The 288,358-nt window shown below is 38.2% G+C and overlaps 5 protein-coding genes and 1 pseudogene across 6 annotated transcripts; 3 read left to right on the top strand and 3 right to left on the bottom strand.

The window, feature by feature from the left end:
* Window positions 1-33,554: 33,554 nt before the first annotated feature.
* LOC309960922 (uncharacterized protein C4orf36) lies at window positions 33,555-38,971 on the top strand (the record flags this gene model as incomplete). The annotated part of the gene is made up of 3 exons (XM_082837915.1): window positions 33,555-33,619; window positions 38,267-38,421; window positions 38,838-38,971. The coding sequence occupies 3 exons, from the start codon at window positions 33,555-33,557 to the stop codon at window positions 38,969-38,971; spliced, it is 354 nt and encodes a 117-aa protein (XP_082694041.1).
* Window positions 38,972-65,483: 26,512 nt separating this feature from the next.
* Window positions 65,484-65,920, bottom strand: LOC309961006 (ubiquitin-conjugating enzyme E2 D3-like; annotated as a pseudogene). The gene has a single exon. The product of its transcript is annotated as a ubiquitin-conjugating enzyme E2 D3-like (transcript).
* A 6,297-nt stretch (window positions 65,921-72,217) lies between these two features.
* On the top strand, window positions 72,218-91,025 carry SLC10A6 (solute carrier family 10 member 6; the record flags this gene model as incomplete). Its single annotated transcript, XM_082837732.1, has 6 exons — window positions 72,218-72,627; window positions 82,714-82,832; window positions 84,405-84,493; window positions 87,500-87,675; window positions 89,532-89,689; window positions 90,808-91,025. 6 exons carry the CDS (start codon window positions 72,218-72,220, stop codon window positions 91,023-91,025), a joined length of 1,170 nt encoding a protein of 389 aa, XP_082693858.1.
* A 16,607-nt stretch (window positions 91,026-107,632) lies between these two features.
* Window positions 107,633-284,401, bottom strand: PTPN13 (protein tyrosine phosphatase non-receptor type 13; the record flags this gene model as incomplete). The annotated part of the gene is made up of 47 exons (XM_082838934.1): window positions 107,633-107,826; window positions 110,152-110,214; window positions 111,031-111,246; window positions 112,711-113,048; window positions 115,101-115,191; window positions 117,012-117,160; window positions 118,701-118,807; window positions 122,924-122,979; window positions 138,829-138,917; window positions 139,017-139,154; window positions 139,870-139,963; window positions 142,234-142,295; window positions 144,666-144,736; window positions 148,085-148,295; window positions 148,397-148,568; window positions 149,076-149,237; window positions 150,504-150,684; window positions 151,848-152,215; window positions 153,609-153,707; window positions 153,822-154,036; window positions 155,404-155,566; window positions 156,264-156,349; window positions 158,976-159,069; window positions 160,353-160,499; window positions 161,523-161,986; window positions 163,361-163,492; window positions 163,664-163,771; window positions 164,324-164,413; window positions 183,011-183,067; window positions 184,665-184,762; window positions 184,904-185,321; window positions 190,950-191,112; window positions 193,769-193,951; window positions 196,865-197,017; window positions 197,906-198,044; window positions 198,457-198,610; window positions 200,488-200,662; window positions 200,784-200,858; window positions 204,451-204,673; window positions 210,687-210,780; window positions 211,171-211,266; window positions 226,769-227,335; window positions 237,776-237,863; window positions 241,616-241,801; window positions 243,899-243,964; window positions 257,898-258,076; window positions 284,287-284,401. 47 exons carry the CDS (start codon window positions 284,399-284,401, stop codon window positions 107,731-107,733), a joined length of 7,491 nt encoding a protein of 2,496 aa, XP_082695060.1. The 3' UTR covers window positions 107,633-107,730.
* Window positions 125,124-125,498, bottom strand: LOC309961540 (transcription initiation factor TFIID subunit 13-like; the record flags this gene model as incomplete). Its single annotated transcript, XM_082838960.1, has 1 exon — window positions 125,124-125,498. One exon carries the CDS (start codon window positions 125,496-125,498, stop codon window positions 125,124-125,126), a length of 375 nt encoding a protein of 124 aa, XP_082695086.1.
* Window positions 270,872-271,378, top strand: LOC309960921 (MICOS complex subunit MIC13). Its single transcript, XM_082837914.1, has one exon. It carries the CDS (start codon window positions 270,892-270,894, stop codon window positions 271,246-271,248), a length of 357 nt encoding a protein of 118 aa, XP_082694040.1. The 5' UTR covers window positions 270,872-270,891; the 3' UTR covers window positions 271,249-271,378.
* Window positions 284,402-288,358: the final 3,957 nt, after the last annotated feature.

Below are 288,358 nucleotides of genomic sequence, written 5' to 3'. Positions count from 1 at the left end.
AACTACTGAACTCTGCCTCTGCCATTGTAGCACAAAGGATAGTACATAAATGAGTATGGCTATACCAATAAAACTTTATTTACAAAAACAGGTGGCAAGCTGGATTTGGTCTATGGGTTGTAGTTTGCTGACCTCTCCTCTAGAAACTCACATCAAAGCAAATGGGAAAGCTAGCAGGAAATGATAATGAATAAAAAATAGAGAAGGGATGTGGAGAAAAGAAGTACAAGTGCCAGCATCTATGTAAGAGGAGTTTCAAATGACAAAATTAAAAAGAATACGGAAGAGGGTGATATATTTGAAGAAAAAATAAAATTTCTCATAACTAATGAAAGATGAATGCTTTCAGATCATAAAGTGCCAAAGAGAAGAGATAAGGAAAAACCAGACCAAGACATAAAGAGAAAGCTTTGAAACTTTCTAGAAAGAGAGGGCATATGATCTACAAAGGAACAAGAATCATATTGATAATAGACCTCTCAACCGCACCCTGGCTGCAGGAAGACAAAGGAGTAATATATACTAAATACTGAAAAAAGCTTGAGCCTAGAATGTTGTATTCAGCCAAAGTGTCATTCAGAAATAAAAGCATAGGAAAAGTGATACTCAGCCCCAGGCATACAAGTTCTCAGAAAATATACCACACAAAGACCCACATTGAAAATATATTTGAGGAAGTACAGAAATAAGAAGAAGAAAAAAATCCTTTCTGAACTCCCTGGGTGGGGGCGGGGGTGGGGTGGGGTGGATCTTGATGTGTTTTACAAGGTATCAGAAGTAAGAATACTATATACTTAAGTAAACTTTTTATAAACTTAAAAAAGAAAAAGCAAATAGGGCCAAAGGAAAGAGAAAGAGAAAATATATCCACTACAACACAAAACTAAAATTCTGGATATTATTGATATGATGGACACTTTGGGAGAAAGTGAAAGGGACAGGAGACCATGCTAATATATATTTCTTTTGTTACGGTAATAATTTGGTTGTGACATGTTTAAGAAATAAATAAGGAGAAAATAACTAAGGTTATGGTTGTATCGGACAGGACACAGAAACCACATCAGTAATTTATCAGGGAACATTTAATGTAATAGTTATGATCTAACAGAGAAGGTGGTTCAACTTTTAACAAAGTTAATAAAACTATTGAGAGAGGTAGCAGACAACTATAGAATAGCAAATGTAAGCAGCACTACTACCACTAAAGTTAAGGAAGAATACCCAAGGGAGGAACAAACTTGGAAGAGGCCCCATCCCCAAGGCTAAGATTCAAACCTCCTTGGAGAGGGCAAGGAGCTCACTAGATGACAGAATTTCACTGGAGAGCTGCAGCTCCCAGCTGGGGTGCAGCCTGCAGGCCAGAGGTGGCCAGCTGGAAGGCGTCCACTAGGGTGGCGATGAAATTTGCTGGAGAGTGAGTGCCACTGGGTCTCCACAGGAGACGTCACAGAAACCGGAAGATCCAGGAAGGGAAGCCACCTTCTCTGCTCTGCCTTGCAGTGTCCCTCCAGTGCCCTCTGCTGATAAGGCCTAACATTGTACCAGCTGGCAAATGAGAATGTTCACAGGGTCGAGTTCTAGGTGGCACTGGAGCTGACAAACAAGACATTGATACCTGGCACAGTCCTCCCCCATTTTTTCCCCGCTCAGTGCTATATTGTCAATATTCATCTATGTTCTATGTGTATAGTATGCCTTGAGCACGCTTCCCGGTTATCTTTTTCTTCCATTGTTTTTGGACTGTTTTACAGTTCTGTAAGCTGTAGAAAATGAATAATAATGCAAACAATTTTAGCCTGTAGAAATGGAAATGAATTGTGTCCAGTGAAATACAATTGATTATTTTCCTATGGTTAGACCATTTTGTATCTTTTTGTAAATTCATTCTAGCATTCCTAGTTGCCTATATATGTGTGATTGAGTTCTCCTTTGATCTAGTTGTAACATTTTACTGGTTTCCTCATTAATTAATGAGGGAAGTAAAACCTCTGACACATATTCATTTTATATTTGTATGCGAGTTATGATCTTAACTTTCAAAAAAATTATATCTTAAATAAGCCAGTCCTAGAGTAGTCAAGTTCATCAAGATAGAAAGTAGAATAGTGTTTGCCACACCTGGGGGAAGGAGGGCATGGGGAGTTATTATTTAACTGGTACCAAGTATCAGTTGGAGAAGATGAAAAAGTTCTGCAGATGGATAGTGGTGATGGTTGCACAAAAAATGTGCATGCTTAATGCCACTGAACTGTATGTTTTTAAATGGTTAAAATGGTAAATTTTGTGCTATGTATATTTTACCACAATTTTTAAAATTAAAAATTATACTTTAACATCAGCTATATTAATTGCTTCTCAAATTCACTCACAGTTCTGCTAAATATTCTATTACCTAAAGACTAAATTGTAAAGTTAGCCACCAACAACTTGTATGTGAAATAATGGGAAAAAGAAGAAAATATTTAATATTTACAAATAAACATATACATACAAGCAAAGAGAAAGCTACTATAGTCCTTGTTTCTGTAATGGGTCATGAGCTATAGTTGATATTTATGACCCCCTTCTTTCATTACCTATTTCATATTTCCTTTGCTCTCAGCTAGAAGCTTAGCTGGTCAGTTTCCTAGTAGAGTGACCTAACCTTCATTCTTGAAGCATATCAGTCTTTGAAATTCCTGCCTTTTTTTGGTTACATTTCCTTAATTAATGCTTACTATTGGGCATGGAAGTATTAAGAGATACCCCAGGAAATGCCCTGGGTTCCAGATATAGTCCTGTTTGTACTCAGTGGTTAGCAGCAATCTAAGTTTCCCCTTGGTAGTTGGGATCAATAACTGCAGCAGTACAGAGACCCCTTTTACTGCCTGTTACTTTGTGACATAATAAATTCAAGATGGCCAGCTGGCAGCCTCATCTTCCAATTCAGTGCATGCACTGTTGTGTTCCCTGGTGGAAGCATTTCTCCTTTGGGAACAAAGACCTTTAAAGCAGCAAATCTCAGAGTTGCCAGGATGGGAAGCAAAAATTTGTGAGTGGGTTGTTTGATACAATAGTGAGAGAAGCCACTCCTACTTACACCCCTTGATTCCTGAACCCATGTGTTCTGGGATGTGGAGGTGATACTACTACATATTGATCTCTGATTCAAAGCATATACAGCATCTTGCAGGACAGAACCCTGTCTTTAAAGTTGTCTCATAACTGGCACCATAACTTAGTTTTCAGTAAGCAATTCTACCTTTAAGCTAAAGCAGCCACTTCTAGATGATGGAGTATATGGTAAGATCAGTTAATTCCATAGGTATAAGTTCACTGCTGCATTTCTATTGCTGTGAGATGAGTTTCTTGATCAGAAGCAATGCTGTGGGGAATACCACAAGGGTGGATAAGGCATTCTGTGAATCTGTTGATAAGAGGTCCTGGCATAATTATTACGAGTAGAGAAGGCATCTATACTCAGAATACGTGCCTATTCTAATGAGGAAGATTTTTCCACTCTCTCAACAATGGAAAAGTTCCAATGTAATCAGCCTGCTACTAGGTGGCTGCTCATCACCCTGAGAAATGGTACCTTATCAGGGAGGGCCAGTGCTGGTCTCTGCTGTTGGCAGATAAGGCACTCAGCAACAGCATTATCCAGGTCAGCCTTGGTAAGGAGAAGTCTGTGTTGTAGAGTCCATGGCTAGCCTCCATCTCTGACATGACCATTTTGTTCACGGGCCCATCACTGGGTATCTGGAGAAACAGGTTGTTTGACATCCACAGAGCCTATCGTTTCCACTTGATTATTAAGAGCCTCCTCTGCAGTGAATCCCCTTTGGGGAGCATTCAAATATCTTTACAGTCTGTCCTTTCCAAGATCATCGACATTCCTCTTCTCTGTATGTCTTTGTTGCCCACCTTTCAATCTGCTCCCTTCCCTAACCATCCAACCAAACTGTTAACAACCACACACGAATTAGTGTACGTACATCTGTCTTCTCACATCAGACAAAGCAGATATATTAGTTTCCTAGGGCTTCCAAAACAAATTACCACAAATCAGGTGCCTTAGAACAACAGAAGTTCATTGTCTCATAGTTCTGGAGGCTAGGAGTCTGAAATCAGAGTGTCAGCAAGGTCGTGCTCTGTCTCTGAAGGCTCTAGGGGGGGATTATTTCTCGCCTCTTCCTAGCTTCTGGTGGTTGCTGGCAATCCTTAGCGTTCCTTGACTTGTAGATGCATCACTCCAATCTCTGCCTCTGTTGTCTCATGGCGTTTTCCCTGTGTATTGTGTCCAAATTTCCTTCTTATAAGGACACCAGTCACTGGCTTAGGGCCCACCTTAATCCAATATGACCTTATCTTAACTTGACGACATCTGCAAAGATGCCACTTCCAAATAAAGTCACATTCACAGATTCTGGGTGGACATGCATTTTGGGGGAGAACACTACTGAAGCCAGTACAGTGGATAATCCTGCTGGGAAGATTTCCCTTTGCCACTGTCCATTAGGGTCATTTCTGGCCCTAAGCATGTTGCAGTGAAGTTAAAATTTAATTACAGGGCTTCCCTGGTGGCGCAGTGGTTGAGAGTCTGCCTGCCGATGCAGGGGACACGGGTTCGTGCCCTGGTCTGGGAAGATCCCACATGCAGCGGCGCAGCTGGGCCCGTGAGCTGTGGCCACTGAGCCTGCGCATCTGGAGCCTGTGCTCCGCAATGGGAGAGGCCACAACAGTGAGAGGCCTGCGTACCTCAAAAAAAAAAAAAAAAAAAATTAATTACAAAAGGATAGATAAAATTTCACATATTTGAAAATTAAGTTATGTAATACTGAATAACCTTTATGTTAAAAAAGAAAGTGCAAGAAAAGAAGAAAAGAAAAAAAGTGCAAAGTAAGTTGATACTTAGAAATAAATAGCAATGAAAACAATACATGTGAATACATGTATTTATTAAGAAACAAGATAGTTTTAAAACAAAGCAGCTAAGCATTTAACTATGGTATTTGAATAAAAGTAATATCCAAAGAAACAAGAAGGAAGCAAAAAATAAAAATAAGCACTAAAAATAAAGGGAAGAAATAAAAGCAACAACATTTTTTAAAAGACAGAAAATAATGAAATAATAGATAAGAAAGGCAGATCTATGGCAAGATTGATGGAAAGAGAGAGAGACAGAGAGAAAATGCAAATAAATAACAATGTGAAAAAAGGGAAATTAACCACAGTCTCAACAGATATTAAAACTTAGCAAACAGGGCTTCCCTGGTGGCGCAGTGGTTGAGAGTCCGCCTGCCGATGCAGGGGACACGGGTTCGTGCCCCGGTCCGGGAGGATCCCACATGCTGCGGAGCGGCTGGGCCTGTGAGCCATGGCCGCTGAGCCTGCGCGTCTGGAGCCTGTGCTCCGCAACAGGAGAGGCCACAACAGTGAGAGGCCCGCGTACCACAAAAAAAAAAAAAAAAAAAAAAAAAACTTAGCAAACAGTATTATGAATAATTGTGTGTAAATAAATATGAAAACCTAAATTAAATGGACAAAACTCAAGAAGAAATACAAAACTGCAAAAATATTTCAAGGAGCAATAACTTGAATAGATCAATAAAGATTAAACAAAACAAAATAAAACCTCAAGGCCTAGATGGTTATACAGACAATTTCTACCCAAGTTTTAATGTATAATTAATGTGTAGTATATTCTCAGCAGCAAACATGAAAACAAATAGAGAAATCTTAAATGTATATCTTTGAGATCAGGAAAAGGAAAAATGTGTCCAATACTACTGGTGATAATTAGTATAGAATAACTGGTCTTGGCCAATGGTATTAGGAAATTTTTTTTAAGTTTAAGGGCTAGGGACTTCCCTGGTGGCGCAGTGGTTAAGAATCTGCCTGCCAATGCAGGGGACACGGGTTCGAGCCCTAGTCCGGGAAGATCCCACATGTCGTGGAGCACCTAAGCCCATGTGCCACAACTACTTAGCCTGTGCTCTAGAGCCGGTGAGCCACAACTACTGAGCCCGTGTGCCACAACTACTGAAGCCCACGTGCCTAGAACCCCTCCTCTGCAACAAGAGAAGCCACTGCAATGAGAAGCCCAAGCCCTGCAATGCAGAGTAGCCCCCGCTCACTACTACTAGACAAAGCCCACGCGCAGCAACAAAGACCCAATGCAGCCATAAATAGATAAATAAGTAAATAAATAAATTTATATAAAAAAAAGAAAAGACACCATTTAAAATAGCAACAATACATCTGTGAAGAAAAATGTAAAACTGCAATAGACAGCATAGAGGATGATCTGAACAAATGAGAGGACATTCCTTGTTTTGGGGTGAGATAACTTAATATTACTAAGATATTAATTTTCCCAAATTAGTCTATAAATTCAGTATAAGCCCAATCAAGATTTTAGTTGAAAAATTTAAGGAACTTGAGTAACTCACAGAGAGGAGTAAAAGTCTATAAATAGCTAAGTCAACCTTGGAAAAGTAGAATAAAAAGTAGGTCTTGCCCCATCAGATATTAGGGCATATTACGAAAATATAGTCATAAATACTGGATGTTGTTGGCACAGGAATAGACAAATAGATAAATGGGGGAATTCCCTGGCAGTCCAGTGGTTAGGACTCTGCACTTTCACTGACAAGGGCCGGGGTTTGATCCCTGGTCGGGGAACTAAGATCCCACAAGCCACACAGCCACATAAATAAATAAATAAATGGAAAACTGGATCGCCATATGGAGACAATAAAACTGGATCCCTTCCTAATATTATGTACAAAGGTAAACTACAGATGATCTAAGAGCATAAATGTGAATGACAAAACTCTATATTAATAGAAGAAAATGTAGGAGAATTTTTTTTTTTTTGAGCAAGGAACTTGGAAGGTGAAAGCTAAACACACACAGTGACAGTAAGGATGAAGGAAGATATTTCCTAAATATCTTCAGATGGAAGATATTTAGGAGGTTAACACTGACAGACTCCTTAACTTTCCCTTGTACTGCTGTCTCAAAGTTTAGAGGAGAGAGGTGAAATGGGTATAAAATGCACATATATTGCTTTATATTATGTAGTTACTTATGATAATTTTGTGGCACAGTGTTATAAAGGGGATAAAATAAGGGGATAAAATTTGGAGTCAGAAGACCTGAGTTTAAGTCATGGCTCTTTCACTTACTAAGTGTGACCATGAGCCTTAGTGTTCTTATCTCCATAGATCGTATGGTTAAAAAAGATAAAACTTGCAATGTACAGTACTAAATATAGAGCTCAACCCTACCAATACCTGTTTTTCCCACTTGCACAGCCTTCTTCCTGTTATAGTTTGTCTTTGGTCTATGTCTGTATCTGGGAGTATTCTTTCATTCACACATTATAGATAGGCCAATTCAAACAGGATTAAACCAAACAGCAAAACAAAAAGAGGAGGGGGAGTTATTAGCTCTTGTAGATGTAAAGTCCATGGGTAGATAGATCTAACTTCTAGCATGGCTGAATTCAGGTGCTCAAAACGTGTTTCAGAAAGCTATCTCTCAGGGCTTCCCTGGTGGTGCAGTGGTTAAGAATCTGCCTGCAAATGCAGGGGACACGGGTTCCAGCCCTGGTCCGGGAAGATTCCCACATGCTGTTGAGCAGCTAAGCCCATACGTCACAACTACTGAGCCTGCACTCTAGAGCCCACAAACCACAACTATTGAAGCCCACGTGCCTAGAGCCCGTGCTCCGCAACAAGAGAAGCCACTGCAATGAAAAGCCCATGCACTGCAATGAGAAGTCCATGCACTGCAACGAGGAGTAGCCCCCGCTCGCTGCAACTAGAGAAAGCTCACTCACAGCAATGAAGAATCAATGCAGTCCAAAAAAAAAAAAAGGCTATAAAAAAGAAAGCTGTCTCTCTCCACCTCCTGGCTCGATTCATCATGGATCAGGTGTGCCCTGGCCTGTGTTCCCAGTGGTTTCATACTTATACCTTCACAGTTTCAAGAAGAGCTTCTTTTGCTGTAAACTCTCACAGAAGTTCTGGATATACATATGCTGGTTGGGTTAAATTTATTCCTTTTTTCATCCTTGAGCCAATCACTGTAGCCAGACAAGTAGCACTTGTTTTGATTAGCTTAAGCCAGTGTCACATGATCATTCTTGGAGTCAGGTGCACCCAAACTATGAGTACTAAAGGTGGGTTGGGGTAGTTTGCCAAGGAAAATGGAATTCTGTAATAAAAAGGGAGAGAAGGAGGTGCTTGGCAGAGAAAAACAATAGATATTTATTATATCTCTTCCCTTTCCTTTGTCTTTATTGTTCATTCTGACAAGAGAACACATATATGAAACCATTGCAGGAACCAGAGACCTGGTGATTAGTCCTTAGGGAAGACCTTGACTTGAATTCAAGGATGGCTGGGTATATAAGACACTGGGCTGTGTAGGAAGAGTAACTTGGAAATTGGAAGAGTCACTTCCTCGCCTCCTTATCACACAATCAGAGGGCTTTTTTACTTTTATTTTAAATTAATTAATTTATTTTTGGCTGTGTTGGGTCTTCGTTTCTGTGTGAAGGCTTTCTCTAGTTGTGGTGAGCAGGGGCCACTCTTCATCGCGGTGTGCGGGCCTCTCACTATCGCGGCCTCTCTTGTTGCGGAGCACAGGCTCCAGACGCACAGGCTCAGTAGTTGTGGCTCACAGGCCTAGTTGCTCCGTGGTATGTGGAATCCTCCCAGACCAGGGCTCGAACCTGTGTCCCTGCATTGGCAGACAGATTCTCAACCACTGCGCCACCAGGGAAGCCCTACTTTTATTTTTATTAAAAATTTTTTTTTAAAATGTGGACCAGTTTTAAAGTCTTTATTGAATTTGTTACAATATTACTTCTGTTGTATGTTTTGGTTTTTTGGCTGCAAGGCATGTGGGATCTTAGTTCCCCGACCAGGGATCGAATCCACACCCCCTGCATTGGAAGGCAAAGTCTTAACCACTAGACCACCAGGGAAGTCCCCAGAGGGCTTTTAAATTTTATTTATAAAATTTATTTATTTATTTTTGGCTGTGTTGGGTCTTTGTTGCTGAGCGCGGGCTTTCTCTAGTTGAGGTGAATGGGGGCTCCTCTTCGTTGTGGAGCATGGGCTCTAGGCATGTGGGCTTCAGTAGCTGTGGTTTCCAGGCTCTAGAGCGCAGGCTCAGTAGTTGTGGTGCTCGGGCTCAGTTGCTCAGCGGCATGTAGGATGTTCCCAGGCCAGGGCTTGAACCCGTGTCTCCTATATTCACAGGCGGATTCTTAACCACTGTGCCACCAGGGAAGTCCCCAGAGGGCTTTTTTAAAAAAAGAACTTTATTGAGATATAGTTCATGCCATACAATTCGTCCATTTACAATGCACAATTCAATAGCCTTTTGTAATTCATAGAGTTGTGCAAATATCATCACAATCAATTTTAGAACATTTCATCATCTATGTACCCTTTAGCTATCATTTCTCCTCCCTTAATTTCCTCATCCCCACCAGCCTTAGCAACCATTAATCTACTTTTTGTCTCTATAGATTCTTCTATTCTGGATATTTAATATAAATGGAATAATATAATATGTGATCTTTTATAACTAGATCTTTCACTCAGTATAATATTTTCAAGGTTCATCTGTATTGTAGCATATATCAGTACTTCATTCTTTTTTATGGCTGACTATTCCATTATGTAGATATAACATGCTTTTAAAAATCCCATTCTTTAGTTTATGAACATATGGGTTGTTTCCACATTTGGGTATGTTTTTGGGTGGCAATGTGTTTTCATTTCTCTTTGGTATATACCTAAGGGTGGAATTTCTGGGTCAAATGATAACACTATGTTTAATTTTTTGAGGAACTGCTAGACTGTTTTCCAAAGTGGCTGTACCAGACTTCCTTGGTGGTCCAGTGGCTAAGACTCCGCGCTCCCAATGCAGGGGGCCCAGGTTCGATCCCTGGTCAGGGAACTAGGTCTCACATGCCACAACTGAGTTCATATGCCACAACTAAAGATCCTGCATGCTGCAACTGAAGATCCCGCGTGCTGCAACTGAAGATCCCGCATGCCGCAACTAAGGCCCGGCACAGCCAAATTAAAAAAAAATTGGCTTGAAAGCAGATTTCAATAATACATATTATGTTAAAAAAAAAAAAAGAAAAAGAAGACCAGGACATCCCTGGTGACACAGTGGTTAAGAATCTGCCTGCCAATGCAGGCGACACGGGTTTGAGCCCTGGTCCAGGAAGATCCCACATGCCATGGAGCAACTAAGCCGGTGCACCACAACTACTGAGCCTATGCTCTAGAGCCCACGGGCCACAACTTCTGAGCCTGAGAGCCACAGCTACTGAAGCCTGAATGCCTAGAGCCTGTGCTCCACAAGAGAAGCCATCACAATGAGAAGCCTGTGCACCAAAACGAAGTGTAGCCCCCACTCGCAGCAACTAGAAAAAGCCCACGTGCAGCAACGAAGACCCAAAGCAGCCCAAAATAAATAAATACATTTATTAGGGAAAACCCCCCCCCCCAAAAACAAAAAACAAGTGGCTGTACCACTTTACACTCACAATAAGGGTATATGAAGGTTCCAGTTTCTCCACATCCTAGCTGGATCTTTTTATTATCTGTCTTTTTAAAAATTACAGCTATCCTAGTAAATGTTAGGTAGTGCATCTCATGGTTCTGATTTGTATTTCCCTAATGGCTAATGATGTTGAGCATCTTTTTATGTACTTATTGGCCATTCATAAATCTCCATTGGAAGAAGGTGTTGTCAGGTGATATATTATTTGCAAATTTTTTTCCCATTCTGTGGGTTGTCTTTTTACTTTCTTGATAGTGTCCTTTGAAGCACAAATTTAAAAATTTCGATGAAGTCCAATTTATCCATTTTTTCTTTCATTGTTTGATTTTTTAAAATGCCACCCTTGCTGCTTCTAAACCTGGTACTTTATACAAAAGCTTATCTCTGTTTTATTTTATACATAAAAACCTCAGAAGCACTTTAGGCGAATCCTAGGAATGCTTTTTAAAAAATATGACTCACCAGCATGGGACATCAGAGCCTGAATAAGGTGAGGAGGACATCCACATGGGGGTGATGTGATGTGAAGGATCAGAGCCCACATGGGGCTAGGAGGACATCCATGCATGAGGATGGCCCAGCTCTGGGTGTTGGAGCCCAAAAAAGGGAGGAAGGGCATCCACCTATGGGAGCAGCCTTGGCTAGGGAGTCAGACTCTGAATGAGCTGTGAGTTCACGCAGGGGACAGCTCTGGGCAAGTGAGAGACCAAATGGAGTGAGAGGGCTTTCATACAGGGGGTGGGGTGGTCAGGCCTAGAGTACTGGGATATAGGTGAGATGAGGAGGGTTTCTGCATGCGGAAGAGGACAGCAGAGGTGATGGGAGATTGATTATATTAGGAGGAATGATCAAATACTAAGGATAATGAGGGCCAGGTTTCTCACTATTGGAGAAAGGATTAAAAGTATAGAAAGGAAGAAAACTAGACTGAACCTTATGGTTGTGAATTAGAATTGGAGGTATTGGTGTAAACTCATGGTTTTTAATATAGAGAGATATAGAAATACAGATGTAACGTATACAGGTATACACACATTTACATATATGTATGCATACACGTGTCCATATAGACATAAATACACATATACACACATGTATTGATTAGATCTGTCCTCTTGAAGAACCTAGGAGTAGTGACATCTCAGAAGCAATGAGCAAAACTGGTACCCAGATATTGATTTCTAAATACCGTTTTGAGGGCTTCCCTGGTGGCGCAGTGGTTGAGAGCCCACCTGCTGATGCAGGGGACATGGGTTCGTGCCCCGGTCCGGGAAGATCCCACATGCCGCGGAGCCGCTGGGCCCGTGAGCCATGGCCGCTGAGCCTGCGCGTCCGGAGCCTGTGCTCCGCGGCGGGAGAGGCCGCGGCAGTGAGAGGCCCGCGTACCGCAATAAATAAATAAATAAATAAATAAATAAATAAATAAATAAATAAACCGTTTTGCGAGCAGGCAAAGAATTTGGCTCATAAATGAAGGTAGGCATGGACTATTGGGAGACCTGTCAATTCCAGGAAGGCAGAGAGTGGAGCCACATACAGTGAGAGTACAGGGGCCTGCAGTAGTTTCAGGACCAAGCTTTGGGTCTACACCAAGAGTGAGTAGGATCTCGGCCCTGGATTTGCTAGCTAAGCGATGTATCAGCATCAGGTTCCTTAACATTTCTGAGACTCAGCTCTTCATTTGTAAACAGGATAGTACAATGGTAGAAAGGGACAATTAAGTCAGATGCCTGGCATGTTCTGAGCACTCAGAATTCTTGGGAACACCAGGAAGGCATGCTGCAGCAGCAAAAATCAAAGAAATAAAAAGTCTGTGAAAACTTTCCAAAATCTTCATCTTAGCTCAGAAGGCCAGGAACTTGGTGGCGTTCCAGGGGCTCTCCAGTCCCATATACCAGCCTTGAAATTAATATGTAACATTTTCATGTTAATTAAGCCTATTAATAAAATTTGTGATAAGAGATCTGACCTGTGTGTTGGATATTCCCAAGAGTGGGGTGTTGGATGGGGGTGGGATGAGAGGAATTATGCCACTTTGATTTTGTTCCACAAAACTAATGAGCTGGGGAAATTCCTATGAAAATAGACAGCCACTGGGATCTCACTACTGCTCAAACCAGAGTATTCTAAGTTTCCTCCCTCTCCCAGCAGTGCTTACATCCGATGAGTCACCAAGACATCCTTCCCAATTTCCCACAGTTGTTCTGTTTCTCTTCACCTCCCCTCTTTGGTTCCAGCCCTCAGTTCTGACTTGATTAATTTGTGCAAAAGTTTCTAACTGGCCTTCCTGCCCCTAGTTTTGATGTTCTCCAAACCATTCTCCATCCTGCCATGTAGTGATTTCCCTTTTTCCAAGCATTAATCTGATTATGTCATGCCCACAAAACTCCCTGAATCCTTTCTTCCAGGATAAAATTGTGCACTTCTTAGATGTCATTCAAGGACCTCCTGCCATACAGTCAGCTAAAACCAATAGAGACCATTTATTCCCTGTCCTTTGGGATGGTGTTCTCACATTTCTACCTAAACTTTTTACCTAAGCCTTCCATTTCCTTTTTGCAATGATAGTTTCTTTTTATATCCTGCTGTTAAAATATTTTTAATCACATTTTAAAATGCCTATAGAAAAACAAAGAGTCTACACAGACTTAGAGAATGAACTTATGGTTACCAGGAGGGAAGGAAGGGGGAAGGATAGTTAGGGAGTTTGGGATTGACATGTACACACTGCTATATTTAAAATGGATAACCAGCAAGGACCTACTATATAGTCCCGGGAACTCTGCTCAATATTTTGTAACAACCTAAATGGGAAAAAATTTTGCAAAAGAACTAGATACATGTAAATGTATAACTGAATCACTTTGTTGCACACCTGAGACTAACACAATATTGCTAATCAACTATACTCTAATATAAAAGTGAAACAAACAAACAAAAAAAAAAAAACAAAGAGTCTAAAAGATTGCTGTATAAACGTCAGTCCCCTGCCCCTGTGCATCACAACTTCCCTCTCCTCAGAGGTTACAACTTTCACTCGTGTTGATTATTTTTGTATCTTCCTCCATATGGTTGCTACTCAATTTTAAAATTTAAACTTTCTACTACTGAAGATTTTGCTCTTTTATACACACACACACACACACCCTTGCTGTGCACACATCTTGCCAGTAAAATTATATAATAATTTTGCACAAATACATGTTCATGCAAATGCTAATCCAATTTGAGATGTAGTATATTATGACAACTTTTCCTTTTCTGCTTAATTCCCCCATTTCCTTAATTTCCTGTCAGTTTTATAAAATTCCTCCCACCATATTTAGAAGCATCAATTAAAAAAAATCATTTCACTTCCTTCTGCTTTATCTCTTGTAGAAGTACCCTTGAAGTTTGTCTACAGTTGTTGTTATGGGACCTCTCTTCACTTCTCATGACGGAGGTCATGTCTACTGAATCCCATGTCATCTTCTTTTTTGTTTTACTTCCTCATTTTGGAGAAGCACATTCTTTCTAGTTTCCTAGAGAGAATTCAGTGTACGTATATTTTTTGAGACCTTGTGTGTACTAAAATATTCTTATTCTATTTCATACTTGAATGATAATTTGGCTGAGCAGAAAATTTTATACTGAAAAAATATTTTCCTTCACAATCTCATCATCTAGCTTTCAGGGTTGTTGCTGAGAAGTCTGATTCCATTCTGACTCTTGATTCTGTATGTAGGATCAATTTACTTGCCTTTAAGGGCTTAATTCCCACCATATCCTCTGCTTTAGTTAGGATGCCTTCAGCAGCAAGTGAATGGAAATCAACTCCAGGTGGCTTAAAAAATAAGAAAATTTATCTCATATAAGAAGTCCAAAGTAGGATGGCTCCCAGGATACTTAACTCAGTGATAAATGGCTTTATCATTAACCTTAATCTTTCCATTTTCCAGCTTTTCCCCTCGTCTTTTTTCCTTACATTAGCTCTCATTATGGTCACGAGATGGCTGCAGCAATTCTAAGTGTATCAAATATCCAGACACAAGAGGGTGTAAGGGAGAACAAGATAATTGCTTCATAATGTGTCTTCTCTAGGAGCGAAGAAACCTTTTCTAGAAACTCCTAGTCAATTTTACTTCATGTTTCTTTGGTGAGAATGTATCACCTGCCCAAGCCTAAAAATATCTATAATAAAGGGAATGGTATTACCTTGACTGTTTTAGATTAATCAGGATTCACCCTCAGGAGCAAGCACATGACCAAGTGGAGGAAGTAGATGCCTGAACAAAACCGGAGCTGTAACAGCAAGGAAGAGGGGAAATTGTTTTGGAAGGCAAACAACAACGTCTACTGCACTCCTGGACATACTTTAATTGATGCTGACTTTATTACAGTTCCTTCAATGCTCATATTTTTAGGCTCTGACTTTGGATCGACTCCTGCTGTTTCTGCCACTGTCTATAGAAAGCTGAAGAGTAGGCTTGATTTTTGGAGTCTTCCTAGGAAATCATTTACTTCTGTGCACTTGACTGTCATTAGATTAACCTTGTATCCTCTATAACTAAAGTTACAGTGTTGATATTGGGTGCTCCCCTATTCCCTGAGATGGGGCCCTGGCTGCAGGTTTGTACTGAAGCTCCCCACTACTCCCATCACCACCAAGGCTAATTGGTCCAAGGAGAGGACACTGAACCCAAGTTTAACCAATCACATTCTCTCTGTATTTGATATCAGAATGGAAAGAAAGTCAGTCTCCATTTGCTTCAAACTATAACTTCAAACTCAAGAGAGGCAGCTGTATTTCAACTTGTGCTTTGAGGACTAGAAAAATCAGCTTGCAAAAAATCAGCAAATGCACAGAGAGAAGCAGAAATGAGATGGAGTGGAGTGCTCCTGGCTTCCCACTTCTTGATTTCAGTCCCTGCCTGAGGGCTGGCTGCATTCCTACCCTTGGGTCTCATGAGATAAGTCAGTATCCCCATCCCCCTTTCCATTTAAACTAGGTCCCTGGAAGTTCTGCTATTTTTAACCAAATTACAACTAAGGGGATTATGACCAGTCCTTCTGGACTAAGGCAATAAAACTTCAGAGCTTGTGACTTTATCATGTGGCTCAGGGCCTCTTTCTCTCTGCCTTATCACCAGGTTTTATTTATTGGTGTACCTTGTGGGGAATCTGGTATGGTCAGGAAGGGGATCTGAGGTGTTGTAAACAAGAACTGGTAGAGAGAGTGTGTGTCTGGTTCATGCAGAGACTGGTAGGATATTTCACTTTTCTTTTTTAAAATATTTATTTATTTATTATTTGGCTGAGTCAGGTCTTAGTTGCAGCATGTGGGCTCTTCGTTGTGGTGCAAGGTCTTCTCTCTAGTTGTGGCACACAGGCTCCAGAGCACATGGGCTCAGTAATTGCGGCACATGGGCTCTCTAGTTGTGGCGTGCAGGCTTAGTTGCCCTGCAGCATGTGGGATCTTAGTTCCCCAACAAGGGATCAAGCCCAGGTTCCCTGCAATGGGAGGCGGATTCTTTTTTTAAAAAAATAATTAATTAATTAATTAATTAATCAATCACTCTTTGGCTGCGTTGGGTCTTCGTTGCTGTGCATGGGCTTTCTCTAGTTGCGGCGAGCGGGGGTTACTCTTCATTGTGGTGCACGGGCTTCTCATTGAGGTAGCTTCTCTTTGTTGCAGAGCATGGGCTCTAGGCATGCGGGCTCAGTAGTTGTGGCTTGTAGGCAGTACAGGCTCAGCAGTTGTGGCGCACGGGCTTAGTTGCTCCACAGCATGTGGGATCTTCCTAGACCAGGGCTGGAACCTGTCTCCTCTGCACTGGTAGGCAGATTCTTAACCACTGCGGGAAGGTGGATTCTTAACCACTGGACCACCAGGGAAGTCCCTCACTTTTCTTTCATGTGGCAGGCATACAGTAAACATTAATAAATATTTGAACAGATGAGCATTCGATACCTCTTAAATCTGAATTTGATAAAAGATTAAATTTTAAACTGATTGTTAATAGCTGTTGCTATTTGACACCATATAAAAACTCAGCAACCATCCTTAATTGTTGCACCTGTGGTCGCTGTGTTGGGGTGTCAGCCTTGCATTTACCAGCTGACTTCCATCTACATGTTACGCAGCCAGTTTGCTATGGGTAGGACAATTTTAGGGCTGACATAGGAGACCACTGAGAGAAGTCCTGAGGAGTTACCAACAGCTTAGGACCCACTTGAACAAGCACTTTTGCTCAGAATCTTGGCATTGATTGTGTCACCTTGGATATGTGTTTGCCTTCTGGCCAACTTCCATCACTTCTTGACCCAAATCTTCCTATACATGGTGTTTTGGACAAGTTGGAACTACGGTTCCCAGAGTCCCTTTCCTTGTCTGAATTGTGTTAGAGTTGGAGAAAAAGAAGCTGGTATGAGATTTGGTAGGTAGAAGTGAAACAGCAGCCATGCGCTGGGAGAAGCATGCAGAGAGGTTGGCATGTCCCAGCTGGCCCCCACTCTCCACCGTACTGGTGCAGGTTCCATAGGTCCTTGCTCTCCCCTGCTCCACACCCAGCTCTTCTCTCAAGTGCAGGCCCTGCTGACCACCAGTAACTCCAGGTTGGGTGGTTCCACTCTGATGACTGAAGTGCCTGGCTTTCCAGACGAGTTGACCAGCTCCATCTTGCCCACCTGTGCCAGCACTAAAGGAGGGCTGTTTAGTGACTTTTCTCTGATCCTTCAGCTTCTGCTTTCATACCCTTAATTTCTCAGCTTCTCCAACAATAGTGGGTAGTAACTATGTCTTGTTTGCTATCCCAGAAGTCATCATACCTTCTGGCATATAATGAATCCTCAGTAGACATTTACTAAATGAATGATCTTTAGTTTACAGAAAGAAGGAAAGAAAGAAAAAAAGAAATTATTTCTTTTCTTTAAAATTAATTGATTATTTATTTTTGGCGGCATTGGGTCTTCATTGCTGTGCACAGGCTTTCTCTAGTTGTGATGAGAAGGGGCTACTCTTCATTGTGGTGCGTGGGCTTCTCATTGCAGTGGCTTCTCTTGTTGCAGAGCATGGGCTTTAGGTGCACAGACTCAGTAGTTGTGGCTCATGGGCTCTAGAGTTCAGGCTCAGTAGTTGTGGCGCATGGGCTTAGCTGCTCCATGGCATGTGGGATCTTAATTCCCTGACCAGGGCTCAAACCCGCATCCTCTGCATTGGCAGGCAGATTCTTAACCACTGCGCCACCAGGGAAGCCCAGAAAGAAACTATTTCTGACATTGAACTGGTCCAATTCTCGTCTGCATAATTTTGGCTATGAGGAAAAGGTGCTTTCCAATCTCTTCTTACTTCTTAAAATAATTCCACAGTCATATTCCTTTAAAAAAAATTAAAAAGGCATGGTTGATATAGAGAAATGAGGGACTCCCCTGGTGGTCCAGTGGTAGAGAACCTGCCTTCCAATGCAAGGAACGTGGGTTCGATCCCTGGTCAGGGAACTAAGATCCCATATGCAGTGGGGCAACTAAGACTGCGTCCCACAACTACTGAGCTTGCACGCCTCAACAAGAGAGCCCACATGCCACAAACAACAGAGCCCATGTGCCCTGGAGCCCGCACACCACAACTAGAGAGAGAAAACCCACACGCCTCAACTAGAGAGAAACCCAACCAGACCGCATGCTGTAATGAAAAAGATCCTGCATGCCTCAACAAAGATCCCGTGTGCTGCAACTAAGACCCGACGCAGCCAAATAAATAAATAAATAAATAAGGAAAATAAATAAAATATTTTAAAAAATCTTAAAAAAAAAAAGAAATAGAGAAATGAAAGTAGCTTGCTTAAGATCCCAGGGCAAGAGAGGAAATAAACCAAAATTAGAACTTGTATTGATACTTATGTTCTCCCTAACTACAACTTAAGCCTACTTAGCAACCCACTGAATTTTATCTTCCTTCCTTTGTCCAGTCCACTTTTGTGCACCACCACCTCTTCTGCCCCTTGCCCATATACACATGTATACTTGTCCAAACGACAGCACTAAAAAATAAACAAAAGTACTTGTTGAAAGTATGGCTCTCCAAAGGGGAATACATTCAAATCAATTTAATGGGTATTTATTGAGCATCCTGATGTAAGAAAACTTGCTCTACAGGCAAAGTAATGATGAATAAGAGGGCAAATGTGGTGTGCTGTTCCTGCTGGGAAACCTGACAAAAAAATCTTTGATGTGGAACCATTGTTGGTTATTACTTAATTCCTATTCTCAGTACTGTGTCTTTTTCTCATTCATCATTTGAGTCTTGGGGTTGTGGTTTTCTCATGAACATACACCCAAAGTAGCTTAATAACATTCAGCAGAAATAGGTCTTCCAGCCCATGGCCCATCTAAGACAACATTTTGTTATTCCCTAAGCCAGTGGTTCTTAAAACTTACCAGTAAACCTTCACCTGGGTAGCCTCTTTAAAATGCAGATGGCTGGGCTTCCTTGGTGGCCCCTGCAGATTGAAAATTCAGGATATCCATGAAATTTGTATTTTTCACAAGACACCAGGTGCTCATCTGACACAGTGGTCTTCAGGCCACTTTTGGAGAAATGTGCAAGAACACCTGAAAGAGAATCACCTGGGAACTTATGTTTGAAAAGCTAATTCTTGATCCCTACCCCCCACACCATCTGAATTAGAATTTTGGCAGCAAGGACTGGGTTATGCATATTAAATTAATTCTCCACTTGATTCTTATGGCTCCACAGGTTCCCCCTTTGAGAAGTATTGTTAGATCTCCCAGTCTACATTTAAAGGCCAATTTAGACACAGAATCCTCTGGAGGGAGAAACAGAAAAAAAAGGGAAGGCCTTCCTCTCTAATAAACATTGATTTTAGATTCATCCTTTCTTAACTCTTAGAATCTGTTCCCAGCTTATTGCTGATCTGAGCATTTCCTGGGAAATGGCTGGGTTCCCGAGGTCGGGCAGCACTCACACCCTCCAGGGTGGTTAGGACTGCTGAGGGGACCATCCCAGCTAGCCCTGATTTGCAGACGAAATATTATCTGCAGGCCCATCAAACAGTAATGGGAACCTCAGAAGCCTAGGGGGTGTTGGGAACTGCCTTCCTGGATAATGGGGGCCGTGATCTTTCTGGGGCCAACCTCCGGTCACCAGTCTGTTTCCCACCCCACCCCCTGGCATCCCCTATTCCCAAAGCCGTGTCTAACCCGTCATACCACATGCCAGTTTTGTAAAAAAAAAACTCTTATTCAGATCATTTGCAAAGGGCACGATGTGGCTGTGTGGAACAGAACAAGGATCCCGAGGTGGCTGTGGGTTTGAATCTTGACCTCATCCAGTACTAGCCTAAGTTTGGACAAGCTACGGACCCCCAAGGCTAAGTGCAGAGTGCTAACTGCTGGCAGAGGCTGTGTGAATCACGAGAGAGCACCGAGAGCCGCAGGGTGATTGCCTCTCTTCCTGACTCCACACTTCCTTTCGACCTTGTGCTTATCTCTTCAGTCCACTCTTCACTCTCCCGGCTCCCGGACTCATTTGCAAATTTGAGAACGCTTCCTTGCGCCCCCTCCGCCCCCCTCCCCGCTTTGTGGAGGACTCTGCCCCATAAGGCACTACTTTTTCCCACCAACCTCTCATAACCGGGGCCGCCACTTCGTCATCTTTACCGCTGGAATACCTCCTAGGACTGGAAGGGAACATTTACTGAGCACTGCGCATGGGCCAAAAGCCAAGGATTAAAGATACTGCAGGAAAAGTGCTTAGGGAAGGGCTTGGCGGCTTTAGTAATTATAGCTATTATTCACCACTGTTTTGCCATTTATTTCTTACAGTGACCCTGGAGAATGGGTCCTGACTGCTGATCTGCTCCTCTTTGCCGGTGAAAAAACTGGGGCTCAGAGAAAGTTAAGTAATTTGCTCCTGATCACATAGCTAGGAAGTGGTGGAACTGGGATTAAAAAAACCCAGTCTAGAGATGGCTCCAAATCCATACTTTTCAACTGCAATTATTAAGACCTCAGTCTGAGTTACATTCAGAATAAATATAGGAAAACTTTTAAAAAATGCTAGTTTTGGAGATATATACACATATTTAATTATTCTGGTGAAATTACAGTGACTTATCAATGACTTCAAAAAAATTACCCAGTATTTATTGGGAAAGTGATAGGTTAAACAAGCTTTGCAGATGTGTTGATAGCTGCTGACACTGGGTAATGGAGATTCAGTATTTGAGTCTCTTTGCTTTTGTATCTGTTTGAAATTTTTTTCACTTAAGGGTTAAGAACTAAATTCATTCTACATCTGCCCAAGATCTACTAATTACAGCAGCAGATTACCTGTAGGCCCTAAATTGGTAGTTGATAGGCTTCACATTTCGTGAGGATTCTCTTGTTTTTCAAGATTTTGAATACGAAGTTTTTACTTTTTAAACTCTCAAAATAATGAGAATTTGTATTTATTATATAATATGGGCAAAGCAGTCTTTTAAGTAATGTGTGTTCTCAGTTAATGACCCTGACAGTCCTGTGATGGAAGCATAATTGTCTCCACCTTATGGATGGAAAACGGAGGCACTGACAAGGTGCCTTCCTAACTTCAGGGCTCCTTGCTGCTGTGGAAGGAGATTTTGAACACAGTTCGTCTCATGCCCACACATATTATGTTGACCCGCTGGAGGGCACCACCTTTAAGCAAATATTCATCTTAGTATCAGTTAGGAATGGTTTTACCACAAGTAACAGAAAACCATACTAGTCGTAGCTTGTGTGGTCAGTCATGGCTCCAGGGTTCCAGCCACTTTTTGTCCTGATGCTCAGCCACCCTCTGCATGATACCTTTCCACCTTTAGGCTTGTCTTCTTGGCACAAGATGGAGGCCTCTTACAACCTTTCAAGACACCTAAGACAGGAAGAAAAGTCAGGAGCAGTGCTAGCAAATTCTTAAGTATGTTTCTCTCCTCAGCAGAAAATAAAATATTTCCCAGAAACTCCCAGCAGACTTCCTCCCATGTCTCATTGGCCAGAGCTTTGACTGTGGCCACCCGAGTTATAAGGAAAACTGGGATGTTGAGGATGTAGGATAAAATTATGAGGGTTGACTTAAATAAGTGGTTCATGAGCCTGGGGACACTAAATCACTGGTCAGTGTTAGATTAGTATTATTTATTATTATTATTTAAAATATATAGATCTTTACTTAAAGTTTTTCAGGAACACAGGGGAGAGATTTATACCACATAGCCAAGCAAAATTTCCTAAATATACTTTTTTTTTTTTTTTTTTTTTCAGTACGCGGGCCTCTCACTGTTGTGGCCTCTCCCGTTGCGGAGCATAGGCTCCAGATGCACAGGCTCAGCGGCCATGGCTCACGGGCCTAGCTGCTTTGCGGCATGTGGGATCTTCCCAGACCGGGGCACGAACCCGTGTCCCCTGCAACGGCAGGCAGACTCCCAACCACTGCGCCACCAGGGAAGCCCCCCTCTTTTTTTTTTTTTAATAAATAAATAAATTTATTTATTTTTGGCTGCATTGGGTCGTTATTGCCATGCACGGGCTTTCTCTAGTTGCGGTGAGCGGGGGCTACTCTTCGTTGTACTGCATAGGCTTCTCATTGCAGTGGTTTCTCTTGTTGTGGAGCATGGACTCTAGATGCACAGACTTCAGTAGTTGTGGCTCGTGGGCTCTAGAGTTCAGGCTCAGTAGTTGTGGCACATGGGCTTAGTTGCTCCGTGGCACATGGGATCTTCCCAGACCAGGTCTCAAACCCATGTCCCCTGCATTGCCAGGCGGATTCTTAACCACTGCTCCACCAGGGAAGTCCCTTCTTTCTCCTCTTAACTCCTCCTCATTTCCAGCTCTTTCCTTCTGTGTTTATTTCTTTTTCATGTAAGAGTAATCTAGTCTATTGTGTTAGTTATCTACTGGAGTAACAAATTACTCCAAATTAAAAAATAAATAAATAAATTTATTTATTTATTTATATTTTTGGCTGCATTGGGTCTTTGTTGCTGCACATGTGCATTCTCTAGTTGCTGCAAGTGGGGGCTACTCTTCATTGTGGTGCATGGGCTTCTCATTGCAGTGGCTTCTCTTGTTGCGGAGCATGGGCTCTAGGCACGTGGACTTCAGTAGTTGTGGCACATAGGCTCAGTAGTTGTGGCTCGCGGGCTCTAGAACACAGGCTCAGTAGTTGTGGCACATGGGCTTAGTTGCTCTGCGGCATGTGGGATCTTCCCAGACCAGGACTCAGACCCACGTCCCCTGTATTGCCAGGTGGATTCTTAACCACTGTGCCACCACGGAAGTCCCTACTCCAAATTTAGTGGCTTAAAATTGACATGTTATCTCACAGTTGCTGTGGGTTAGGAATTTGAGAGCAGCTTAGTTGGATGTTTCTGGCCCAGGGTCTCTGATGAGATGGCAGTCAAGATGTTGGCAAGGGCTGTAGTCATCTGAAAGCTTAACTGGGGCCGGAGGATCCACTTCTTAAGATGGCTCACTCATATGGCTGTTGACCTGAGGCCTCAGTTTTTCATTCCATGGTATCTCCATAGGTCTGCTCAACAGGGTGGCTGGCTTCCCCCAAAGCAAGTGATCTGAGAAGGACATGCAGGCAGCCACATGTGCCTTTTATGATGGAGTCTCTGAGTCATACACAGTCACTTCTACTGTCTTCTATTTGTTAGAAGAGAGTCACTAAGTCCAGCCCACAGCCAAGGGGATGGAAATTAAGCTCCACATCTATACATATTACCTGCTTTAGATTCCAAAATCCAGGAGGGAGCCAAGAACAGGGTAGAGGTTATGTCCTGACCAATGGGGCCAGAGAGGGAGGAGTTTGGTCTTTTTGTAGTGCAAGGTAAGCCCTATTTCCCCTCAAAACTCATACAGGCACATTCTTCAATAAAGGAAGTAGAGCAGATCTTGGGCAGCCAAAAAATGAAAACGATCCACTACTAATTCTGAACGAACATTGTAGTACTTGAAACGGGAAGGGGAAATTTCAACTTAGAATTCTAATAAAAAAAACATCAGGGACTTATTAAGACACCATGGGAAAAAGAGAGATCCTCCTGGGCGCCTTGTCTTCTCTGAGGTGTTATAAATTAAGTGACCTTGAATCACACACAGTGATGACCCAACTCTTGGGTTTGCAGTTGCATTCATACCGTGTTGGTTTTCTGTGCTGCAAATCAGTACTACAAAACTTTAGCAGTCTAAAAGACCACCCAATTATTATCTCACAGATCAGAAGCTTGGGCTTAGCACAGCTGGTTCTCTGCTTAGAACTTCACAAGGCTGAAATGAAGGTGTCAGCTAGGCCACATTCTCATCTGATAGACCCTTTCTATTACAGGCTCTTCAGAGCCTCTTCCAAGCTCACAGAGGCTGTTGGCAGAATTGAGTTCCTTGTAGTTTAAGATTGGGGTCCCTGTTATCTTGCTGGCTGTCAGCAGTGGTTACTCTTGACTCTTAAAGGCCAGCCTTATGTTCTAGCCACAACATGGCAGCTCACTTCCATGGCAGCTTATACAAAGTGTGTACATAGGTAGGTGGGAATTTTGGGAGCTATATTAGTTTGCTAGATCTGCCATAATGAAGTACCGCAGCCTATGTGGCTTAAACAACATAAATTTACTTCCTTGTCATTTCTAGAGGCTAGAATTCTGAGATCAAGCTGTCAGCAGGGCTGGTTTTCATTCTGAGACTATTCTCCTTTGCTTTTATATGGTCATCTTCTCCTCCCTGTGTCCACACATTGTTTTCCCTCTGTGCATGTCTGAGTTCTAATATTCTTTTCTTATAAGGACACTGGTCACATTGGATTAAGGCTGACTCATATAACCTCAATTCACCTTAATTACCTTTTTTAAAGGCCCTATCTCTAAATACAGTCATTCTAAGGTACTAGGTGTTAGAACTTCAACATATATAGTATTGTGTATATGTCAATCCCTAACTCCCAATCTAGCCCTCCCCCACCTTCCCCCCCTCCCCGGTAACCATGTTTGTTTTCTATACCTGTGATTCTATTTCTGTTTTGTAAATAAGTTCATTTGTACCATTTTTTTAGATTCCACATAGAAGTGATGTCATATGATATTTGTCTTTCTCTGACTTGTTTTACTTAGTATGATAATCTCTAGGCCCATCCATGTTGCTGCAAATGGTATTATTTTGTTCTTTTTTATGGCTGAGTAATATTCCATTGTATATATGTGCCACATCTTCTTTATCCATTCAACTGTCGATGGACACTTAGGTTGCTTCCATGTCCTGGCTATTGTAAATAGAGCTGCAATGAACATTGTGGTACATGACGGTTTTGGATTATGGTTTTCTCAGGGTATATGCCCAGTAGTGGGATGGCTGGGTCGTATGGTAGTTCTATTTTTAGTTTTTTAATGAAATTGAGTTATTTGTAGTGAGGTGGATGGACCTAGAGTCTGTCATACAGAGTGAAGTAAGTCAGAAAGAGAAAAACAAATACCATATGCTAACGCATATATATAGAATCTAAAGAAAAAAAATGGTTATGAAGAACCTAGGGGCAGGACAGGAATAAAGACACAGACGTAGAGAATGGACTTGAGGACATGGGGAGGGGGAAGGGCAAGCTGAGACAAAGTGAGAGAGTGGCATGGACTTATATATATTACCAAATGTAAAATAGATAGCTAGTGGGAAGCAGTCGCATAGCACAGGGAGATCAGCTCTGTGCTTTGTGACCACCTAGAGGGGTGGGATAGGGAGGGTGGGAGGGAGATGCAAGAGGGAGGAGATATGGGGATATATGTATATGTATAGCTGATTCATTTTGTTATAAAGCAGAAACTAACACACCATTGTAAAGCAATTATACTCCAATAAAGATTTTTTTTTAAAAAAAGCATCACATTAAGGTGCAGTGCCTACTAATAAGCTGCAGGGGGTGTCCTTTGACTTATTGTTAGTACATTGAAAGTAGAAATGGAAGCTGAGAAACAATTAAGGATCGGTGACTACAGACATAGAGATCAGACTGGTGGTTGCCAAGTGGGAGGGGGTTGGGGGAAGGATAGAAAGGGAGGTTGGGGTTAGCAGATGTAAGCTTTCGTACACAGAATGGATAAACAGCAAGGTCCTACTGTTATAGCACAGAGAGCTATATTCAATATTCTATGATAAACCATAATGGAAAAGAATATTAAAAAAATGTATATATATGTATAACTGAATTGCTTTCCTGTACAGCAGTAATTAATACATCATTGTAAATCAACTATATTTCAATTAAAAAAAAATATAAGAATTTGTGACTATAGGGGCTTCCCTGGTGGAGCAGTGGCTGACAGTCCACCTGCCAATGCAGGGGACATGGGTTCGAGCCCTGGTCCAGGAAGATCCCACATGTCGTGGAGCAACTAAGCCCATGTGCCACAACTACTTAGCCTGTGCTCTAGAGCCTGTGAGCCACAACTACTGAGCCCATGTGCCATAACTACTGAAGCATGTGCGCCTAGAGCCCATGCTCTGTAACAAGAGAAGCCACCGCAATGAGAAGCCCATGCACCATGGCAAGGAGTAGCCCCCGCTCACTGCAACTAGAGAAAAGCCTGTGCACAGCAACGAAGAACCAACGCAGCCAAAAATTTAAAAAATAAAGTAAAAAAAAAAAAAGATAGGATAATCTGAGCACGTAAAAGCTATTGCAGTGGACTGAAACAGTGATTGTAGGTAAAGCTTCCAAATTCAAAGTGAAAACATGACTAAACAAGAATTGGTGATTATAGTTAGTAATACAGTATTGTATACTTGAAAGTTGCTGAAAGTAGATCTTAAGCATTCTAAACAAACACACACACACACAGAGTTAATGTGTTCACTATGTGGGGTGATGGATGTGTTAATTTTCTTGACCTTGGCAATCATTTTATAATGTATATGTGTATCAAAATCATCACTTTGTACACCTTAAATACATACAATTATATTTGTCAATTATCCCATGATAAAGTTTAAAAAAAGAGAATTTGTCTTAGAGGTTCAAGCAGATGACAAAAAATTAAGGAGTAAAATTCACAGATAGGTTTAACATTAGGAAGTCAGTGTTTGAGCAAGTATAAGAAATTCTATGCTTTGAAATAATTCCTTTTTTTAAAATCCAGAATTTTAGTAGATTGATATTTATTGCCTATGGGAGCTTATATGCATTCTAATTTTAGATTTTGTCTTAAAAAAGGAATCTTAATTATTTCAAGACAACTTTCACAACTGACAGAAAGAGAGGCAACGATTTCTTTTTTCCATATTTCTCCAAGCTGAGAATGTATCTTTTTCATAACTGACTTAAATCTTCAAGGGAAAAGAGCTTTTCTTCCACGTGGGGGGAGGGAGGAAAGGGAGGACAAAGTTTAAACTGTAGGGGCCAATCACAGAACCCTGCATACAGAAAGCGCTCAATAGATATGTGTTCAATTGCCTTAAGTTTAACTGAATTAAAGCTTAAGATGAAATATGAATCACTGAAATGAATAAAGTTAAAGAGTTTACGGATACGGTAAACCTGGGATATTAATCTTCAAAAGAAAAAGTTTTAGGACAAACAAAATTTATAACCTTTTATATACTAACTTTAATGAATTCTTTACACAAATATGCCAAAGTATAAAATAGGTAAAATTATTGTCCTTTACTAACTTATTAATGACTTAGCACTGAAATATTTATGTGAAGGATTTAGACAAATTCATGGACTCAATCATAAAACTATTTCTGGGAGCTACATATTAGGTTTCATAAATTATACAAAGGCTTAGAAACCATTCATATTTATGAACAGAGTCTACAGTCCAGGTGTTTTGGATTCCTAGTTAGACCCTTTCTATCAGAGCATACCACCTCTTCAGATGGTCTCTACTTCCTCAGGAAAGGAGTTCAATTGATGTGATTTATAATATATTTGAAAAATCAACAAACTGTGAATCATTTTAACTAATATTTAATGAATAATGAGAGATCTCATCTATTGTTTTCTGATTGCTCCTAATTTCCTACTTACTCTTAAAGTAACATTATGAATTAGCATGAAATTGAAATGTCAATTGGACTGAAGCAGATAAATTCTTTGTTTTAATTTGAACCTTATAGGGTGATGCTGTAACATCCCAAAGGCCTCATATATTAAGCTGTGCAAAGAAAGACCTTTCTTCCCATTCTTACAACAAATGTTTTATGCTTGTGCAACGGAGGAATTCAAGTGTTGCTGTCAGGGGCTGAGCTCTTCTGGTGTAAACAGCTCCATGGTAGATGCAGTTTGTGGTGCCCTCCTGAGAGCCAGCCAGGGATCCCCACTGCTCCAGATTTTGTCCTGGGGAGAATCCTGGGCTGTAAATCACATGTCATAGTCTTGGATCAGGATAACGGATTCTGATCTGCTTTGACTCCCAAAGAACAGGAGAATTCGGTACCTAGAAAATTGTAACTTCTGCCTCTAAGCAGAGCAAAGAAGACACTAGCTGAGGCTATTATTCTTTGTTCTGGTCAGAAAATCATGTGTTTAAGGTACAGAAACATACTCCATTGACCTCAAATAAAATGGGTGGGTAGTGAATGTTGTAAGGATACAATGACGGACAAAAGGACACACAGTCCAGTCATAAGATCCGGAGAACTCAAGGAGGTAGGTCAGGAGTGAAACAGACCTGGGTTAAATTTGACTCTGCAACTTACTAGTTGTGTTATTGTAAGCAAGTCATCTTGTAACCCTATAAACTCTTTCCCCCTTTACTGTATAGGGAAACTATTTTCTTCTTCCCTCCTAAGCTGTGAGGATCAGATGTCATGTAAGATGGCCAAGAATGATGGCTGGCATGGACTAGCTACCCAACAATATGCTTTAAAATGGCTTGATGCTCTAAGTGTGGCTCATGGGAGACTCCTGGGGCATCCCCAGAAATAGAAACAGAAGAGATGGTTTAGGGAGTAGGTGATGAATTACATTTTGGATATGCTGAAATTTTCAGCTGAACAGGATATTCAGGTAGGAAGTTCCCACAAACCAGTGGAAATGCAGGATATGAATTCAGAAAGAAGGCAAGGCTGGCTAGAGATCAGATTTGGGGTTCATCCAAAGAGAAGTGATAATTACATTACTGAGAGTAGAGCCACTGAGAGTACTGCGGTAGAACAAATAGAGGAAGAAGGGCATCACAACTACGGGCATAAGCCAATTTAAGTGGAGGAACAAAGAGGGAAACACGGGAGGGAGTAGCTAGAGAAGTGAGAGAATTAGGAAGGTGATAGTACAGAAGGGTTGAGAACATTTAGGGTTTTCAGTGCTGTTAAGTTCTTTGGTGATTGTAAAGTTTTTGCAGATGAATTACTTTATCACTGTCTTCGAGTTGGTATCATTCCTAGAGAAGTTTTGGGTGTAGCCATGAAAAAAGTGTAGGTTGCACCTGTGATTTACATAATAAGTTAAAAGAAATAAAACATTCCTCTTTGAAAGTAGAACGGATACATATATACTGTATATATGATGAGAAATTAACAGAATGTTCGAAAAGGGCAGTTTCAAAAATATTTACAAGTATATACTCTAACACTTTGCCCTAATTACAATCCTGGGAGGATGTATAGTGTGGTAGAGAGAGCAGAAAATCAGAATCATAATCTTGGGTCAAATCCTGTGACCTGCTTGAAAGGTCTGTTTTTTCCTTCTCTAATAACCGGAAGATTACATCACTAAATAATAGCATCTATTGTTGTGATAATTAAATGAGACAATGTATATGAAGTACCTGTAACAGTGCCCAAAGTACAGTAAATGTTATCACACTAGTATTGTTTTTATGTTATGATTATTGTCTCCTTTATAGTCCTCCTTGTACTTTAATTTTATCACTAGGTGGCAGCAATGTTCTCTTAACCAGTTTAAATGAAAAGTGGCAACTTTCTGGAATAGATGAGATCAGTGAAGGCTTATCCAACAGGAGGATGTGTGTAGGGCACCAGAAAAACAGGGGGAGAGAGGTCATAGATAGAAATAGAGACAGAGTGAGAAAAGGAGGGAGGGGAGGAGGGAGGGAGAGGGAAAGACAGAGAGGGAGAGAGAGACAGTGAGAGAGATGTTTAGAAATAATTTGATATTTCAAAAGAAAATACTGAAATAGTGATAATGGGGTGCAGTTAGAACTAGATCTATATTGGATATCTTTCCACATTCTATAGGATTTAGTGTTATTTTTGTTTATAAATTCATGTGGGGGAGTGGTGGTTACCATACACTGTTGACCCTTGAACAATGCAGGGCTCAGGGGCACTGACCCCTGCACAGTCAAAAACCTGAGTATAACTTATAGTCGGCCCTCCATATCTGTGGTTCCTCTGTATCCAAAGATTTATCCACCCTTGGATCATGTAGTACTGTAGTATTTACTACTGAAAAAATCCACATATAAGTGGACCTGCACAGTTCAAACCCCTGTTGTTCAAGGGTCAAGTGTATTTTCTCTGCTGATGGTTTTTAAGGATCTATACTGGTCCTAGATGAGATTTAGTAAAATCAGCTGCCCAGTAAATGTCAGTAAAGCATAATGTGTTTTACTGTTCATTTGAATCAAACCATTAATCTCAATTATAAAAATATGGTTATTTTCTTCTATGTAAAATATTCCTTTTACAATAAGATACTTAATGGTACATTAGTTAGCTATTGCTCTGTAACAAATATCCCTAAGGTTGGTGGCTTAAAATGATGAACATTTGTTATCTTGTTTTTTCTCAGGGCCAGGAATCCTGAAGTGGCTTAGTTAAGTGGTTCTGGCTTAGGATCTCGCATGAAGTTTCAGTGAGGACATCAGCTGGGACTAGTCATCTGAAAGCTTGCCTGAGCCTTCGAGGACCTGCTTCTAAGATGTTTCACTCACATGGTTGGTCGCAAGAGGCCTCAGCTCCTCACCAGTTGTTGGTTAGAGGCCTTGATTCCTTTGCATGTCAATAAGCTGACTTGAGTGTTCTCCCAACACAGCAGTCGACCTCTTCCAGGGTTAGTGATCTAAGAGAGAGGGCAAGAAGGAAGTCACAATACCTTTTATGAGCTAGTTTGAGAAGTCATGCTCTAACTTCCACCACATTTATTCCAAGTGAGTCATATAGGAAATAACTAAACACAATTTTCAGGAATAATATATGTACACAGGAAATGGAGTTCCCAAATGAAGAAATCACAGACTGATCTCTCTCAGCGTGACCCTGGACCCACCACATTCTCTCCCTGAGTCTTCGTTTCTTCATCTATAAAAAGAAAACAGGCCACGAAACCATGGCCACTTCAGCTGTAAGGTGGCCTATCTCTGCCCCATCTGGGTGTGACCTCAGTTAACAACTTGGTCTCTGTTTTGTCTTTAAAATGAAATGATCCTAGATGGTGGATTTGAAACTTTTTAGATCCACTGAGAGAACTGTATTTTACACTGAAACTTCACATACACACAGGTATGTGTATGAGTACATATGTATAACAGAAATGAAAGTTCCACAAAATGATACTTAAAAACACTTATTTGCATGTTGTATTCTCATTACCCCTTCCCGCCATTCTACGTTAATCCATTAAAAATATTCGGGTAAAAATCTACTGCTTTGATTTCACAATCCATTAATGGCTTCACCATTCCTTGCGTTAAAATACTAACACCTCCTTTCACTCCTGGCTGCTCCTTTTCCATTGCTACTAGAACAGAAATGTTAAAGAGCAAGGGAGTCCTCGTCTTGTTTCTGGGAGGCACAAAAGTATCCTCTACAGGTGGGTCAACACTACCAGCCAGCTCTAATTAGGCAGGAGCTAGTATCGGAAGTAGCTTGTCAGGGTGGAAAGGGTACTGCGTTTAGCTTCAGAAGTTGGCCCTGTAACTCACAAGCTATCTGACCTTGGGCAGTCCTTTAACCTCTCTAGTTCATTCCCCCTCTCTACAATTGGAATTAGTAATCCCTCGCCTATTCCATAAAGTTGGTACTAGGCTCAAAATTATATAATTGGGCACTTACCCTGTGGCAGAGAATTTACAGACCCGATCTTTGAACCTCACAACAACCCCGTAAGATATAGAATATTACATTTGTTTTATAGGTGAAGAAATTAAGGCTTAGAGAACTTACGTAGGCAAGATCTAAAGTCAGCAAGTGGCAGAACTAGAATTCCAAACCAGTTCTGACTCCAAAACCGTCACACAAGAGGTAAACTATTAATATTTTCATTTGATGTTAACTGGTGACCACCTGACGTACTAAAATATAGGTTCATTCCGAATCATCACAGTGTAGTGACTTCAGAAACTAGTCCATCAGGCCACGTTTTCAGATCCTATTTTGCCCTTAACACACATGAGGTGTTTCGAGCTTTAGGGTTTAAAGCGGCCCTGACGCACCGGGGCCCGCGGGCACTAACAGCTCTTCCGCTCTTGCAGGGCACCCGTGAGACCCACGCACTGTCAGCACGTCAGAACCGGGCGCGTTTCTGCAAGTGCTGCCCCCAAACCAACACCTCAGGTCGCTTCACACAATCCCCTCACACTCAGAAGCGACGTTTTTAGGGAAAGGCCTCGCTTACAGCGCTTTCTGTCGCTGTGGGCTTTGTCTCGTCAAGCGTGAGCCAGCCCTCGGCTGTGGGACGTGGGGCCTCCGCCCCGAAGGGACCCCGCGGGGCGCGTGTCCCGGGCCCGGCGCCCAGGCCTCCTCGCGGTCGGGGCCGGCGCCACAAAGCCCTTTATTGAGGCTGGGGCTTGACGCAGGGCCGCCCGCAGCTCCCGGCGCGAGCAGGAAGGAGGAGCGGGACCGCGGCGTGTGCGCGGCCATGGGCGACTAGATGGGCGCGCGCTCTGCCCTCGATCCCCAGGGGACCGCTACCCTCCCGGACCCCAGAGCGTCGGTAACCGGGCGTCGGCGGACTCTCCCAGGACCCGTCTCGCGAGGCCCGGGCGGAGTGGACGCGCCCGCCGCGTGTGTGGTGCGGCTGGGAGGGGCGGTGGTTTGAGGCGCGGGCGGCGAGGGCCTGCCCTCACCTTCTTTTCTCTCTCCCCTCACCTCTCCTCCCCTTCCCCCTCCTTTCCCCATCCCCTTAATTCCCCCGCTCCCGGCTCCGGGCCCTGCAGGCCGCGGGTTCCTCCAGGGGTCTCCGCGTCCGGCGAGGGGGAGACTCATCCCGAAGTGTGCGCTGGAAGGGAAGTGGGAGTGGTGCTTGAAGTGGGCCACGTTTTAAGTTCAGAGGTTTTTTTTAAAGTTCAGATTTATTTATTTATTTAATTTTATTTTGCGGTACGCGGGCCTCTCACTGCTGTGGCCTCTGCCGTTGCGGAGCACAGGCTCCGGACGCGCAAGCTCAGCGGCCATGGCTCACAGGCCCAGCCACTCCGCGGCATGTGGAATCTTCCCGGACGGGGGCACGAAGGCGTGTCCCCTGCATCGGCAGGCAGATTCTCAACCACTGCGCCACCAGGGAGCCCCTAAGTTCACGTTTTTGAAAAAGGAAAAACCTGGGAAGGTTTGTATCCTTTAAAGGGCTCCGGCGGAGGACGGGAAGTTCCTGTGTCCGCAGAGCTATTTGTCGCTTACCATTGCCACAGTCAGACACCTTTTGGTGATGAGGTATTTGAGCCAGTTTGGTAGACTTAGGCAATGACAGTATACCGGGCCGGAATGCCGATGCTGTTCACCTGGCATCTTCTCCTTACATGGGAAGACATGATAAATTGAGTTCGTGGAAAATAAAAAAGAACACAGTTCTACATTAGGAATTCAGTTCAGTGAACGTTGATTAGGGACGTTCTTACATTCAGAAAATATTTTTCTGAATCTTTTTTATTATTTGGATATTAAAAATATTCAAGTGAATATTTTATTTTAATATTAATTAGTTGCATTGCAATCATTTCAGACAAAGTGAACAGAATATCTGAGTCATTACATCAGACAATTAGGAAATTGGACTGTAATAATTCACCATGGCTTATGGCTTGCCAAGAAAGAACGCAGTGGAAACCATTTTGAGGTGCAATTGTTATAAAGTGTAAGTATATTTATCCTGGTAAGCGTTGACTTGGGCTGGGGAGTATCCTTGTTAAAATAAAAGTATTGGACACCCTTACTTTCCCCATGAGATACCGGACTATATGAGGCATTCTTAGGTGTCTGGGTACTGATATTTTTAAAAGGAAGATGCTTTTGTAAGGATTTATAAATTTTCTTACTTGGTTTTTACAACAAAACAACACTGTGAAATGAGGAAACTGAGGTTTGAAGAAGTGGTATGATCCAGGTCCCACAGTCATGTAGTAAGGAAGTGACAGGGTTAGAAGTCTGAGTCTTCTTTACTCCAAAGCAACATTTTCCAATGCAGACAACCACTTTAAAATCCCTCTTTAGATAGTGTAAGTCTACCTAAAAACGCCTTGGTGTCAGATATATCTTAACAGAACACTTAATTAGCTGGTACAGAGAGTCAGTTTTGCATCCTGTACATTTTGTCAGGTGATGTGTAGACATCAAGACCTGGGCTCAAAGCCTGGTCCTGCCACTGGCTCCCCATGCTGCCTTGAACAAATTACTTAACTTCTCTGTACCTTGGCTTCCCCATCTGTGAAATGGACATATCAATACCTACCTATATGGTGTGGAATACAAATGAAGTAATGTATGTAAGGTACTTGTATGTTGCCTGACATAATAGTAAACCCATAATAAACATGTGTTGCTACTACATGGTAATTTCACTCCGTTACCTTTTTTAAAATTTTTGGACTTGTTTTTTTAAACCTCTCTGCCACAATGTACGACATATTAGCGTGGTGAGTCAATTGAATTTTTCTTTTTGACAGTGTTCTAAGAAGTAAATGGAGACACCCCACGGGGTTGTAAGACCAGAGATATGGGAAAACCAGAGAGAACTCATCATTGCATTCTATTTAGATTTGTTAGTTCAGTATGTATTTAGACATTGAACTATAGACAAATACCACTGTAGTCATTATTGTAAGCATAATTTTTATAACGAAGATATTCCTGTATCTGGAGAATGATTTAAAGCACTGATTCTGTGGTTTTGGCTATATAGCATTTTATGTCACGAATAATATCTGCAAAACCAGTGTCTTCTCTATCACTCTCACAAGAAAGTATTTGATATTCTATTTATAAGAGCAGCTAAATTAAGAGGAATAGAATGGTAGTAGCAGTCTTTGGAGTTCACTAGCTCAGGTAGCTCCTCACCTTGGGCTTTTTTTGGTTAAGTATTTTTAGAAGATTATAAAAAAATACACTAAAAAACATTCAAACAGTATAGAAGCATTTGAAAGGAAGATAAAAATGTTACCTCTCAAAAAAAAAAAAATGTTACCTCTCACATCCACATTGCCATCCCTGCCCTACCCACCCAATCCTGCTCAGGTAAAATGTTTTATGTATTTTTTAGAATTTCTGTCTGTTACATAAGATACACACACACATATGTATATACACACACATGTTTTTACACATGGGATTATATTGCTCCCTCCCCACCTATATGTTGTGTAGCCTAGTGGTTAAGAGCACAGATTCTACAGTCTGACTTTCTGGGTTGAAATTTCAAACCCAAGCCTTGTGACCTTGAGCAAGTTGGTCTCTGTTCTTGTTTCCTAATCTGTAAAATGAGCATAACAATAACATCTGCCTACTTCATAGGGTTACTCTGGTAATTAAATGTGTTTATATATATATACTGATTAAAACAGTGTCTTACATGTAGTAGGTGCTAGGTAAGCATTAGCTGTTTTTTTTTCCTTTCTTTTTTTTTATGGCCGCGCCATGTGGGTTGTGGGATCTTAGTTCCCTGACCAGGGATTGAATCCCGGCCCTCGGCAGTGAGAGAGTGGAGTCCTAACCAATGGACCGCCAGGGAATTCCCAGCATTAGCTGTTTTATTGCTCATCTTTCCAAATCAATATATAAAGATAAATCTCATTCTTTCATTACATGTATGTACTACAGTTTGTTTAACCAGGCTGCTCTTTTTTTTTTGGGGGGGAGGGGGGAGTATAATTGCTTTACAGTGCTGTGTTAGTTTCATCCACACAGGGAAGTGAATCAGCCTTATGCATACACACATCCCCTCCCTCTTCTATCCCCTCTCATCCCACCCAGCTAGGCCATCACAGAGCACCAAGCTGTGCTATACAGCAGGTTCCCACTAGCTATCTATTTTACACACGGTAGTGTATTTATGTCAAACCTAATCTCCCAGTTCATCCCACCCTCCCCTTCCCCCACTGTGTGCACAATTCCGTTCTCTACGTCTGCCTTTCTATACCTGCCCTGCAAATAGGTTCATCTTTACCATTTTTCTAGATTCCACATATATGCATTAATATATGATATTTGTTTTTCTCTTTCTGACTTAATTCACTCTGTATGCAGACTCTAGGTCCATCCACATCTCTACAAATGACTCAATTTCATTTCTTTTTATGGCTGAGTAATATTCCATTATATATACCTACCACCTCTTCTTTATCCATTCATCTGTCAATGGACATTTAGGTTGTTTCCATGTGCTGGCTATTGTAAATAGTGCTACAATGAACATTGGAGTACATGTGTCTTTTTGAATTATGGTTTTCTCAGGATATATGCCCAGTAGTGGGATTGCTGGGCCATATGTTAGTTCTATTTTTAGTTTTTTAAGGAACCTCCATACTGTTATCACAGTGGCTTTTATCAATTTACATTCCCACCAACAGTGCAAGAGGGTTCCCTTTTCTCCACACCCTCTCCAGCATTTGTTGTTTGTAGATTTTTTGAGGTTGCCCATTCTGACCGGTGTGAGGTGATACCTCATTGTAGTTTTGATTTTCGTTTCTCTAATAATTAGTGCTGTTGAGCATCTTTTCATGTGACTCTTGGCCAGCTGTATGTCGTCTTTGGAGAAATGTATATTTAGGTCTTCCACCCATTTTTTGATTGGGTTGTTTTTTTGATATTGAGCTGCATGAGCTGTTTGTATATTTTGGAGATTAATATTTTGTCTGTTGCTTTGTTTGCAAATATTTTCTCCCATTCTGTGGGTTGTCTTTTCATCTTGTTTATGGTTTCCTTTGCTGTGCAAAAGCTTTTAAGTTTAATTAGGTCCCATTCGCTTATTTTTCTTTTTATTTTCATTACTAGGAGGTGGGTCATAAAAGAGCTTGCTGTGATTTATGTCAGAGTGTTTTTCCTGTATTTTCCTCTAAGAGTTTTATAGTGTTTGGTGTTACATTGAGGTCTTTAATCCATTTTGAGTTTATTTTTGTGTATGGGGTTAGGTAGTGTTCTAATTTCATTCTTTTACATGTAGTTGTCCAGTTTTCCCAGCACCACTTATTGAAGAGGCTGTCTTGTCTCCGTTGTATATTCTTGAACCAGGCTCTTCTTGATAGATATTAAGGTATTTTGTGGAGTTTTTTTGGGGACAAACAATGCTTCAATGAGCATTCTTGTAAATACATCTTTGTGTATTTGTTCAAGTGCATTTATAATAATTATAGACTTCAAGTCACTCCTTAAAGTTAGATGATAAAGTAAGAATTAAGCTGGAGGAGGAAAACAGATGGCGTGTGTGTTATACACTCACTTCCCCTACTTGTACCAAAGCAGGTCTTTCATCTTTCCTCATGCATATGAACTCACGTTGACTGTAGATGAGAAACATAGCTGATATTTTAAAGTTCCAAATTAGGATACATAAAACAACCCATTAAAATTTCATTGTGATTACTTTTAAATATTGTAGTTTGGGGTTTCATTCCCTTTTCCAGCTTTCTAAGGATTCTCTTGGTACTAGTGCTTCTATATACACCTAGGTTACATCCCAGCTCTGGTTCTCTGTTAACTTCTGAGTCTTTGTTTTCCTTTTCTACCTCCATGGTAGTTGTAAAGATTAAAGTCAGATCACACACTCAAAGCCTTAGTGTGTGCCAAGCTCTCTGCTCAACGTGTGAGTATTCCCTTTGTTCCTTCCCTGATGTAATCATATTTTTGATCAGCCAAAAAAGACTTGGAGCTTAGTTTTTTTTTTTCTTTTTTTAAAAAATTAATTAATTTTTGGCTGTGTTGGGTCTTCGTTGCTGCGCACAGGCTTTTACTAGTTGCGGCAAGCAGGGGCTACTCTTTGCTGCGGTGCACGGACTTCTCATTGCAGTGGCTTCTCTTTGTTGTGGAACATGGGCTCTAGGAACATGGGCTTCAGTAGTTGTGGCTTGCGGGCTCTGGAGCGCAGACTCAGTAGTTGTGGCACTCGGGCTTAGTTGCTCTGCAGCATGTGGGTTCTTCCCGGATGAGGGCTTGAACCCATGTCCCCTACATTGGCAGGCGGATTCTTAACCACTATGCCACCAGGGAAGTCCCAAGCTTACAGTTTTTAACTACATCCTCTTTAAGGACATGTAAAGATTGGATTGACTCCAAAGAGGCTGTTTTTTGAGCAAAAATGTCTGTCATCATAATTTATGGTCATTTTCAGTATATCTCTACATTAGTTAATATAAGCCTCCTTCTCCTGGCTAGGTTTGCAACTCTGAAAAATCCTGAATACTCTCCTGTAAACCAAAATGTCTAGTGGAAAATAGAACTGAGAATTCAAATGTCTTCTCTATATCCTGCAGTAGATGTCTATAAATATTTATTGAATGAATTTTTCCCCTAGACAGCAACCGTGGGAACTTGCATTATTCACAAAGACCTGGTACACAAACCTAGCCAACATCAAGTTGCCTTTCTTGGAAGAAATTGCATTTGGTAGTTCTATACACCTCAAAAAATGTAAAACCATTAAGGATGGTGTGCTCCCTTCAGCAGAATGTAAGTTCTGAAGGAACTACTTTATTATAATTTTTATTTGAATTTTATTTACTTAATTATTTTTGTACAGCAGGTTCTTATTAGTTATCTATTTTATACATATTAGTGTGTATATATCAATCCCAATCTCCCAGTTCATCCCATCACCACCTGCCCCCTCCCTCCGGGCTTTCCCCCCTTGGTGTCCCTATGTTTCTGTAGGAAGTATTTCAATAAATTGCAAACTCTGTGTGTTATTTTAATTATTAGACAAATGTTTAAATCTGATCATTCACACCCATACTCCCTATCTATGTAGCCCTGTCTTGTTTAGTATTCAATAATGTGAATTTTTCTGTGTGCTAAATATTCAGTTTGACTAAATTATGCCTGGTGAAAAATGTCAGTTGGATTGCATCATGTATTTTATTTTTCAGCCATCCAACTTGAAAGGGAGTATGAAATGAAGCGCTTGAATAACCTGAAATGTGAGGAAAATGTAGCCGAGGAAATTCAGTTTTCCCTAAGGGAAAGGCCAGTTGGTTTGAGAAGACCTCTCCCACCTAAGTGACAGTCATCTCACAGTTGAATCTGTACTCTGTGCTTTCTGCATCCAAAGAGGATGAAGGACTCTGACCTACCACTGTGTGAAGTTTGGTGCAGTCATCTGAATGCCCCCTGGTGGATGAGCCAGCTCCCGTGGGTTAGTTGACAGCTCTGAACAGATCTTCTGGGTCCCAGTCACGTATTTGTACCTTTGTATCACAAGCAACAGTACTGTAAGTAAATGAAAATGTAGCTGGCATCGAGTCATTTGTGCTATTCATTTTGATTTTTGTAAAGTTGCACTAAGGAAAGAAGAAACTCCTTGTCAGAGGCATCCCCCCACCAAGAGACATTATTTTGAAGAATATTTTGAATTTTCACCTTTGAGACTCCAAGGAGGTACCAAGGAAGGAGAGAGGGAAATTATTTATAAAATGATTAACTTTGAAAAATTTTAAGAAAAATTGTAGGTTTCATTTTAGTAACTCTCTAGTTTCCAGTTTTCAATGAAACATCATTTACTATTCTCGTGTGGTACTTAATTTTTTTAAAACATCTTTATTGGAGTATAATTGCTTTACAATGTTGTGTTAGTTTCTGCTGTACAACAAAGTGAATCAGCTATATGTATACATATATCCCCATATCCCCTCCCTCTTGAGCCTCCCTCCCACCCTCCCTATCCCACCCCTCTAGGTGGTCACAAAGCACTGAGCTGATCTCCCTGTGTTATGCAGCAGCTTCCCACTAGCTGTGTATATATGTCAATGCTACTCTCTCATTATGTCCTAGCCTCCCCTCCGCCCTCTGTGTCCTCAAGTCTGTTTTCAACTCATGTGATACTTTAAAGTGGCAAGTAGAACTTACTTCATTTTTGTTCTTCTAAAAAACCGTCTTTTTTCCTTTTGCCTAATTTCATATTGTCTTTCTGGGATACCCTCTGGAGCATGTGGAACACACATACATGTGTGAAAATGATATGAAAATACAAAGACAGCATCTGTGAGGAAAACTCTTATTTGTACAGAGTGGTTGGAGAATGGGGAATTAACTGGAAAGAACTGGATTTGCATGAACAAATTTTCCTAGAATTCGAATCCAGTAAAGCACACTTGGATGTGAAAGTTATATTTAAGCACAATTTAGTGTTAGATGATCCAGTAGGCATTTTATGATCTTCTGGTATTTTAGCCTCATTATGAAAGGCATTATGGCATAGTATTTAAGAGTACATACTTTAGACCTGGCTGCCTTCTTCAGATCCCAGCTTGGCTGCTGCTAGTGGTGTGACCTGGGGTGAGTTACCTTATATCCTGAGCTTCAGTTATCTTACATCATATAAGATAAGGGTAATACTGGTACTACTTCATAGAATTGTCATGATTAAATGAAAACTGCCTGGTACACAGTGAGAATTACTCTAGTGTTAGCTATTAGTGTGATCAACATTTCCTTTGTACTGCTGTAATCTTAGTATCGAAGATGTATGACATTGGGCTGACTCTGTTGACCTTTGTGGAGACCAGAAATCTTGAATTTTCAAAAATTTGGTTTTATGCTTGTCAATGTATATGTACTTGCCAGACCGTATGACCTGATTTTTTAAAATTTAATTTTTATTTTATATTGGAGTATAGTTGATTTACAATGTTGTGTTAGTTTCAGGTGTACAGCAAAGTGATTCAGTTATACATCTACATAGATCCATTTTTTTTCGGATTCTTTTCCCATGTAGGTTATTACAGAGTACTGAATAGAGTTCCCTGTGCTATACAGTAGGTTCTTATTAGTTATATATTTTATATATAGTAGTGTATATATGTCAATCCCAAACTCCCAATTTATCTCTCCCTCCCTTCCCCCTTGGTAACCATAAGTTTGTTTCTACATCTGTGACTCCATTTCTGTTTTGTAAATAGGTTCATTTGTACCATTTTTTTAGATTCCACATATAAGCGACATCCTATGATAATTGTCTTTCTCTGTCTGACTTCACTTAGTGTGATAATCTCTAGGTCCATCCATGTTGTTGCAGTGGCATTATTTCATTCCAGCCTGACATTTTAGTTCAAAATCTGGCCACTGTACCTATGGCATATCCTGATCTTTCTGTTTATAAACGACAATCTATGATAATCAGCTTGTCACTTATGTCTTTCTCTTAAAAGAAGCATGGAAAATTTGTGTGAAAAAAGCCACTGTGTAACTCAGAAACATATGTATTGGTTTATGTCTGCTCTTAGGAGCCACCAGGGGACCTTAAGCATCTTACTTCTCACCTCAGAGCCTTACACCCCTAGTTAGAAACATTAATTGGGGGTATGAGTTACATGCTTCCATCCTTCTTCAGAGCCATTGTGAAAATGGATAAAATATGTATCTGTTTGCAAAAAGCTTTCTGGAATTAAACATTTTAATATTCCTTAGGAAAAGGTGGGATTTGAGAAAACTTTAGTTTCCCATCATTCTCTTGGGAGAAAAATCTCTGCTTGCAGCTTTAAGATTCTTCTAATTGTGTTTTTAGGTATATATTTCTGAGCCTGCTTTAAACTGTACATATTTAAGTAAAATTACATCACAAAATATATGTAATATGTGTATGTACATCTCTCTCCTGAAATGACATAAGAAGAGGAACAGTTTCTTACTTATGTTTGTACTCTGGTGCCTTATCTTGATGCCTAACTCATGTAGCCCCTTAATAAACATTTATTGATCGTTGATTGAAAATTTCCATATGGTCAAAGTTTCATAATAGAAAGTACTTCATAGTTGTATTTACTTTTTGCAGTAGGATAATTTTTATGGAGAGGTAGCCATGGTGTCATTGAATATGGGCTCAAACAGTTCAAGACAAAGATAAGAATGAACAAATATACAATTTTACATAAAATGTGTTAAAGTTATAAAAATTTGTTTTAAACTGTAACAATTTTATTTGCATACTAAAATTTTGCTCCTTTACATCTCTGACCCCTTCCACTTTGTTACTGATGTCACAAGTTACATATTTTTATATTGTATACCCATTAGTATAGATTTATAGTTACTTTTTATGCTTTGTCTTTTAAATTCTTTACCAGCATTCAAAGAGCACCGCCATTACAGTATCACAGTATTTTGTGTTTGTCTATATATTTACTTTCACCAGTGACATTTATACTTTTGGATGCTTTCATGTTACTATCTAGTGTCATTTTGTTTCAACTTGAAGGACTCCCTCTAGCATTTCTTGTAGGGCAGGTCTAGTGGTGATGAACTCCCTTAGTTCTGTTTATCTGGGAAAGTCTTAATTTCTCCTTAATTTTTTTTTTTTTTTTTTTTTTTTTTGGTGGTACGCGGGCCTCTCACTGTTGTGGCCTCTCCCGTTGCGGAGCATAGGCTCCGGACGCGCAGGCTCAGTGGCCGTGGCTCATGGGCCTAGCTGCTCCACGGCATGTGGTATCTTCCTGGACCAGGGCACGAACCGATGTTCCCTGCATCGGCAGGCGGACTCTCAACCACTGCGCCACCAGGGAAGCCCTGTCCTTAATTTTTTTTTATTTTTTTTTTTGCGGTACGTGGGCCTCTCACTGTTGTGGTCTCTCCCATTTTGGAGCACAGGCTCCGGACGCGCAGGCTCAGCGGCTATGGCTCACGGGCCCAGCCGCTCTGCGGCATGTGGGATCTTCCCGGACTGGGGCACGAACCTGTGTCCCCTGCATCGGCAGGCAGACTTTCAACCACTGCACCACCAGGGAAGCCCCCCCCCCACCCCGCTCCTTAATTTTTTTTTTTTTTTGCGGTATGCGGGCCTCTCACTGTTGTGGCCTCTCCCGTTGCGGAGCACAGGCTCCGGACGCGCAGGCCCAGCGGCCATGGCTCACGGGCCCAGCCACTCCGCGGCATGTGGGATCCTCCCGGACAGGGACACGAACCCGCGTCCCCTGCATTGGCAGGCGGACTCTCAACCACTGCACCACCAGGGAAGCCCCCTCTCCTTAATTTTTGAAGGTCAGTTTTGCCAGATATAGAATTCCCAGCTGGTAGTTTTTTTCTTTTCAGCACTTTGAATATATTATCCCCTTCCCTTCTGGCCTGCAAGGTTTCTGCTGAGAAATCTGCTAATAATTTAATAGGAGCTCCTTTATACATGATGAGTTGCTTTTCTCTCACTACTTTCAAGATACTCTCTTTGTGACTTTTAACAGTTTTTTTTATAATGCATCTCAATGAAAATCTCTTTGGTTGAGCCTAGATGGAGTTTTTTGAGCTTTTTGAAGTTGAATATCCATTTTCTTTCTCAAAGTTGGGAAGTTTTTGGTCATTATTTCTTCAAGTAGGCTTTCTTCTTCTGGGACTCCCACAATGTATATCAAGTTGGTCTTCCTGGTACCCCACAAAGTCTCTTAGACTCTCTTCACTTTTCTTCATTTTTTCTTTTTACTCCTCTGACTCAGTAATTTCAAATGATCTTTCTTCAAATCCAGTGATTCTTTCTTATGCTTGATCAACTCTGTTGTTGAACCTCTCTAGTGAATTTTTCAGCTCAGTTATTGTATTCTTCAGCTCCAGCATTTGTTTTCTTTCTTTTTGTGTAGTTTTTCTTTGTTGATATTCTCATTTTGTTCATGCATCACTTTCCTAATTTGGTTTAGTTGTCTATCTGTGTTCTCTTTTTAGCTCACTGAACATCTTTTTTTTTTTTTTTTGTGGTACGCGGGCCTCTCACTGCTGTGGCCCCTCCCGCCACGGAGCACAGGCTCCAGACGCGCAGGCTCAGCAGCCATGGCTCATGGGCCCAGCCACTCCGTGGCATGTGGATCTTCCCGGACCGGGGAACGAACCCGTGTCCCCTGCATCAGCAGGCGGACTCTCAACCACTTCACCACCAGGGAAGCCCCAGATCTGCAATTTTTTTAGGATCAGTTTAAGGAGATTTATTTTGTTTATTTGAATGGGCCATATTTACTTGTTCCTTTGTAGGCTTTGCGATCTTTGGTGAGATTTTGGCATTTGAAAAGCCCGTCTTTACGGACTGACTTTGTGTGGGGGAAGAACTTCAACATATGGGGGAACATATGGGGGAAGAACTTTAACAATCAGCCTGGCCAGAGATTTTGTGGACCTCTCAAACCTTTCTGGAGATACATCTTCTCTGGGTTTGTGTGTATAATTTCCAGGTAAAAGAGGTTTGTCCACTTCCTAACTGGAGCCTGTAATCGCTTGCTCCCACTGTTGTCTGTCTGTGATAGTACACTGTCTCTGGTGCTGTAGCAAACTGCAGTGCTTGTGTTCATTCTCTATGGCCCCCAACATGGTATCCAAACTGCTGTTCTCATCAGTGTTCTGAGTCAGGTGAGACAGAATCCCTTGAGGAGCCCCTGAAAAGAACACTGGATGCACAGTTTACTCTTCTCTTTCCTTCCTGAGGGAGAAGCTGGGAGTTGGGATTTTTCTTTTGATCATCCTATACTGTGCCAGGGAGAGGGAGTGGCTAGGGTGGGTAAATGTCATGAGTTCTCCTACTTGCTTTGATGCATCTCTTCTTGGCTTTGTGTTCACCTGAGGTGGTACAACATCTTAACTGGTTTCTGGAGTTCCCACGAGGGCAGTTTGGTCTGTCTATTGTTAAGTCAGTGTCTTCTGAGGGATCAAGAGCCTAGGGCTTCCTATTCTATGATTTTGCTGACATCACTCTACAAATATGCGATTTTTGTTATGTTGATAGTACACCGGGATTTTAGGGTTATGTATAAGGATGAGGTTGCAAACCCATGCATCCCAATATCAAGTAGGTAACATAAATGAACAAAATGGGCCAGTGAAGCCATAAAGGGAATCCAGAGACAGGAGAAGTGGAGAGCATGCATCTCCTTCAAAGGGGCAGCAGCTTCTTAGCTCTTGCCTATTGATGCCATTCTAGAATGGCACCAGGGGGAAAATCTTCCAATTCAATTTTCCCCAGAGGGTAAATCTTCCAATTTTTCAAGAGAACATGGAAATAAAGATGAACACAACTTGTTATTGTGGAAAATTTCAAACATACCTAAGTAGTAAGAGGAAGAAAATGAACTTCCATGTTTCCATCATCCGGCAGCACTTATCAGCTCATGGCCAATTTTGTTTCACTTATGCTCTCTCACTTTCCACACCATCCCAAGCCCCCATAACTGGGTTATTTTGAAGTAATTTCTAGATATCATATCAGTTCATCTGTAATTACAGAAATGCAGATTTTATAAATGTGAACATTTCCAATTTTATAAAGGATAGACCAATCAAAGCATACATAGGGGGCCGTAATCCACCTGTAGGTCCAGTTTGGTTTCTCATTAGGGAGTTGTATCTGGTGGTTGGTGCTTTAAAATATTTAGAAGCTATTGTCTGAATTAAAATATTTAGAAACTATTGTCTGAATTATCTTGAGATACTTTCTTCTATCTGTGACATGATGGCTCAAATGGAGATTGTTGCTCTTAAGAGTTTTTATGTGGGTGACCCATTTGACTTGGTGATCCTCAGACCTGGGAAAAGTTGTCAGAAACTTAGGGTCTGTATGCAGCCTTGGTTGTATAACTTTGAGGAGGTGGAACTTCCACATTCCTAGTTCAAGTTTGCCTTTATAAAATTCAGATGTGCTTTGTGTAAGATGTTTATCTGCTGAGACTTCCCTGGCAGTCCAGCCGTTAAGACTCTGTGCTTCCACTGCAGGGGGTGTGGGTTTGATCCCTGGTTGGGGAACTAAGATCCCACAAGTTGTGAGGTACACGGCCAAAAAAGTAAAAAAAAAAAAAGATGCTTATCTGCCAACCAGAACCACTCCCAAAGTTTCTTGGCTGAAAGTCTGGGAGTTGGGACTTTCACTCTGTTACACAATTCTACCTCTTCTTTCCACATCTGTCCCCTTCAATTGTTCTTTCTCCCATTTGACTAGTTTTTTTTTTCCCTCCACCTAGGTTATAATCATTAATATGGCAGCCAGGTTGTTAACTGCTTAAAATGTGGAAAATACCATTTTATGATTGTACAACCAAAGATCAGTCTTTAGCAAAAATTCAGTGTGTTTCTATTTCTTTAGAAATCAAAACCAATTTGCTGTTTTCTTTAAAAAAAATTTAATCACATCCAGCTGCATCAACATATATTTTGGACAGTAGTGGAATTAATTTTGTGTTTATTTTTGTAGTTCACATCCCACCAAGTAGCTTATACTCTTCCCTTTTAGGGTCATTGTCACTAATCCTCCAACAGTTTCCTTGAGAACTGTAAATATCTTCTTATTTAAAGTCCAGAAATATATTGTACAATGTATCTAATGCTGTTGTATTAGTAAGTTTTAATTTCTTAAAAATCAGATATGTAAGACAGTGGTAGAAACAAAACTCTAGGTTTTAGTTAACAGGTCTGAATTCTAGTCCCCTCCCTCCTTTCCCTGATTCATTATGTATCCTTGAGAAAATTTCTTAATTTCAATGGAACTCAGTTCATTTCTCTTTAAAAAAATTATCAGTTTTAAATGTATTTTAAAGGGTAAAATAGAGATTTGTTTTCAAAAGCAGTAGTTCTGTGTATCCCCAACACTCATTTCCACTTCTCAGAGGCAACTAATTTTACCTGTTTCACCTATTTTGTTTTTTACCTCCATGTCTCTAAATAACACTTTTATTTTGCTACTTCTTTTTTTTTTTTTTTTTTTTACTTCTTGGTTTTTCCTTTTTAGGCATAATTATGACTTTTTAGGCATAATCTATTGACTTCCCAATGTTGAAGATAGCATTTTGTTTCTTTTCTTTCCTCCATCCTCACCACACATACATAACATTTCCATCTCCCTCTAAATAGAGATTATAATTTTGCTTAGATCTATCTATATATAAAGGTATATATATATAGATCAAAGCAAAATTATTTTATATATATATATATATATAACCATGGCATGCAGCATGTGGGATCTTAGTTCCCCAACCAGGGATAAAACCTGTGCCCCCTGCATTGGGGGCACGGAGTCTTAAACACTGGACCGCCAGGGAAGTCCCCTAGCTCAATATTAAGTGTTGACATTATTATGTGTAAACTCTTCACAGCTGAACCATGTAGTAAACTATGATTATTTTCCCATTCCTGCCACTTACATATGTGTATGTGTGCAGTATTTAGTAATCAAATTAGTAATTGCTTAGTTTTCAATGTATTTATTGCTAAATCAACCCCAAGCTCTTTGCCAGGTGTCAGTGTTCTCAAAACATTTCTATATATTCTATCATTTCATCTTCCTAGGAAGTCCTCTGAGAAGACTTGCTCTAACCTGAACTGTTTATTTCTTCACTCAGAACTAGCTGTCCTGTGATTTCTACATTACCATCTTGGGAATCCACTTCACACTCTTTAGTGTAGGTACTTCTGTTTCTCATATGTCTAATCACCCTCTTTCTTGCTTTATTCCTTTATCATAGTAGAGCATATCCTCCAATAGTTACCTGAGAAAGGGTATATGTGAGGAAAAATTTTTGAGGTCTTATTGTCCAAAGTCTTTATTTGACTCTCAGACTTCATTGATAGATTGGCTGGGTATGGAATTCTAGGTTGAACATATGTTCCTCTAACATTTTGAAGGCCTTGTTTATTCTTTTTAGTTTTTTGTATTGTTAGTGAACATTCCTAAAGCCATTTTTACTCTGGATCCTTTCCTTGAGACCTGCTTTTTTTTTTTTTTCCCCTCTCTGGAAACTATGGCATACTCTGAGAGTAAAATAAATGTGGTAGCTGAAATGAGAACCCTATAAATGTTAGAAGATAAAACAGAGTTTCTCTCAGAAATTCATGTACCTCAGTTCTGGGAAATTACTTTAAATTATTTCATGGATCTTTCCATCTTTTCATTTTCTATATACTTTTTAGATTACTGTTATTCATATACTATACCTTCTGTACTGGCCTTCTAATTTTTAAATCTTTTTTCCCCTGTTTTTCATCCCTTTGTCTTTTGCTCCAATTTCTGAGAGAAACTCTGGTTTATCTTCTAACCATTATAAGGTTCTCATTTCTGCTATCATATTTTTTTCCGTCTGAAGGCTTGCCTCTCTCCTTTTAAAAAAGTAACCTGGGGCCTTCCCTGGTGGCGCAGTGGTTGAGAGTCCACCTGCCGATGCAGGGGACACGGGTTCGTGCCCCGGTCCGGGAAGATCCCACATGCCGCGGAGCGGCTGGGCCCGTGAGCCGTGGCCGCTGAGCCTGCGCGTCCGGAGCCTGTGCTCCGCAACGGGAGAGGCCACAACAGTGAGAGGCCCGCATAACGCAAAAATAAATAAATAAATAAATAAATAAATAAATAAATAAGTAACGTGTTTTATTCATAATGGCTTATCTTCTCTTATCTCTCTGAGAACACAAAACAGATTTTTTCTCCCAGCATTCTACGCATTTCCTCAACACTGTTTTTGTTTGTTTGTTTGTTTACTTTTATTTCTATCTTTTTATGTTAAAGGCTCTCACAATAGTCCAGGCGTGATGAACAGCGTAACTTAAGGAAATAATGGTGGGATAGATAATACAGGTCTGGCTCAGGAGTCATGGAAGAAGTAGAAACCATAGGATGATGTCGTTGATTGGATGTGTCTGAGTCAAAGAATATGAGAATTTAGGATGACTTCCAGATTGTGAGCTTGGGAAAGGAAGAATTGTCTTGGGTGTGTAGGAGATACATTTAGTCTTAGATATGTTGGTGTCTGAAGTTCTTGGGAGACATTTGAGTGGAGATTGCCAGTAGTAGTGGGCTTTACAGGTGTGCTGCTCAGGAAGGAGATTGTGTAGAGATGAAAGGCGAAACCGTAGATATCTTTAAGCTCATCCATGGGGCGTACGTAGAACAAAAGAGGAGGGTTACTGAACATTCTGAAACTTTGGTTGGCAGTGCAGAAGAGGCAGAACTTCAGGGGAAGAAATGGACTAGATACCTAAATCCTAAGTGAATTGCATACTACATTTTATTTTTAATGAAAAATATTCTGGCATAGAAATTTAATAGTAAATAATTGAAATTTTTGGAGAGAATCTTTATTTTTTTTCAGTTGACGAAGGTTCCTCAATGAAATTTCTTCAGTGAAAACAGTTAATCAGGGTCAGAGGAGGAAGACAGAAGGCAGGAGAGGAAAGAGAAAAAAAAATTTAATAAGAACTTAGATGCAAAAATTATTTTAGGTGTTCTGTTCATACCCTGCAGTCCTCACAACAGCCCTGCAAGGAAGAAAGGGCAAGAACAGAGCAGAGCAGAGTTCTAGCATCAGGGGAGGAAAGTCTAGGGACAGAACTGGGTCAGGGCTTTGATGAAGCAGAACTTATGCCGACAGTTGACAGGGCAGCAAATATGGAGGAGGAAACAAAGGCTTCTCCTTTTTCTCACAGTCTCTAAGTACCTTAGTCTCTAAGTACGTCTTGTTTTCACTCAGTTTCTCTAACGTCTTTTCATCAGAGTCTTAAGAACAATTATCTTCTTTTCTGTTCCAGTAAATGGCACCATTTCCATTCCTTTGTGTAGTTCAGAAGCCTAGGAATCATCTGTGACTCCTCTGTGTTCCTCATCTCCTCTTCCCTCCCAGTCCAATGCATCAGTAACTCTTGTTAGCTCTACCTTCAGAATATGTTCCAAATGTACTACTTCTTTCTCCACCTCTATCACCCTTGTCTGAAACTCCATTGTCTCTTGTTTGGAATATGGAGAAAGCTGCTTAACTGACCTCGTTGCTTCCATTCTTGCCTTCCTACTGTAGTCTATGCTCAGCTGCCATAGCAATCTTTAAAAAATGGCAACCGTATCGGGCTTCCCTGGTGGTGCAGTGGTTGAGAGTCCGCCTGTCGATGCAGGGGACACGGGTTCGTGCCCTGGTCCGGGAAGATCCCACATGCCGCGGAGCGGCTGGGCCCGTGAGCCATGGCCGCTGAGCCTGCGCGTCTGGAGCCTGTGCTCCGCAACGGGAGAGGCCACAACAGTAAGAGGCCCAAGTACCGAAAAAAAAGGCAACCGTGTCATTGCCAAAAAGATCATGTCCCTCCCCTAAGTAACATCCTTTCCCATGGCCCATGAGGCTCTATATTATCTGACACTTGCCTTCCTCTTTGACCTCATTTCTCCCACTCATCATCCAGCCCTACTGGATGCAAGCACATTAACCTACTTCTTGTTCTCTGACATATCAGACTTGTTTCTGCCTTGGAACCTTTGACCTTACTGTTTACTTTTCCCCAAATTCTCTTCCCTCAGATTTTCATAGTGATGTCTCCTAGTTATTTAGGACTTAGCTCAAATGACATCTCCTGAGGGAGGCCTCCTGTGACCACCCTAGATAAATTGGCCTTTCCTTTTACTCACTTACAATGATAGCGTTCTGCTTTAATTCCTTTATAGCACTCAGTATCTGCAATTATTTATTTGCTTACTTATTTATTTGCCTATATTATTTCTCTGTGGTGGCTCTACTGTCTATAATAGTATCTACCCATAGTAGCTACTCTATCAGTATTTGTTGAGTGAATGAATGTATTACCTTAAAAATTGTTGAGAAGGTACCATTGCCATGCCCCAAATGTGGGATCCTAGTTCCCTGACCAGGGATAGAACCCGTGCCCCCTGCATCTGAAGCGTGTACTCTTAACCACTGGACTCAGGGAAGTCCCAAGGTACCACTTTTTAAAATCAGTGTATCTAATGCTTTAAACAAAATTTTTTAAGTTAAAAATTTAAATCGAAGTATAACATACATGAAGTGCACAAATCTTAAGTGATTTTTTTAAAAATAAATTTATTTATTTATTATTTTTGGCTGTGTTGGGTCTTCATTGCTGTGTGTGGGCTTTCTCTAGTTGCAGCGAGCTGATGCTACTCTGTTGCAGTGCGCGGGTTTCTCATTGCGGTGGCTTCTCTTGTTGTGGAGCGTGGACTCTAGGTGCGTGGGCTTCAGTAGTTGTGGCACACGGGCTCAGTAGTTGTGGTGCATGGGCTTAGTTGCTCCACGGCATGTGGGATCTTCCCGGACCAGGGCTGGAACCTGTGTCCCCTGCGTTGGCAGGCATATTCTTAACCACTGTGCCACCAGGGAAGCCCTAGATTTTTACATATGTGTACACTCATGTAACCACCATCCAGATCAAGATATAGAACATTCCCAGCACCTAGCAGTCTCCCTCATGCCCCCTCCCAGTTAATACTTTTTTCCTTCTGAAACTTTCATTTTTTTGTTTTGTGAAAGACTTCAGTGCTGTTGTGTTTTCTAATGTGGTTTTGGTATTTTGCGGCGGCTTGAAGTAGGATCTGTTTCCTGACTGGGAGTCAAATCCAGGCCTCGGTGGTGAGAGTGCTGAATCCTAGCCACTAGACCACCAGGGACTAGTGTAGTTTAACCTGTTTTTGAACTTTATATAAGTGGAGTCATACAGTATGTACTCTTTAGTGTCTCTTTAGTTTTGCTCAACAATCGTGTCTGTGAGATGGTTCCACATTGTTGCATGCAGCTGCAATTTGTTCATTTTCACTGCTGTGTAGTATTCCATTGTACATCTAGTACAATTTCTTTTTTTAATTGAAGTATAGTTGACTTACAATGTTGTGTTAGTTTCAGGTGTACAGCAAAGTGACTCAGTTATATATACATATATATTTTTTTCAGATTATTTTCCATTATAGGTTATTACAAGATATTGAATATAGTTCCCTCTGCTATACCGTAGGTCTTCGTTGTTTATCTGCTTTATATACAGTAGTGTGTATCTGTTAATCCCAAACCCTAATTTATCCCTCCCCTCCTTTCCCCTTTGGTAACCATAAATTTGCTTTCTATGTCTGTGAGTCTGTTTCTGCTTTGTAAATAAGGTCATTTGTAATATTATTTAGAGTCCACATATATGTGATATCATATAATATTTGTCTTTGACTTACTTCACTTAATATCATAATCCCTAGGTCCATCCATGTTGCTGCAAATGGCAGTACTTCATTCTTTTTTATGGCTGAGTAATATTCAATGTATATATATACCACATGTTCTTTATCCATTCATCTGTTGATAGACACTTAGGTTGCTTTCATTTCTTAGCTATTGTAAATAGTGCTGCTATGAACATTGAGGTGCATGTATCTTTTCAAATTAGTGTTTTCATCTTTTCTGGATATATGGCCAGGAGTGGGATTGCTGGATCATATGGTAACTCTATTTCTAGTTTTTAAAGGAACCTCCATACTGTTTTCCATAGTGGCTGTACCAATTTACATTCCTACCAACAGTGTAGGAGTGTTCCCTCTTCTCCACACCCTCTCCAGCATCTGTTATTTGTTGACTTTTTAATGATGGCCTTTGTGACTACAATGATGGTGATACCTCACTGTATTTTGATTTGATTTGCATTTCTTTAATAATTAATGATGTTGAGCATCTTTTCATGTGCCTGTTGGCCATCTGTATGTCTTCTTTGGAGAAATTTCTGTTTCGGTCTTCTGCCCATTTTTTTGATTGGGTTGTTTGGGGTTTTTTTGTTGTTGTTGTTTTGTTTTTGATATTCAGCTGTATGAGCTGTTTGTATATTTTGGAAGTTAATCCATTGTTGGTCACACTGTTGCAAATTTTTTCTCCCAGTCCATAGGTTGTCTTTTTGTTTTGTTTATGGTTTCCTTTGCTGTGCAAAAGCTTATAAGTTTAATTAGGTCCCATTTGTTTACTTTTTCTTTTATTTCTTTTGCTTTGGGAGACTGATCTAAGAAAATATTGCTATGATTTATGTCAGAGAATGTTTTGCCTATGTTCTCTTCTAGGAGTTTTATAGAGTCATGTCTTATATTTAAGTCTTTAAGCCATTTCAATTTTATTTTGGGATATGGTGTGAGGGAGTGTTCTCTCATTGATTTCATGTGGCTATCCAGCTTTCCAAACACCACTTGCTGAAGAGACTGTCTTTTTTCCATTGTATATTCTTGCCTCCTTTGTCAAAGATTAGTTAACCATAGGTGTGTGGGTTTATTTCTGGGCTCTCTATTCTGTTCCAGCGATCTATATGTTTGTCATTGTGCCAATACCATGCTTTTTTGATTACTTTAGCTTTGTAGTATTGTCTGAAGTCTGGGAGGGTTATGCCTCCAGTGTTTTTTCTTTTTCCTCAGGATTGCTTTGGCAATTCTGGGTCTTTTGTTGTTCCATATAAATTTTACGATTATTTGTTCTAGTTGTGAAAAATGTCATGGGTAATTTGATAGGGATCGCATTAAATCTGTATCTTGCTTTGGATAGTATGGCCATTTTAACAATGTTAATTCTTCCAATCCAAGAGCATGGGATATCTTTCCATTTCTTTGAATCATCTTTAGTTTCACTTATCAGTGTTTTATAATTCTCAGCATATAAATCTTTCAACTCCTTGGTTACATTTATTCTTAGGTATTTTTTTTTTTTGATGTGATTTTTAAATAGGATTTTTAAAACTTTCTGATATTTCATTGTTAGTGTAAAGAAATGCAACAGATTTTTTTTTTTTTTTTTTTTTTTTTTTTTTGCGGTACGCAGGCCTCTCACTCTGGTGGCCTCTCCAGTTGCGGAGCACAGGCTCCAGACGCACAGGCTCTGCGGCCATGGCTCACGGGCCCAGCCGCTCCGCGGCATGCGGGATCTTCCCGGACCGGGGCACGAACCCACGTCCCCTGCATCAGCAGGCGGACTCTCAACCACTGCGCCACCAGGGAAGCCCTGCAACAGATTTTTGTATATTAATTTTGTATCCTGCTACCTTTCTGAATTCATTTATCAGTTCTAATAATTTTAAAACCAATAATTTTGGTTTTCTAAATAGAGTATCATGTCATCTGCATATAATGACAGTTCTACCTCTTCTCTTCCAACTCAGATACCTTTTATTTCTTTTTCTTATCTGATAAATGTGACTAGGACTTCCAATGTTATGTTGAATAGAAGTGGTGAGAGTGGGCATCCTTGTCTTGTTCCAGAATTTAGTGGGAAGGCTTTCAGCTTTTCACCATTGAGTATTACGTTGGCTGTGGGTTTGTCATAAATGATTTTTATTTTGTTGAGATATGTTCCTGCTGTACCCACTTTTGTGAGAGTTTTTATTATGAATGGATTTTGAACTTTTTCAAAAGTTTTTTTTTTATTTTTTATTGAGATGATCATGTAGTTTTTGTCTTTTCTTTTGTTGATGTGGTGTATCACATTGATTGATTTGCATATTTTGAACCATCCTTGTGACCTTGGAATGAATCCAACTTGGTCGTGGCATATGATCCTTTTTATGTGTGGTTGGATTCTGTTTGCTAATTTTTTTTATTTTTTAACATCTTTATTGGAGTATAATTGCTTTACAATGGTGTGTTAGTTTCTGCTTTATAATAAAGTGAATCAGCTATACATATACATATATCCCCATTCTCTTCCCTCTTGTGTCTCCCTCCCTCTCACCCTCCCTATCCTGCCCCTCTAGGTGGTCACAAGGCACTGAGCTGATCTCCCTGTGCTATGTGGCTGCTTCCCACTAGCTATCGGTTTTATGTTTGGTAGTGTATATATGTCCATGCCACTCTCTCACTTTGTCCCAGCTTACCCTTCCCCCTCCCCATGTCCTCATGTTTACTAATATTTTGTTGAGGATTTTTGCATTGATATTCCTCAAAGATATTGGTGTGTACTTTTCTTTTTTGGTAGTGTCTTTGTCTGGTTTTAGTATTAGGGTGATGATAGCTTTATAGAATGACTTAGGGAGTGCTCCCTCCTCTTCAATATTTTGGAAGAGTTTGAGAAGGTTAGGTGTAAGTTCTTCTCTGTATGTTTGGTAGAATTTGCCTGTGAAGCCATCTGGTCCTGGGCTTTTGTTTGTAGGGAGTTTTAAAATTACAGATTCTATATCACTTCTAGTGATTGGTGTGTTCAGATTATCTATTTCTTCTTGATTCAATTTTGGTGGGCTGTATGTTTCTAGAAACCTGTCCATTTCTTCTTGGTTGTCCATTTTGTTGGCATATAACTGTTCATAGTATTTTCTTATGATTTTTTATATTTCTGTGGTATTGATTGTTATTTTTCACCTTTTATTTCTTATTTTATTTGTTTGGGTCCTCTCTCTTTTCTTCTTGGTGAGCCTGGCCAGAAGTTTTTTGATTAAAAAAAATTTTTTTTTACTGAAGTATAGCTGATTGAAAACGTGCCACTTTTGGAGAGTGATTAGGGGATTTGATTCCTGCTGTTTCTTCCCTATATATGCTTTGACACACATTTTTTCCCCCAGTTTTATTGGGGTGTCATTGGCTATACCATGAACTGCACATATTTAAAGTACAATTTGATGAGCTTTGACACCTGTAGGATCATCATAACAATTAAGATAATGAACATATCCATCCCCTCAAGAGTTTTCTTGTACCCTTCTTAATTCATCCTTTCTCATTGCTCTTCTCCCATCCCCTGCCTCCCCCAGGGAACCACTGATCTAGCTGCTTCCTGGTACTATAGATTGATTTGTAATTTTGAAAATTTTATATAAATGCAAAAATACAATATGTACTTTTTTTTTAGTCTGGCTTCTTTTGATCAGCATAATTATTTTAAGAGTTATCCATGTTGTTGCGTATATGTTCCTTTTTATTGCTGAGTGGTATTCTATTGTATGAATGTACCACTTTGTTTATCCATGAACTCATTGATAAACATGTGCGTTGTTTCCAGTTGAGTGCTTACAAATGAAGCTGCTCTGAGCATTGTATGGACATATGTTTTAATTTCTCTTGGGTGGATACTTCAAGGAGAGGAATGACTAGGTTGTATAGTAGGTGTATGTTTAACTGGCCTATTTTCAAATCCTTATTTTAGTTTTGAAGGAATCAGGGAGCTAGATGAAGGATATGTAACTTCCCCAAGGTGACACAGCTTTTCAAGGAGTGGAACTGAGATGCAATTTTAGATCTGTGTGAATTCAAAATACAACCTTTTCCAGAAACCTGTGCTGTTAAGCCATCTGCTTGGTCCAGTTTGGCCTGGCTGCCTGTATGACCTATTGAGAAAGCTCATATCAGAGAATATGGCTGGTATGGGGCAAGTAGGAATTTGGAATGAGACAGATTTCCTCATTTCATTACTGGCAGCCCTGGGCCACAGCAGGCCTTCTGGGCAGCAGGGTGATTTCCAATAAGTGTACTGTGTGCCGAGTTAAAAACATATGGTTTCTCTAGGATGTTAGCTTCCAAGGGGAAGAAAGAGTGAAGAAATTGGGCCACATGTGCCCACTTTCTCCCTCCAAACTTATCAGTTAGCTCCTCTTCCCTTGGGGTGGAGTGAATAAGGGGGCAGAAGGAAACACCCAGAATAGAAAAGTGTTCCTTCTCATCACCTTTAGTGTGATAACATACAAGACAGATAAGATCTTCTTGAGACAGAGTAGGAAAAAAGATGGTCTGAGTCAAGGTGAAATTTAAGAGGTAAGATTGAAGGACATTTCTTTGCCTTCCCTCATTTGGCTCACTCTAGACCCCGTGACTTTTGTTCTGTATATTTGGACAGTTCCCAGGTGGTCTTCTGTATGAAGAACATATTGAGACCATTCTTAAATCCTTTGTGACTTTTAGGAGTGCCACTTCCAGGAGATCTGGCAAGACCCACATCATTTTAGATCTCATATGACTCTGGTAGATAATAAATCCTGAGAGAGCCTCACATTCCATCAGAAAGTGGTGGGAACCAACATTCACTGAATGTATTCTATGAGCCAGGGACTGCAAGGTGCTAGTGCTTCTGAACAGTTTTCATGTCATGGCACATGTAGAAAATTATAATTTTTTATCCTGGAGTAAAAGATGAATGAGGTTGCTCAAGGCCAGAGGTGACTGGCCCAGGGGCTCTAGGCAACCCAAAGGCTGAGGGATCACCTCCTTGCCATGTGCATCATTTAGTCACAGTGCAGCATTGCACCCAATGGTTGGGAAGCCCTACACTACATATCCAGGATCCCTTATCCCATTAATCCTCTTATTTATAGACAAGGAAATTGAGGCCCAGGGGTTAAACACCTTGTCCTAGGTTGCACAAGCAGAACTTGGTGTCATACCAAGCTTTTTCATAACCTAAAACATACATTTTTTTTTGCACCATATGATGCTTTCTTCTAAAGGATCTGTGAATATTTCGGTCCAGCCCTGCATATCACTCACTGGAAAATTTCTTATTGGCAGTTCATTCAACTGTTGTTCATTTCAATAAATATTTATTTGATTCTGATAATCTGTCAGCAGTGCTTAGTGCTAGGATTTAAAGATGAGCAAGACCCAGTCTTGTCCATTTTTAAAATGATAAACATTTAACTTGTTTCCAGTTTTCATTATTATAGATAATGCTTCAGTGAACATACTTAAACATGTCTCTTTATGCACATTGTGTGGGAATTTCAATCCAGACTCTGTGCCTAGAAATGGAATTTCTGCATCATAGAATACATATATTAGTTCTACAACATAATGACAAATTGCTCTCCAAGTGGCTGTACCAATATATGCTTCTTCTAGTGGTTTATGAGTATATTGGACATTTGCCTTTTTGTTTGTTCATTTTTGGACTGCCCAGAATCTCACCTCATTTCTGTGGTTTTGTGAGCTGAAAAGCCAGGTTCTTGCTCTACCTGATCCCAAGAGCCTGGGCATAAGCATGTGGCCAAAATATGCCAACTGGATGCTTCCTCCTGGGATATTGAATCTGGAGTGAGAGAGACACAGAAGCCAGGCTGGCTTGGCATTGATTTCAGTGACAGTGTCATGCATCCAGTGTCCAGAGGCAGAGATGGAAGTAACATCAACAGTGGTGTCAGGTGCATCTTAACAGACCCTTCCCATGACAAGATTTTAGCTGTGATTCTGGGTTTCCTGAAGTCCTTGGACCTACCTGTTTTCTGAATCTTATTTTCTAGCCTTCTTATTCATACAGTTCATACCATGAGCACTCCAATGGCCTTCCAACAAATTCTAATTCTCCTACTAGAATTGAGTGTAGTGTACTGTTTTCATACTGTTAATTACAGTACATTGGAGGGTTATGAAATCAATTTAGTGGGTATGACCAACATTTAAAAAATGGAATAGTATAGAATCGAATAGAAACATTAGTGTTCATTGACTGTGGTAAGGGTAGGGATTGTTTCATGAAACATACACACATGTAACGTGTACAGATATACACATATGTGTACTAAGTTGCTAAGTAAAGTGCTTTTCTTATTTTAGGTTATCATTCAGAGATTTGAAAAGTAGTGATATAGTGTTTAAGATCATGGGCTCTGGAATTATCTGCTTGTGTTCCAGTCCCACTTGCAAGCCATATGGCATTGGGCAAGTTACCTTAGCTCTGTACCTTGCTTTCCTCATTTGTAACATGGTAATATGTAGAGACTGCTAGTTTTCTGCCAAAATTATTTCCCCTTCTTTCAAAGCTAGGGTATTTTTTAAGTCAGTTCAAGCTGCTATAACAGAATACCAAAGACTGGGTGGCTTAAACAATGAACGTTTATTTCTCACATTTCTGGAGGCTGGAAGTCCAAGATCAGGGTGCCAGCATTGTCAGATTCTTAGTGAGTGCCCATTTCCTGGTTTACAGATGGTCACCTTTTGCTCTGTCCTCACATGACAGAGAAAGAGATCATGTCTCCTGTTTCTCATAAGGGCACTAATCTCATTCTTGAGGGCTCCACCATCATGACCTAAATACCTCCCAAAGGCCCTACCTCCAAATAATATCACAGTAAGGATTAGGGATTCAACATGAATTTTGGGGAACACATTCAATCCACAGTTGTGTTGTAGCTGAGAACATGACAGTGCAGCAAGGCCATATTTGCTGGTTGACTTATAATTAAGTGTGGGGATGCAGTTAAGTTCTTGCCAATGGAATGTATGACAGTAATGTGTACCACTTTCACATCTGAACCTTGAAAGGCATTGTGTATACTTCCTCCATTACCTTTTCCTTTTCTTGGTGGGTGGAACCCTGATGTGATGGCCATCCAGATTTGGCCATGTAGACAATGATAATGTGGACCAAATAGACAACAAAATGGAAGGGGCTTGGGTTCTTAAATGACTGTAGAATTCGACCAACATGTGCTACTTACATCAAGACCATTGAATATGAGAGAAATGTCCTTGTTCTCTAAGCCATTGCATTTTGGGATCTCTTTGTTATATAAATCTTATCTTTACCCTAACTAGTACACGATATCATGGAGCTGCTGAGGATTATTTGAGCAATTCCTCATGTATAATAAATACTAAATCAGGTATACCTGTTATTAATTTTTTTTTTTTTTCCGGTATGCGGGCCTCTCACTGTTGTGGCCCCTCCCGTTGTGGAGCACAGGCTCCAGACGCGCAGGCTCAGCGGCCATGGCTCACGGGCCCAGGCGCTCCGCGGCATGTGGGATCTTCCTGGACCAGGGCACGAACCCGTGTTCCCTGGATCAGCAGGCGGACTCTCAACGACTGCGCCGCCAGAGAAACCCAATGTTATTAATTTTTTGAAATCAAGAACCCTGATTAGTAAAATGAGGGGTGAGTTTAGCTCAGTGGTTCTCTATGAGGGGTGATTTTTTCCCTCTTCCCTCTCCCCCTCAGGGGACATTTGGCAATGCCTAGAAATATTTTTGGTTATCTTAACTGTAGGGTATCATAAAGGCATCTAGTGGGTGGAGCCCAGCGATACTCCTAAATATTCTACAATACACAGGACAGCCCCCCATAACATAGAGCCCCAAATGTCAATAGTTCCAAGGTTGAAACCCTGATTTAGCTGATTGGTTTAAGCTACTCGGGATACATTGCTGAAACAGAAGTTTAGGTCAAACTGCATGGCTGAGAATCATGAGGTGGGGTATTTCCCCAAAAGAAATGACATGCTATTTTACTATGACAGGAGGAGAATGAATGCTGGGCAGAATGAATAGATGTCTCCAGTACCTTTTTGACTACTCACGTTCATTCACACCCTCTTTCCATATATAAACCCACTCACTTATTCCTCAAAATCATATCCAGCTACTGCATCAGCTGCAAGTCCAGGATTTCAGGGTGATACACAGTCCTTGTCTTTAGTCTGGATCTTGCAACCAACAGCTAAATAATATGCCATTAACTCTAACACAATTGTTATACCATGATGGAGAGAGAACAAGATAACTACATATAAGACCATCTTGTAGATAGATGGTCTTAGGTCACAAAGCTACCATTCCTTCCTTGGTATTTGTGGACAGACAGCAGAGGAGTTGCTGAATCTATTCAGACTTCACTGAGCCACCAATCCAATATTATGGAGCCCAAGGTGAAATCCAATTACAATTTTCTTTTGCTTCATTTGGGAGTTAAAGGGGTAGGAAACTAGACAATAAAGGCACTGACAGGGAGGCTTAGAGATGTTTTCATTGTCCCTCAGAACAGATACAACCTATGAAAAGAACCTAGTGACCTTGGCTTACTTTATTTATAATTATGGGCATAATCTATTAGTCTTAATTGATCCCTAGAGAAGGAAAAAGTTGCCAATGTACCAGGCATCTCAGTCTATTTTGGAATTTTCTACTAATAGGCTCCTACCCTCCATTCATGTGCTCCTTTTAGTTTCAATCCCTCTCCTTCTCTTTAAAGCATCTACCTCCACTCTAAAGACTTGTTTTTCACTTTGAGACTTTCACAGTATTGGAATGTAGGTGTAACCTCCTTCATGCACTGCAAGTGTAGGTGCCGTTTTTCCTACATCGAATCAACTCTGTCAAAATAACTTCTTCCAAATGCCAAAAACAAACTCCCTCTCTCATTGTTTTAGAGATTGCTCACCATATGGATATTTCCTGTTGGAACTTAGTTTCTTGCTCTCACCACGTATGTAGAGCAGCTAAGAAAAGAATAACCTGAACCTAACAAATGACCAAACATTTCCTGGGCTTCATTACCTGTACCACCTCCTTTCCCAGGAGCTCTGCTGCATCAGACATTGGGTGTTCCCACAAGAGTAGTTGTCAGAACTTGATCACTGCAGTTTAACAGTATCAAAATTACTTTACATACATAGTGGAAGTAGCTGACTTCATTTCCTTCAAGAGAAGAGGAGGACTGTTTCATAATGGTGGTCTCCTTTCATTATGGAATTGCATGACTTTAGCATTTGAAAGAAATCACTAAATTTTACTAACAAAAGTCTTTGAAAAGCAAATCAGAAAATTGGAAGCAGGAGCAAAGAAGAATTTATTTATTTTTGATACTGACAGTTATTTTTTTGGGTTATATGTAACAGATGTTATTAATAATCATAACTAATAATAACAACACAATAGCTGATATTTGTTGAGCACTTAAATGTCCCAGGCATAGTAGCTAGAAATGGTCAGATCAAAAACCTAGAAATTTGTACCAGATGCTTGAGATTGATCCCTGATTTTCCTATGAAATACCTGAGCTCAGCAGCACTCTTTATTTTGATTAATTTTGGCTGTTGTACTAGGTACGTGACCTCCTGGCCTAGGAATTGAGAGTAGAGAAAAAATAGCCATAGCTTTGGGGTTTAACCTCTGTTGAAATTATATAAAGAAGGGATAAATGGCCACTTTCATCATGACGGTAAAATGTCTGACTTGCCTGGTTCCACCCATGTTTGGTAGTTGATTGTTGAGGTCAAGGATCTATTTTGCTTGTGTATTTTTTTAGAGAGGACACTATAAAGTAGCTTATAACCCACAGTGAGTGCTGGGAAATATTCTTTGTATTTAAGATCATGAATGTTTGAATCAGGTAATTACTTCAAAATAAAAGAGTTATTCAGACATGTAAATCAGGATATTACCTTTTTAGCATGGATATTATTCTTTCATAATGTCAGTTAACACATGTTTACTGTGCACCTGTATTCAGCACCTGATAAAGCACATGAGTTAAGGGTTTAGGAAGGTGAATAATAGCGACCAGGATGTGATATTTAGTTTGAGTAGCAAGAATAATATTTTATACAAGGGAAACTTATGAACTTTTATTAATTTTTCATATACAGTATGAGCCCTGGAGTCGATTTCCATCATCTTGCCTTGTCATTTACTAGCTTAGCCCATGGCAGGTTGTTTAACCTCTATAAGCCTCTCAACATTCACAGGTAAATGAGGATAATAATGGTACCTGCATGACAGGGTTGTTGGACGGATTAAATATGTGTAGGGGAGAAAAAAATCTTTTTCTCTCTCCGTCTTGCGTTCTCCAGCTGGGACCTTGTAAGTTAGACTACAGACAGATTAATAAGAGAAAAGCAAGTTTATTAACATATGCGTCACACATATACATGGGAGCACTCAGAAATGAGTGACTCAAAGAGGTGGTTAGAACTTCACCTTATATACCATCTTAAAAGAACAATACATTTAAAAAAATAATTAATTAATTTTTGGCTGCATTGGGTCTTCATTGCTGCTTGTGGGCTTTCTCTAGTTGCAGTGAGGGGGGGCTACTCTTTGTTGTGGTGCACGGGCTTCTCATTGCAGTGGCTTCTCTTGTTGCAGAGCACAGACTCTAGGTGCATGGGCTTCAGTAGTTGTGGCTCACAGGGTCTAGAGTGCAGTCTCAGTAGTTGTGACACACGGACTTAGTTGCTCCGTGGCATGTGGGATCTTCCCGGACCAGGGCTTGAACCCTGCATTTGGCAGGCGGATTCTTAACCACTGTGCCACCAGGGAAGTCTAGAACAACACATATTTAAAGACGTGACAAGACAAAGGAAAAGGACTTTGAGTTTCTAGGGGTGAGAAGGCAAATATATGGGGAAACCAGTGGTAGCTAAGTTTTGTTAGGTAGGTTCCTCTGGGCTGGTAAGGGTCTAGAGTTGTCTCCAGTGATTAACTGCTGTCCTTCCTGGTAGAGAGGGGAGAGGAGACACTTTTACATATTTATGTCCTGCTTTTAGGCAAATAGGGGGAGGGTAAGGAACTCTTCTTGTATCTGCTTCTTCTTTTTTTTTTTTTTTGCGGTACGCGGGCCTCTCACTGTTGTGGCCTCTCCCGTTGCGGAGCACAGGCTCCGGACGCGCAGGCTCAGCGGCCATGGCTCACGGGCCCAGCCGCTCCGCGGCATGTGGGATCCTCCCGGACCGGGGCACGAACCCGCGTCCCCTGCATCGGCAGGCGGACTCTCAACCACTGCGCCACCGGGGAAGCCCCCTCTGCTTCTTCTTAATTGCCTTCGTTCAAAATAATCCTTATGCCAAAGTGGCATATTTTGGGGTGGCAGATTCTGTTACCCTTCATATATAAGGGAACTATCACAAGGCCTGGCATTTTTAGGAAGAACTCAGTAAATGGTAGTTGTTACTGTTATTATCACAGAAAATCAGAATCAGACGTTTGCTTTCATGGCTGACAAACCCCATGATCACACTTGTTACAATTTGTGGATGTTCTTCTTATAATTCTAGGATTTAGACAGGCTATGAGAGTTTATGGCTATAATCTTAACTACGTCTGATCTGATGAGCTGAGGCCAGAAAAGGTCATGGGAAAAGGACTGCAAGTACTATTATAAATAGCAAGGTACCAGTGCAAGGTAAACAGGTCTTTCCAGTTGGTTGTGTTGATGAGCTTGCTTCATTTTCCCTTCTGGCTATTTTATCCTGAAGGTGGAGCAGGTGCTGTTTCAGTATAACCCCTTTGCGAGTCCGTTACCACCCTTTTCTAGATCCTACTCAGCCCATCTCTAGTCCTTCCCATGTCCACGCATTCCATTTTTGCAGGTATCTCTTACCTGGAAGCTTTGGTATTTGTTAGCCTTTCTCGTAGAAACCTACGAACAAAGACAATGGTTGAATCATCTCAATAGTCTGACTCCTCCTGGAGTCATCAGGTTGTCAACAACTTTTAGGGAGCTGCTTGAAATAACCACAACTTACTCCATCTTTACTCCTTTTTTTTTCAGTTCCCCTTTTCTTGATTACAAAAATAGTAATTGATAGCCATTTCAAAGATAGTATGCAACATATAAAGAAGGAAAAAAAAAATCATCCATAGTCGTACATACAGAAGTAGTCACTATGAGGACTTTGGAGCCTTTCAATTTGGTCTCTTTCTGGGCTATTTTAACATGGCTGGGAGTAGTCTATCTACGCCATTTGATCTTGATTTCTCTTGCTTACACACTTCTAACATAAGCATTTCTCACTGTTAAAATGTTTACATTTTAAAGAACTCCCATATCTCATGGTACCATAATTTACTTAAAATTAGACTCACTTTGGGCATTTAAGTTGTCCCCAGTTTTCTGCTTTTATAAATAATAATGCTGTTATAAATAATAATGTGTTTATAAATAACAGTGCTATTATAAACAGGAACATTTATAATAATAATAAAATTTTTGCCAGTATTGCAGCTTATTTATTATGACAGCTTCTTAGACATATAGTGACAAGGTTATCAGTGCATATTGCCAGACTTTTTCCAGAAAGGTTGTGTGAATTTTCACTCCTACCTGCAGCATATGAGAATGTCTCTTTCACTTGACTCTTATTTACTAACAAGTAATATTCACCTTAAAATTGTTTCGTTCTTATTTATAGGAAACACGTTATCTTAATGTATCTAAAAAATTATTAGTGATGTTGATTACGAGCCTTGTTAACTGTTTTGTGAATTTTCTGTTCAAGTATTGGGTTTTTTCTGTGAGGTGATAGTATTTTTTTTTTCATCAGTTTGTGCAACTTTAATGAAGAAAAATAAATCAATTACCAGCAGAGCTATTAGTTGATCACTTATCCATTGACAACTTGCATCATTTATTCAGGGCTATATTAAACAGTATATTATTGGAAAATAGATTAACTAATAGCTTCAAGCCACCTAACAATTTAAATGAAAATTACAAGATGTTTGAGTCCCCATTTTGGAATATAAAAGGTGTTTGACTTCCAATTTCCATTCTCTGTAGAACAAGAACAGGCCATTCCTTTATTGACATGCATACAATACATCACATTTTCTGTTCTGCTGATCCTATCAATTCAATACCAATCCTCTAGCCACATCAGTTATGAGCATAAAGTATATCATGTAACCTCAAATCTCTTAACAGTGGAAGACTTAAACAAGAATGGATGCTGCTAGAATAATGCTGCTTCCTTTGATGTGACAACTGAGCATCCATCTCCCTCCCCCTCAAATGCTTCTTCAGTATGTTAGCGCTGTGAGTAATGGTTTTAGTCTTATAACCAAATTAGAGTGAAGACTTTGGCCATATAATATACATGCTCCATTTTTTAAAAATTTTTGAATCTTGGGCACTGTTGTCTTGTAACTACTTTACAGTTTCTAAAAGCAGTTATTGTCCAAAGCTGGAAGAGCTTAAGTCTTCTCAGATGAACATGTGAATGAATGGAGGGAGGTAAACAAAAAATAAAATTTAAAAAGACAAGGTCTGATAGGGGAGCAGCTGGATAAGAAAATCAAAAAAGGAACAGTAATTTAAAGTTTGTTCCAGCTGTAATGTGGGCCATTCTGACCTTAAGGCAGCATCACATGGCATACTTCTGAGTCCATTCCTGAGATATTCTGTTGTACTTATCTCTGTCTGTCTTATAGATCCATGCAATCTCTGGTATTAGGGGGTCATCTGGGTTTGGATCACACAGCAGTGAACAAATGGATAAAAGAACTTGAAAAATAGTTAAAGCAGGTGACCACTGTGATCTTAGAGTATCAAAACAAATGTAGCCATTCCTGTTGATATTTTGATGATAAATTCTTATGGTAAATGCAACCTTGTTTGAAGGGATAGTCTGTAGGAAGATGAATTGTCAAAAAGAATACACCACCTTGATATGGGTTGTCATTAAGTCCCATAATTGTGACTTGTCAATGAAACATCATCCCCAACTGGACCTGCAGAACATTGTGCTGGGGGGTCATGGGCCAAATCACTAAGTTCCTTATTAATGCGTTTCAGCGCCATAGTCTGTGCTTTTCTTCTGGCTCCTCACTATCTTGGTGTCTGCTCAAAGGTCCGGCCCAAACTCTTGATTTTCCAGGCTGCTCGGAAGGGTTGCCTCTTTATCTCACACTGGTTCTGCCAGACATAGACGTAGAGGGGCTGGGGCGTCCCTCACGCTGTGGCCTCAGTCTCTTCCCCGCCCACCTGACAGCTGCTGCATCCCTGACCCTATGGTGCTCATGCACATGACATGAAGTAATAGTACTTTTCAATACTATCAAAAGGTTTGTTTTTGTTTTTTGGTTGCACCCGGCACCTTGTGGGATCTTAGTTCCCCAACTAGGGATTGAACCTGGGCCTTGGGCAGAGTCTTAACCACTGGACCACGAGGGACTTCCCAAGGTTTGATTTTTTTCAAAATATAGAATTAGGGGCTTCCGTGGTGGCGCAGTGGTTGAGAGTCCGCCTGCCGATGCAGGGGACACAGGTTCGTGCCCCGGTCCGGGAAGATCCCACATGCCACGGAACGGCTGGGCCTGTGAGCCATGGCCACTGAGCCTGCGCGTCCGGAGCCTGTGCTCCGCAACGGCAGAGGCCACAACAGTGAGAGGCCCGCGTACCGAAAAAAAGAAAAAAAAAAGAAAAAAAAAATACATATATAATTAGGCTTTTTATCTTGTGTCATGTAACCGTCTATTTCCTTACCACCAATTTATTTTAATTTTGGATTAAATAAATAATTTTCTTTTAATTTTCTTTTGTTTTGGATCTATCTCTCATGAGTTTCCCTATACTCTTTTGGAACCTATAGGATTCTTTTTTTTTTGGCCACACTGCACCATGCCTTGTGGGATTGCAGTTCCTGACCAGGGATTGAACCCCGGCCTGGAATCCTAACCACTAGGCCACCAGGGAACTCCCTATAGGATTTTTATTTTATTTTATTTTATTTATTTTCATTTCATTTCATTTTTTTGGCTGCACTGCATGCAGCATGTGAAATCTTAATTCCCCAACCAGGGATGGAGCCCATGCCCCCTGCAGTGGAAGCATGGAGTCTTAACTGGACCACCAGGGAAGTCCCCCAAATTGATTTTATTAAAATATAGTTGATTTACAATGTTGTGTTGGTCTCTGATGTACAGAAAAGTGACTCAGTTATATATATATATATAATACATATATTCTTTTTCATATTCTTTTCCATTATGGTTTAATTACAAGATGTTGAATATAGTTGCCTGTACTATATAGTAAGACTAATCCCAACTCCCAATCCATCCCTCCCCCATTCCCCCTCCCCCTTGGCAACCACAAGTCTGTTCTCCATGTCTGTGTGTCTGTTTCATAGATAAGTTCATTTGTGTCATATTTTAGACTTCACATATAAGTGATATCATATGGCATTTGTCTTACTCTTTCTGACTGACTTTAATTAGTAGGATAATCTCTAGGGCCATCCATGTTGCTGCATTATTTTATTGTTTTTTTATGGCTGAGTAATATTCCATTGTATATATGTACCACATCTTCTTTATCCATTCATTTGTCAATGGACATTTAGGTTGTTTCCATGTCTTGGCTATTGTAAATAGTACTATTATCAACACAGTGGTGCCTGTATCTTTTCAAATTATGGTTTTGTCCAGATATATGCCCAGGAGTGGGATTTCTGGATCATATGGTAACTCTGTTTTTAGTTTTTTTTTTTAATTAATCTTTATTGGAGTATAGTTGCTTTACAATGTTGTGCTAGTTTCTTGCTGTGCAGCAAAGTGAATCAGTCATACGTATACATATATCCACTCTTTTAAAATTTATTTTTAATTTATTTTATTTATTATTATTATTTTTTAATGTGGCTGCCATTTCCTCAATTCTGGGAAAGGATCTTTTTTTTTTTAATTTATTTATTTTTGGCTGCGCTGGGTCTTTGTTGCTGCACGTGGGCTTTCTCTAGTTGTGGTGAGCGGGGGCTACTCTTCATTGTGGTGCGCAGGCTTCTCCTTGTGGTGGCTTCTCTTGTTGCGGAGCATGGGCTCTAGGTGCACAGGCTTCAGTAGTTGTGCTGCATGGGCTTCGGTAGTTGTGGCTCGTGGGCTCTAGAGCACAGGCTTGGTAGTTGTGGCACACAGACTTAGTTGTTCCGCAGCATGTGGGATCTTCCCAGACCAGGGCTCGAACCTGTGTCCCCTGCATTGGCAGGAGGATTCTTAACCACTGCACCACCAGGGAAAGCCCCCACTCTTTTTTTATATTTCCTTCCCATTTAGGTCACCACAGAGCACTGAGTAGAGTTCCCTGTGCTGTACTATAGGTTCTCATTAGTTATCTAGTTTATACATAGCAGTGTATATATGTCAGTCCCAGTCTCCCAATTCATTCCACCCCCTTACCCCCTTGGTAACCATTCATTTGTTCTCTACATCTGTGACTCTACTTCTGCTTTGCAAATAATTTCATCTTTACCATTTTTCTAGATTCCACATGTAAGCAGTATTATATGATATTTGTTTTTCTCTTTCTGACTTATCTCACTCTGTGGACCAATCTCTCGGTCCATCCACGTCTCTGCAAATGGCACTATTTCGTTCCTTTTTAAGGCTGAGTAATATTCCATTGTATATATGTACCACATCTTCTTTATCCATTCCTCTGTTGATGGACATTTAGGTTGCTTTCATGTCCTGGCTATTGTAAATAGTGCTGCAATAAACATCGGGGTGCATGCATCCTCTTTTTTTTTTAAATTTTATTTATTTATCTATTTATTTACTTTTGGCTGAGTTTGGTCTTTTGTTGCTGCATGCAGGCTTTTTCTAGTTGCGGCAAGTGAGGGATACCCTTTGTTGCGGTGCACGGGCTTCTCATTGCGGTGACTTCTCTTGTTGCGGAGCATGGGCTCTAGGCACGTAGGCTTCAGTAGTTGTGGCATGTGGGCTCAGTAGTTGTGGCTCGCGGGCTCTAGAGTGCAGGCTTAGTAGTTGTGGCGCATGGGCTCAGGTGCTCCGCAGCATGTGGGATCCACCCAGAGCAGGGTTGAACCCTTGTCCCCTGCACTGGCAGGCAGACTCCCAACCACTGTGCCACCAGGGAAGCCCGCATGCATCCTTTTGAATTATGTTTTTCTCTGGATATATGGCCAGGAGTGGGATTGCTGCATCATATGGTAGCTCTATTTTTAATTTTTTAAGGAACCTCTGTACTGTTCTCCATAGTGGCTGTACCAATTTACATTCCCATCGCTGTATAGGAGGTGGATTTTTTACGTTCTTCAAGCTTCTAGAAGTTTCCTATTGTGCTAATTCTCAGAGTTTGGCAAACAATTCCTTAGCCATATTTAATCACCTTTCTTTTTGGCACTTTCCCTTCTGCCTTTACATTCTCAACCTGAAGAAACCAGGCTTTTCCTGAAGAATATCTTTAACCTCTAATTCTATCTGCGGAGAATAGAAATACATGAAGCATTTCCTGTGGTTTGTAGAATTGGATCTCAAAATTAAGGTGCATATATGTTGAACATATTCAGGTGCATTTTAACCTTGTGAGCATATGAGAAAAATTTAGAGATTAGGGATTAACTGGTTTCTTTCTCCATCTTAATGCAACTAGTGGTGTTTTATCCCTGAGCTATGTCTAAGTGTTGCCAGTCTTTTCAGCATGATCATGCTGCCAACTACTTTCATGGTTTCCACTTTGCTGTGCTCCAGGGAAATGAGGACAAGCTGAGAATTAGACTGGGATTTAATATCCCAGGGTTACAACTTACTTGCTTAATAACCTTGGACAAATCACAAAGGCCTCACTAGTCCTTTGTTTCCTTATCTGTGAAGTGGGGAATGATAGTACATACCTCTTAGTTTGGATGTGAAGATTCAGTGGGATCTCATGATCCACCTCGCTAGCACGGGGTGTAAGTTTGGCTTTTAAAATTTTCTAATTAATCACTAGAATCTCTACATGTCAATATGTTTGGGATCCCCTATTTAAAATCTCCTTTACAAATTTACTAAGAACTCTAGGTGCTTACTTTTCCGAAGGAGGCTCCTTCTCAACCCCAAATGGAGAGAAACTCAGAAAAGTCCAACCAGTCCACTGGTAGGCCCTGGTCTCAGCTGTTGTTGTTTTGTTGGGACCTGTTGAATAAATTGGTACTACTGAGGCCAGTGGGTCCTCACCCACTGCTGCCATGCCCCTTCTGGTCCAGATCCTTGCACACAACTTGGTGGCGCCCAGGCTTGGCCTCTCAAGGTTACTTCTCTTCTGGTTACATCCACATACTCAGTTGTGTGTCCTGTATCACCCTGTGACATCTGTGCCCAGACAACTGGATCCAGAGGAACTTGTCACCTGTCCAGACATCCCTTCCTTTCTGGATGTGTAATTAGATTTTATTTTCTACCAGTGGACCTCAGTTGTAATCATCCTAATTCATTTGAGAAATTCTGCTAACACTGAATTTCAAAAGGCAAGTGGCCAAGGACACCTTCCCCTTTGGAGACTCCTTAAGTCCACTTTGCAAATTTAGCCCCCTCCTCCAATCTATTAGAGCTGAGTACCAAGCAAATCACCAAAGTTCCTATCACTGTCATCTATCAGGAATGGCTTACTAAACCTAAATTTGTATAATTAAGAAGGGTCATTCAAGTGATTATTTCGGCAACAAAGAAGGACTGCCAAGGGACTTTTTGACATTACCCAGACAGAAATAATCTGATACCTTCTTACTAAATAAGGTTAAAAAAAAACTTCTGCTTCACCAGACACAGCCACATATGTGTAAAGTACCTAGCATGCCTCTGTCATTTAGTAGGTGCTCAAAAAATGTTAGTTCTCTCCTTCCTCCATTTCTCCTCAGCTCGACCACCCCTCAGCATCATTTAGCTGGGAACATGTAGCTTTCCAGAGACCTAACCCACTCCTAAATGTTCGTTTCTCTGCTTGGCTCTGTATGAACACAATATAGATGGTTCTGGGTTGCCTCCTGACAGGCTCACCAAGCTTGGTGTAGACATTGGCTTGTTCTCGGGCATAAAACAAGAATTGGTGGCAGCAGGTCCTCATGCTGACCTCTGATGACCTCCAGCAAGGTTCTACCTTCAGAGCTGCTTTTAGGGGGGTTTGCCTCAGGCAGTTTATACTTTCTGCAAATAGTTAGATTTCATTTTACATTTGTATTCAACTTGTTTTTAATACAGCAAACATGCCTGGAGCATTTTGTCATGGAAAATAATTTGCTAAATCCAAAAATAAACAATGCATAGCTAGTGTCCCTCCTTGTCCCACAAATATACTTCCTGCTTTCTGTGAGAAGGGGTGTGGCATCTGCTGTTTTGGAGCTTCAGTTTCATGGAACTATATTTTCCTTGTCTGGTTTTGCCAACAAAACATGTGTCCATGTGGTTAAGGCACACAGAGGGGCCCTGGGCCACTGCAGCCAGAGGCTGACCTCAGACTCTGTCTTCAGCCTTCCAGACAAGCTCTTTACTACATTTTTTTTGCTGAATTCCCAGACCTCACTACAAGACCTGGGGTGAGGCATCTCAAAAAGAAAGTGACAGCTCCCTTGAATTATTTTGTGTTCAGAAGTGAGTTTCCACATGTTTCATGAGGCAAATCAGGTGCTTAATATCATTATTTTTACAGGTGTTTAATTATTGGCTTTAGACACAAATTCTAATAGAAATAGAGAGAAGAAAAAGTGAGACTAATTCCAAAGCTCTTTTGAAATTATCCTTAGTCCCTCCTGACATTTCCTTACCTGGCCTTTTGTTTTAATGTCTTCAACAGAAGAGTTCTCCTAATGCTGTGAGGTGTGACTTTGGCTTAGCTGCCTTTCTTTTTTCCAGAGTTAGCCTTTGTCTCTGCAGAACATTGCATCCTAGCTTTTGGAAATCCCCACTGAACTTGGAGAAATTATGCCTTGCCATCCAACCTCTCTCCTGGAACACGATGTGATTTCTGACGGCATACCAGTTGCTCCACTTGACAGTGCTTGCTTGTCTCATTTCACTTGAATATTCACTGGTGAGTAAGAACAGAAGTGGAAAGTAATTACCACAGTTTATTATATGTTATTATATTATTATAAATAATATTATTTATTATATTTATAATATATTTATAATAATATTATAAATATTATTTATTATATGTTTCATGCCCATGATAATTACTTTTATAATGCCACTTGTGAATAAATTGATCAGATTAGGATGAATCACCCGACTGGCCAACAGCTATTGGAATGATCCTCCATGTGTGACTTGGAATTATTACAAAACGTGGCAGGATAGACCTGCCCAGCCATCGCGGCAGATGTTCATTTGTAATGCTGCCTTAAGGAATAAGGAGATGAGAGCAAATTGTTCCAGCAGCTCAGCCTGCCCTGCCAACAGTTCAGAGGAGTTGCCAGTGGGGCTGGAGGTCTATGGGAACCTGGAACTTGTTTTCACAGTGGTGTCAGCCGTGATGACCAGCCTGCTCATGTTCTCCTTGGGATGCTCTGTGGAGATCCGGAGGCTCTGGTCGCACATCAGGAGACCCTGGGGCATTGCTGTGGGACTGCTCTGCCAGTTTGGGCTCATGCCTCTTACTGCCTATCTCCTGGTCATCAGCTTCTCTCTGAAGCCAGTCCAAGCTATGGCTATCCTCATCATGGCGTGCTGCCCAGGGGGAACCATCTCTAACATTTTCACCTACTGGGTTGATGGAGATATGGATCTCAGGTAAGTTACACTAGGGAAGCTCAGCTGTCTTCCCCTGATAGCACTCTGCCAGGGATGGGGGTGGGGATGGGGGGGACTGACACCTTCGCGTTAAAAACTCTGCCAATCTAGGTAGACATTCCATTGGGAAACATTTTACACAGACTTGTTCGGTCCCAGAAGGACTTTCCTTTCTGAACTTAAAATTTACTTTGCTGTGATTGTCCTCTGTTTTACTGTCAACTACTTTTCTGAGTAGAGGGGTTGGGTTCATATGCAACAGTGAAAGCAGGTCTCCTTCCTCACCCAATGGCCCTTCCTAGGCGTGAACTCATTCTCACCCACGCTGATGGCTTTAACAACAGTCCTGGTTTCACAGTCTCCCAGGACATAGGTTCAGAATCCCAGGAAGCTAAGGATACTGGTTGGTAGCTATTGTAGTGGTGGTGGTGGCAGCGGCATAACCAGAATGAGGGCCTCATGGCTCTAATCAGCAAGTGATGCCCGAGCACCTACTTTATGAGATAAGTATTTTGGGGGACAGGATAAGGGAGCTTTAGGGGTATGTGATAGATGTATCCTGTTTTAAGTGGCTATTGAGTTGACTTGGGGAGCAACACAAAGACTTATGACTAAGACTGTTCTTTCTTGTTGTTTTGCAGATGTTTAACATTCATTACTAGAATCTCATTCCTTTCATTTAAGCCAGTGACCTTATTTCCAATTATGGTGTAGATAAATACCCCAGGAAACATTAAGCTTTATCATTCATTTACATTTTAATGAGATTGAATTAGTCACAGGTATTTTGGAGTACTTGTTTTGATGGGGAAAAGAGCATTTGAGGAAAAAACAGAGGAGTCACAACTGGAGAAAACGACAGGGCTAAAAACAGTGGTCTTTCTAGAATCTTTGCTTACTTCTGAACAAACTGTTTCACCTTTTGCCCAGAGAAAGAACTACTTATAAATTTAAATCTCTGTTCGATGTGTAAGTCATTTAGTTGAGATTTATTATACAATGAATGAATCAGAGGTGCTGACCGTGCTGGGAGTTGACGTTAGTGAGTCAGCTGCAGGTATGGGTTTCTAGTTTCCTGCATGTGCTGAATGTTTAGCATATGGAACTTATTTCACCTATAAATTTTAATGGGTTCATGCCAAACAGACCAATAATTAATTTTCATATGGCTATGTTTCTAGTTACCCACTTATCAAAGATTTGAAATGAATCACTTGCATCACTAATTTAACCCCCCCACCCAGGGAAAGTGGCGGGGGGTGGGGTGGTGGTGGTGTGATGAATTGGGAGATTGGGATTGACATGTATACACTAATATGTCTAAAATGGATAACTAATAAGAACCTGCTGTATGAAAAATAAATAAAATAAAATTAAAAAAAACCCTAACGTGCACTGCTAATTCAAATTCAATTAAGTTGACCATTAACATAATAATTGGGAAATGATAAATATTCTTTACACAAAGTCCATATAACAGTGATAAATTCCAGGGCCTGAAAGTTTTTGGAAAGAAAAAGGAAACATAGTTATTAAGTACCCTGACAGGCATGGGGTCTATGCTTTCATGTATTTTCTTTCCCTTCTTTCTTGGCTCTCAAAATAACCTTGTAAATGGCCTTTTATTATTCTGAATTTTACAGCTGAGAAAATTGTGTCTCAGATTGGTTAAGTATGTTGCCAAATGCTACAAATGAGTATGGCAGAACTCAGATTTAAAAGCACATCTGTTTCTCATCAGCCTGAAATTTAGGGACTTTCTTCAATGCCATTTATTAACACAACTAGATCTTCTGAGCAGGAACATAAATCGTTAAGCAGTGTTCTCAAGCACTTCTGTTCTGGGAAAGAGAACATTTATTACCTTCATCTCTTACTAGCCAAAATTATAATAAAAACACCAATTAATAGGAAGTCTATAAAAGATAAAGCTCATTTTACTTCCCTTAATTAGCTTTTAACTTTGGTCAAATTATTTAACCTATAAGCTTCATTCGTAAAACATGTTAAAATTGCCTATTCCCCACAAGGATGTATTTTAAGGAGGAAATATGTATGTTGGATGCCAGGCACATAGTAGGTATGTAGTGAATATTAGCTACTTTCCCATTTTTCTTATAAAATTTTGATTTTGAGACCCACAAACAAAAAACAAAACAAAAAACAAGCATAAAATTTAAATTCTAAGAAATGAAATTTTAAAATGGGGACTAAATATTAGATTTTCAAAAGCTTATAGATACAAGAGTAATAAATCTTAATTCTCAGTAAAAATTGCAAGTAGGAAATTCAGTATTATCAAGTGAAACAATCTACAAGTTCACTATGTTTTTCTTGATTACCAACAAAAATAACTTAAGCAAAACTCACTAGGCAGTCATTGATAGAAATTTTGTCTTTCATACTGGATAAAATCCAAGAGCATTTAGTACAACATCTTCATTTTACAAATGAGGAAATTTAGATTTAGTGCTCTTGAGATGAGCGCTACACCTAAATGTGTTTCTCAAGCCTTAACTCCGTGCTTCATTCAATTTACTTGCAGTTCTCCATGCGTTCACACCAAACAAGGAGTTTCAGAATCAACATGTTTGAACCAGTTTCTGCATTCTGAGTATCTGATGCTGACACCAGTCATCCTCCCAGTCACCTGGACTCATCATCTTCGCAGTCCCTCCCCACCCCATGACTCCCCTTCATGCTTCACTTTCTAGTCAGTCCTCTGGCTAGTACTGTAGCCCACCCTCTTGATGTCACCCATAGCTATTGCTTCCTATCTGTCCACTGTCATCACCTCAGGTCAGGCACCACGGTTTCTTTCTTGGCCAATTGCAGTATCTTCTCAATGTTCTCTCTACCTTCAGTCTTTCCTTCATGGTTTTGTAGTAAGTGGATAAGGCAGGCTCTGGGGTCAGACTGCCTGTCTTTATATCCTGACTTGGGACCTCTTTCTGTAACTGGAAATCATAGTACTTCCTTCATGGTATTGTGAAGAGAAAAGGAACATATTATACATGTAAAGGCTTCTCAACACCTGTTAAATTGGGTAGAACCTAAGCTGGGTCTAACTGACTCCTGCAGGTTTATTTACCATTAAACCCTTAAGCATAACAGGTCTTTGGTCAAAATGGACTATTAACTGTTTTTTTTTTTTAAGATTTTATTTTTATTTATTTAGGCTGCGCTGGGTCTTAGTTGTGGCACGCGGGATCTTTGTCGTAGCATGTGGGATCTAGTTCGCTGAACAGGGCTTGAACCCCGGCCCCCTGCATTGGGAGCATAGAGTCTTACCCACTGGACCACCAGGGAAGTCCCTAGTAACTGTTCTTTAAACATACCCAGCACTTTTCCAACTTTCTTTTGCCCATTGTCTTCACAGGCTGCAACAACAGCTGGCCTGATCTGTCTCCTCCAATCATCCATTATAACTGTTCTGGAAAACAGATGGCCTACATGTATGAAGAGCCTTAAAATTATCTTGCCCCTGGACTGAGCTCTGCTGATCTTGGCAGGGCTCTCTCACATGTCCGGGGACGGGCTAAATGTGGACTGATCTTGGATGGCCTCAGCTGGGACAATTGGGCTCTCCTCCCTGTGGCCTCTCATTCTCCAGCAGGCTAGCCTAGACCTAACCATATGACAGTGTCTGGGAAGCTTACAAGGTCTCTTGAGGCCTGAGCTTGAAAGCAGTTCACCATCACTTCCACCACATTCCAGTGGCTAATGCAAATTGCAAGGCTAGCCCAGATACAAGGACTGGAGAAGTAGATTCTGCCTCTCAATGGGGTGAGCTGCAAAGTCACAGTACAGAGGACATGGAAAAGAGCGGGAGAAAGAACTAGGGACATTTTTGCAATCTACTATACTAAGGATGGACAGAATTCTTGCCTTGGACAGTAGGACATGAAAACTGAGATCTGGCAGTACAGTGTCATAGTTAAGTGCACCAGTCTGGAGCCAGAAAGTAGATCCATCCCTTACTAGCTGGGTCCTCTTGGCAGGTTACGTAAATTCTCTATGCTTTAGTTTCCTCACTTCTAAAATAGGGAGAAACATAAGTTACCTCATGGATTGTTGTAAGGATTGAATGAGTTAATATATATAAAGTGCTTAGAGTCTTACTGGCACAAAATGCTGTATGAGTTATTATTATTATTATATGGGTCAGGCAAAAGAACACTGTGTCAGGGGCCTGTGTTTTAGTCTCTGCTCAAGGAGCTGTGTGTCTTTCAGCATACCTTTCTGGACCTGTTTCCTCATTTGTAAAACCATTGGGTTAGACTTTCTGAGGTCCCTTTTTCTTTTACTTTTCCATTATGGTTTATTACAGGATATTGAATATATTTCCCTGTGCTATACAGTAGGACCTTATTGTTTATCCATTCTACATGTAATAGTTTGCATCTGCTAATCCCAAACTCCCAATCCATCCCTCCCCTGCCTACTTCCCCCTTGCAATCACAAGTGTGTTCTCTATGTTTGTGAGTCTGTTCTGTTTCGTAGATAAGTTCATTTGTGTCATGTGTCTTTTTTCTACTGTGGTAAAATATACATAACATAGCATTTACCATTTTAACATTTTTAAGTGTACAGTTCAATGGCATTAAGTACATTCACATTGTTGTACAATCATCACCACCATCCACCTCTAGAACTTTTTCATCTTCCCAAATTGAAACTCTGTATCCCTTAAACAATAATTCCTCCTTCCCTTTAGGCCCTGGCAACCGCCATGCTACTTTCTGTTTCTATGCGTTTGACTACTTTAGGTATCTCATATTAGTGAATTCATAAAACACTTGTCCTTTTGTGTCTGGCCTATTTCACTTAGCATAATGTCTTCAAAGTGCAGCTATGTTGTAGCTTGTGTCAGAATTTCCTTTCTTTTTAAGGCTGAATAATAATCTATTGTATGCATATAAGACATTTTATTTATCCATTGATGGACACTTGGATTGCTTCCTCCTTTTGGCTATTGTAAGTAATTCTTCCATGAACGCGGGTGTGCAAATATCTCTTGGAGTCCTTACTTTCAGTTCTTTTGGGTATAATCCAGAAATGGATCTGAGGCTTTTTTAAGTTTTAAGTATTTTGTGACAATAGGAAAAGAAAAGCAAATTATAAAGTCTAAGCATCCCCCTCTCCCACCCCAGTTTTTAGTGTTTCTCTGGAAACTATTTGGCAGAGATGCCTCTCCTCTGTCCCATAGCACTAAATATGCAATGCTTTCTTGTCATCTATCAGAGGACACTGCAGTAGCTGGGCTACTTTCAGCCTCACTAGGTCTCTGAGCTCCTCCAGGGCTTGTTCCTCTGCATGCTTAGAGCCAGCCTGGTGGTGGCAGGGGCTTGATAGATGAGGGTGAATGACTGAAGGAAAGTTTCTGATTGCTCATGTGTGTTACAAAAACTTCTCTTGAAATGCAATCAGTTTATTGGTACAACTCAGGACAGCTCCCACTGTCCTTAGTTTGATAACTTTTTTTTTTGGCCATACCATGTGGCTTGTGGGATCTCAGTTCCCCGACCATGGATTGAACCCTGGCCCCAGCATTGAAATCCTAGAATCCTAACCATTAGGCCACCAGGGAACTCTTAGTTTGATAACTTTTGTCATACGAGGTCTGTTCTTCTGTGAGGACGTGTTTGTGTCCTCAGCGGCAGAGAAAGGATTCTGACCACTGGTGGTGGTAGAGCCTGAGGGATTCAGTGACCAAATTTGACTTTTGAACTTTAAAGGAGCTCCTGATCCTTTAGCAGAAACCCTGAAACTGGGACTTCAGATTCTTCAGGTCTGTCTGACAGGGCCTGGTGGAGAACTGAAGATCATCTTGAGAGACAGAACTTAGATTGAATCCATGTGACTTAGTGTGTTTCTATAATGCTATGTACCTTAATTTCCTTGTCTATAAAATGAAAATAATACCTACCCATAGGGTTGTTTTATAGACGAAAAGAGAAAATGTATGTAATGAGGTCTGATACTTAGCAGGTGGTGCTCAATAAATGCTGGTTACCGTTCTTGAGAAGCAGCAGACAGGAGTAACATTTATATTTAGGGATGGAAAACCTGGCCTTGAACTCTTCTCTATGCCCAAGTCTGTTGATCTGATCTTATAGCATATTCCATGTCCATCTGACTACCTAGATAATTTAAAAGTTTTTTTTCAGTAGGGAAGCAAGTGTGTACTTTCATAGTTTTGAGTGTCAGAGTTCCTGAGTTTATTGGTTTCAAACTAAAACAACAGTCGTATAATTTAAACCCCAATTGCAAAATGGTATACTTATTGACACTACATTTTAATATAATGCATATATATGTAATTTCCATGTTTTAAAGGAGGTTCAGGATTTACCTGTTTGTCCAGACTTGCTTAATCTGTCCCATTCTCTGTAATAGTTTGCAGATGGTGACACCATTCTTCTTAGTGCAAGTGGAATCTTGTTATACTGAAATCAGATTTTGCCAACAATTTTCCTATATGTGAACAGCCAAGAGACCCAGTTGACCACATCCTCTGTTTATGCTACATTGGAATTTCATGGCAGTAAAACAAAAGGTGTGACTATCCAATGCATTCAGACACGTTCACTTGTGCTTTTCCAGCTTGGCAGAGCACCAGGGTCATCTGTTGCCTTCCTTGACCATTACTGTGAACATTATGGGCGTGAAGTTGTATAAAGGGTGGAAGTAGTAACCTATGTAATCAAGGATATAGAATCAGTCTGATATAATCTCACACTTTGCTTCCCACAGTCATGAATCTTACCTTTCTGGTGTTTGAGCCATAGCCATAGAGGAGGAAAATTGTCTGCTAGTTCTCCAGAAGTTCAAGATCAAAGTGATGTAATATGGAATTCCTTTCAGGATGTGGTGATATGAAGAGCTAGGAATGTAGCACTATCATAGACTAGGAATTTGGAAAAGTGTTCCAGACACACACTATTCTTGAATACAAAGGTTTGAGAGCTGTGGCAAGCTGGTTTTCTTCGTTAATCTGCTCTCTAGTTAGGAAGAAGACTGCTCAAAGTAAGCATTCTTTGTTTTGTTTTTTTTTTTTTTTTGGTACGCGGCCCCCTCACTGCTGTGGCCCTTCCCGTTGCGGAGCACAGGCTCCAGACGCGCAGGCCCAGTGGCTATGGCTCACGGACCCAGCCGCTCCGCGGCATATGGGATCTTCCCGGACCGGGGCACGAACCCGTGTCCCCTGCATCGGCAGGCGGACTCTCAACCACTGCGCCACCAGGGGAGCCCAAAGTAAGCATTCTTAATAGAATAAGATAATTTAAAATCTCATGGAGTGAAATATATGCAAGAACTGCTCAGAAAAGTTAGAAAAGAAAGATTTATGTGGAAGTGTCTGCTCTGTCGTATGCAAAAATACACTATGAAAACACCATAAGTAAAACAGTCTGATATTTGCTTAGGAAAAAAGGACATTTTGAACACACTTGAACATATATATAATATATAATGAAGTTGGCACTTCAGTTTAGTGAAAAATTGTTTATTTGGAAAATTTAATACACTTGCCTCTCAATATAGAAGACAATAGATTAGTTTCATACCTTATACAATATAAATTTTAGATAAGTTAAAGATATAAATGTAAAATATAAACCTATGAAAAAGTAAAAAGTGGGGGCAATATTTGAATAACCTCAGGAGAGGGGGAAATCTTTAACAAGGCAAGGAACTTAGAAACCAGGAAAAAAAAGGACAGATGGACAGATTTGACTATCTCACTGTTATTTATTATGGCAAAAGTCATAAGCATAGTAAAAATATAAAATAACCTTGGCAAAAATATTTGTATTACATTTGATGATATGTAGCCTAATTTTAAAGTAGCTCCTACAGGTTGAGAAAAGAAAAATCAGACAAGAAAGGCTGTTGAGAGGGGATATCCAAGAGGTTAATAAACATGAAAGAAAGCACAACCTTGTAGAGAGTCAGGTGTATAACAAAAGAAGAGTGAGATGCAGTTTTCAATGTTCTCATGAGAATTAAAAGGGATTGATTGCCTCCAGTGCAGGCAAGACTGTGAAATGCAACAAGCTCTTTTGAAAATAACCTAGAAGTATCTATTAAAATAAAAAACAGAAACTTTTGACACAGTGATTCCACTTTGGAGAATCTATTTTACAGAAAGATAAGAATTATTTCAAGTGAAATATATATAAGAATGTTTAATACATTGCTTATAATGAAAGAAAACTCAAACAATTTTTTCAGCATTAATGGAGTGATTGAAGAAATTATGGCATATTTATGTTGTACTCTGCAGTTCTTTTTAAAAAAATGAGTTTGTTATATCTGTTGCCCTGAAACATGCCTATGATATTAAGTGGAGAAAAAAACAAAAGCAACCAAGCTGCAGAGTAAGTTGCTTTAAAAAGAAAACAACAAAGCCTCTGTTCTCTAAACAGCAGCTATGAAACAGGATTGTTTAAATGAAAACAAAGAGGAGAAGGGATGTATACAAATATTTGTGAATTACCTAAGTCTGGTTTTCTGAAAGGGTCACCAATTAGTTAAATATTTGACAGTGCATCTTTGGGCTGGATTCCCAGATGGGAGATTGTTGGGTCAAAGTGTAAACACATGTGTAATTTTGCTAGCTATTACCAAACTCCCTCCAGGGGTTGTACCATTTTGCATTTAAAAAAATAATATATTTATTTATTTATTTATTTTTGGCTGCATTGGGTCTTCATTGCTGCACATGGTCTTTCTCTAGTTGTGGCAAGTGGGGGCTACTCTTCGTTGCGGTGTGTGAGCTTCTCATTGTGGTGGCTTCTCTTGTTGCGGCACACGGGCTTACTTGCTCCACAGCATGTGGGATCTTCCCAGACCAGGGCTCGAACCCGTGTCTCCTGCACTGGCAGGCAGATTCTTAACCACTGCACCACCAGGGAAGTCCTCATTTCACCAGCAGTGATTGAGAGTACAGAAGGAGTATTTTTAATATCATTGAAATATAATGGTTGCTGCTTTGCTGGGAATATAAATATGCTTCTGATAGAAAATGTCAAAGTTATCACAGACAGATTATTTTATAGACAGGGTAATTAGATGGAAACATTGGTGGTTCATATTATGAGGAAGAATGATGTGTAACTTGCAGGCCTGATCAAGTGCTGGAGGACCCTTGCTATCTCTGCAGCAGACCTTAGTCCTACGAAGGGTCTCCTTCCCCTCCTCGCTGGGCTGGGAGGTAGTGAGCCTCAGTTTCTAGGCCATTTGTACCGTTAACACAGGTTGGGCATATACTATGTGCAAGGCAGTCTGCTGTGAGAATTTAAACTATGAATATTAAAACCTTCCAAGACTCTTGAAGCCTAATGTTGAAGGGAATAAACACTTGCTTTACCCCTGGGTTGTGTTGTATAATGTTCCGTGTGCCTCACCTCATCTGTAGAGCAGCATTAATCGTGTCTATAAACAGTTTGTATGTGCTTAAACAGATTGTGTAATTTTTCCCAGTGATTTAAACGTAAGTATTTTGTTGGCCTGAAGAATATCTCATTTCCATTTACCTTATTTCCCCTAATTTTACTGATTGATTTTGTTGCTGGTTTTATCACCCAGATAGGGACAAAATCCTATAAAGACAGAAAATAGATTCCTGGTTATCAGGGGCTGGGGGGAGAAGGGAATGGGGAGGGACTGCTAATGGGGTGGAGCTTCTTTTTGGGGTGATGAAAATATTCTGGAAATAGAATAGTACAGTCACATATACTAAAGATACTTTAAAATGAATGAATTTTATGGTCTATGAATTATATATAAATAAAGAACTGTACAAGGAAAAAAATGAATCCTTATAGTGACTAGCAGAATGTTTAGGACGAGTAAATGCTCATAAAATATGAGTTAATTGATAGATGGCAAGAACTGCAGGAAATCTTTTTCTAGACCACAAATACAGTCATCATTTGTTGAATAATAAAACAGGAGACAGTTTCAAGTAACTTACCCTACATAATCTCTAAGAAGTTGTACCCCAGGAGTTGTTTTTGGTAAGGACTAAATTCTTCATTTCAAACTTTCCCTCTTAAGCATCTACTTTAATTTTACTTTCAGCATCAGTATGACAACTTGTTCCACAGTGGTTGCCCTGGGAATGATGCCACTCTGCCTTTACCTCTACACCTTGTCCTGGAATCTTGAGCAGAATCTCACCATTCCATATCAGAACATAGGTCTGTATTGGGCTTGTGACATGAAATAGTAATAGTAATGGTGATGGTAATAATAATAGCTGTTGTTTACTATGTGTCTCCTTTATACAGGGGTTTAAATATGTTATCTAATTTAATTCTCCAAATAACCCTACAGTATAGATTCTATTACCAGTCCCATATCCTGTATTTTCAGAATTAGGGAGGTGAAGTAACTCGACCAAGGTCATGCAGCTGGTAAGTGCAGACTGGAATTCTGACTCGCGAATCTGACTGCAAAGTCCAAGCTCTTAACCTCTACAACGGTTCACTTTTGAAAACAAAGCCAGAAAACTTACTTACTAAAAAAACCAAACAACCCTTATATATAATTCACTAGAAAGCAGTTAGACTCATTATGACCCACAGGTGAACTGAATCACAGTGGCTCTAATGAGAACTTAGTTCCCTCAGCCCCACCTTTTATATCACCTGTGGCCTTGACTTCTTTACTGATCAACATAAATGATTCCTATTGAGTATTAAAGCATATCCACATGTCACAACCACACCCATAGCTCTTTCATTATCTCCTTAAACTCTGAGAGCTCTGTGGACTCACTAGGATTGGAAGAAAAACTTGGTGAGATGATATGTCTATTCTGGTTTTATCAGAGTCTTTGGAGAATTGGTAGAAACCATGATTCGTAAACTCCAAAGTGTCAATCTGGAGTCTCAAGTAATCACTTGGAGAGCTTACAACCCATGGCCTATAGTTCAGAACCATGAATAGAGCCATGTCCTGATAACAGGTGAAACCCACTGAATTTGTAAAATTTGAGTGAAATCTTAATTTAGAAATCATGATTTTATGTGCAACTTTTTCTTATCACTAAATTATTTAATATATTCTGTTTTAATAATATACTCTAAAAGGCACTTGTAAACAATTAAAGCCCCAAATATGAGCAACTCATATGACTTTGGAGCTAGTGTTGCAAGTGAGCAGATTTGGAAAGTAGCACTGGAAAATGTCAGTGTATGGATCCTACTGGCAAGTAGACCTCTGCTCTGTTGAGCCTGTCTTTAGTCACTTGTGTTAATTAAAAGATGTATTTCTCTACCTGCCTTTGGGTTACCTGGCTACACTTGGAAATATAAGAACTTCCTTTGGTTTCTGTAACAAATGCTGTTTTTGTCTTGTAATAGATATTCTTTACCTTGCGAAGCAAATCACCCATTGGCTTCAAATGGAGAAATAATAGCTATAGTTGTAGAGTGGTGACCCCATACACAGCAACCAAAGAATTTTGCAGACATAAAAGGGTCCTCCTGTTTTCTAATCTTTACATTTTCAGTTGTCTCTAAAATTCCATGTGATTGTTGAGGGATTCTGAGAGAAATGAGAGACTGTTTGTGATGGCATTCAGTGGTATCATATACCCTTCAAAGATTGTCTTCTAAACATTAACAAACATTTTTTTGGAAGTGGATGCAGAAATAAAATGCATCTTGAATTAAAGCTTTTATCTAATTGAAATAGACATAAATTGTTGAGAAATGGGTGGTCAGGGTGAGAGGGGATACCATCTGACAGATTTTTCTTCTCTTCAGGAATTACCCTTGTGTGCCTGACCATTCCTGTGGCCTTTGGTGTCTATGTGAATTATAGGTGGCCAAAACAATCCAAAATTATTCTTAAGGTAAGCAACTCCATGGGACAGTTAGCACACTTCAGAATCAGAGACTTCACAAATAGACGCAGGCAATGACCAGAACAAAGGGGCCAGTCAGACACGGCCCCACACCTAGCAATTTTCTTTATGTGTCCTGCATTTTTGGATCCAGCCACCATATTTCCTCCACTCTAAGCCTTGCTTTGTCACTCCCATGGGCCCTTACACTGAGGCTTATGACTCCCTACAAAGCATGGAACTCGTGCTTTAGTGACAGAAAAGCTTAGGCCTGCGTGTGGCCAGAGAGCACCCATTTGTTCACAAGGCTTCACACAGGTGCTCTCAAGCAAAGGCTGTTCAAATCTGCATGAAATGGGGCCCATTGTTTATGAGTGTGGCTGGCTTCCTGGAACAGCAGGATGAAGGGCTGTCTTTCAGAAGCATTCCTGGGTGAGCCTCTAAAGATGGAGTTTGTACACACAAACAAGGGCTGTTGACCACACGAATAACTGTCAGAATGAAATCATCCAGAATGCACTGAGGAGTCTGGCCCTGGAATGATGGGAGCTGGAACCCTCTACCTCCTCTTGACTTTCCAGGGTTGTCTGCTGGGGAAACAAGCCAATGTCCTTGTTAAATGGCTTTTAAAATTATGTGGCTTACACAGCACAGGGAGATCAGCTCGGTGCTTTGTGACCACCTAGAGGGGTGGGATAGGGAGGGTGGGAGGGAGACGCAAGAGGGAGGAGATAGGGGGATATATGTATATGTATAGCTGATTCACTTTGTTATACAGCAGCAACTAACACACCATTGTAAAGCAATTATCCTCCAATAAAGATGTTTAAAAAAATAAATAGATAAAAGAGGTTTTTAAAGACGGAAAAAAAAAGTTATGTGGCTTGAGAGGAGGTGTTCTCAACAATGGTGTCCATCTCCTAGGGTGTTGTCCATTTTTCTGATTATGTATTGTTTTAGAAGATATATACTTTTATTATATACTGCTTTCATGAAGATTTAAAAAATGTTTTAGTTATTTTTTGCATTTGTAAAAAAAGACGTTTGGAGCTGATTGGAGGTTTGGCAAATAAATGTCAGTTCATTTTAGTCTGGGGTTTATGGTTTGGTTCAGTTTAAGCTCTTGATGTTTGGCTCTACCTGACAGAACATGCCACTCCATTTGCATGCACGAATGGATGCTGCTTCCCCAGTTTGGCACAAGACTGAACAACTCCCTCTAGTCCTCCGATGAGATGGAGAACGAGAAGAGGGGTTGACAAGCAGACAAATTAGCTGGACACAGGGAGCTGGAGGAGGGATTAGATGCTGTGCGTCCGGATTGCACATGATGACTTTCCTGTTATTTCAGTAGGAGAAAATTTCCAGTGTGGCAGCGTGTGGTTATAATTTTGTTTACAAAACAGGAGGAGAGAGTATGATCATGGGAACCTCTTACTTTTCAAGTACTCTATCTTGGAGTACTTTCTTAAAAGGGCATCTAACAAAAAAATAATGATTTTGGTGTTTCCAGATCCTCTACTAGACCATCAGTGTCAGTGGAGAAATCAGATACATTTTCTGTATGTCTGTAAAGAGCAAATTAAAAACCATTTGGCTGGACTTCCCTGGTGGCGCAGTGGTTAAGAATCCTCCTGCCAGTGCAGGGGACACGGGTTCGAGCCCTGGTCCGGGAAGATCCCACATGCTGCGGAGCAACTAAGCCCGTGAGCCACAACTACTGAGCCCACATGTGATAACTACTGAAGCCCGTGCACCTAGAGCCCGTGCTCCGTGACAAGAGAAGTCACCGCAATGAGGAGACCGTGCACTGCAACGAAGAGTAGCCCCTGCTCACTGCAACTAGAGAAAAGCCAATTTGCAGCAACAAAGACCCAACACAGCCAAAAATAAATAAATAAATACCCCCCCACAACAAAGAACTACCCAGCTGAGCCCAGCCCAAATTAAAAAAACAAACAAAAAAAAACCAACAAAAAAAAAAACCATTTGGCTATTCCAGAGGTGCTGTGGCAGAAAATATTTAATAATATGGTAGAAAGTTGACCGAGGATTTTTATAATCAGAGGCCTTTGTGTGTTCCAGCATCTTCCCATTAGGCAGAGGCCCAGTCTTTCCCTGTATTTGAGCAGTAAAAATGATCCCAGAACACATCTTTGGTACATTGGGTTGTTTTTATTTTGTTTCGGTTCCCCATGACCGTCTTTCTCCACACCCTGAATCACTTCAAATCAAGGTTGATGCTGAACTGGGCACATAGTTTGCTGTTTACATGATGTGAATGGGAGCTTGCCAAGATCCTGACTTTCCCCCACATATTCTGGGTCTTGCTTCCTCTTTATCTGGTTTAAAACTCTGACCACTGGGAAAAATTTTTGTTGATTTTTATTTTTGTTTCTATTAAACAACAAAAGCAAGAGACAGTATTCATTTGGGAGAAGATATCAGTATCTTCAATAGTATCTCATTTGACATTAATATTAGCTCAGGTTGTCTAATGAAGAATGGGTAAATTTCATTTGGAGGAGAGAAGAACAGGGAGCAGAGCAGTCAAGAAGTCATTGGTGGTTGAAGGGGTGGTAGGGAGAGAGTGGTGGATGGTCAGGCAGGGCAGATCTCAGGCAAGAGGTTACCAGCGCGGGGCCTGCAAGGTTGTGTATAGAGGTGTTGGATGCTTATTATCAGAATTTTCACTTATTTCACAAATTTGTCCTATCCACGAAAAACTCCACTACCCAATCCTTCTGGCAGAATCCTCCACTTGAGAGGAAAAGATACTGATCATGAAATAAGAAGACTTAGATTTGTGTTGAGCTTCATCAAATCTAGCTCAGTCAAGTCACTTGACCACTTGGGACCTCAGGTTTCTTCTCTGTAAAATGAGATTGGATTCGGTGGTCTCTAAGTCCTCTCTTTGTTCTAAAACCTTCTAGGTTCCAAGGCTTTTGGAGCAGTGATGGACTTTGCAAAAAGACTGTGATGTTTACCTGTGCCTCTTTTATTGGTTTGCCTTAGGTTGGAGCCATTGTTGGTGGGGTCCTCCTTTTGGTGGTTGCAGTTGCTGGTGTGGTGCTGGCGAAAGGATCTTGGAATTCAGATATCATTCTTCTGACCATCAGCTTCATCTTTCCTTTGATTGGCCATGTCACAGGCTTTCTCCTGGCACTTCTTACCCACCAATCTTGGCAGAGGTACAGTTAAATTATCCATAAACTTTTGTAAGGAGGACAAATTAAACACACTGCCATTGACAGGCTTTGCTGCCTGGCTATGTCTGGAAGCACAAAGAGTTTTGACTTACAAGGTGGGTGGTGGTGTCCACTTGGGGAACATTTAGGGTGGTAACCAAGTACTTGGTGAGGCTCTGCCAAGGGTATCTCATTTCCTTCTTACTACAAGTCTGAGGGGCAGATACTCTGGGTATCTCATTCTACATTCTACAGATGAGCAAACCCTTCAGGGAGCTTAAGTAACCTGACCAAGGTCATAGAGCCAGAATGTGGTGGACTTAAGATTTGGGCCTTAGGTCAGTACAGTCATATCCGCAGGGCATTGGTTCCAGAGCCCCCTGCAGATACCAGAATCCAAGGATGCTCAACTCCCTATTATAAAATGGCATAGTATTTGCATATAACCTATGTACATCCTCCATATACTTTAAATCATCTCTAGATTACTTATAATACCTAATGTAATGCTATATAAATAGTTGCCTGCATGGCAAATTTAAGTTTTGCTTTTTGGAACCTTGTAGAATTTTTCTTTTCCCAAATATTTTTGATCCGAGGTTGGTTGAATCCGTGGATATAGAACCTGCAGGCACAGAGGGACGACTGTAATTAGGAACACGGACTGTTGAGGAGTTGAAATATAATTGGATCTGGAGAGAAGGTATTCCTATGGCAAAGTGTAGTCAGCAATCCTGTTTTTTCCACACCTGATGGCTTGAGAAAGATCAGGACTGAGATGCTGCATTTGCCTTGTGAATGGTCCAGGTGTGAGGTTCAGCTGTGTCACTTAATCTTGTCAGGTTATGGACAGGGCTCTGAAAGAAGTGAGGGTGGTCTGGAGAAACTGTAGTGTGCAACAGGGTGACTAGAAATAAAGTAAGAGCCACTGAATTTGCCCTGTACTAGTGACGATATTTTCACTCCCACATTCCACACCCTTGTTACCTCCACATCCCAGTCCAGTCTGCAAAGAGAAGCCGGTTTATCAAACGTCTCTTTCCTCTCTTCTGCCATCTGTAAAAGCCTCAAGATGCCCTTTGTATTCAATAAATTGGAGAAGATGAAACTGCCTAACCCAGCCTCCAAGGTCCTGCCTAGGTTTTCCTTCTTCTCCCCCCTGCTTTTTCTTTTTCAAGTGAGGTTTATTTTTCTTTTCTCTTCTGTTCTTTTCTTTTCTTTTGTAATTAGAAAATGAATAAAATATAGAAAAGGAGAAAGTAGAAAAAACTTATTACTAAACCATTTCACCAAAGAAACCGTTTTAGACATTTTGTTTTCATGTAGGGTTTTTATGTTTATTTTCAAGTGTTTATACTGTTTTGTGTCTGACTCAACTTTCCATTCTCATCTCCTTCAATCCTCCACTCCCTGCAGGTTGGCTTAGAGCATAAGCAATGCTTACTGAATAGGCCAAGCTCATACGTGTCCCCAGAACTTTAATTTGAATCACTTCCCCACATTAAATGCCTCTTTCACTCTTTCCATTCTTTAGTTTCACCCTTCCTCTGTGAAGCCTTCTCTAACCATTTATGACACTTTTCTGAATTTCTACAGCATTTCCCTGACCTTCGATCATACTTTGTCTTGTGCTGTTTCTATGTGTATATCTTGTCTTTTCACCCAGATTCTCGGCAGGGTTCATAGGGCCCTATTCAGAGGTGCCTCTCAAGAGGCCACCTACAGAGTAGGCACTCAGCAAATAATTATTGAATGGATAAACATTTTTAGTGGTCTCAGCTCATAGCTTGCACTTATCGCTATATGTAAAATTTAAAAATAGTCCTTATTGCTAGTATGTAAAATTTTTCCATTGGTAGTTGCAGGACGATTTCCTTAGAAACTGGAGCTCAGAATATTCAGATGTGCATCACCATGCTGCACCTATCTTTCACTGCTGAGCAATTAGTCCAGATGCTTAGCTTCCCATTGGCCTATGGACTCTTCCAGCTGTTGGATGGGATTCTCATAGTTGCAGGTAGGTAAAGCCCCCATTGAGTGGACTTGACTGAAAATTGTTCACCCAGCTTACTAACTCCTTTTTCAATCTGAATATACATGTGCTGCCCTTATGATACATTTTTAGCCTGACATTTCTGGGGAAAATAAAATGTATAAACAAGATCTTTTGCCACAAGTGGAAGTTTCACAGAAAAATATTTTTAAAAACCTGTGAAAGTGAGCTTATAATTATAAACAATCTTCACAAAAACAATGCACTATCAGAACTCTCCATGAACAATTATTTATCTCAAAAATGACATTTGTCATGTTTTATTAAGAGCCTTGAAAGTCTTCCAAATGTTATTTCACAATACTTATGTGACTAAGAATTGTGCTGAATGTCTGTGAAATGTTTTTTAACTACAAAATATAATACATACAGATATTTTAAAATATATATGCTTTTCTATCCCTACAGCCAAAAACACATCATTTTGCAGGCAGTCATTATGTAGGTTCACAGAAGGTAAATTTAAAATATATAGATTGATAGATATGTACACAAACATACATATATTTTAATCTTGGCCATTGTAAATTTTTTATTGTCACAGAACGTAAGGCTCAATGATTACTGATATAACTAATTATATACTGATTACAGACAATTAATATAAGGAACACTTGGGGTTTAATTTTCCCACAAGATAAAGTCTAGCAGAATAAAACTCCTGGTCTTAAATCCAGGTTCTAATTCCTTCTCATGGTGAGACTGTGATGGAAGGAGTATGCTTGGCCCATTCCTAGCTACCTCCCAGCACCCGGGGGGGCACCTGACCCATATTAAGCCCTCCACAGGAGTTACTGACTGACTGGATGGATGGATGGACAGACGGACAGATGGACGGACAAGCTGTCAGCCACCTGATGAATGTCTCAATCACAATAGGTCCATTCCAGACAGAAATAGCCATCTTGATACACTGAATTATTTTGCTCTGTAGTTTTTTCTTTTCCCCTTCTTTTTCCTGTGTGTTTATACATATATGATCCAAAGCAAACAAACCCCCAAAGTATTGACAAGTGCACAATGTCACCAAATTATAGTCTTTGCTAAAGTGATTGTTAATACTGGTATGTTTTAACACCTAGCATATAAGATGTACAAGAGGACACTGAAGATCAAACACAGAATAAAGAACCCCGCTTTAAGGGTAGAAGCCCGCTTTAAGAAGAAATCCACTTCTCCCAAAGAGACCAGTGCTTTCTTGGAGGTGAATGAAGAAGCTGCTCTAACTCCTGGGCCATCAGGGCCCATGGATCTCCACAGGGCTGTCATGCCAACTGGCCAGATCTCATGTGCCAAGTAGGGGTTTGCTGGCTTGACTGGTCCCTGTCTTCCTCAGTGGCCAGTAAAGACAGTGCAGAGCTGATGAGTGAATCTCGTTGGCAGGGCTTATGGGAATGTTTGCGTGTCAGATGTCAACATATTTATATTTCTGTGTGGACTGTGATTTGTCATAGGATCCCCTTTTGAGAATATGCTCTGCCTATTTCAGGTTCTTTCTTTGGGGGTTTACACAACAGATTTATTAGCTACTTTGTGTGTTCTTGTCTTCCCATACAGTGAAGAGTGATCCCTATTGTTATGTGAAGTCGTCAAGCTGTGAATTTTAACCTCACAAGAGTTAGAACTTTGTGTAGAGATGTCACCTCATACTGCAGGGCAAGGACAGAGTCTGGACCCACTTGACTTCTCAACTTTGGGCAAGTCCTTTGGGGCATTGGGGAGGAAGCATACAGCTCTTATAAAAATGGGGTCTTTTCTCAAATGATTGTTTTTTTTAAGGGCTTGAAAATCTTTTTAGATTTATAGATGTAATCACGAGCCTCGAGGGAACTTAATGAACACTTGAAGTTAATATTTTTACTCCCTAGAGATAGACACAATGTATATTCTTCTAATATACATTTATGCATTATGTCATTTTAAAAACATTGAGGGCTTCCCTGGTGGTGCCGTGGTTGGGAGTCCACCTGCTGATGCAGGGGACGCGGGTTCGTGCCCCGGTCCGGGAGGATCCCCCGTGCCGCGGAGCGGCTGGGCCTGTGGGCCTTGGCCACTGGGCCTGCGCGTCCAGAGCTTGTGCTCCGCGGCAGGAGAGGCCGCGGCAGTGAGAGGCCCGTGTACCGCAAAAAAAAACCAAACAAAAAACAAAGAACATTGAGATCATTCCACATATACTGTTTCATAAGTCACTTCATGAAATATTGTGGAGCATCTTTACATGGCAGTCTAAGTTGACCTACCTCATTCCTTAGAACAGTGGCTTTACAGAAGTATTCCAGTGCATGAAAGGTCTATAATTTATTTAACCATCCCTTAGTCATGGACATTTAGATAGCTTTCAACTTGGTGTTACGGTGCCGCTACAGACACTTGTGCCTTCATGCAAGTGTTTCTGTAGGATCATTTTCTAGACTTGAAAATGTGCAACCAGGCTGATGGCACATTAAAATGTTGGGCAGTGAGCTCTCTGGCAACACTGTTCAGCAGTGCCTGAGAGTGTCTGGTTTTTCCACAGCCACACCAGTCTTAAGAACGATCATTCTGCTTTGTGAAAATACCTCATTTAAAGTTGCATTGTTAAAATTATACAATGAAGTGAAGCAGAGTATTTTTCATGGATGCTTGCTTGTTCATGTACTTTGCCTGCTTTTTTTTTTTTTTTAAAGAAATGGCCTTTGATTGATTAATTTGTTAATTTTTTGGCTGCCTTGGGTCTTCGTTGCTGCGTGCGGGCTTTCTCTAGTTGCGGCGAGCAGGGGCTGCTCTTCCTTATGGTGTGCGAGCTTCTCATGGCGGTGGCTTCTCTTGTTGCAGAGCACGGGCTCTAGGGCGCATGGGCTTCAGTAGTTGTGGCTCGTGGGCTCAGTAGTTGTGGCTTGTGGCTCTAGAGCGCAGGCTCAGTAGTTGTGGCACATGGGCTTAGTTGCTCCATGGCATGTGGGATCTTCCCGGACCAGGGCTCAAACCCATGTCCCCTGCATTGGCAGGCAGATTCTTAACCACTGTGCTACCAGGGAAGTCCCTTTGCCTGCTTTTCTATTGCAGTTTTTCCTTTTTAACTGATAAAACAGACAGTGACCCTTTGTTCTATGTTTTGTCAATATTTTACCTACTCATTTGTCTATTTTTGTATAATTTCTTTTGCTGTACGGAAGTTTTATATTTTTTATATATACCACTTTATTAGTCTTTTAAAAAATGTTTTTTGACCTTAATATCTGTCAAATGTTAGACTATTTATACTTTTGTGTGGATTGTGAATTGGAAAAGGACCCACCCCTCTTTGAGAATGTATTTGGCCCCTTTTCAGGGAGTTCTTTTTTGGGGTTAATACACATACTTACTAGCTGCTGTGTATACTGTCAGTAGATAAAACCCATCCTCCTTCTCTATTCTGACATTATTAAAAATATGTCCCATATATTTCTCTATAACTTTGGACTAAATATGTACATGTTTATTCCATTTTGAATTTACTTTTCTCTATGGCGTGTTAAGAATCTAATTGTCCTAACATCATACATTGAATGATTCATCTTTTCTCTACTGATATGAAATGCCACCTTCATCACATAACTTCCTATATAATGTGTTTTTGTTGGACTCCATTTGGTTCCATTTTTTCTATTTGTAAATTTTGGAGTGTGAGAAAGTGTATTGTCTGAGATTTAGTGCTTTACAATTTTATTTTGTAAGTATACTCAAGAACTTGTGGGTTATATATATAATGACAATGATTATTATGGTATTTTCACAAGTAAGGACATCTTTGTGGTAGTACAGAAAGAGCCCCATTGGGTGTCACAAGTATATTTATATGGAAAAGAAGTACACACATGTGTGACATGATTGTTAATTCTCAACTGCTGCAGTGAACATAGTAGAATTATATGTTCAGAGAGCCCCAGTTCTAAAATAAGCATTACCATGAGTGAGTTTTAAAGGATCCACAAAAAAGGAATTTCTAAATTGTTCCTCTACATAGGCACCTAACATAAAATGGTAAATTCCAGTGTTCCATTCTGAAGTATTAACTGCATGGTCAGTATTTACCACAATCAGGACAGGTCTGGAGAGAAGTCTACCAAAAGCCATCCATTAAGACAGAAACAACACAAATGAATGTAAGGGTTTGAAAGTAGTCACATTGGAAGACTGCCATTTCCAGAGATGGTATGTAAACATATTACTGAGAAGAACTAGAAATAGTCAACTTGTCAAGGAGGCCACACATTATCTTTAAAAAGAAGAATGTAACTAAACAAAAGCTCTAACTGAATAAATTGTATTCTAACTGATCTCAATAATCATGCATTCATAAAAGCAGGGCCTATATGAAGCTCAGAAGGGGGGCCAGAGAAATAATGTTAAGCAGAATGAGTCCAGCTCTGTGTCTGGAAAAGAGCCAGGTGGATATTTGAGGTAGCAGAGTGTAAAGAACACGGTCTTTGCCAGGGCTACTTGTTGTGATCCACTCAAAGAGCTAGGACGCTTCAGGACTTGTGTGTTGAAGCCAGGTAGTCCTAGAATTGAATCCCAGCTCTGTTATTTGGACAATGTTGAGCAAGTGATAATCCCCCTGAACTTCAGTTTCCTTTCTTAAAAAGGATGATATGCTGCCCACTAGCGGGTTGGAACCAGTCCTGCGATGCCCTGGGCTCTGCAGCCAGCTGCCCTGAGACCCTGCCCAGTCTACCAATGGGCTGGCTCTGGTTTTGGCAGTCTCTAGGCTGTGCAGCCAACCACACTGGGACCTAACACTGCCCACCAGTGGGCCAGCAGCCACCGCACTAGGCAGGGCCTGGCAGGCAACTAGGCCAGCGCCAGCCTTGCCTAACAGCGTGCCCACTGTAGTCAGCCCTGGCATAGAAAAAGGGCCCATGCAGCCAACATAGGGGGAACCCATAGAGCATATAGCTCTGGTGAACAGAGAGGAGTGTGCTGCTCAGACCCATAGCATGTCTCCGACATAAGGGCACTTCTCTAAGATTGGGAAACATAACCAACCTACCTAATACATACAAATACATACAAACACAGAGAATTAGGCAAAATGGAGAGACAAAGAAATATGTTCCAAATGAGGAAAAAGACAAAATCCAAGAAAAACTAAGTGGAGATAAGCAATGTACCCAATAAAGTTTAAGGTAACGATCATAAAGATGCTCAATAAACTCAAGAGAAAAATGGATGAACACAGTGAGAAGTTTAACAAAGAGCTAGAAAATATAAAGAACCAAACAGAGCTGAAGAGTACGAGAACAGAAATAAAAAAAATACTAGAAGGAATCAACAGTAGATTAGATGATATGAAAGAATGGATCAGTGAACTGGAAGACAGCAGAGGAAATCACTTAAGCTGAGAAGAAAAAGAAAAGCAAACAAACAAACAGTTTAAGAGACCTCCAGGACAACATCGAGCATGCTAACATTCACATTATGGGGTCACAGAGGAAGAAAGAGAGAGAGAAAGGCGCAGAGAACATATTTGAAGACATAATAGCTGAAAATTTCCCTAAACTGGGAAGAAAAAAACAGGCATTCAGGCTTAGGAATCACAGAGAGTCCTAAACAAGATCAACCTAAAGAGGTCCACATTAAGACACATTGTAAGTAAAATGACAGAAATTAAAGTGAGAATCTTAAAAACAGCAAGGGAAAAGCAATTAGTTATATACAAGGAAATTCCCATAAGACTGTCAGCTGACATTTTAGTAGACACTCTGCAGGCCAGAAGGGAGTGGCATGATATACTCAAAGTGATGGAGAAAACCTACAACCAAGAATACCCTACTCAGCAAGGCTATCATTCCGATTTGAAGGAGAGAGAAAGAGTTTTACAGAGAAGTTTTAAAAGCTAAGAGAGTTCAGCACAACTAAATCAGCTGTACAAGAAATGTTAAAGAGATGTCTCTAAGTGGAAAAGAAAAGGCCACAGTAGAAATATGAAAATTACAAAAGGAAAAATCTCATTGGTAAAGGCAAATATACAGTAAAGGTAGTAGATCAACTACTTATAAAGCTAGTAGGAAAGTTAAAAGACAAAAGTATTAAAATCATCCATATCCAAAATAATTAGTTAAGGGATACACAAAACCAAAAGATGTGAAATATGATGTGAAACACATTAAATGTGGGGAGAGGGAGCAAATATGTAGGGCTGTTACAATGCATTTGAACTTGAGATCAACTTAAATTTATATGTATATATATGTTTATATATATATGTGTGTACAGAGCTTGTTATATTTAAACCTCATGGTAATGAATGACAAAACAAAAAATCCAAAATAGATACACACACAAAAAAGATAAAGGAGTCCAAACATTAAAGATAATCATCAAATTCTAAGGGAAGAGAACAAAAGAAGAAGGAAGGAACAAAAAAGAGCTTCAAAACAACCAGAAAACAATGAACAAAATGCCAGTAAGTATATACCTATTAATAATTACTTTAAATATAAATGGACTAAATGCTTCAATCAAAAGACATAAAGTGGCTGAATGGATTTAAAAAGAAAAAAGACATATATATATGCTGCCTACAAGAGACCCACTTCAGATCAAAAGACACACATAGACTGAAAGCGAGGGGACTGAAAAAGGTATTGCATGCAAATAGAAAACAAAAGAAAGTTGGGGTATCAATACTTATATCAGTCAAGATAGACTTTATTTTTATTTTTTTATTTTTTAAAATTTTCTTAATATCTTTATTGGAGTATAATTGCTTTACAATGGTGTGTTAGTTTCTGCTTTATAACAAAGTGAATCAGTTATACATATACATATGTTCCCATATCTCTTCCCTCTTGCATCTCCCTCCCTCCCACCCTCCCTATCCCACCCCTCCAGGTGGTCACAAAGCACAGAGCTGATCTCCCTGTGCTATGTGGCTGCTTCCCACTAGCTATCTATTTTACATTTGGTAGTGTATATATGTCCATGCCGCTCTCTCACTTTGTCACAGCTTACCCTTTCCCCTCCCCATATCCTCAAGTCCATTCTCTAGTAGGTGTGTGTCTTTATTCCCGTCTTGCCCCTAGGTTCTTCATGACCTTTTTTTTTTCCCCTTAGATTCCATACATATGTGTTAGCATACGGTATTTCTTTTTCTCTTTCTGACTTACTTCACTCTGTATGACAGACTCTAGGTCCATCCACCTCACTACAAATAACTCAATTTTGTTTCTTTTTATGGCTGAGTAATATTCCATTGTATATATGTGCCACATCTTCTTTATCCGTTCATCTGTTGATGGACACTTAGGTGGCTTCCATGTCCTGGCTATTGTAAATAGAGCTGCAATGAACATTTTGGTACATGACTCTTTTTGAATTATGGTATTCTCAGGGTATATGCCCAGTAGTGGGATTGCTGGGTCGTATGGTACTTCTATTTTTAGTTTTTTAAGGAAAATCCATACTGTTTTCCATAGTGGCTGTATCAATTTACATTCCCACCAACAGTGCAAGAGTGTTCCCTTTTCTCCACACCCTCTCCAGCATTTATTGTTTCTAGATTTTTTGATGATGGCCATTCTGACTGGTGTGAGATGATATCTCATTGTAGTTTTGGTTTGCATTTCTCTAATGATTAATGATGTTGAGCATTCTTTCATGTGTTTGCTGGCAATCTGTATATCTTCTTTGGAGAAATGTCTATTTAGGTCTTCTGACCATTTTTGGATTGGGTTTTTCTTTTGATATTGAGCTGCATGAGCTGCTTGTAAATTTTGGAGATTAATCCTTTGTCAGTTGCTTCATTTGCAAATATTTTCTCCCATTCTGAGGGTTGTCTTTTGTTGTTCTTTATGGTTTCCTTTGCTGTGCAAAAGCTTTGAAGTTTCATTAGGTCCCATTTATTTTTATTTCCATTTTTCTAGGAGGTGGGTCAAAAAGGATCTTGCTGTGATTTATGTCATAGAGTGTTCTGCCTATGTTTTCCTCTAAGAGTTTGATAGTGTCTGGCCTTACATTTAGGTCTTTAATCCATTTTTTTTAACATCTTAATTGGGGTATAATTGCTTTACAATGGTGTGTTAATTTCTGCTTTATAACAAAGTGAATCAGTTATACATATACATATGTTCCCATAGCTCTTCCCTCTTGCGTCTCCCTCCCTCCCACCCTCCCTATCCCACCCCTCCAGGCTGTCACAAAGCACCGAGCCGATATCCCTGTGCCATGCGGCTGCTTCCCACTAGCTATCTACCTTACGTTTGTTAGTGTATATATGTCCATGACTCTCTCTCGCCCTGTCACAACTCACCCTTCCCCCTCCCCATATCCTGAAGTCCGTTCTCAAGTAGGTCTGTGTCTTTATTCCTGTCTTACCCCTAGGTTCTTCATGACATTTTTTTCCCCTTAAATTCCATATATATGTGTTAGCATATGGTACTTGTCTTTTTCTTTCTGACTTACTTCACTCTGTATGACAGACTCTAGGTCTATCCACCTCATTACAAATAGCTCAATTTCGTTTCTTTTTATGGCAGAGTAATATTCCATTGTATATACGTGCCACATCTTCTTTATCCATTCATCCGATGATGGGCACTTAGGTTGTTTCCATCTCCGGGCTATTGTAAATAGAGCTGCAATGAACATTTTGGTACATGACTCTTTTTGAATTCTGGTTTTCTCAGGGTATATGCCCAGTAGTGGGATTGCTGGGTCATATGGTAGTTCTATTTGTAGTTTTTTAAGGAACCTCCATACAGTTCTCCATAGTGGCTGAAACAATTCACATTCCCATGAGCAGTGCAAGAGTGTTCCCTTTTCTCCACACCCTCTCCAGCATTTATTGTTTCTAGATTTTTTGATGATGGCCATTCTGACTGGTGTGAGATGATATCTCACTGTAGTTTTGATTTGCATTTCTCTAATGATTAATGATGTTGAGCATGCTTTCATGTGTTTGTTGGCAGTCTGTATATCTTCTTTGGAGAAATGTCTATTTAGGTCTTCTGCCCATTTTTGGATTGGGTTGTTTGTTTTTTTGTTATTGAGCTGCATGAGCTGCTTGTAAATTTTGGAGATTAATCCTTTGTCAGTTGCTTCATTTGCAAATATTTTCTCCCATTCTGAGGGTTGTCTTTTGGTGTTGTTTATGGTTTCCTTTGCTGTGCAAAGGCTTTGAAGTTTCATTAGGTCCCATTTGTTTATTTTTGTTTTTATTTCCATTTTTCTAGGAGGTGGGTCAAAAAGGATCTTGCTGTGATTTATGTCATAGAGTGTTCTGCCTATGTTTTCCTCTAAGTGTTTGATAGTTTCTGGCCTTACATTTAGGTCTTTAATCCATTTTTAGCTTATTTTTGTGTATGGTGTTAGGGAGTGATCTAATCTCATACTTTTACATGTATCTGTCCAGTTTTCCCAGCACCACTTATTGAAGAGGCTGTCCTTTCTCCACTGTACATTCCTGCCACCTTTATCAAAGATAAGGTGTCCATATGTGCGTGGGTTTATCTCTGGGCTTTCTATCCTGTTCCACTGATCTGTCTTTCTGTTTTTGTGCCAGTACCATACTGTCTTGATTACTGTAGCTTTGTAGTATAGTCTGAAATCAGGGAGCCTGATTCCTCCAGCTCCGTTTTTCGTTCTCAAGACTGCTTTGGCTATTTGGGGTCTTTTGTGTTTCCATACAAACTGTGAAATTTTTTGTTCTAGTTCTGTGAAAAATGCCAGTGGTAGTTTGATAGGGATTGCATTGAATCTGTAGATTGCTTTGGGTAGTAGAGTCATTTTCACACTGTTGATTCTTCCAATCCAAGAACATGGTATATCTCTCCACCTATTTGTATCATCTTTAATTTCTTTCATCAGTGTCTTATAATTTTCTGCATACGGGTCTTTTGTCTCCTTAGGTAGATTTATTCCTAGATATTTTATTCTTTTTGTTGCAATGGTAAATGGGAGTGTTTTCTTAATTTCACTTTCAGATTTTTCATCATTAGTTTATAAGAATGCCAGAGATTTCTGTGCATTAATTTTGTATCCTGCTACTTTACCAAATTCATTGATTAGCTCTAGTAGTTTTCTGGTAGCATCTTTAGGATTCTCTATGTATAGTATCATGTCATCTGCAAACAGTGACAGCTTTACCTCTTTTTTCCGATTTGGATTCCTTTTCTTTTTCTTCTCTGATTACTGTGGCTAAAACTTCCAAAACTATGTTGAATAAGAGTGGTGAGAAACAAAAGAAAGTTGGGGTACCAATACTTATATCAGACAAGATAGACTTTAAAATAAAGATTGTAACAAGAGACAAAGAAGGACATTACATAATGATAAAGGGATCAATCCCACAGGAAGATATAAAAATTGTAAGTATGTATGCACCCAACATAGGAGCACCTAAATACTTACAGCAAATACTAACAAACATTAAGGGAGAAATTGACAGTTACACAATAATAGTAGGGGACTTTAACACCTTACTTACCTCAATGGATAGATCATCCAGATGGAACATCAATAAGGAAACACTGGCTTTAAATGATGCATTAGACAAGATGGACTTAATAGATATTTATATAGAACATTCCATCCAAAGGCAGAATACAGTCTTTTCAAGGGCACATACACAGAACATTCTCCAGGATAGATCAAATGCTAGGCCACAAAACAAGTCTCAGTAAATTTAAGAAAACTGAAATCATATCAAATATCTTTTTTGACCACACTGCTATGAGACTAGAAATTAACTACAAGAAAAAAAAAAAACCTGCAAAACCTACAAATGTGGACATTAAACAATGTGCTACTAAACAGCCAGTGGGTCACTGAAGAAATCAAAGAGGAAATGAAATAATACCTGGAGACAAGTGAAAATAACACAATGATCCAAAATCTTTTAGCAAAATCAGTTCTAAGAGGGAAGTTTATGGTGATAAAAGCCTACCTCAGTAAACAAGTAAAATGTCAAACAACCTAACCTCATTCCTAAAGGAAAAAAAAAAAAAAAAAAAAAGACCAACATAACCCAAAGTTAGTAGGAGGAAGGAAATAATAAAAATCAGAGCAGATATACATGAAATAGCGACTTAAAAAAATAGAAAAGTTCAATGAAACTAAAAGCTATTTCTTTGAAAGAATAAACAAAATTGATAAAACTTTAGATTCACCAAGAAAAAAAAGAGGGCCCAAATCAGAAATGAAAAAGAATTTACAACCAACACCACAGAAATACAAAGGATCATAAGTGGGAATTCCCTGGCAGTCGAGTGGTTAGGACTCTGCGCTTCCACTGCAGGGGGCATGAGTTCAATCCCTGGGTGGGGAACTAAGATCCCACATGCTGTGCAGAGTGGCCAAAAAAAAAAAAAAAAAAAAAATGGGGCTTCCCTGGTGGCGCAGTGGTTGAGAGTCCGCCTTCTGATGCAGGGGACATGGGTTTGTGCCCCAGTCTGGGAAGATCCCACATGCCATGGAGCGGCTGGGCCCATGAGCCTGCGCATCCGGAGCCTGTGCTCTGCAACGGGAGAGGCCACAGCAGTGAGGGGCCCGCATACCGCAAAAAAAAAAAAAAAGGATCATAAGAGATTACTAAGAATAATTACACACCAATAAAATGGACAACCTAGAAGAAACTGACAAAACCCTAGAAATGCACAATATCTCAAGACTGAATCAGGAAAAAATAGAAAATATGAACAGCCCAATTATCTAAATTATCTCAATTATCAATGAAATTGAATCAGTATTTTAAAAATCCCAACAAACAAAAGTCCAGAGCCAGACAGCTTCACAGGTGAGTTCTACTAAACATTTAAAGAAGAGTTAAGGGACTTCCCTGGTGGCACAGTGGTTAAGACTCCACGCTCCCAATGCAGGGGGCCTAGGTTCGATCCCTGGTCAGAGAACTAGATCCCACATGCATGCTGCAACTAAGAGTTTGCATGCCACAACTAAGGAGCCCACATGCCACAACTAAGCCCTGGTGCAACCAAATAAATAAATAAATAAATATTAAAAAAAAAAAAAGAAGAGTTAATACCTATCCTTCTCAAACTCGTCCAAAAAATTACAGAGGAAGGAACACTTCTGAACTCATTCTATAAGGCCAGTGTCCCCTTGTACTAAAACCAGACAAAGATATGCCCCCTCCACACACACACAAACACAAACATTACAGGCCACTATTACGGATGACCATAAATGCAAAAATCCTCAACCAAATTCAACAGTACATTAAAGGATCATACACCATGATCAAGTGGGATTTATTACAGAGATGCAAGGCTGGTTCAATACCCACAAATCAGTCAATGTGATACACCACATTAACAAACTGAAGAATAAAAATCATATTATCATTTCAATAGATGCAGAAAAAGCTTTTGACAAAATTCAACATCCATTTATGATAAAAACTCTCCAGAAAGTGGGTATAGAGGGAATATACCTCAACATCATAAAGGCCATATATGACAAGCACACGGCTATCATCATACTCAATGGTAAAAAGCTGAAAGTATTTCCTCTAAGATCAGGAACAAGACAAGCATGCCCACTCTTGCCACTTTCATTCAACATAGTATTGGAAGTCCTAGTCATAAAAATCAGACAAGAAAAAGAAATAAAAGAAATCCAACTTGGAAAGGAAGAAGTAAAACTGTCACTGTTTGCTGATAACATGATACTATACATAGAAAATCCTAAAGACAACACCAGAAAACAACTGGTGTTTCTAGAACTAGAGCTCATCAATGAATTCATTAAAGTTACAGGATACAAAATTAATACATAGAAATCTGTTGTGTTTCTATACGCCAACAACAAACTATCAGAAGCAGAAATTAAGAAAATAATTCCATTGACAATCACATCAAAAAAGAATAAAATACTTAGGTATAGGGCTTCCCTGGTGGCGCAGTGGTTGAGAGTCTGCCTGCTGATGCAGGGGACACGGGTTCGTGCCCTGGTTTGGGAAGATCCCACATGCTGTGGAGTGGCTGGGCCCGTAAGCCATGGCCGCTGAGCCTGCGTGTCCAGAGCCTGTGCTCCGCAACGGGAGAGGCCACAACAGTGAGAGGCCCACGTACCGGTAAACAAAAAAACAAAAAAGCAAAAAACTTAGGTATAAATCTAAGGAGGTAAAAGATCATTAACTCAGAAAACTGTAAGATACTGATGAAAGAAAGTGAAGATGACACAAACAAATGGAAAGATATACTGTACTCATGGACTGGAAAAATTAATATTGTTAGTGACTGTACTACCCAAAGGCAATCCTTATCAAAATACCAATGGACTTTTCATTGAACTAGAACAAATAATTGTAAAATTTGTATTAAACTCAAAAGAACCTGAATAGCCAAAACAATATTGAGAAAGAACAGAGGTGAAAGCATCACACACTTTGATTTCAAACTATTCTACAAAGCTACAGTAATAAAACACTATGGTACTAGCACAAAAACAGACATAGATAGTGGAACAGAATAGAGAGCTCAGAAATGATCCCACACTCATATGTGGCATTAATCTACAAGAAATGAGGCAAGAATATACAATGGGAAAAAGACAGCCTCTTCAATAAATGGTGTTGGGAAAACTGGACAGCTAAATGCAAAAGAATCAAGCTAGACTATTTCTCATGCCATATACAAAAATAAACTCAAAATGGATTAAAGACTTAAATATAAGACCTGAAACCATAAAAATTCTAGAAGAAGACATAGGTGGTATGCTCTTTGACATGGGTCTTAGCAATAATGTTTTGGCTATGTCTCCTCAGGAAAGGAAAAAAAAAGCAGAAATAAACAAATGGGACTATATCTGACATTATTGAACTGTAGAATCAATCCCAGCAATTGTCTACTTCTGAACTTGTTTTCTTAAAGAAAGAAACCTCTAATTTGTGTAAGTCTGTAGGGCTAGTTTTTGCTTACTTGCAGTCAACTGCAATTCAAAATTGATATATTAAAATTTAGATTGGCTTTAAAATATTATGCAGGTCAATGCAATATTTGTTACATTTATCTCCTCCATAACAAGGTACCCTGAATTATGTAAAATGGGAACACATTGTCCACGATCAAGACATCTGACTGAAGGACTGCTTTGGTGAGTTGTTCATTTCTTGGATGTATCACATTGCATTTAGATAACTAGACATTTTTTTTTTGGCTGTCTTGTATCCTTGTTGCTGTGCGTGGGTTTTCTCTAGTTGTGGCAAGCAGGGGCTACTCTTTGTTGTGGTGTGCGAGTTTCTCATTGCGGTGGCTTCTCTTGTTGTGGAGCACAGGCTCTAGGCACACGGGCTTCAGTAGTTGTAGCCTGTGGGCTCAGTAGTTGCAGCACACAGGCCCTAGAGTGCGTGGGCTTTGGTAGTTGTGCCGTGTGGGCCCAGTAGTTGAGGTGCATGGGCTCTAGGGCACATGGGCTTCAGTAGTAGTTGTGGCGTGCAGGCTCAGTAGTTGTGGCTCACAGGCTGTAGAGTTCAGGCTCAGTAGTTGTGGCACATGGGCTTACTTGCTCCACAGCATGTGGGATCTTCCTGCTCCAGGGACCAAACCTGTGTCCCCTGCATTGGCAGGCAGATTCTTAACCACTGCGCCACCAGGGAAGTCCCAAACAGACTTAAAACCAAGAGATCTAGCAGGCTGTTTGGAAACACAGATGTGAACACCTGACCTTTTCTCAATAGCCATTTCTCTTCTTTTTATCATAATACAGAAATATTTCTACTAATGACATATACCAAACTTAGGGACAAAATAATGTATCCAATCTTGCAGTGACTATATTAAGATATTCTTTTAAATTAAGATAGTCTTTTAAAATATACAACTTTAGTTCAGTTTTATAAATAGATTCCATCACGACTTGTGGTTCTCCTTCTATAGCAGAGAGTTGTCTGTCACTGGGAATCAGCTGCTCAGCCAACTCATTTCCCAGCTTCCTTGTGCGTAGGGCCACCATTTGGCCAGTCCTTGCTGATAGAATGAATGGCAGTGATGTGCTTTGTTTCCAGGCCTGCCCAGCTCAAAGAATCCCCCACAGGTGTCCCTAATCTTTCCCCCGCTTCTGGCTGGGGAAATGGAAATGATTCCCAGGATGACCTTGGAAGCTATGTGTTGATTACAGAAACTCCATCAGCTTGGGTTCCTAACAGTCAGAGGGAGGAGAGCTGCCCTGCTGAGCTGTTCTCTTGCCCAGATCTCTTAGATAAATTTCTATTATGTATGAGCCATTATACGTTTGGGTGTATATTTTATAGTACTTAGCTATCTAATGTGCGTTAGAAGCCAAGTAGTATTTTTTTTTTTTTTAATTTATTTATTTAGTTAGTTATTTTTGGCTGCGTTGGGTCTTTGTTGCTGCGCACGGGCTTTCTCTAGTTGCGGCGAGCAGGGGCTACTCTTCCTTGCAGTGCGCAGGCCTCTCATTGCGGTGGCTTCTCTTGTTGGGGAGCACGGGCTCTAGGCACGCGGGCTTCATTAGTTGTGGCACGTGGGCTCAGTAGTTGTGGCTCATGGACTCTAGAGCACAGGCTCAGTAGTTGTGGCGCACGGGCTTAGTTGCTCTGCGGCATGTGGGATCTTCCCGGACCAGGGCTCGAACCCGTGTCCCCTGCATTGGTAGGCGGATTCTTAACCACTGCGCCACCAGGGAAGCCCGCCAAGTAGTATTTATTCATTCATTGGCTATTGGAGTGTCTCCATGTGCCACCCTGGCTCTGTGGCTTCGCCATGCTTTCTAACCAGCGTGGCCCTAGCAAATGGCTCACCCCATTCCATGGTAGTGGAGCCATGTCCCAGATGAGGGCAGTAACATTTTTACTGTAATTATGTTTCCAGGGCTTCCCTGTTGGCCCAGTGGTTAAGAATCCGCCTGCTAATGCAGAGGACTTGGGTTCAAGCCCTGGTCCGGGAAGATCCCACATGCCGTGGAGCAACTAAGCCCGTGTGCCACAACTACTGAGCCTACGCTCTAGAGCCCACAAGCCACAACTACTGAGCCTGAGTGCCACAACTACTGGAGCCCATGTGCCTAGAGCCTGTGCTCCACAACGAGAAGCCACCGCAATGAGAAGCACGTGCACGCAACAAAGACCTAACATGGCCAAAAATAAATAAATAAATTTATTTAAAAAAAAAGTTTCCATTCAGGGTTTGTAAATCGAAACCCACATTTTCTTCCCACAGTTTCCATTTCCTAGCTACATTCTTTCCAGACAAAGGATCCTTCTCCAGCTTTCCCCCTCTATTTCTGTTGACTTCACATGGTAGCTAATCACCTCCAGCTGTACTGGCTCCTGGACCCTGCTGGCCTTGTTTCCTGTGCTTATGACAGGAAAACAAGGTCTATGATTCCAACTCACTCAGTAGTTTCTAAAAATCTTTTAAAGCAATAGAAACCTTTTTTCCAAATCTTTAGCTACAACTCAATCTGTAGAAACTGTCCTGATTGAAGTGGAAGTGATGGTGGTGATACTTCTCTTGCCAGATTCAGAGCCACTTCTGAGGTAGGATTCAAACTTGCTACCTGGCAAGGAGTCATACATATCCCTGTGGGGTTTTGTGCATTTCCTGACACTGTCTTCTGCCCTTAAATAGCCTCAGCTCTTCAGGAGTAGGTCCCAGAAAATCGTTGCACTTGGGTAAGATCAGAAATTCCAGTTAACTAGCTCAGAATTGGTCAATCTGATGAGAAGGAACCAAGCAGTTTCTGGGGTCTTGGGATGGCGTCACTCACGACTGAGTGGAGGAATGCTGTCACAATTAGGAGTTAGCAAAATACGTTCAGTACTGAGAATCAGAAGCAGGTTCTTTGAAGCTGATCTCTTCCCTTTAGGCAGAATCAAATATAAACCTCCCAGGTAGTGTGATATTGTTTTCTTTCATGAGATAGTCTGAATTTTACAACAACTAAGACTTGAAAATTCTGACTTATGTACCAGTCAGGCTCACAGGAAGGTAGCAGGAAGGGAGAATGAATTTCTTAGCCACTGTTAGTCAGTACTTGATCCTCACCATCAGAGCCTGAAGAAGATCTACCAGGAGTTCTGACAACACTCCCAGGGCCTGTGGCTGGCACAACCGGCACCCAGTAGGGATATGGAAGTTGGGGTCCAGAAGTTCCTGCCTTCCCAGAGGCCTGGAATGTTGTTAAAAAATAGCGCACTGGGCTTCCCTGGTGGCGCAGTGGTTGAGAGTCCGCCTGCCGATGCAGGGGACACAGGTTCATGCCCCGGTCCGGGAAGATCCCACATGCCGCGGAGCGGCTGGGCCCGTGAGCCATGGCCGCTGAGCCTGCGCGTCCAGAGCCTGTGCTCTGCAACGAGAGAGGCCACAGCAGTGAGAGGCCCGCGTACCGCAAAAAAAAAAAAGAAAAAAAAAAATAGCGCACTGAAAATGTTTAACTTGTCTGCACACACTTTTGGCTTGTTCATGTTTTAATGTGTATTTTTATTTACAAAGTGAGATGATGTATAACATGATGCAGTTACAAACATTTGATATGTCCATTTTCATGAAAAAGTATATAAATATATTACAGGAAGTTCTAGATAGTAAACATTAGAAATTGATATAGTAAACATTTGCTACCTTTTTCTCTATGCCAATATTACTGTCATTTAAAGCTTAAATACTGGTTTCAAGTATCCCCTATAAAATAGCTCTAGTTTTTAAAAAATACTGGAAAATAATTTCGCTATAAACAAGATTGGTGCATTAAAAATAGTCTCAGTGTGTCCTTGTAACAATGTCAGCTATAGTCAAATGCTGCCTTAATCATCCCTAAGATATGCATTATTCAGTTAGTGTTAAAAAAATCTTTGATAATTATCACAGGTTAAAGTAGCTGTAAAAACACAGCATTTACCATTATTTATTGTTATTAAGAATGCCCCTCTAAGGTAGAGGAGAATAAGCATAATGATGTTTTATGGACTTACTGCCCTGTGATCTTTATTTTAAATAGACAGCAGGAGCATCTGCTAGAAGTTAGGAGAGAAGTGGACAGACATCCAGAAGGCTGTTCTTGTCATGTCATTTCAGAGGCTGGGCCTGCTCTTCCTCCTCTTCTTCAGCTTGAAGACGTGTCAGGACATAAAGGATGACTTGATAGCAGAAAATATACTGATCCTATAGCACCCCCCAACCAAAAAAAAAAAAAAAAAAGAGAGGGAGAGAAGACTTTAGATGTATAATGTGAATATATATATATATATATATATATAGCTTCACCACTACTGGAAGTGATGCTTGAGTACTTTTGAAAACATGAAAAATTATGTCATAGGGTTGAATGTAAGAAGCAGGACATAGAATTGTGCACTGTCACAAAAATTATAAGAAACAGAAACCAGATTGACAAAATGTGGAGGGAAGAAGCCTTGGGGGTGGGTGGTGAGTGCTAACTGAAGTTGTCTCTGATGGGTGGACCACTTCTATTTTTTTGTGCTTTGGTGATTTTTATGATTTGCTTTTATAATGGAAAAATAAACTTCCTAAAATTTCCTCTAGACTTATTGAACTCGTCTTGATGTTTTGAAATGTCAAGAAATTAATACCCAAGAAACTACACAAAATAACTGTCTTTAAATATTTTGGAACAAAAGAATATTTTTGATTTCAAAAATCAATGTGTTTTTGAAAATTAACTTTTTCAGTGAAATTAACTCTCTACTAAGTTGATAGTGCAGGGATCTGAGATTTCCTGTTATTTGGCAAGGAATTAATGAGCCTGAAAATAAATGGGAGAAATTTACAGTATACTAAGTGGAAAGTAACAGTAATAACTACAGTTGAATCTCATTTAAAACAGTTGTGTGCATGTGAGCACACACACTGTGCACTAAAGAATGCTCAGAATGTTGCCTAAAATGTTAACAACTCTGAAGAAGAGGAATACAAGTAACCCTTTTATTTCCTTTTGCCCATCTGAATTTTAATTTGCCCACATTTTCCACACATTTATCCTTGACTTTCTCTCACGCCACAAACAATCCATTAGCAAACACTTCACATAATGCCCTTTTCTCCCTACATCCACACTCACCACTCCAATCTGGGCCGCCACTGCTTGCTACCTAACCAACCTCCTGCTTCTAACCCTGCACCCTCCTTCCTAATTCAATTTGGTCTTGTTTTAACATAGCAGTCAGAGTGGTCCTTTAAAATGGGAATCAGATCATGTCATTCTATACAGACAATCCTGCGATGGCCCCATCTCACTCAGAGGAAAGCCCAGGCCCTGGCCCCGTCACCTCCTCTCGCACTTCCCCTCCTGCTGCCTCCACCTCAGACACCCTGGCCATGATTATTCTCGAACACACAAGACCCACTCTCACCTTGGACCTCCTCGCAGGTGGTTCTGTCTGCCTGAAAGGCTCTTACCCCCAGACATCTGCGTGACCACCTGCTTCACGTCCTTCAAATCTTTGCTCAAGGGTTACATCCTCAGTGGTGCCACTCTATTTAAAATAGCACCCCAACCTGCCTTGACTCATCCTCTTTACCCTACTTTTTCCCTCTAAAGCACTTATCAATTTCAAAGATCCTATATCGTCTACTCAGTTAATGGGTTTATTGTCTGCCTTCCTCATCACCATCCACTAGAAGATCTTTGTTATTCCATCAGGGATCTTCATCTTATTCACTGATACGCTCCAAGCATCTAGAAGAGTGCCTGGCATATAGTAGGCACTTAATAAACATCTGTTAAACAAGTGAACTTCCTGGGTCTAAAGAACTGCTTATACAGATCAGTATGTTTTTGTTACCTAGAAAAATATGACTGTGAATCAGCTTAATACTTAGGAGACTTAATTTGAATTAAAAAGGTATATGAAGGGAAAGTAGGCAAATTTAAATTTTAAAAATAGTAATAAACTTCTATATTCTTCAAGAGGTAGAGATAAATGAATTTATAGATATATGAAACTAGCTTCCACATCCCTCCCCCAATACAAACAAAAAGGATAATGGAACTATGCAGAGCAGACAGACACTCTAAGTAATGCAGTCCCTGGGAAGGACCCAAGTCTGTAGGTCAGTGGGTGATTTAACCCATGTTTTGACTTTAGGTAAGAGAAATGAAAATGATCAAAACAGAGGATAAATGAACACTTTCCCAAGAGTGCCTTCTCCAAGCTAAACAACTCCATCCTCCCTTCCTGCCTTCAGGTCAATGCTGTTGAATCCATTCCCTCTCAGGAAATTTCTGTAGCAAGAAGATTACCTTTTATCTCTTTTTTAGGTTGGAAATGGGGAAGGAATGCCACTAATTACATGCTATTTTGTACCACCCCAAATTTTTGCCCCCAATATACCATCCTATTCTCTGTAATCTATTCATTGTAGATATTGCATTTCCTCATTTTTTAAACTAAAAGGCAGCATTTAAAAAAGATAGTCTGGAAATATTTGCACAAAAATCTTCATTAGAAGGCACCAGCCAACACTAACCTCTGTCTGAACCATTCCATGTCTTTGTAGTCTCATGCATCGCACTAAATCAGAGATGTCAAACTGCCAAAGGAAACAGAATCTGTATGTTAAATAAAAAGGATAACTGAATTTGAACCCCAAAGATTCACTAAGGAGTGGCTTACATAGATTTCTGCACCCCAATCTCCTTCCCCTTCTAGCAGTCTTGAGAAACTGTTCTGGACAAAATTAAGTTGGTGAACTGACTTTGCCATCATTTGATAATTTTATTTATGATTTTTTTTAAGAATTAGGAAGGTTATTCTATTTGAAAATCCCCGACAGAAATGCTCTTCCCTCTGAAATTTGACTTTCTAATATCTCCATTAAAAAAAAAAAAGGCAAAGTATTTTTCCTACATTTTGCTGCTCAGAATAAAATTCCTGATCTTTTTATTTTCCCAAGGGAGAAACAGACTATTTCATTTGTCCTACTTAAATTATCATGAGACTGTGAAGAACAAGACAGAACTGTTTTTAGCAAATTCTTCAAGAGGTAATGATTTTAATTACATATTATGTGTACTAAGATATTCTAACATTTTAAGCGTGATTTATACTAATTTAGGTTTTAAGTAAGATTATACTCTTATTAGCTTTGTTTACTTAGTAATAATTTTAAAAATTGGGAGTAATTGTTTAGAGATAGACTATTTAGCATCAATTTGCGTAACAAAAGTATTTCCCACCTATAGGTAACAATAACAAAAAACCCAGTAAAATAAATATAAGTTTGAAGTATTATTTCTTCTTGATTATGGCCTATGCAGTTTTGAACGTTTACTAAAATACAATTCTATGTAGTAAGAAAATTGTCATTCATACAAACTGATAAATAAAAAAAATTCCGAGTACTCACTTCAAGATCTTGACTGATTAATCCTAGAACCACATCTATGCATATCAGGGTCCCTGAACGTCCAATGCCGGCGCTGCAGTGTGTGGTGATTGGGCCTGATCTATGAATGTGTCTCATGTAAGAGATAAAAGTGAGCAAGTCGTCTGGCTGAGAAGGTGTAGCATGGTCTGGCCAGGCAGTGAAATTCAGATGAGAAATATGTCGCACCTCTCCTGTCTGAAATTGTACAACAGAATAAGTAGATAAAGGCATACTACGTTGTTCACATATAATTCGTTCTTATTATTATTTTGTCCTTTTAAATTTTGACTTGGCCATTGGATTAGATACAAGGAAAAGTGAAAGACAGACTCCATCAAACAACACACTGAGGGCCTTTATCAAGGAGGTTACTAGATCCACACTTTAAATATTGGTAAAAACGACTTTTTGGAAACCCTAAAAGCAAATTTATGTTTTGATATGAATAGCAACCTTTTTTTAACGATCCCATTTCAAATTCACCTTAGATAAAAGCCACAGTCATTGCAGTGGCTTTAAAAGTGCTACATGATGTGGCCCAGCTACCTCTCAGACCTAACCTCTTGCTCCTGGCCACTTTGCTCCAGCCATAGGGACCTCTCTGGTTCTTTAAAAACACTAGGCATAGTTCAGTCTCAGGGTCTTTGCACTTGCTCTTTCTAACTGAAATGCTTCCCTCCCCCCAGATATCCCTGTGATGATTTTTTTCTCACAGCATCATCAACACCAGTATCTTTTCATTAGAAAGTAAGGTCCATGAGGTCAGGGATTTCCTTTTGTTTGTGTTGTTAACTTCTGAATCCCTATATTCCATAACAGGGCCTAACTAAGCTCTATAAACATGTGTTGATTAAATAAACAAGTCATTTAAGGAATATTGAACAATTGTGCTAGCATAAGTAATGGGTAGGCTGGTGTAAATGAATAAGGAAGTATAATCTTAAATTCTTTGTAAAACCACAAATCAAAAATCATGAAGGAATTTCTCAGGCTATGTTTACATGCCACCAATAACACTGAGTCAGTAAGTTTTGTTTCTATGGAAGTAAAATTATTCTGTTTCTTTAACAAAGTTAAAATGCCAATAGGAAACACGTTACTTAAACTGAGTATTACTGGGTGGAGGGAAGAAATAAAGTGAAGGGGTGTGGAGGTGAGGAAACAGTAGCAGCTTTACTTAAGGTATACCCACTTATCTAATTCAAGCTAAATTTATTCAGTGCTTAGGTGGCTGCAATAGGAATTACGTGAATAACAAACATTTATGCTACAATTGTTCCTGTATTACCAAATACATTGTCTTTATGGGGGAATATTTGCTACTTAGAGGGTTTTAAAAAACAGTTTTATTGAGTCTACTTAGAGGTTTGACCTGAAAAATATGTTTCCAGCACATAGCTTCTGAGCCATTCTGTGCTATCTATCACAAAGCAAAGGATGATGGTTGATCCTGTAAAAGTCCTGTATTATCATTTTCATTTAATACAGTACATACTAGAGGAGACTATTTGGCAGAATTCATGAAGAGGGTCACATTTACGCTTATATTAGATTAAGGATAGTAGATGGAATTAGTTCTACTGAAATGGGACCCAAGAAGTCACTGGCTTTTATTCAGAAACACATTGACGTAATCATGGAAAGATTTAATCCACGTACCTGAATGTCTTCTAGGGTCATTGCCCTTACCACAAAGCCCTTTAGCTGCTGCACTCTCACAAGAGCCAGTCGAAGCCTGTTGCCGACCATTGTTGTTTTGCCTAGGACATTAGGCCAATAGCGCTGGCATTTGATTTTTTCCCCTTCTACTTCTTGGGTCATCATGGCTATCACTGTGGATTTTTGTTCCCAAATCATCTGCCAGAAATCTCCAATGGTTGTAGGGAGAGGTCCTTGGCAGGCAATGTAGACGAATTCTCCTCTCCCCACTGGTATCTTAATGAAGCTGGCGTTGATATATCCACCTTCATCTCCAAGAGGCACTCTTGTAGCATCGTCTGTGAATTTCCAACCACAAAACAGAGCCATCTATATCATGCATTTTTAAACAAGAGCCCTATACACAAGGTGAGTCAAAGATTATTAGAATTTCCTAATAACCATAGATGAAATCACAAAAACATTTTAATAAAGGCATATTTTGAAACTGCAGTACAGTCAAATCATTTTGCACATTTCCCTCATGTTATAAGTATATTTAAGATGTCAACTCAGTTTTGGAAAAAATTAGATATTGTTCACATAGATTTGCTTGGAAAAAATCAAAATTAATAAATTAATGAATGCATTTAGAACGTCTTAATAACTAGGGAAACACAACTTTGCTACTTCTCCATTGTTATTTTAATAATGATGACAATGGTAAATTTAATATGAATGAAAATTTCAAAAATTATTTCATAAAACAAAAATTAGTATTACAGTGAAACTATTAAAGTACTTATTACAAATATAATTGACACAATTAATTCTTGCTTATCTAATTATAGTCTTTTGAGTAAGCAGCCAAAATAATAAACTAACTCAATAAATAAAAAGGTAGCTCACTTTATTCTCCAGGCATTGTAACTTCATATAGTCAAAATACATTTTCAAACTAAGCTCCCCCAGTAAAACGTGTATATAAACCATCTCATCCAAGAGAATTAATCTGTATGTACTTATACATTAGAAGTCATTTCAATCTCAAATATAACTGGTTATTTCTGTGATTACCAAATTATGACATTTAGTAACAGATTTCAAAATCCTCCATCAATTGCCCTTCTATTATTTGACTTCTATCTCTTGATCCATGGAAACAAATCTACTCAGTAGTTTTGGATTTATGGCTTATCCCATTCTGCTTTGAGATACTAGTCTGCCATTTTTTTGCCTGAAACAATTAGCACCTACTTTATGCCAAACCATGATCTATTCCATTTTAAAAATCCTGTCTAAGATTCAATTCTTAAAGTTTTCTAAAATGAATTTTGTCTTCCACCTTGATTGAAAAAATTCAATTGTATTATTATTTATTGCATGATTTGTCACTATTGGTTATGTTATTTATCTTTGAATTTATGACTTCCTGGCAAAGATAAGGTCAGTATGTCATATCATGTAATCCAAGATGATTATATATGTAAATGTGGCTTGTGATTATTATAAGAAGTTGCTAGATGTTAATATTTTAGCTATATACATATATTCATATATATATTTAAAAAAAAACCACGTTGATTGGTGAAATGGGTGAAATATAGGTAAAAAGAATTGCTATTTTTTTCTTCCTGTTATCTTAAACAATTCAAAGAACAATGCAACTTGGTAGTCCCATGGTGGCCACACACACGTATACAGCTGTTATGTACCACAGACATTTCTCTAAACTTAAAATAGTAGAATAAATAGATTTGATTGTGACACATGAACTAAGAAATTGCTTATCTAGAAGCCAATTCCAATTTTTAAAAAGACTTTAAAAATTCATCAATGTCTGAAGAAATGTTTAAGATGCCTCTAATCAATTTTCAGAATACACAGATAATTTTATAAATTTTATTTATTTATTTATTTATTTATGGCTGTGTTGGGTCTTTGTTGCTGTGCACGGGCTTTCTCTAGTTGCAGTGAGCAGGGGCTACTCTTCATTGCGGTGCGCGGGCTTCTCACTGCGGTGGCTTCTCTTGTTGCAGAGCACTGGCTCTAGGTGCATGGGCTCAGTAGTTGTGGCTCATGGGCTGTAGAGCACAGGTTCAGTAGTTGTGGCACGCGGGCTTAGCTGCTCTGCAGCACGTGGGATCCTCCTGGACCAGGGCTTGAATCTTTGTCCCCTGCACTGGCAGGCGGATTCTTAACCACTGCACCACCAGGGAAGCCCCACAGATAATTTTAAAACAATTCAGGTTGTATATATAAATTTATTTGTTACTGATATAAATCTCTGAATGTGTGTGTCTGCGTGTGTGCACACTTATGTGAGAGATAAGGTAAACTAGCACATAAGTTTTAAATCAGTTTAAATTATATTAAAAATACATTTGATTTGAAGCCAAATTGGAACTTACAGGGAAGTATATTTTTATATCGGTTCTTCCTTCTGTTTTCCTTAGTCTGTCCAATTAGACACTGATCCAGAGGTTTTAATTCTTGAAGATTCTGTAAAGCAAAAGTGGAAATAAAATTAAATTTGTTGAGATAAACAGTAATTCAGTAATGATTGCAAATGCTTTTTTAAAAAATAAATTATTTAATTTATTTTTATTTTTGGCTGCCTTAGGTTTTCATTGCTGTGCGTGGGCTTTCTCTAGTTGCAGCGAGCGGGGGCTACTCTTCGTTGTGGTGTGCGGGCTTCTCATTGCGGTGGCTTCTCTTGTTGCGGAGCACGGGCTCTAGGCACGTGGGCTTCAGTAGTTGTGGCTGACGGGCTCTAGAGCGCAGGCTCAGTAGTTGTGGCGCACAGGCTTAGTTGTCCCGTGGCATGTGGGATCTCCCGGACCAGGGCTTGAACCTGTGTCCCCTGCATTGGCAGGTGGATTCTTAACCACTGAACCACCAGGGAAGCCCCTGCAAATGCTTTAAATGTGCAGGGTGCAAAACTGACTATCAATCAGGGCAAATTTGACCGTTAAGAAACAGATATGTCCTGTCAAGACAAATAAGCCTGCAATCCCAATACTAATTCAATATATCAGTTGTTGAAATATAGTGTTGCAAATATCTTTAACATGTTGTGGTCAACTAACTTTGTGAGGCAGCAGTTTGTATCTTAATTTTAAATTTCAGCTTAAAGATGTGTATAATTTCATTTTAGAAAAAAAAAACACAATTCATGAAAACAATTTTGGCTTAAAGTAATGAGCTGGAGCAGAATTTCTGGGGTCACAGAATATTCCACGTGGTAGAATTGTGGTAAGATAGTCCTAAATTCTAAAGCCAACTCTTTCTCACTTTTCATTCACTCATTAATTAATCCATCTATCCATCTATCCATCCAAGTCAACCAATATACATTGAAAATGCCTACTATATGCAAGGCACTGTAATAAGTGCTGGGAATACATTAGAGAGAAAGAAGATATGATTTGGGCTGTCCTGGAGACCACAGGCTACTGGGAGAAAGAGGCAGTAAAAGAGTAAACAAACAAATATTGTGATATATGCGTTGAAGAAATTAACAAGCTGCTGTGATACAGAAAAATAAACATCTGCTTTATAAAGGGTTGTGATGGAAAGTCTCTGAGACGGTAACATTTAAACTTAAGACCTTAAAGAAGAAATCACTTCTGCAAAATGGAGAGAAAGAGTATAACTTAACATTGTGAACCTGTTTCCAAATCCATACAATGGGATTTAAAATATTTTGAGCATTATACACAAAGCATCTAGCACACTGTTGAAGCTCTCAGTAGAAGTTAGCTCCTTTCACTTCAGGGTCTACGAAAAGCTCAGGATGTGGGCAAGTAAGCAGATGGTTTGAGGGAGATGGGCAAGGTAGACCCCCAAACCACAGTGGTGCTACATTATTCTTTGGCCTAGTGGTAAGTAATGGATGGGGCCAGCAAGACCACAGGAGCAAGGCCTCTGAAGCACTGCTGCTTTGAACTGGCGGGCACATTCTTGGAGCTGTATTAAAATAAAAACTGTTGCTAACGATGAATCACATCTTTACTGTATTAACTATGAAGTTTAGTGGATGGTTGGAATTGATACTTGACTTTTTAAAAAAACTCTTTAGCCTTACATATGAGGATAATCTTCAGGGAGATTTATCAAGCTCCGAAGCTGCTAAAGAGATCCCTTTAAATCAATACTATTAGGATCCTAATTAGAAAAATTAATTTACTGCTAGAAATGACAAGATGGTACTTTTATAGTTGGAAGTTGTAAAGTAATAGACATTTTCAAGATTCTTAAAATTTCTCCTAACCTTGCAGAAAACTTTGTTGGAGAAAGAACAATTGTCAAAAGCCCCTTACCTCTAGCTCCTTAGACGGAATTCCTTGATCTAGTAAACCCCGCAACATTCGAATGACTGATTTCAACTCCGTACCGGTGTATTTACTGGAGGGAAGCACTTTGACAATGGGGAGTGTGGTGAGCTCCTCATTTGTCAGAAAGGGATGACCTAACAAGAAGATGGCAGTTGATTAAAAAAAAAAACAATTCCCCCCAGAATTGATTTAGCCAATAAGAGAGCTAATTTTAGCCAGTAAGAGAACCAATTTTATCCTATTCTCACCTCATCTATTTTTTACAAAAGTGAGAGTCTTTGACTTAATAAGGCAATAGAACTAACAAGTAGGCAGATAACTACAATCATCAAAGGAAAATCCTGGCCATAGCAAGATCCTTGTACCCAAACCTTAAGGGAACACCTCACTGACTGTTCAGAGTTCTTAAGGCTCTTGGCTGTCAATTACTCATAGCTTCTAAAGGAGTTTAAATTGTTTCTCTTTGCTTCTCTGGACCCAAATGGCACTGTTTACTTGATAAGAATGTATTTAGTCCTGTTTTTGTTTTGCATTTAAATTAGCCTCCAAGCACATGGAGAAAAGATGAAGGGAGATGCTTCAGAAATTCCTTACAAGGGGACATGGCACTAGAAACACTGATTTCTCCCCTCTCTACCCACCCTTAGTACTCAGTGCCACTATCTCTGTCATTTGATAGTTTTCTCCATGCAAATGAAATCCTAAGGGTCTTTAGGAGTTTATCAAACAAGTGCTATCAATGTCTAAGAAGAGGTATGTGTCTAATTTAGTACCTGCTCTACCTATGGAAAATGCTGATAACAGAAGGCAACTGTTATCCCGGAAAAAAGTAGGAGAGACTTCTTGCTATAGTCTGCACAAGTGTAGCTTTAATTACATCAATCAGTTGATAAAAGCATTTTGATGATGCAGCTACTATGCACGCAACAGTAATTCCAGGCACTGGGGGATCTCAAGAAGCTTAAGTTCTGTCTGGGGCGAAGACTAGTTGTGAATACAAAATCCAATCATATGAAATAACTGTAAACTTTTACAGAACTGAGTGTGAATGCAACAGGAGCTCAGAGGCTGGAGAGATGAACCTGGGTTACAGGATTTGAGCATTTCCATTGACACCAACAATCCAACTAAGTCAAAAAAGTGTTAATTCGACTCCTTTAATTTCTTTCAACAATGACTTCAAATTACAAAACCGTGTTCTTTCACTGCATTAATATAACATTTCTTTATACGAAAAAAAAAGAAATAAAACGCTGGATAGAACTTCATTTATCTACTGGCTCAGTATAAAACAAGAGAGGCAGTAATAGTGAGGACAGACCAACTGACTCTTGCTCTTAAAAATTTTCCTATCTTTGAGCTATTCTTCCTACTTTACTATAAATAAAATGTGCTCCTAGATTTCTTATTCTTGTTTCCATTTAAAGTATTTACACATCTATTTACATGTTTTACTCCAAGCCACTGAGAATTTTAGCCTAATAACTGTGCAAATATCTGGTCAATAAATGAATGTTGATGTTTGTCTATGTGATTTAACTTTATGTATAGAACTTAATAATGTAGACATATGGTGAAATAACATATCCATATATTCTGAAAACTGTAATTTTCAAACACTTTTTTTTTCTACCTATAGTTTTTGATTTAAAAAGTTGCTAATAAATTTCTTGCCTTTATTGGAATCTTCGTGGTTTGTCACTTCTATTGGCAATTCATCACTTCCCCATGTTATTTCATCATCATCATCAGTCTTCTTTTCTGCTGACTTGTGAATTAAGCTATGACAACAAAACACATTTATATTTTCTTCAGTTCTGTGTCCAAAATAAATTGAAATATTATGTCCTTGAATATTTGGAAATATGTCCTACATATTTCCACTACAATTATTATGGTATTTAAAAATAGATTATCTGATTAAAAAAACCTTAAATCCAAAATTCCTAAAATTTATTGGTAGATATAAATTAAACTGAGGTACAGAATTGTTTAATATAGTTTAAATTTTGTCCTCAAACAAATCCCAAGTCTTTGAACCTTAGGTTGAAGGAGTCATCTTGGGGATGGAGAAAGTGGTGGTTTGTTTCCACCCTTCCACTTGGATGCATGATTACAACTGTGTAAGTAGAGCTCTCTTTTGTTTTTTTTAACAGCTGTCTACTATTGTACTGTATGAGTGATTCTTCATTTAATTACAGAAGTCCCTACTGATGGACATCAGTCTTTCACTACAATTGGGGGTGAAAAGGACACTCTGGTATCTGGGCACTCACTTAATGTAATAAAACTCAGTACAAGTTCTCATTATTCTAGGGGTGCACAGCAGATGCCATCTCTCGGGTAAGGTGGGTGGCTAGAAAAGAGAAACTAGGTAGAAGAATAACATTTAGCGATTAGATGATATGAAAAAGGATAATGCAAAGGCCTGAATACATTTTAAACTTTCTGATACTCAGGGGAACAAAGCAGAGTACATTTTGTCTGATGACATTATTATACACCATTAAGGCAGGACATGCACTAATGCTCCCAAAACATTGTAACAGGACAGCAATTATGCTGCTTTTATGGTGGATGCTTTCCTCTGCTCCAACTAATTGTACATCACAGTTAACATGTAATTTGCAAGTTCTGCATCCATGAGGTCTTCTTGGTCTTCTAGCAAGTATGCTTTGTTTGGAAGGATATGTTTTGGAGATCCTCCCATAAGGATCCTCCCTTCTTTCTCATTCTTTTGAACAGCCGCTTAGTATTTCATTGTATGAGTACACCCTAATTTATTTTGTGTCTATTAGGGTTTTTTACTACTATAAACAATGTTGCAATAAATATTCTTATAGAAACATCTGCATACATATGGTAGTAGGATCAATTCTTAGAAATAAAATTGCTAGGTTGAAGGGAATGTACTACAGTTCTTTGAACCTGTGACACGTATCATTGTAAGATACACTATTCTGAATTAGGTCACAATGAGAGATACTTGGACTACCTATGTGCCAAACACCTGGAACAGCTGGCTGGGTTGTGGGTTCATAGACCCTGTCTTCACCCCCCAGTGACCCTGACCAGCCACAGGTTGTGAAGTCTCAGGGGGCCATTCCTGCAGTGGGGCCTGTGGTTGATACATGGACTTCCTTGTCCCCAAGCAAATCTCTAGGAGGTTAGAACCCAGAGTTGACTAAGTCTCTGCTTGAAACCGGGTCACAACCATGGCTTAGGAGGGGCAGAGAGGGGAGACAGAGTGAATAATAAAGCAGTGAGGGCCACCATAAACTTCGCAGGAGTTCCTTCAAAGGCATTTCTGTTATCCGTACCCTTCTGAGATCTACATGTCCTTCGAGTTCCTTCGAGGCTGTTTTTGTCTGTTTTGTGGCCTTTTCCCCCTTCATCGTTATTTAAAAAATAAAATAGTTTATATATACGTCAGCAAGCAGAAGAGTGTTTAGACTTCTTTTCTTTTTGGCAGATGAAGTATGGGAAGCAAAAGCCTTCTGAGGTTCTAGTCTAGTTATGTTATAAAGTTGAGCGTGGCCCTGCGTGCCGGAACTCTTAAACAGGTCAGCTGCCGTCACCCCATTTTTTCACACAATGCCCAGGAGACAGGCTCCCAACAGGCCACTCTGAGGCCAACCTTCTTTGGCAGAGAGGGAGTCTGTGAAGTCCCAGGCATTTAGGGCTACGTGGGTGGGACTAGGGCAAGGTGGTGGTTAGGGGTGGACAAGTGGACGAGACTCGGGGCCCGGCCCGCCCACCCCCAGCTTTAATCAGAGCAGTCCAGTATTTGTCTGTTTCTAGGTAGTAGCTGTGTGGCCTTGGGCCACAGCACGTTCCTGTGCGCCAGATACCACTCTAAATTCTTTTTTTTTTTTTTTTTTTTTTTGCGGTACGCAGGCCTCTCACTGTTGTGGCCTCTCCTGTTGTGGAGCACAAGCTCCGGACGCACAGGCTCAGCGGCCATGGCTCACGGACCCAGCCGCTCCGCGGCATGTGGGATCTTCCCGGACCAGGGCACGAACCCGTGTCCCCTGTGTCGGCAGGCGGACTCTCAACCACTGCGCCACCAGGGAAGCCCCACTCTAAATTCTTGAGGTGTACTGGTCATTTAATCCTCACACAATCTAGGAGGTAGACAGATACTATCCCTGTTTTAGAGATGAGCTCAGGTAATTTGCTCAAGATCACAGAGTAAGTGACAAAGCCAGGACACAAACTGGGCAGCCTGATTCCAAGCCCATGTTCTTAATCTCTACCGGTTTGCCTCCCAACTGACATGGGGTTGCTCTCACTCTCTCATTTTCTCTTTTCCTTCTACTTATCTCCCATGTTGGCCTCTGCACTTCCCCTCTTGCCCTCTCCAGTTCATTCTCCACAGTACACACCTTATCCCGTCAGTCCCCTGCTTAAAAAACTCTATGGCCCCCATTTCTCTTGGGATAAAGGCCAAGGTCCTTACCCTGCTCCCTTCTCATCTCAGGCCCCTCTCCTGTTTGCTCTGCTGTCAGCCACTCTGGTCTAGTTCAGGCCCTCAGGTGCTCTGTGCCCTCTCCCGCCCTGGGGTCTTTGCACACGCTGTTCCTCTGCTTGGACAGCTCCACGCCGTCTTTCCCATACCCCTACCCCTGTCCTAGGCGACTCCTGTTCATGCTTCAGAACGTAAATGTCTCTTCAAGGAGAAACCTCACCTACTACTTACTGTCTGAGAACATCAAGCCCCCAGGTGATATCCTCTCACAGTTTGTCATGACTTTTTACAATAAACAGCATTTTTCATGGTCTATGATGATTTATTTGTGGGATTATTTGATTAATATTTGCCTTTATGCTAGACTGTGAGTTCCTTGGGTTAAGGAGCTTCTTTGTCTTGTTAACAGTGTATTTCAAGCACACTGTCTGGTTTATATTAGGTGCTCAATAAATATCTGGATAATAATAATAAAAAAAAAGATACGCTATTACTTTGCTTACATTAAGAAATAATATCAGACTATAATTTTATGACCCTTCATGAGACACTAAAATTTTTAAAAAGTGTTTCCAAGAATCAGTAACATGTTAATAAAATCTGTATGTTAATAGTGTTTTCAATTTGCCACCCAAAGAATTTACACTAATTTATTCTTCCTCCCTTCCCCTGTTGACAGGGAAGAGCCTGTATCTTATTACTATTGGTGGCTGGCCCAGATATTTGCTGATCTTTTAGATATAAGACTATGCATTTCTATGTTAACAATATGTACCCCCTGTCTAACTTAGTGAAAAATTCACTGTCAATTTGCTTTTCTAGGAAAATGGAAATAGCTCCCTTTGACTGTTTGGTTATCATTTAATATGAAGCAAAATTTATGTACAACCACTTTGTTGGCCAACAATATATATAAACTCTTCCTGAGACATCATTTAGTGTTACAAAAAATCTTATTTTATATTAGAAACCGTTTTCAGAAAGAAAAACATTTGTGGGGGGTTTAAAATGTTTCTTACCTTCTTTGGTTTTATTTTCTTATTAAAGAATGAAATTTGTGAAGTATAGAAAAATTTAGAGAAACAGAAAAATAGGTTACCTATAATCACACCAGGAGAAGGTACTATCATCATCGTTGGCACATTTCCTTTTAGACTTTTCTTGCATTTTTTCTGATGGTCAAGAGAATACATTGCTTTTTTTGAGCAATGTCATAACAAACACATTGTCACATGTCACTAGAACTTCCTTGTAACAACATTCAGAAACATTTTTAATATTCAACCATACTTCCATAATCTACTCAATAAGTCTCATTTGACTGGAAAAGACACATGAATTTTAAAATCAACATCTAAATGGAAATCTTGAGAGCACTTCTAAAAAGAGAATGAAAGTGTTATAAATATTTGAAAAATAGTATTTTTACCTTTCAGTGTTTACTTTTTCTTCACAATATTCTTCACAGCCGTTCATTTTGGTAGACTACAACAAAGAGAAACCAAAATCAAATTAGCCCATTGTACCAAAAAAACAAACAAACAAACCAAAAACAATCCTATATAATGTTCAATTTTATTTCCTATATTTACTGTTATTATTCATCATCATGTTACAAAGACACACGACATTCAATCAATGCATGCCAAACTGTGGCTAAGGCATCTGCAGTGGCACAAGAGTTTTGGCTGGCTCCACTTATTCACCTCACACTCATCTTGGCTTTTCATTAATTTCTTTTTTTATATATAAATTTATTTTATTTATTTATTTTTGGCTGCATTGGGTCTTCATTGCTGCGCGCGGGCTTTCTCTAGTTGTGGCGAGTGGGGGCTACTCTTCCTTGCGGTGCACAGGCTTCTCATTGCGGTGGCTTCTCCTGTTGCAGAGCACGGGCTGTAGGCGCGTGGACTTCAGTAGTTGTGGCTCGTGGGCTCTAGAGCGCAGGCTCAGTAGTTGTGGTGCACGGGCTTAGTTGCTCTGCGGCATGTGGGATCTTCCCAGACCAGGGCTCGAACCCGCATCCCCTGCATCAGCAGGCGGATTCTTAACCACTGCACCACCAGGGAAGTCCCTTTCATTTCTTATATAAGGGATATGAATGTATAGAGGTAAGGAAAAAGAAAAATCTAAAGTAACAATTATTTAGATGTGCATACATGGCATGTTTTTACACTACTTCAATTTTAAAATCTAAAATTTCCAATGTGTTATCTTGCCCATCTATTTAATTTTTAAAATTTTTAATTAAAGTATAGTTGATTTACAATGTTTTGTTAGTTTCTGGTGTACAGCAAAGTGATTCACATACACACACACATATATATATACACACACATGTATATTCTTTTTCATGTTCTTTTCCATTATGGTTTATTACAGAATATTGAATATAGTTCCCTGTGCTATACAGTAGGATCTTGTTGTTTATCTGTTTTATATATAGTAGTTTGTATATGCTGATACCAAACTCCTAATTTATCCCTCTCCCACCCCTTTTGCCCTTTGGTAACCATCAAGTTTTCTAAATCTGTGAGTCTCTTTCTGTTTTGTAAATAAGTTCATTTGTATCATATTTTTTTATTTTTAATTTTTCGTACTTTATTCCTTATACTGATAGGTTAAGAAAGTAAAATTTTCCTAAGTACTAATTCATAGGTAATGTTTATAAGCGGGACACAAAACATTCAGTTTCACAAACAGTAATATCCAATGATCCCCTTAAATACAATTTTAATCCTTACTTTAAGCTAAGTGCAAGAATACTACAATAAGCTAAATACACACAAAACCTGTATATGCTGAACTACAAAAGTGGTTTCCGTGGCCACACATGGTCTTAGTCAAGTACACATTTCCACAATGAACAAGTACTAACAAATAAGTTAATAAACACTACCCCAAATGCTTATCCTGCTACTGAAAGCACTTATTTTTAGAAGCTTTGACCTGGGAAAATGAGTTCTCTTAAAAACTGACAAATAGTATAAGCCCTGAAGATTTTAAACCAAATAAGTCTTCCAACACACAAGCATTCATAGGAAAGTTTTAGTTTCTCAAAAAATAAAAAATGAAAATGAAAAAAATCACTCTTGTTATCTAAAGAGTATTAAAACAAATTATCTTAAGACAAATAAACACTCCTAAAAAAGGTTGTATTTTTTATCATTTTCTCCTTAAAAGTCTTTTAATAACTTAAGACTACTGTAATCTAAAAACTTTAGAATACATGAAACACATGTCTTCGCTATCAAAGGTACCATTTAGATTTCACATATTAAACAGCTACAGTACAGCCTACAATGGCACAAGTACACCTAATACATAAATATTAATTCATCATTTAGATGGTCAAAAGTCAGAAGGAACTGAATGGTTTGCAAGGTACTTTGACTTACATGTGGTCATTAAAATCCAGTAATTAATTCAAAGTATGGTAATATAATGGCAGGCAATTAAAGGCTCAAATATCACTCTAAAATTGAAGACAACGAAAATAGAGACTGAAAACGTTGTGGTTCTCTATTTTTCATTCACATGGCTAGATATCAGAACCTTACTGTGGAAAATATAGTTATTAAATATGGTTTCCCCAGAAAATAATGAAACTTCAGAAAGTACAAAAAATGTCAAGATCCATAGTTTGCTTCATCAAATGCTTTTCTAGCTCGTTTCAATTCTTCATTCATAGTAAGCAAGTCTTTAACCCTAGCAAACTTTCTTGGGTCCTTTCGAATCAAGAAGATGATATCTTCAACTTGTACCTGACCTTGTCTTCCAATTGACATTGCCTTGTGAGTCATTTCAGTGATGAACTCTATGACAAGGTCTTCAAGAATATCTACTGACTCAGTATAAGGATTCTGGTCATCACCAAACCCATACATCATACACTGTAATTCTTTAGAAAAAAGTCTCTTTCTTTTACCCTGTCCACCTTCTGCACCTCCTCCAATTTCTTCATTTTCTTCCTCAAAGGTGGGGTCTTCTTCTTCATCTGCCATCCCAGCAGCCAGCCACCTCCAGGGCCTGTATCATATTTTAGATTCCACATATAAGGGCTATCATATTTGCCCTTCTATTTTTTAAAGCGAGGGGTGTCTCCCTAGGAAACTGAGATCAATCAGGTCGTACTTTAACTGAGTATGGTGTCACAGAGACCCAAGTCCTGCAGAAGCAGTTTGCTACAATCAGGAGATGCCAAGTTGCATTCTTACACGGTTAATCTTACATTTAAGTCTTCATTAGGACAAATTATCTTAAATGAGAAACTCCTTCCATTTCAAGATCCTGCATTATCTGGCCTCTGTCTACCTCTACAATCCGTCTGGTTTTACTCTCCTCTTCACTAACTAGGCTTCAAACTGATGGGCCTTTCTTTTAGCTCTTCAAAATCGCTCTTTTTTCACTTTTTCCTTGTTTAATCTAAGTGTCTTTACCTTCTGAGGATGTTTCCTAACCACCCAGTCTAAAAGTGGGTCTCCTTGGTATTCTCTTTCATAGCACTTTTTTAAACTTCATAGACCTTATCACAACTTGTAATTGCGTGTTTATTTGATCTTTTAGTACAGACTCTGTAGTTAAAAAGTATCTATAATAAAGTGACTCTGATATCATTTTCAGTTTATCTGAGGGAAACACAGAACTTCTATGGTGGAAGAAATAAAGTAGATTGTTTTTATCCACTGACAACTGAAAAAAAACCTTCTTAGACCTTATCCGTTTTTTAAAAAAAATAAATTTGTTTTTCGCTGTGTTCGGTCTTCGTTGCTGCGTGCGGGATTTCTTTAGTTGCAGCAAGTGGGGGCTGCTCTTCGTTGCAGTGCGCGGGCTTCTCATTGTGGTGGCTTCTCTTGTTGTGGAGCATGGGCTCTAGGTACACGGGCTTCAGCAGTTGCGGCATGCGGGCTTAGTTGCTCTGCGGCATGTGGGATCTTCCCAGACCAGGGCTTGAACGCAACAGGCTCCGGACGCGCAGGCTCAGTGGCCATGGCCCACGGGCGCAGCCGCTCCGCGGCATGTGGGATCTTCCCAGACCGGGGCACGAACCCACGTCCCCTGCAACGGCAGGCGGACTCTCAACCACTGTGCCACCAGGGAAGCCCATGGCAGGCGGATTCTTAACCACTGCGCCACCAGGGAAGCCCTCCTTATCCGTTTTTAGAAGCTGATAATTTTAGTCTGGGTTAAAACTTTTTTCCAAGTAGTCATTTGGATTTCTTATTCCCCATCATAATCCCGATCTAGGAATCACCATGTGTGCAATCATTTTGCAAAGTATACAGCCTTTTATAAAGGTGTTACTGGGCTTCCCTGGTGGCACAGTGGTTAAGAATCTGCCTGCCAATGCAAGGGGCACAGGTTCGAGCCCTGGGCCTGGAAGATCCCACATACCATGGAGCAACTAAGCCTGTGCGCCACAACTACTGAAGCCCACGCACCTAGAGCCCGTGCTCTGCAACAAGAGAAGCCACCACAATGAGAAGCCCGCAGACCACAACAAAGAGAAAGCCTGCGCACAGCAACGAAGACTCAATGCAGCCAAAAATAAATAAATTTATTAAAAGAGTAAAGTGTTATTATTAACATTAAAATAATGAGATAAAGCCCAATTGGAAATACACTATAGCAATACTTGTATTAACCAATTTTTCACTATTTTTGCAAAGTTTACCTATGTATGGTTTGGGGGTGGGTCAGCCTCTCTTCTCATTCTGGATTGTAGGCTCTTTGGAAGAGGAGGAGGCTGTAGTACTGCCTCAAGGAAAAGATTTAAGGTTTTTATCATGGCCAGCCTGTTTGAAGGTTAGTTTGTAATCCTACTGCTCAAAGAATCCAGATTCAGCAACTTGAAGAGTAGAGGAGGTATCTGCTGGATCTAGGACCAGCTACATAATTTGTAGTGCCCAGTGCCAGATGAAAATATGGGCTCTTTCTTTGGTATGGCATGTAAGTCATTTCATGAACCCATCCCTATCTCTTAAGCCTTAGCTTTCAAGACACCATGTGATACCCTAATAGCAATGATTTAGTGCCCTGAATTTTCCATGTTGATCCAGACCTTCGTACCTTTGCTGAGAAGCTCCTCGGTATGGAACGCTCTTTCCCATTTTATCTCACCTATCAAAATCTTTAAAATGCTAATTCTCTAGGAGGCTTTAATAACCACACCCACATACTCCTGTATAGCCCCTATATTCCCTAATTCTTTATAATCCTCTCTGAACTCCACATAGACACTCCATAAAAAAGCAGGATATGTTTTCTTACTATAGCTTTTTGTAGAGTTGAAAGTAAAATTTATTCTGATATTAATTTCAATTTATTTGTGGGAAATCAGAGCTTCCATGGAGGAAGAAAATTTACTTATTTGCATGTGTACATCTCCCAAATTGACTGCTAGATTGCACAAGCAAATTTAGGACGGACACCCTGACGTCCCTTCTTACCCTGTTATCCCCAAAATAAACAAGTTCAGCAACAGCTGAAGTGAAGAGTTTTGAAACTTTCAGTAGTAATTTACAATAATGTGTATGACTGGCATTCATTCACAAATAACACACAGACATTGGCCTGAAGTACTTCGCTAAGAGCTATAGTAGTACCCCTTTATTTGAGGTGTGATACATTCCAAGACACCCAGTGAATGCCTGATACCACGAAAAGTGCTGAACTCTGTTTTCTGTTCATGTCTTCCACTCACAAATTGAATGCCTCTTCCATCTTAACTAAGCATTTTTTCATGCACTGTGGCCTTAACTTTTGCAGTTTGAGGTGCAACAGGAAAACCAGCACAAATTTCTTTTTCCTTCTTCACAATTTCGCAGATAGATTTGTTCTTACCGTAGATTTTAGCAACTAACCTCAGCATACGATTTTTCTCTTTCCTTATGAAGTAGAGAACTTTCACCTTTTCACTTAAAGGAAGCACTTATGGCTTCTCTTTGGCAACATCCAGATTGCCAGCATCACTACTCTTGTACTGCAGGGCCATCATTGAATAAGAGTTACATGAACACAAACACTTGGATACTGCCATGACCGCTCCGATAACCAAGATGGCTACTAAGTGACTAATGGGCAAGATACATTGGACAAAGGGATGATTTATGTCCTGGGTGGGACGGAGTGAGACGGAGCAAGATTTCATCTCACTGCTTAGAATGGCACATCATTTAAAACTTATGAATTGTTTATTTCTGGAATTTCCACTTAACATTTTCCAACTGTGGTTGACCGTAAGTAACTGAAACCCCAAAAGTGAAACTGTAGATGGGGGGCCGGGGGCTACAATAGTTAAGTATAGAGACAATTAATTGCAGCAGAGGGACCAATGCAACGACTTACACAAGTAGCTATCAGAGGGACAAATCTTTCTTTTTAAAAAGGACATTCCTCTATTTTTTATAATACCAGTGGATAGCACCTTAACATCTGGCACATGATAAAACTTTCAGGGTTGCAAAATATACTGTTAAGAACCAATTCAGTAAATAATCATTTGTTTAGGGTGATTCTCAACGTGACACACTTACAAATTTCTGAATATTTAAAAAAACTCTATGGAACTCTTTAAAACTACTCAAATGTAGGTAATATTCGAGAAACATTAAGATGAAACAAAACTTTTCTAGAATACTGGTTCAGTCTTTCAGCGATGAAGATTAGTCATATTTGTCTCTTTTGAATTTGCCTTCTTATGAATATAATTAACATTGTGACTTTAACACATTTAGATTTTGAAACACATGAAACTTTTTCATGTTTTTATTTCAGTACCCTGTGTCCTCTTTTCCTAAATTTGTTTTTTGCTTTCTTTGTTTTGCTTACCATTAGTCAAAATCTCTTCTAAAGCAGAAGTCTCACCTATTCAAGTGCTAATTTGTTTTTCAGGATTGACTGGCCCGAAATACTTGGTCTTAAACATCTTGAATTCTCAAGACACAAAATTGTGGGCTCTATCTATACTTCGGTGGCAGGACAACTTATGTATTATTTACATAATATTTCCTAATAACTGGTAGGAATATTCTCCCTCCAAGAACCTTAATTTTTGGATTTGTTCTGGATAGTTTTACATCCTAATTCTACTATGTGAACTTTAGAATCATTTCACAAAGCCACCCTGCCTCTTATTAAAACAAACAACGAAACAAAACAGAAACCTCAAAATATTTTATGGGACCATATTTAATTTAGAGGTGAATCTAGGGAGAACTTAAATTTTAGATTTTTTCTATCAAAGAACAAGGAATGTTTTTCTTTAATACTTCTTTTGTGCTTCTCTGTAGAGTTTTAAAGTATTCATAATATAAATATGTACATTCTTGGTTGAATTTATGCCTAGAGCTCTTGTTTTGTAACTATTGTGAATAAAATTTGATTATACATATATAATTAAATTTTCCATATCCACACAAAGACGTGCACATGAGTGTTCTTTTTTCTTCTTTTAAAAAATTTATTTATTTTATTTATTTATTTTTGGCTGCATTGGGTCTTCGTTGCTGCACACGGACTTTCTCCAGTTGTGGCAAGCAGGGGCTACTCTTTGTTGTGGTGTGCGGGCTTCTCGTTGCGGTAGCTTCTCTTCTTGGAGAGCACAGGCTCTAGGCATGTGGGCTTCAGTAGCTGTGGCATGCAGGCTCAGTAGTTGTGGCGCACAGGATCAGTTGCTCCACGGCATGTGGGATCCTTCCAGACCAAGGATCGAACCTGTGTCCCCTGCATTGGCAGGCGGATTTTCAACCACTGTGCCACCCAGGAAGCCCTTGATTATATTTTATAAGTGGCTAAGACAAAGACTGTGTTATGAACTGACCTGCGTCCCGCCAAAGTTCACAGGTTGAAGCCCTAACCCCCGATGGGACTGTATTTGGAAATAGGGTCTTTATGGAGATAACTGAGGCTAAATGAGGTCATGAGGATGGGGCTCTAATCCAATAGGATTGGTGTCCTTATAAGAAGAGGAAGAGACACCAGGAGTGTGTGCACACAAAGGAAAGACCATGTGAGGACACAGCTAGAAGAAAGCTGCCTACAACCCAAGGAGAGAGGTCTTGGCAGAAACCAAACCTTCTAACACCTTGATTGTAGACGTCCAGCCTCCAGAACTGTGAAAAGATAAATTTTCTCTCTCTTTTTTTAAGCCACTCAGGTTGTGGTGTTTTGTTATGGCAGCCCAAGCAAACTAGAACAGACTACAAACTCAAATGCCTGCAGTAATCAGAAAAATAATATAAACCTTTGAAATGCTGGGGTTGAGGGCATAATTCTGTCTTGTGAGACCTAGAATTTACATTATAAAGAAATAGGAATCTTTGCTGCATTACTGTTTATAATAAATTTAATACTCATAATATATAATCAATTTAATAAATTATGGTATATCTATGCAAGAGAATAATAGGGGAAGCATTAGAAAGTATGAGACAGAGAGGGCAGACAACAGAAGCAGGAACTACAATCCTGCAGCCTGTGGAACAAAAACCACATTTGCAGAAAGACAGACAAGATGAAAAGGCAGAGGGCTATGTACCAGATGAAGGAACAAGATAAAACCCCAGAAAAACAACTAAATGAAGTGGAGATAGGCAAACTTCCAGAAAAAGAATTCAGAATAATGATAGTGAAGATGATCCAGGACCTCGGAAAAAGAATGGAGGCAAAGATTGAGAAGATGCAAATGTTTAACAAAGACCTAGAAGAATTAAAGAACAAACAAACAGAGATGAACAATACAATAAATGAAATGAAAACTACACTAGAAGGAATCAATAGCAGAATAACTGAGGCAGAAGAACGGATAAGTGACCTGGAAGACAGAATGGTGGAATGCACTGCTGCAGAACAGAATAAAGAAAAAAGAATGAAAAGAAATGAAGACAGCCTAACAGACCTCTGGGACAACATTAAACACAACAACATTTGCATTATAGGTGTCCCAGAAGGAGAAGAGAGAAAGGAGCCGAGAAAATAGATTATAGTCAAAACTTCTCTAACATGGGAAAGGAAATAGCCACCCAAGTCCAGGAAGCCCAGCGAGGCCCATACAGGATAAACCCATGGAGAAACATGCCGAGAAACATAGTAATCAGACTGGCAAAAATTAAAGACAATTCATTGAAAGCTGCAAGGGAAAAATGACAAATAACATACAAGGGAACTCCCATAAGGTTAACAGCTGATTTCTCAACAGAAACTCTACAAGCCAGAAGGGAGTGGCATGATATACTTAAAGTGATGAAAGGGAAGAACCTACAACCAAGATTACTCTACCTGGCAAGGATCTCATTCAGATTTGATGGAGAAATCAAAAGCTTTACAGATAAGCAAAAGCTAAGAGAATTCAGCACCACCAAACTAGCTCTACACCAAATGCTAAAGGAACTTCTCTAAGTGGGAAACACAAGAGAAGAAAAGGACCTACAAAAACAAACCCAAAACAATTAAGAAAATGGTTATAGGAACATACATATCAATAATTACCTTAAATGTGAATGGATTAAATGCTCCAACGAAAAGACACAGTCTTGCTGAATGGATAAAAAAATAAGACCCATGGGCTTCCCTGGTGGCACAGTGGTTGAGAGTCTGCCTGCCGATGCAGGGGACACAGGTTCGTGCCCCGGTGCAGGAGGATCCCACATGCCACGGAGCGGCTAGGCCCATGAGTCATGGCCGCTGAGCCTGCGCATCCGGAGCTCCGCAATGGGAGAGGCCACAACAGTGAGAGGCCTGTGTACTGCAAAAAAAAAAAAAGACCCATAATATGCTATCTACAAGACACCCACTTCAGACCTAGGGACACATACAGACTGAAAGTGAGGGGATGGAAAAAGATATTCCATGCAAATGGAAATCAAAAGAAAGCTGAAGTAGAAATACTCATATCAGATAAAATAGACTTTAAAATAAAGAATGTTACAAGAGACAAGGAAGGACACTACATAATGATCAAGGGATCAATCCAAGAAGAAGAAATAACAATTATAAATATATATGCACGTAACATAGGAGCACCTCAATACATAAGGCAACTGCTAACAGCTATAAAAGAGGAAATCGACAGTAACACAATAATAGTGGGGGATGTTAACACCTCACTTACACCAATGGACAGATCAACCCAACTGAAAATAAATAAGGAAACAGAAGCTTTAAATGACATAATAGACCAGATAGATTTAATTGATATTATAGGACATTACATCCAAAAACAGCAGATTACACTTTCTTCTCAAGTGCGCATGGAACATTCTCCAGGATAGATCACATCTCGGGTCACAAATCAATCCTCAGTAAATTTAAGAAAATTGAAATCATATCAAGCATCTTTTCTGACCACAATGCTATGATATTAGAAATGAATGTAAAAAACACAAACACATGGAGGCTAAACAATACATTACTAAATAACCAACAGATCACTGAAGAAATCAAAGAGGAAATCAAAAAATACCTAGGGACAATGGATGATGAAAACACGACGATCCAAAATCTATGGGATGCAGCAAAAGCAGTTCTAAGAGGGAAGTTTATAGCTATACAAGCCTACCTCAAGAAACAAGAAAAATTTCAAATAAACAATCTAACCTTACACCTAAAGGAACCGGAGAAAGAAGAACAAACAAAACCCAAAGTTAGCAGAAGGAAAGAAACCATAAAGATCAGAGCAGAAGTAAATGAAAAGAAACAAAGAAAACAACAGCAAAGATCAATAAAACTAAAAGCTGGTTCTCTGACAAGATAAACAAAATTGATAAACCATTAGCCAGACTCATCAAGAAAAAGAGGGACAGGACTCAAGTCAATAAAATTAGAAATGAAAAAGGAGAAGTTACAATAAACACTGCAGAAATACAAAGCCTCCTAAGAGACTACTACAAGCAACTCTATGCCAACAAAATGGACAACCTGGAAGAAATGGACAAGTTCTTAGAAAGGTATAATCTTCCAAGACTGAAACCAGAAAGAAATAGGAAATATGAACAGACCAATCACAAGTAATGAAATTGAAACTGTGATTAAAAATCTTCCAACAAACAAAAGTCCAGGACCAGATGGATTCACAGGTGAATTCTATCAAACATTTAGAGAAGAGCTAACACCCATCCTTCTCAAACTCTTCCAAAAAACTGCAGAGGAAGGAACACTCCCAAACGCATTCTATGAGGCCACCATCACCCTAATACCAAAACCAGACAAAGATATTAAAAAAAAAGAAAATTACAGAACAATATCACTGATGAATATAGATCTAAAAATCTTCAACAAAATACTAGCAAACAGAATCCAACAACACATTAAAAGGATCATACACCATGATCAAGTGGGATTTATCCCAGGGATGCAAGGATTCTTCAATATACACTAATCAATCAATGTGATACACCATATTAACAAATTGAAAATAAAAACCATATGATCATCTCAATAGATGCAGAAAAAGCTTTTGACAAATTGAAGACCCATTTACGATAAAAACTCTCCAGAAAGTGGGCACAGAAGGAACTACCTCAACATAATAAAGGCCATATATGACAAACCCAGAGCAAACATCATTCTCAATGGTGAAAAACTGAAAGCATTTCCTCTAAGATCAGGAACAAGACAAGGATGTCCACTCTCACCACTATTATTCAACAGAGTTTTGGAAGTCCTAGCCACGGCAATCAGAGAAGAAAAAGAAGTAAAAGGAATACAAATTGGAAAAGAAGAAGTAAAACTGTCAGTGTCTGCAGAGGACATGATAGTATACATAAGAGAATCCTAAAGATGCCACCATAAAACTACTAGAGCTAATCAATGAATTTGGTAAAGTTGCAGGATACAAAATTAATGCACAGAAATCTCTTGCATTCCTATACACTAATGAGGAAAAATCTGAAAGAGAAATTAAGGAAACACTCCCATTTACCATTGCAACAAAAAGAATAAATACCTAGGAATAAACCTACCTAGGGAGACAAAAGACCTGTATGCAGAAAACTATAAGACACTGATGAAAGAAATTAAAGACGATACCAACAGACGGAGAGATACACCATGTACTTGGATTGGAAGACTCAATATTGTGAAAATGACTATACTACCCAAAGCAATCTACAGATTCAATGCAATCCCTATCAAATTACCAATGGCATTTTTTATGGAACTAGAACAAAAAATCTTAAAATTTGTAGGAGACACAAAAGACCCTGAATAGCCAAAGCAGTCTTGAGGGAAAAAAACAGAGCTGGAGGAATCAGACTCCCTGACTTCAGATGATACTACAAAGCTACAGTAATCAAGACAGTATGGTCCTGGCACAAAAACAGAAACATAGATCAATGGAACAAGATAGAAAGCCCAGAGATAAACCCACGCACCTATGATCAACTAATCTATAACAAAGGAGGCAAGGATACACAATGGAGAAAAGACAGTCTCTTCAATAAGTGATGCTGGGAAAACGGGACAGTTACATGTAAAAGAATGAAATTAGAACACTCCCTAACACCATACACAAAAATAAACTCAAAATGGATTTGAGACCTAAATGTAAGACCGGACACTATAAAACTCTTAGAGGAAAACATAGGAAGAACCCTCTTTGACATAAATCACAGCAAGATCTTTTTTGATCCACCTCCTAGGATAATGGAAATAAAAACAAAAATAAACAAATGGGACCTAATGAAACTTCAAAGCTTTTGTACAGCAAAGGAAACCATAAACAAGACGAAAAGACAACCCTCAGAATGGGAGAAAATATTTGCAAATGAATCAACGGACCAAGGATTAATCTCCAAAATATATAAACAGCTCATGTAGCTCAATATTGAAGAAACAAACAACCCAATCCACAAATGGGCAGAAGACCTAAATAGACATTTCTCCAAAGAAGACATACAGATGGCCAAGAAGCACATGAAAAGCTGCTCAACATCACTAATTATTAGAGCAATGCAGATCAAAACTACAGTGAGGTATCACCTCATACCAGTTAGAATGGGCATCATCAAAAAATCTACAAACAACAAATACTGGAGAGGGTGTGGAGAAAAGGGAACCCTCTTGCACTCTTGGTGGGAATGTAAATTGATACAGCCACTATGGAGAACAGTATGGAGGTTCCTTAAAAAACTAAAAATAGAATTACCATATGATCCAGCAATCCCACTACTGGGCATATACCCAGAGAAAACCATACTTCAAAAAGACACATGCACCCCAATGTTCATTGCAGCACTATTTACAATAGCCAGGTCATGGAAGCAACCTACATGCCTATTGACAAACGAATGGATAAAGAAGTTGTGGTACATATATACAATGGAATATTACTCAGCCATAAAAAGGAATGAAACTGAGTCTTTTGTTGAGACGTGGATGGATCTAGAGACTGTCATACAGAGTGAAGTAAGTCAGAAAGAGAAAAACAAATATCGTATATTAATGCATGTATGTGGAACCTAGAAAAATGGTACAGATTAACAGGTTTGCAGGGCAAAAGTTCAGACACAGATGTAGAGAACAAATGTATGGACACCAAGTGGGGAAAGCCACAGGGGGGTGGGGATGGCGGTGTGCTGAACTGGGCACCTGGGATTGACATGTATACACTGATGTGTATAAAATTGATGACTAATAAGAAGCTGCTGTATAAAAAAATAAAATTCAAAAATTAGAAAAAAACAAACGAATAGTAAACTCTGTTCGAGTTATTTGTATGGAAATATGTTAATATAAATGTTTCAGACATTACATGAAATTTCTAAAAATCTTATAGGTTCTGGTATAATGTTATAAGTCATAATTCTAATTTACTTTAAAATATATATCTCAGAAGTAACTAAATTTGCTTGTCAATTGCATTATTATGAACTTTCATCAAATCTTAAACCGTGGTCATTTTAAAGTCTTTTGTCATTTACAGACAGTTCTGGGTGTACTCTGATGCTTTTGCAAAACTGTTCCTATAAAAGGGTTTCATCTTCAAGGAATTCATTGAAAAGACTGTGACAAGTACAGGTTTCTGGTAACTGACTATACTGCTGAATTGAATGAATAAGCATTTTCAGAACTCTAATGGAAAACTGATGAATTCATAAAAGTGCTAACAAAAGATCAAGATGAAAAAAAATTAATTACATGGGACTGAGTGAACTGATGAGGATGATTATAATTTTTGTGACTTTGTTTGAATAAAAAAAGTGTGATATAAATTTATGTAAAAAGGACTTAATGTAAAACAATGCCACTCTTCTCACATATTTTCTCGTTTTGGAAAATAGATATTTTCTGTTAAAAACGTGATTTATGCTGACATGTAATAGGTTGATTATTGTTATTATAAATGAATTAATAAATATTTTTAAGTTTCAAAAAGAAAAAGAAAATATGAGACAGATTTTTACATATTAGTGTAAAGAGTGTAATGATCAATTTTAACTGAGAACCAAATTTGGAATCACGTGACAAAAAGTATATTAAATTACATGTTTTCATATGTATAATAGAAGGGTAAAACCCAATATTTTAACAATAGCTATCTCAGATGAAGATGAGGAATGGGTAAAAAAAGGAGCTTGCATTTTTTTTTTTTTTTTTTTTTGTGGTATGCAGGCCTCTCGTTGTGGCCTCTCCCGTTGTGGAGCACAGGCTCCAGACCCGCAGGCTCAGTGGCCATGGCTCACGGGCCCAGCCGCTCCGTGGCATGAACCCGTGTCCCCTGCATCGGCAGGCAGACTCTCAACCACTGTGCCAGCAGGGAAGCCCCAGGAGCTTGCATTTTAAAATGATTCTGTTTAAAATATTTTTTTTACAATGAGGATGTAGTGTCTTCCTTATCAAAATAAAAAAAGCAACTTGAATGTAGGTTTCTGCTATAAACTTTTTTTATAATAGCTCAGTGTAAAAGAGAATCTATATTATGTTAAGCTTTTTTTTTTTTTAAAGAAAAGGCATTGGATTTTGAAATGGATATTAAAGAGTTTTATTTACTGTCTTAGTTAAGAGACTTCAGAACATACATTTTAAGGGGTATCTTAAATAGTATTAATAAAAATATGATTAGTATGATTTAAAATGTTCAGAAAATCTTTTTCAAAGAGCTTATTGTTATAATTATTAATATTTAGATAGTACAAAAGAACAATAACTTAAGTAAAAACACTACAGCATGATACATTGTGAGCTATTTAATATTTGTGTAATCATTTTTTTAGATTAGGAAATACATAATAAAACAAATATAAGCTTCCTTGTATTTACATACATTAATTATATATAAGTATTTATGAAAATAATCACGTGTATATGAGATTGTGTGTGGGTACATGCGTGGTAAGAATCCAGACCAGCTTAGTTTTGACAATTTTGAAGATGTTCAATAGGAAGAATCAGAAGCCTTGTGAGGGAAATTATTCTAGAACAATGGGCAAGATCAGATTCATATAAATAGGGTGATGCCTAGTTTGAGCAGGCTTACATATTATTTATCTACTATTTCATGCTTTTTTCTTAGTCAGTTCAATGTCCCAGAAGATCTGAAGTCTTAGTCTTAAATAAGTCTATGATTACATTTTTGAAAATTAATTGTTTCTTTCTCTTCCTTCTTCTTCTTTTTTTTTTTGGCTTGGGGAAACTTGAATAGTAATTCTTTCCCTGGCATAGGATGACTCTTAAATGCAAAAAATAAAATTAATCTCAGATGATTCCAACTTTGGGGTTTTATTTTTTTTAAGATTTTAACAAACGTATATACTATATATTAAGCACTAATTCCTGTACAGCTTATTTTTACTAGTTTGCATCCAACTAGTTTAATGTATTATGAATGTCAGCTGTCTAAATCTTTCAAAACATGTCTCAACTGAAATTGCAGAGCAATCAGAGCAAAAGCTATGGAGTAAATGAAAGAATGAGATGTTTCCATGATAATTAAGACCAAGGATCCATGAGGGGCAGAAGAAAACAAGCACTCAAGGATAAAAATCAAGTTTTCTACCTAGGTTAGGTATTAACTGGAATGGGATCTTGGAATTACCAACTTTGATTTGGTGTAATAATAATGAAGATGCAAAAAAAGAAAAAAAAAAAAAGATTTTTGGGCACTATTTTCCTGAATGGAAACCTTCACCAAAAGAGGTTAAATGATTTATAGGCAAGTTTTCTCCAAAATGAGTAAATGACATCAGTTCTAATTCTTACTGAGGTTACTAACCAGCCATCAGGATATTATCTTTAATACTTAGAAGGGAAACTGGTAGGTAGGGAGAGGTAAGGCCTCATCAGAGAATTCTAACAAGATATAGCATCACAGAGTGTTTACCTAGGTATTATCCTTACCTCCGTAAACTCTTCAGGTAAAGGTGAACCATCATAGTCTGTATCTTCTGCTCTCTCTTCACATAACTTCCCACTGGTTTTCAATGCACCTGGGAAAGAAAGAAATAGGCCAAGAGGAATTAAAATGCTCTGTAGAGGCCTTCCTGTACTCCTTCCGTGTACCAACTTACTCATACTGGTTCATCTACCTGGAGCACAGGCATCTCGTGCTGCATTATTTTGGTTTAAAAGATTCTGAGCTTCCTCATCCACAACATCCAGCAGAGACTGGATAACTTCAGCTTCTTGAGGATCATCATAAATATCATCTTCTTGTACATCAGATTCTTGAAAAACAGTAATTTACATGGGATTTTACTTTAAAAAATATTGGTATGAGAAAGAGACAATGTGTCAAATATAATATGCCAGGACTTTCAAATTTTAAGCATCCACTTTGAAAAACCAGCCATGACAGGAAAAGTGGTTTACACTAATGGGACCCAGGCATTTTTAGTTCTAGAGCTACTTTGGCTGTTATGACAAAAGACCACACAAATGCAACTGAATAAACCAAAATCAATCTCTGTGATACACCTTTTCAAAGGACATTAATAATTTAATGTTTATTTCCATAACTTAATCCCAAATTGTTAATTTATAAAGGAAACTAAAGAAATTTCAACCAAAGAAGTTATGTTACAAAGATTAAGGATATAATAGGGCAGCCCAAACATCCCCAAGAAAAAATGTCTCAGTTATTAGGTAGCCAGTGAATTGCTGCTTCAAAAAAATACAAGAAACAATTATCAAACAAAACTGCTATCTCTTCAATCATTTAAAAATCATTTTAATCTTAGAGATGAGAATGAATACTGGACATTTGTACAGTAGTGCAGCTAATATTAATTTTACGCTGTTCTTTTATTTCTCTGAACAATAATCTTTCCTTTTAAGGCTACAGGAACATGTAAGGCAAATAAGAAAGGCTGCCAACATTTCTTTATTACTTGAATTATTAGGGCATTTAGAGTAACTCGATGACTCGATTTGGGAAACTACCTTTGGATAGAATCAGGTCTGCTGATTCCTTCATCTGATAAGTAGAACATTTTCTTTCAGGGTACAAAATTTCAATTATTTCTTCCCCATTAACCTAAAGTATAAAACCAAAGCAAATCATTAGTTTTCTATTTTACTAACATCCAGGATTAGGAAGGGACTGCACACTGTCCCTCCATGTCCTTCTCCCCTTCTTTCTCGGTATAAAATCCTTTTTATATCTCCCCACCTTGGATCAGTGCTTCTAGGAGATACCAGTGCAATGAAATATGCAAAGGGTATGGGACTTTCCATCATCAGATATGCCTGGCAACACTAGGTTAAGCAACATTAAATCTATATTTTTATTCCAAGAATTCTCACAATGCTTACTAATAGAAATTTTGAGTTGTCAAAAGAGAAATGTATTATGTAGTATTTCCTAAATTTATTTGACCGCAGAAATCTCTTTTTAAGGCATATTCTATGGGATCTGTCTTCCATAGAACTTTTTCGAAAAGTTAAATAGACCTACTAAGAAGTTCAGGGAAATGAGAAAAAAGTCAATCTTTTAAGTATTTGTGAAGTTGTTACATGGACATAGTCTTCAGTTTAGCAATCTGATCAACTGTTGGCTATAAAGATTTTCAAATCTAGTCTAAACCTCATCTCAATTTAAGGAAAATAGCAATGGATTCATAACTATAAAGTACTAATTAAATGGAATGTAACTTTTAAATTCAATGGTTAATTGTGAAGCACTTCATGGCACGTAGCCTATTAAAAGAAAGATGATTAGGGCAAAATGCAATATTAAATGATTAGAATAAATTAAAATAATTTTATACAAATAAAGCGTGGTTTGCTTTAAAGATTTTACTTTTTTTATTAAGATAAAAGGTAGACCTAGAGTCTGTCATACAGAGTGAAGTCAGAAAGAGAAAAACAAATACCGTATGCCAACACATATATATGGAATCTAAAAAACAACAACAAAAAAGGTCATGAAGAACCTAGGGGCAAGACGGGAATAAAGATGCAGACCTAATAGATAATGGACTTGAGGATACAGGGAGGGGGAAGGGTAAGATGGGACAAAGTGAGAGAGTGGCATGGACATATATACACTACCAAACGTAAAATAGATAGCTAGTGGGAAGCAGCCGCATAGGACAAGGAGATCAGCTTTGTGCTTTATGACCACCTAGAGGGGTGGGATAGGGAGGGTGGGAGGGAGGGAGATGCAAGAGGGAAGAGATATAGGGATATATGTATATGTATAACTGATTCACTTTGTTATAAAGCAGAAACTAACACACCATTGTAAAGCAGTTATACTCTAATAAAGATGTTAAGAATAAAAAAGATAAAAGGTAGAGATAGTAGATGCAATGAAATTATCTCTTCATAAATAATGGTTACATAATGTCAAAAAATTTCACTGGATTGTAAAATTCCACTCTTCATGAGAAATTCATAGTACAGACATTAGTATTCAAGGACAGAATATCATTTAGGAGACTTCCTGGAAGATTTTAACTCCAACAAAAAATGTTTACAATCACGAATAACAAAAGTTCTAATTCCAGAAATCTTGTTGAGCTGATAAGATTTTCAGATTACTAGGAGGGAAATGCCTCAGCTCTGGATTTTACGTGGAAAGATATTTGAGTAGTGAGGTTCAGAATAGATTGCATGAGATACGTGTGAGATAAAACAGTTCCATGAAATGAAGATCCAGCTGGAAGCTGTGTATATTACATGCCAGAAAGTAAAAAGAAATGTTAGCCAAACAAATGGGTATAAATGTAGCCTTAAATAAAGAGCTTGAAAGTGGAATTTAGTTACGTATTAAAATATTTTTGTTAAAACACCTCCAGATTTCCCTGTGATAATCTTAAACGATTTAGGTTCTTTCATTTTATTATGTAGTAAAGCATTTTCTATGTCTTTAAAAAAGCAAGTAAGCCCATTTCTTTTGCCACTACAGTTTTGCCTCACTAGTAGCAGAGATCTGTCATTTGAGAGTCACTGCTGGTCAATGTTAACCCACTCATAATTACATTTTTCTCTTCTGGGTATCTAAGAGACAACCAAAAGAACTGTACATATTAATAAAAAATCCCAGCACTAAAGCTATCTATATAAGTAATCAGCCTATTTAAGAGCTGAATGTGTGCCCGATGATGTAGGGTTACTTGTGTGGGGGCTTTTCATTGTGTGTTACTTAGTCCTATTAGTTCACTAAGTACATGTATCTAAAAATCAATACATGTGTCTAAAAAAGGCAAATATTTAAATATGAAATCAGTTTGGTTCAAAATACAAACAAACTACTTATTTAGATAAGGAAGTAGGACACAAAGAAGGTGGCTTTTCACTTACCTTGGAGAATGAGTTATTAGGTGTGAGTGCCGGTTTGCCACAAGGCTCCACAATGTGATGACCTGAAGGAAGAACAGAAAGAAAAGGATGAGCCACTCAGAACCACATCAGGGACAACAAAATAGTGAAAGAAAACCCATATTTCTGCACATGTTCTTATTTTTATTAATACACTAAGAGAGGTCATATCACAAAGTGATTAAAATCAACTAAATGGAATCAAATATTAGAGAAGGGTTTATTCCAAGGACAAAGCCAATTTCTTAAAAGAAAATAGTTTGCATAAAAGCTCAGTTTGGGCTAAATGTTTCTAGTGTCAGACACTAAATATAGATTTTCCCAACTAAATGGAAGAGACATTACAGGTGCTGAACTATATAGTCACTGGAAAGATAGCAGGTCCTTTATCTCATTTCACAAAGACTATCAATTTAACATGGAAAAATAAGTATGGATACAACTGGAAAGGACTTTTAGTATATTTATAAACCAAATGTGGATTTTAACTCTTAGACATAAGCACAAAAATTAAATACATATATTAAAAATGATATTGTTTCCTCTACAGTTAAAAATTAGATTCATTATTTCCAGGAGATACCTTATTAAACTACCAGGAAAAATAATTAAAAAGTATACCAAAAATGAACCACTGGTTCAAAAGAATCATACTGGAATAGTATAAAGCACAATAGTTTATTATTTGTAATCTCTCCCATCTGTTCCCCCTGTTCCTCTCTCCCCCTCTGTCCCCAGGCAACCACTGATCTCCTTTGTCACTATAGATTAATTTGCACTTTTGTACAATCTTGTACAAATGGAATAATACAATATGGATTCTTTTTTTTGTCTGTTTTTTTTCATTCAGCATACCTATTTTATTTTAATTATGTTGTTGCATGTATCAACAATCTATTCATTTTTATTGCTGAGTAGTATTCTGTTGCTTGGATATATTACAAATGGTTATTCATTCAACAGATTTTAGACATTTGAGTGGTTTCAGATTTTGGTTATTATAAAGAAAGCTGCTAAGAAATTCCTGTACAAGTTTTTGTGTATGAATATATGCTTTGTTTTCTCTTTAGTAAACAAACAGGAGTGGAACGGCTAGATCGTATGGTGGGCATATGTTTAAATTTTTAAGAAACTGTCAAACTGCTTTCCAAAATGGTTGTACCATTTTACATTTTCATCACTACAAGAGAGTTCCTATTACTGATACTATGTGATTTTCAGAATTCATAAAGAAATTAGGCCTGAGAATCCCATAAAGACAGATTACTAGGCAGTTTCTACAAGGGGGCAGGGCACAGCTACCCTCCTCTGCCTTGAAAGTTACAAACAGGAGTGTTCTCAGAGGTCACTAGAAAAATGCTCTCCTGACTGTTCTGTGAAGTAGTTTGACTCTAATGTGAACCAGAACTATTAGAAAGCAGCAAGAAGGACCCCTAAGGCATTCAGGTAACAACAGAGAACAAAGATAATCAAACTACAACTGCAATTGGCAGATTTCTTTTAGCTATTTTGGTATTTAGATACTACTGCCTGATAACCTAAAAGTTTAGTTATATAAGAAGTACTAAGAAGTACTGGATTTACATTTCAAATACTCTTTAAGTTCAACCACATTCCCCTGTACCTAACATTCTTATATGAATACTATCAATAAAAGCTACATTTACTGAGCTGATTATGTAAATGAGAGCATGGAGTCAGACATCCTAGGTTTAAATTCTGGCTTGACTATTTATTAACCCTGTAGCTTGGGCAAGTTATCAAACTTTTCTGTGCCTTGGTTTCCCCTTCTATAAAAGGAGGATAATAGTAATACTAGTCTCACAGGGTTGCTGTGAGGATTTGAGCACCTAGAAGAATGCTTAGTCCAGAAAAAGCATTAAATTAATGTTTGCTGCCACAACTATTAAGATTACAATTTCTATTACTATGCTAGAATATAAGACAGATACTTTGTTTACTCATTGCTATATTCACAATGCCCAGAACACTGCCTGGCATAGAGAAGAAATTTAGTAACTGTCTGAATAAATTATTATGTGACAATCATTGTGGTAAGTATATTATTGTATTTATGTCTCATTATAACCTTAACAGATAGATACTATTAATGTTCTTATTTTACTGGCAGAAAATAGAGGCTTAGATACAGATCAAGTAACTTGCTAAGGTTACACAGGACTTGTAAACTCAGTTCTATCTGGCTTTAAATGCCATGCTGCTCTACTCTTTCCTATTATGCACAGAATATTAGAGGTGCTTTTATTTAAGTGTAATTTTTTCACTCAGATCCTGCAAAACAGTCTGGAAGGGCAATAAAAACATTTTGGTGATAGTATCCAAACTTGCTTTTGGGGAAAAAAATAGTTACCTCTCTATAACTACTTACTGTCATAAAATGACTATATCCTTACCATTGGCTTTGGCTTTCTTTGGAGCTGAAACAGCAGACATCTTAGAACTGGGAACCACTGGATGACCATTTCTGTGTTGTTTACAAAAAACAAAACAAAACAAAATGCAATTGCAAATTATTTAAGATGTTTGTTTAAATATCCTTCAAGCCATCTGTTAACTATTTAGCCTCAGGAACTTTATTTTAGATGGGCTTCAGGGGGTCTAGGTACTTCCTGAAGCTGCAGACAAAATTTTATCAGGGTTCATCTATACATGGTTGAGGGAGACATTCTTGACTGAAAAAAGATGAAGAATCACTTCTTTACATAATCTTTCTTGGGTTTCAGTTCAATACATCACCATATTTCCCCTCTCATTTAAAACACTGGTAATATTCATGATCTAATAACTTAGTTCACTGTCACTCAGGTGATAGTTCAAAGATAACCACACTCAGAAGTCACAGATCACTAAGTTTTGCCTATCTAAAGCCCCTGATACGTGTTTTTCTTTGGAATTACTTTAAGTGAAAATCTAGACAAAATATATATATTCAAAGCATTATAAGAATAGTACAACCCAACATGAAAAACAGTCAAGAGACAGCACCTTGGAAGAGTATTAGAATGTGATTTTATTGTTGCTAATACTTGAAAGAAAAGGGAGGTTGCCTAAGGTATACAGTGTTGGGAGAGGCAATCAGCCATGGGTCCTAAGCAACCCTGTATGTTCTTGCTGGGTACCTCAGAAATGCAAAGGCTCTAACCACTTTTTATCTGGGCCAATTCTCAAGGCTATGTTCATGGTGAGCAAGCTTGAGGAATTATGTAATCTCTCTACCCAAACAAAATGCAAGCTTTCTTACAGGCTGCTATAAAGTGGTGGGTTCCCTGGCTCTTCTTACAGTACTCTTCTCCTGTACTATAACCCACTGCATGTACAGAAACCCACTAGGCCCGCATATGTCATCTCCATGGGACTTGGAGGACATGGGAACCGACACCAATACCATGCTCATGCTGCTTGCTGTGCCTTTAGTAATAAGGTCTTTTGTTTCCGATACAGGAGTTTCATATCTTCTACCAGCATTCATAAAACAATAACTGGCTAGTTTATTAGTTTGCAAATAGGGTAAAATTACAGACACTTTACAGCTCTTGACAAATAATTACCACAAGTATACAACCCTCTATTACTGTTACCCTGTAGACTTTATTATTTCTTTAATTTTTAAATAAATTTATTTATTTTATTTTTGGCTGCATTAGGTCTTTGTTGCTGCGCACGGGGGCTACTCTTCCTTGCGGTGCGCGGGCTTCTCATTGTGGTAGTTTCTCTCGTTGCGGAGCACGGGCTCTAGGCACGCAGCCTTCGGTAGTTGTGGCACATGGGCTCAGCAGTTGTGGCCTGCGGGCTCTAGAGCACAGGCTCAGTAGTTGTGGCTAGTGGGCTCAGTTGCTCTATGGCATGTGGGACCTTCCCAGACCAGGGCTCGAACCCGTGTCCCCTGCGTTGGCAGGCAGATTCTTAACCGCTGTGCCACCAGGAAAGCCCCCCTGTGGACTTAAAAGAGGGCAGAAATAAAACAACAGAGGAGAGAGAGCTGGAAGAAGAATGAAGGGTAAGGTAACTATGACTGCTACTACTGTATCTACTGTATCTACAGCTACTACTGTACTGTAGTGACTTCAGCAAAGATAAAAGTAGAAAGAGAAAAGAAACTGATTTTAGACCTAGGGTAAGGGCTGCTCTAGTGATTTGGAGGCAAAAAATTCATCTAGATCTATGGTTAGCAGAAATGTTTTCATAAAAACATTTTCCAGGTTGTTTGAACACTCTCCTCCTCCACTAATTAACATTCAGGTACACCTATGAAAATAACTGTATGCCAATCTAATTTTTAGAAATATTGAAGAAAACCGGTCAGGGGTTATGTTCAAGGGAAAAAGTATACAATCTAACTTAAAGGTTCAGAAGGAAAAATGGGTTTATGATCAAACGATTTAATTAACAGTTTCTATATTTTGGAAGACATACTATATAAAACTCACCTTGTATCGCAGATACAAATGTGAAGTTTTCTCTTATGTAACATAGACCGTAATCTAGAAAGCCCGAGTTCATGTACATGTGGCAGGCGGAGTAACGGCCCCCCAAAGATGTCTGCATTATAATCCCCAGAACCTTTGAATATGTTATCTTGCATGGCAAAAGGAATTTTGCAGATGTGAGTAAATTAAGGATCTAGAGATGAGGAGATTATTCTGGATTATCTGGCTGGGCCCAATGTAATCACAGGGGTCCTTATAAGTTAAACAGAGAGATAGGAATGTCAGAGTCAGAAAGATGTGACGACCAAAGCAGAGAGTGCTGTGATTGCTGGCTTTAAAGATGGCAAAGGGCTATGAACCAAGGAATATGGGCAATGTCTAGAAGTTGGAAAAGCAAGGAAATGGATTTTCTCCTGGAGCCTATGGAAGGGAGCTTGCCAACACCTTGATTTTAGGACAAAGAATTTGTAGTAATTTAATAGTAGTAAGAAACTAATACATAGGGACTTCCCTGGTGGTCCAGTGGTAAAGAATCCACCTTCCAGTGCAGGTGACACGGGTTCAATCACTGGTTGGGGAACTAAGATCCCACATGCCGCGGAGCAACTAAGCCCCTGTGCCACAACTACCGAGCTCACACACCTCAGCTAGAGAGCCCACCTGCTGCAAACTACAGAGCCCACACACCCTGGAGCCTGCACCACAACTAGAGAAGAGAAAACCCGCATGCCACAACTAGATAAGCCTGGGTGCCGCAACAAAGAGCCCATGCACCGCAATGAGCACCTCAACGAGTGCTGCAACAAAAGGTCCCACATGCCGCAATGAAGACCCGATGCAGCCAAATAAATAAAAACATTAAAAAAAGAGAAACTAATACATATTTTTTTCAATTTATTTCCATTAAGTGAAAGAAAAGTTGCTATTAGCATTTTTTATAACGTGAAATTGTCATGAGGTATAGTGAATGTGATGGTCTATGCCCCATTGGTTGTAGACATGACTTTCAGGTAGGACTGACCATGTCCCAGCTCTGGGAATCGGCTAGGACTGGCCTGGGCCAGTCAATACATTCTTATCCCTTTTCCTCATCAGGGCTGGTCTTAATTTAGGTCTAAGGCAATCAGCACACAGCCCTTACTTTACTACAGTGATTGCTGAGACCTGTTTGAGGATTGCTCTGGATAGTGTGGGATGCAGGTGCGAGGCATGAAAACTGGCACAGACATTTGACTACTATGAAGGAAACACATAAATTACTAACCCCCATTCACTTAGTCTGTGAATTACTAACTCAGGAATATCTTTAAGAAAACCTAGTGTCTTTTAATGGCCTGAAATGCATGTGCACACACAAACAAAATCCGTGAATAATTGTAGAGTACCTTGTTGCTTTCAGCACCACTGAAGGCAGTGACATGTCTAATGCTCTCCTAGCTTCTTCCAAAGTCATTCCTTGTGTGCTGACTCCGTTCACATAGTGGATGATGTCTAAGAGCTGGAGATTACCCTCAGTGGCTGCAACTGACCTTGGATTGATATCACTAACATATACCACTTGATGAAGGCTGTCGTGACCTCCAGATAAGGAAAAACCTTTAGGGAACAGAAAAATATTTGTTTCCTTAGTCTTAACAGTACTTACTCTTAATCTAGCCAAGAAAAATCACACTGCACAAAACTTGAATTTGCATTACCCAGCTCCTCTTTGTTGCATGTAAATGTAATGTCAGGTAGCAAATCAGGCAGCATTAGCATCCTGGGTAATTCTAGAACTCGGCCAAGAACTAATCTGACTGTCTTGGGTGCAGCTCGGAGTAGATTCACTGCATCTGTGTGAGTCATTTTTGTAACATCTGTATCATTAACCTATAAAAATGAGAATGGGGCAAAGTAGGATTACAATTACTGGAACACAGAAGTTGCCAACAAAATACAGTAATTTCCCTAACTTTTTATATAATTTATTTTAGCCAGTAGGAGATTCACAATAAAGAACGGTCTCTAGTTTATTGGTAATCCCCTCTACTGTGGAAATCATGAACAATGATCAAGTAATTATAAATGAAATTATAATGTAAAATACCTAACAAATGTCATTACTTTGCTAATACAGAAAATTTATTCTTATAGCAATTTAAGAAACTTTCTCTTCCTGAGACCCAAGATAGCTTGTTTAATGCCTTAACTGAGATTAAGCATTTTCCAAATTATTACTATATAAAGGCCTTTACTTTTAAGAGGTGGAGAAGGAAAACATAAACCAAGCAGTGAAATAGAGTATTATATTAACTCAACCTTCTTGCTTTTCCTTCTTCGGTCCTGGATTGATCTCTGGTCACATTTGCACAAATAGAGTCTGTTTAAATGTCTCACCTTTATGAGCCGGTCCCCAGGTCTTAGCCTTCCATCACTTTTGGCTGGATCCTGAATGACATCATGAACATAACAACCAATACTCTGATTGCCTTTGGTTACTGTAAAACCCAGGCTTCCTTTTTCCGACTTAATTAGGGTAATGTGGAGTTCTATCATCTCCTAAGGGAAGAAAACAGTGATTCTTTTAGGTTGTCTATTTTGCTGTAAAGGCAAAGAGAAAGACAAATATTTCCATTGATTAACACAGGAGGACACTACACCTTAAAAGGTTGCTTAACTTGCCCAAGTGAAGAAGCCAGGTATGTCCAATTCTAGAAAATGCCTCCCTGCCCATGTAAGAGTTGAGTTTAAATTCAACATTATGTGCTTGTCTAGAGATAGCTGAGACAGAACTTACTCATGCTTCAATTCTTGTATTTTCAGAACAAACAGAGACAAACACCCATGCCAAGAGCAACAAAAGAAAGTTTTTTGGGGGGTAAATACATGAAGTCTGGGTGACTAAATATCACAACTTGAGGTATTTAGTTGTATAATTTTTTTTTTAAGATTTCAATTGAGATAAGGTTGCTTACAGCTTACAGGCATGATGACAGACTTCTAAGGAAATCGTTCAAAGATTATTTTCACTCTGTTGCTGAGAATGAAGTTGAAGATGTAGATGCTACACACACACACACATACACACGCACACACACACACACACACACACACACAATTATAGGAAAATGAAGTATCTGGAAAGATTAACTCCAAAATGTTTATGGTTTTTGAATGGTGAGATTATAAGTGGTTTTAATTTTTGTTTTCTAATTTTCCTATAATAAATATTTATTACTTAGGTAACAAAAAAAAACAGTATTGAAAAAGGGTGATTTTGAATCAGTGTTAAGCATATTATTCTTGGAAATTTGGCTGGCTTCCAAACTGAATTTGTAGCTTTAGAAGTTCTAGGGCTATTAGTAAAGAAAAGGATTCCATTTAGGCACCCATAAAACAGTGTGGAGGAGAATAAAATTACATTCACACTTGATTAAAAATTAAACAGGTAACTCATCAGAATTTGGGAAATAACAGGTACTGTGCTAGGTGCTCTACATATGTTATTTCATTTAATCCTCACCACAATACTATGAGGTTACTAGTCTCATTTTAGAGCTAAAACTACTGACTCAGAGGATTAAGTAATTTGTCCATAGGCACTTGCCAAACAACAGCAAGTCAGTGGTAGAGTCAGGATTTATACTCAGGTCTTTTTCCCTAATTCTCAGCAGAGAAACATACCAGCCAGATATGTTATCTATTTACTGAACATAGATATGAGGCTAATCTAAAACACAGCCTTTTCCCTAAAGGGAAACTGTGGAGGACTACATTTTACTTGAGAAAATAAGGAATTTTCTTCATACAAAGGAAATAACTCACCAGTTCAAAGTCTTCAAGGTGGTTTTCCAAGTCATTTTTCAAAGACGTCAAGCTTTCCTGTCTAGTTGGCTCAGAAGTGTGACATTTATGATATTTATCCATTGCATTAGTGGAAGCAGATTCTGACTGAGATTGACAACTCTGCCCAGGAGTTACATCGGGTGGTCGAGGGGAAGGATTACTACAGAGACAAAGTAAGACTATTTTCAAACACATTGCAATGTCAATATAGTAAGTTTGTGCCACAAACAGAAAATGCTCAACAAATATTTATGTTTGCTTTTTATTGAGATCCTAAGCTACTTTTTGTCTGATTCTGGACTATGAATTTATTTCACATCTGTTCTATGCCAACATTACTGATTCTTATTCTCTGTCTACCTCTTTAAGCTGCAAAAATCAGTATGAAAAGTTAAATAGGTATACTTTTTTGTTGTTGTTTTTTGCGGTATGCGGGCCTCTCACTGTTGTGGCCTCTCCCCTTACGGAGCACAGGCTCTGGACGCGCAGGCTCAGCGGCCATGGCTCACGGGCTCAGTCGCTCCGCGGCATGTGGGATCTTCCTGGACTGGGGCACAAACCCGTGTCCCCTGCATTGGCAGGCGGACTCTCAACCACTGCACCACCAGGGAAGCCCTAAATAGGTAATACTTTTGACTCCTAGTTGTTAATTCAAGGCTGAAGCTAATGTTATCAGAAGCCTAATGTGTGTTTCAACATAAGAAAAAGGAAGAAATAAGAAAAGAGTAAGTCTTATTCTTGTAGTTATTTTGGATGACACAATAGGAAAAAAACAACAAAAAAAACTTGAACATATAGATAGTTGGACCTGAATATACCCAAAGTTGTAGCTAAACCATAAAATGTCTGAATAACTCTCATAGGTATAGATGTAGTCTTTCCCTTTGTATTCCTCTGTGCTTTCGATCATTTCTGTCCCCCTCTTCAGTACTCTTTTATGTCCTACCTTTTGCAAACTCTCTACCCACTTCCTCCCTACCGCTTCCCTTTATATGTCTACTCCTTATTCTTCTATCCCATCACTATCAAAATAAGTCTGTTCTCCTTCTGGTAAGTAATATGAATGATGGTGAAATACAAAAAACTTTCTTAATTACTAGTTAATATGCTCAAAAGAGCAGCAAGGCTCAGGTCAAATGGGTAGAGAGTGTGCTAACTAAAACTGTCAGACACAATAGCTAGATATCCAATAGAGTCACCTTCTGCCTAACGATTGTGAGGTTCACAGATAGACACATTTCATTCTTAGAGAAATGGAGGTGGCTGCTCTTGTTACTAACACTAACCAGCTGCTTTGAGGGCTACACATAATATTGACAATACCTGTCCTCAAGTTCTGGTTTATTAGGTGTTTTCTGAGGATAGTAAAACATGGTACAAATGGTAGTTTCTTGACTCATGAGTGCGTCATGTTGACTTTGTGCCTGTGACACCATGTTGCTTAGAGTCTGATGCAAAGCTGAACTCCAGCTCATGTTTGGTATCTTTGCTGGAGCTTTCACTAAGTCGTCTTCTCCACTCCCACTACTGTCACTATAACTGTCTCTCCTGGATGGGGACGTGCATGGTTTCTTGCTTTTGTCAGACATTTCATTTTCATCTGAGCTGGTGCCTTGCTCCACACATGCTGTCTGAAGAGGGTCTTTACTGTTGTTGTTTGGAGGTACTTGTGCTGGAGAGTGCAGTGGGGTCTGTAATGGACACATTTAAAGAGATCAGAGTGTGACAACTTATATTAACTTATATTTTCATTTGGTTGAAAATGAACGTGTTAAACATAAGCACTTCCTATTAAAATATTCATTTTTTTACTAATAAAAAAATGTTATTTTTTCTCTCATTAGAGAAAAAAATCATATATAAAAGTAACAGCTGTTAATATTGTACAACTTGTACTTTCATTCATAATTAGAGTTACAGTATATATTAATATCATACTTTGTACCCTGCTTTCAAAATTTAGGTTTCTACCATGAGTATCTTCTGAGATCCTTAAATATGCTTTGAAAACAACTGCATAAACCATATAATAATCTTACAGATGGCTATAGCTTTAATTTATTTCAGAATTCTTTTATTGGATACAGAGTTGTTTCTAGCTTTTCACTATAAATAGAAATCTAGAACTTCTTTGTATGTAGATTTTCACCTGAGTTTCTCATTATTTCCTTGTAATTTCCTGTAACAGAAATAGAATTTTCTATATTCAGCACGTAAGATGTTTTTAAAGGCCTTGTTAAATATTTCCAGATTGCTTTCCAGAAAGATCATATCAATTTACATACTCAAGAAATTTCCACTCAGTTCTTTCTATCTGGTTCCCCAAATCAATGTAGTCTCTTAAAATGCTATTTATAATGCACCTTACAGAAATGTTACTTTCCTGTTAATGTCCTTATAATACTCCCTCCTTCTCCCGGATATAAGGGTTAAAGTTTCTGGGGTCAGACACTCCTGCCTTTCATACACAGGTATCATGTTCATTGGTAACGGAGCACTATTTTAAGTAGACAGGCCAGAGGCTGTCTTTCAATTAGATTATTATTCATCTATGTATGGATTCCCACCTATCAGTATGCAATGTATAAATAACCATCAAAATAGATTTTGGATCCTTTAGCTATTCCTTAACATAAGAAAGGAAATGGACAAACATACTGCCTATGTGATTTCTAGTATTAAAAGTTAAGGCAAAAAATCTTAAATAATTCTCATTTTCATCTAAACTAGCTCAGAATGAGGATTACATTTCCAAATTTGATTCAATGAAGAAATGGACAAAAGGTTTTTGTAGCCATTGTTTTATGTCTTTTTGTATTTATGTTTAGAAAATAAATTCCTAAAATCCTAGAATCCTAGAATCTTAGAATTGGAAGGGAGAGAAGAGAAAGTGAACTAAATTTCTTTATATTACAAACATAGATTACACTCAGAGATTATGAGACCCACACAAGATAATACTCCTAGCTAAAGAAGTAACTAGGATGAAACCCAGGAGATCAAACTATGATGAAACCACTACAACTGAATTAATCATTCAATTGATACTCTGTAAATATAGAAATTATTTTTCCTAAGTCTCACCAAAGGAGCAGGGTCGATTTCTGGTAGCACACCAGGTGGTGGTCTACAGAGAAGCAAGGATACTTCTGGAGATGTTCCCCTGAGAGTGGATATGACTTCCTGTGGGTACCATGAGTGAGAAATGAAGATACAGTTAAACCAGCATTATGAAATCATTCTGAAAAGCCAATCTAACTCATTAAAAATGCTGCACTCCACATGCTGGGGGCTCACCTGCTGAGACAGTCCTTTCAAAGAGGCTCCATTCACTTTCAAGATAACATCTCCCACATCAATTTGTCCACTTTCTGCTGCTGGCTGTCCCGGAAAAAGCTTTTTAACCCTTACTATGCTGATGTTCATTTGTTCGGGTATAAGATTATCTTCTCGAGAAAAACTGAACCCTAGGCCTGAGCTATTTTTAAACAATTTCACCTCAAATGTATTCTCTGGAGAAAAAAAAAAAAATAAAGAAAGTAAATATTCTTAACAGGCTGTGTATACATATGAACATATAAACATATATACTTTTAGATACATTTTAAAAAGCCCATTTCCACCATATTTACAGCTTTATATGCAATTATTGTATGCTTATTCTATATTTAAATCCTATTTCACACTCTCTATTATTAAAAAAACTTAAGCTGCATGAACTAATATGCTGTTTGAACAGAAAAGTGGGTTCTGAAATAAGGGTTCTGAAAATGAAACTATGTTTTAATTCCATATGTTTTATAAAACTGTACAATGACAGAGAAAAAGAGGGAAAAAAACAAGAAAGGAGAAGAATAAGAGAAATTCAGGTATACAATGGGAAAGAGATGGTAAGAAGAGCAAAACAGATGATAGAGAAGGGTTAAGGGCAAGTGAGGTGACCTTCTAATATTTAGGTGAGGTAAAATTTAATCCAGAAAATTGCAAAGCATTGTGATAAAATTCTCATCAACAAAAGAAATTAAAAGAACAATAACCCGGAAAGCATGAAAAACATATTTAGAGAAAGAGTAATGGAAGAAATAAAGAACGTAAGGCAGTGAGATTAAGTGGATACACTAATTTTATTTTCATAATCAGGAAAAATAATATAGCTTGGGCTAATATTTTCTTTTTATTTTGGAGAATAATTCAGAGTTGCTAACATTTGTATAATCAAAGAAAAATTTAAAATAAAGACAAAACAGTGACCAAATACCACCACTACCATTTATAAAGTAAAGGACATTTATAACCTCAAAAGGAAGATAGATGGACTCAGAGGGCACTTCCGTATTATGAACACACTCAGCCTTATGAAAAACTCACTACCACATCAGTCTTAATTTCCTTATTTTACTTCCAATTAGTGGTATGTCCAAAGGCTAGCAAAGTTTGTAAGAAAAACCAGTATCTGGGAACTGTTAGTGAATTTCTGCCCAGGCTTAGCTTCACAAGTCCATACAATTAAACAGAAATATAAAAAATGTAAGAGTCAAGGTTTCATATGGGTTTGAAGCCATTCTCAGCAATTATTTATATTTATCTTTTTCCTGTACAAATTTTATTTTGAATTTGACAACTATTTAAGGCACTATTAAATGACCATAATTTGCTTTGTGCATGATTTCATTATCCAAAGCCTTTCAGACTTCAACAGCTACAAACGTTGTCTGTTTTTTTTTTTAATTTAGTATAGTGCTGCATCAGATTATTATTTACACTTGACAAGAATAAATAAAGAGACCCAGGTATGAATTGTGATCCAACATGTAAAAATCACATTTTAAATAATCCAGGAATAAGTTTAATGTGAGGTGACAGTCTCCCAAGGTCTGACCTTCAGTAACAAAGCTGTAGTCTTTTATGTGAGTCATTTTCTTCATCATTTTTTCTGGGGCTTGACTTTGGGCATCTGGATCTGAGAGGGTACACTGTGGGGTTACAGGGACATGTTCTTTGGATGCTGGAGACTGTCCCTTTTCTAACAACAGATGAACCACCTGGACAAATAGAACAGTACTTCATTAACTTAGAAGAAAGTTTTATAAGAAAGTAGGTAAGTTTTCAGGACTTTGTATAGTTGATGGTATAAAATCATTTAAAGTAACTACCTGGTCTACCAAAATACAAGTAGAGGGAGAAAAAAATAGAGGGAAAAAGCAAGGGACTGAAAATTTCAAAATCAAGGTTTTGAAAACTGTATAAAAAGATAAACTATTAGAAAGAAAAAAATTCTATTATAAAAATAATATAAACATGTTATAGAAAACTCAGGTATTAAAATAAAATCACCACTAACCTAATAATATAAAGATCTTTATAAATAATTTGGTAAACTCCCTGACTCAAAATGTATTAGACCAATGTGAATTTAGCCTCTGGGCTGAAATAACTAGAAGTGAAAATCACTAGATATTTGTACATGTTTATGAAAAAAATTTTAATGCAATCTGCCTCCTTCCTCCTGTCAGATCTCTGGTAATATAAGGGCTAAATGTGACAGAGAAAGCCAGCTTCCTAAATAAAAATCCTCAACATAATACTTGCTTCCCAGTTTGGAGGGAAAAATACAAGCATGTTTACACGAATCAGGCTGTTTCTTGACTAATAAATTTGGAGATCTCAGTGAAATTGGTATTATTCACACATTATTATGTTTTATGGTATCTAGAAAAGGTTGGTATAATGATCTATTACCTGTCCTGTATTTCTCAGTGTCTCCACAGCTTGCTTATGAGTAGCTCCTTCCAGACTAACTCCATTGACAGCTAGGACACGATCACCTACAAATTAGGCAGTAATGTTGAAAGAAGCAAATCATAAAATAAAGATTCTACATGTTCTTTAATACCTTATGGTCTCGTTTTTGTACTAATTTGCTTGAGGAGGGACTCAGACAAATTCTGGACAAAACTGTGTCACAGAGTTTCTTTAACATGTACTTAATTCCTTTCTCAATTCTATGGCTAATCATTTTTTTTTTTTTGTGGTACGTGGGCCTCTCACTGTTGTGGCCTCTCCCGTTGTGGAGCACAGGCTCCGGATGCGCAGGCTCAGTGGCCATGGCTCACGGGCCTAGCCGCTCCACGGCATGTGGAATCTTCCCAGACCGGGGCACGAACCTGTGTCCCCTGCATCGGCAGGCGGACTCAACCACTGCGCCACCACGGAAGCCTTATGGCTAATCATTTTAGAACAGAATATTGTATATATTATAAAATCAGTTTAAATTAGGGAAAAAAGATAAACTGAACTACAAATGTAGAGAGACTGGAGAGAACAAACCTAGTTAGTTCTTATTAGAAATGCAGATGTCAGTGTTTTTGCAAGGGCAATATCCCTTTTGCAATCTCTGGCAATTTGCTTCTTAGACACTATCAATACAAAACATGAACTAAAACACTGTCAAGATATTTTCTGATACGAGAGAATAAGCTTAAAATAAGAGTTTTTGGCCCAAAATAAATAAATGGGACCTAATTAAACTTAAAAGCTTTTGCATAGCAAAGGAAACCATAAAAAAGACCAAAAGACAACCCTCAGAATGGGAGAAAATATTTGCAAACAAAGCAACTGACAAAGGATTAAGCTCCAAAATATACAAGCAGCTCATGCAGCTCAACATCAAAAGAACAAACAACCCAATCCAAAAATGGGTGGAAGACCTAAACAGACATTTCTCCAAAGAAGACACACAGATTGCCAACAAACACATGAAAAGACAGTCAACATCACTAATTATTAGAGAAATGAAAATCAAAACTACAATAAGGTATCACCTTACAATGGTCAGAACAGCCATCAACAAAAAATCTACAAGCAATAAATGCTGAAGAGGGTGTGGAGAAAAGGGAACCCTCTTGTACTGTTGGTGAGAATGTCATTGGTACAGCTGCTTTGGAGAACAGTATGGAGATTCCTTAAAAAACAAAAATAGAACTACCATATGACCCAGCAATCCCACTAATGGGCATATACCCTGAGAAAACCATAATGCAAAAAGTCATGTACCACAATGTTCACTGCAGTTCTATTTACAATAGCCAGGACACGGAAGCAACCTAAGTGTCCATCAACAGATGAAGGGGTAAAGAAGATGTGGCACATATATACAGTGGAATATTACTCAGCTATAAAAAGAAACAAAATAAAAAAAAAAAGTTTCTGAAGAACCTAGGGGCAGGACAGGAATAAAGACGCAGACGTAGAGAATGGACTTGAGGACATGGGGAGGGGGAAGGGTAAGCTGGGACGAAGTGAGAGAGCAGCATGGACACATATACACTACCAAATGTAAAACAGATAGCTAGTGGGAAGCAGCCACATAGCACAGGGAGATCAGCTCGGTGCTTTGTGACCATCTAGAGGGGTGGGATAGGGAGAGTGGGAGGGAGACGCAAGAGGGAGGGGATATGGGGATATATGTATACGTATACCTTATTCACTTTGTTATACAGCAAAACCTAACACACCACTGTAAAGCAATTATACTCCTATAAAGGTGTTAAAAAAAACCAACAAAAAACAAAAACTAAAAATGGAACTACTATATGACCCAGCAATCCCACTACTGGGCATATACCCTGAGAAAAACATAATTCAAAAAGATACATGTACCCCAATGTTCACTGACTGCAGTACTATTTACAATAGCCAGGACATGGAAGCAAGCTAAATGTCCATCAAGAGATGAATGGATAAAGAAGATGTGGTACATATATCCAATGGAGTATTACTCAGCCATAAAAAGGAACGAAACTGGGTCATTTGAAGTGATGTGGATGGACCTAGAGTCAGTCTGTCATACAGAGTGAAGTAAGTCAGAAAGAGAAAAACAAATATCATATATTAACACATATATATGGAATCTAGAAAAATGGTACTGATGAACTTATTTGCAGGGCAGGAAAAGAGACGCAGATGTAGAGAACGGACTTGTGGACACAGCATGGGGAGGGGAGGGTGGGACGAATTGAGAGAGTAGCACTGACATATATACACTACCATGTGTAAAACAGATAGCTAGTGGGAAGCTGCTGCTACAGCTCCGTATAGCACAGGGAGCTCAGCTCAATGCTCTGTGATGACCTAGAGGGGTGGGATATGGGTGGGGGTGGGGGTTGGTGGTGGGAGGGAGGCTCAAGAGGGAGGGGATATATGCATACATGTAGCTGATTCACTTTGTTCTACAGCAGAAACTAACAACATTGTAAAGCAATTATACTCCAAAAAAAATATTTTTTTTGGAATTATATCAAGGAGTTTTTTAATGCTGTAGTCTTAAAATAATTGATATGTTCTTATTTCATATTATGAATAATTTGAACATCTGTATCAACTTTCCAATTTCTTCTTTATTTGTTGAAGTGATAATCCTATATGTAATTCCCATACACACAAACAGTCTACCTTTGTGAATTCTGCCATCGGACTCTGCTGCTCCCTTGGGAATAACAGCTTTCACATAAATGCCACCATGTCTGACACTGGTATTCACACCTCCCTAAGCGGAAAAAGACAAATAAAATAGCATTTTGTAATATGAAAAATTTCCCACTCTATCTTTCAAATCTGAGACATAGAAAGCATTCAATTCATCAGCCAAAGCAGCAGCATCACATTAGCACATGCAATTATTTCAATACCCAAGAATATTTCTAGTAAGTTTTCCAAATGTTAAAGCAGTTACTTTTTTAGAAAAATTCTTTATTCAGAAAATAACAACATGCCAGATCTTGACTGTATGAGGAGTTGCTCTTCCTTTTATAAGTCTATACCATGCATTACACACAAGCAGCAAGCAAAAATCCATCCATGCAATATTAGTGTGAGAATATAACTGTCAGAAAAAACAGCATATGTAATAATATACTTCAGATCATATTTGCTAATCTGAAAGCAAATCTCATGAGTCAAGGGAAAATTTTCTTTTCATTTTAAAAGATGTTGGTATAGAAGTTTTGTTACAGTGTAGATGAGATCTAATGAGTAGATTCTCCATCTCTTGTGGATATTCAGCTTTTATTTCCCTTCACAATAGGAAGATAATAAAATTCCAAAGAATTTATGAACAAGGGGGAAAGGGTTACAGTATTATTAAAACTGAAAGAAAAGTAGGTTTGCTTTTTGATCTCTATATGTTAAGAGTGCTATTTCTACCTTACTTCTAAATGGCTTTTCATAACTAACAATATCCTTCAAATGTCATAAATGATAATGTTACACTTAGGGTACAGTGTATTCATTAATAGAATTCTAAAGTGATTTCATCAAATAGCCTATGCTCATATTTTACCTACTTTAAAAGTACTACATATATTCTTGGGAACTTCTAATATTAAGATACTAATCATATTTACATGTTAAGATGTATTATGAAGCAAAAGGCCATATAAACATTTATTAGACTTTAATTATTTTAATGTAGGTTAAAATGTATTATTCCATGCTAATGCAGAAGACGTCAAATGTATACAAAACATACTTATTTGTTAATAAGTATGTTACTTATTAACAAACAAAATATAATTTTATATTTTTCAAGTCTTGTATTCAGATTAAGCAAGTATGAGATCTATGGGGGAAAACAGCATTTGTCTAATTTCTTTTAAACCACAGGAAAAAGTGACTAGCACACTCAAGTTTTTTAAAAGAAGTCTTAAGATATAATTCAATTTTTAATTTTGGAAATATTTGACAAGTTTCCCTTTTGAAGCAAAATAATTCAATTAATAAATTGACATACAATAGGCTGCTGGAAATGGAGAAGAGAAAACATTTGAAAACCTTGTCAAACAGTACCGTGACACTTATCCCCAAGCTGTTTTCATTTTTAGCCAGTTCAACCTCAAAGATATCTCCAGGTTTAGGAGGTGATGAAGGAAAAGTTTTAAAATTCATTTTGTTGGATGTATTCATTGAGGAGGAAGATTCCTTAATAAAGAAAAACAAACAGGATTTCTTGTTAGAGTCAAACTGAATTATTAATGGAAGATCATTATGTGTTTTTTTTTAAAATTAAGAAAAAGTAAGACATTAAGGGACAGAGTAGATCTGAAGATCATGAAGTTTGGAAGAGATCTTAGGGATCATCTAATCCAATGCCTTCATAGTTTATGGTTGAGGAAATTGAGGTCTAGAGATTAAAGGGCTTTCCTCAGGTCAAACAGATACGGCAGAGGGAAGCCCAGAACCCAGTTCAAACCTGGCTTTTACATAATCCTTATCCAATGCTTTTTATACACTCAAATTTAGAAAGTATTTCCATTTCATTTAAAAAACAATACATATCAAGCAGTAGCTTTTAACTTGGGCCTTTAAGATGAGTAGGCCTCATGTTTACTTTGCTAATGTTTACATATCCACTATAAACACAGACACAACAGCTAAGCCCAGTTTATAAGGACATAACTCTCCTACGAGGAATGTTTTTCAGTGAACAAAGGGCTTAAGGTTCTTTTCTGAACCCGCTTGTGAATATGCGTATAAATTTATATCATTTCTAAAATTTCTAGAAAATGAACAATTTTCTATTTTGTTGCTCTTACTATCATACATTCAGAACTTCAGAATAATTTAGGCTATCAATAGTAAAGTCAACTGTCCATTATATGAACTATTTAGGAACTATTTTTTCAGATATTAAATTTTCTTATTAATATAAATATCAAGAGATAAACAATTTATAGAAAACAATCATAATCTGATTATTCATTCCTTTATGTAATCATGTAGCAAGTTCCCAGAATGACAGCCATTTTGGAGTTAGTATTCAAAGCTGCTAATTTCTCTGAAAGTTAGCATCAAATGCAGTAGCAGTTAGTAGCATAATATATAAACTATTTCTCCTTTCCAGAACAATGTACTCAGTTTATAGTAGATTATTCTGCTCTGTAATATATTTGCTGTTGTTTGCTTTGTTAAGTGAAAAAAACAAAGATTCAAATTAAACAATGCCTTTTTTTGTGTTTGATGATCCTGACTGCTGGAATAAGTGGCTTCATCCATGTCTGAATCTCCACGGTCAGAGTAATCTGTTGCATCATAAATGCCTGCTTTTTTAGCTTTGCTTTGGTTATTGTCAGTAGAAGTCCCCTTTTTCTCAGTGGCTTTGGATATCACAGATGGGGAAGGGCTGCCGTGCTTTGATTCCTGCCAGCTTCGGTCACCTACATGGCTGACAAAGAAACCATTGACCTGGCTCTGGGACAAGCTGGCACTCTCAGTCCTGGAATCTTGAGAGCTCAGGCTTCCCTCCCGCAGGCCCCCAGACAGCCCAAATGAGCTATCTGAGGTGTGCCCTGGGGTGCCACGTGGCCAGCAGTGATCCTCAGAAGAATTTACAGCACTGTCTTGCACGTAGGAAGCTTTCTTCATGTAGTTTTTCATGCCAATGCCAATGTGCACAGGAGCAGAAGGCACTGAAAAGTCAAAATCCGTCAATGAGGATGACAGGTTAGTGACACATGTTTGTGCTTACATATATGCACAATGTTTCCTGGTGATTGTTGGGAGGATTTTACACAGGATAACACACGTACAACACATGAACCAGGGCTTGGAACCATGACAAGGACTCAACAAATGTAGCAGATGCTTTCTGTTTCCTTTGCTTCCTCTTTGGGTCTTTCTTTCTGCAGCTTCTATGGAAATGTGGACCCCCTTTGCCTTAACTCCTCATTTCCATTCTCCAAGACCTATTTCTAGTGAGTCTCCCCTGTGAAGACTTTCTCAATTCCCTAACTAGAGATAACTTGAATCTCCAAAAATCCTTCCTTGATCCTTATTTAATGGTTATATATTTACTTGTTTTATATTGTCTTATCAGACTGCATTTTTTGGACTCCAAGTAATTATCAAGGAAGGCAACTCCGAATTCCTTACATTCATAGTTCTTTCAAAAAGCACTTACGAAAGCTTTCCTAAGACACAATCCACAGGTGACATGCGTAAAAGAATTACAGATGCAAGTTTGTTAGAAATGAAGTCTTACATGGCAAGCGAAATAAGGAAAACTTAAATAATATACAAAGAATTCCTAAAAGTCAGTAAGAAGTATACAGTGTTAAGCAGTGAGACAGAATCTGCCCCTGGACTCTGAGCCTTTCTCACTGCTCACTGCACATGCTGTGTGTGCTGCTTTCTAACACTGCCCCACCACTTGATCCTCGTGACAACTCTGTGCAAGACAGACAAGGCAGGGCCAGGTCACTGTATCCGCTTTAAAGAAAGAAAAACAACCATAGCTCAAGAGGACTTGTCACACAGCTAATAAGTGGCTCAGGTATGGCTTGAACTCAAGTCATCTGGTCTTTGTCAAGTGCCTTTTTTGTCACAACATGCTAATGGCAGGGATTATGAGACAAAATGATACGGTCTTGCTTCTACATTTCTGGTGTGTTGGTATCCTTTTCCTTTTATAATCAGGTTCACGACAGGACTTCATAGGTAACTGTTATATAACTATATTAATTAGGCAATTATTAAGAATTTTATTTCTGATTTGGCCTAAGAAGTGATGGAACACACCGAGTACTCAGAATTTAATTAAGTGATATTGATTTTGCACAACAAATCCATTTTTATGCATGTATTACTAAAGAAGAATAAGACAGAAAATCTTAGAAGTGATGAATGAAAAAGTTATACTGATGCATAAAATTAAATCAATCAGAACTACACATATTACATTTCCAGAAAGGAAATAAGTTTAAATCTAATTTATTGCTCCACGTATTGAAATTTTTGTGGAAAGTGAAACAGAACACACAGCTAAGAGACATTCACAACATTACCTTTGGATATCTTTTCTTTTGGCTGAGAGATAACAAGTGTCACGTCTTCAGGTGCATTTTGCAAAATTTCAATTGCAGCATGGTGGCTGACCCCCTCCAGACTCACACTATTCACAGATATCAAACGGTCTCCTGTAAAAATAGACGATCCAATATTTTCTATATCAAAGAGAAATTCATGCTAAATCTTAGAAATGCTACCTGCCCCTCATTAGTTTTGTTTTGCCCAAGTTCTACTTTTGCCATCTGTGCAAATTCATGCCTGTCAGTTAAGTACTTAGGAAATTACCTAAAAATAAATACCTGGCTTTAAGCATCCATCCAAGTCAGCTGGTCCTCCAGGGGTAATTGAACTAATAAATATACCTAGATCCAGTCTTCCCATCTTTTCTCCACCAATAATTTGAAATCCTGTGAAACAGCACATTTTAAAAAGATCTTCATGGGGAGGGGCAAGATAGGGGTAGGGAATTAAGAGGTACAAACTACTATGTATAAAATAAATAAGCTACAAGAATATATTATATAGCACAGGAATATAGCCAATATTTTATAATAACTATAAATGGAGTGTAACCTTTAAAAATTGTGAATCACTATGTTGTACACCTGAAACTTATATGATATTATAAATCAACTATATCTCAATAAAAAATAAGTAGAAATAAAAATAAAAGGATCTTCATGATACTGGTGCTTTCAAGGACTAATGATTAGCCTGCGTGACACATAGAAGTGTAGTCTCATATCAAATATAATTTAATAGGTAACACATGTGAGATGGGACTTAAATTTGGTGGAAATATTGCTTGTAAGCATTTCATCTTTGACATTTCCTGACTGGGCAGGTTGGGTAAAGGGGATGCAGGTAGGCAGAAGTGGGCTGGGGCCTCAATGCCAATGCTATGCAACTGACTTGTTCTCTTTGAATTTCACAGACCTTTAAGAATCTTAGTGACTTACCTAAGCCATACTTTGTATCTTTTTTCAGGTTAACCAGGGTGATCTCCCTTTCTGGTGAAGATACTATGCTCCATCTTTTGTGCAGCACATCTATTGGAAATGCACAATTTTAAGATAAAATAAACATAACATGCTTGGGCATTAGACTGCTTGTTCTAATTTAAATAAAGCTCACTAACAGATTGCTCGGTCACTTTAAAATCATATTTTAAATAATATGCCATTATCTTATATGTTGATAGTGAGTTATTGTTTACCAAATGATTATGTTATCACATTTATTCCTTATAAATGGTTCCCTGTGAAATATGTATTGATATATTTCAGTTACAAATGCATAAATAGATCTCAAGAGGTTAAATGATTTGAGCAGGTTTACTCAGCTAGTACAGGCAAGAGGTGAACCTTAAACTTAGGCTGTCAGACTTCATGTCTTTCTGTTATATGACAGTTGACTTCCTGAATTTGATAATGCTCAATATGTTAAGAATTTCCCACTAATAAGTGGTTGGCATTTCTACTTATAATGTGTAAAACATTCATGTAAGTTCTAGGGTAAAAGAGCAACACGAAGAAATAGGATTTATTCTTTTAAATCCCATTAATAATGACTTGGCTGGCACATTCTCAAAGGACTTCTCTTTCTTATTTTATTTGTGGAAAAATCTCATGAGGTAAGCAAAGAGATTTCTAATCATTGTTTTGCAGATGAGGAATAATAGTTCATGACTTGCTCAACATTATCAGCTAGTATCACTGGCCAGCAAAATGCCTTTAGTACTTGATAAATGCTAGCTAAATACATTGAGTGAATGTTGGCATCAGAACTAAAATTTACTTTTTCTTATTTCTACTTGGGTTTTTTTTTAAAGTAAGCTGATCATATACAAATATCTCCTAAATTAAACCAACAAATATACCACTTAATTGTCATCTTAATAAAATTACTTCATTTACTTAATAATCAGAGCATGTGAAAACACACACACATACACACCCTTCTTGCTATGGGCTGAAATGTGTTGCTCCTCCCTTTCCTCCAAATAAATATGTTGAAACCCTAACTCCTAGTACCTCAGAAGTTAACCATATTTGGAGATAGGTTTTTAAAAAGATAAGTTAAAATGAGGTCTTTAGGGTGGCCTAATCCAATATGACTGATATCCTTATAAGAAGAGGGAATCTGGATACAGACGTGTGTGCACAGAGGGAAGACCATGTGAAGAAAGAGGAATAACTCCACCGACAAAGCCAAGGAGAGAGGTCTCAGAAGAAATCAATGCTGCTGACACCTTGATCTCAGACTTCTAGCCTCCAGAACTGTGAGAACATACATTTATGTTGTTTAAGGCACCCAATCTGTGGGATCTTGTTATGGCAGCTCTAGCAAATTAATACACTTCTTAACATCAACTGTAATTTAATAGTTTACACTGGTCTGTGTGTGAGGTGGTGGTAAATGAGTTCAACACACTCAGAAAGATATTTGTTTAAACTAAATCTGAAAATTCACCTCTACATAGTTCTTAAGCATACTGAAGCTTTTTGAAAACTAGAGATTATCTGCCAACATATGACTACCAATGGATTTAAAATTGTATTAATATGTTATAAATAGTAACTTTGTTACGCAACATATATTAATGTTTAAATGATGAAAATGTGATACTTCATATTCTAGAAATAAACTCCATTAATTTCAGAAAACAATAACAACCATTTGCTCTCTGGAGTCAATTAACCTTGTCCCTTAAACACCAAGTACTAGTGCAAGTTTGCTAGCTCCCTGTAGTATACACGTCCCTATTCTGTTGTTTCTTTTTGACCAAAACTTAGTTATAAACTTAGTTATAATCAATAGGAGTGGTAGTAGTTCAGTATTTCTAATTAATTAATGAGATTCCAAAAAAAGAGATCACTGGACAATGGTGTGAAGAGCCTTATATATTTGGTTTATACAAACAAGCATAAAGTTCATGAATCAGTTATTGCCTAACTTAATATTATCTAGGTATCCAAGATACTTTTAGCCTAAAATAGACAATTAGGCCTAATTTTCAGCTAGAACCAAATAAAAAATACGATAGAATGAACCCATAAAATAAAACAAATAAGGGATGAGGTCGTGTTAGGTATTAAATGTAAACTTTTATCACCATTCTGAAGACAGAGTCCATTTGCTTTAGACAGAGTGTTTCTGCCTTCAATTACAAAAGTGATCAATATTCTGAATGTTCCTAAGGAGTATCTGTTACAAGTCAAAGGTATTGATTCAAAGAATAAAAATGACATTTCTTTATTTTCATTTCCAACATATGTATGAACAAGATTGGTTATTTATATTACTTATTTGGCTAATAAATGTACATGTGTGGGTGTGTGTATGGATATTAAAACATTTCCCAGGTAAACAATATTGGAATATGTGTATAGACCCACACACACACAAAATGTGCAATGTTTTTATGTTATTTATCTCCCCAACTAGAAGTAATAGATTAAGCTCTCTGTTTTCAAGGACTCATCAGTGAGATATGAATATTAATTCATTCAATTATACTTTCACCTTTCAGATGTTTGCTGAATAGTTTTCCTGTGAAAGTCCCACATTAGGCAATTGGGGAAAATAAAAAGAGATAATATGAAAGCTGCTAGCATAATAAATGTAAGCGCAATCAGATCAGGCTAGAAGAACAAAGATTTAGTCTGACTGATAAATAGAATGTTAAGACTTCAGAGAAATAGTTGTATTATGAAGGCATGAGTCAGAGCTGTAAGAGAGGAGAGGTTTCTTCTTGCCAGAAATAAAGACTTCAAGGACATGAGGTAGAGTTTTAATAAGTGGATTACAGAGATGGTTATGCACAACAAGTAAGGCATTAACAAAAGCTGAGATGGAAAAAAGGCAGAAAAGTTTCTGCAAAAACGTCACAGATCAGCTTGGCTGGAGTACAAGGTTTGAGTCGGGTGGAGCTGAATTATTATTTTGGAAAAGGAAGCTTTGCTAACCTACTCTTTTTAATAGGGAACCCTCCCTTCTGCTGCCGCGATATAAAGTGACATTAATGTGGGGATAGAGGAAGAAAGGATGTTGGTGTAGACCTACATATTACTAGACACTACTGTGCACATGTTGAGTTTCTATCTATCTGGTATTATATTCACATAGATATTCAAAATACTTTCCCATTGGCTAAAAATAAAAAAAAAGAGAAGGAAGTATCTGAGGATATATAGTACATAAGAGCCCAACTAAATTTAAAGTTATAGAATTCAATGAGGATTAAGTAGAATTTATGAATCATTGAAAGTGATGAGCTAGATACTTCAAGTACCAAGACATTTCTGAGTTATTTTAATTACTGTATGGAAACAAGCATTAATATTCAAGGAATACATATTTTTACATCTTTAAAAGAATTTTCTTTTCCCATTAATATACTTTATGACCACAGCAAATTCTGCAGATATTTTAACGTGTAAAAGAGGCTCAAATAGAAATTTCCATTTCTTTAATTAATACATGCCGGTGTCATTCCCAATAATGTTTACCTGGGAAATATCTTAAGAATAATCAACAAATGTGTAATTTAGAAATTAAATGTACACCCTCTCTGCATTTGAGATTGTTGTTCCAATGTTGCCTTTCTCATCTCTCACAAGGTTCATGTGGATATATTCAGTCCCCAACTAGAATAACTGTGGATACTAATGATAGATACATCTACGAGTAAACTATTTGAATTTCCCAGTAAAAGCATGTTTCTGATAAGGGCAAAGTCATATAATCAATTTAAGTGTGTCAACAATCTTTTTGCAAGAAAAATTCATTTTCTTGGCTATAGATCTAGACCCTTGTCAACTATCAGGCAGCTCCATGCCACTGATTCTAAGAGGAACTGGACTGTGTAAGTAGAGGAGGCTCTGGATAAATTCATCGCTCACTCTAGGGAAAAAGATCCAATTCAAACTCGGGGATGATGGGTCAGTAACACCACATTGGTACAAAAACAAAGAGAGGTATTTTCCATTGTTATATTACTTAATACACTAACTGTTACGGTGGTAGGTAAGAAGGATCATAATGGAAATTTTGGTGTTTTATTTCTGTGCTAGCATGAATTAGCTGAGTGAATGTGAGCCATATAACATTTCTGGGACTCATTTAACTCATTCATAGAATGGAAAGGTTTCGTTTAGATAAACTTTTTAGTTCCTTTCAGTTCTCAATTTATTTGACTCTATCTTTTGTTTCTGGTTAATTCTCATATCCGTTGAATCCTTTGTGAGCACTTTGGACTTTTATTTTTTATTATAATTTTCAACTTTGTATGTATTCTAATTAAACTTTAGGTGAAAAAAAAAAAACCCCTAGCATTTAAAGTTACATTGGTCCTTGACATCTGACTAAAAACTAATCTGTACAACATTTTATTACTAGGAATTAAGAATGTTCATAAAGACAATAATCAGTTCTAATACTGGGGAAAAAGTTTACTTAACTGTCCTTACAAGTTACTTTGCACCAGAATAAGCTTTTTCACATGAGGTTTTTTGCTTTTTGCATTTTGTTTTTGTTAGGAGTTTGGTGTTTGACCCCATTTTGTGGTTTGAACAGGAAGGAAGGTGACAAATTCAGCTAAAAGTTACTTTTCAATTGTACAGTAATCCTGAATTATAATAAAACGAGAAAAACTGCAAATCAATTTACACAAGCCTTGCATAAGTTCTACACATTTTTAAAATGTTTTTACTTTTTGACTCTCTTAATAAGGAATATTAGAGGGGTTGATCACGATGGTGGAATAAGAAGACATGGAACTCACCCCCACCCCAATGAATACATCAAAATAAGTCTACGTGTGGAACAATTCTCACTAGAAACTGGCAGAAAGACTCCTGTACAACCAAGGCTGTAAGAAAGACTCACATGTAGTCAGGTAGGAAGGAAACAAAAATGATCAGGTCAGGACCTGTGCCCCTGGAAGAGGACTCAGAGGTAAAGGGAAAATACATGGGCAGAGACCAGCTTTGGGGAGTAAGTGGTGAGAGGCGCAGACTGGGCGCTCTAGTCCTGGGGTCCTGCAAAGTGGACATGAGCCCCCTTGGATGGTTGGAGGACTTTAATACCCCACTGACATCAATGGACAGATCATCCAGACAAGAAATCAATAAGCCAACTGTAGTCTTACATGATACAACAGGCCAGTTGGATTTAACAGATATCTACAGGAAATTCCATCCCAAAACAGCAAAATACATATGCTTTTCAAGTACACATGGAACATTCTCCAGGATAAAGTCTCAACAAAACAAGTGCCAACAAATTTAAGATGACAGAAATTATGTCAAGCATTTAGACCTACCAAAATGGTATGAAACCAGAAATCAATTACAGAAAGAAAAATGGGAAAAGAACAAACATGTGGAGACTAAACAACATGCTACTGAAAAAACCAATGGGTCAATGAAGAAATCAAAGAGGAAATCAGAAAATACTTTAAGACAAATGAAAACGGAAACACAATTCTCCAAAATTATGAGATGTAGCAAAAGCAGTTCTAAGAAGGAAGTTTATAGTCATACAGGCCTTCCTCAAGAACAAGAAAAATATCAAATAAGCAACCTAACCCAAAGTCAGCTGAAGGAAGGAAATAACAAAGATCAGAGAGGAAATTAAAATAAAATAGAGACCAAAAAAACAATAGAAAAGATCAATGAAACCAAGAGCTAGTTTTCTGAAAGATAAAATTGATAAACCTTTAGCCAACATCAGGACCTTCAAGATGGTGGTGGAGTAGGACATGGAGATCACCTTCCTCCCCACAAATACATCAAAAATACATCAACATGTGGAACAACTCCTACAGAACGCCCACTGAATGCTGGCAGAAGACCTGAGACTGCCCAAAAGGCAAGAAACTCCCCACATACCTGGGTAGGGCAAAAGAAAAAAGAAAAAACAGAGACAAAAGAATAGGGATGGGACCTGCACCCTGGGAGGGAGCTGTGAAGGAGGAAAAGTTTCCACACACTAGGAAGCCCCTTCACTGGTGGAGATGGGGGTGGGAAGCTTCGGAGCCACAGAGGAGAGCGCAGCAACAGGGGTGCAGAGAGCAAAGCGGAGATATACCCACACAGAAGATTGGTGCCGACCAGCACTCACCAGCCTGAGAGGCTTGTCTGCTCACCCGTCAGAGCAGGCGGCGGCTGGGAGCTGAGACTCAGGCGTCAGAGGTCAGATCCCAGGGAGAGGACTGGGGTTGGTTGTGTGAACACAGCCTGAAGGGGGCTAGTGTGCCACAGCTAGCTGGAAAGGAGTCTGGGAAAAAGGCTGAAGCTGCCAAAGAGGCAAGAGACCATTGTTTCAGGGTGCGCGACTGGAGGGGATTCCTTCTCTGTTTGCCCACAGAAGGCAGAGCACCGCCTAAACAAGCTCCAGAGATGGGCATGGGCCATGGCTATCAGCTCAGATCCCAGAGACAGGCATGAAACACTAACGCTGCTGCTGTAGCCACCAAGAATCCTGTGTGCAAGCACAGGTCGCTATCCACACAGCCCTGGGAGCGTGTGCAACATGCCACGGCCAGGGTCCTGTGATCCAGGGACAAGGTGGCTGGGAGAACACACAGTGCACCTCAGGCTGCTGCAATGTCATGTTGGCTTCTGCTGCCGCAGGCTAGGCCAGCATTCCACTTATAACTACCATACCCCTCCCTCTCCTGGGCCAGAGCTCCCTAATCAGCCGCTGCTTTAACCCTGTCCTGTCTGGGTGGGAACAGATGCCTGAGGGCAACCTACATGCAGAGGTAGGCCCCAAACCAAAGGTGAACCCCAGGAGCTGTGCGAACAAAGAAGAGAAAGGGAAATTTCTCCGTGCAGCCTCAGCAGCAGCGGATTAAATCCTCACAATCAACTTGATGTACCCTGCATCTGTGGAATACCTGCATAAACAATGAATTATCCCAAAATTGAGACAGTGGACTTTGGGAGCAACTGTAGACTTGGGGTTTGCTGTCTGCAACTGATTTGTTTCTGATTTTTAGGTTTATCTTACAATAGTTTTTAGAGCTTGTTATCATTGGTGGATTTGTTTATTGGTTTGGTTGCTCTCTTCTTTTTTTAACACTATTGTTTTCTATTTTAAAAATTTTTAAAAATTTATTATTATTATTTTTTTCTTTCTTTTATTCTCCCTTTTCTTCTGAGCCGTGTGGCTGACTGGGTCTTGGTGCTCCGGCCTGGTTCAGGCCTGAGCCTCTGAGGTGGGAGATCTGACTTCAGGACACTTGACCACCAAAGACCTCCCAGCCCCACATGATATCAATTGGTGAGAGCTCTCCCAGAGATCTCCGTTGCAACAGTAAGACACAGCTCCACTCAATGGCTAGCAAGCTCCAGTGCTGGACGCCCCATGCCAATCAACTAGCAAGACGGGAACACAACCCCACCCATTAGCAGAGAGGCTGCCTAAAACCATACTAGGTTCACAGACACCCCAAACACACCACCGGATGTAGCCCTGCACACCAGAAAGACAAGATCCAGCCCCACCCACCAGAACACAGACACCACTACCCTCCACAAGGAAGCCTACACAAGCCACTGAACCAACCTCACCCACTGGGGGCAGACACCAAAAAAAAAGGGAACTATGAACGTGCAGCCTGTGAAAAGGAGACCCCAAACACAGTAAGTTAAACAAAATGAGAAGACAGAGAAATATGCAGCAGATGAAAGAGCAAGGTAAAAACCCATCAGACCAAACAAATGAAGAGGAAATGGGCAGTCTACCTGAAAAACAATTCAGAGTAATGACAGTAAAGACGATCCAAAATCTTGGAAATAGAATAGAGAAACTACAAGAAATGTTTAACAAGGACCTAGAAGAACTAAAGAGCAAACAAACAATGATGAACAATACAATAAATGAAATGAAAAATTCTCTAGAAGGAATCAATAGCAGAATAACTGAGGCAGAAGAACAGATAAGTGACCTCGAAGATAAAATAGTGGAAATAACTACTGCAGAGCAGAATAAAGAAAAAAGAATGAAAACAATTAAGGACAGTCTCAGAGACCTCTGGGACAACATTAAACACATCAACATTCGAATTATAGGGGTCCTAGAGAAGAAGAGAAAAAGAAAGGGTGTGAGAAAATATTTGAAGGGATTATAGTTGAAAACTTCCCTAACATGGGAAAGGACATAGTCAATCAAGTCCAGGAAGCACAGAGAGTCCCATTCAGGATAAATCCAAGAATCAAAGTATCAAAAATTAAATACAAAGAAAAAATATTAAAAGCAGCAAGGGAAAAGCAACAAATAACATACAAGGGAATCCTCATAAGGTTTACAGTTGATCTTTCACCAGAAACTGAAAGCCAGAAGGGAGTGGCAGAACATACTTAAAGTGATGAACGGGAAAAACCTACAACCAAGATTACTCTACCCAGCAAGGACCTCATTCAGATTCAACAGAGAAATTAAAACCTTTACAGACAAGCAAAAACTAAGAGAATTCAGCACCACTAAACCAGCTTTACAACAAATGCTAAAGGAACTTCTCTAGGCAGGAAACAAAAAAGAAGAGGAGCTACAAAAACAAACCCAAAACAATTAAGAAAATGGTAATAGGAACATACATATTGATAATTACCTTAAATGTAAATGGATTAAATGCTCCAACCAAAAGACACAGGCTCACTGAATGGATACAAAAAAAAAGACCTGTATATATGCTGTCTACAAGAGACACACTTCAGACCTAGGGACACATACAGACAGAAAGTGAGGGGATAGAAAAAGATTTTCCATGCAAATGGAAATCAAAAGAAAGCTGGAGTAGCAATCCTTGTATCAGACAAAGCATACTTTAAAATAAAGACTATTACAAGAGACAAAGAAGAACACTACATAATGATTAAGGAATCAATCCAAGAAGAAGATATAACAATTGTAAATATTTATGCACCCAACATAGGAGCACCTCAAAACATAAGGCAAATATTAACAGCCATAAGAGGGGAAATTGACAGTAATACAATAAGAGTAGGGGACTTTTATACCCCACTTTCACCAATGGACAGATCATCCAAAATGAAAATAAAAAAGGAAACCCAAGCTTTAAATGGCACATTAAACAAGATGGAATTAATTGATATTTATAGGACATTCCATCCAAAAACAACACAATACACTTTCTTCTCAAGTGCTCATGGAACATTCTCCAGGATAGACCATATCTTGGGTCACAAATTAAGCCTTGGTAAATTTAAGAAAATTGAAATTGCATCATGTATCTTTTCCAACCACAATGCTATGAGACTAGATATCAATTACAGGAAAAAAAGTGTAAATAATACAAACACAGGGAGGCTAAACAATACACTACTCAATAACGAAGAGATCACTGAGGAAATCAAAGAGGATATCAAAAAATACCTAGAAACAAATGACAATGAAAATACGATGACCCAAACCCTACAGGATGCAGCAAAAGCAGTTCTAAGAGGGAAGTCTACAGCAAATACAAGACTATCTCAAGAAAACAAGAAACATCTCAAATAAACAACCTAACCTTACACCTAAAGCAATTAGAGAAAAAAGAACAGAAAAACCCAAAATTAGCAGAAGGAATCATAAAAATCATATCAGAAATAAATGAAAAAGAAATGAAGGAAATGATAGCAAAGAACAATAAAACTAAAAGCTGGTTCTTTGAGAAGATAAAATTGATAAACCATTAGCCAGACTCATCACGAAAAAAAGGGAGAAGACTCAAATCGAAAGAATTAGAAATGAAAAAGGAGAAGTAACAACTGACACTGCAGAAATACAAATGATCATGAGACATTCCTACAAGCAACTATAGGCCAATAAAATGGACAACATGGAAGAAATGGACAAATTCTTAGAAAAGCACAACCTTCCGAGACTGAACCATGAAGAAATAGAAAATATAAACAGACCAATCACAAGCACTGAAATTCAAACTGTGATTAAAAATCTTCCAACAAACAAAGCCCAAGACCAGATGGCTTCACAGGCGAATTCTATCAAATATTTAGAGAAGAGCTAACACATATGCTTCTCAAACTCTTCCAAAATATAGCAGAGGGAGGAACATTCCCAAACTCATTCTACAAGGCCACCATCACCCTGATACCAACACCAGACAAAGATGTCACAAAAAAAGAAAACTACAGGCCAGTATCACTGATGAACATAGATGAAAAAATCCTCAACAAAATACTAGCAAACAGAATCCAACAGCTCATTAAAAGGATCACACACCATGATCAAGTGGGGTTTATCCCAGGAATGCAAGGATTCTTCAATATACACAAATCAATCAATGTGATAAATCATATTAACAAACTGAAGAATAAAAATCATATGATCATCTCAATAGATGCAGAAAAAGCTTCTGACAAAATTCAACACCCATTTCTGATAAAAACTCTCCAGAAAGTAGGCATAGAGGGAAATTTCCTCAACATAATAAAGGCCATATATGAAAAACCCACCACCAACATCGTTCCCAATGGTGAAAAATTGAAACCATTTCCTCTAAGATCAGGAACAAGACAAGGTTGCTCACTCTCACCGCTATTATTCAACATAGTTTTGGAACTTTTAGCCACAGCAATCAGAGAAGAAAAGGAAATAAAAGGAATACAAAATGGAAAAGAAGAAGTAAAACTGTCACTGTTTGCAGATGACATGATACTATACATAGAGAACCCTAAGGATGCTACCAGAAAACCACTAGAGCTAATCAATGAATTTGGTAAAGTAGCAGGATACAAAATTAATGCACAGAAATCTCTTGCATTCCTATACACTAATGATGAAAAATCTGAAAGCAAAATTAAGGAAACACTCCCATTTACCACTGCAACCAAAATGATAAAATACCTAGGAATAAACTAACCTAAGGAGACAAAAGACCTGTACGCAGAAAACTATGACACTGATGAAAGAAATTAAAGATGATACAAACAGATGGAGAGATATACCATGTTCTTGGATTGGAAGACTCAATATTGTGAAAATGACTATACTACCCAAAGCAATCTACAGTCAATGTGATCCCTATCAAACTAGCAACCAGAAGAAAAAATTTCAATTTATATGGAAACACAAAAGACCCCAAATAGCCAAAGCAATCTTCAGAAAGAAAAACGGAGCTGGAGGAATCAGGCTCCCTGACTTCAGACTATAGTACAAAGCTACAGTAGTCAAGACAGTACAGTTCTGGCACAAAAAGAGAAATATAGATCAATGGAACAGGATAGAAAGCCCAGAGATAAACGCACGCACTTACGGTCACTTATCTTTGATAAAGGAGGCAAGAATATACAGTGGAAAAAAGACAACCTCTTCAATAAGTGGTGATGGGAACACTGGACAGCTACATGTAAAGGAATGAAATTGGAACACTCCCTAACACCATATACAAAAATAAACTCAAAATGGATTAAAGACCTAAATGTAAGGCCTGACACTATAAAACTCTCAGAGGAAAACATAGGCAGAACACTCTATGACATAAATCACAGCAAGATCCTTTTTGATCCACCTCCTAGAGTAAGGGAAATAAAAACAAAAATAAACAAATGGGACCTAATGAAACTTCAAAGCTTTTGCACAGCAAAGGAGACCATAAATAAGACAAAAAGACAACCGTCAGAATGGGAGAAAATATTTGCAAACAAAGCAACTGACAAAGGGTTAATCTCCAAAATATACAAGCAGCTCATGCAGCTCAATATCAAAAAACAAACATCCCAATCCAAAACTGGGCAGAAGACCTAAACAGACATTTCTCCAAAGCAGATATACAAACAAACAGATGGAGATGTGTTTGTCGATTGCCAACAAACACATGAAAGAATGCTCAACATTACTAATCATTAGAGAAATGCAAATCAAAACTACAATGACGTATCACCTCACAGCAGTCAGAATGGCCATTATCAAAAAATCTACAAACAATGAATGCTGGAGAGGGTGTGGAGAAAAGGGAACACTCTTGCACTGTTGGTAGGAATATAAATTGATAGAGTGACTATGGAGAACAGTATGGAGTTTCCTTAAAAAACCAAAAATAGAACTACTATATGACCCAGCTATCCCACTAATGGGCACATACCCTGAGAAAACCATAATTCAACAATAGTCATGTTGGGACTTCTCTGGTGGCACAGTGGTTAAGAATCTGCCTGCCAATGCAGGGGATACAGGTTTGAGGCCTGGTCCAGGAAGATCCCACATACCATGAAGCAACTAAGCCCGTGTGCCACAACTACTGAGCATGCGCTCTAGAGCCCGTGACCCACAACTACTGAGCCCATGCACCGCAACTACTGAAGCCTGTGTGCCTAGAGCCCATGCTCTATAACAAAGACAAGCCATTGCAATAAGAAGCCCGTTGCACCGCAACAAAGAGTAGCCCCTGCTCTCCGCAACTAGAGAAAACCTGTGTGCAGCAATGACGACCCAACACAGCCAATAAAAAGAAGAAAAAGAAAAGAAAGAAAGAAAAAAAAAAGAGTCATGTACCACAATGTTCATTGCAGCACTATTTACAATAGCCGGGACATTGAAGCAACCGAAGTGTCCATCGACAGATGAATGGATAAAGAAGATGTGGCATATATATACAATGGAATATTACTCAGCCATAAATGAAACAAATTTGAACTAATTGTAGTGAGGTGGATGGGCCTAGCGTCTGTCATACAGAGTGAAATAAATCAGAAAGAGAAAAACAACACATACATACAGAATCTTAAAAAAAAAAAGAAGGTTCTGATGAACCTAGGGGCAGGACAGGAATAAAGACACAGACGTAGAGAATGCACTTGAGAACACGGGGAGGGGGAAGGGTAAGCTGGGATGAAGTGTGAGAGTAGCATGCACATACATACACTACCAAATGTAAAACAGATAGCTAGTGGGAAGCAGCTGCATAGCACAGGGAGATCAGCTTGGTGTTTTGTGACCACCTAGAGGGGTGAGATAGGGACAGTGGGAGGGAGACACAAGAGGGAGGTGATGTGGGGATATATGTATACATACAGCTAGTTCAATTTGTTATACAGCAGAAAGTAACACAACATTGTAAAGCAATTATACTCCAATAAAGATGTTACCAAAAAAAAAAAAAAAAACTTTAGCCAGGCTAACCAAGAAGAAAAGAGAGAAGAACCAATAAATAAAATAAGAAATGCAAGAGGAGAAATTACAACCAATACCACAGAGATAGAAAAAATCATAAGAGAATATTATAGTTACATGCCAACAAACTGGACCACCTAGAAGAAATGGACAAACTTCTAGAAACATACAGCCTGCCAAGACTGAGTCAAGAAGAAGTGGATAAATTGAACGCATTGATCAGTAGTAGTAAAACTGAATTTATAATTAAAACAACAACAACAACAACAAAATACCTCCCAGCAAACAAAAGTTCAGGACTGGACAGTTCACAGGGAAATTCTACCAAACATATAAAGAAGAACTTATACCTATACTATTCCCCAAAGTTGAAGAGGACAGAACACTCCCAAATTCATTCTATGAGGCCACCATCCATTATACCATTTGTATCTAATACAGATGTAAAAATTCTCAACAAAATATTAGCAAACCAAATGCAAGAATATATAAAAAGGACTGTGCATCATGATCAAGTTGGATTTATTCCAGGGACACAGGGATTGTTCACCTTTCACGAATCAATCAATGTGACATATCACATTAGCAGAAGGAAGGATAAAATTCACATGATCATCTCAATAGACACAGAAAAAGCATTTGACAAAATTCAACATCCTTTCATGATAAAAACTCTCATCAAATTTGGTATAGAGGGAACATATCTCAACATAATAAAAGTCAGTTATGACAAACTCACAGCTAACATCATACTCAACAGTGAAAAGCTGAAAGCCTTTCCTGTAAATTCAGGAACAAGACAAGGATAACCACTCTTGCCTCTTCTATTGAACATAGCAATGAAGCCCTAGCCACAACAATCAGAGAAAAGAGAAATAAAAGGCATCTATATATTGGAAGGGAAGAAGTAAAACTGTCACTATTTGCAGATGACATGATACTTTAAATAGAAAATCCTAATGTTTCCACCAAAAAACTAATAAATGAATTCAGTAAAGTTGCAGGACAGAAGATAAATATACAGAAATCGGTTGCTTTTCTATACTCTAATAATGAACTATCAGAAAGAGAAAGTTAAAATAAAAAAACCCCCAAAACCAAACAAACAAACAAAAAATTCTGTTTAAAATCACATCAAAAAGAATAAACTAGGAACAAACTTAACCAAGGAGGTGAATGACCTACACTCTGAAAACTATGAAACACTGATAAAGGAAACTGAAGATGATACAAAGAAATGGAAAGATATCCCGTGCTCTTGGACTGGAAGAATTAATATTGTTAAAATGGCCATACTACCCAAAGCACTTTACAGATTTAATGAAATCCGTAGCAAAATACCCATGACATTTTTCACAGAACTAGAAGAAATAATCCTAGAATTTATATGGAACCACAAAAGACCCTGAATTGCCAAAGCAATTTTGAGAAAAAAATAACAAAGCTGGAGACATCATCTTCTCAGACTTCAGATTATACTACAAAGCTATAGTAATCAAAATACCATGATACTGGCACAAAAGCAGACACATAGATCAATGGAACAGAATAGAGAACCCAGAAATAAACCCATGCACCTATGATTAATTACTCTATGGCAAAAGAGGCAAGAATATACAATTGAGAAATGACAAGTCTCTTCAATAAGTGTTGCTGAAAAAACTGGAATGCTACATGTAAAAGAATGAGATTAGAACATTTCCTCATACCATATACAAAAATAAACCACAAATGGATCAAATACCTAAATGTAAGACCTGGAAACCATAAAACTCCTAGATGAGAACACAGGCAGAACATACTTTGACATAAATTGTAGCAATATTTTTTTGGGTCTGTCTCCTAAGGCAAAAGAAATAAAAGCCAAAATAAACAAATAGGACCTAATTAAACTTAAAACTTTTGCAAAGCAAAGGAAACCATTGACAAAATGAAAAGACAACCTACTGAATGGGAGAAAATATTTGCAAATGATATGACCAACAAGGGGTAATAGCCAAAATAAATAAATAACACATACAATTCAATATTAAAAAAACTAACCAAATAAAAAACACAGGCAGAAGATCTAAATAGACATTTTTCCAAAGACGACATACAAATGGTCAACAGGCACATGAAAATATGCTTGAAATCAGTAATCATCAGAAATGCAAATTAAAACCACAATGAGCTATCACCTCACATCTCTCAGAATGGCTACCTACAATCAAAAAGTCTACAAATAATAAATGTTGTTGAGAGTGTGGCAAAAAGGGAATCCTTGTACACTGTTGGTGGGAATGTAAAATGGTGCAGCCACTATGGAAAACAGTATGGATGTTTCTCAAAAAACTAAAAACAGAACTACCATATGACCCAGCAATTCCACTACTGGGTATATATCCAGAAAAAACAAAACCACTAATCCAAAAATATACATGCACCCCAAGGTTCATAGCAACACTATTTACAAGTATCTAAGTTACAGAAGCAACCCAACTGTCCATCAACAGATGAATGGATAAAGAAGATGTGGTATATATATCTATATACAGTGCAGTACTGGTCAGCCATAAAAAAAGAATGAAATTCTGCCATTAGCAGCAACTTGGATGGGCCTAGAGAATATTGTGCTTAGCGAAATAAGTCTGACAGAAAATACAAATACCGTATGATGTCAGTTATACGTGGAATCTAAAAAATAAAACAAATAGGGCTTCCCTGGTGGCGCAGTGGTTGAGAGTCCGCCTGCCGATGCAGGGGACACGGGTTCGTGTCCCGGTCCGGGAAGATCCCACATGCCACGGAGCGGCTGGGCCCGTGAGCCATGGCCGCTGAGCCTGTGCTCCGCAACGGGAGGGGCCACAACAGTGAGAGGCCCGCGTATCGCAAAAAAAACACACACAAAAAATAAATGTCTATAGCAAAACAAAAACAGACTCATAGATATAGAAAACAAACTACTAGTCACCAGTGGGGAGACGGAAGTGGGGAGGGTCAAGATAGGGGTATGGGAATAAGATATAAACTACCATGTATAAAATAGATAAGCAACAAGGATATACTGTACAGCACAGGGAATTATAGCCACTGTAACTTTTAATGGAGTATAAAATACTGAATCACTATGTTGAACACTGGAAGCTAATATAATATTGTAAATCAACTATAATTAAAAAAAAAGAACTGTTATAACGTGCCATTTTTTGAAAGGTTAAGCAACCTTTATTTCTTTTTGGAAATCACAATTAATCAAAGGATTGGAATCCTTTCCATATTTGTTTCATGAGATTGGAAGACTCCTGCCTTTCTTCTTTTATCTTCTAAGTTTCACACTCTTTATGGGTCTCTGAAAGTTGTAAAAGGTTAAGACTGAATTTTATTCATTGGCCTTTGTATTAAGTGATAAATAATTCAGTATTAACTAATGCTCATTTCTAATTTTCTCTTAATAATCTTGTTCAGCAACAAAAAACACTGAAATGAGAATAAAAAGTCCTATATTTGACCAACAGGCAAGTAATTTAACTTTTTAATCTTCAGTTACCTTATTTGGAAAAACATGTTTGCCATGCTCTATTATGTCAAAACTCAATTCTCAACAGAGCACTAATTCAGGGCTACTTGGACAGACTGAAGGAGAATTTTGAAGAAAATATAAACTTGTCTATAAGCCAACTGGGGAACACCTCCATGGGAAGGTGGGTTGGCCCCTCTGTAGTGGGCAGGTGGGAAGATGAGTGCCTGGAGGTTTAAACACAGATCCTACCCTGCACATGATGTTCATTTGGTACCCAATGTAAATTCATATTCTTTTCCGTTAGAACCTAGGTAAAAACACATTTCAGGCTCTCATCCTTGAATAGATTATTATCCAGCTTATTTCAAAGTTTATCTGGGAGAAATAATACCTAAAAATAATTAGGCATTATTATACTAGGAGACAGTCTAAAGAGTGGATTAGAGCATAGGCTCTGGAAACAGACATCCTGCATTCAAATCATGGCCCCAGCTTTTGCCAGCTCCATGACCTACTATGCAACTCTACCTTTCTGTGTTTTGGCTTCTCATCTGTGAAAAGGAAGTAGCATTAGTTCTGGCTCATAGGATTGTTGTGGGGATTGAGAGAGAAACACAACGTGCTTAGAACAGTGTTTGGCACATAGTAAGCACTAAATAACTGTCAGTCAATAAGTACAACCGCTATGGACATGTTAATAACTGACCTATTTTAGGTACAGAGGTTATTCTAACTTCAGTCCATGTAAGACATTTGGTCATCAAAAAGCTATATGACAAGGTCTTAGTAACTTAGGTCTAAGTATAAACTGACTTTTTCTTCAATGGTATGCCCTCAGATTTTTTAAGGATTAATACATTAAAAAATAGGAGATGAAAAAATCTTTCATTTGTTATGAGTATTTAAGATATTATAAAAGTAAAAAGATTTACTTTTGGACACAATTTTGCTTCCAAGAAAAATGTTCCTCTCTTGAAGAACTGGTATGTGTATTTCTATTAGAGAATGAGAATTATACAAAATAGCTTACTGATGTCTGACAGCTTTGACCTACAAAAACAACAGTTTCATATGGTTCAACTAATTCGCATGCCTTCATTTTTGCCTTGGCTCTCAGGAAAATGAGAGCTAAACTTAAAGCTTCATCAAAGTTTAACTATATTAATACTTGTGATCAGCATATTTGCTTTCTTCTCATCAGGCTTCTGATTATTTCAACTTTAAGAATTTGAGGGTAAAACTTAAACATTTTTGGAGGAAAGATGTATATACATAGTGATAATAATATTCTTTATACCCATGAAGGTTGTTAGAAAAATCAAATAATGTACATGAAAGTATTTTGTAACCTAAATTATAAAAATTGTGAACCCACTGACCTTCAAGTCATTGCACAAAGTTTTTTTCCTACAATTTTGATTCTTCTTAGATTCTTTCTAAACTATTAATCTCAACATTTAAAGTCTTCAAATTCTTCCCAAAAGATTTATGATAAGACTCAAAGCTGGTTGCCATTTAGTTTTTGACCTTCACTCTGGCCCCAGCATAACTCCATACTGAGATTCTTACATCTCTCTGAATCTGTTATCTTCTCACATGTCTGCATGTCTTTGATCACACTATGCCCTTGGTCTGGAATACTTATCCACACCATTCTACCTGAATAAATACTCCTTTTATTTCAAGATTCAGTTGAAGCATACCTCAGTTAAAACGCTTTTCAATCAAAATTATCTCCCACCTAAGCTACCTTAGCTCCCCAATTAGCGTCCTTATCTCGAATTTGTCATTTCTCTAGTTCATCAACATTAGTCTAAATTACAGGTCCCATCACATCACTGAGATGCTGAAAAACACAACTCTCTTCTGACTCCAATGTAAGGCCTAAAATCCTTGACATGGAATTGAAAGCTCTTTATTAGTAGGCCCATGACTATCTTACAAGGTACAAGAGAAAAATTATGATGGAAATGAGGGGAAAAACATTTTGTAAACCTACCATTTTCTTTTAAGGGTACTTGGGATGAAGAATTTCCAGAACTATGCAAAGTCATTCCTGTGGTATAAATTAAATTATTAGACAGTTTAAAAATGGTCAGATACTATATACAGAAGTAATTTCTTCTGATAAATTCATAAAAATCAACAAAACATTAAGACAGCAACAATTTCTTTTATTTACACTCAGAAAAATAACTTGTCTCCCCACAATGGGCTTTTTTTTTTCTTTTTTACTACTTTTAATGTCCAAGTTAAGCATATCAACTTGTTTTGCAGAATAAATTTAAACACAGATGAACTGTTTCTGACAATGACATTTTGATGTCATATATGAAATGATGAAACTAAAATGAGTTTAAAAGTATCTGTTCAAATGTTAAAAGAAAGTTCAATATTCGATAAGAATGAATAATCAATCAAAAACAAATGCAGAAAATAATTTTTTTATGGTTGAATTTTATTTTACTTGTGTTTTTCTATGGAATATTCACTACTCTATATCTGATATGTGATGAATTTTTATGTAGAACAAAGCCTTCCTAATGAAAATAGCTTAGAATCTATAAGAGATCCCATTATATATGAATACACTTCGAAAATTATTTTCTGAAAGATTAAATCAGTGTCTTTTTAGGCTATTTTCAATGCATAGGGTGACCTATAAGATGGAGTCTTGTCTTTCATCTGTTTAAAGTTTTTTTAACCAATTCAATTTAAATTGATGATAGTATAATCTCTGAAAGCTGTGGAAACCTATATTAATGAAGTAATGTGGCCTTCCATAAATATTTATCAATTATAGTGTAATTCTCTTTGACTTCATTTACTCCACATAGCCCCAATCCAATTACAGGGTGAGAAAATACTTTTTAACTTTGTATAGTTATGATCACACTTAGTTCCAAGGGAGAGTTAATTAGTATTATTTAGTAAAACAACCATAGAAAAGGGTATCCTTGTTGACTGCTTGTCTGCCCAACTGTTTCCTATTCTGAGTAGTCATTCAGACCTCTGTGCTTAAATATCTACTTTTCTAAGAGATTGATTCCCATGCAGTTCGCTTTTAAGATGCACAAAACAACAGGAATCCTTCTGTTTATCTTATAAGGTAGTGTGTATTTATAAACACAAACAACTTCTGTCTATACTTAAATAGTTCATAGGCCCCAGCTAGCTGGGAGAAATTGAGAAAACTTAAATCAACTAAGAATTTCTACCTAACAACCATAGCACATTGCATAAAACTATCTCTTTCTAGACACAATTCCATTCTGAAAGTAACCTAAATAAACTTTTCTTAAAAAAAAATATAGCATCAGTGGAGTCTACTCTCACAGACTGTAAGGAAAATCCAAAGGAAGGCTATCCAAAGCCATGGCACCAGACTACCTGGGTTCTCTTGGTAAGAATGTCATGGCCTTTAACTGTGACCAAGAGAAAGCTAACAGTCTGTGCCATGAGGTAATCACTTGTTAAATCAATTTTTGATTTGACTTGGTACTTTTTAAGTAGCCTAAAATTTTATATTCACAAAAAGTTTTGGTAATTAGGACATACAACCAAAAATAATTTCCTGGTAATTAACACTGTCTCATTCACTTCATTATGAGCATGAGGTAAGGGAGAGAGAAGGTAAGCTTGTTTATGCTGACCTATAACATATGCTTGACCAGGGTCTTCAAAGGATGAGGAGTCTGATTCCTGTTTCCTCCTTTCAGGACTTCTATTTAAACTTGCAACAGACTTTGAACTAAAGAGGGAAAAGGAAGGTGGGGGGGAAGTGTCAGTGTAAAAAAGTATGATGAAAATAATAAATTGTCAAAACAAAAACAAAAGTAGGAAATGCAGAATTTACAAATATGTAGTTTGGGTTAGTTAAGTATGTTCTTACTTATTAAGTTTTGTGAATCCTGCCAAAGATTCCGTATCAGATCTCGCCATCTGGTGAAACGGTTTTCCTACCAACTCCGCAATGGTTTGTGGTGGGGATTCCATGTTAACAATGACATTTTTCCGATGAGGATAGAGAGAGGCCTGACTCAGATCGTGGTATGATTTACTCATCCCTCTAGGCCTTTCCTCCCAAGAAGCTTTGTCACTCTTCTCTTTTGCACTGTTTTGCAATGGCTGGTAAAGCGACAGCTCTGAGCAGGATAGCCTCTTCAGAATCTCAGCTTGAACTGACAGAGGTCGAACGGCAAGTTTGTTCAGGGTGCTGCTGGCCAGACTACCAGTGCTGATTGCTCGTCCCATATTAAATCCTCTAACGGACTCTGCTTGGAGATTCAGGCTCCTAAATGAAGCTTTCTCTATAAGGAAATAGGATTGCTTTACACGATGAAAACACCACAGAACCTTTTATGAGAAAAGCTATTTTAATAACTAAAAAACAGCATGCAATTTTTAATCATTTTGATTGCCATCAGAAGTAGGTAGCTTTCAAAGAGTGGCAATCGAGGATTTTAAAAAGGAGGTTGTAAGATTCTGGTTTTCATACCATCTCTCCATCCTTGTAGCTTTCTCACAGCCAGGGACTGGTCAGTATTGCCTTATTTCATCTAGTGATTTTCCTGGATCTAATAATGTTTGGGTTTCATTCAGGCTTGCTGACCTCAATACAGTTTTCAGTTAGGAAGGAGAATGACATTTGACAGAGAAAATTTTATCGCTAGTAGTGTCTCTGATAAAATACCAGCAAACCAAGGATGGGGAGAGGGAGAGATAAAACCTGGATAGGCCAATATAGTGAGATCATGCCTGAAAAGAGCTGTGCAAGAGGAGAGTTTTGCCCAGAGAAAAAGTTCTTATTATATTTTTAAAAGCTTATGGCAGATTGTGGTGATGTTCACACAACTCTGTTAACAATGTGGATATACTAAAAATCATTGAATTGTGCACTTTAAGTGGTTAAATTGTATGGTATGTGAATTAGGTCTCAATAAAACTACTACTAAAAAACAAACAAACAGGGCTTCCCTGGTGACGCAGTGGTTGAGAGTCCGCCTGCCGATGCAGGGGACACGGGTTCGTGCCCCGGTCCGGGAGATCCCACATGCCGCGGAACGGCTAGGCCCGTGAGCCGTGGCCGCTGGGTCTGCGCGTCCAGAGCCTGTGCTCTGCAACTCCGCAAAACAAAGAAACAAAAACAAAAACCCCAAAACCCCAAACCCCCAAGCAGAAACAAAAGCCTTTTATGGCCTATTTTCTGTCATTTCATTACTATGCCAATACCACCTCCCCACCTTGTAGACTTTTCCTGATTTAACTGAGGCCCAGGGGCCACAAGAGAACCTCACATTACTTGTCTTTTTTGTTTCTGTTAATTAACATGATTAAGGAGCTGGGGTTCTTTTTATGCTTAAATTCCTTTCACTCCTAAATACATATCCAAAGTATTCTTTTAGGGGTCAAATTTAGAGATACCTTATAACAAGTGATTGGCTATTCTGTTTTGTGAGAACAAATGTCATGTCAGTATTGGAACATTTGAGGCTATAAACGAAAGCACTGCATCACAGAATTTTGGCATCAAAATCCTTTCATGTATATAAAGGACCAGAAGCATAGAATTTCAAATGGTTTGGCTGTTCATTTGGCATTAGTAATCCACATCACAAGGCAACCCAATTGGTCTCCCCATGGAAAGTACCAATACAGCTTGACCACTATGTAAAACAGCTGCGAAAACTTGTTTTTTAAAAAGAGAATGTCAAATGTTGCTGATTTAGATCTTAAGATTCTGTTTCATTTATCTTCTAATTCCCAGGAAGATTAATAATCAACATTTCATCTCAGGTGTAAACAGATAGGAAAACAATGCAACTCTTTCATATTCATACATCAGAATGAAGTTTAAATAAACACGTCTCTTGAGGACACAGGGAGGGAAGGGGAAGCTGGGAGAAGTGACAGAGTAGCATTGACATATATACAGTACCAAATGTAAAATGGATGGCTGGTGGGAAGCTGCTGCATAGCACAGGGAGATCAGTTCAACGCTTTGTGACGACCTAGAGGGGTGGGATAGGGAGGGTGGGAGGGAGGCTCAAGTGGGAGGGGATATGGGGATATATGTATACATATAGCTGATTCACTTTCTTGTACAGCAGAAACTAACACAGCACTGTAAAGCAATTATACTCCAATAAAGATATTAAAAAAAAAACAAAAAACAAAAAACAAAAAACAGGCCACTGGGCCTGCTGGTCCGGAGCCTGTGCTCCACAACGGGAAGGGCCACAACAGTGAGAGGCCCGCGTACAGGGAAAAAAAAAAAAAAAAAAGAAATAAGGAAATTTCCTATATAAATGTAAATGTCATTACAAAAGCGGAAATTAAAAAAAAAAAAACAAAAAAAACCATGTCTCATCACCAGGAAAATTCAACATTCTTTCTTTGAAGTAGAAGTGGACACCAAGTTAAAACATAACAATTAAAAAAAACCCTTTTGTTTTAAAATTCCCAGTATAATCTTTAGCTTCAAATAAGAGTTTTTATGAGAGCAGATAACATTAATTCTATTTTCTTTTACTTTGAGAGCAGACTTTATTCAAAGATGCAAAAACTGAGTCTTAAACAGATTTAACTACTGGGAAATGCCTCTGTACCCAAAAGTTTTCTTCACCCTAAAGGAAAATGTAGACCAAACTTTGGCAGGCATAGGGACCACCAGTTCAGCTTAGGTTATATCTGTTTTGTAAACATACCAAGGATTATGCTATTCAAATCCATTCATAGCTCATTCCTGGGTAGAATTTAAAGCATTGCACATATCCGTGGGATGGAATAATAAACCACCCACTTATCTACTGTCCTACTGCCCTTCACCTGGAAAGGATTCCAACATGGACCACCAGGATGGGAAAGGACATTAGAATGAACCTACATCCTATTACTAATGTTTCAAATTTGAACTCAAAGTCTTTGTTAGTTCCACACTCAGTCTGCAATCCACACTGTGCTACTATTCAGTCTCTTGTACTTGTTTTGTATTTCCTTATATCATCAACTAAATTGTATGCTCTTTTGAGGAGAGGCTTCATTTATTTTTGTAACCCACAGCACCTAGCATGTAGCAAGTGCTCAGTAAATGATTATTAATCTTAATTCCATGCAAATTAGTTCTTTGGAAACTTATCAAATAGAAAGACTACTGGATTAGGAATTAAGAGATCACGTTCTAGTCTCCTTTGACTTCTAACTATGAGGTTAAGTGAGACACTCCTTTCTCTGAACCTGTTTCCTCATCAGTAAAATTACGGACTTAATGGCCTCTAAGGTTCTTTCTATCACCCATATCCTATGACTCTAAAGAAGCAACATACACTTGTGACCCCATCAACCTCCAATAGATAACACCGGTTATTTTCACTTGTCTAGTACAGACAGTTAAGTAGGCAGGTAGTTACTTCTAAGCTGCTTCCAAGCAGAAAATAATTCCTTTCGAGGCTTAACAAAATCAGGGAATAGATGTAGATAATACCATCGTAAAGTCCTTTTACATATGAATTTAAGGATACATAGTTGTGTTCTTAGGGGGAAAACTGAGATGTAGAACATTCCCACTTCATGGGTGAAGAAAATGAGACCTCAAAACGTCAGTTCCTTTCCTAAGGTCATCCTACTACTACTATAACTAGTGGTAGTCGTGGTAAAACAATGTTGATGATAAGAAGGATAATGAATATTTATTCAATACTTATTTTGTGCCGGCACTTTTACATATATGAATTCATTTCGTCTTCACAATAACCTTATGATGTTGGTATTATCATTATGATAATCATTTTACCAGATGGGAAACTAAGGCAGAGAGTTTGAGTCGCCTGCCCACGGTTTCAGAGCTTGCAAGTAAGAGCGTGGTTTGAACACTGGCAGTCTTGCCCCACAGTTCATGTTCTTAACTACCACAATATATCATTGAAATGCTGAGGGTGGAAAGCTGGTTCATAGTTTTGTCTTCTGACTCTTCACTATAGCACCCTATACCACATCTATAATAATGTAACCTTCAATTTTTCAATTCTGACTTGAATAGAATATTAATCTAAGTAGGCATATCAATGGCTCTCATAAGTTTATTTCACTATACTTTTTAAAAAAATTTATTTATTTTATTTACTTATTTTTGGCTGCTCTGGGTCTTTGTTGCTGTGCGCAGGCTTTCTCTAGTTGCAGCGAGCGGGGGCTACTCTTCCTTGTGGTGCGCAGGCTTCTCATTGCAGTGGCTTCTCTTTTTTTTTTTTTAACATCTTCATTGGAGTATAATTGCTTTACAATGGTATGTTAGTTTCTGCTTTATAACAAAGTGAATCAGTTATACCTATACATATATCCCCATCTCTCTTCCCTCTTGCGTCTCCCTCCCTCCCACCCTCCCTATCCCACCCCTCTAGGTGGTCACAAAGCACCGAGCTGATCTCCCTGTGCTATGCGGCTGCTTCCCACTAGCTATCTATTTTACATTTGGTAGTGTATATATGTCCATGCCACTCTCTCACTTTGTCCCAGCTTACCCTTTCCCCTCCCCGTATCCTCAAGTCCATTCTCTAGTAGGTCTGCGTCTTTATTCCCATCTTGCCCCTAGGTTCTTCATGACCATTTTTTTGTTTTGTTTTTTAGATTCCATATATATGTGTTAGCATACGGTATTTGTTTTTCTCTTTCTGACTTACTTCATTCTGTATATTTCACTATACTTTGAAAATATATAAGAGCATACAAATTTTTTAGCAGAGCAAAGCAGGGAAAGAAAAGGAATAATGAGATTACAGCAACAGTTATCATATTGTAGCATGCATAAAATCACTACTGAGGAAAGCCTGTTAAAATGCAGATTCCAGGGACCCAATGCCCAAAGACTGTGATTCACTAAGTGTCACATAGGTTTCTGGAATCTTCATTTTTAATCAGTATACAGCCCCTACCATCTTGATTCTGAAAGGCTGAGAAACATTTATTCATAGGTTGCCATCACCCCAGTCTGATCCTACATGGGAAGTTTCAGATAAAGAATTCATAGGGCTCTGCTGCACAAAGTCATCAGTGCCATTACATTTAATTTTTTAATCAAATTCTTGATTTAAAAAGTGTTTCACTGAAGTCTATAAGAATTTAATATGCAGAACTAGACTTTCTACAACTTTAATCTCTACATGTGGTCTTGCAGAGTAAGCTTTAAATATTTCAGTTCTGATTGAGATTTTCTTCAGAGCTAAATCGGTTTCTTCTGTTGGTTCCTTTTCAAAAGGAACTGAAACCGCTCTCCTGAGCACTTATATTGGTACTATGGTTACTCACGTCAGTCTCAGAACAGGGACGTGACCAAGTAAAACTGAAATCTGTCACCCCCAAAACTGTTATGGTACATGACTTCCCCATTCTGGGTGCAGAGTCCACCACCTTGTTTCCCATGTTCTTTCCCTTATCTGGAAAGCCCTTCCATTTATCGTCAACCTACTTAATTATTTTTGTCCTGAAAATTCCAATTCAAGTGCCACCACTCACATACTCTATCCTCTGATCTCCTTTTCCTCCTGTAGTGTATATCAGAGACTGTACAATAGAACCTGTTATTGAAACCTTGACCCTCTATTGTGTATTACTGTTTCATGTTTGTTGGTCTTATCTCTCAGTGCGTAAGTTTACTACGGGTAGAGAATGTGTCTGAAACTTTTACAATATTTACATCAGCTAGCCTAACAATCAGCACAAAATAGTTCAATAGGTACTCCCTGACTGATGAGGGGTGCTGTTTTCAAAATAAACATGAAGTTGACATCTCAGCTTCATTTATGACACCTTTATGAACTTGACTTAGTCATTTAACATCTACATACCTTGTCATTTTCATCCTAAAAGTGGAAGTTCTTTTAAAGTTTGTGGCAAAAATCATGCATCTACCCTGGAGTCATCTGACACAGTTTGCTTCTCCTTACCGATATCCTGGGCATCTTGGTTGCTCTGTCTTGCTCTCATTTGCAGCTGGAACTTATGCTGGGAAGAGCAGAGGTGCAGCAGGTACTGGCATATCTTACTGTTGTCTGTCTGGAAGGCATGTTTTATTCCATCTGATGTATTCTGCAATGTGATTTTCTTTTTCTACAATATTAATCAAGGGTATTTAAAATTAGGATATTTTCCTATCACTTCATTGCATGACCAAATTTTAGAAACAATAAGTACAGATATTATTTTTACTTCACATTATTAGGCATGAATACTCATTGACCTATATCTAATATAAATATAGAAAAATATAACTCTGTATTATTAGAAATTTAGGAAATAAATGAAATTAATATTATTTGCCACTTTTAGAAACTGTAGCCTAAATCAAATTGTATAGACTGTATACCAGCCACCAGCAAGGGAAACAGCTTCCTTTAAAGATTACTGATATTTTGAGTTTACTGCAATGTTTACAAACACCGAAACTATTTGAAAAAGAAATTACAAGAAATATATGTTCTACAGTCTTAGATTAAAAAAAATGAAGTTCAACAAAAACTGATATTAATATGCAGTAATAAGCACTGTGATTCAGTCAAGAAAAATCTTGGTGGCATGAAGGCTGGGATGGAAGATGTGGGAAGTTAAGGAAAATGTTGGAATGCAGAAACACCGGATAACATAACTGCTGGGCTGAGAGATGAAACACATCAATATTTAGAGACAGTGATTCTTGCCAAATTCTGGGAAAGGAAAAGAATCATTAATCAGTTTTATCTCCCTGCTTCTTAAAAATGAATGTTTCATATGTAAGAGGACACCCTGAAATATTGCGACCTATGTGGTAAGGCTTGCAGTGAGCCATATGCCTTAAAAGACTAGAATTCAACATGTCAGGGATCTAAGACTAATGTCTCTGGAGAATTGCTCAAGCCCAGCTAGATTCTACTGTAGCTCTTGGCTTCTCTACTGTACAAATTACTTCCTCTATATCATGTCCCTTGTCTTGCTGTCAAATGCAGAAATAGGCTCAGACAAGTCAAATTTCGTAGACTCACAAAAGATATGATAACAGAGTATTACTCAAACTTCAATCATGCAGGTGCCATCTTCATAATTCCTGGTCTTAAAAACAAAATAAGACTATTAAATTCTTGCTAGATGTTGTTACCAATGAAATCTCGGGGACCCTGTTCTCTCTTTCTTTAGTAAAGGAAATCAGCAAGTATTAGAGAGGAGTTAAAGCAATAGTAGCACCAAACTAGTATCCTGACTACCAGTAGCATTCCTAGTAACTCTTCAAATAGTTGGGGAATTTTTCTCCTAACAAACAGTGCATTTAACCACTATCAAGTAATTCCCAAGGATGTTGAACTCCACAGTCGTAAAGCTGTACAGGTTTGAAACAAATCATAAGGATAATTGATCCTAAGTGTTAACTGATGGACTGGACAAGAAATGTGCCTAAGGAATTTCAGTTGTAAGAGATGAGAAGGGCGAAGGGTAACATCCATCTCCCCAGAGGCCAGTGGAATAAAGAAGGAGAGTTTAAAATAGAGAACTCTGTGTTAGAGAAAGAACTACAGGATAAACAAGTTCTGTTAAAGATGGGAATAGTTTGCAGGGAAATGTGAGCTATTCTTTATTACTGGAGATCTTTAAAAATGAGCTAATCACAGCTAGTTCTATTTTTATTGCAGGGCTGATGTGATAGCTGGTAAATGACGGCTGAATGCTGGATGATTATTTGATTTGCTGCCCTTTTAAAACTGGTCCAAATTAGATTTATATTTAATTCATCAAGGTTTCCTCTAGGCACTTGCTCTGCCAGCATTTTCATTGGGGAAGGTAAGTTAAACCTAGGTAATTTCCTGATCTTGACAATCTTGGGAAGATGAGGATGGTCTGGGATTTCCTGAGAGAATACATTATTATGTGGTAATCTTAGTGGTATCTCTGGGTTTCACGGGAAACCAACCAACTAACCCTCAGGTCTAGAAATGATTCCAAAGGTCTCTAGGTTGAAGATTATCCACAGTCAGTTGGGACTTTGATATTATAACCTTATAAATTTTGTTTGTTCTGGTGAAACCATATTTCAGCCCAAATATAAACTAAAGATGTCAGTAGTCCCTGAATACCATTAGGAAAACAAATACCTGAACAGATTTTTAATTTACCTCTGGGGTTTGACAATCACACTTCAATGTTCAGATTTTCCACCTACTTCCAAAATCAAAATATGCCTTTATAGTTCATTATCTTTCATAAACATGATTTTCTAAAAATTGCTTTCCTAACTTTATCTCCAGAGACTACACACTAAAACTTAAAACTGTAGAAAGTCCTGAGGCTAGTTCATAAAAGTCAGTAAATCTCTGAACCACTGAGATTCAAATACAGTTCTGTGAGGGACCTATTACTAAACTAGACAAAGTTCACTGGGGTTAAGATAATTATCAGTCTTAAATACATTAGCGGGTTTTCTCCATGTGAGAAGTATTAGTACCCTAGAATAAGTTCTGAATTAACAGAGAAGTCAACTTGGTTGTAATTTAACTAAAGTTAATTGAGCATATAACCAGCTAAGAATTCTTTTAAAAATCACCTTCTGAGAAAACCAAAACCAAAATCTCAATAATACTTCCCACAACTAAGAAAGAAGAGTTAAATAGTATTAAGACATATAAGCCCTACTAAATGCCAGGGTTTAAAGTTCGCTTAAGAAAAGTCAATTAATACGTTACATTTGAAATCAACAACACCAATTTAAATGCAGAATCAAGAGAGGTTAAAATGCACATACGGAAAAAGAAATTTTCTTGGTTTCCCTCCATGGAAAGCGAAGGACCAATGTGCGAACTCCATTGTGAACCTCAAACACAAGGACACCTTTAGAACAGACTCCAAGCAGTATTCCCGTTTGTGACTTTTTCTCAGGGTGCACCCGGTGAAAATGAACTCCATATTCGGTCAGTCTTTGGCAGACCTGTTGGAACAATACCATAACATAAAAATGCACCTTGGAAAAGGTGACTTAAAGATACAGAAGTTGTACCAATGTCGTTTAATATGGAAAGGATAGTCTCTTAAACAAATTTGCTGGAACAACTGGATATTCATATGCCAAGAAAATAAATCTTGACCCTTACTTTAGCCAATATATGAAAATTATCCCCAAAACGATAACAGACTTAAATACAGGAGCTAAAACTAGAAAGTTTAGAAAATATTTGACTGTGGGTTAGACAAAGATATCTTAGACGGGACATAAAAAGCAGGAACCACAGAAGGAAAAATTGGTAAACTGAAGCTTCATTAACATCAGAAACTTCTGCGCTTCAAAAGTCAATGACAGGAAAAACAAAGGCAAGTCACAGACTGGGAGATAAGGAATCGTATCTAGAATACATAAAGAATACGTACTTCTCAGATACAAAATAACCAGATACAAAAATGGGCAAAAGATTTTATTACACACATCAACAAAGAAGACATACGAACAACAAATAAACATATGAAAAGATGTTCAAAATAACAGTAATTAGGGAAATACAAATTAAAACTACAATCATAAACTACTGCTTACCTTATTTCAATAGCTAAAATGTAAAAAAAAAGAAAACAAAACTAAACATACCAAGTGTTGTTAAGGGTGTAGAGCAACTGGAAATCCCATACATTACTGGTAGTACTGTAAAACTGTACAACCACTTGAGAACAATTTGGCAGTTCTGCAGAAGTAACACATACACTTACCATAGATCCCAGCAAACCTAATGGTAGGTATTTACTCAAGAAAAAGAAAAATCATATGTTCATGCAAAAATGTGTATTTGAGTGTTTAAAGCAGCTTTATATCCATCAACTAAAGAAAAAGAAAACAAATTGTTGCATATCTGTACAACAGAAAACTATTCAGCCATAATAAACAAACTACTATACACACCACACATGGGTGAATCTCAAAAGTATTATTCTAAGTGAAAAGAACCAGACACAGAAGACTATGCAATATATGATTCTTTAAATGAAATTCTGGAAAAGAAAAAAATTATAGTGATAGAAAGCAGATCAATATTTGCCAGAGGTTAGGAATAGGGGGGAAGGGACTGAATGGAAAGGGACATGAGGGAAATTTTTGGTGTTGGAAGTGTGTTATATTTTTGGCAAACTTTTTATTTAAAGGGCTAGATAGGAAACATTTTCGGCTTTGTGGGTCATACGATCTCTGTTGTAACTACTTAACCCTGCTGTTGTAGTGTGAAAGCAGATACAGACAATAGGGAAACAAATGAGCATGGCCGAGTTCCAATAAAAGTTTACTTATAAAATAGGCAGACCACAGTTTGCTAACCCTTGTTCTTTATCATGGTTGTGGAAATGGTTGCTCAACTGTATATATATTTTCAAAACTCACTGAATTGAACATTTAACAGTGGTCAATTTTATTGTATGTAAATTATACCTCAATAAAGCAGATTTACAAAAAGATATAAAAGTTTTTCAGAGGCAATATGATATATAGCAGAAGAGTAACCTTGGAAGGGTATATTAATGAGATTTTAAAAAAAATTCTTAGGTTAGAAGAAAGATGCTCAAGCTGAAGAGAAAAGGAGTAACAGGATACATTATTAGAAGGAGAAGGGCAGCCTACTATGCATTAAGCACACTACTTATATGGGGAAAACTGAAGCTCAGAGAGGTTAAAGTACATTGTCCAAGTTTACCCAGCTGGTTGAAACAAGAATTCAAATGCAAGACTGTCTGAAAATCCCCATGCAAATTCTTTCTGCTGTGTTAATCTGTCTTCTACCTTTATTAATAAAAATATAACTTGATATTTACTTCCTACAAGTATAAATATGTAATAACCGAGGAAAAATATAAGTACATAAGGTAATGTCTTTAAAAGTAGAGTCAACTTAAAACAAACCACCCTGCCTTTCTTACCATGAATCCTAGATTAAAGGTGGTATAAGTCTGTGAATGAAACCCCTTTATAGATATTTGTAGGGCAGGGAAACTTGGCTCCCTTCCCTTATTATGGAGCAGCAAATTTAAGGCATGCTGTTACATCCTGGGGAGCTACAAGAGGAAAATATTCTTTTCTTTTCTTTTCTTTTTTTGTCGGCCATGCCACAGGGCATATGGGATCTTAGCTCCCCAACCGGAATCGAACCTGCATGCCCTGCAGTGGAAGCAGGGAGTCTTAACCAGTGGACCACTGGGGAAGTCCCCCCAAGAGGAGAATATTCTGAATTTTCTCTTCTCAATAGAATATTATCATATATTTGCTATTCACACTGGAAGTTTGCATAGTACTGTCTTTTCTAATCATAAATGCACTGTCATTCATCTGAGGTCTTATAGGAACATGGTGGCAGAACTGAAACTATAAATCAATTTTTCTAACCCCCTTCCCCCGTGTGAATTAGTTGGCATTAATGGAAAGACTATTTTTAGAAGATATAATTGAATCTTAAGCTTTTTAAGAAAAAACAAAGCAAAACAACTCTAGAATTAGTTTCAACTTGCCTTTCTTATCCAGACAGTCACAAAATCCAATTGTTTCTTCTTTATAATATATCTTGATTTTGAGAGTATGAAATAGGATAAAAGCATATAATCCAGAGCCAGATAGATACGGGTTCAAATCATAGTTTTGCTCCACATATCAGTCACTGACTTTGGGAACATTACATTTCCTCTCTGAGCCTCAGTTCCCTCTTTTACAAAATGAGAATTAAAATACCATGGTTTTAGCCAGGAATAAATGAGCTGAGATAAAGCATATAGCAACAGTTATTGGCACCTGAGCTTTTAGATGTATGTCTTCCAACACTTCTTCCTTACTTTGAAAAAGATACAAAGTTTATCATTTGTAATCTTGCATGCTTACCTTTAAAAATTCTAACTCTGTCTCTTTTTCAGAAGCTCCCACATAGGTATTATGCAATTTCGGTAACTCTTCTTTAATATAGGATAAATCAAGTTTCTCCATCACTCTGGGAGGTAAATAATGCTCCAGTCTAAAATAAGACACACCGTGAACCTAAAAGGAGAGTGTTTGTGTAAGAAATTCTGTTTGCCCTCTTCCTCTTATCTTAAAGTTCTTGCCTCAACAAGAGATAAGGTACTCCTATTTATACTTCTCTCTGAGGAATGAGTTTTAGAGAAAGTGCATCTGTCTTTCTCTTTATTCAGTGAAGTAGAATGACTGAACTTATCAGCAAGCTTGAGGAGAGACTGACAATCAAAGGCCAAATGTCACTACAGTGAAGGATTAATGTTGTGAAGGATGCCACTTGAGTGGCACAATCTCTTCTTGCTCCCTGCTTCCTCTTAGGTCCACTTGTATTCAGGTGCATTTGGCCTTGAACATGTGCTCTCCATACAGTGAGCTCTGCTGGGTTCTCAGCCTATCACTGCATGGATCCATGTGGAAGATGGAAGACCCCTTTGATCCAGATTTGGCTGGTAACCCTTATGTCTAGTATCTGTTAGTTAGAAATAGGGAGAAGGAAAGGTAAGTGCTAGATATCCCAAAACTCTGAAACAGGATAATTTTAAACAGAAAAAAAAAAGAAAGGAAGGAAGGAAGGGAGGGAGGGAGGGAGGAAGAGGGAGGGGGGGAGAGAGAGAGAGAGAGAAAGAGAGAAAGAGAGAGAGAGAGAGAGAGAGAGAGAGAGAGAGAGACAGAAAAGAAAGAAAAGAAAAGAAAAGAAAAAAAGAAAGAAAGAAAGAAAGAAAAAGAAATCCCACACTGCATGATTTGAAATAACCAATATACACGGGGAACTCGGTCATTCTGAGGCACCAAACTAGCCTCAAAAATCTCCAGATATAAACAGCAAACGCCTCAACCAGGTTTAGTCTTTAATCATGCCGAGGATAAGAACACCAATGCAAAATTTGTCCTGGAGAAAAAAATAAATCCTACCTCTGGTTGATAATCTCCATACTCAGCTTGTAGAGCCAAGGATGCTAGTAATAAAGAAGTCTCATCATCACAGTGCATCCTCTCCTCCAAGATATCTTTTCGCAGCTGAAGATAATACTGATGACAGGTCAGAGTATGTCTGGGAAAACAAATACATACACAAAACACCTAGGTTTTTGATCTTGAATCTTGGGGTGATTTTTTTTTATTGGCATATAAGTTTAGTTGCCCAGATGGCTTATGATTAAGCATAAGAAATTAATAAACTATATTGAAGGAAATACTTCTTTTATGATAAAGAAGACTTTATCATTGATCAGAATAAAATAATTCAGAATAAAATAATAAGCAATGATAAATAAGACTTTATCATTGATCAGAATAAAATAATATCATTGATCAGAATTCAATAATTCAATAATAAAATAATTATTGAAAAATAATTATTTCAATAATTATTTGAAATAATTCAGAATAAAATAATTCAGTAAACTAAAGGGTCAAAACACCAGGGGCCAAAAAGAGAAACGTAGAAACTCTTGTGTACTCACTGTATTAGACTAACATCATCCATGAAAAATTTAATTCGAAAAAACAAAGTAAAATTAACAGAGGCTTTGCTCTTTTTCTTTGGTTCTTCTTTCCATCCCTCTGGGGCCACTTTGGTTAATTTTAGATCAGGATCAACAAAGAAATATTCATTATCTAGAACACAATGAGAAATATTCAGATTTCATTTTTTGGTCAGACTTACACAAAACAGTTTTACACCAGAATAAAACAGGATTGTTAAGAAGTATGACAGGGAATTCTGAGGCACTGCATATGGATGGGAGGCAGTATGGCTCAGTCTTTTATAAATGAGAGCTCTGAAGACAGACAGATGTGGATTCAACTCCTAGCCACATCATTTACTACCTGTGTGATACTGAATAAATTATGTAACCTATCTAGACATCAATTTTCTTGTCTGTAAAATCAGGATAGTGCTAATTGCTGCTTTTTAGGGTTGTTGTAGAGATCAAATGACATAATCGTTATAAAATATTTGGTAGTTTAAAGCATGTGGCACATGGTAAGCATTCAATAAATATTAGCTATATTTGTTATAGTTGAGCTACCATTGAAACCTAGAAGGAACAATAATCATCATTTTATTTTTAGTTTTAATGCATCATTTAATTCTTGATTCTCTCCAAATAAAAGATTAGTCAGTAAGATCTGACTTATCCAGAATGTTTAAGAAATTAGATACAAAATTAGATACAAACTTCTGACTAATTGAATATTTTTATACAGATAGTATTACATGATTAGTCTAAAACTGTAATTAGTAAACTGATAGAACATCAATAGGCACTAATCGAATATTTATTGGATGACTCTACAAAATGAATTATTAGTGTTTAAGGAACAAGAATTCAATAAACTAAGTTGAAAGACATATTTCTTGTATGACAAAGATGGTGTTATCCTGATCTTGTAGGGTTTCAGGGTGATTTGATCCTTCAATTATAATTTATTGTACTTTGTTGTCAAAGCTTTTTAAGTTAAATTTTGAGGTAAACAGGAATCTGAAGTATTGAAGAGTAATTTATAAATATAGTAATATTAAAGAAATATTTATTTAAACCCAGCTCCAAACGGTTTCTTTTTGTAAAAAAAAAAACTAATTCTTTTTTTAAAAATGTATTTATATTTTATTTATTTTTATTTTTGGCTGCATTGGGTCTTTGTTGCTGCGTGTGGACTTTCTCTAGTTGCAGTAAGCAGGGGCTACTCTTTGATGCGGTGCATGGGCCTCTCATTGCGGTGGCTTTTCTTGTTGCAGAGCATGGGCTCTAGGCACATGGGCTTCAGTAGTTGTGGTGCACGGGCTCTAGAGCACAGCCTCGGTAGTTGTGGTGCACGGACTTAGCTGCTCTGCTGCATGTGGGATCTTCCAGACCAGGGCTCAAGCCCATGTCCCCTGCACTGGCAGGCGGATTCTTAACCTCTGTGCCACCAGCGAAGTCCCCAAGGGGTTTCTTATTGCTATGACAATTCTAATTGATAAACAGCAGCAGTTTCTACTGAATCTGTGTTCTGAGACCCCCATGGTTGTGAACGTCACAGGTCAGTGGATGTAATGCTTAAAATATGTGAAATGACTTATTTTCCATCATCAACTGACAACATTTAGGAAGACACTGTTTCTAGGATAGTAAGCTGAAGAAGTTGATATGGAAATTCAGAAATAGGGTCCTGCTATATATTCAAACTCATATTAGCAGAATACTAATTTCTAGAGTACATATGTAGGCAAAATTATGGTCCCCAAAATATAACAATTAAAATCTATGTTTATATAGCCAATGCCAGAGAAAAATCTTCATGATCAGGTACAGAAGATGCTAAAAAGACACGGCTATTAAAACAATGTACCTAGTTAGGAAAAGGAAGGGAGTTCCTAACTCCTACTTCTCAATGCTGACATATCCATGTAGTTAATATTTCCCAAAAGAAGGTTAGGCAGAACAGATACAGGAAGTCATTGTTGCCAAGTTTCCATACTATACCCTGAATTTAAAATGCCTTGGTACCTTTGAGGGTAGCTAAAGCAAACAAATGATGTTCCACTAAGCCAATATGGGCCACAAGCATATCAAACACATCTTTACATATAGTTTTGGTATCACAGGTCAGTTCCAGTTTCTGTCCATTCAGAAGCATTATGTTTACTTTTCTTCGGTTATCCTCATTCTTCCCTTTCTTGGTCTACAATTGAAAAAAATGAATGGAAGTTATCAATGTAAACATTATAAGAATTTTACTGTTTTAAAAAAATCATTACTAAAATTATTTTCTAAAAGTGACACCAAGTGGTTTTATTACTTACAAGGATAGACCGCGGCAAATCCAAAGATATATATGGTTCAATCGTCATTTTCACAAACTCAGGGCCAAAGAAATTCTGTGAATCACAGAAGTAGAATCAATAGTTTTTATCATTTATTCTAGCTCTTTCCTTGAAAGGAAAATAATGTAATAATAATAATAGTAATGATAATAATAAACAACTACATGTAAGGCCACCATGTTAGAACTAGTGATCTGAAACAAATGTAAAAACTTTCAATAAAGAAGTACGGTGGAATTTGCCAAGAGCAGGAATGGAATATGCCTTACACTAAGTGTGAATAGAAGTTCTATCAGCTTCATTTTCTACCAGCAACATAAAATATAAAGCCTGGCTTTATATTGTTTTACGTAAATAAAGGTTTTCATTTTTTGGACTCCAGGTAGACTCAAACTACCCCCCCCCCAAAATAGCAGTCTCAATTACTGAAGTAATACAGAGTTGTCAAGTTCACATAAGGATTTGGTTTAATAATGCTAATGTGTAAAGTTATTGAACAGAATTTCATTATTTCAGAGAATGATATTCAATTTGTCCTAAAACAAGTCTTAGTTATTGGACAACATCTATTTTGATATTACAAAAGACAAATCCATCTGTAATCAAGTTCTGGGAATCCTGTACTTTTTTGTTCTAATTAGTGACAACTAGGGATATTATAAGTATCACAGTCTCTGCTCCCTATTGCTGCTTCTAGTAAGAAAATAATATCTCAGGAGCTGGGGAGAGTAGAGTCCACATTCTGCATTTACTTCTTTTCAATCTACTCTTTCCCTTTATGTCTTGTATATCCAGGGTTTTCTGCCTAGACGGGAGAATTGGTTGAAGAGATAACTTAAAACAAGTTAGACTCCAGGAGGGAGCAGCATTCAGAATAGATGGAAAAATTATGTCCAAATGGGCAAAAGGTAGAATGAACACAGGGCTAATTTTTAGGCCAAAGGCAGATGGTGTGTGCGAGGGGGCGTGCTTTCGTGCATGCATGTGTTTGAACTAATGGGGGGTTACTGGAGTTTTATTTTTGTTGGTTTCTTCTTTGCATTTCACTGTACAGTTCATTTGGTTGCTTGATGTGGGAATTCTATCCAACAGCCAGGTGTGGAACATGTGACAGGTACCATTTAAGTAAAAGTTTAACAGTAAGCATTTGTTAATACTCAACGAACCAGTAGGACACATTTTAAATGAGAATAGAAACAGAGTAGAAGAAATGACAATAGTCTGCCATGGAAAACACAGAATTTGATACAGATCAAATGAGGCAATAGAGTATGAACATTAAAAATTTGTCTGCATCAAAAATAATACAGAAAAAAAAAAGAACTAAAAACTTATGTTTTGGGAAATAACATTAGTTCAACTGTGAAATTGTTCCTCCTAATACTAGTACTATTTTCAGCCTCAAAAATATAGCCTTCCTACTCTTTTTATTTTATTTACTTATTTATTTATTTGGCTTCACTGCACGGCTCTCAGGATCTTAGTTCCTCCACTAGGGATCAAACCTGGGCCCCCTGCAGTAGAAGCGTGGAGTCCCAACCACTGGACCTCTAGGGAATTACCCCTTCCTGTTCTTTTTTTTTTTTTTTTTTAATAGAAAACACTGTGTGGTCCTTCAACGACCAACAGTTCAAATTCTCTAGTCATTGATATAGCACGTCTCTGATGAAGAAAGCACACACTGACTGACTGAAAGGAAACACAGGTTTTTAGTGAGATGACACATAACAGTGGCATACTATAAAGGTAGAGACTCTCTAATGAGCCAAAGTTCTGCATTAGCTCTCTGAAACTATGATTTTAGAAAAAAATGTGTATATATGGTGCCTTTTATGCTTTATGTGGGCCTTTAATTACTGGAAGCCCATGCTATCCTGCCTATTGCTTAATTTTGACAAATGTATTGGTTATAATGATAAATTGATGAAGCCTTATTGAATTTCTTCCCTTTGGCTTGAAATAAATTCAGTTGTATTTTATTGGAATCTAATAACTTTAAAATTAGACACTGTCTGGGCTTCCCTGGTGGCACAGTGGTTGAGAGTCTGCCTGCCGATGCAGGGGACACGGGTTCGTGCCCTGGTCCGGGAAGATCCCACATGCCGCGGAGTGGCTAGGCCCGTGAGCCATGGCTGCTGAGCCTGCGTGTCCAGAGCCTGTGCTCTGCAACGGGAGAGGCCACAATAGTGAGAGGCCCGCGTACCGCAAAAAAAATACAAAAAATTAGACACTGTCTTAATAAATTACAACCCAATTCCACATTTTAAAAATTAGCATGAGACACAAAGTGGTTTAAAAATGTACATAAAGACATATTATTAGAAATTGAATTATTAGAAACTGAATCCAAGTCTTCTAATTTGTAGTTCAGTGTAATTTTCACCATGCAATACTGTTTCTTCTCCTTAGAAGACTATGAGGAAAATTTGAATTCTATCAATTTCAGGGTATACAAATATGCTTTTAGGAAGATTCTTTGAAATAAGCAAGAAAACCCAAAACAGAATAAGATAATATACTTTCTTAGTGTAGGACTAAAAAGAAAAAAATCATTCTAGATTTTATCACTTTCCTAACATTTATTTTGCTTTTGAAGAATTATTTGTAAAGGAACAATACAAATGAGATACTGCCTCATCTATCAAATAGGTGATAATAATAAAAAAAAGAATGATAATATCAGAGTCGGTAAGAATATGGTGAAAACAGACATGATCAGAGGAAACATAAATTGGAAGAAACTTTTAAAGGGCAATTTGACAATATGTATAAAATGTCTTAAAAGGTATTTGCCTTTGACTTGGCTATTCTACTTGGAGGAAGTTATCTGCAAAGATTTAGCTATAAGTATGTTCTATAGCAATTACAAATTAGAAACATTTTAAATGTCCAATAGCTGGAAACTGATTAAATAAATTATGGTACACAGTACGTTCACATAATGGAGTACTTTACAGCCCTTAACAATAGTATTATAAAAGTTGTAAAATGTTCATGATATTTTATATGAGAAAAGACTATGTTCATTTTGAGCTTATGCTTATAAAAATATAGAGGATATATATTGAAAGAAAAATAAAGCAACGAAACACATAAAAGAAAAATTCCCCACAGACACAAGATTTGTTCTTTCTTATCTTTGGATATTGTAATATGAAGATATGATGCTTGGAGATAATGCAGTCATCCTTTAACTATAAAGAGAATTACTGTCAAAATTCTGAGAATGGCAGAGCATAAAGATGGAATGCGCTTGATAGCATTCTTGAGCTTCTGAACCACCTCTGAACTTTCTATCTCTGATATTCTTGGTTTGTGGGATAAAAAATTTCTTAATATTAAAAAATAATCCCCCACAATACTGAATAAAGCCAGCTGACTTTAGGTTCATGAATATATTTTTAAAATATACAGTTAAGATACTCTAACTCCATCTAATGTTTTTTTAAAAATGAAATCATGAAAACAGCTAAATATTTATTTTAGTATCAACCAACAAGATATTTAACACCAATGGAAACTAATATGAGATTTCAATTTTAACTACAGGCAACCTATAGGATACCTATAGAATTTTTTAAAGTACTTTGTATAACATTTCCCTGTGAGGCCAAGTTTAGGTGCAGTAACCTGAGAATCAACTTACTCTTAGTTTTCTTTGGGTCATGGCTGTTTCTAGGGCCATTTCTCTTAAGGGATCCCTGGTGATGTCAAGCATGGAAGCTTTGAGTGTGTCTCCTGGATACAGGTTCAGTCGAGACTGTCTAAGGGCCATTCTGGCTTGCAGCTGCATCATTTCTTCTTCTTGCCGTTTTAGCATAATCTCTTGATTAATTAAGTTGCCTTCAAGGGGTGTTTCATATTGTCTGCTATATAGAAGAGAAAAGTAAGGGTTGGGAAGAAAACAATTACTTTAAGTCTAAACAAGAAAAAGTCATGTTAAGTAAGGTATCAAGAATGTAAACAAATTTTATTTTTTCATTTCAGAAGAACCATTGCAGTAATATTTCAGTCCTATTTTTAATATATTAATATAGTATGGTGTCCCACTTGTAGGTAGATCTACAACCTTCACCTCTTCTCTTAACATCCCAGCATCTTCTGAAAACTGCTTCCCCTGCAGTTCTCTCAGATCGGGGCTATTTTATTCTCATAATCTTGCACCAGTGGGCCGGGACATGCGATAGAGATTCCCCGTGATTTTTATTTCAGCTTCCAGATCATTACTGACCCGTCCTCCAAGAGCCCCCAGCTTCTCTGAAGTACATGCTATGAACTCACACCATCCACTGCTCTGCTTTGCTCTAGACATTGTCCTGTGGTCAACTCCCCCTTATTCATGAAAGATTTAAGTGGCTGACTCAGCAGTCTTCACCACTACTGCTGTCATAATTTGTGGTGGTGTGACAGAGATTGAAGAGTGCTCCAACACCCTGGCCTCCTCCACCTCAGCCAGCAATCTACATCCATTGTTATGCTGGCTATTACCAATAACTGCACCACCTCTAAAATTTCCTATTTCTACCTTTCAATACCCTCTCTATCTAATCTCCTTATTTTTTCTAGCTTACTTCCTCTTACACTCCCCTTCAAATAATTCACCAACTCTATCAGGAATTGTAGTCCATTGACTCTACCACTTTCTCTCTATTAACCCTCTCTTGCCCTTACACTGCTTGAATTCTAAGGCCCATCATTAAAATCATTCCTTTGCATTCAACCTCAACTCTCATGAAACTGCAGAACCATGCTGACTGATCTCAGTGGGTTCTTAGTACTGCCTGGTGATTAATTTTCTTAGAGAACTATTTCATATTTTCATCCTTGTCTTTTCTTTTCAAAACTCCAATACTTTCTCCCTTGTCTCCTCTCAACTGATGAATTTTCCTCAGTTTTCTTGGTGAAATAAGGAGCAATCAGGAAGTAACTTCCTTATCCTTCTACCACTGGACTTTCCAAATCTATATCCGTATGTTCTGCTGTCTTTTTCTGTTACAACGGATGGATCTCCTGCACACTTATACAGGCGTCAAACCTCTACCGTGCATGGGATTCCAGACCTCTCCCCCACCCAAAGACTTTGCTCTTGCAATTACCCTCTCACATGCATCACTAGTCTCATGCACTAGGTTATTCTCATTAGCATACAAACATGCTGCACTATTTTCTACTTAGAACAAAAAAATCCTTTGGTTCCACATCCCCTTTCAGATTCTGTCTCATTTTTCTGCTGTCTTTTAGAGTAAATTTCTTCAAAACTGTCCTTTAAATTTTATCTCCATTTCATCTCCCACTCTCTCTTGGACTCAGACCAATAGTTTGAGTCCTTACCATTTCACTAAAACTAGTCACAAAAATGACTACCTTCTGTGTTACCAAAGCCAAAGGATAATTCTTAGTTTGCATCTTACTTGACCTCTAAGCATCATATAACATACAGCTGCTTAATCATTCCTCTTCTTAAACATCTGACTTCTGGGAAACCATGCTCTTTTTATTTTCCTTCTACTTCACTGGCTCCTCCCTCTCAGTCTCTTTTGCTGGATCCTCCTTCATTTCTAATCTCTTAATGTTAGACTGCAACAGTGCTCAGACCTCCAGAGTTTTCTAGTCTCCACAGTCTTCATACCTACCTGATCTCATGTAGTCACCTAGTCTTAATTATCTTATATTCCCATAACTCCAGGCTCTCCCCTGAATTCTAATTCTACTCACCTGCCTAAGTGAGTGTCCTACTTGGATGTTATCATGCATCTTTAACCTTACATGTCTAAAACCAAATTCTTGATACTTTTTCCTTACGTGCAACCTTCTCTCAATCACTCACTGGTTGCTTAGGACACAACCTGGAGTCATTCTTGATTCCTCTTACAAATCCCACATCTGAATGACCAGCAAATCCTGCAGGGCACAACCTTGAAGAAATCTGTATTTGAATCTTCTTTACCACTAGCAACCTAATCTGTGCTGTATGCAGCTCAAATGGAGTACTGTAATTGCCTCCTAACTGGTGTTTTACTCCTGCAATCTGTTCTTCACAGAACAGATCAATTCCATTAAAATGTAAATTAGATCATGGCTCTCTATGCTCTCAACCATCCAATGGCTTCCCATTACACTTAGAATAACATCTGAAGTGCTCACCTTAGCTTTTGAGGTCTGATATGATTTGGGTCCTAGTTACCATCCACTCTGCCCTTCACTCATTCTGCTGCCTTCTGTGTTATGCTGCCCTTCCTGCTATCCCTCTAACATGGACATATCTCCCCTACCTCAGGGCCTCTGCTCTTGCTGTTCCTTTTGTCTGGAACTCTCTTCCCCCTGATATCTGCATGTTTTACTTCCTTGTTGCAAATAGTTTTCTTTTCAAATGTCGCCCCTTGGGAGAGGCCTCCTCTGATCACCCTACCCTATGAAAACTAGAATTTGGACATCACACACCTGTAGTTTCTAACCCTTTAGCCTGATTTATTTTTCTTCCAAGCACCATCACACTCTGATGGTGCATTACTTACTTGTTTTTTCAGTGGTTTACTGGCTATCCCTCAGCACTAGAAAATCTCTTTAGGGACTTCTTGATCTTGTTCATGACTCCATCTCCAGTACCTATAAGTACCCAGTACATGGCAGGTACTCAATAATCATTTGTTGCGCAAATGATTGAACATGATTTTATGGCTCACTCTCACTTAATGGGGTCAAGGAAAATGGTAAGAATTTGAATCTTTACATTTTAACTCACACCTGTCATTTTCATCAAATATATTAGCCTTCTTGTTCAAATTATTTTATACCTATAAACAGGTAGCAAAAAATGACTGATCATCACTTTATCTGGCCCAACACAATATCTGGTAGAAATTCCTATAAAGACTGAAATGTTTGAGAGGCAAAAAACAAACAAACTAAACAGACAAAACAAACGAACAGGGACTTCCCTGGTTGTGCAGTGGTTAAGAGTAGCCACGGCTCACTGCAACTAGAGAAAGCCTGCGTGCAGCAATGAAGACCCAATGAAGGAAGGAAGGAAGGGAGGGAAGGAGGGAGCGGGGAAGGAAGGAAGGAAGGAAGGAATGAAAGAAAGAAATAAAAAGAAAAACGAACAAAAAACTCAGAAAACCTAGATGATTTAGGAATGAATAAATAGGTTCTTTTGAGACAGAAAAAATGGTTACATCATTAAGCAGATAGGCACAGAAGCAGTGGGAATTGCACTATGTAAAAATTGTACTTCAAAAGTTAACACAGAAAAAAAACTTAGAGTTGCTCTTTGGAAAACAGCTTTGAATATCTTTTTTGGTCACTGAAAGACACTTTTGATAGCTCAAAATCCAAAAATTACTCATTCTTCTGGATCTGACTCATAATTTCCTGTTAATCTCCCCCCACCCACTATGATACAAATCAATAGCACTGTCTCGATCTCTTTTTCCATTTCATTCTAGCTAAAGAAATGGAAATTTTATAAAGAAGCAGGCAACATGTCTAAATACAGAACTATTTATAGATCTCACAAATATGTGACCTAAAGAACAAACAGAACCTCCCGATTAAGTACCAGCATGTTAAGGATATTATCAGAAGCCTTTGTACACATACAGAAAACTCTGCACTTGAATAAGGAATCTGGACACTACTTTAGTTAATGTGTTTTTCCTTGCGCAGAAAGAAGAGATGGGGTACTCTAAAAGAAGTAGAGTTTAGCACCTTACATTAAATGTAATAAATACACAGACCTGACAATCTACTTCTCCTTGAAGTATTTTTTTTCACCTATAACTTTATCTAATACAGATGTTAAGAACACTATGTTGTGTTCTTTACCCTCTTAAAGTGTGAAATAAAAGGTAGCTTATCACTAAATTACGATTTGATGAGCTAAGGTCTCAATGTTAATGTTTCCTAAAATTAAACCGGAAACAGTCAAAACTAAGATTCTTTTATAATGCTGACGCTTTTAGGTACCTTATCAAGAAAATTGAAATAAGACTCACAAAATGGTTCAATTTTGTCTGGAGGAATATGTATTTTAAATAACTAGCAAACTGACTATAAAATCAATCAATCAGATTGGGAGTTTGGGATTGACATGCACTCACTGCTATATTTAAAATGGATAACCAACAAGGACCTACTGTAAAGAAAAAAACAGAAAAAAAATCAATCAATCAACACATAATCCCAACAATTCTTCCAGTTGTTATCTTTACTCCTATTTCTGATTAAGTTAAAAGGGCATCATATTAACTATTTATAAGTTTTCTCCAAATTACATATATAGAGAAGAGTGACTTCCTCAATTCAACACAGAGCTTAGTGCAATTCAACATTTGCTTCATATGGCTGGTCATCCCAAAACAGTTTTGCTTCTTTAACAAAATTATGTAATATCAAGCATAGATCTGTCTTTGTCTCTTACCTCTTTGGTCAAAATTACCAAAATAGTAATCACAAATACTATTACCACAATGGGGTCATAAAAATAGAAAATGCTATTATGCAAAGATCATACCACTTTAGGTAAATGAATACTTATTAGAGCTTTCCTCAAAGAAAGTATCATAGACTATTTTTTTTTAAGATTTTTTTTTGATGTGGACCATTTTTAAAGTCTTTATTGAATTTGTTACAATGTTGCTTCTATTTTATGTTTATGTTTATGTTATGGAGGTTTTCTGGCCTCCAGGCATGTGGGATCTTAGCTCCCCAACCAGGGATTGAACCTGTACCCCCTGTGTTGGAAGGTGAAGTCTTAACCATTGGACTGCCAGGGAAGTCCCTCAGACTATTTTAAAAGGAACAAGAGGGAAGAGAAAAACATACAAGTTTCATAAAAACTGGAATATTAAGGAATAACTTTAGTGCAATGTAATTACTTGGAGTCTAAACCCTGGATAAATTGTCTGCTTTAATCACATGGCTAGGGTTACCTGGTCTATTAATAGTTTACAGGTATGAAACAGTGTCTGCCAGAATTAATCAACTAAGGGGCAAGTTTTTGTTAATTTTCAAATGATTCTTTTGTGTATAATGGCACTTGAACTAAATGAACTGATGTCAAATTTAAGAGGATTCCTGTCGTTTGGGAGTAAATTTGGAAGCAACCTCTTGTTCTCTAATATCACATTATGAATTTCAAATTAATTCTTAACATTAATAACATGCTTCTGTTCACGTAAGGAAGCTGTACACACCTGCAAAAGATACACATTAATATATTCACTACTGATTTGACACTTTTCAGTTCAAACAAAGTAAATCAATCCATGCCTATAATACCACCATTCTAACCCTAGCACAAGAATAATACACACCTTATAAGAAACCTGAGTATTTCAGTATGAAAATGAACTCTAAACAGCCCGAAGTGGGCTTTAAAAAATACAAGATGACCTCTTTTAAGCCAGGAAAGATGTAGTGAAAAATTAACTTTTTACATAATAGGTTATTCAGTAGTAACCTATTAATTATTCATTCAACAAATAATACTCACTGAAAGCCTGCTTGTTGAGCCCATTCAACCTCGAAAGAAGTATTATTCTCTTAGAAATCAAAGTTTACTATCTTCTCACAGATGTTTAATGCCGTGCCTTCAGAACTTCCTTACTGTTAATAAGTTATTTTATATTCATGTTAATTTGAAAATCAAGCACAAACTATAAATAATCAGGGCCAATTCTAAAAGATTCCAATAACTCAAACTACTGTAACATCTTTTACATAATTGAATGAATTTGCAAGAACTTAAAGAGGAGGAAAAGGAAAAGGAAAATGGAGAAAACAGAGGAAAAAGAATAATTTTTTAAAATTCTCCTTGATTCTAACAAAGAAAAAAAAACACCAGCAACAGGAAATATATTATCATTTTTTCATATTACATACCTTGGTCTCTGTGACTGGCCTTGACTTGGGGTTTCATCTACCCCTGGGAGACCACTGTTGGACTCAAATCTCTTTGACACTTCACTTTTTCTCACTAATTGTGAATGAAACAAAAATAGTACAAGTGAGAAAAATATCAAGTAATCTTATTTAAAACTCAAGCATTCAGCAGACACATAAGATAATTTTTACAAATCATATTCATGTAATCAAATTAGTGACATAATGTCAATAAACTCTTTAAAGGTAAGTCATGTTATTTTGAAAACAATTATTTTCTCTACTATGAAAATGACTACACTGCTATTTGATGAAACTGCTATTAAGTTCCTATAATACTGTTAAAATGAGTAACTGGAAGTTTTTTATAATTAAAAAATTTTACATAGAATTATTCTTTTGACACCTTATATCTCAACACTACTGAAAGAGAAGAACAATCATGGTTTCTTAAGAACATTTTGCTTGTTCAGATCCCTCTCACCTTTTCTGAAGTCTGATTCAGAGGAAACAATAGATGGACTTTCACTGCAGGTACTAAAGATATCACTGTGGTAAGTTTTGTATCTTCGAATTGGTTCTGAAAGGATTAAAACATAAACATTAGAAAGCAAACTCATTAGCTGTTCCACACAAATCAAATAAGGCACTAAATTTATTCTTGTGAGACTAGAACATTTTTATACATTGCTTTAAATTTAATAATGGATAGGTGGTATTCAAAAATGTGACTACAGTTTTGAGGCAGTTTGGCATACGGGTTAAGAGCCTGGACTCTGAAGCTAGATTTGCTAGGGTCCAGTACTTACCAGGTGCATGACTTTAGGAAGGTATTTAACCTTCCTGTGACTCTTCTTCAACTGAAAAGAGGGTATAATAGTGTGTGCATCTCATAGGGTTGTTGTGAGCATTAAATGAATTAATATATGCAGAGCTCTTAGAATACAGTGTATGCTACAGAAACATCATTCTTTGCACTAGGTGCTATGAGGATGGAAAATCCAAAGACACAGTCCCAAGTTCAAATAATTTAAAAAGTGGAAGTACAAAATACTTAAGACGGGACATGTGGGGATGGGGTGGGGGGCGGGGGGAGCTGTGTAGGGATGTACGGTGTGTGCTCTGTATCAGGGGGGCAGAATTCCACTAAAATCTAAATTCTACCTCCTAAATGTTTCTGACTCACCCCTCTTCTTTGTGCTCATGATCACTATCATAGATGACTATTCAGCTCAAGCCTGGACTACTTCACGTGTCCTAGATTCCCCTCTCTGCAGTCTTGCTTACTTGCTTGTCTCGTATTATAATGCACATTACAAAGAGTGAACTTTCCAGAAATGAAAATCTGAGCATAATACTGTATTTCTTAAACGTCTTCAAACTAGAGTTTTCAAGATACAGTTTAGTATCTCCTTAGCTTAGTATTCAAAGCCTTTCCATAAGGTGGTCCCTGACTACATTTATAGCAGTAGCTCTTCATATTCTGAAGTCATAGGTTCTTACTTGCTAGAATCAGATGAAAAGCACAGACCTCTCTTCTCTGCCTGCCCGCCCAAAGCACACTGAAATACACAAACATTGAAAAAGAACTTTAAAAACTCAATCCAGGTAGAACCCTTGTTCCAGGGCATCATCACCATCCACTTCTCCAAATTTTGCACTTGTGTTACTGAATTTACAGATAACCAAAAGCATATAAACTTTTAGATTCTCTCCTGAAAGATACTTTCCCTGCTAGAAATGCCTTTCCTCCCCTTTTCTTTTGAATACTTTTTCTTTTTCCTTTAAGAGAAGCCTTAAAGGAAAAAAATCTTTCATGTCCACAAAAACTTTCATGACCAACTCAAGGCTGAGTTAGATATTGCTTCTTGTACTTTCATATTGCCTTATGCTTAAAAAATTGTGACTCTTCCACTGCCTAATATTGATAGTTCCTTCTCTACTTGTTTGTTTCCTCTACCAAAATTATAAACTCTGACAAAAAGGATTGTGCCTTTTTCAGATATACCTCTAGTATCTAGCAAGTGTCTGATGCATAGCAAGCACAAAATAAATATTTTCTGAGTAAATATGAATGAATGAATGAATGAAAAGATGAATATATGTGATACACAAAGGTCACTGATGACCTTTAAGAGGACTATTTCCATTGCACAGACAGGTGAGAGACCAAATCAGACTAAATGATAGTAAATTGAGAAAAGGAGTAACACTATTCTTTCAAGAAGTTTGAGGGTTTGAGAAAGAAAAAAGATTTAAAAAAATAAACTAAATGAGACTAGATGAGTTATTAGGGTCTTTTTGGAAGAGTGAAATGTCTGAGGATGTTTTTAGGCAGTGGATAATAAATCTGTAGATTGGAGGAGATTGCAAATGATAGTGGGGAAAACTGATGGAAAAATGTGAAGGAACCAGGAGGAGGAGATGGGAAAAAACCAACATACATGGGATGGTTAATTTAGCAGGGAGAAAGAACCTTTCCTTCTTAAGAGAAAGAAATAATGAACAAAGGAAAGAGTGAAAAAACAGAGGGAATCCCAAGATACTCATCAGAAATTTGCCATACTCCTGGTAATAAAAGTAAATCACGGGCCTCCCTGGTGGCGCAGTGGTTGAGAGTCCGCCTGCCGATGCAGGGGACACGGGTTCGTGCCCCGGTTTGGGAGGATCCCACATGCCACGGAGCGGCTGGGCCCGTGAGCCATGGCCGCTGAGCCTGCGCGTCCAGAGCCTGTGCTCCACAACGGGAGAGGCCACAACAGTGAGAGGCCCGCGTACCGCAAAAAAAAAAAAAAAAGTAAATCACTTCCTGAGAAGAGTAAAGAAATTCTGCTGTGAAAAAGTGTTGAGTCAGAAAAAAAAAAAAAAAAAAAAACCATGAAAGCTTTTATGTTACAGTGAGAGTTTAGATTAGGCTAGAATGCATGAATTTTATTGGAACCAATCAGAATGGTTTTGTGGCTTTTTCTAGACACTAGAGAATGCAGACCATGGGAAATACCTAGAACTGAGGAGTGATATGGGATTCATGGTAGCAGATAATCAGGGTATGTGAGGGTTTCTTTTTTACTAGTTTGCAAACTTGAGGATGGGTACTTCACAAAATGAATTATTCCCTTGTGCTAGGAGGTGTTTAACAGAGATTGTTAAAAGAAAAAGAGATGAATAAATGAATGAAATAGTTAAATGGCACCACAGAAACCAGGCTGGAAACCAGGATGGAAACCAGGATGGAAATGATGGGCTGGAAAAATTGGGAGCTCATGCTGAGGCAAAGGATAGGAGTAATGCTGGGAAGAGTTGAAGGATAAATGACTGGCCATGGACTTGATGGAGAGGAAGTTGTGTATTGTTCTTATAACAATGTTTACCAGGAGAAGCATGCACAATATAGAAGACTCCTACTTTGTCCAGTTTTGTATACAGTGAACATAAGTATCAAATAATACTATAATTAATAAAAAGAGTTTTGGAATTGAAAATCCAAGTATGTACCAAAACTTTAAAAAAAATGATTCCATTCTACCACAGGGAAGTCTCATGGTAAAATAAGTGATTAAAAAAAAATTCCTCTCTGGGACTTCCCTGGTGCCACAGCCTGCCAATGCAGGGGACACGGGTTTGAGCCCTGGTCCGGGAAGATCCCACATGCCACGGAGCAACTAAGCCTGTGCGCCACAACTACTGAGCCTGCTCTCTACAGCCCGTGAGCCCAACTACTGACCTCACACGCCACAACTACTGAGGCCTGCGTGCCACAACTACTGAGCCCATGTGCCTAGAGCCTGTGCTTTGCAACAAGAGAAGCCACCGCAATGAGAAGCCTGTGCACTGCAGTGAAGAGTAGCCCCTGCTCGCTGCAACTAGAGAAAATCTCAAGTGTAGCAACAAAGACCCGATGTAGCCAAAAAAAAAAAATGTGGGCTTCCCTGGTGGCACAGTAGTTAAGAACCCGCCTGCCAATGCAGGGCACACAGGTTCGAGCCCTGGTCTGGGAAGACCCCACATGCCACAGAGCAACTAAGCCCGTGAGCCACAACTACTGAGCCTGCACTCTAGAGTCCGCGAGCCACAACTACTGAAGCCCACATGCCATAGAGCCCATGCTCCACAACAAGAGAAGCCACCGCAATGAGAAGACTGTGCACTGAAACGAAGAGTGGCCCCCGCTCGCCATGACTAAAGAAAAGCCTATGCACAGCAACAAAGACCCAACGCAGCCAAAAGTAAAAATAAAAAATAAAATAAAAATGCATAAAAAAATTCCTCTGTTTTAAGATGAACGTGATTTGAAAGGATTGTAGAAGATGTCAAACAACAGTTTTATCTAATTTATTTATTAGTTTTATCTAATTTAAATGTAATGAACATAGTTAAATGGTTATGTAAGAAGAACTGCTATCTTCAAGGGGCACCAAAGAACTTTTTGTTTTATTGTACAGAACCTCCACGTTAAAGTTTTGAGGAATCTTCCCAAGGTAACTTGACCAAATGACAAACCTGGCATTGTAACCTACAGGACAGTAAAACCAACAAGGCCAAGGGAAAGACCCAAATGTATGGAGGCAATATGGTTTTACCTCACAATGAAAAGTAGGAAGTTGCAACAAACCTATTCAGTGGACAGAAGAGAGAACTTCAGTCACTTGGATGTTAAGCCTGCAATAACAATTTCACACCCCATATTAATTGAATTTACTGCTTCATAACTATTTCTGCAAAGTGGCTATATGAGAGTAAATAAATTTTAATTTCCATTCTCTGGTGGTGCTTTATAATTATTCTTACATTATTTCATAGCATCCACGTTCCCTGTCTTTTGCTCACCTATGTTTTGTTTCCTATACTCTGACAACACTAGTAAACTTTTTTCAATCCTTGAGTTCCTCTCTAAGACAAATTAATGTAACTTTGACAAACTCTTCTTAAAAATATAACACCAGGACTTCCCTCGTGGCACAGTGGTTGAGAATCCACCTGCCAATGCAGGGGACGTGGGTTCGAGCCCTGGTCTGGGAAGATCCCACATGCCGTGGAGCAACAGCCTGTGCGTCACAACTACTGAGCCTGTGCTCTAGAGCCTGCAAGCTACAACTACTGAGCCCACGTGCCACAACTACTGAGCCCACGTGCCACAACTACTGAAGCCCGCACGCCTAGAGCCCATGCTCCACAAGAAGAGAAACCACCCGCAATGAGAAGCCCGCACACCGCAATGAAGAGTAGCCCCCGCTCACCGCAACTAGAGAAAGCCTGTGTGCAGCAATGAAGACCCAACACAGCCTAAATAAACAAATAAATAAATTTACACACACAAAAATACATATAACAATAAATCATCTTCCCATGATGAACTACTGGTCTGTAAATGTTCTCAGTACCACACCCGGGGGGAGGGAGGACATTGCCTTATGATGCTTTACCGCTTCAGAGTAATAGGGCACAAACACTCTGGAAACACAAACTAGATGACTAGCTTAGCAGGACAATTAAGGGGCAGGAAGAACTTTTCCCTTCTAAGGCTGGGGTAGGGGTGGGATGTTTATGTTAATTAAAGTGGTAGGAATCTTTTGTGAGTTTCTTGTATTCCGAAATGCATCTTTTAAAAAAAAAACGCTGTTAACCATGTTCCTTTCACTTAATGGCATGGCAGATATAACCAGCGTCGAGTTCCCAGGCAATATTTACTACACAGTCATGGTTATAAAAAGATTAGAATCAGATTAAAGTTCTCAGCCAAAATTTACTACTCAGTTCTGCTTACAAGAAAGGTTAGCCCTTATAAGCTTTCCATTTCTGAATTAAATAATAAATGTAACAGTTTCAGGAATTACTATAAAATTACATGTCCTTTACCAAGAGAATCTGCATTGGTGTATAATAGAGGCATATTTTCCATGCTGACAGATAGAAACACTTCTTGGCTTTCTGATGACCTACACAAAAGGCACCCAGTAGACATTAACTAGATAGGTAGTAGCTTTCTTCCTCTGTTCTGGTCTGCAAAAGAAGGGTAATCCCTAATTTTCCACAAGGTGTCCTACCGTTACTGATGAGTTTTTTTGGAGGATCCAGACAACAGATATGTTTTCTATCTATATTTAAATGTATAATATTAGCACTTTAGATTTGGTCCAGATCCCACAAATGTGGTATTAACTGAGTGATTAAAAACACACACACAACTTTTTATTATGAAAACTTCTAAACAGACACAAAAACAGAGAGTACAAGTCCTCATATGTACCCATCTCCCCGCATCAACAAAACCTAGTGATTGTTATTTTAATTAGAAAGTGTTATTTTTTTAAAACAAAGAGATGCTTTTAAGTATTTATAGAATATTACAAAGTTTCCTGAATGCCAAAATTTTTGGATCATGTGCAATGGACCTATTAAGAATGTTCAAATACACATTTTATAAAATACACATGTGGCTACTTTCATTGCAATGTTAAAATTGCAATAGCAAAATTTTAAGTTGTCACCATTACAACTGGAGAACTGAATTTATTTGCCTTTTGTGGGATAAAATTAGACTGAGTATCTAATTAGTTGGTTTGCAAATTTCTTTTCTCAGCTAGTAAATATTTAAATGAAACCTACATTGTGTAAATCAGTGTACTAGAGTTCATTTAGGATCATGAATATTCCTCATTTCGCTAGATGGTTTTCTTCTCTTTGACTTCCTATATGTATTTAGTTTTCAGACATGGAAAATAAAGTTGTAGTTAACAATCTTAGCATAGAAATAATAATGAGTGCAAAAGAAAAAATGGGAGAATAAAATTAGCCTGAATACATGTTACCAAAAAAGCAGTACATCAAATTGAGTGTGTGAATATATGTATGTAAAACACACAAAACACATAGGAATACAGTCTCTCCAAAAAACATTTTGTAGAATAGTGGTGAGAGAATGAGAAGAATAGGGACTAGAGAATAATGGCTTAAAGAATTAACATCTGGATAGAAGTCTAGTTATAGAGATTCTGTAATCATACATACTCTGACAATTAAAGATATATTTTAATTTCTAGTATTACTTTACTATAATTAAGAGTGTACTATTTTTTTGGTCAGATTACAAGGCATAAAAATCTGACAGGACTTCCCTGGTGGCGCAGTGGTTAAGAATCTGCCTGCCAATGCAGGGGACACGGGTTTGAGCTCTGATCCGGGAAGATCCCACATGTCGTGAAGCAACTAAGCCCGTGTACCCGTGCACCACAACTACTGAGCCTGTGGTCTAGAGCCTGCGAGCCACAACTACTGAGCCCCCGCATCACAACTACTGAGGCTCGCGCACCTAGAGCCCATGCTCTGCAACAAGAGAAGCCACCTCAATGAGAAGCCCGTGCACTGCAATGAAGAGTAGCCACTGCTCACCACAGCTAGAGAAAGCCCAGGCGCAGCAATGAAGACCCAATGCAGCCGAAAAAAGAGAAAAAAAAAACACAACTGACAAATATTTTATTATTCTTTAACTGTAAGCTGATCCTCTAAACTGCAGCTCTAACATGGTATTGACTCCACATTTATATAGCAACATTAAAAGGCAGCTTTTCAATAGGCTAGTGTTTTGTCATAAATTCTTGACAACTGAGAGTCATAATTTCCACCAACACTTAACACACTTAACACTTTAAACATATGAAGCTGTGGCATGTGGTCATGAACACTATCTTTTAATGGTTAGGGAATTATGAAGACTTGCATGATATTCTGATCTTATATAGAGCTATTTTAGATGAAAAGTTCACATCTACAACCTTCACATTAAAATGTATCTAAGCTAGTGCAAACTGTAATCTAAAAACACGTTTTACAAGTGACACATATTCAAGCTCAGACACGTAACACGAAGGAACTGAGACTCAGGCAATTGCAACATCAGGAATTAAATAACCACTTTTAGCTTGGCATTTCTTTACCTTTAATACATGACCCAAATTACAGATAAACGTTTCAAAGAGAAATGCACTAAAATGACAGGTTTTATAGTTCAGAACTATAAAAAAATATTTAAAACCCTGCATTTTATAGTTATAGGTCCTAACAAATAAAATATTTCAACCTTCAAATAAAGCAGAGAAACAAAAGTAATAACATTATGTATTCATGTATGAAGTGTTTTCCTCTATGCTTTCTTTTGAGGGGGTTAATTTCTAGAGATTAGAGATGGTACCTTGTTTATGATCACTAGAGTCCACTGTATTCTATATTACACCATGCTGCATGATACATGAATAGAATACATTCTAAAATCCTTTGAGAGCTAGACGTGATCAACAGAATTTTTAACCAAGAGAAACAGAACACATGCAAGTATGAATATATATAAATGAGGAAAGGTATATGGAGAAATACTCTGTGAAATATAAATTACTTTATAGATGTAAAATTTGTGCAGAGTAGGAATGCAACAAGCGTGAACAGTTCCTCTATGATGGTCTTGTGTAATGCAGTAGCCATAAATCTGGGCCAGCTGTACCACTCTTCTAGCATCCTCCAGGATCCTTTGTTGTTATGACTTCAACTGCCCCTTCTAAAGCTTCCAAACAGTACAGAGTTCTAAAGGAAAGTGATTGCATTTGCTGTTGGTTGGTCAGGCTGTGACTGACAAGCATGTGATTTTCTCTTAGAGTTGGACAAAACAGAGGAGAAGGAGGTGGGATTTCTCCTCACGATATAGCATAATTCATCAGAGAATATTGTTGTATTCCATATCTGAAATAGCACCACTGAATATACTAAACATTTAATATTAATAGCCATGTTGCAATATTCAGTTTAGATTAACAAACACTTAGTGACTATCTATTATATGCCAGGCATAGTTGTAGATACTAAGGATGTAGCCATGAATTAGACCAGGGCAAATTTCTGGTGTCTACGAGAGGAGAAAAAAGCTCTTCAAAACAAATAATTTCAATGAAAAATATAGGCCAGCACCTGGAAGTGGGAAGATGAGAGAAAGCTTCCTGAGCTACGCAATGCCTGAAAGCTTAGACTGTCTTTTAAGGCAGAAAGCTGCATGAATAAAAGCATGAAAATATAAAATAGCCTGTATGGAGGGAGGGAAGTTGGTGAGGGAGGGCAAGAGGAGTGGGAGGGGAGGAGAGAGAGAGAGCACGCAAATACCCGTGGTGTTGGAATGACTTGTGAGATGGGAAATGCTAAAGGGTGAGACTGGAGAGACACAATAATGGAAAGCCTTAAATACCATAATCTAAGAAGCCTGAATTTTATCCTGCTCAGCTGATAAAAAGTTATTAAATGGCTGAAGGCAGAGAAGAAATATATTCAAATTTGCATGGCAGGTAAACAGAGGACAAACTATAGCTGAGAGATCAATTTAGAAAGCTAGTTCTATAGTCCATGGGCAACAAAGGAATTGAGAGACTGGAATGAAACGAAGAAATATTTTGGAGGCTAAAACTGTTGGGTCTTAAACCTTGTGATGATACTCATTACTAGTAAGATCCATTTAAAATCTTTCTTAAAACATATCGATCCATGCTTTTCAGAAGGTTTCTATATCAAAGCCAAACTGGGTCTATGTTAACTATGTATGAGTTAGATTTAAATTAGGTCCCTAATTTCTGATAAAGTACCCTCTGATTTCTGTGGACTCCAAAACCAGTATTATATTACTATGATTATAGACACTGGAAAGCTCGTTTTGGTTTCACTTGTAACTTTCCTTAGCATTTAAAAATGCAACTTCATTTTTTTTTCACTTGGATAAATCAAAGAAGAGAAGTAAATGTCTATGCTCAGTTGTTTTTAAGCTAAAGAATGACTTACTGCATACTTCTTCTCAAATGCTTTTCAAACCAATCTTTGGTTATTTTTTTACTGGACTAACTGTGTGAGAATGGTTTGAAGCTGCACTCAATGGCTAGGTAATTTTAAATAAAATATTGTTCCTTAGTTGCACTAGCTACAATGCAAGTGCTCAACAGTCACATGTGGCTTGTAACTACAGAGCTGAACTTTGTAGATATAGGACATTTCCTCCATTGAAGTTCCATTGGACAATGCTGGTCTAAAACATAAATCTCTTTAAATTTCAGCCCTGGAAACATAGTAGGCACTTGATTCTTTCTGGTTAAGATGTTGAATCCATCTATAATAGTGTGCTCTTCAGAGCTACAAAATATTTTATATCTTAGTAGTATAATAATAAAGTCATTAATACTTAAGTACATGTGATACTTGACCAATATCACATAAAATCCCTGCTTATTCATATTTACTTCTGTGGAAACTGATTATTTAAATTATTTAAGTTCATGGAGTAATCCAAATAATGACTCAATCTTTTTTTTTCTTTTTTGTGGGGGGGGGGTTGCTATTCTAAGGGAAATAAGGAAAAAATAAAAACTGAGTAGTTCATCTTTACCAATTTTGGCTCTTAGAAAAGAAAGATAAGTTTTGAAAATATTTCTCTCTCTCCTTAAAATGTCACTAGTAGCATCCCCTATGATGAACTGTAACATTTATGATTCCATCCTCCTACTCTTCAGAAATGTAACTATAAAAGTATATGCGGGCTTCCCTGGTGGTGCAGTGGTTGAGAATCTGCCTGCCAATGCAGGCGACACAGGTTCGAGCCCTTGTCTGGGAAGATCCCACATACCGCGGAGCAACTAAGCCCATGCGCCACAACTACTGAGCCTGCGTGTCTGAGGCCTGTGGTCCGCAACAAGAGAGGCCCTCGCTCAGTGAGTGGCCCCCGCTTGCCGCAACTAGAGAAAGCCCTCGCACAGAAACGAAAACCCAACACAGCCAAAAAAAAAAAAAAAGTATATGCACTTTCAAGTTCAATGGAATGAATGTGAATGGAAATGAAACATTAAGGTGCCTTAATAATGAGAACAAGCTCACATATTTGAGTGTTTACATACTCTAGCTGCACAACAGAGTTTAAGCTGTATTCACACAACAGTCACAAAACAGCAAAAACTAGGCTAGACCAGAGGCCACAGCACTGAAAGAAAGGAAACGATACTTAATTTAGACATAAAGTAGATTGACTGTTGGAAGCAAAATTCTATTCATAGTCCCCACCCAGGGTGTGGAGTGCTGTTCATACTATACTCACAGTACTGGTTCCAACTCAATCTCTCATAATCAGGAATGTGCTGCCAACCCACAGAGCAATGGATAGGGAGTGTGTGGTGATTACACCACAAATGACACGACAACAGATACTCTCATTAGAAAACAGACAATTTCTCAGATCTTGAGATGGAGTAGAGATAGGTGGAAAAGAAAATACTGGGAACAGGGAAGAAGGGAAAAGAGTATAACAGTACAGTCCTATGCTGAGGTGAAAAGAGTGAAATGAAAAGAATAAAGCAAAAAAAGGGAATGACATCAAATTTTAAAACTAGTTTCCATGAGAGAAAGCTGTTACGTTTCTTCCTGCCCCTCCCTCACTGCTTTATGAATGTAGAAAACTATTAATAATCATCATGATAATCTTATAATGTTTAAACTTCAACTACAATTTCTTTCTTGGGATCTTTTTTGTTCCTAACTTTATTTTGTTCCCAAAGAAATTAGAGCACTCAATACCAACCACTGCTTTCTGATAGTTTACTCTCTTATGCCATCAGGTACAGGATAACCATCTTACAGATCCTACTGCAGTAGAGCCCCATCAAAACACTATCCAAAACAAAGCAAAACAAAATCCCACTATCTGCCACAATAGAGGATATGACACAATGGAGCTCCATCTTAACCCATATCCAGTGTGGTTTATTGAAGGAAAAACCAAATAAGCCTCTACATCTTGTTTTACTGTATTAAAAATTATATAATTTTACTAGGAAGAGACCTAAGGGATTTGTTTAGGTGGTGAGTTGAATGTCCAACTTCCCAGGCAGTAAAATATTTTCCCAACAATATATCTGAAATGTTTCTGGTTTCTGCTTGAAATCAGAATGGCAGAATAGAAAAAATCTTATTCTGGGGCTTCAGAGACCTGGATTCTAAATTCAGCTCTGTTATGATTTATGAATTATGTCTTTCCTTTGGCAAACTAGTCTACTCTGGGTCTCTGAAAATGAGATGTTTGATTTAAATGATATCCAAATTCTTTCCAACACCAAACTCCGTGATTTTAAAGTCTGATTTCCCCTGTGCTAGTTGGCTGGTTGATGCTGTCAGCTGAGGAGATGCTATGGAGGTGATTTAGGTACAGGTTCCTTTCAAGAGGATGGGGCCTGGGCTAAGGTAAGGGCTATACATTTGAGGTTGAAGGAGACAACTGTCTTTCCCATTAGTTCAATGAATCTCCTCATGTGCCCCAAAGAACAAACTGCAATTTAGCAATTTCTTTTCTTCTGACTGTTGTATTATCCCAGTGAACACTGTAACACATCCTTTTTTAAAAATTAAGAGGTAACATGTAGTGGGAAATTCTTAGACGGAATGCTGAAATCTCTCATAGAAATCTACAATCTCCCATAACAATGGAAACTTTATCATTAACCAGTTATGTGATCTTGGGTACATTATTAAATCTTCACAAGCCCAAGCACATGTGCTTTAAGACCTCTTCTAATTCTAAAATTACTGATACCCAGTAGCAACTTCCAATTGTAAAGATCACAAAAACTGTACAAAGTGTTTTTTTTTTTTTTTGCGGTATGTGGGCCACTGTTGTGGCCTCTCCCTCTGCGGAGCACAGGCTCCGGACGCGCAGGCTCAGCGGCCACGGCTCACAGGCCCAGCTGCTCCGCGGCATGTGGGATCCTCCTGGACCAGGGCACGAACCCGTGTCCCCTGCATAGGCAGGCGGACTCTCAACCACTGCACCACCAGGGAAGCCCCCAGAGTATTAATATTTTTAAATGCTTTAGTCCACAGAAAAGGGATCTATGAAGCCTACTATTCATAAGAATTAAATGATACAAATGGGTTTATATTATTTTCCATTCTTTTTTCTTCTTTGTATACTAGCTGAAATCTTCATATTGGCAATCTGTACTTTGCTCGGCTAACATAAATTATCCTACCTTTAGAAAAAGAAAGCACAGCATAAAACCAGTAAATTATTCAACTAAATAACTAATAAAATTATTGCTTTTGAATTCCAAACCTCAAACATTCCTTTCAAACAATGCTTTTAGTCTAAAGCAAATATAATTTATTACTACTTGCAAGTTACTATATAATAATGGAGTTTATTTAAGGTGCTATATTTCCATAATAAACCAACATTTTCAAGGTGTTCTGTTTTCCTTAACTTGGTTATAAAATATACTCTGGGGGGAAAATGGGTAGGTTCTTTGTGGGAGCAAATGCTTTTGAAAACTCTTCAATACCAAAGAAAGATTTCAGGATAGAAATTGTCCTATATCAAATAATTGAAAGCATATTTATTTTTAAAAAGAAATCTTTTCCTTTTCTTTTATCTCTTATAATAAACCTAAAATTTCTAAATCTGGAAATTTTTTTTTTGTAACAAGTTACCATTTTGAAAAAATAAGAGTTTACAGAGATTATATATCATCTTTGCAGATATATATATGCATATTTGAAAACAAGTCGGTCTATTTGAGTTTCCATAGTACACTTACACACACATGCATGCACATGTTTCCCAAGAAGATAAAAGACTTCTATGCAAACTAGGACATAATTTGACTTAATACTCACTTTATAGGAAATCCCCATAAATCACCTATTCAAATAAAACATGTTAAACAAACTATTTATTGTAGCATAATTTAACAAATTAAAAATATTTTCACTAAAGTTTTGATGTTTTACTATTAGACTCTCAACCAAGGTTCAAGGGTAAAAAACATTTTCCTCACTTCACTAATCCAAACTACTATTAATTTACCAAATAGTAAGTCAGATAATCTTTTGAAACGTACACCTGAAAACATTATAAATTAATATTTTAATATTTACATGTTAAGAAAATATACCAGTCAACCTTTTAAATGTTAGAAACAGTCATCTAAACTGGTATGTATCTTCACTATTTATATTCTGAGACAATCATGGTTTTATCTATTTGAATCATTGAGGGATTTTTTTTTTCTCACAATGGGCAGAATTTCTTTACATAAATGTCTCCATGAGGGAATGCTCATAAGAATGTCAGGATAAATTATATTCATATGTTAGCAGTTGTGCAACACTAAATAGTCATGAAATACAACTTCTGAAAGGAGAGACTTTATTTTAAGCTACAAAGTGACTGCTTTTTGCTGTCACAACTCTAAAAGTTTACTTATCAGAGTTAAACAGTGAAATCATGCATAAAACAAATTTCTAAGTTTTTACTTTCGTTGAAAAATAAAAGTCTTTTTAAGTCTTTGAAAGTTTTTAGATCTAGGTTATATTTGACCATCTCATAATGCTGGCTAATGTTTTTAAAAATGCAATTATATAAAAACCCATAATATTAGTTAAGTGTTCAATAATTTCCTCCATAATTTCAATTTCCCCACTTATTTGCAAATCCTGAATTGAAAAAAAAAGTGCAAAACTTCATTTATGAGAAGTAAAGCACAATGTGGGGTCTATTTTCAGTCCTAGAACTATGCTTAAAACTTAAGTAACAGACCAAACCTTTAGCAGAGTACTGTAAAGGTAACCTATGAATCAAAAATATTCACTAGGACATGATCTTAAAAATGAATATGACCCTTGATTATGTTACTACTCTCACTGAACTAGAAGCACCTTAAAGCTCCCTTTAATCACCTATGTTCCAGGGGTCTAGAAGCGGCAGTTACAAAACTTTAATCTTCAAAAATGTAGAGGATTAGGGACTTCCCTGGTAGTCCAGTGGTAAAGAATCCGCCTTCTAATGCAGGGGACACAGGTTCAACCCCTGGTCAGGGAACTAAGCCCTCGTTCCACAACTACTGAGCTTGCGCGCCTTTACTAGAGAACCCACGTGTGCAGAGCCCACATACTCTGGAACCTGCGTGCCACAACTACAGAGCCCACGTGCCCCGGAGCCTGCACACCACAACTAGAGAGAAGCCCACGCACCGCAAGGAAAAGCCCGCACACCTCAACGAAGATTCCGCGTGCCGCAACTAAGACCATTTTTGGCTATTTTGCAGCCAAAAATAAATAAAATAAATAAATAAATCTTTTAAAAAATGGAGAGGATTAGATTGAAAATTCTTATTTTGCCCTCTCTTCTACTTATCTATACTAAAAACAGCCTCTATCCATGTCTAGAACATAATTTTGTTCTGTTCAATATATTGTACTTTGTGTGTGAATAGGTACTTTTGAAACAGAGTTTTCCCTTGTAAATAATAACTGATAATTTATGAAGTTATTTTATGCCCCCATACTAGGATTGTAATAATTTGACTTATTAATCACTTTACATTCACTACCCAATTAATTTATTTGTGTTAAGCCCATTTTACACATAGGGTAACTTAAGACGGAGTGATTAAGCCCAGCTGCTGAACCAAGGATCACATAGCTACTGAGTTGGGTAAATAATTCAAGCCTAGGCTGTCTGACTCTAAATCTATAAACCTAAACACTATGATTTTAAAAATGTAGATTTAAAACTTCATTCCAGACCAAAGAAATTATAATCTCCAGGAGTCGTGTCCCAAAATGTGTTTTTTGAAGCTGGTGGTTTGGGAACCACTGTACTGTCACCAGTCTACGCTGCCTCCCTGGGATTGCTGATTTTGATTAACTGCATCTAATTTCCACGAACCAGTCCTTTACAGAAGCCTCCCACAAGATAGTGCATGATAGTCGGTGCTGTGGAGGATAAAAAAGAAGTAGAAAACATGGCTCCTGCCTACCTAAAACATTGAGAGACTTATACAGTGGCTGGACTGGGTGTGTTTAGTAGGGATGACTTTGTGGTAGCACTGTACTTTGATTAGGGTTTTTTGTGGAAGGAAGAACAGAAATTGATAGAGAAGAAAGAGTCTAATTTGGCTACAAAGGTTTGGCAGTGGAAATAAGACTTATGGAATGGTTTACTAACCCTTCTTTATTTCAAAACACAATTTTAAATACTTCAATTCAATTCTCTCTCAAACACACACGAAATTACTAACCTTCTTCATTCATGGCTTCTCTCAGAACCTGAAGTTTCTTTTGTCTTTCTCGGATTCGGTCCAAAGCACTTGATATTGCTGAGGAGGTGGGCAATTCTTGTGTGTGAAACACTGGATCCATTTTCTGAGGGCCAAAGATATCCAAGGCCATGCTTCCATCTGAGTATCTTGCCTCCTTTTTCCTAGGAGTAGTTGAAGTCCGTACTGTTACCGCCTCAGGCAGACAGTGTTGGTGTCTGTCAGTCTCCCCAGAAGAGATGTCTCTGTCACCTGTGCAAAGCAAGTCCATGGATGAAGCCCAAATCTTCTTCTTGGGAAGCGCATCAATGCCAGGGATAGCTTTTTTTTCTGGGCCACTAGTTTTGAACTGGTAAGGGGAGCAAGAATTTTCAGAATCTTCATGTCCAGAGTTATTATCTGATGAAATGTCCTTGAAATAAACTTCTTCATATTGTGTGTCTCTGATGGACAGAAATCCCATAGATTTACTAAGCCCTTTGTTAAGAAAGGTCTGATGAGAGAACGGAGACTTGTATGTGTCTAGTACATCAGAAGTAGAGCTTCTTCCTGGAATGATAAGAATCTATCATGTATGCACAGAATTTTTAGAAAATAACTGGAATGTAACCTTACTATTGACAATGAAAGTGGTGGCAATTTCCTAATTCTCCGAATGGAGGAAGAGAGATGAAATGGGATGGTGGTGATGATAAGGGAAGTGGAAAGAGATGTTATGTTTGTATAACTTTTCATAGTTCAAATGTTTCTAACCTAATGATATCAATAATATATTGAACTTACTTCTTAAAGTAGCATTATTTTATATTCAAAGGTGAATGATTTGATTTTAAAAAATAGATAAGAGTTTCTGATACTAACCAGTTTGGTAGAATATTAATTATTCATGAAACGATTTGGGGTAATAATAGAATATGTAGTATACTCCTTTAACTTCTAAAGATATAATTCAAATAGGTATTATTTCAATATAAAGCCCTGCCATTTTCTGGTCATTTAAATAAACATATTCAAAGAAGAAACAAAGAATTCTTGCTATATTCTGGATGGAAAAAAGATTGTAGTATTTGGAATTCTTAAGTATCAAAGTTTTATTATGATTAGATATGTTTTCAGAAAATTTGATTATGTTTGAAATCCACACAATTTGACTGTGTTTAAATTATGTAAGAAACAGTTTTTCCACGGCAGACCATCATGTACTGAAATAGTTTTTCCTCTCGAACACAATGTATCAATATTTGTCAACTAGAAGAAATTACCCATTCTTATTTATGCTTTAGTCTTTGATGTAGTTAAAACCAGTATGCCATTCTAATTTTTTTTAAGGCAGCAGTCTAAATGCATTGAGGCGCAGCAAAAATGTCCAACCAGAAATTGTTTGAATTCATAGATTCAACAACAACAAAAATCACACATATATATGGCTCCATTATTAAAAAGAGAAATGTAGAAAAATATAGTTACTAACCCAATAGCCCATAAACACTGAAGATTTCCTGCGTGACCTTCTGTGATCCCTCTTTAATAACCTATTTGCTATGGTTACAATGTAAAATGATGACTAAACCTTCATGATAATAATAAATTGCTTATTGACTCATTTGAAGAAGTCAATTGCTTCTTCAGGGTAACAACTATAAGCTCTAATTCCCTGACCACGAATTTTACCTTCATAATCATAGAAAAGTAAGTTAATTTCAGAATGGCAACACATAATTGCTTGAAAATTAGATTCAAATGTTTTCTTGGAACTCATTTTCCCCCTGAACATGGATCCACTCAAGTGCAAATAAGGATAACATCGCCTATTTGGGGGCACACCATCTATAGCAGCGGTCCCCAACCTTTTTGGCACCAGGGACTGGTTTCACAGAAGACAATTTTCCCACATACTGGGGGAGGGGGATGACGGTTCAGGGGGTAATGTGAGCGCTGGGGAGCAAAGGGGAGCGGCACATGAAGCTTTGCTTGCTCGCCCACCACTCACCTCCTGCTGTGCAGCCCAGTTCCTAACAGGCCATGGACCGGTACCTGTCCGTGGCCCCAGGGGTTGGGGACCCCTGATCTACAGAATACTGGGAAATATACCACACCACATCTAGACACATAGATTGCCACAGACTTTAGATTCTAATATAAAATAATTTTAAACTGATAAATATGTCTATCTTACAGTATTTCAGTGGTGAATTACATTCTTAAACCACATATTGACTCATTAATTTAAAATTGTATTAAATATAAAGAACAAAGATACTCTTAAAATTGATAGAATACAATAGATAAAAAATAAGAATTGAAAGGATTTACAGATCATAGAATCACAGATGAACTCAACAATCTGCCTTCTTTTACTATCTTGACTACCAACAAGTAGTCAAAACTTGGAGAAAATCAAACAAGTGAGTATTTTGGCAGCACCATAAATTCACGGTCAACCACTTTGGACACTCAACATCATGTGCTAAGAGTAAGTTCACTCACTTTCCACAACTGATTCATTTTTCCTCATTCTTCAGATTTCCCACCTTAACTCTCATCTCTCTTTGCCTGATGAGCTGGTCTCATATTCCACCAAGAAAATAGTTGTCAGAAGACAACTCATTTTTCCATGATTAATTCTACATATCCACCCATGTCTGCAATCTTTTCCCTACTGTCTCAAAGGATGAAATTTCTTAATAAAGGCCAATTCCCGATATATGTTCAATTCCTCCCTCCTCTTAGTTTATCAAAGATTTTATTTCTTTGGTTAATTAACTTCTACCCTCTCTGCTTCCATCTTCATTATCCCCCATTTCTACTGAGTCATTCCCATTAGTACACAAAATGTGCTCTAATATCTCTATAACAAAACCAAACTAAACAAAACCTCTCCCCTATTACCACATTTCCCCTCTAGCTACTGCTGTCTCCAATTTCTCACTTCCCATTCATTATTCTACCCACTTTAGTCAACTTCCCATTCCTCTACGCCTTGGCAACTCTCATCATGTATCAGTGATGATACCCACATTACCAAATCCAATGGACACTTCTGCATCCATTTCTTACCTACCTCTCAGCAACAACTAATAGTGATGACAATCCCTTAACGAATCATTTTCCTCTCTGTACAAGCTTGGTTTCTTCCTACTTCTCAGACTGCTCATTCTAAGTCTACTTTTCCTCCTCTACTGGATATCCAAATGTTGGCTTTCCTCAGATGTCAGTTTTAGAACCTTACCTTTTCACTCTTTCCTTATACAATTTCACCTATTAACAAGGCTTTAAATATTATCTACATACTGACAACTCCCCAATTTATTTTCTTGGCACTGATCTCTTCTGGGAGCTCCAGTCTGAAACAACTGGACCTTCTACTAGTATATCTCAGAAGCACCACAAACTGAACATGCTTAAAACTAATCTTTTGCTTCCCATACCCAGAGATGTCCATTTACCCTGGTCTTTCCAACCTGAATGAGTGGCACCATTATCCAACTGATGGCTCAAAACAGAAATACGGGTACCCTCCTGAAACCCTTCATCTTCTTAATTCCCCATATCAAACCCATCAGAAAGTGCTGGCTATCTAAATTCTCAAAGATATGTTACTCCGTTATTTCCAATTCCACTGGCATCACCCTATTCCCAATTAACATTATCACTTGACTATATAACTGCAATGGCCTCCCTGCTTCTTTTTTCATCCGACTGCCCTCCACCCAGCAGCCAGAACTAACTTTTAAAAACACATTCCATGATGTCACCATCCTGCTTAATAAGTCTCAAAGGCATACTATTGCACTCCAAATAAAATCTAGACTCCTTTTGGGCATGCCACTTGAATCCTTTTTAGTCTCATCTCCACTTTCCTTATTCCATCCAGGCCACAGGTTTTTCTCTGTTAAGGTCTCTTAAATGTTAGGACCTTTCTTATGGTTAGTTGTTTCTTATTCTATAGTTTTATTTTAAATATGACTTCTTCAGTGAAGCTGACCACTATTGAAATAGATCACTTTCCAAATGTATCATGAGTCTATTACATTCGTAACGGTATATTATTCTCTTTTAGGTCATTAGTATTTACCAGCTATCTATTACTGGGCCATGGTATCCTAAAAGAGCCATGTCTTCTCACTTGTCATATGAAGCTTAAAACTAATTGCTAATAAGGTGGCTCTTGGACAACTATGGCTTTATAAACGCTAGGTTTTTATTGTCTTTATAAAAATTAATAGATATAAAATATTTCAGTTCATGGCTATTAAAAACTTCAGAAAGTTATTTTAAATTCTGCAGGGTAGAACAAAATTATAATGAAAATAATTCATTTAAAGTTTTATATTAACTTCCTACTCTGTTTCTACAAAATATGGCTCATTTTGCTTTATATGTTTGGAAATCACATTGTGATAGCTAACTTAACATCTCATGACTATTACTTATAAAGTAATGATTTTGAACCACAATTCTCTTCTAGTAGCCAACAGGACAAAGAAAGGCATGGTAACATAGGAAGAGAAGTGAGAAAGTAAGATGGCGGGGGAGGGAAGGGAGAGGGCAGTGATACTCTTCAGGAAAACAGCAAAACAACTGTGGAAGTGTGAAACAAGGTTCAAAGTGGTACGTATATACTTGTTACAAATGCTCTAAAGTAAAATTGTAAGAGCTATGAGCTACAAAAGCATTAAAGGGAGAAACTGAGTGTGGATGACCTTTTGAAGGAAAAGAAAGGAAGTGGTAGGAAAGATGTTTTGAGCTAAGTGGTTTCTCCAGTGGATCTTCTAGCCTAGGACTGCTTTTCTTTGATTTTGGGGAAAAAAAGGAGACATATCTTTAGGTAGAGACACAGAGAGGTGGATTTCAGCTGGTTATAAACATACTATTCTTAAATCACATATTCCTAACTGGCTGGAGTCTCAATGCGTTTTGTCATGTCAATGATGCTCACTATCTTCAACTACACAACAAGATATGTAATTGCCTGATTAACACTTCACAGGTGGATAAAATACATATGGCATCATACACAGCAATATAGTATCATGGTTGCTTTGTGCTGCTAAAGCACTAGGGAAAAAATTTCACTAATCTGGGAATTCAAAATTAGAGTTCAAATATAGCATCTGGACATATAAATGAGGAAAAACATGGAATTCTAGGCCCTCTTATTAGATGCTTCAGTCTAGTAAACAAGTGAAAACCATCTACTGTTAATACCAGTGTCACCTCAAATAACTATATTTGAGACTAGACAAAACGCAATTTCTTCAGATGCTTTCCAGATCTTTCCAAACATGTGCCCAGGCTATTATAATTACTTTATTAAACAAGCAAAAAGCAGCACTGAAATCATTAATTAAGTTCACCTAATAGCTATGCTCACTACTCATTTTGATCACAGGAAATTAAACTAATGGTATTTCTGAAAGCAATGCCATTGTAGCTACTTTTTAAAAGATTTCAGGTGGAGCTTTCTGTGGTATTTTCCTATCCTGGCAGAGTTAGAAGCTCCTTCATCTAAACTCACAGAGCATGCTGGACCTCTATGAAGACATTCCCTCACTGTATTAAAATTAACCATTTTATTATATATCTGTCATCACTCCTACTCATTTCCTCACCCCCACCCCCAACTGGAACAATAACGTAAGGGATCATGTCTTACTTGTTTTTGTATTTACTGTTCCTGATAAAAGAAATTCCAAAAAAAAATGCTTGCAGAATGGACTGGTTATATAACTTTTGAAACCTTTTAAAGTCAATTTAGGTAGCATAATCTACCAGAAAGATTACTGTCAAAAGATGGGGTTTTAACTAGCTTTGTCATTCAATCCCTGAGCTGGGGCAGGCCACTTAATTTGTTTCTCACTTCCTCCATCTACAAAAATGTGGATATAATTTGTTATGTCTTCTTCTTAGAGGTGACAGGATAAACGAACTAACCCATTTGAACTATTATGAGCTCTTCTGAACAAGTAGCAACATAAAGTTCTAAATTTTGTTTCTATTTTATTTTTCTCAGCATATAATTATCTGAGGGAGAATTTAAGTTATTTTGAGAGAAAGTCATAAAACCAGAAATCAAAAGATCTCCTGGTAAAGTTTTAGATTCTATAATTTAAAAAATCAAGTTATTCAGAACAGAACAATTAGTGACTATAGGTAGATTTTTCCACCTTTAAAGATGCTCTGAGTTCGGAAACAGTTTACAGACAACATTAGATTACATACAATTATAAGTATTCAAATTTAAAATGAAACCACAAACATTTTCTTTCAGAGGGTGCGTAGTTTGCTAAAAAGTAAATGGCAAACAATAAATAAATGTTGAAGAGCTATGAATAAAAGATTTTAAGATCATAAAGAGTATTCATAATATAACATATTCCATTTATTAAATTAAATTGAAAAAATCTTCCTTGTAAAGTACATTGTGTTTTAACTATTTTTGTTATTTATGATGAACATTATCCTTAATGGGATATCATCATTCATCTTTCTCCTCACACTGAATCTCAAAAAATTCACAGCATCTCTTAGAAGCTAACTTCAAAATGACATTTCAGTATTAAAAGAGGCTCCCCGATTCCCCATCTGTCTTCACAAATGTGTTCAGGTACATAAAAAAAGAAACATGATATTATCAATACGCCCAAGTTCTGAAGCACTATCATGCTGATCTGATCAAGGTGTAGGTTTCCACCTTAAGCTTTCTTGGCAGGAAATGTTTGATTTCTTTCTGCTTAGTGAAGCCTTTTATCAGCATTGACAGTATTATATAACAGAGTGGAGGCACACAGCCCACTAGTTTAGGCCTTAGCTTCTGTAACAGATCTCAGAGGTAAGATGTAAGGAGAGACCTTTTATGGTCATTTACTCATAAATGAAAAATTTTATTGTTAAGTTTTAGTTGAACAATCAGATCACTTAGATACGAGGCATTATGTCTAAAATTGCTTACTTCTTTTAATCTAATTCTGTATCTCACTGCCCATCTTGACATTTTATTTATTGAGAATAGTGGTCAGGAGTGTAATAAACTAAGTTATCACTACATAAAGGCTTTAGGTTGGTCTGCATCAAAGAGAATACCTTACTACTAACGTAATACGACAACGCTGCGTTGCTGCAAGTGACCACTGACAGTTAAGAACTGGCACTGCCCAAAGGTAACACCAGTGTCCTAGAAGAATATTTCTTCTTCATGAGTTAATTTTTTTAATCTTAAGAGTTATATTAATAAGTGTGTGCCACAGACTATTAGTTCCTAATTGCTTCTGTCTGGTAATGTCTGTAATTAGTATACTGTGTGGATTCTGTCCTTGAGATGTGGTTTTACAAATTTATTAAAGATAAATTAAAAGAGACTTTGAGCAGTAATATTTTCCTTACTGCTTAGCAGTAAGCAACGGCTAAGACAGGCTGAGGATCCAAAAGGCTATTGTTTCTTTAAGTATAAGGACCTCTAGTTCTACCCCAACTACAGGAACTAATTTAGGTTTATCCTGAGTGACAAATTGTAATTCCTTACAAATTCTCTTGAGTTTAGATATTGGAGAGATTGTACTCTCCAATAAGAAGATAGGATTATTAGAGGATTAAAATCTATGGACAGTCTATTTACAGATTTCTCTGTTAATTTTCTTAAGTTACTACAGTCACTTCTAGGTTATCTGCATTTGGACAGTCTATTAGTCATAAGAATTCTAGAGCACTATTAGACAGTAATACTAAGTCTTAATATTACAAAAACAAAGTCATAAATAAAAGGCATTAATACTTTGGTTTAAAACTTCTGATACATTTGTTGTTATAATAAAATAGTCTAATAACATGAGCCAAGATGGTGAACTAAACTACCAGTTTATTTTTTACTCTGCACACAACTTAAGGCTTAAAATAGGCTATCTAAAAAATTAAATCATAGTCTCATATATTTTTTTCAGAACCATTAACCAGAACCATTTTATTACAAATGCATTACTATATCTAATATTTTTATAAAACTTTTTCTCATACTCAATCAACAAACATTCATTTAACACATACAAAAACTAACATGCTTAATAGTGGATTTTCCCCATCTCTAGCATCTATGTGTCCAGAAAGCTTAATTTTGTATATGGTTTTCACAAATATATGTATATATGTAAATGACAAGTAAATAACCTGCTATTTAAAATATGCTATAGATAAAATGTATAACCAACAAGGAATTACTGTATATCACAGGGAACTCTGCTCAATACTCTGTAATAACCTAAATGGGAAAAGAATTTGAAAAAGAATAGATACATGTGTATGTATTGATATAAATGAATCACTTTCCTGTACACCTGAAACTAACACAACATTGTTAATCAACTATACTCCAATACAAAATGAAAATTAAAAAAATAAAACAAAATAACTTACCAGTAAAAAAAAAAAAAAAAGTATGTTATAGAGTTGGCATAGATTCATTTCAATCTCTATTGCTACCTCTAAAATGTTACATAACAATTGATGTCTGAAACAATAAGACTCTGAATCATTGAAAGTAATATAGTCTAAACTATGTTAACACTTGTGAGTCTTTAAAATTTGATAAACTAAATATGGCGGGGTGATCTTTTTCTGCAGATTCTGTAGATTCATGATGAAGAGGGATAGAATGGGGGGGTCTCATATATTTGGGAACATTTTTTATTCTTAGAAAAAACAAACTATCTTTAAAAATTAATAATAATATAACATATTTACTAAATCAACAAGTAACAACCAAGCATACAAACTTCAATTTCATATCCTGGCCACTTAATGACAGCAGGAGATGACAGAAGGGAACTACAAAAAGAGAGAAAGAACAGGAAAGAGAAATAAAGAAGCAAGGAGGAGGGGAGAAAGGGAGATAAGAGGAGAATAAGAAGGGAGGAAGAAATAGAAAGATGATAAATAAGAGAAACAAATCATTTCTTTTAAATCTAACGTTTACTTATTAAAGTATTCACTGTGGACCTCCCTGGTGGCGCAGTGGTTAAGAATCTGCCTGCCAATGCAGGGGACATGGGTTCGATCCCTGGTCCGGGAAGATCCTACATGCCGTGGAGCAACTAAGCCCATGTGCCACAACTACTGAGGCTGTACTCTAGAGCCTGAGTGCTGCAACTACTGAGCCCATGCGCCGCAACTACTGAAGCCCTCATGCTCTGGGGGTCACGTGCTGCAACTACTGAGCCTGCGTGCTGCAACTACTGAAGCCCACGTGCCTAGAGCCTGTGCTCCACAACAAGAGAAGCCACGGCAATGAGAAGCCCGAGCACCACAACAAAGAGTAGCCCCCAATCTCTGCAACTAGAGAAAGCCGGCACACAGCAACGAAGACCCAATGCAGCCAAAAAAAAAAAAAATTCATTGTGTCTCCTTGAAAAAGACTCATTCTATTCTAAAACAGGGAATTGATTCAAAATTTGATAGATTAACAAAGTGCTGCTATTCTTAGCACCAAGGTTCACATGATATCTTACCTCAAATCCTAGTATTGTTTTAAGATAAAAGAAAACAGATTTTTACCTATGAGAGGAAGGTGTCTATATATATAAGGACGTAAGTATAGTAAGAAAACACAAGGAAGGGTTAAAAATACTTTTTTTTAAATTGCCATCAAAGCATTGTAAAAACTAAGTTAAGCAAAGTCTGCCTTCTTTTCTGACCCATGCATAAACTAATAATATATGTATTAGAAACAGAACTTTATGTAACCCGAAGTAAATTGACTATATTGATGATATGAAAGCTAAGTACCTTTTCAGAAAAACAATCCTTATTCTCAATAAGTAAAATGAAAGTACCAAAACAGACACAGAACTAACTGCATTATTACAGAATCACTCCATTAGAAATGATTTCATTGCTTTTCTTTGACTTCTTAAGATAAACAGTACACTTGCTTAGGGCACATCCTTCCCTCTCAGACATGAGGGTTCTGAATTCTGCAAAACTTTTAGTCCGGATAATCAAATGTCTATATTTAGTTTTCACAATGAGAGTTTCTCATAGGTTTTAAATAAGATAGCTGTGCTCTGATTATCTAATTAAGCAGTTAAACATCTTAACATTTTAATCTGACTATATCAATTAGAATGTTTTATTAGAATATATTTAAGCAATATTTACATTTACTTTAACCCCAGCTTCAAGACTTAAGACAATAAAATATTTCACCCACAAAGTATTTTTGTTAATGTTTAAATTGTAATTATCAATATTGCTTGATGAAAAGAGAACAAAGATAATCAACAAAAACAAAAGTTCATTTTATAAATAAGCCAAGCTTGAAACTTACCACTGAAAAATAAACTTTCAGATAAAAATTTAGTTTTTCTACTTCCATTTCTTGTGTTTTGAATTTCTATTCATTTCCTTAAAAAATCAATTTAATAACTATGTAGAACCTATAATTATCTAATGCTACTGGCAAATAGCAAGACCACTCTTCATCAGTCTTTACTTAGTCAGCATCATATAACCTAAGTTAGTATTTGGTAACTCTTAAGTCATGAAATTCGTTGGTCATAAAATCAATTTAGTGGGGTGCGATTAGCATTAAAAAAAGAAACAGAATAGAAAATAACAGTATGCAACAAGAATAATGTTGCTTTCTGAAACCTTTGTTTTAGTAGCATTTATGTTCATAAATATGTGTTTTGTCGTACTTTAAAATGTATTTTTAATACAAAATACCATGATAAAGTAAAAAATGATATTATTGCTACAATAACAATACTGGGAAAGAAATTATTTACCATGGTGTCCTGATTGTATTAACATTTTCTGCATAACTATCATGGATTTATATATTAATACACATAGCATTCCTTATCTGTACGGTGCCTCCACTTTGCACACTTATGATTATGGTCACAATTACCAGATTTCCAAGCTAGGTTAAGTATGATTTTGTAAAGGAAATAATAACTAAGGTTAAAGCCTAAAAGTTTCCTATTAATATACTCTTACCTGTTGGTAATCCTTTTCCTCTCAATCGGTCTCGGATAGTCTGGCTTCGATCAGGCTTTTGCTCACTGTTACGGGAAAGCTGATCCGTCTGTACATAGGTAATCAAAAGTCAAGTTTGACAATAGAATCTCCCTTTTATTTTCATGGTAATTGTCTACAGAATGACACCAGTTAGATAATTTTTGGAGAGGATAACATTTAAGTAAAAACACTCCACGTCTGCTATTGTTAATATATATTCCTTGGATAAGATTTATGTAGCTTAGTTTTGGCCAATTCATCTTCAGGAAATAAAAGCCAAGAAACATCTGTCAAAGACTAATCTGCTAACTAGGGAACAAAATTAGCCAAATTAAAGTAGTTAAAATGAGTTCCATTTCAAAACAACACACTTGAAGTATTCTTTTTTTTCCCAAACTGATAACCACTTTCACCTCTCAAGTGTGACTATAATTTTAAAACCATATTAATTCTGGTATGATAAAGCTCTCTCCTAATTGCAACTATGCACTGAGGGTGCTGATTTAAATTATTTTCGAAAATAATTTTCTAGATTTTGCCTGCCAGAAATTACATTTGAGAAATATTTTAGACTAAATAGACATATTGAGGGATGACAAATTTAAATCAATGCTCTTTTGAGACACTTTAGAACAAAACGTTTAAGTAGTCTTAAACTTTAATAACTTCAACTGAGGGCACTTGTTTAAAATAAAGCACATCAAATTCCACATTACAAGGGGTGAAATGTTAGAATACTGAGTTTATTCAGCTGATCAATTAGAGGAGAAACTTCAAGAAATAAATGTAAGGAGAGAGAATGAAGAGAAATTACTTAACTCTGGCACCAAGAACATGCACACTTATCTGTTTACACACACACACACACACACACATTTTAATATTCCTCCATGAGTGAAACTTATTTAAGTATGCATTAAAAATCCATTTAAGGTAGTATTCGAGGTATTATGCTTCCTACCTATAAGAAGACTTAAATGGAACTATTTCTGAAATGATGTTATCATTTAAATTATACTGGTCCACATTGCACTATATTGGCAGTAACTGAAGAGATAAAATCCTGTATCATCTTTGTGAATTCCTGCATTGACACTACTATTAATAATAGTTGTCATTTACTGAGCAATTACTATAAAGCAGGCACTACCTTAAGGGCTTTACAATACTTTATGTTAATTATCTAAAAACCTCATGTGGTACATATTATTATTATCTTCATATTACAATAAAGGGAGAAATAGCAAGGAAAACTTCTAAGGACCTTGAAGCAGCTCATCAACATTGAAATAATTATTTGCAAAACTGTTCAGTAATATGGGTGGATGGTATGTACCATTATTCCTATTTTACAGGTAAGTAAAATTGAGGTCAAACATGCTATATAAATCAGTGGAAAAACCAGGACAACTAAGCTGGACTACTGACTTTTACTCTATGCTAATTAATTTTAAGTAAGTAAGAATTACAGTCACTTGTAGTGAATTTCACACTGAGTGAAAGACTAACTCGTTCTATCAGCGACTGGAGGCAATGACAGCTTCCAAGGAGCATAATGGCTGAGAGCTAATGGCTTTGGGGTCAGAGAGATCCAGATTCCAATTGTGTCTCTGTCATTTACCATGTGTATGGCCTTGGGCAAGTTATTTAATCTATTTGAGCCCCAGTGTCATTATCTCTAAAATGAGGATGAAATTATCTCTTGTAACCTGGGGTTGTGATGAATAAATGTGAAAAAGCACATAAGTCATTCAGCACAGTGCCTGGCACAAAGTAAACACTTAAAAAATGGTAGCTGTGGGCTTCCCTGGTGGTGCAGTGGTTGAGAGCCCGCCTGCCGATGCAGGGGACGCAGGTTTGTGCCCCAGTCCGGGAAGATCCCACATGCCGCAGGGCGGCTGGGCCCGTGAGCCATGGTTGCTGAGCCTGCGCGTTGGGAGCCTGTGCTCTGCAACAGGAGAGGCCACAACAGTGACAGGCCCGCGTACCGCAAAAAAAAAAAAAAAGGTAGCTGTGAGAGTTACTTCTGCCCAGTGATGTCCAGGAGACTGGCAAGAGCAATGGATGAGGGGAGTGTTATTATTTCTACTTAGAAAGGCAGGCTCTCTACATGCTGATTCCAACTGACCTTTCTATTCTTCTCTCCCACTAAATAACCCCACAGCACACCCCATATCAGACTTATTACTGTTCCTCAAACATCCTGCTCTTTCCCATCTCACAGCATTTGTCCAAGTTTACTTCCCTCTGCCTGGATTACCCTTTCTATCTAGTCTACAGGATCTAGCTCAAAGTGCTATCTTTCAACCCAGTCATTACTTGTATCCTTTCCCCTCAAAATCTCATAGCTTTTAAATCCCTGGCTGATTAATAGGAAACATAAGTCCCATAAAGTGAAGGAGTTAGTACAGATCAACATTCCTCAGAGCCAGTTTTTACAGAATATCAGTATTATGAGAAGATCTGTGAAAAAAGGCCAATATAAGTTTGGGAAATGTTTCACCTGTGTGCCTATCCCTCTTGAGGGTTAGTAATACAACTTAGTGTATTAAAGGCTCTGGGAAGTTCTATGGTGAAAATATACTTAATTTTCCTAAAATAGTTTTTCCTCAACTTTATTTGACCATAGAGAAAATTTTTTAAACAAAAATATATTTCAAAATATCTGGGAAACTTTGGTCTGAATAGAAGATCAAAGTTTTAGTAGCTTTATCTTTGTTCCAAAAAAAAAAAAATCACGTACAGGAATATAAACAAATAAATCAGCTCTAGTTAAGGAGGGGAAATAAACAGCCGAGAACTCTCTTCACTTAGCCTCTACTACCTCCCTTCCTCTGACTACAGAATCGCAAAGGCTCCTTGGGGTACAGTTTACAAACCATCTGCCTAGAAGACTTTACGAGCCTGTTTCTTATCAACTGGCAAAGCATGTGGAATTTGGATATACCCCTGCCAGCCATACGACATCCTGGTTAAGATGGCAGAACTAAACCCTTAGGGATGAGGAATTAAGAGGAAGCCAGCAAGAACCCTGTGTGACAGTGGTAAATCTAATCCAAAGCCTACATAAAGGAGGGGGACTCAGGCACCATAACCTAAAGGGTCAGAGCAGATAAAGTTTAGACCTACATCAAATATCAAAAACCAAGGGGGGGGGGTCCCAAACTGGAGCAAATGGGATAGAATATAGCTTAAGAAATGCAGCAATGGGACTATTAAATATAGAGATTGTTAGTCCTGGGATTCTTCATATCTAAGACAAGAGAGAAGATAAAGGAGTCCCAGTTTTGGGACAATCTAGTAGGGATACAAGCATGCATCCCTCTTACATACCAGGTGCCAATGTCCAAAGAAGGTAGGGAGGGTTTGAGAATACCTAAGGGGTCCAGACTAATAAGTGAGCAAGAAAGAGGTATAAAGCAACAGAAAGTGCACTTAAATAATTCTAAAACCCATTTTGCATGTCCATACGACTTTCACAGTAGGTAGAATCACTTACTGAAAGCTCCATAGGAAAAGATGTAAGAAAAGAGTCAAGAAGACTTCTCAGCTCTAACATGCTGTGATTCTATAATACCTGATAGAATAAAGTTCTAAAAAAAGACTAACTCCCATAAAATCTAGGAGACTAAATTATTGCAATGGGTTTCTAGATTTTTAAGTACTCTTTCAAATAAACAATTAACATTAGAACCTGAAATTCAATCTCCTGTTCCTAGTCTTCACTGAGAAAATGCTATCCACATTTAAAGAAAATTTTGTGAAATGCTACTAAATTTTAAAGTATGACTATAGGAACCAATTGGAACTGTGGCTTACCCCAGAAAGATTTCCCAGAACCAGTTTTACCAACTGCTTCACGTAGGAAAATGAGGGTGCACAATTGCTATTCCTAATGTGGGCACTGCAAGCGTCCAGGACAGTCCGAACAGAAACCCGAGCATAAATAACATCCTCACACATTCCAAGCAGTATACTGTTGAGATGATCTCCAAGCTTGATAGGCTGCATACAAAGAAAGAAAAGGTAATGTTGGCAAGTGTGAGTAAATCTAACTAACATGAGAGAAACCATTCCAAGAGTCACAGGAACCACACCAAACACACCTGGAGGAAATAAATTTCTTACCTAGTAGCATGTATATTTGACTGCATTTTACATTTTTATAATCCAAAAATTTTATTAGCAGAAGTTGGTTAACAGACATCTCCTAAGGTAGGAGGTATTATAGAAAAACTCTGAGGTGTTTTGGTATGATTAAGAAATGGAATGTTTTGGTTATCCAAGTATTTTGGTAAGCAGTTTATATATATACACTACTTGGGGGGAATAAACAATTTCCTAACATTTCAAAAAAGGAATATATTTGATATATATTTAATGTAATTTGACACTCATGATAACTTAGAAGAGATTTCAAATACTGCAATGACTCAAGGTCATTTAAATGTAAGTTGTCATTATGCTGGTGAAACAGAAGCCAAAATGTGAGTTTTTTTTTAATTAGTTGACATAATTTATAGAATATTATATCTAAATGTCCAATAATCATACCAAGAAATGCAAATTAAAACCACAGAAAGAAGTCACTATATATATACTCAGTAGAATGGTTAAAATAAAGGACTGATAATACGAAGTAGTGGTGAGGAGAAAAGCATTGCTTATGGGAGTTTGAACTGGTACATCCACTTTGGTTTAAACCATTGCTTTACCTGTGACCCTTCCCTTCCACTTCTCATCCATTTGGGTATTATATTTCATCTTTTAGAGCTCGCTTAGCAGCAATGTCCTTTAATAAACCTATTCTAACCCTCCAAGTCTAGTTAGAGCCTCCAATGCTTGGTTTTCCATAGCACCCTCCATTTTCCCTAACATAGCATTTGTCACATTGTGTTGTAACTGGTTATTTTGGTTGTCTGTACTTGTGATAGGACTCCACAGACATGGAACATTATATTCTTAGTGTCTGGTACAGTGTCTGACATAAGGTAGGTGCTTAATAAATACTTCTGAATTAATTATTTCCAAAACAGTTATGATATCTGACAGTGAAACAGAAGTAAATGTTTATACTTCCCATCCAATTTACACATTATAGATACACTGACTTTATTTTCAGTTACCAGAAAAGAGAAAGTGTTAAATTATAGGCTGTGATCACATTTTACATGTAAGTTAGGTTCTATAAAATGACCCTATTATTTCCAGTAATAATTTCTCATTTATATTTATAGAATTGAAACTGAGGAAAGTAAATATACAGTATTTTTCATGATGTAAAATGAAACCAAACCAAGTTGAAGACTATCATTCATTTTTCATTGATCTTAAGATGTCTGAATTTTAGAATATAAGCCTAAAATACTTACTGCTTCTTAATTTGATTAAAAAAAAAAAACCAAAAACACAGTTACTTTTGTTTGGAATTCTAAATGCCTAAAATGACACAATTCTGTATGCTACATCTTTGATGAAATACAGTTATTTTTAAATTTTTGATTATAGTTATTACTATGTTTACTATCGTGTCTTCAAGAGATCAGTTATTTTAGAAAATAAAGACTAGAAGCAGCCCAATGATCATCAGAGTCTAAGGCCCCACAAAGTGTTACTTTAATATCTGTGTCTGCTGCTGCAGGAGTAGTGAAGTATGATTTTGAAGTGACAAGAGAAAAAGTAATGAAGTAAAACTCTGAGACATAGTTAGAGCTACTATTATTCCTACAGTTTTTGCATCAAAAAAGGTTATCACTTTCTGTTCAAGAATGAATCATCAAAGAAATTTACAATCCCCCTTTATCAGTCATTAAGTTAAAAGAAATAAAGTGGACTCCCATTTCTCTTGCTATAATTTTGAAGAGGCTACTATATTTCACAGAGTGTACTGTTGAAACAGGTAGTGACTGCTATAATTCTAAGAACAGTCTAAGAAAAATAATTTCTTTAGTACTTTATTATTTCATTCTGAGAGTATGACATTATTAATGTGAACAACCAGTGTAGAAACACTGGTGTGCCTGACAACACACTGTAGAACACATAAATACAAAGAACTTCTTAAAAAGTGTAAAGTTGTACAAATGTGACAACTTGACTTACTTGGCTCTGAGGTACTTCATGATCAGCCCCCCAATACAATGTCATTCCAAGAGAATAAATATGGATCTAGGAACAGAATTTAAAAAAAAATCATTTTATGTAAAAACTTAATTTAGCAAGTACTATATATTCATGACTTTGCTCCAAAGAAAGTGCAACACATGATTTGAGAAAATCATCATTTCATATTTTGCATTAAAGTATGTGAGAGCTTAAAACAGAAAATAAGACTGGAAATGATCAGAACAGACTTTTTTTTCCCCCCGCAACTTTCTAGACTGTCTGCTATGAGTAATCATTTTTATTAGTTCTTATTTAAAGTTTCTTTATGAAAGCTCAAGCAAATATGAATAGTCTTACTTTCCCCTTCTTTTACAAAAGGTCAGAAATTTAAAAAATTACTCGACACCTTGCAGTTTTAATTTAACAAGACAGACATTTCCATATCAATGTTTATAGATCTCATTCTTTTTACTGCTGCATAGAACTCCATTTTGTGGCTATAGCATTGTTTACTTAACTGATCTGTTATTAATGGGCAATTAGAATTTTCCTAAACTTTTGCTATTATAAATAATGTTTTAGCAAACAGCCTTGTGATGTCATTTTGTACATGCAGGTATTCCTCTGAACTGACTCTCCTAGATTATGAATAAAAGAGTAAATCATCTATAGTTTTGATATATTTTGTCAGATTTTCCCCACAGATGTTTTATCATTTTGCATTTCTACCAGCAACATATGATTTTTTCACAAGCCTTATTCATAGAATGTGTTATGAAGATTTAGATTTTTACCAAACTGAAGAGAGAAAAAAAATCTCATTGCAGTTTTGATTAGCATTTTTCTTACTAAGAATGGATGGGGTAGCAATAGATAGAGGAAAAAGTTGGGTCAGAAAAGATTCCTTTTTCATTGTTTGTTTGCTTCTTAAAGACTGAAAAAAGGACAACATATTTTTATGCTGGTAGGAATGATCCAACAGGGAAAACTGGAACTGCAGGAGAGAGAGGAGACTGTTGGGAGAACACTGCTGAGTAAGTGGGAGGAAGTGGAAGCTAATGCACAAAGGAGTTGGCTTGACACCTCTGTCACAGTTCTTCTGAAGTAGGGAAACAAAGAATATGAAAATTTATGTAGGTAGTCCAGTTGTGGGATCTTGGGAGAAGTCTCCTGATCGCTTCTACTATTTTTCCCCTGTGAAACAGGGAGCAAGATTATCAGCCTGAAGTGAGGACAGTTAATCCTTATAAGTAATCATTTTCTAGTTCTCCTGTTAAGTGATTTCAGAGCTAGACTTTTAGCCCATCTCCACCAGTACTGAATAATCTTACCACGAGCATTTTTTTGCACCAATCTTACTCCAGGGCCATCTTATTTTCTTGTCTTTATTTTTTCTTTTCATTTTGCCCTTATTTTCACACCTGTATTTTTTAATTATACAAGCTGTCTCGAATCCTCTTTAGATATAGGTGAGGTAAATACAAATAAAACTGGGTATCCTTACAATCTCACAGCATTTTAATCTATTCCTAGTATTGCCTCCTAAATTATTCCTAAGTTACAGATTAGTTGTTCCTCTTTTCAAATATTTTCATGGCACCCAATTTTCAAAAATCCAAATTCTTTTTTTTTGTGGTACATGGGCCTCTCACTGTTATGGCCTCTCCCGTTGCGGGGCACAGGCTCCGGACGCGCAGGCCCAGCAGCCATGGCTCACGGGCCTAGCCGCTCCACGGCATGTGGGATCTTCCCGGACCGGGGCACGAACCCGTGCCCCCTGCATTGGCAGGCGGACTCTCAACCACTGCGCCACCAGGGAAGCCCCCAAAATCCAAATTCTTTATGATGATATGCAAGGCTCATTCTGACCTGCCTCTAGCTCCATTTCCAGGTTTTTAAGTTTTCCTTCAATTATCACTCCTTCCTCTATCACACTTAACACTTCAGAACTACTATATAATTCTCTGTTGGCAAAATAAATCTTTCTCTTTGCCAGCGTTTCTTGAGCAGTTCTTCCTACCAAGAATTTCTTTTTTCATCTGTCAATAAAAGTTCCACCCATTATTGATAGTCCAGAAATGATGTTATCTATTATGTATGTTATACAAATCTTCTCAAACAGGATAAAGCATTCTCTCTTATATGATAGTTATTATTTCATTTGTATCTCCAATGAAACAGTTAACTAATACTACCTGTAACATAGTTAAGATGTGTCCTTGTTTGTCTTCCTTGAGAAAGCCTTTTAACACATCTTAATATCCCTCTTAGCAGTTAACACAGAACTTTTACATAATAGATATTCAATACATGCCTACTGAATTCAATTAAATGTGCATAAAGTTCAAGGCAGCATGATGTAGGCTATTTGTATCATATTTCTGTTTAGAATTCAAAGAACCTCACACGGGAACACGTTTTCAAAGAGTCTCATATATGAAAAACATTTTTCATACCTTTAGCAAAAGTGACTAACTGCATACTCAAATATATTTCTCTTAATATATTAATTTTGATTGTGATCCTTTGAGATACTGGTAGTATTTTAAGATTCTTTACTACATTTACTTGTCAGGAGGCTAATTGAGTTATTTTATTTTAATAATTTTTATACAAGACTATATAAAATTATTAACATCATTTTTAAAACTAGGTTATAAAATTATACATCTGTTGATCATTTATGTATATAGTATAATGATTAATTTTATATGTCAACTTGACTGTACCATGGGATGCGTAGATATTTGGTCAAACATTATTCTGGGTGTTTCTGTGAGAGTGTTTTTGAATGCAGACTGCTCTCCCCAATATAGGTGGTCCTCATCCAATTATTTGAAGGCCTGAATAGAACAAAATCGTTTACCCACCTCCAGGTAAGAAAGAACTTTCTGTCTGACTGCCTTCAAACTAGGACATCAACTTTTTCTTGCCTTTGGATTTGATCCGAAATACCAGCTCTTCCTGGGTCCTGAGTCTGTTGGCCTTCATTGTGGAACTACACCCTCAGTTCACCTGGTTCTCAGACCAGAACTACACCATTGGCTCTCCTGGGTCTCCAGCTTGCTGGCTCACCTTGCAGATCTTGGGACTTGTCTGCCTCCATAATTACATGAGCTAATAAGACTCTCTTTATATACACACACACACAAACACACATATCCTATTGATCCGGTTTCTCTGGAGACCCCTGCTTGATACATATAGATATGAAATATCTATATATAGAAAAAACATGCAGAAATGATAGTTGCTATTTTATTAGGATAGTGCTTTATGGGTTCAAAATTTTTAATATTGTAAAAATCATTTAAAATTTTGTTAAATAAATAACTCCAGGTACATCAGATCTTTGTTAATGTATAATAATATCTGGTATCTAATATTAGAGAAATATTATTAATATTTGAGAAAAAGTTTGTACAGTATACAAAGAAAAATGCTTTACTCTTTTACATTTATTCCAAAATAATCTGTAAAGTAAATATGGATAATACTTCCATATACATTATTCATAAGCTAAGAGTTTTTACTGTTGATGCAACCTGAAAAGATACAGGCAGAAAGAAGATCAGTGATACTACGGTGTAACTAAATTAACACAGTAATGCTGCAATACCACTGAGAGCCCTTAGTTCACCTGGCTGATAAGTAGCAATGAATGGGTTATAGTTTAGTTACAGTCATTATATGGAAAGGAGAAGGTCATACAAGGAGTGATTATTCAAAAACAGGCAAGTATTTGGCCTTCATATGTTTCTTTGGTTTTTACATAAGCAGAAAAAAAGGAGAATAAAATGGCCCATATTAAAAGAAGTCAGGCATTAGAAGTTTTTTTTAAAAAAAAGGTTTTGATCTGCCTCTCACTTCTACTGCATATTTATTTAGCTTCCAAGGGAATTTTTTGCTTTGTGATCTTTGCCAAGGCCCTATTTGTATCAAAGATATCAGTACCTATCTGTTCCTGATGGATAGTACAGAGAAAATCTATTCCTTTCCCTTAGTGTAATAGCAAGCCAGGATGGTTTCTTGTAGAAGTGGCTGCTTTTGATAATGATGATTCATACACAGGGTTAAACGATAAAGGAACTGGTTCTAGAAGATACCATTATAGAAGAGCTAATTAACTATCCATTTAGTCGTTCAACATTTTTTCTGAAAGTCACTAAGCTCGGGATTGTGGTAAAATATAAATATCTCATTCTGGATCAATAATACTACCATATACTAATACATAAGAATATCAACAGCAAGCATGTACATAATGTTTACTGTGTGTCAACCTTACAGTTTATACTTCAGCTTATTCAATAACTAGAGAGAGAGAAAGTAACTTTTGTCCAAGGTCACACAGGTAGTTAAGTGCTAGGGGCGGGATTCAAATTCTGGCTCCAGAGCCATATTCTTGACCTCTAAACCAGGGCTTATACTCCTCTGTACTACTGACATTTGGGATCTTTGCTGTGGACAGCAGTCTGTGGATATTTATCCTGTGTAGGATAACAGTAGTACCCCTGGCCTCTACTCACTAGATGCCAGTAGAACTACCTTCCTCCTCTTCCCCCTGCCCTCCCACCGGTTATGACAACTAAAAATGTCTCAAGACATTGCCAACTGTCCACTGGAAGATAAAGCAGCCTCTGATTCAAAACCACGGCTTTAATCTGCTGTACCTTTCCTAGAATCAGAACTCTAAGAAGAAAGCTATATGAATATATATGTATGCATCTATTAAACAAAGTAGAAGTGGTACATTTGTGCTAAGGAAATTCAAAAGGACAAGATTACTTCTGATTATAGAAGAAATTTAAAGCAGGGGGAGTTTAAGCTGAGGTTTGAATGTAGGTTATGTGTCCCCTCTCTCTGTGTTCTCTTAATATTTTGTACAGATCCACTATTACTGTACATATTTCCATTACTATTATTATTACTATCATTAATTTCTTTTTGTCTATCTGTCCATTACACTGCTGGCCCTTTGAGGTTAAGGACTATTTCTTTCTTTTTTTTTAAATGTATTTATTTATTTTTGGCTGCATTGGGTCTTCAATGCTGCACGCGGGCGCAGAGGAGGGGCTACTGTTCGTTGCGGTGTGCGGGCTTCTCATTGCGGTGGCTTCTCTTGCTGCGGAACGTGGGCTCTAGAGCTCAGGCTCAGTAGTTGTGGCACAAGGGCTTACTTGCTCCACGGCATGTGGGATCTTCCCGGACCAGGGTTCGAACCTGTGTCCCCTGCACTGGCAGGCAGATTCTTAACCACTGCGCCACCAAGGAAGTCCCAGGACTATTTCTTATTCATCTTTGTAACCCTATGGCCTAATATATTGTAGAATATATAAGTTCTCAATAGATGCTGATTGAAAGAATGGTTGGTACATAAGATGTGGACATGTAGAAATGCAGAAGAGCACTGTTATACAAAAGAGTGAAGCCAGCTTCCCTCTTTGTTTCCTGGTGCGCGAGGAGAGTGGATTAAGAGCGCTGCTTAAAGGAGCTCCAGACACGGGCGCGAGCTGCGGCTAGAGAGGGGCATGAGACACTAAGGCTGCTGCTGCCGCCACCAAGAAGGCTGTGTGCAAGCACAGGTCACTCTCCACACCTCCCTTCCAGGGAGACTGTGCAGCCCGCCACTGCCAGGGTCCCGGGATCCAGGGACAACTTCCTCGGGAGAAAGCACGGCGTGCCTCAGGCTGGTGCAACGTCACGCCGGCCTCTGCCGCCACAGGCTCACCCCGCACTCCCTACCCCTCCCTCCCCACGGCCTGAGTGAGCCAGAGCCCCTGAATCAGCGGCTCCTTTAACCCCGTCCTGTCTGAGAAAAGAAGAGACGCCCTCCGGCGACCTACACGCAGAGCCGGGGCCAAATCCAAAACTGAACCCCGGGAGCTGTGCGAACAAAGAAGAGAAAGGGAAATCTCTCCCAGCAGCCTCAGGAGCAGCGGATTAAATCTCCACAATCAACTTGATATACCCTGCATCTGTGGAATACCAGAATAGAAAACGAATCATCCCAAATTGAGGAGATGGACTTTGAGAGCAAGATTTATTATTTTTTCCCCTTTTCCTCTTTTTGTGAGTGTGTATGTGTATGCTTCTGTGTGAGATTTTGTCAGTATAGCTTTGCTTTCACCATTTGTCCTAGGGTTCTATCCATCCGTTGTTTTTTTAACTTAAAAAATTTTTTTTCTTAATAATTACTTTTTTATTTTAATAACTTTATTTTATTTTACCTTACTATATTTTATTTTCTTTTATCCTCTTCCTTTCATTCATTCTATTTTATCTCCCTTTTATTCTGAGCCGTGTGGATGAAATGCTCTTGGTGCTGCAGCCAGGAGTCAGTGCTGTGTCTCTGAGGTGGGAGAGCCAATTTCAGGACACTGGTCCACAAGAGACCTCCCAGCTCCACGTAATATCAAATGGCAAAAATCTCCCAGAGATCTCCATCTCAACACCAACACCAAGCTTCACTCAACAACCAGCAAGCTAAAGTGCTGGACACCCTATGCCAAACAACAAGCAAGACAGGAACACAACCCCACCCATTAGCAGAGAGGCTGCCTAAAATCATAGTAAGTCCACAGATAACCCAAAACACACCACCAGACGTGGACCAGCCCACTAGAAAGACAAGATCCAGCCTCATCCACCAGAACACAGGCACTAGTCCCCTCCACCAGGAGGCCCACACAACCCACTGAACCAACTTTAGCCACTGGGGACAGACACCAAAGACAACAGGAACTACGAACCTGCAGCCTGCAAAAAGGAGACCCCAAACACAGTAAGATAACCAAAATGAGAAGACGGAAAAACACACAGCACATGAAGGAGCAAGATAAAAATGCACCAGACTTAACAAATGAAGAGGAAATAGGCAGTCTACCTGAAAAAGAATTCAGAATAATGATAGTAAAGATGATCCAAAATCTTGGAAATAGAATGGACAAAATGCAAGAAACATTTAACAAGGACCTAGAAGAACTAAACATGAAACAAGCAACGATGAACAACACAATAAATGAAATTAAAAATACTCTAGAAGGGATCAATAGCAGAATAACTGAAAGAGAAGAATGGATAAGTGACCTGGAAGATAAAATAGTGGAAATAACTACTGCAGAGCACAATAAAGAAAAAAGAATGAAAAGAACTGAGGACACTCTGAGACCTCTGGGACAACATTAAATGCACCAACATTTGAATTGTAGGGGTTCCAGAAGAAGAAGAGAAAAAGAAAGGGACACAGAAAATATTTGAAGAGATTATAGTTGAAACTTCCCTAATATGGGAAAGGAAATAGTTAATCAAGTCCAGGAAGCACAGAGTCCCATACAGGATAAATCCAAGGAGAAACACGCCAAGACACGTATTAATCAAATTGTCAAAAATTAAATACAAAGAAAACATATTAAAAACAGCAAGGAAAAAACAACAAATAACACACAAGGGAATCCCATAAGGTTAACAGCTGATCTCTCAGCAGAAACTCTGCAAGCCAGAAGGGAGTGACAGGACATATTCAAAGTGACAAAGGAGAAAAACCTACAACCAAGATTACTCTACCCAGCAAGGATCTCATTCAGATTTGATGGAGAAATTAAAACCTTTACAGACAAGCAAAAGCTGAGAGAGTTCAGCATCACCAAACCAGCTTTACAACAAATGCTAAAGGACCTTCTCTAGGCAAGAAACACAAGAGAAGGAAAAGACCTACAATAACAAACCCAAAACAATTAAGAAAATGGGAATAGGAACATACATATTGACAATTACCTTAAATGTAAAAGGATTAAATGCTCACACCAAAAGACACAGACTGCCTGAATGGATACAAAAACAAGACCCATATATATACTGTCTATAAGAGACCCACTTCAGACCTAGGGACACATACAGACTGAATGTGAGGGGATGGAAAAAGATATTCCATGCAAATGGACCAAAAGAAAGCTGGAGTAGCAATACTCATATCAGACAAAATAGACTTTAAAATAAAGACTATTAGAAGAGACAAAGAAGGACACTACATAATAATCAAGGGATCGATCCAAGAAGAAGATATAACAATTGTAAATATTTATGCACCCAACATAGGATCCCCTCAATACATAAGGCAAATACTAACAGCCATAAAACGGGAAATCGACAGTAACACATTCATAGTAGGGGACTTTAACACCCCACTTTCACCAGTGGACAGATCATCCAAAATGAAAATAAATAAAGAAACACAAGCTTTAAATGATACATTAAACAAGATGGACTTAATTGATATTTATAGGACACTCCATCCAAAAACAACAGAATACACATTTTCCTCAAGTGCTCATGGAACATTCTCCAGGATAGATCATATCTTGGGTCACAAATCAAGCCTTGGTAAATTTAAGAAAATTGAAATTCTATCAAGTATCTTTTCCGACCACAACGCTATGAGACTAGATATCAATTACAGGAAAAGATCTGTAAAAAAATACAAACACGTGGAGGCTAAACAATACACTACTTAATAATGAAATGATCACTGAAGAAATCAAAAAATACCTAGAAACAAATGACAGTGGAGACACGACGACCCAAAACCTATGGGATGCAGCAAAAGCAGTTCTAAGAGGGAAGTTTATAGCAACACAATCCTACCTTAAGAAATAGGAAACATCTCGAACAAACAACCTAAACATGCACCTCAAGCAATTAGAGAAAGAAGAACAAAAAAACCCCAAAGCTAGCAGAAGGAAAGAAATCATAAAAATCAGATCAGAAATAAATGAAAAAGAAATGAAGGAAACGATAGCAAAGATCAATAAAACTAAAAGCTGGTTCTTTGAGAAGATAAACAAAATTGATAAACCATTAGCCAGACTCATCAAGAAAAAAAAGGGAGAAGACTCAAATCCATAGAATTAGAAGTGAAAAAGGAGAAGTAACAACTGACACTGCAGAAATACAAAAGATCATAAGAGATTACTACAAGCAACTCTATGCCAATAAAATGGACAATCTGGAAGAAATGGACAAATTCTTAGAAATGCACAACCTGCCAAGACTGAATCAGGAAGGAATAGCAAATCTGAACAGACCAATCACAAGCACTGAAATTGAAACTGTGATTAAAAAATCTTCCAACAAACAAAAGCCCAGGACCAGATGGCTTCACAGGCAAATTCTATCAAACATTTAGAGGAGCTAAAACCTAACCTTCTCAAACTCTTCCAAAATATAGCAGAGGGAGGAACACTCCCAAACTCCTTCTACGAGGCCACCATCACCGTGATACCAAAACCAGACAAGGATGTCACAAAGGAAGAAAACTACAGGCCATTATCACTGATGAACATAGATGCAAAACTCCTCAACAAAATTATAGCAAACAGAATCCAACAGCACATTAAAAGGATCATACACCATGATCAAGTGGGGTTTATTCCAGGAATGCAAGGATTCTTCAATATACGCAAATCAATCAGTGTAATACACCATATTAACAAATTGAAGGAGAAAAACCATATGGTCATCTCAATAGATGCAGAGAAAGCTTTTGACAAAATTCAACACCCATTTAGGATAAAAACCCTGCAGAAAGTAAGCATAGAGGGAACTTTCCTCAACATAATAGAGGCCATATATGAGAAACCCACAGCAAACATCGTCCTCATTGGTGAAAAACTGAAAGCATATCCACTAATATCAGGAACAAGACTAGGTTGCCCCTCTCACCACTCGTATTCAACATAGTTTTGGAAGTTTTGGCCACAGCAATCAGAGAAGAAAAGGAAATAAAAGGAATCCAAATCAGAAAAGAAGAAGTAAAACTGTCACTGTTGCAGATGACATGATACTATACATAGAGAATCCTAAAGATGCTATGAGAAAACTACTAGAGCTAATCAATGAATTTGGTAAAGTTGCAGGATACAAAATTAATGCACAGAAATCTCTGGCATTCCTATACACTAATGATGAAAAATCTGAAAGTGAAATCAAGAAAACACTCACATTTACCATTGCAACAAAAAGAATAAAATAGCTAGGAATAAAACTACCTAAGGAGACAAAAGACTTCTATGCAAAAAATTACAAGACACTGATGAAAGAAATTAAAGATCATACAAATAGATGGAAAGATATACCATGTTCTTGGATTGGAAGAATAAACATTGTGAAAATGACTCTACTACCCAAAGCAATCTACAGATTCAATGCAATCCCTATTAAACTACCACTGGCATTTTTCACAGAAGTAGAACAAAAAATTTCACAATTTGTATGGAAACATAAAAGACCCCGAATAGCCAAGGCAATCTTGAGAACGAAAAACGGAGCTGGAGGAATCAGGCTCCCTGACTTCAGACTATACTACAAAGCTACAGTAATCAAGACAGTATGGTACTGGCACAAAAACAGAAAGATAGATCAATGGAACAGGACAGAAAGCCCAGATATAAACCCACGCACATATGGTCACCGTATCTTTGATAAAGGAGGCAGGAATGTACAGTGGAGAAAGGCCAGCCTCTTCAATAAGTGGTGCCGGGAAAACTGGACAGATACATGTAAAAGTATGAGATTAGATCACTCCCTAACACCATACACAAAAATAAGCTCAAAATGGATTAAAGACCTAAATGTAAGGCCAGAAACTATCAAACTCTTAGAGGAAAACATAGGCAGAACACTTTATGACATAAATCACAGCAAGATCCTTTTTGACCCATCTCCTAGAGAAATGGAAATAAAAACAAAAATAAACAAATGGGACCTAATGAAACTTCAAAACTTTTGCACAGCAAAGGAAACCATAAACAAGACCAAAAGACAGTCCTCAGAATGGGAGAAAATATTTGCAAATGAAGCAACTGACAAGGGATTAATCTCCAAAATTTAGAAGCAGCTCATGCAGCTCAATAAGAAAAAAACAAGCAACCCAATCCAAAAATGGGCAGAAGACCTAAATAGACATTTCTCCAAAGAAGATATACAGACTCCCAACAAACACATGAAAGAATGCTCAACATCATTAATCATTAGAGAAATGCAAATCAAAACTACAATGAGATATCATCTCACACCGGTCAGAATGGCCATCATCAAAAAATCTAGAAACAATAAATGCTGGAGAGGGTGTGGAGAAAAGGGAACACTCTTGCACTGCTAGTGGGAAGGTGAATTGGTACAGCCACTATGGAGAACAGTATGGAGGTTCCTTAAAAAACTACAAATAGAACTACCATATGACCCAGCAATCCCACTACTGGGCATATACCCTGAGAAAACCATAATTCAAAAAGAGTCATGTACCAAAATGTTCATTGCAGCTCTATTTACAATAGCCAGGAGATGGAAACAGCCTAAGTGTCCATCATTGGATGAATGGATAAAGAAGATGTGGCAAATATATACAATGGAATATTACTCAGCCATAAAAAGAAACGAAATTGAGATATTTGTAATGAGGTTGATGGACCTAGAGTCTGTCATACAGCGTGAAGTAAGTTGGAAAGAGAAAGACAAATGCAGTATGGTAATACATATATATGGAATTTAAGGAAAAAAATGTCATGAAGAACCTAGGGGTAAGACAGTAATAAAAACACAGACCTACTAGAAAATGGACTTGAGGATATGGGGAGGGGGAAAGGTCAGCTGTGACAAAGTGAGGGAGTGGCATGGACATATATACACTACCAAACGTAAAATAGATAGCTAGTGGGAAGCAGCCGCATAGCACAGGGATATCAGCTCGGTGCTTTGTGACCACCTAGAGAGATGGGATAGGGAGGGTGGGAGGGAGGGAGACGCAAGAGGGAAGAGATATGGGAACATATGTATATGTATAACTGATTCACTTTGTTATACAGCAGAAACTAACACACCATTGTAAAGCAATTATACTCCAATAAAGATGTGAAAAAAAAGAGTGAAGCCACAAAGCATAAGACCTGTTTAATAATCACTGACTACAACTTGTGACTCTGAAAGAGAGGAGTTGAAATATGGTTGGAATCAGACTCTGGAGAGGTTTTCTATGTTTTGTTAAGGAATCTGTACTTAACTGAGTAAGTGGGCCCATGAAGTTCAAACTGGCATTGTTCAAAGGTCAACCATATGTCAAAAATTTAAATGCACATACTTTTTGATTTCACAATTTTACTATTAGGAAATTATTAGGTTAATTTTTGAACCTATATGCATTGATTATGGGAAATGATATTCATTGCAAATTCTGAATTCTCCAAAGTTCCCTATCTAAATTATCACAGCTTGCTACACACAATATATATAGTTGTTCCAAAATTTCTTTTCATAGCCTTGACAATGAAATTAGATCTTCTGATGTTAATGGCATTACCATCCTCAGACTGGATATTCCTATCATAAACATTTCCATCTTCCTTGTTTCATGAAATCAACTGTCGAAACTCTGTCAGGTTTGCTTCCACTATAACCCCACTATCCTCACCTCTATAGTTCCAAGGCACTGCACGATTTTTAGATCTTTCCCGTAGATTATTAAAGTGTCCCAGTCAGATTCTTACATAATCTTTTATCTCACCTAGTTATCCACTTTCATCAAACTTACCCTCTGAAATAACAACTTATATCATATCACTCTCCTAAAAATATGCCCCAGAAGAAAGTCTCAAGTTCTGGCATTCAAAGTGTTCTTCATTCTGACCTATAGTCTCCCCTTAACCACAGCCTTCCAGGTAGCTAATGCTACAGCCCAGCCAGCCCTGCTACTGCCCTGACCAAACATTCCTCTATCACAGTGGACAATTTCCTACCCCTTAGCATTACACATCATAGCAACCCTGAGGGGAATCCCTACTTCTACCTATTTTCAATTTTCTAAATTCTACTCACTCTTTGTAGCTCAACACAAATGCTACCTTCTCTGCGGTATCATTCTAAATTAGAAATTGCTTCTCTTCGAAACTTTCAAACTACTTTATCCCTCTATATAGCATTCATTTCAATTTGCCTTATATTATAGATATACATATATGTATATATATAGAATCATTAACAAATTTTTAAAATATTTTCCACATATGAGAAAGTGTTGACATAAAATACAAAGACTGAAAAATAAATCTTAAAATTCTTTAAGCATCTTAGAAAAACACACAAAAAAGGCTATAAATGTACTAGAAGATCTATTTAATTAATAAAAAAACATTAACCAGACAGTTGCTACTGTAAAAACATCAAGTTGACAAATAATAAGAGAGAGAGAAAGAGAAGGAAAGAGAGAAGGAAGGAGGGAAGTAGGAAAGAAGTGAGGGAGGGAGGGAAGGGAGGGGGGAAGGAAGGAAGGAGGGAGGGAGGGAGGGAGGGAGGAAGGGAGGGAGGAAGGAAGGAAGGAAGGAAGGAAGGAAGGAAGGAAGGAAGGAAGGTCCAGTTATTTTTGTATCTTCCTCCCAAGCACAGTGTTTTATACAGAGCAGGCATTTAATAAGTATTTTAAAACATGAATTAATAATGGCTCACATTTTTTTCATATTTTTTCTTAGATCCACACATTTTTATAAAACTAGTTTGAATTTTTAAATATGAACTTCTTGGAATACATGATCATTTTATTTTTTAATTGAAGTATAATTACTGTACAATATTACATAAGTTACAGGTGTACAATACAGTGATTCACAATTTTCAAAGGTTAGGCTCCATTTATAGTTATTATAAAATATTTGGCTATATTCCTCATGTTGTAGCCTACTTTATACCTAATAGTTTGCACCTCTTACTCCCCTCTCCCTTTCCCTCTCCCCACTGGTAACTATCAATTTGTTCTCTATATCTGTGAGTTTGATTCTTTTTTGTTATATTCACTAATTTGTTGTACTTTTTAGATTCCACACATAAGTGATTACATGATCATTTTAAATTCAATGGATGTTTTTCAGAGGGTTGAAGGTAGCCCAGTGTCTACTTTTCCTACCCCCACCAAAACAAAAAACAAAATAAAGCAAAAAAGACTTAATGTTACCTTTTCAACATCGGAGAGAGAAGTTAGTGATTGATTTTGAAGAACCTCTGGTGCAGTGAATGCTCGAAGATCCTGACTGGAAATATTTTCATCTGTAAATGACACGCTACCAGATGGCAGCAATAGCAGAGACCATGGAGAAATGATGAAGCCAAGGGCAGCAGGATCAGCTATGCTTACTGGTTTGTAACCATACAGAATGAAAAGAAAAAAGAAAGATAAATGCTTAAAATTAAGTGATTACAGATCACATAAATGAATACCCCAGCATATTCATATATATGTGCAGTTACATACACCAAATCAACATGCTACAAAATGAGAGTGGGTTTCATACACCTAATACTGCTAGCATTATTAACAACAATGCCTTGATTTGGCTTAGTCTTTCAAACTTAGACTAGATGGCAGATCTTAGAAATAGAGAACTTTCATTGTCAGTCATGAGACTATACTTGGTTCAAATACTTATCACAGTGATAAAGAGATATGAATAAGAATCAACAGTTCTTACATTTTGTTGAGTGGAGGGTGGTTCATGGATTCCTTTGAGGATTTGGTAAAAACTGTGGTTGAGAGACCATTTCAAGAAAACTGCCCATAAATATAAAATCCTGTAAACAAAAGGTGTTTGGGGACTTCCCTGGTGCTGCAGTGGTAAAGAATCTGCCTGCCAATGCAGGGGACATGGGTTTGAGCCCTGGTCCGGGAATATCCCACATGCCATGGAGCAACTAAGCCACAACTACTGAGCCTGCACTCTAGGGCCTGCAAGCCACAACTACTGAGCCCGTGTGCCCAGAGCCCATGCTCCACAACAGTAGAAGCCACTGCAATGAGAAGCCCGTGCACCGCAACGAAGAGTAGCCCCCACTCGCCGCAACTAGAGAAAGCCCGCGTGCAGCAATGAAGACCCAAGGCAGCAAGCAAGCAATCAAGCAATCAATCAATCAATCAATCTATATATATATATATATATATATATATATATATGTATATATATGTGTTCATGGATCTCCTTAGAGCCTGTTTATGGACCCCAGGTTAACATTCTCTGATTTAGACTACAGTGTTCTGAAACTGATAGAAAATAATTCCTTTGAAAATTCATCAGATTTAGAATTAGTTTCCAACTACAATGAAAGTCTCTCTTTTTTTTTAAAGAAGATGTTGGGGGTAGGAGTTTGTTAATTAATTAATTTATTTTTGCTGTGTTGGGTCTTCGTTTCTGTGTGAGGGCTTTCTCTAGTTGTGGCAAGCGGGGGCCACTCTTCATCGTGGTGCGCGGGCCTCTCACTATCGCGGCCTCTCTTCTGCGGAGCACAGGCTCCAGACGCGCAGGCTCAGTAGTTGTGGCTCATGGGCCTAGTTGCTCCGCGGCAGGCGGGATCCTCCCAGACCAGGGCTCGAACCCGTGTCCCCTGCATTCGCAGGCAGACTCTCAACCACTGCGCCACCAGGGAAGCCCGAAAGTCTCCTTTTTGCATCAAGATATATATAGTCTTGTATGCATTTATTCATTATTTCAGTAGAATTTCAGGCAGCTCTGTGCTACCAAATGTGATCAATGTGGGCTCTAATTTTGCTATGTTTTGATGTTTGTCTTTATGGGTGCCTAAGAGCTCAGTTTAAGAGTATAAAAAAAAAGTCCTTAGATTTCAGCAGGCCTCCTCTAAAAGTAAAGCTATACATTGGGCTCAACAATACAGACTTATTAGAAGGAATATTATTTGACCTCCCATTTCAAAAGGAAATTAAATAGGTTTGAAGGTAAATGTTAAATAAAACTGAGTTACAGATGCAAGAAATCTCTATAGGAAGGTCACAGAAGGCCGTTGCCCACCAATGCCATGCTTATTCAATCTGAATGTGTTACACTGCTCTCTAAGTCAAATCGTAAGAAACTGACAGAAGTCTATAGAATAGTTTATCAAACATACAGTATCTATGCTTTCCTAAAAACAACTTTCATTAGAAGTGAATCATCCATCCTTTCTGACTTTTTAACCTCTACCTATGGTCAAGATTCTGATCATCAGAATTTGACTTACACTGATAAAAAAGTAAACTATTAAAATTCATTTCTCCTTTGAAGAGTAAAAAGCCAACTGTACGTCCTCCTGTATTCTTATGAATTTGAAACATGTCTTTAACAATTGTGTCAAGGAAGAAAAATGTGTTTGAATGCATCTTTAATCAGTCAGCATATCTTATGTGGCCCTGAGGCCGAGTTACAGACTAGTGGTCCTCACATTCCTACTCAACCACACATCAGGTTGCTAAGAACATGACTCAAAATTCTCATGGCAAAATATGTTTCAATGAATCATCATAGCTGTTAAGCTTAGGTATACTATTGCCTTTCACAGCCACTTTACACACTGTCTTTTACTTGAGATTTTTCTTGTTTCTTGAGGTAGGATTTTATTGCTATAAACTTCCCTCTAGGTTTGGGTCATTGTGTTTTCATTGTCATTTGTTTCTAGGTATTTTTTAATTTCCTCTTTGATTTCTTCAGTGATCTCTTGGTTACTGAGTAGTGTATTGTTTAGCCTCCATGTGTTTGTAGTTTTTAGTTTTTTTCCTGTAATTGATATCTACTCTCATAGCGCTGTGGTCAGAAAAGATACATGGTACGATTTCAATTTTTTAAAATTTACCAAGGCTTGATTTGTGACCCAAGGTATGATCTATGACCCAAGGTATGATCTATCCTGGAGAATGTTTCATAAGCACTTGAGAAAAAAGTATATTCTGTTGTTTTTGGATGGAATGTCCTATAAATATCCGTTAAGTCCATCTTGTTTAATGTGTCATTTAAAGCTTGTATTTCCTTATTTATTTTCATTTTGGATGATCTGTCCACTGGTGAAAGTGGGGTGTTAAAGTCCCCTACTATGACTGTGTTACTGTCGATTTCCCCTTTTATGGCTGTTAGCATTTGCCTTATGTTTTGAGGTGCTCCTGTGTTGAGTGCGTAAATATTTACAATTGTTGTATCTTCTTCTTGGATTGATCCCTTGATCATTATGTAGTGTCCTTCTTTGTCTCTTGTAATAGTCTTTATTTTAAAATCTATTTTGTCTGATATGAGAATTGCTACTCCAGCTTCCTTTGATTTCCATTTGCATGGAATATCTTTTTCAATCCCCTCACTTTCATACGGTAAGTGTCCCTAGGTCTCAAGTGGGTCTCTTGTAGACACCATATACATGGGTCTTGTGTTTGTATCCATTCAGCCAGTCTATATCATTTGGTTGGAGCATTTAATCCATTTACATTTAAGGTAATTATCAATATGTATGCTCCTATTACCATTTTCTTAATTGTTTCAGGATTGTTTTTGTAGGTCTTTTCCTTCTCTTGTGTTTCCTGCCTAGAGAAGTTCCTTTAGCATTTGTTGTAAAGCTGGCTTGGTGGTACTGAATTCTCTTAGATTTTGCTTGTCTGTAAAGGTTTTAATTTCTCTGTCAAATCTGAATGAGATCCTTGCTGGGTAGAGTAATCTTGGTTGTAGGTTTTTCCCTTTCATCACTTTAAATATGTCCTGCCAGTCCCTTCTGGCTTGCAGAGTTTCTGCAGAAAGATCAGCTGTTAAACTTATGGGGATTCCCTTGTACGTTATTGTTGCTTTTCCCTTGCTGCTTTTAATATTTTTTCTTTGTATTTAATTTTTGATAGTTTGATTAATATGTGTCTTGGCGTGCTTCTCCTTGGATTTATCCTGTATGGGACTCTCTGTGCTTCCTGGACTTGATTTACTATCTCCTTTCCCATATTAGGGAAGTTTTCAACTATAATCTCTTCAAATATTTTCTCAGTCCCTTTCTTTTTCTCTTCTTCTTCTGGAACCCCAATAATTCGAACGTTGGTGCGTTTATTGCTGCCCCAGAGGTCTCTGAGACTGCCCTCAATTCTTTTCATTCTTCTTTCTTTATTCTGCTCTGCAGTAGTTATTTCCACTATTTTATGTTCAAGCTCACTTATCCATTCTTCTGCCTCAGTTATTCTGTTACTGATTCCTTCTAGAGAATTTTTAATTTCATTTACTGTGTTGTTCATCATTGTCTGTTTGCTCTTTAGCTCTTCTAGGTCCTTGTTAAACCTTTCTTGTATTTTCTGCATTCCATTTCTAAGATTTTGGATCATCTTTACTATCATTACTCTGAATTCTTTTTCAGGTAGATTGCCTATTTCCTCTTCATTAGTTTGGTCTGGTGGGTTTTTACCTTGCTCCTTCATCTGCTGCGTATTTCTCTGTCTTCTCATTTTGCTTAACTTACTGTGTTTGGGGTCTCCTTTTCGCAGGCTGCAGGTTTGTAGTTCCTGTTGTTTTTGGTGTCTTCCTCCAGTGGGTGAGGTTGGTTCAGTGGGTTGTGTAAGCATCTTGGTGGAGGGGACTGGTGCCTGTGTTCTGGTGGATGAGGCTGGATCCTGTCTTTCTGGTGGGCAGAACCACATCCGGTGGTGTGTTTTGGGGTGTCTGTGACCTTATTATGATTTTAGGCAGCCTCTCTGCTAATGGGTGAGGTTGTGTTCCTGTCTTGCTAGTTGTTTGGCATGGGGTGTCCAGCACTGGAGCTTGCTGGTCATTGACTGCAGCTGGGTCTTAGCGTTGAGATGGAGATCTCTGGGAGAGCTCTCACCAACTGATATTACATGGGGCCTGGAGGTCTCTGGTAGTCCAACGTCCTGAACTCGGCTCTCCTACCTCAGAGGCTCAGTCCTGACACCCAGCCGGAGCACCAAGACCCTGTCAGCCTCACAGCCAGGTACGTGGGGATTTTCTTGCCTTTTGGGAAGTCTGAGGTCTTCTGCCAGCATTCAGTAGATGTTCTGTAGGAGTTGTTCTACACGCAGATATATTTTTGATGTATCTGTGGGGAGGAAGGTGATCTCCACATCTTACTCCTCCGCCATCTTGAAGATCCTCCCCCGCACTGTCTTTTAAAAGCTTCTTCTTGGGTATCTCATGCACAAATACCACAGAATCGGGGCTTCCCTGGTGGCGCAGTGGTTAAGAATCCACCTGCCAATGCAGGGGACACGGGTTCGAGCCCTGGTCCGGAATATCCCACATGCTGCGGAGCAACGAAGCCCATGCGCCACAACTACTGAGCCTGTGCTCTAGAGCCTGCGGGCCACTACTACTAAAGCCCACACACCTAGAGCCTCTGCTCTGCAACAAGAGAAGCCACTGCAATGAGAAGCCCACGCACCGCAACGAAGAGTAGCCCCCGCTCGCCACAACTAGAGAAAGCCCGCGCGCAGCAACAAAGACCCAACACAGCCAAAAATAAAAATAAAATAAAATTTAAAAATTTACAAATACCACAGAATCCAGCCAGAGAAGAACTCAAACAAGGCAGAAGAATATTTTCTTTGCCAAAAGATGCTATTCAAAATATTGAGATTTCACATGCCATGGACATAATAAAATAATCTATAATCAATTCTTTTCAAATTAGTAACTAAACGAAACAAACACTAGGAGACCAATTCAGAAGGCAATGCACTAATATCTGTTATGAGATGATGATGGCCTGGAACCACAGTGGTAGTGAGAACCTGTTGGAATGTAAGTGTATCTAGAGGTAGTGACAACAAAATTTCCTGACAGACTGGATGTGGAATGAGAGAAAGAGGGGAATCAGGATGACTCCAAGAGTTTGGTCTCAGGAACAGGAAGGATGGAGTGTCATCAACTGAGAGTAAGAAGACTGTAGGAATAGCATAGGTTGCTGACGTAGGGGCTGGGAGATAGTGGTAGTAATTAGAACTGTACTTTGGGACCTATTAAATTTAAGATATCTGTTAGATATTCAAATGGCGGTGTCAAATATGCAGTTGGATCTCAAGTTAGGGAGAAAGGCCTGAATTGGGGAGTTACTGGTCTAATAGATGGTACTGAAATCCTTGTAACTGGATGAGATGACCAAAAAGTGAGTTAAAATAGAAAAGAAATCAAGGACATTGGACAGTGCTGTGGGGTACTCCAACTTTAAGACCAATTGCTCCTTCTCAGTCTTTTCTTCCAGCTTGCTGAACCTAAGAGAGGAGGATGGGATTCTAACTCTCATGCCTAATTCCTGTCATTCTTATTTGGGGACAGAATTATGATTTCTGGTATATCTGTTACCATTTGAATTTATAAATTATTAGGGATCACAGCTAACACAGAAGCATGAATGCCATCCAGAAGTCTAAATGCTATGTCTTGTCCTGCCATTCTTGGTATTGTTATCCACTCAGACCTGAAAAGAGCTTGCTGCACTCCTCCTCCTTATCCCAGGCGACAGACTGACCCTACCCTCTCCTTGACAGGGTAGCACAGAACAGAAACTGTTGAAGGTGAAAGTAATCTGTAATTGCTTATCACTTTGAAATTAAGAGGTTTACTCACTTATCAGCACAATGAAGATCAGCAAAACTAATACTCTGACAAGAACTGTATCTTTCAACTTTTGCTTTATACAATAGGTTTTTGTTTCTTTGTTTTTACTGAACATCTAAAGTATACCCGTATTTTAGGTACTATATATTTAAACATAATATTCTCAAAATTACAAGTCATTTGCCCATAGAGTCCATAGTTTTATTGGGGAGATAAAATGTATTCATAAATAAATACAAGATAAAAAGTATAAGGTATTTAAAAGACAATACAAAAGGAAATTCAGAGGAAATTACTTCAGTTACAATGAAGAGAGAATTAATTTTTTAAATATATGTGGTCCTTTAAGACGAGTAAGATTTGACCATGGTTAAGAGGGAGATTCCAAAGAGAAGAAACAGCCAAAGCAAAGGCATATGGTCAGGAAATTATTAAGTTTGTACAAGGAATAAACTCCAAGAATTTGGAGCACAAGAATGGTAGACAGCAGTGAGAAACAGAATTACCGACGTGGTCATATTTTTACTTGTTAAAAAACACACATACAAATAAACGACACAAATATTTTTGTTGTTTTCAAATGTGATTTTTAAATGTCTTGTAATAAAGCTAAAGCAGCTGTGACAACAAACTACATTGTTGTCAAATTCCCAAAGTGCACACATAACATTTAAGTGCTCCATTCTTTAGAAAACAAACCACAAAATATATTTTTCAGTAACTGTAAAGGGTCATGCAAACCTTCAAGTGAGGAAATTTAGAGTCATGGCTACAATCAGTCTAATTCACCCTCCTTCTCTAACTAAAAGAAAGGAATTTAAAGCAAATGGATTCAAAATCCTTCAAAGAATGCTAACAAAAGAATATTTAAAAATGGAATTCCAGAAGCTTGTAATTTGGTGTCCCATAATGTTTTAGCTGTGTGATGACTGTCCTCAAGAATGCTATTATTGTTTAAAAGTAAATCTGATGTGAACTGATTCCAGGACTCAAATGATTCTATTTAAAGACTTTTTCCAAACATTCCACAGAGAAAGTTGCTTAATCAAAATTTCAAGCAGTTAGAGGCAAAGTTATAAATAAGCAGAAATTTGATATGCAAAGAAACATCTTAGAGCTTCTTTCCAATGTTCCCTTAAACTAAGCCCCATACCTATATGTTTCCCCCCCCACTGAGGGGTCTTACCATTTCCTTTAGATTGTCCCCTTCATTTAATTTTCTTGGCCTTCCAGTTACAGTATAAAAATTAGAGAAATGATCATAACTGGGTAACAAACATGATGAGGCAAAACAATCGAAAGTATCAGCAAATCATCTAAAACACTCAGAACAACAATGAAACCATTTTGACCTGAAAAGTCCCTTTGCCTATCTAAGCACATATATGTTCTATTATAGTACTTGGCAAAATCTATGCAGAGGCCACTGTTTCAAACTCTGAAGGATCTGATGAAGTCATTCTATGATACAGAATTCTCTCAAAAATTCAGTTCATGTGTGCATAAAAATACACACACACACACACACACACACACACACACACAGAGAGACAGTGTTAAATCAATCATCTGGTGTAACAATGCACAAACAGAAAAAAATATGGTTTAGAATATTTCCCCTATATTTTAACATTTTCTTGATAGTAAAGCTTTGTGATAAACTATTTAAGGTTCACTGCAACTCACCAAGAAAAAAAAGGAGAGGACTCAAATCAATAAAATTAGAAATGAAAAAGGAAAAGTTACAACGGACACCACAGAAATACAAAGGATCATAAGAGACTGCTACAAACAACTATATACCAATAAAATGGGCAACCAAGAAAAAATGGACAAACCCTTAGAAAGATACAAGCTTCTAAGACCAGATTAGGAAGAAATAGAAAATATGAACAGACCAATCACAAGTACTGAAATTGAAACTGTAATTAAAAAACTCCCAACAAACAAAAGCCCAGGACCAGATGGCTTCACAGGTGAATTCTATCAAACATTTAGAGAAGAGCTAACACCTATCCTTCTCAAACTGTTTCAAAAAATTGCAGAGGAAGAAACACTCCCAGGCCCATTCTATGAGGCCACCATCACCATGATACCAAACCAGACAAAGATACCACAAAAAAAGAAAATTACAGGCCAATATCACTGATGAACATAGATGTAAAAGTACTCAACAAAATACTAGCAAACCAAATCCAACAATACATTAAAAGGATCATATACCATGATCAACTAGGATTTCTCCTAGAGATGCAAGGATTCTTCAAAACCTGCAAATCAGTGTGATATACCACATTAACAAACTGAAGAATAAAAACCATATGATCATCTCAATACATATAGAAAAAGCTTCTGACAAAATTCAACACCGATTTATGATAAAAGGTCTCCAGAAAGTGGGAATAGAGGGAACTTACTTCAACATAATAAAAGGCATATGTGACAAACCCACAGCTAACATCATTCTCAACAGCGAAAAGCTGAAAGCGTTCCCTCTAAGATCAGGAACGAGGCAAGGACGTCCATTGTCACCACTTTTATTCAACACAGTTTTGGAAGTCCTTGCCACGGCAATCAGAGAAGGAAAAGAAATAAAAGGAGGACTTGCCTGGTGTTGCAGTGGTTAAGAATCTGCCCGCCAATGCAGGGGACACAGGTTCGAGCCCTGGTCCAGGAAGCTCCCACATGCTCTGGAGCAACTAAGCCCATGTGCCATAACTACTGAGCCTGCGCTCTAGAGCCTGTGAGCCACAACTACTGAAGCCCGCATGCTTAGAGCCCATGCTCTGCAACAAGAGAAGCCATCGCAATGAGAAGTCTGTGCACTGCAACGAACAGTAGCCCCCGCTCGCCACAACTAGAGAAAGCTTGCATGCAGAAAGAAATAAAAGAAAGAAAGAAAGAAAAGGAATACAAATTGGAAGTAAAACTGTCAAATATTTGCAGATGACATGGTACTATACAAAGAAAATCCTAAAGATGTCACCAGAAAACTACTAGAGCTCATCAATAAATTCAGTAAAGCTGCAGGATACAAAATTAATACACAAAAATCTCTTGTATTCCTACATACTAATAACAAAAGGTCAGAAAGAGAAATTAAGGAAATAATCCCATTTACCATCACATCAAAAAGAATAAAATACTGAGGAATAAACCTACCTATGGAGACAAAAGACTTCTACTCTGAAAACTATAAAATGCTGATGAAAGAAATTGCAGATGACACCAACAGATGCAAGGATACACCATGTTCTTGTATTGGAAGACCAAATATTGTCAAAATGACTATACTATCTAAGGCAATCTACAGATTCAATGCAATCCCTATCAAATTACCAATGGCATTTTTCACACAACTAGAAAAAAAATTCTAAAATTTATATGGAAACACAAAGACCTCAAATAGCCAAAGCAATCCTCAGAAAGAAAAACAGAGTTGGAGAAATCAGACTCCCTGACTTCAGACTATACTACAAAGCTACAGCAATCAAAACATCATGATACAGATGATGCAAAAGCAGAAATATAGATCAATGGAACAGGATAGAAAGCCCAGAAATAAAGTCACATACCCATTGTCAATTAATCTATGACAAAGGGGGCAAGAATACATAATGGAGAAAAAACAGTCTCTTCAATAAGTGGTGCTGGGAAAACTGGAAAGCTACATGTAAAAGAATGGAATTAGAATACTCTCTAACACCACACACAAAAATAAACTCCAAATGGATCAAAGAGCTAAAAGTAAGGCCGGTTACTGTAAAACTCTTAGAGGAAAACATTGGCAGAACACTTTTTGACATAAATCACAGCAATATCTTTTGTGATCCACCTCCTACAGTAATGAATATAAAAATAAACAAATGGGACCTAATTAAACTTAAATGCTTCTGCACAGCAAAGGAAACCATAAACAAAATGAAAAGATGGCCCACAGAATGGGAGTAAACAGTTGCAAATTAAGCAAGTGACAAGGGATTAGTCTCCAAAATATACAAACAGCTCATGCAGATCTGTGTCAAAGAAACAAACCCAATCAAAAAAAAAAAAAAAAGGGCAGAAGATCTAAATAGACATTTCTCCAAAGAAAACATACAGATGGCCAAAAAGCACATGAAAAGATGCTTAACATCACTAATTATCAGAGAAATGCAAATCAAAACTACAGCAAGGCATCACCTCACACTGGTCAGAATGGCCATCATCAAAAAATCTATAGACAGAGGCTTCCCTGGTGGCGCAGCGGTTGAGAATCCACCTGCCACAGCAGGGAACATAGGTTCAATCCCTGGTCTGGGAAGATCCCACATGGCACAGAGCAACTAAGCCCGTGCGCCACAACTACTGAGCCTGTGCTCTACAGCCCGTGAGACACAACTACTGAGCCCACGTGCTGCAACTACTGAAGCCCACGTGCCTAGAGCCCGTGCCCTGCAGCAAGAGAAGCCACCGCAATGAGAAGCTCACACACTGCAATGAAGAGTAGTCCCCGCTTGCCGCAACTAGAGAAAGCCCACATGCAGCAACAAGGACCCAACACGGCCAAAATAAATAAATAAAATAAATAAATAAATAAAAAAGTCTATAGACAAATGCTGGAGAGGGTGTGGAGAAAAGGAAATCCTCCTACACTGTTGGTGGGACTGTCAATTGGTACAACCACTACGGAGAACAGTATGGAGGTTCCTTAAAAAACTAAAAATAGAACTACCATATGATCCAGCAATACCCCTCCTGGGCATATATCTGGAGAAAACCATAATCTGAAAGGATGCATGCACCCCAGTGTTCACTGCAGCACTATTTACAATAGCCAAGACATGGAAGCAACCTAAATGTCCTTGGACAGAGGAATGGATAAAGAAGATGTAGTACATATATACAAAGTAATATTAGTCAACCATAAAAAAGAATGAAATAATGCCATTCACAGCAACATGGATGGGCCTAGACATTCTCATACTAAGTGAAGTAACTCAGACAGAGAAAGACAAATACCAAATGATATCACTTGTGTGGAATCTAATTTTAAAAAAAGAAAGAAACAAACAAATGAACTTATTTACAAAACAGAAACAGACTTACAGATATCGTAAAGAAACATATGGTTACTGAAGGGGAAACGAGGTGGGGAGGGATAAATCAGAAGCCTGGGTTGAACACACACACACACACACACACACACACACACACACACTACTATATATGACAGATAACCAATAAGGGCCTACTGTATAGCACAGGGGACTCTACTCAATATTTTGTGGTAACCTATATGACAAAGGAATCTAAAAAAGAATGAATATATGTGCATGTATAACTGAATCACTTTGCTGTACACCTGAAACTAACACAAGATTAGTAAATCAACTATACTCCAAAAAAAAAAAAAAAGATTCATGGGAAATTACAGTCTATGCTCCAAATTGATTCCCAATTAAAAATTTATTATTTCCTCATAAATTTTGTTACTAACTTTTAAACCTTCAGTTTCTCTAATATGAAACAACAGAATAGCAACCGCTTTTTGAAAATAAAATTATGCACTACAATTGGAATTAAGACATCTGTATAGGGACTTCCCTGGTGGTGCAGTGGTTAAGAATCCGCCTGCCAATGCAGGGGACACGGGTTCGATCCCTGGTCCCGGAAGATCCCACATGCCGCGGAGCAACTTAAGCCCATGCACCACAACTACTGAGCCTGCACTCTACAGCCCGTGAGCCACAATTACTGAGCCCGTGTGCCACGACCACTGAAGCCTGTGTGCCCTAAAGCCTGCACGCCGCAACTACTGAGCCCACGTGCCACAACTACTGAGCCCACGTGCCACAACTACTGAAGCCCGCATGCTCTAGGGCCCGTGTGCTGCAACTATTGAAGCCCGCGTGCCTAGAGCCTGTGCTCTGCAACAAGAAAAGCCACCACAACGAGAAGCCCGCGCACCACAACAAAAAGTAGCCCCTGCTTGCAGCAACTGGAGAAAGCCCACACGCAGCAATGAATACCCAACACAGCTAAAAATAAAATAAAATAATAAATTTAAAAACATTAATAAAAACAAGACATCTGTATAATATAAAATGATAATGATCATCTCTTCAAAGACATTTTACATCATGTAAATTTTCTTGATGTAGCCAATCATTCAACAGCATTTAATAAACTCCTATAAGCCTTTGGTCCTCAAGAACTTATGTTTTGATATAGTATGTCTCAGACTTTGCTAAGCATCCAAATCTCTAAACTCACCTAGGAGATTTAAAAATATATAACAAACTGTCAGCTTCATATCATTCCTTTTATTATCTGACATCATTAATTTAGTATATAGTCTCATTTAATAAGAGAGGCAGTGAGGTGTAATGGTTAGGACTAAAGCCAGAATCCCTGGGTTCAGATCCTAGGTTTGACATTTGTAGCTTACATTGCGATCTTAAATAAGTTACTTGGTCTCTCTGTGCCTCAATTTCCTTATCTGAATAGATAAGGCTGCTGTGGGGATTAATGCAAAAAGCACTTAGAAATGTTTCTCGCACACAGAAAATGCAATACAAAAGTAGTAGCTATTGTCCTTGCGCGCGGAGCGGAGCGGTCATGGTATCCGGAGTGTGGTCGCTGATGAGGTTCCTCATCAAGGGCAGTGTGGCTGGGGGCGCTGTCTACCTGGTGTACGACCAGGAGCTGCTGGGGCCCAGCGACAAGAGCCAGGCGGTCCTTCAGAAAGCTGAGGAGGTGGTCCCTACCGCCGTGTACCAGTTCAGCCAGTACGTGTGCGAGCAGACAGGCCTGAAGATACCCCAGCTCCCAGCCCCTCCAAAGTTTAACTTTCACATCCGCGAGTCCTGGAATTCAGGCATCATCACGGTGATGTCCGCTCTGTCTGTGGCCCCCTCCAAGGCCTGGGAGTACTCCAAGGAGGGCTGGGAATACCTGAAGGAGCGAACCAAGTAGCCTGTCAAGAGGAAGCTGCCTGCCCCAGGCGGGAACAGGGGCCGGGGCGCCATGGACGCCAGACTGGGACCCCACTCCTAGGGCAGCTCCCGGCCTTGCCGGCCCAATAAAGGACTTGGAAGTGAAAAAAAAAAAAAAAAAAAAAAAAGTAGTAGCTATTATTATTTAATAAAACTCTGAAGATACCAGATGCAGACAGTATATCTAAGAAAAGTCTCTACTTAAGTTCATCTTCAATCACCTATTTAGCTTTTTCCCCCACAATGGAAGACAAGGAACATACCATACATAACAAGTACTGTTTCAGAATAACAAACTTCTCAAATTACTCTATTTTAGATCTTTGGGGATTTGGGGGGTATTTCTTACCTAAAATTCATACTAGAAATACAGATGATTTAAGATACAAAGTATCCTAAAATACTGTTTTTTCTTTACTTCCTTGGGGATATATCTTCTATAAGTGTTCTATTTATTGCATGGCATTTCTAGTTAGCACAGATCCCAAATTTAGAAAAATCAGTTTAAAATTTTACAAGCAATGAACTTTGTACTTGCTGAGTAACTAACTACACATGTGAAATTGGTTTTACTGTACCTAGTCATTATCTTCAGGTATAATAATATGAATTACTAGATTCATGTTAATAAAAAATTATCTGAATGTACACATATCAACTATAGCAAGAGCATACAGTTTTAGAAATTTTTATTTGTAATAGAATTTACAGCATTCTGATAACACAAAATTATGCAAATTCGTCAGTCTAAATTGATATATATGAGCTTTTCACTAGAATAGGAAAAGACATTTTTATCTCTTACTGATGACATTTAATCACACAAAGACACACATTCTTTTCTTTTTCTTTTTTTTTTTTGCGGTACGCGGGCCTCTCACTGTTGTGGCCTCTCCCATTGCGGAGCACAGGCTCCGGACGCGCAGGCTCAGCAGCCATGGCTCACGGGCCCAGCCGCTCCATGGCATGTGGGATCCTCCCAGACTGGGGCACAAACCCGTGTCCCCTGCATCGGCAGGTGGACTCTCAACCACTGCGCAACCAGGGAAGCCCCTTTTTCTTTTTTTTTAAACACTAAACACAAGCAAGCCACCTATCCAAACCACAACCACTGGAATCTTGGTATGACTTAACACATCAATTAGGCTTTTAGTAGTTTTGTTTTGTTATGTACTTGCAAGACTCTTGAGGTAATTCCAAACCATGCATCTTCATAACAAAACACTAATGAGATCTGAGTTTAACAAAAGTGATATATGTATGTAATCTATATTAGTAAAACTAAATTGGTTATGATTATTAAAAGCAATAGGGTTTAAAAACCTGGACAGTATGGATAGAAGGCAGCAGGTCTCTTAGCCTTTGCCCTCCTTTTCAGCAAACCTCCTTGGCCACCTGATCAGCATTAAAGAAACAGTTGTAGAAATATTTCTTCCTTCCGTTCTTATCATATTCTGAAGAAACTGCCCACTTTGTTCCTTTAGCATATTAAGTTCCTCCTCTCTGATTTTTCTTTAGTGTTCACCTTTCCCACCAATGTTCTCTACCCACATCAATAAAAACTGCACACCTCAAAATTATATGACAAAATACTGAACAAAATGCTTCTGTAACTCTGTTTTCACACATTTCTTCTAGAATATAAGTGGTTTAAGAATAGGAAATATGAATTTCCTAAAGATCAAGTACAACACCGTTATGATAAGGTAATTGCAATACTTGAAAAAAATGAATTTGTTTACAATGCTAACTCTAGACCACCAGTCCACACCTTTTAAAGGTGTCCTCTGCCCTGATCTACGACAATAACTTATCAATTTACATTCTGCTAGTCACAAAAAAAATTTTATTTTGAATCTCTATTATGAAGAAAAAGTTTTCTTTCAACTTTCGAACACCAGGAACTCTAAATTATTCACTGAGGGAATATTCTGGATCTTCATTTTATTCACCAATCTTTATTACTTGTAGTTACATTTTCAAGTATGATTCAAAGGAAGTGTCAGCTTTTTTAACTGGAATACTAAAACAAACTTATTTACAAAGTATCTGATTTTCAGGGCTTAGGGGTAATTGAGAAAGCAGAGTCCTCCTGTCTCCTAACTCACAGGATTTTTGTGTGAATTCTGGAGACAGGGCACAGGATTCTATACAGTATTTTCTAAAAGCTTCCTGGGGGACTTCCCTGGTGGTTCAGTGGTTAAGAATCCGCCTGCCAATGCAGGGGACACGGGCTTGATCTCTGGTCCGGGAAGATCCCACATGCCACGGGGCTACTAAGCCCATGTGCCCCAACTACTGAGCCCACGTGCTGCAACTACTGAGACTGCACGCCACAACTACTGAAGCCTGCACACTCTGGGGCCTGCATGCTGCAACTACTGAAGCCCACGCCTAGAGCCCATGCTCTGCAACAAGAGAAGCCACCACAATGAGAAGCCCTCACACCACAACAAAGTGCAGCAATGAAGACCCAGCACAGCCAAATTAATTAAATTAATTAATTAAAGAAAGACTTATCAAATTGTATATTAAAAAAAAGCTTCCTGGGGATTCAGATGGGCACACCAATCTACCCGACACACAGACAGGAACCAATGCCCTTTTCAGGGGCAATAAAATAGTATCATAGCTCAATTAAGTTGCGTCTTGACCTTGTACTTGCTCCATCTCTATGTCAATTAACTAATACCAAGGATATCATGAGATGGAATACGTATGGCTTTAAATCCTTCCTTAAAGCTTAAAAAAATTTTTTTCACTTTATAAAGCCATGAATGAGGCATTTAATAAGAGATATGGTAAGCCAGAAAGTGTTACAAGAAACTATTTTATCAAATTATAATAAAGTCATTTTGTATTAGAAAGGCAGAATGACTACCAGAAATAATTTTAGACTAGAAGGGAGACCTAAACAGCTCTTCTCTATAAGAGGGAAGCTGAATAAATGGCACCAAACTGAGGATATCATTGACTGTGCATTTAGAAATGAATTCCCTTATGCAGCTGATAAAATTATCTTTATTTGGTTTTTTTTCTATCTTGTTCCCAAAGGAAAGCAAACTGTAAATGAACTTCCAATGCACTTTGCTTCTTTTCTGACACTTTCTTAAATCCAATGAATATCTACATTGTATCTCTTCAAACTTTGAGGTGAGCACCTTTGATCTCTTCTACCCTGATATGTCAATGTGGTATTAAGCATACAACCAGTATGTGGAAAACATCCTGGGATTAATACCAATTTTTTATTTCCCCAAGGAGGGCCTAAACTTTGAGAGCAAAACTGTTACTTACGTCTATCATATTTTAGGCTGTAGACTTCCAATAGACAAATTTGCTTGAAGGTGGTTTCTTTCTTAAAATGCACAAATCATATCTTATCTGAGTATTCCATTCAAGCAGTTGCAAAAATGTTAATCTTGAATGGTAAAGTCTCTTTAAAAACTTGATTTTATTGCTAGTTTAACAATTTTGTCTAAGCAATCTTGGAACCAAGTGCTAAGCTTCGTAAAGCACTGGCATTTCTGTTGCCACCTAACAACTTCATGACAGCCCCTGTAGATCACACAACTGCCACATTATAGTTTGCCAGACAAAATAAATTATAACTAAGGTAATTAGCAATAGAAATAACTTTTATAGTAAAGGCCCTTTACAAAGCAGCGGGTTTGGGGTTTCCCCCCGCCCCAGCACAGAAAAGTTTCAGGTTAAAGGAGATCTTCTTCCACCCTTGCTACCTGCATAAAGCTGGGGAAAAAAAGAACACAAAATTTTAAAAGTGAACTCACCAACTTCTCTTCACTTTGAAGGACCTGGAATTTATACAAAGACTGAAAAACCAATAATATCAAGGGTGACTGTCATTTATTTCATTTTTGAGGAACTAGATGCAAAGGTCAATGAAGATCAGTGTATATTTTCAGTTTGCAGAGGAAGGAAATAGTATTCCAGAAAGAAAATGGCTTGATTTATGATGACATGCTTCCACATAACCATGATCTGTAGCTGCTTATGAAAAACATTTTTGTGCTCACTAATGCTATTCTCTGCTGCTCTTCAGATTACCATCCTCCTATTTTACATTTTAAAGAAATTTTCCTTCTCAAAGGGAAAAGGAGGGAGGGGGCTTATTTGAATGGTAAACTATTCTATTTTTCAAAAAGAAATATAACGATATATTTCTTGTAAAAATGTTAACCATGACTGACACACATCAACCCAAGAAAAATCTTAACCTGTTACTAAGTGATACAAAGCATAAAGCCCCCTTCTAATTTCTATATTTGGGAAAAGAAACATGAGAATTGCAAAACGTTTTCTTTAAAAATCTTAGTTACATAATATGGAAAAATTTCGGTCAGAATGTTGAATAAAAGAAGTCAGACAGGGCTTCCCTGGTGGCACAGTGGTTGTGAGTCCGCCTGCCGATGCAGGGGACACGGGTTCGTGCCCCGGTCCGGGAGGATCCCACATGCCGCGGAGCGGCTGGGCCCGTGAGCCATGGCCGCTGGGCCTGCGCGTCCAGAGCCTGTGCTCCGCAACGGGAGAGACCCCAACTATGAGAGGCCCGCGTACCGCAGAAAAAAAAAAAAAAGAAGTCAGACACAAAAGAGTTCACATTGTATGATTCTATTTATATGATGTTTAAAGATTGTTTAAAAACTTATTTATGTGCTATCTCATAATAATGATTATTCTTGGTAACCAAGAATTGATTAGAAGGAAGCAGGAGAGAAGGCTTCCCGGGTGTTAGAAATGATCTAGGCAGTGGTTATATGAGTGTGTACATTATAAAATTTATCAGGCAGTACAATTAATAATGCTCTTTACTATATATATTATATCTCATTTAAAAAAATTCCTGTATTAAATTAAAACAATAAATACAGTAAAATTACATTTGTCAGCAAAGATGGGGCTAGAAAGCATGACCTGTAGCTACTTTCCCCTCTAAACGTATGACTCTTTAAATTTATAAAATGGCCTATTTGTCACATCTAGAGCCAAAAGAATTTCACATCAAAACACGGTAGACAGGGCTTCCCTGGTGGCGCGGTGGTTGAGAGTCCGCCTTCTGATGCAGGGGACACGGGTTCATGCCCCGGTCTGGGAAGATCCCACATGCCGCGGAGCGGCTGGGCCCGTGAGCCATGGCCACTGAGCCTGCACGTCCGGAGCCTGTGCTCCACAACGGTGAGAGGCCACAGCAGTGAGAGGCCCGCGAACCGCAAAAAAAAACCACGGTAGACAATAGTTGTAGGGGAGGGGTGGTTTACTACAAGTGCTTCATACACTTGTTAAACAACCCACATTATTCATTTTAAGAATGTTAGATATTAAATTAATTTCATGTTTTATAGTTTGTTTCCAGGGAACATATGGGGTAACTTTACCTGGTTCAAACACATTTAACTTGAAGGACCTGTTAATTCCAGCCTTATGTAGGCAGGGCAAGATGTAGCATGTCAAAGACAACTAAATACACCCTGTTAATCAAGAAAATTACTATTGTAAATAATTAGGAATGTAATATAAAGAGACTAGTTAGGATTTGGTCTTTAAAAGCTGCATAGACTATACAAAGATTTACTCAAAAGCTTTTAATCCACAAAAACTTTCCATATTTCTTATAAAGGCTTAAAACAAAACAACGAGTAAGTCAATTTGAAGTTCAGTGCTTTGTCTCCTTTTTCATGCATTGAGTTACTTACTCTCCTTTGGTTCCACCAGATTGGAAGTTTTACATTTTCTCTCTTTTTGTTTTGTGATTACTATTACAAACTTTAAGGATATTTGACTACGCAAATTCTAAAGTCAAGAAACCTACCATTCTCATGAATAGAATTAAACCCTTAAACTGTTTTATTCCTGTCATCTATCCCAGTCTAAGTCTTATTATTTTATTTATAATTTTAAATTTGACATCATTATTATCAATATTTTATATAGCCAATGCTTATTTAGATTTACCATCAAGTTGACTAATTCTTTTGCTTTCATTCCTTTTTGAAGGTTTCTTCTTCCTTCTGAGTTAAATTTCCTTCTTCCAGAAATACATCTTTCAGTAATTTCCTCAATAAGGGTTTGCTGATGGTAAATACACTGAATATGTATTTTTCATCCAAAACTGATGTTTTTCTTGAACCACAGTTTAGGACAGTAAATTCTAACTGAACATTTTAGTAGCCACTAGCCACATATGGCTTTTAAGAAAGAACTTGAAATGTGGCTAAGATAAGTGAGGAACTGAATTTTAAATTTATTGTATTTTATTTATTTTTTAATGAAGTATAGTTGATTTACAATGTTATGTTAGTTTCTGGGGTACCACATACCATATATATATGGTTTATTACAAGATAGTTCCCTGTGCTATACAGTAGGGCCTTGTTTATCCATCCTATATATAATAGTTGGCATCTGCTAGTCCCAAACTCCCCATCCAACCCTCCCCTTTGGCAACTACAAGTCTGTTCTCTATGTCTGTGAGTCTGTTCTGTTTTGTAGATAGGTTTGTGTCATATTTTAGATTCCACATATAAGTGATATCATATGGTATTTGTCTTTCTCTTTCTGACTTACTTCACTTAGTATGATAATCTCTAGGTCCAACCATGTAGCTGCAAATGGCATTATTTCATTCTTCTTTATAGCTGAGTAATATTCCATTGTTTATAGGTACCACATCTTCTTTATCCATTACTCTGTCCAAGGACATTTAGGTTGCTTCCATGGCTTGGCTATTGTAAATAATGCTGCAACGAACACTGGAGTGCATGTATCTTTTTGAATTAGAGTTTTCTCCAGACATATGCTTAGGAGTAGGATTGCTGGATCATATGACAACTCTCTTTTTAGTTTTTTAAGGAACCTCCATACTGTTTTCCATAGTGACTGTACCAATTTACATTCCCACCAACAGTGTAGAGGGTTCCCTGCTCTCCACACCCTTTCCAGCATTTGTTATTTACAGAGTTTTTGATGATAGTCATTCTGACCGGTGTGAGGTGGTACCTCATTGTAGTTTTGATTTGCATTTCTCTAATAATTAGCAATGTTGAGCATCTTTTCATGTGTCTATTGGCTATCTGTATGTCTTCTTTGGAGAAATGTCTATTTAGGTCTGCCCATTTTTTGATTGGGTTGTCTGTTTTTTTGATATTGAGCTGTATAAGCTGTTTCTATATTTTGGAAATTAAGCCCTTGTTGGTCACATCTTTTGCAAATATTTTCTCTCAGTCTGTAGGTTATCTTTTCATTTTGTTTATGGTCTCCTTTGCTGTGCAAAAGCTTATAATTATTTGATTAGGCCCCATTTGTTTATTTTTGCTTTTAATTCTTTATTTCTTTATTTTTTTTATTACATACTAAAGAAGCAAAACCATATGTTCATTTCAGTAGATGCAGGAAAAAAACTGATTTCTTAAATGTGTAAAAGTTCTACAAGAAAGCACAGGAGACAATCATTGTAACCCTGAGCTACAAAGATTTCTTAGATATATTAAATGCATGATTCATGAAAGAAAAAATGATAAAGTAGTCTTCATCAGAGTTTAAAACATCTACTGCTCTTAACACATTATTAGGAGAATGAAAGGAGAAGTCACAGGTTGGGAGAAAAATATTTGCAAATCATGTAAATACGGTGAATTATAATGATTGATTTCTGAATGTTAAACCAATCTTGTATTCCTGAGGTCTACCTGATCATGATGTATTATAATTTTTACATACTGTTAGACTCGATTTGTTAAAATTTTGTTAAGAATTTTTGCATCTATGTGCATAAAGTATATTGGTTTTATTATTTTATCTTCTCTAGTGTCTTTGTCTGGTTTTAATATTACAGTAATTTTAGCTTCACAGAAAGAGTTGGGAAGTATTTCCTCCTCTTCAATGTTCTTCAAATGTTTGGTATAGTATTATTATTTCTTCCTTAAAATTTCAGAATTCCCTAGTGAAGCAATATGGGCCTGAAGTTTTCTTTGTGGCACATTAAAAAATATATATTCAATCATCTTAGTAGATATAGGGCCATTTAGGTAGTCTACTTTTTCTTGAATGAGCTTTGGTAGTTTGTGTCTTTTAAAGTGTCCATGTAAATGGTTGAATTTTTTCAAGAACTTTGTTCACAATTTTCCCTTATTACTCTTAATATGTGTAGAATCTGAAGGAATGTCACTTTTGTCACCTGATACTGGTTTTTTAAACATCTTGTTGCTATGCTCATAGGAGAGCAATCAATTTTAAAACTTTATTGTCCTGTATATATAAAGTGATTCTATAGCTCTAAAAAGGTACTGCTCGTGACTTTAAAAAGTTATAGTATTTCTGCTCTGCTAACATTAATTCTTATAAGTCATTTAAGTTGGGCCTTGTTTCCTTACCTCTAAAAATGATTAGTTCGGTGAAATGGATTAAGATCTTTCCAGCTCGAGGAGTTTGATTCCATAAATGAAAACGTATATGTGTGTGGGGTTCTGAGGTTATATATTTCTTATATATATTTTCCTTTCAGTAGCAAGGGAATTTCCCTGAAAGTGTTTATTCAATGAAAGCAATTCTACAAAACAAAAAAAGAACTTACTCTTTCACTCAATTTTGCTGATAAAATAATAGATCATTCATTCTCTAGTAAGATTGTTTTCCTAAACAGGTACCTACAAATTCTAATTTTTAAACACTTTTCAAGGAGGGAAGAGCAGAGAAGTTTATTTGATATTTACCCAGCTATCTGTAGTAATTTGTTTTTTTCACTCATGCATATAATAAGCAAATGTTTATAATAAAATACAGATTCTATATGCCCTGCTCTCTGCAACCTTATACAAATCTGTTTTCCAAAAACATTAAGAAATGCAACGTCTTCTCAATTTTCCAAGGCCACCTGCTAGTAACTCTTTGAATGTTTTTATTTTGACAATGAATCTTGATTGTTTTTTAGCACTTCTATTTATCAAAATGCTTTATTCTATTATTTTTTTAACTGTTTAATTTACTAATTTCAATAAATATTGTTTTATTTATTAAACAGGGAATCAGAAATGAGTATACATAAAGGGATTTTTATGGGATTTATATCCTTACCTAAGTAAGGAAGATTGGGTCTTTTCCTCTGATTAGTTATGAAGGGGCAATTTTAGCAACAACCAATCAACCATTCTAATACCTTAAAATCCCACAGAGTCAAAAGATCTGTTTTCTGCCAAGAGCAACAGTTTCATAACTTAAAAAAAGAAATCACTGTTTTGGGCAACTAATATAATTGTAAGCTAAATTTTCCAAGGCAGCAATAATTTCATTTCTAAAGATTATCCAGAATGCACGTGAGAATAGCATTGTTTTTTTATTATCCAGGACCACTGAGCCCCTGCATGAGTTCATCCACGATGTAAAAGCTAAAATCTTAAGTGTGTATACATTTTTGGACATCAGCTACGCTTTCCCAATCAGTTAATAAGAGGAACTGAGAAACATATAGTTAGAAGTCATGATACGAGAGGACCCTTAATGAAATTCCTCCAGAACTTTTATTTCAGTGGCCACGTTTAATTTCCTAATTAAAGAATATCCATCTCCTTAGTGAGGCAAAAAAGTAAAATCCAGCTATCTATTATTTAAAAGAGATATCTAAATTACAATACAGATGATTTGAAAATTAAGGAAGGATAAAAAATATACTAGGTAAATGGCAAGGAAGCAGAGGTGGCAATATTAAGAGCAGAGGGACAGAATTTAAGGCAATGAGTAGTTAAAAGGGGGGGGAAGGGCTTACTTTATAGTAATAGAAGATCCAGTCCATTTAAATTAGTCATTAGCCATTATATGTATCATAAAATAGCACAAACACATGACAGTAGTAAGAAAACAGACAAAGACATCATTATAGTAAAAAATTTAAACTATCCCTAAGAATCTGCCAGAGCAAGTATACAAAGTAATTAGGATATAGAAAAAAATTTAAAAGCACAAACATTAACAAGCTTAAGTTATACCTTAGAAATAGAAAAAAAACCACATTCTATTCCCACAGAATATTACAAAACTAAACCATGTGCAAGGCCACGACAAAAATCTCAAAAATTCTAAAAAGTAATCACACCAATCGTGTTTTAATATTCACAAGACAGTAACACTAAGGAACTTATAACGAAAGGAGAACGACGTATCATCATCACCATCATCTAAATGTTTGGAAACATATTTTTTTAAACTTTTACTTTTCTTCTTCTCTGAAGAGAAATTCATTTGAAAATGATGTCTTTCAACAAGGTCATGCTTAGGTATCATTATTCTATGAATACTAACCACTACAATTTTGTCTTTAAAAAGGACTTAAATTACTAGGAGGCTCAAAAAGATGAAAAAATAGATAATTTTCTTGATCTGTGCTCAATAATCCCCTAGTAGAAATGCTTACTTCCAGCCTTCTACTTATAGGAATGTCAATTTGCACTGAAAAAGACACAGGAACAACATACAAGTTCAAGAAGATAAGGGAAAAAAAAAATCCATAAGAACTAAAAGATTTTTGTAACAGACACAGACAAAGAAAATCACTGTATTTTACCTGCTGTTTTCCCCATAACACTCCTAGTGTTATTCATAAGGGTATGTACTAGAGAACCAAGACCAACACCTTTCATCCACAAAATAAGCAAACAAAATAGTTATTTTATTTCAGTTTGTTAAAATAGTCAGGAGAAGAACTTGTGGCAAAAAGACATGGTGCTATCAAATAAAAGGAATGAAAAACCATAGATTTTAGGTAAACTAAATAAAACAAGCCTGAGTTTCCTCCAAATAAATAGAAATTTCCAATTGGCAATCACGATGGTTGGTAATCTCGACTGTCAAAGAAGCCAAATTCAATTTCTCTGTATTACTGATGTTAGGCTGTGAACTGGACTGAAGGCCTATGGTAACCAGCTCCCACTGGACAGTGTTTAAGATATACCTGCCTCACAATTAATTTTATGAACACATCCAGGAAATCTCTTTATTGTAATGTGCCAATATGTTATGCAATAATTCCATCTCAATGATAAGGACTTAACATTCAGACATTCGATCTCTGTTAACATTACAAAATTTGAAAGAAGGAAAACACTTAGGTACTCACAGTGTGCGAAACACTTTATATTCTATGAGTCATGGCCAGGGCAGTGATCTCGCTATTAGCATAATGAAAAAAGGTATTCTCTCTCCCTCCCCTGAACATCCCTAGCACTACTGTTTCTCTCACACACCTGGCACACTGTTTTGAAGTAGTAAACTTTTCATATGCATCTGACTGATTTGAGTCTATCCCTTAAGGGCAAGCAACTGTGACACCTTCTACTTACTGGCATCTTCCACACAACACCTCACAAGAAGGAGATGCTTTTTAAATATTGACTGTTGTTAATTAACTGAGTAATAATGCCACCAACATATCCTTCCTTCAACAACACCTCTGCAGCATGGTTACCTGCTCTGCACTCCAGAGTGCCTATACTTTCTGAAAATTCTCTGAAAAATTAAAATGAAGCAAACAACAACAAGGTCTACTTAAAATAACTAGATTTTAGTTAAGTGGCATTAGATAAAATGAGTAAGTTTTCTTTAAATTAATCCTAACTCTAATCAAAGATCTTCAAATATCTAGGTTTCTCCCTCTGGATTAGAAAACAGCAGCAACACCAAAACACTACCATCTATCCCCACTCTTCCCCTGTGCTCTAGACTTTGCTTAATCAGTGGTCACCTCTACACCTTCCAAAAGGTTCCCATGGCTCCTGGTCTTCAGCAATTCAATTGTATAATGGTTCTCAAACTTTAAAATGCATCAGAATATCCTTAAAGACTTGCTAAAACACAAATTGCTGCTCTACTCCTAGGGTTTCTTATTCAGTGGGTCTAGGGTGGGCCTAAGTGTCTGCATTTCTAACAAGGTTTTAGGTGATATTGGTGCTACTCATCCAGGGACCCACTTTTTTTTTTTTTTTTCTTCTTTTTTTTGCGGTACGTGGGCCTCTCACTGTAGTGGTCTCTCCCATTGTGGAGCACAGGCTCCGGACGTGCAGGCTCAGCGGCCATGGCTCACGGGCCCAGCCGCTCCGCAGCATGTGGGATCTTCCCGGATCTGGGCATGAACCCGCGTCCCCTTCATCGGCAGGCGGACTCTCAACCACTGCGCCACCAGGGAAGCCTGAGGGACCCACTTTGAGAACTCTTACTACCCTCAAATCCTCCCCTATTTCTGTCATGCTTATTGTGCTTAATTAATTCAAATCAGTTTTAAAGTTTAATTCTTCCTTTAGATGAAGCGTGGTTTCTTTACTACGCTAAATAGGTGTTGGATATGTGGTGTGAATAGCAAACACCATCTTCATGTGGAGCTTTTCAGCATGATAGCAAATGTTTTTAGACAACCAAAGGGAGACTGATTCTCTAACTTTTCTAGCTCCAAAATGCTACACAACCATTTGGACCACGTAACCACCTCTGCAGGGAAGCATCAAACTAGTTATTCAGTTTGCATTATCCCAGGGATGTGCATATAATTCTCTCTGCCAGGAATGTTTTTCCCTCCCTCTTACCTGGTTAACTTCTCTTCTTTTTCAGGTCTTAGCTCAGGGGAGATTTATACAGGGAAGACTTCGTTTCCGTCCTCTTCACCAGATCAAATCCTCCTACTATGGGTTCTCACAGAGTCAACTGATTCCCCTCCCTGGTAGCCCTTGCCATGATTGCATTTTTTACATTTGTTTACATAAATATTTTATTAATAGCTATCTTCCACGCTGGACTGTAAGCTCCAGAAAGACAGGGAACGTTTTTGCTTTTGATCACCATTATATTTTCAGTGCCTAGCACAATATCAGACACACAGAAGATGTTCCAATGAAGGCAGACAAGATCAGAGCTTTTTCAGCCCTAAGAGAGATAAGAGAAAGCATTCCTTTCTATAGTCTGCCACCCTAGCTGCTTTTCAGCTACCCCCACCTCCCCACACACACGCAAAAGGCCTTACCTTTTCTGAATAATTCTTGAAGACTTTCGGCACTTTGATTTAATACAGCCCATATCTCTTCCTCCTGCAGTGGTCCACCCCGAACCTCCAGGGCCTCAGCTAGTGTCACATGCATATTACCTAGGAAACAAGGGTAACAGATGGTCTACACATCAGCCACTTTACTGCACTTGCAGTAGTGAAAGTTCTGCATCAGTAATGAGACTATGAGGTCCCTGTCCACCTGAGTTCTCAATATGGTCTTCAATGTAAATATAATATAGTCCTACAGCTTAAAGTCACAGAAGGTAAAGGAGTTAAAGAACTCTCAAAACAACCACTTGCCCTAGCCCAATAGGGTCAAATTCAGAGATAGAACTGGAGAATAGCCATAGTGGTGGTGACTACTTCATGGGAGAAGACAGAGACCTCAGGGTACCAGAGACACCAAAGTGCAGGTAATTAAATCAAAGCAGCCAGACTGAAGTTCCAGGTTTCATGCTATTCATCCTAGGTAAAAAGAATAGACAGGAGACCCTACAGCCATGGTGGAAGAAGTTGGGAATAAGATGGAACACATTTTTTCCATTCACTAATTCATTTCTACATTTCTAATATATACACTATAACTATAAATTTTGCACTGAATGAAATTAAGTATTTCTAGACCCAGCTTTGTTGCCAACTTACCATTTGCCCCTGGGAAAGTCATTTTACCTCTAAACTTCAGTTTCCCATCTGTGACACAGGAATAATAATAATAGTAACAATAATGCCATTTTGAGGTGGCTATGACAAAGAAAGATGTTACGCATGTAAAGATGCTTTGTAATCTAAGACGTTATTGAAGTTGAATTAATAAAAAGTCAGGGTACTTCCCTGGTGGCACAGTGGTTAAGAATCCACCTGCCAATGCGGGGGACACGGGTTCAAGCCCTGGTCCGGGAAGATCCCAGATGCCGCGGAGCAACTAAGCCTGTAAGCCACAACTACAGAGCCTGTGTGCCAAAACTACTGAAGCCTGCGCGCCCTAGAGCTCGTGCTCCACAACAAGAGAAGCCACCGCAATGAGAAGCCTGCGCACCGCAACGAAGAGTAGCCCCCGCCCCACCCCCGCAACTAGAGAAAGCCCGCGTGCAGCAACAAAGACCCAACGCAGCCAAAAATAAATAAATTTATTTTAAAAAAAAAATAATAATAAAAAATAAAAAGTCAGAAAGATGCCTCTGTGGTGACATTTCTGTAGGGTCAGTTTTTTTTTTTTTTTTTAAAGCATTCAACTAAGTAGGTGATATATTGATAAATTAAGATTTTCTATGGGGCTCAATAATCCTATTTACATTTTGGAAGAGGGAAATGCAGCTAGTCAAAATCCTCTTATATAAATTTTACTAAATTGACCCTCTTTGAAAAGAAAGTTGCTTTTGTAGTGATTACTAAGATTTTTACACTAACCAAACTAATTTAAGAATAATGTATATATAGGCAGAAGCAGTGGGAAAAGAAACTAGGGGAAGAAAATGTTAAATACTTATTTTCTGTAATTATATCCTTCATTAAATTTTAAAATTAACCTATAAAAACATCTCCTTCAGATAAAAGTCGACTTTGTTTAGTCAGCTAACAATATTTAATTAAAAGAAAAGCTAATATTTTCTTTTAATTTACATTTATGGTACTTTAACACAGATGGAAAAAAAAAGCAACTACAGCTCTACAAATGAGGCCAGGCTTGTCCTGTTACTTTCCTTTTCAAATGTTTACTATAGCAGTTTATTTTTAGAGTCTGCCTTGAGGGGTGTCTACTTAAATGCAGAATGTGGTAGTTAAAAGGGAAGATATTGCTTTGAAAAAGCCAAAGGGGTTTTTATTCAGCTTGTACAAGAAGAGATTATTATTCAGACCGCTCCCCCCCAACTCTTTAAGTTTCTCATGTACTTTATTATATGATAACACTGTAATAGCCCAGTTATTAAATTAAAAAAAAATAGAAGCTTCATTCCTTTCTGAAAGATATCTGAGTAATCTACACAAAACACTATGTTAAATTGGAAGTTTTAACAGAAGATACTATTAGCAATCAGATACCAAAGTGACTTGTGAGAAAGACTACTCTGTAGCAAATTTCCGAAGTAATATGAATGAGATGAGAACTGGTTAGACAGCTCTAAAGTCTACACACAGGGTATAAAGAGTAGGGAGAAAATTCCATCAGGAAAATTTCTTTGAAGAGAGTTGTACTGATTTTCATGCCTCCTCCAAAGCAGGAGGGGTGTGGGAAGGTGCCTTAGAGTGCTTGGTATATGTTCCCTGGAATTTAGGGAGGATACCACAGACTCATGTCTGATACTTTAGGGATCTAAAGTCGTTGAACATCACTGAGGCAGCAGCCAAAGGGAGGAGAGGGCAAACAGAGAATTGCAGTGAGGAAGCATGCTGTATTGGGAGCTAGCTACTCTTCCACTGGTTGGGCAGGGGCACAGGGTAAGGTGGACAAGGAGCTGGGCCACACAGCCTCGGGTTAATGAAATCCCACCCCGAAGGTGAAAATGTCCCCAAATTTAGATTGTGGTGATGGTAGCAAAACCCTAAAGCAGTGGTCCCCAACCTTTTTGGCACCAGGGACCAGTTTTGTGGAAGACAGGTTTTCCACGGACCGGGGGTGGGGGTGGGGGGTGGTTCGGGACGATTCAAGTGCATTACATTTATTGTGCACTTTATCTCTATTATTATACTGTAATATATAATGAAATCATTATACAACTCACCATAATGCAGAATCAGTGGGAGCCCTGAGCTTGCTTTCCTGCAACTAGATGGTCCCATCTGGGGTCTGATGGGAGACAGTGACACCCGAAGTCTGTTGCTTATGTCCAGTCTACTCTGTAAGATGCAGCTTAATTGTCACTTGCCACTCACTGATAAGGTTTTTGTTTGTTTGTTTGTTCTTTTGCGGTACGCGGGCCTCTCACTGTTGTGGCCTCTCCCATTGCGGAGCACAGGCTCCTGACGCGCAGGCTCAGCAGCCATGGCTCACGGGCCCAGCCACTCCGCGGCATGTGGGATCTTCCCGGACCGGGGCACGAACCCGTGTCCCCTGCATCGGCAGGCAGACTCTCAACCACTGTGCCACCAGGGAAGCCCACTGATAGGGTTTTGATACGAGTCTTCAAGTGACTGATTTATTATGGTCTCTGTGCAGTCAAACCTCTCTGCTAATGATGATCTGTATTTGCAGCCGCTCCCCAGCACTAGCATCACCCCCTCAGCTCCCTCAGATCATCAGGCATTAGATTCTCATAAGGAGCGCGCAACCTAGATCCCTCACACGTGCAGTTCACAGTAGGGTTTGTGCTCCTATGAGAATCTAACGCTGCCGCTGATCTGACAGGAGGCGGATCTCAGGTGGTAATGAGAGCGATGGGGAGCGGCTGTAAATACAGATGGAGCTTCACTCGCTCGCCCAGCTGCTCACTTCCTGCTGTGTGGCCCGCTTCCTAACAGGCCACGGACCGCTACCGTGGCCAGGGGTTGGGAACCCCTGCTCTAAAGCGTTTTTTTTGCGGTATGCGGGCCTCTCACTGTTATGGTCTCTCCCGTTGCGGAGCACAGGCTCCAGACGCGCAGGCTCAGCGGCCGTGGCCCACGGGCCCAGCCGCTCCACGGCATGTAGGATCCTCCCAGACCGGGGCACGAACCCGTATCCCCTGCATCGGCAGGCGGACTCTCTACCACTGCGCCATCGGGGAAGCCCCTAAAGGTATATTTTAAAAGGCTAAATTTTATGGTATGTCAAGTATATCTCAATAAAGCTGTTAAAAAAATTCTCCCCAGAGTACCACCTGAGGTTCCCACAGTACTAACCAGAAGTAGGAGGAAGTGAGGGGAGGTGGAGGGGGAAGAAGAGGAAGTACGAGGGGAGGGAGAAGAGGAGGAGGAGGAAGAATAATTAGGTGTTGGCTAGTGGGAGGAAAATTTTTTTGAAGCATCACAGGAAGTATATAGTTCCAGTGAAGGACTCTGAAGAACCCAAAAACGTACACACAAAAGGGTCAGCCTTAAGCATATAACAAGCTCAAAGACAGTGAAGCCA

This window comes from Leucopleurus acutus (assembly GCF_964270905.1).
Source record: "Leucopleurus acutus genome assembly, chromosome: 4".
NCBI lineage: Eukaryota > Metazoa > Chordata > Mammalia > Artiodactyla > Delphinidae > Leucopleurus > Leucopleurus acutus.
This window is presented reverse-complemented; position numbering and strand designations above follow the sequence as displayed.

Excerpts from the sequence above, each read along its gene's own strand:
- LOC309960921 (XM_082837914.1), top strand. The coding sequence starts at position 270,892 with ATGGTATCCGGAGTGTGGTCGCTGATGAGGTTCCTCATCAAGGGCAGT.